The 233,840-nt window shown below is 55.2% G+C and overlaps 8 protein-coding genes and 1 long non-coding RNA gene across 31 annotated transcripts; 4 read left to right on the top strand and 5 right to left on the bottom strand.

Moving 5' to 3' along the window:
• The first annotated feature begins 9,712 nt into the window (after nucleotides 1–9,712).
• On the top strand, nucleotides 9,713–91,962 carry MPRIP (myosin phosphatase Rho interacting protein). Of its 11 annotated transcripts, none has more exons than XM_076351036.1 (25): nucleotides 9,713–9,857; nucleotides 21,140–21,217; nucleotides 23,394–23,459; nucleotides 45,150–45,301; nucleotides 48,404–48,488; nucleotides 53,073–53,283; nucleotides 54,307–54,466; nucleotides 54,587–54,823; nucleotides 60,824–60,965; nucleotides 61,507–61,623; nucleotides 64,183–64,239; nucleotides 65,629–65,697; nucleotides 65,925–66,014; nucleotides 66,477–66,586; nucleotides 71,027–71,612; nucleotides 72,519–72,635; nucleotides 75,645–79,514; nucleotides 82,726–82,873; nucleotides 83,481–83,598; nucleotides 84,348–84,507; nucleotides 84,647–84,766; nucleotides 85,282–85,368; nucleotides 86,031–86,193; nucleotides 86,657–86,742; nucleotides 90,809–91,962. In XM_076351036.1, exons 1-25 carry the CDS (start codon nucleotides 9,738–9,740, stop codon nucleotides 90,878–90,880), a joined length of 7,221 nt encoding a protein of 2,406 aa, XP_076207151.1. In that variant the 5' UTR covers nucleotides 9,713–9,737; the 3' UTR covers nucleotides 90,881–91,962. The 11 variants fall into 11 exon arrangements, with proteins under 11 accessions (XP_076207151.1, XP_076207149.1, XP_076207144.1 ...); XM_076351034.1 differs by having other exon boundaries at nucleotides 54,554–54,823; XM_076351029.1 differs by adding an exon at nucleotides 87,963–88,028 and having other exon boundaries at nucleotides 54,307–54,823; nucleotides 90,809–90,877.
• Nucleotides 91,963–100,091: 8,129 nt separating this feature from the next.
• On the bottom strand, nucleotides 100,092–101,509 carry PLD6 (phospholipase D family member 6). Its single transcript, XM_076351277.1, has 2 exons — nucleotides 101,092–101,509; nucleotides 100,092–100,970 (listed from the first exon to the last, which is right to left on the bottom strand). The coding sequence occupies exons 1-2, from the start codon at nucleotides 101,507–101,509 to the stop codon at nucleotides 100,729–100,731; spliced, it is 660 nt and encodes a 219-aa protein (XP_076207392.1). The 3' UTR covers nucleotides 100,092–100,728.
• Nucleotides 101,510–101,996: 487 nt separating this feature from the next.
• On the bottom strand, nucleotides 101,997–115,564 carry FLCN (folliculin). Of its 3 annotated transcripts, none has more exons than XM_076350681.1 (12): nucleotides 115,379–115,564; nucleotides 114,195–114,473; nucleotides 113,227–113,373; nucleotides 112,332–112,553; nucleotides 111,685–111,845; nucleotides 110,558–110,649; nucleotides 109,612–109,802; nucleotides 108,317–108,430; nucleotides 107,812–107,935; nucleotides 107,316–107,447; nucleotides 105,597–105,702; nucleotides 101,997–104,802 (listed from the first exon to the last, which is right to left on the bottom strand). In XM_076350681.1, exons 2-12 carry the CDS (start codon nucleotides 114,441–114,443, stop codon nucleotides 104,601–104,603), a joined length of 1,740 nt encoding a protein of 579 aa, XP_076206796.1. In that variant the 5' UTR covers nucleotides 114,444–114,473; nucleotides 115,379–115,564; the 3' UTR covers nucleotides 101,997–104,600. The 3 variants fall into 3 exon arrangements, with proteins under 3 accessions (XP_076206796.1, XP_076206799.1, XP_076206798.1); XM_076350684.1 differs by lacking the exon at nucleotides 115,379–115,564 and adding an exon at nucleotides 115,263–115,329; XM_076350683.1 differs by lacking the exon at nucleotides 115,379–115,564 and adding an exon at nucleotides 115,057–115,094.
• A 1,307-nt stretch (nucleotides 115,565–116,871) lies between these two features.
• Nucleotides 116,872–133,477, bottom strand: COPS3 (COP9 signalosome subunit 3). 2 transcript variants are annotated; one of them, XM_076351134.1, is made up of 12 exons: nucleotides 133,459–133,477; nucleotides 129,162–129,291; nucleotides 127,310–127,422; nucleotides 127,158–127,207; nucleotides 126,192–126,284; nucleotides 125,295–125,474; nucleotides 123,893–124,033; nucleotides 122,566–122,739; nucleotides 121,579–121,665; nucleotides 121,122–121,235; nucleotides 120,328–120,408; nucleotides 116,872–120,067 (listed from the first exon to the last, which is right to left on the bottom strand). In XM_076351134.1, exons 2-12 carry the CDS (start codon nucleotides 129,284–129,286, stop codon nucleotides 120,014–120,016), a joined length of 1,212 nt encoding a protein of 403 aa, XP_076207249.1. In that variant the 5' UTR covers nucleotides 129,287–129,291; nucleotides 133,459–133,477; the 3' UTR covers nucleotides 116,872–120,013. The 2 variants fall into 2 exon arrangements, with proteins under 2 accessions (XP_076207249.1, XP_076207248.1); XM_076351133.1 differs by lacking the exon at nucleotides 133,459–133,477 and adding an exon at nucleotides 131,924–132,011.
• On the top strand, nucleotides 132,666–133,550 carry LOC143166610 (uncharacterized). Its single transcript, XR_012996425.1, has 2 exons — nucleotides 132,666–132,748; nucleotides 132,966–133,550. It is a non-coding gene; the product is annotated as an uncharacterized LOC143166610 (long non-coding RNA).
• A 588-nt stretch (nucleotides 133,551–134,138) lies between these two features.
• NT5M (5',3'-nucleotidase, mitochondrial) lies at nucleotides 134,139–142,996 on the top strand. Its single transcript, XM_076351135.1, has 5 exons — nucleotides 134,139–134,404; nucleotides 137,822–137,922; nucleotides 138,391–138,451; nucleotides 138,874–138,988; nucleotides 139,199–142,996. The coding sequence occupies exons 1-5, from the start codon at nucleotides 134,141–134,143 to the stop codon at nucleotides 139,354–139,356; spliced, it is 699 nt and encodes a 232-aa protein (XP_076207250.1). The 5' UTR covers nucleotides 134,139–134,140; the 3' UTR covers nucleotides 139,357–142,996.
• Nucleotides 142,997–170,787: 27,791 nt separating this feature from the next.
• Nucleotides 170,788–176,876, top strand: MED9 (mediator complex subunit 9). 5 transcript variants are annotated; one of them, XR_012996437.1, is made up of 5 exons: nucleotides 170,882–170,951; nucleotides 171,591–171,713; nucleotides 172,164–173,001; nucleotides 173,103–174,802; nucleotides 175,050–175,133. XR_012996437.1 is itself a non-coding variant. In XM_076351408.1 (2 exons), exons 1-2 carry the CDS (start codon nucleotides 170,788–170,790, stop codon nucleotides 175,264–175,266), a joined length of 381 nt encoding a protein of 126 aa, XP_076207523.1. In that variant the 3' UTR covers nucleotides 175,267–176,876. The 5 variants fall into 5 exon arrangements, 1 of the variants encoding a protein (XP_076207523.1); XR_012996436.1 differs by having other exon boundaries at nucleotides 172,164–173,210; nucleotides 173,311–174,802; XR_012996434.1 differs by having other exon boundaries at nucleotides 172,164–174,802.
• A 918-nt stretch (nucleotides 176,877–177,794) lies between these two features.
• RASD1 (ras related dexamethasone induced 1) lies at nucleotides 177,795–179,842 on the bottom strand. Of its 2 annotated transcripts, none has more exons than XM_076351406.1 (2): nucleotides 179,424–179,842; nucleotides 177,795–179,133 (listed from the first exon to the last, which is right to left on the bottom strand). In XM_076351406.1, the coding sequence occupies exons 1-2, from the start codon at nucleotides 179,707–179,709 to the stop codon at nucleotides 178,583–178,585; spliced, it is 837 nt and encodes a 278-aa protein (XP_076207521.1). In that variant the 5' UTR covers nucleotides 179,710–179,842; the 3' UTR covers nucleotides 177,795–178,582. The 2 variants fall into 2 exon arrangements, with proteins under 2 accessions (XP_076207521.1, XP_076207522.1); XM_076351407.1 differs by having other exon boundaries at nucleotides 178,829–179,062.
• Nucleotides 179,843–188,552: 8,710 nt separating this feature from the next.
• On the bottom strand, nucleotides 188,553–232,138 carry PEMT (phosphatidylethanolamine N-methyltransferase). 5 transcript variants are annotated; one of them, XM_076350581.1, is made up of 9 exons: nucleotides 232,079–232,125; nucleotides 231,075–231,147; nucleotides 229,316–229,423; nucleotides 208,720–208,835; nucleotides 200,361–200,506; nucleotides 195,843–195,954; nucleotides 191,631–191,705; nucleotides 190,801–190,861; nucleotides 188,553–190,033 (listed from the first exon to the last, which is right to left on the bottom strand). In XM_076350581.1, the coding sequence occupies exons 3-8, from the start codon at nucleotides 229,406–229,408 to the stop codon at nucleotides 190,807–190,809; spliced, it is 597 nt and encodes a 198-aa protein (XP_076206696.1). In that variant the 5' UTR covers nucleotides 229,409–229,423; nucleotides 231,075–231,147; nucleotides 232,079–232,125; the 3' UTR covers nucleotides 188,553–190,033; nucleotides 190,801–190,806. The 5 variants fall into 5 exon arrangements, with proteins under 5 accessions (XP_076206696.1, XP_076206695.1, XP_076206694.1 ...); XM_076350580.1 differs by lacking the exon at nucleotides 232,079–232,125 and adding an exon at nucleotides 231,768–231,828; XM_076350579.1 differs by lacking the exon at nucleotides 231,075–231,147 and having other exon boundaries at nucleotides 232,079–232,138.
• Nucleotides 232,139–233,840: the final 1,702 nt, after the last annotated feature.

Here is a 233,840-nt window from a genome sequence, read left to right as displayed (position 1 = left end):
ATGGTCAGCCCCTGCCACTGGCCTGTCTCCTGCTCACGGCATGGAGAGCATCTCGTGGGCCCCAGTAAGATGCTTTAAACACTGCTTTTCTCTAGTGCATCTGTGTCTTGGAGGCAGGAGGGTTGCAGGAGGGCTGCGCTGTCCTGTGCTGCCCTGCGTGGGCAACGGACGTCCCGGCTGGACTCGGGGCCCGGCGCTGCCCTCGCTGCTGGCAGTGGAGGTGCATGAAGAATTAATAACACAGCTTGGTTTTCACAGAGGGAAAGAGCTACCTCTGCGCTGCTGGCAGCCTCCAAGAGTAGAGCAGTATATTTATTTTTAGATCTCACCTCACCCTGCAAGTGGAATGGGCTTGATCAGCAAACCCGCGAAGGAGCAGCCAAGCGACACCCCCAGGGCCGCCTCCGCGGTGGGATTCAGACCGCACTGTGCTGCTGAGAGCGTCTGCCCTCGCTCAGCCAGCGCAGGAGGGAGCGGGCTGCGATTGCTGCCACGGCTGCCCCGGTGCCTCCGACCAGCAAAATACCCCGGGTAGACCCGGCCGGTGGCACGACGCTCCCTAGGGAATGTCTAGTGAAAGCAAAGCCAAACTGGTTTTCCCCTTTTCCACTGGCAGCGCGTTCATTTCTGGAGGTTTCTCCCCTTCTCCCGCAGAGGTGCTGGGCAGGGCTGTGCCGTGGCCGTGGCCGTGGCCGTGCTGCCGGGAAGGGGCGAGGGGTGCTGGGAACGCGGCAGGACAGTGACTCAGCTCAGCCCGGTGGGACCTTTCTGCAGAAGTAGCTGAAGGGGGAAGGAAGAAGCAATACCTGTTACTTTCTATAAACATCAGCAGGGCAGCGTCAAGGTTTTTCCGTTCAGTTCAAAAACTCCTACTTTGTGTTTACCGTGGTGATCTGCAACTGAGAGAGACCAAAAGGCCGCTTGCAGGGCGCAGCGCTCTGTGTCCATTGCAGGGACATTGGAGGCTGAACCTGCTCACAGGGAGCAAAGCCCAAAGCAGAGAAACCCAGCGCCTCGCAGCTGCTCGGCCCTGCAGTAGCTGCATGTGGCCCATCGTGTCCCAGCTCCCATGGGAGGGAGGGAACCAGCATCGGCACCATCCGACGAACCACAGGGCTTGGAGCGAGGACTGGGAGAGGAGGAACACCATGGCCACAAGGGCCACTGCAGCACCAATGCTGTGCCACGTGTCGTGGCTCTGCACGTGCATCTGATGCAAAGGATGGGATCGTTGCTGGGCTTGAGTCTCCTGCTGGGAAGACCTGTGGAGGGTCCCGGGAGGGAGCGGGAAGGCAGAGGCATGGCTGGGAGGGGGCGTTGCACGGTGCAAGGGCTTGGAGGGAAAATGCACCTTTGACTGCATGTAACTGGTGGCCGTCCATGCGCAGACTCGTCCCACTAGCGCTGTGCCCCGGGCAGACGGCAGAGCCCGTGGCCTGTTTGACTGCAGAGCTAAAGCCGACGGCAAAGGAAATCATGATTTCAGCATCGTCTGCACTGCTTGAGCGTGGCAGAGCATGGTCCTGGAGCGACGGTCCCAGCCCTGCCCTCTGGTTCTTGGGGTTTTGCAGGGGAAACCTGCCTCTGTAAATAGCAGCGGGAGACTTGCAGTTTCCACCCTGGTTTGCCCTCAAGAGGGAAGTGAGAAGCACTTGGGGGCGGTTTGTCCCTCCTCGCTGAGCAGAGACTAGGCAGTGTGATTTCGGCTTTAAAATTCTCGGTGTGTGCTGTGACCGGAGCCCCACCTCCTCGGCCGTGCACCCCAGCAGCCTGGCGCTCTGTGCCCCAAGCGGCATCACCCCCTCCCACAGCCTCCAAGGACGGCGCGTGGCTCTTAAGCACCTCCAAACATGGTCCCCCGTGAGCTGCCATCTCACAGCCAAGGCGGTGGCTGCCAGCCTGTCCTGCCTGGGGTCGTCCCTGTGCTCTGGGACACAGACGGGGATCGGGCAGCAGCCGCCAAGCACCCTATTCCGGGTTCCTGGGTTAAACCCTTCCTTTGCTGTGTGCCACTGGTGGGAAAGCGTCGATCGGCAGTTCCTCGTGCAGCCTCCCAGCGTGGTGCATCCCTCTGCATCCCTCTGCAAGGCTTTGCATCCCACAGCATCCCCTCTGCATCCCTCTGCATCATTTTGCATCCTTCAGCACCCATCTGCATATGGCTCCGGAGGTGCCGTGGTCTATTTGGGATGATAGAGCCTAGTTTTGTCCCAACGATAAAATGTTTTTTTTCCTCTGGGCTCTTGCCCCGGTGGCATTGCTGCAAGGAGAGCTGCAGGTAACGGGCAGACGGGGTGGATGATGTTTGGCTCCCAAAATTTTGGGGGGATGCCTCACCTTCCCTTTGTTACGCAGTGAGCAGCTTTGCTCGGATATTTTCCTCCCAGCCTCTCCTTAGCCCGTCTGCCTTTTGCAGCCCCTGTGCTCGGGCAGGGCTGGGCCTTGATCAAGGCATTTGCTCGCACACGTGCTCCCTTTGGGACCTGAAAAAAGGGGCCGTGGGGGCGGGAAGGGGAAGAGGAGTCATTTTGGGTCGAAACCGGCAACTGCGAGGCTGGACTGAGCACAGATGGGTCTGAGCGTGGCTGCTGAAGACTCATTTCTTTCACCCTAATTCCCTGCGGACGCGTGCTCTTAAATGCGCTGGGGTCAGGATGCGTCCGTCCCCTGCGCGCTGCCTGGCTGTCCTCCGTGTCCTGCCACCGCCGCCGATTCCTCATGGCAAAGCGCAGAGCTGCTACGTGACCAAAGCCACGGGGTTGCCGGTGCACGATAGCCACCGCCGCTGCCTGGTTTTTCGGTGCGGGCAGGTGCACGGCCGGGTCCGTGGCGGCACACCGGCTGTCTGCACAGGACCTGCACCCACGCGCAGCTGCAGAGCCATGGCCGTGCCGCAGCCGTCCTGTTCGTGAAGAACCACCACGTTGTGCTTGCGGCCACGTCTTGAGCAGCCCTGGCTGCCCGCCCTGCCTGCAACGCCGCAGCCCAGCCGGGAGCCGAGGGCAGCGACGGCTCAGCCTGGGGGGCCGGAGAGCCCCGGGGTGCAGCTCCAGCTCCCCACTCCTGCAACCCAGGGGTGCCCATCCTGTGCCTGGATGCGATGCCGGGCCCAGCCGTGCTCCCGGCTGTTTGGGTCTCTCCCCAGGAGATGGCACCCTTGGCTAGCCCAGCCCGGCTCCCCGCTGGGTGCTGGGTGCTCTGGCTGCCCTTGTAGCCCAGACACCCTCCAACCGGCCACTCCGGCCCTGAATTCACCTAGCCAGGCCAGGGCCTCTCTGCCAAGGAGGATGCCGCCCCACAGCAGCCAGGCTGGCTCCTGCCTGCTCCCCGGGGCCAGCCGGGCCCGGGTGCCTCCGTTTGCACCAGCCCCTCGTGCAAGGTGGGGTTCAGATGCCCCCGTACACCCCACACTGCCCCATTCCCCCGCTTTTCACCACGCTGTCATCCCGCCACCGCCCCATGGGGCTGCAGCGGGGCATCGTCCCAAGGATGCTCAGCACCCGACGGTGTCCGGGTGCTGTGGCAGCCCCCGTGCCGCAGGGTCTGCCCCCTCGCAGCGGCTGTGCCAGGGGGCTGCAGGCGAGCCCCGGGGCGAGCCAGGCTCCAGAAGTGCCCATGTGCCTCATCGGGGGCAATGCTGCAAAAACCACCTTGCCAAAACCCGGCACAGATCAGGAGAGGGAAGCGTTACTGAAAACCAGGCTGCGTCCAAGGCCGGCTCCCGAAACCCGGTAGCCAGCTGGAGAGCAAGGACAGCCAGACGGGAAAAGATCCGGCTTGGCTGAGGGCTGGCACAGAAGCGAGGATAAAACCCTATAAATGCATAGCGAAGGGGCAGGGAAAGGAGGCTTCAGCGCCGGGGCTGTGTGCTGAGGTGTAAAGCGTGGGTGGCAGATAAGGGAAATGAGTCAAAGAACAGTCTTTGGCTAGAGAAGCTAATCGGATAACGCATCGTTTTTAACCTGGCGGGAACAACTCCCCATCCCCACCTCCGACATCGCTGGATTTTCTCAGGACGAGAGGCGTTTCTGGCAGGACCCTCGCAGGAAGGGGCTTGCAGGCTGCCGAGGAGCTCTGCTGTTAATTTTTAACACTAAAAACCCTGGGGAAATTCCAGAGGGCTGGAGGGCGGCCAGTGGGAGTCTAATATTTAAAAGGGATGAAAGGGCTGACCCTGGCAATTACAGACCAGGTAGGCTGATCGCAGTCCCTGGGCAAATTATGGGCTGGGTAATTGGGGATACTGTCAGCCAAAAATTAGAAGCTAAAAATATAATTGAGGTCGTTAGCTTGGTTTCATGGATGGCAGCTCCTGTCAAGTGAGTCGGCTTTGGTTTTTGGCATGACTCTGGGCTGGCTGATAAAGCTAATTGTGTTGCTGCATTATAATGGGTTTCTCCAAAGTACTTAATTTACGGCCATGTGACATTTTCATTTGTAAAACTTGCATTATATGGAGTCAGCAGAGCAGACATCCGACGGCTGCAGCTGGCAGCTCAGGGGCGGTGGCCAAGGGGGCTAGCGACGGAGGAAGCTGGAGGGACCCGATTTTACACGGGACAATATTTTTAGCAGGGACGCTGAGAGGTGAGACAGGGAGTCGGCAGGACAGGCAGCCGTTCCCCTCGCAGGGGGATCTGCTCTGCCCGGCCGAACAGGCAGGGCCCAGCCAAAAGGTGGGGGGGAGCGTGTGGGAACAAAAGAGCCGGATTTTCCCTGCTAAAGCACAGCGAGGTCCAGTGGCAGGAAGCAGCCAGGGGACCCGGTCACCGATAACCCGACTGGGAGCGTAATTAACCATTGGCCCAATTTTAGGAGAAGGGTGTGAACTCGCAGGCATTTGGTATCTCCGGACAGGAGGAAATCTCTGCTTGGTGGGACATGATTTAATGCGGCTTCTGGGACAAGCTCAAGCCTCTGTGTGTGTGTGTGTGTGTGTGTGTGCGCGCGCGCGTGCATCCAGCAAAGCAGAGCTGGGCTGGACCATCCTCATGGTCTTTTCCAGCCCCGTGGAAGCGGCATCCTCCTCTCTGGGCTGCATCAGCCGCGGTCGAGCACTGTGGATTTCCTCCGGTGGATAATTTGGGTTGTTTTATTTTTCCCAATGGGAAAATTGGGCACAGGTAGGGCAGGGCACAGAGACAGTACCTGGGGCAGCCCGGGGGACTTTCCCTCCCTCAGTGAGGGTGTTTTTCATTCCCATACAGATTTCTAACCTGTGGGTTTCACCCCTATTAGACACAGGGTGGCTTGAGGGGCATCCAAGCCTCCCCCGACCAGTGGCTCCCCTGCCAGATATTCCCCAGGCAGGGCTGGGCTGGGGGCTCTGGACCCCCCCACAGCCAGCCTGGCTGGCTCGAGGGGCCACATCCAGCCCCCCATGGCTGGGACTCCACTCGGTGCAGGGCAGGAGGAGGGGAACCCTTGCAGGCGCCGCTCTGTCCCAGCCTGGATCCAGTGGGGATCCCAGGGCTTGCCATCTTTAAACCATGAATCCTGCCCTCTCCCCTGGGCATCCATCTGTCTGGCTCCACCGTAATGACGGCGAGGCGGCGGCGCAGAGAGATCAAATGACTTGCCCAAGGTCCCGCAGGGAGCGATGGCCACCCGGGAGGGGCACCCGGCCGTCCTGCTCCTGTCCCAGCAGCGCCCGGCCCTGCAGGAAAAAGTGCCGCATCGCAGCTTCTCCTGCAAAACAAGGTACGGCCACGTGTACCACGTCCCCATCCCGGTGACATCCTCGCAGGCGGAGGCGGTGGATGGTCCTGGCGGGACCTCCACGCCACAACGGGGAGCGGGTGCTGCTCTTCTCTCGCTGGTGGGGTTTGGTGCTGCCGAACCCTTTCCTGGAGCAGGAGGGTTTTGCCGATGCCCTTCCCAGGCTGGGGCCAGCGTAGCCAGAGCCGGTGACTAACACCTCCTGGTTCGCAGCTTGTTTACCTGATGCCGGGGCTTCGGTTTGGATCGCTGACTCACCGCAGCGCCTTCCCCCTCTGCCGCTGCAGCTCCCTGACGAATACTTTCCATTTTCCCATTACTTTAATTGCCCTCGTTTGAGGAAACTGCTCTGGACTGGCTCTGGGCTGAAGAGACCTGTTACGCACGGCTGACCCAACCGGGCATCCCCGTGGTGGGGGCGATGGGGGGACAGTGGGGTGGGAGACCCGCCTCCGCGGCACACATGGGGGACCTCCGTGCCATGGCTGTGCCGGGGCCTAGGGCATGCAGGGATAGTCATCGGCAGTGAGTTTTCGGCGGCCCCGCCAGCTGCACACGTCGAACGCGGCACACGGGCGGCCAGTGGCGCGCGGACGCCAGCTCTGGCGCGGCTAAATGTGGCCCAACAGGTTTGCGGAGAGGCCCGTCCCGTTCGGCTGGATTTTTGGAGAAGCTGGAGCCAGCCCCGGCACCAGCCGCTTCCAGCGAGGTGCTGCCGGCTCCGGCGGGGCCGTGCGTGGCGCCAGGTCATGGCCCCGAGCCACGGTGCAGCTCGGCCACGTCTCGGGGCAGGCACAGCCCATGGCATGGGAGACGCCGGTCCTGGCTCCATGATCTGTGCCATTACTGTGCCCTTTTTGGGGGGACAGTGCCCCATGGTGCTGGGGAAAGAGCAGCCCCTTCACTCCTGGAGGGTCCCCCCCCAGCCTGTGGGGTCCTGCTCCGTCTCCCTGCACATCGATGGGGGGACACGCACCAGTCACCCCCTCTCCCCCAGCTCACCACCCAAAGCCCTTTTGGAGGTGTGTCACCCTGCTCGTCCCGGGAGCACGGGAGGATGCTGTGCGCGTGGACCTTGTGTCGGCTGTGGGTGCTGTGCCTCTGCCAGCTCGTGGGGAGCCCCGAGGAGGTGGCGAAGAGCTGGGGACCACAGGTAGTGGTGCTCAGGGAGCTGCAGAGGGGCTTTTTGATAGAAAAAAAACGCCGGGCATCTTTGGGACCTGTGGGATGCAGGGGACGCCAGGTCCTCAGTAAGGGATGTGGTGGGCAATAATCCAACAACATCAGGGATGGAGAGAGAGAGAGAGGAAAGAGGGATCAGGGCAGGATAAGAGCTGGTCGGGAAAACTGTCTGCCCTTCCCTGAAGAGCAGGCGTTCTGCAGTCATGTGTCAGGTGAACCCTGGACCCACGGCGAGGGCGTCAGGGTCTGTAAATCCCGGAGGGGAAAATCCTCCCTCCCTGGGGAAGGGCCATGCTGCTTTTACAACTTTAGGGTCAAGGGAAAGGCGAGAAAATCCACCCAAACCAGCGATGCGTGGGAGGCTGGTGGCCACCCCTCATCCTGCACGTCCCTCCCAGGAGCACCGCGTGGGCTTGGGGCCGCCTGGGCAGCCGGTGCGGGGCCGGGTGAGGGTGCAGCGGTGCCACCGGTGTGGGAGTGGGGTCAGCCCTGCAGCTCCGCTGTCCCATCCTAATCCGTGGCACACCAGCACTGTGCGTTCTGCAAGTGGCAATGGCAAGAGGGAGAAAGATGATTAAAGCAGCCTTTGATGAAGCAAAAATTAATAAACAAGCAGGCAATTGTGCTGGTCTTTATTTACTCCCAGATGACAGCGTGGAGCCGGCGTGGCGAGGCCGACGAGACCAGGCCCCACATCAAACAGACGGGCAGCGCCGGGCGCGAGGGGACCATGCCGCTACCTCTTCTCCGACAGGTTTTTCCTGGTCCCAACAAACCCGGGAAGGTCCGTGTGGCTGTTCCTAATAGCAGGGCCCCATTCCATGCCGGCGGGGAATATTGGGGTGAGCAGGAGACACTATGTGCCACTGCGGCATCGGAGCGCGGCGGGACGTGGCGGGCTGGGGTGCATTTTGGAGGTGCCGCTTGGCACGCTCGCACTGACCCCCTGCTCCGGGGCCGGCATTCCCACCTCTCTCCTGCTCCAGTGATGCTCCACAAGCACGGAGGTCCCTGCTCCGGCCCTTGTCTGACTGATGTGCAGAATTAGGGCTGGGAGAGTAAAACCACACCCGATGCGTGCCCGCAGGTGGGTCCCTCGGCCACCCCCAGGAGCAGAGCCAGGAGGCCAAACCCGCGCCCTCGCGCTGGGTCCTTATCGCCTGGTCGGGCGTATTTAGCTGCCGGTGGTGCCAGTTTCCACCAGATAAAAATGCACTGGACAAACAGGAGTTCCCCGCCGGCCCTGGGGCGGTGGCACAGTGGGGGACACAGCTGAGGCGGGACACGCACCCCTGTCCCTGCTTCGTCCCAGCGGGTCCCCAGTGCCGCACGTTGCAGAGCTGCAGGAGGGGCACGAGGCCGCATTGCCCCCGAATTTGAGTGTCCAAGCGGGTGATGAACCCCCCCCATGTGCCCACCCGTGCCAGGACTGGGACTGTGCCCAAGGTTGGGGACGGGGTCAGGGTTAATGCGGGCAGTGCCTCTGCTGCAGGGGTTTGGCACCCCGGGTCTGTGCCACCGATGGGGCCATGGCGCCATGCACTGCTCGAGCGTGGGGGCAGCGATGTGGGCTGGCCCCCGGGGGGGGGGGGGGGTTGCAACCCGGGGCACCCCTCTGCTCGGGGGTGGCTGTGGGGGTGCAAACCCCACACGTTGCATCGTGTGTCCCCACTGCTGGGTGGCCAGGAGGGGCCTGGGCCGTCCACGGGGCTGTACAGTGGGGGGGCACTGCACTATATGGGGGAGCTGTGTATGGGGGGGCTGTGCATAACGGGGGGGGGCCGTGCGTGGTGCAGGGGGTCTGTGCACTGGGGTGGGGGGGGTTCATGCGTGACGGGGGGGGGGCAGTGCATGGCACAGGGGTCGTGACAGGGTGGGTCAGTGCATGGAGGGGCCTGTGCGGGACAAGGGGTCTGGTGCACAACGTGGGAGGGGCCGTGCGCGGTGGTGGCGGGGGGTCAGTGCAAGGGGTGGGGGGGCCGCGCACGGTGAAGGGGGGGGGGGGGGGCGGTGTCTCAGTACACGGCGAGGGGGGTGTCCGTGCCCGGCGAGGGGGGTGTCCGTGCACGGCAGGGCTGCGCAGCAGAGCGCCGCGCCGAGGGCAGAGTGCGGGGGGCCCCACGCAACTTCTCCCGCGGGGGCTGTGCCGAGCCGGGCCGGGCCGAGCCGAGCCGAGCCGAGCCGAGCCGAGCCGAACCGAGCCGGGCCGGGCCCGCCCCCAGCTGTCAGCGGGCCGCCCCTCCCCCACGGCCGAGGGGGGCCGAGGCGGCCCCGCCGCGCCCTCCCCTCTCCTTGCATCCCATTGGCCAGGGCGGCCTTTTGTTAGCGGCGGGTGCCCGCCTCCATTGGCAGGCGGGGACGTCCGTCCGCGCTGCGGTACCGCCCCCTTTTCCGCCTGGCTCCGCGACGCTGGAAACTTTGCGGGCGGCGCAGTCGGCAGCGGCGCCCGCAGCGCCGAGCACCCAGCGCCGCACCGGAGCCAGCGGGGCCCCGCGCCGCCCAGCCTCAGCCCAGCCCAGCCCAGCCCCGCAGGGCGGGGGTACCGCGGCCCTTGCGGGCCCCTCCGCGCCGCCCGGCCATGCGCGCCCGCTGAGCCGCGGCGGAGGCGGCCGCCTCGCAGTTTGCTCCCGTCCCCCGTTCTGATTTTACCCGTTTTATTTATTGGGGTTTTTAGGGTGTTGGTTTTGTCTTTTTTTGACGCTCCCCGCCGCGCTCCGCAGGCGCCGGGCGGAGGCCGCGGCCCGCGGTGAGGGCGGGCGCGGGGCGGCGATGGGCGCGGCGGCGGGCGGGCGCTCCGCGGGGCGCTGAGCGGGCGCGCAGCGGGCGCGGGGCGCGCCATGGCCGCCAAGGACAACCCCTGCAGGAAGTTCCAGGCCAACATCTTCAACAAGAGCAAGTGCCAGAACTGCTTCAAGCCCCGCGAGTCCCACCTGCTCAACGACGAGGACCTCAACCAGGTGGGACCTTCCCCCAAAACCCGCTGTTTTCCCCCCAAAATCCGGCCCGGGGCCCCGCCCCCTGCCCGCCCCCACGCGTCCGTGCCCCTGGGCGCCCTGGGTCCCCGTGGGGTGTCTGCTGGCCCCGTGGGTAGCCCGGGGTCCCGTGGATGCTGTAGAGCTCCCGTGGGTGCCTGATGGCCCCACGGGTACCTCGGGGTCCACTGGGTAGCTTAGGGTCCCACGGGTGGCCCCATGGATAGTATCGGGTCCCGTGGATGTCCTAGGGTCCCACGGATAGCAGGAGGTCCCATGGGTGCCTGCTGGCCCCATGGTTAGCACGGGTTCCCATGGGATCTCCAGGGGTCCCACGGGGTGCCTGCTGGTCACATAGATATCGTAGGGCCCTGTGGGTGCCTGCTGCTCCCATGGGTAGCATGGGGAGTTAGGGGTGGTGCGGGGTCCCCATGGGGTGCCTGCTGAGCCCATGGATAGCACAGGGACCCACAGGTATCCATGAATCCCGTGGAGTGTTCAGGAGCCCTGTGGGTGCTCTCTGGTCCCGTAGGGTGTCCAGGGGTCCCGTGGGGTGGCTGCTGACCCCGTGGGTGGTGTGTGGTCCCATGGGGTGCCTGCTGACCCCACAGATAGCACAGGGACCCACAGGTATCCATGAATCCCATGGGGTGTTCAGGACCCCCATGGGTGCTCACTGGTCCTGTAGGGTGTCCAGCAATCCCATGGGGTGCCTGCTGACCCCACAGATACCCAGGTGTCCCACAGGGCACCCAGCATCCCCACAGGATCCGCTGCTCCTTTAGGCCATGGCCCACCCCAGTGCCTCCGCCCCTGGGGCCTCACCCCTTTCCTGAGGCCGTTTGGGGACCAGCACCTGCGCTTGGGGTGATCCCAGCCCCACTTGGGGTGCATGGCAGCAGGTGGGGGGGTATCCTGTGGGCTCCACTGGAAGATCCCGAAAGTCCTGGGAAAAACTCGGATGCAAACAAAACGTCCCCGCCTGGATGTGCCAGACATAGCCCCCCCCATCCTACAGCCCCCCTCTTTCCCGGGGGGATGAGAAGGCGACCCGTGCCTCTTCCCGGTGAGGGCCCAGCACGGGCAGGCTGGGGGGCTGCCAGGGCTGGGCCTTCCTCTTCCTCCTCTTCCTCCCAGGCCTGACGCAGGCCCGGAGGCCCACGCACCCGTGGCGGGGGGCGTTTGGGGTGCGGGGGCCCGTCCGCAGTGTTGGGGTGCGGGGAGCAGGGCCGCCTTCCCTCCTCCCACACCTTTCTGGGCCGGGGCTGACATCCCTGCTCCCGATCCTATTATGGCAATGAGATCAGACATATTGCTGTGCTTGCTGGGGGGGGGGGCCGGGGGGGGGGGGGCATAATGAAATCTGAGGGCTAATATGGAAAAAATGTAACTGGAAAAAATGCCGTGGTGTGTGCGGGAAGGGGCGGGCGGCAGGGAGCGTCGCGGCTGTGCCCAGACAAAGGAGCCGTCCCGGAGGGGGCTCGGGAAGAGCCCCCCGCTCCCGGCCGGCCCCTTCCCGCTGCCCCGCCTGGGGTTTTGCTGCCTCCTGTGTGCAATGCTTTTTTATTTTTACTGGGGGGGGGGGGTTCAAAGCATTGCACGCTGCCCCTCATAGTGCCTGCCTGCCTCTGCCGTGGGGGGCCCGCTGCCCTCCCTGGGGACCCAGGGCCCAGAGCCATCTTTCGGGCAGCCCCTCGTTTGCTTTGTTCCCGTCGGGGTGGCGGGTGGCCCCGGGGTGGGGGCTGCCACTGTGGCCGGCTCCCGTGGGGAGAGGGTCGGCCCCGTGGCCGGATCACAGGCCCCGTGGCCGGATCACAGGCCCCGTGCGGGGGCTCCGGTTGGGAAAACGGCGCGATCCTGCTCGGCTTCTCCCTTGCAGCTGGGGTGAAGTAATCCCGCTTCCCAGATAAGATGGTGGCTCTGGTAGCGTGTGATGCACGCACGTACCCTCCCGCCCCGCCGCGCAGCCCCCCGTGCTGAGGAGCCCCCGGCCGTGGCCAGCCCAGTGCTTCCCTGCCACCCTGCCTGCCTCCCCTCCGAATTCGTGCCCCTTGTCGGAGGAGGAGGCGGCTCCGTGCTGCTGGATGTGGGGGTGTGCTCGCTCCGAAGCACACCCAGGAATAACGGTTCATTTAACAGCTCTGAATTTTTTTGCCTTTTTCATTTTTTTTTTTTTAAGCTCGGTTTGGGTAGGGGGATCCCACACTGCAGCGTGGGGGCCCCTGTGCTCAGTGCGTCCCGCTCACCCCATGGGCAGGGACCGTGTTGGTGATTACCTAGAGTCAGGCTAGAAAAGTCCTTTTGAGTCATCTGACCTTTCTACTTGGCTTGCAGGAAAGGTGAAGGTACTTCACACTTACGCACTCGTGTCTTTTTTGGATTTTTGTTATATAAGAATACCTGTGTGGGCGTTAGGAGCTGCCCCTCCTGCTTCCCGGGGTGCTCCGGGGCGTTGGAGCTGCTCGGAGCAGAGACGGGTGCGCGTTTGCAAAGTGTCACAAATATTTAGTGGTAGTAGTGGATTCCCATCGTACTCGGGAACTGAATTAGGAACGGGGCTGGGAGGGGGGAATCCAGTCCCAAACATCAGGATTAACAAGCTGGAGCTCTCTAATAATAATCAGACTTAGCACTTCCAACTTCAAAGGGCTGTGCGGACGCTAAGTCCCTAATCCCGGGAGCGCTGCGTTCACGAGTTGTTTTTGTGCGTGGCTGTGCTGCCGGCCAGGGGTCGGTGTGACTTGGGGCAGCTATGTGTGGTCCCACCACCCCTTGGAGCCTTGGCCACCCCCTCCAGGGCTACAGGCAGGAGGTGACGTGCCCTTGACACCCCCCCTGCCCCCCGCCAACCTGTGTTTGACCTTCTGGGGTGCCCGCATGGCATGGGAAAAACTGGGTCAGTCACCACGTCTGCTCCCCCTTTGGGAAAATCTGTTGCTGTGGGTCTGCCCTGATGAACGCGAGCCCCGGCGTGGGCGCTCAGAGCCCTTGCGATCCTGTGTGATGGCAGGATCTGGCCTGTGGTCCCTGGCAGACACGGTGCTGTTGATGGCTCTGTCCTGGCTGCTCCACCCACCCGTCACCAGCTCCCCTGGCACTGCCCCTTTCCCGGCAAGGGAGAAATTCCCTTTTTGTGGGAATTCCCTCTTCCCTGGCAAGACGTGCCTGCACCGGCATCGCACAGTCCCCTTTAACCTCTTGAAAACCTCATGTGGAGGTCAGCCTCCCAGAGCCTGCCCCGGGAGGATGGAGGGTTCCCGGGGATCCTCTTCCATCTCCGGGACAAAGCCGGCCTGGCCAGCGGGACCCTCTTCCCAAGGAAGCCACCCAGGGCTGTGCAGGGCCATGGGGGTGTCCCCGTGGGGTCCCTGCTCTCCACGCCGGCTGGCCCGCACTGAGCCGTGCCTGCACGCGCATGCCTTTGGCTTGTAAGGAAGATGAAGCCCCCCACTACAGGAAGAGGCTGGGAATTAACCTCAAAATTACGATTAGCCTGAATTGGAAGAAGAGCAGAATGTAAAGCAGTTGTTTTTAATTTTCTCCATGCGTGTGCTCTCTCGGGGCATGGGGACTGGCACAGATAAAGGAATTTGAGGACGTCTTTCCAGCTACCAGTGCCTTTTTTTTTTTTCTTCTTTTTTTTGAGACCATGGCATGGATGTCCAGAGGACCACCCAGTTAGAAAATGGAGCTCGCAGACTTCTCCCAGTGCCTCCTCCTGCCCCGGTCTGTGACACCCCTGCCCAGCGGCAGGGGGGGTGGTTATTTCCGTCTCGCCTCCTTTGGACATTATCACTTTCCTACTGTTCTGGATGCCGAACAGCTGGCCGCCAGCAGCCCCGAGGCCGGAGAGTGTCAGCGTTGGGTCGCAGGCTTGGCTTTGCTCTGGGGCATTGTATCGATGGGGCTGCGATGCCCTGGGCCGGGGTCTTGTCCTGGCTCTGTGCATTGTCTGAAGGGCTACAGGGTGAAGGATCATGTCCCGGGCACGCTTTCGCCTCCACCCCCTGCTCCTCGGGGGAGGAAAAGCCCCCTCTTTCCTGGAAAGCAGCCCCTGTGCTTGCATTCCCTGCTCCCGGCTGCTTGTATCATGCTGCAAAAATCCGCCTGTACTTGAGTAATTATTAGGACCGAACAGGGGGAGATTCTCTGCAAATGTCAAACCCGCCTCCGTCGGTGGCTGCAGTGGGCAGGGACTTGGGGGGCACAGCCAGAGGAGCTGGGGTGGGCAGGGTCACGGTGGCTGTCCCCCACGGGCAGCGTCCCACCCTTGGAGAGTGGCGTGCAGGCAGTGAGGGCAGCGGGTGCTCGGGAGGGAATGTCAGGTTGGGTGCCGGGGTCGGCTTTGGGTGCACTTAACCTTCCGCGTGGCCCAAGGGAAGGGGCATGGCGGTGCCTTTGGGTGCTGGAGAATTGTCCCCTTTGCACGCTTACTTGCTGCTGGTTTTTTGCATGGCGCCGCACCTTATCTGCCCTGGCACCCGAGGAAGTGATAAATCCCCTCTCCAGCACTGTGGAGAGATGTTGTGGCTTCTCGCAGGCGCTGAGGAAGCCCCATCGTGGGAGGTGGTTGATAAGCCTGCTCACTGCAGGGCACGCCGGGCTTCGGGGCTGCTCGAGGAAGGGGAGCGGGGATTGCAAAGCCCGTTCCTTCCCACTTCCATTTTGCTGCCACCTGACAAAATGCCCGTGCACGCTGCAGCCGGCCTCTTTCAGCTCTTGCTCCGACTGCCCAAGCCGATGGCAGCGCTCGGACCCGAGCGCAGCCCTGGGGCCAGGGCCAGGGTATTTGCAGAAGGAGACCGGCTCTTTGCACGAGGGGTGATTTTTTTCAACCTTTCCCCTTCCTGTTCCTCCGGTCGGTCAGTCGCTCCCGCTGCCCGCGCAGCAAACTGACCAGGCAGCTCCTTTCTTCGGGGTTTGCCGGCGGCTGGGTCGGGGCTGCCGGTGCGCCGGAAGGGCCGTGCCACGCGTGGTGCCCGCCAGCCGCCCCACGGCAGCGGCACCTCGTGCTCCTCACGCCCCGGGTCCGGTCTGTCCAGTCTGGTTTGGCCTCTTCCTGCACGGTGAGGTGTGTTGGTGGTAAAAGCCTGGCCTGGGCGATTTGCAGCTTCGGCAGCAGCCGGCTCGTGCCCGCACCTGTGCTGTGCAAATGTGTTTTTTGCGGAAGAGTGGGAGGTGGATGGAGAAGGGGCCGTCCCCACGCATCCAGGGCTGTCCCCAGGAGCTGCCCGGGTCTTGGGCTGGAGAAAGCTGAGCTTGGACCGAACCCGGGGGCAGCGAGTGGCCGCCTGGATGCAGAGCTGGGGGATGGAGATTGCTTTCACGCTGGGAGCGGTTGTGGACGCCCACTGGCAGCACAGCAGCCTCCCGCGCTGAGGTTTGGCCCCCCGCTCCGCTGCCCATCGCCAAGTGACATACAGTGGAGGGGAAATACTGTACAAGCAGGGAAGCCGAGATGTAAGCGTCTTAACCGCCAAGGCTGGGCTATGTCCCTGGCCCCTGGGATTGCCACCGGAGCGTGGGTTTGGCCAGTGGGGTTTGCAGAGCCTCCTGCCGGCCGGGGTCGTGGGTCTCCAGCGGTCCATGTGGCATCCCACTGGGAGCATGCAAAATGTTAAGTGACGCCTGTCTCTGTCTCTCCGTTCCTAGAAGCCATGCTGTGGGCAGGAAAGCCTGCTTGGGTATCACATCCCATTCCTGCCCCAAACATCATGTCACCTTCCCCATTCCTGCCAGGTGACGGCTGCTCCGACTCACCCATCAGTGATGTTCTCTCGGGCTCCAAGGTGTGCAAAACCGAGAGCAGAGCAGAGCTGAAACCGCCCAGATTTCCTCTTTTGAGGTTGCAGCCACAGCGTTTGTCTTGACTTTCCCCTTGAGCTGTGCCAGAAACTCGTCCCTGCCTCCAGGGAGCTCTGAGCGGTTTGGGAGTTGGTGCACAAGGAATGGTGACCTTGCTGTCTCTGCTCTGGGACCGTGGTCTGCTGTGGGTCCAGCTGAGAGCTGTGACCCTGTTGCTGAGTACCCAGAGATGCATGCAGGGAGTGGCAGGCACTGCTGTCACTGCTTTCAGAGAGGCCCCTTTGGTGAATATTGGGACTAAAACCCATAAAGGTGGTGGGATGGGAGTTATCGTAGGTTCACCCACAGCCTGGGTCAGGCTGGGGCTGTTGTTTTCTAGCAGGGCTGCTGGAAGCCCCGGCACAGCTTCCCCGGTGCACAGGGCTCTCTGCATTCAGTGTTGGAGGCAGAGGCTAAAGCTCCGCTGCAATGGTCCATTTTTTTTTTTTCCCCTTCCCGCTCAGTTGCCAAGCCTGAACAAAACAAGCCCTGCCTCCACCCGAGACAGGCTGATTACGTCTGCCGGCAGCCTAAACAGATTATCCCTCCTGCCACGTGCTCGGAGCCAGGAGTCTTTCCCGGCGATGGATTCGGACTTCCCTCGGAGCATGTTGGGGTGGGTGGGGACTCGCTACGGGGGCATCCCCAGCCCACCTGGGCATCCCAGCACCCCAGTGGGGATGTGGTTGCTCTGCCACGGGGCCGAGTCCAGACCCTAAGAGGAGATGTGGGTGTCGGCAGAGCTGTCCTGTTCCACCTTGTGCAATGAGCTCCTGTGGGCACTGCATGGCTGGCACCGTGTGACTCTGCTTGGTGCTGCTGAGCACCCTGCTTGGCTGGCTGGTTTGCCTGGGCGAGGGAAGAGGTGAAGGTGCCACTGACAAACACTCCAGGCATGAAAGCCCGTCCAACGGGCACGCTGGTTGGTGTCACAGCCCACCTCCGGCCCTGTGACCTGGTGCTCCGTGGGCTGTCAGGCTCCTGTGATCTGTCCTGCCTGCTGGAAGCAGGTGACTGTGCCCTCTCTGCCCTGCAGCCCTGGGGATGTGCAGGGGTTCCTGTACGACCCTGTGCTTTGGAAAGTGCTGAGTGGCTCTGCACATCCTTCGAGCCCAATCTCCTGGCTGCTGGGAACCGTGTTCCCAGTGCTGGTGGAGCTGGTTGGGGTGGTTTGTCCGTGCCTGGGCAACATCAGCGCGGCAGCTTGACAGCTTCGTGTAAACCAAGCTGGGGCCGCTTCCTTCTCTGCTTCCTCCCACCCGCCGTCCTGCCAGCGCTGGCCCTGGGCTGGAGGCAGCGTCCTCCTCCTTGATGCAGTGCAGGCCTGCAGGCTGAGGGGACGGGTGCAGTGGCTGGGGCGGTGACCCGAGAGGCAGGTGAGGGGCTGCGGAGCACCCGCAGCACAGCTCTGGTGGCAGGCCCTGAAGCTAAGCAGGGCCGGGCGGGATCAGAGGTGGGATGGGATACCTGGGCGTTCCCAGAGGTGCGACAGGAAGCGGAGCGGTGACGCGGGGGTGTTTCTGCCTGAGTCAGCCTCCGCCGATCCCACGGGGTGGAACGGAACCGGGCACTGTGGGGCTCCAACTCGGCCGCACCTCCCGTGCGGTGATGCCCCTGGAAGGCACTGTGGCTATATCCCTTTTTTTGGGTGGCGAGGCGCCTGCAGATCTCTCCTGGGGCGGCGAGGCAGCGGTTTCGGCACCTCCCGGCCAAGGTCGTGGTGGGTGGTTGGCTTCGTCATCGCGAGCTGTGCCGGAGGAACCGGCTCTCCTCTTCCTGCCCGCCCTGCGAGCGTCGCCCCACCCCACCCCAGACGTGGATGCATCGCACTGCCAGCAGCTGCCCTCCACTCTGCTTTCCACATCGTTTTGTGGCTCACCCTTCGGCCAGGTACCGTCTGGATGAAAGCAAAGCCGCCCAGCGCCTGAGCATCCTGTGCGGCTGCTACCTGCGGGGAAACCACCCGGAGCTGCCCTTCGAACATCGCCGGAGCTTGTGGGAGGCAGACGGTGCTCTGTGTGGTCAAAGGCATCCTGGGAACCCCGGGGTTGCTCTAACGCCATCCCTTAACGTGAGGTTGGACAGATCTGCTTGGACGGGGGAAGTTTTTGCTCTGAGCTCTTGCTCAGTGCTGGGCGTTGCATTTTCCTCCTCTTGCTGAGCTCTCCGGAGGAAGCCGAGCTGGTGCAAAGCAACGTGCGGCTCCAGCTCCATCCTGGTGCGGTAACGTTCCCCTGGACCTGCCTCCCACAGCCGCATCGAGCGGGTTTATTTTAAACCTCGCTTCAGCAGGGCCATTCCAATGCAGGTGTGATGGGTTTATTTCAGACACTTTGTGCACTAATTCATATCCCTTTTATTTAGGCTTGTACCTCTCTGGGCATTTGCTTGGTTTTAGCAGTGGCTTGTTTTGGTTTGGCTTTAAAAAGCACTGCTGTGTGTTCATCTGTTGGTGGGTGGGACTGGGCTGCCCACGCTGGCTGACTCTAACTCATACCTTTCAGCTATTTAGGTTTCAATATCTGAAATTGGATGCTTCTGCTGAAATAAATATAGCCCACCGGTGCTTTTTTATGATGCCGGTAAAGAAATGACTGTGCTCTATGTTAAGGGCATGTATTTCAGGTGCTCGGTGCTTTATATACGGTCAGTTGAACCAAAATTGGAGTGGTTGAGGGCAAAATAATGTCTGCTGAGGGGTGTGAGCCAGGCTGAAGTAGGGCAGGGCTTCAGGCCTGTAACATTGGGTTATGGCTGCTCACTGCTGACCCTGGTGATGGTGTCCCCTGTTTGGGTTTCACGGTTACTTCATCCCCGGTGTGGCGCTCGGACTTGCCTGCTGCCTGGGGGCTATGTGGGGCTGGATGCTGCTGGGGTGCAGCGGGGTGCTCGGAGTGGCGTGGGGTGGTCCTGCTGGGAAGGCTGCAGTGCTGCGGCTTGTGCTGGGGAGAGATTTTGCTCGTGGGGCTTTGCTGGGTTGAGCACTTGGCCGTGCCCAGGGGCTGTGCTGGGGCACGGAGGAGGGCCGAGCCCTGCAAGCAGCTCGGCTGCCCGTAGCGTCGCCGCTGAGGGCTCCTCAGGGTGCTGCCTTGGCATGGCGGTGCCAAGCATTGGGGATGCCGCGTCCTGCCTTCGCTGTCATCCTCCTCCTTGTTCCTGGGTGGTGGAGGCTACTCGCAGTATCTTCTCAAGCACCAGAGCCGGTTGCTCAGGGCTCACCGCGAGTGCCTCTCGTGGGAGTTTGGGGACCCCCCTTCCCTGTTGCAGTGACCCCTTTGAAGGCACTTCCCGGCTCTCTGGTGGGTCATCTTTAGTTACTTATTCGCAATTTTGCTTTCCCTCCTGTAAAACAGAAGAGAAATTTGGGAAAGGCCGTTGCAAGCCGCCCTGCCCAGGCCACGTGGGTGGACACGGCTGCATCCCGGCACGGTGGGGAGCGGTGGGAGCCCCTGCTCCAAAGTCCTCCCCTCGCGTGGGCACGGATGCGTCACGGGCGCCTTTGGGTGGGGGCGCGGGGCGGGCTGCCGGTGGGGCGCGCCGGGGGAGTGGCGGAGCGCGGCTTACCCTGCCGGGCGCTGGCAGTGTGGGCAGCGCGGGGCCGGGCGCAGAGCGGGTGCCGTGCCGGCTGGGGGGCAGCATGGGGGCCACGGGCGAGCAGGGCGCCAGCACCCAGGTGAGCATGATGGGGGTGGCGGGGGGCGAGGGGCTCCTCGCCAAACCCAGGGAGGGCTGCGGTGCCTGCGGGGTGCCCTTCTGTGCCAGCAAGGCCCCCGGTGTGGGTGAGGCTCGTGCTGGTCGTGGGAACAGGCGGGTGCAGGGGTGCCCTGTGCCCCCAGGAGGGGGGGAAGCAACTCCCCCAAGTTGGATCTCGCTCCCAGCACTCCATTTTCATTGTTTTTAATTCCCTTTAAAGAGAGGGGGAAGGAAGGTCTTCTCAAATCATGTTTTCCCAGCTGCTGGGAGAGCAACACCTAGAGCTGATATGTCACATTGTGGGGGGGGATAAGAGATTTTGTTATTTCTTTTTACTTTATAAGCAGTAAAAGGGCTCCTCCGGCTTGTTTCCAGTTTGCTTACTCAGTGCTTCATGCATTTGACAGTTTTTGGTGCATAGGCAGTTTCTTCTATTGTTTGCAGGGATTTTTCCAGAGGGGAAACTTTTTTTTAACATTACAAAACCACAGAAACTGGCAGGAGGAATCTAGGGGAGGTACCGAACTGGAAACAGTTTTAAGGAAAAAGAGGAAAAAGAAAAGAATGAAAGCAACAAGATTAACCAAATAATTTTGAGAGGACCTGGGAACATGTGTCCTTGTCACTGTGTGGCCGGGCGGGGCCGGGGCTGGGCATGCACTGATGTTTCGTGGTGGAAAGCAGCGTCCCCAGACGCAGGGGCTCCAGAAGCTGGATCTGCCCTGGGTTTCCTCCCTCCTGGCCTGTCCCGATACCTCTGCGGAGCCGCCTCGCTGGTGTGGCAACGCCTCGCCACTCTTGCACCAGGATTTGGCCCCAGCCCTTGCCAGGAATGGGGTTGGCTAATAGTTTGCGGCTTGACAGGCACCAGGAGCGGTGCCCATAGGACTTCGTGGGGGAGGACATGCCCAGTGCCCATCCCCATCCCACCGCTTGCCATGGCGTGCGCCTGCTTCGCGCTGGCCACTTCTGTGCCCAAACCACTGGTGGAAAAAGCCTGGATATTTTTTTTTTTTCCACTGATAAATGGCAGTGCTGTAAGGCATTTCTTTCCGGGTATTCTTTCCCTTTCTCTTCCCAGCCAGCTGAATGAGCTGTTTTCCCTCCGCCTGGCTCTGACCTTCCTGCGTGCTCGGCCATGGGCTGCTGGAAGCCGCTGGCGGGGAGGAGCGGGCTGGCAGGGGCCGCCCCTGCAGGGAAACGGGTGTTGGATGTGCATGGCACGGGAAGCGGCTGTGAGCTGGAGAACTGCCAGTGCTGGGTAGTTTTTCCTCTCTTAATTAACAAAAGGAAAACATCAAGCTCTCCTTTGGAGTATGTTTTTGCTTTGGGGTAGAGGCACGCTGCTGATGGCGAGGGGAAGAGCTGTCAGTGAGGACGGGCTCTGCAGCTTGGCAGTACCCGGGAGGTTGGTGCTCTCGGCGCGATGCCATGCAGAAGCAGCCGAGTTTGGTGTTTGTGGCTGGGGTTTTACTTCCCCCCAAGTCCTCATCTCAATCCTGTTTGCACACAGAGTATATAAACACCACGGCTTGCCGTCAAGCATCGTGTTCCCTGCACTGGCAAGGCTGAGTTTGCCTGTGTGCAGGAGCCTGAACTCATGCAGCTGCCTTCGCGCCGGGGGCTGATGCAGTTTCCCGTGGTCCCTGACCATCGATCCCCCGTGATGCTGGTCCACGCTGTGCTGGTTTCCTCTGCGCCTGATGTGTTTCTCTGCTGTTTCTTTGCAGGCCAAACCCATTTATGGCGGCTGGCTGCTGCTGGCCCCGGAAGGAACGGACTTTGACAACCCCGTCCACCGCTCCCGGGTAAGCGAAGCCGAGACGCCCTCTCCCCGTGCCGTGGGTGGGGGTGGCAGGAGGAGCGGCGAGGGCCTGTCCCTGCCCACAGAGGCGGCTGCGGCCCCGGGAGTGCCACAGGCACCTCCATGTAGCCATCCCCTTGTGCAAACCAGGAGGCTGGGAGATGTTTTCTGCAGCAGGGCTCGAATGCCTTCTCCGGGATGTGAGGTCTCCCGTGCTGGGCAGCAGGCTGGGGCACTGCAGGTGCTGGTCAGGCTCAGTCCGTGCAGTTTTATTGCTTGCTGCTGTTGCTTTTTGATGCCTTGATGCTGCTCTGGTTGGGGTCTGGTTGGCCTGACACATGCCATGCTGATGGGAAGGCTCTCAGGCTGGCGGGATGTGGGCTGTGTGGCTCTGAGCCATGCTAGGACCATCAGCAAGGCACCAAGTTTCCCTTTGGTGCTTGGAAACAACTACTTTATCTTCTGCAGCTCATCACGGGCGTGCCCAGAGCCCTGGAGGGAGACCGCATCCCATCCCCTAATGCGGATACCCCTGTGTCAGGCAGGTCCTGCAGCAAGGAAGGGGCTGAGAGATGATTCCCGTTCACTATAACCCTGCGGAGCTCTGAAGCCGAGTGCGCTGGCAGCAGAGACCCGCAGACAGAGCGGGGCACACTCAGCTCCTGCCCAAAGGGGTTTGCTCATGCCTTGCAGAAACAGCAGCATCGTGTGGGGTTGGAGCATCCCCCACTTTCTTGCCCTGGGGGGTGTGAGGCCCAGAAGGAGGTGGCCAGGTTGATGTCCTTTCACCGCTGGCTTGTGACGAGGACTCCCAGCCTGTCACCAAGCTGCTCTTCCAGGGAGCTTGCTGCTGAGGCCACCAGGACAGGGCTGTCTTGTGCGTGGGAGGGATGGCAATGGTCCGTGAACCCTCTGTCACACAGCCAAAATGCTCTTGGAGCTCCTAGTAATAAAAAAAAAATCTCTCCTGAGTGAACAAGAATTGGGTTCTGAGTTCAACCTGGGGTTTATGGGTCATTATTTGGAGTCGCAGCTAGTTGCGGGCTTGCTGGCCCAACACTGTGGGGACATGGGACTCGGGTCCCCCCTGGAGTGGAGGCTGCCTGCTAAGCTGGGGCATGCAGAGGTCCACAGGGTCCTTGATAGTTTTGCTTGTCCCTGAGCACCTTGGACTTTGCCCAAAGGGCTGAGAAAAGTGAGATAAGAATTTCTGCACCGGGGCTATGAATCTAGGACCTTTTTTATTTCAGCCTGCTCAACCAGTTTTTGCTCTTGGCTGAAAACAACCTGGCACGCATAAAAAAAAGGCAGTTTTCCAGCCAGATCAGTTCTCCAATCTGGTTTGCTGTGTGGCTGCAGAAGCAGCAGTGCCAGCGTGGTGCTGGGGGAGGCAGGACTGCCTAGGCAGTGCCACCCCTGGAGGTGCAGCCACCATCCAAATCCAGCTGATGCACTGCTGGGGGACATCTAGCGTGACACCCTGTCACCCTGCAGGACCGGGTGCTGGAATAGACCACACAGGATGAAGCTGAGGGCTGGGAGCACTTAGCTGGGGGATCCTTCTGGTGTCCTGCAGGTCTTGGGTCTCTTGGAGAGCAGTGACAGGGCTTGTGGGCGTCCTTCAGGAGAGGAGGAGGAGGAGGAGGAAAGTCCTGGTTCCAGCCTATAGCTGGAGTCTTTTGTCTCTGGTTATTTTTGTCCCCTGTATGGTTAAACCAGGCCACCTTGGGGTCTGTCTGAATGCAGAGAGGAGCGGGGTGGGGAAGCAACGCCAAAACAGCCTCTTCTTGGGTACCCGCAAAGCCAGGCAGTAAATCAGCATTGAGCAACGTGGGCTGGTGCGAGCAGACCTCTGGCAGACCCCTGCCGGATGGCCTGGCAGGATCCTGCTTTGCAAAGCCCACGGCACCCCAAACACCTGAGTTTGGGGCATGAGGGGCTGAGCAGAAATACTTCATCACCTTTTAGGAACAGCCCCTGCAGTGTTGGGGGTTCCCCCTGCTTTTTCGGTAGCTGTGGTCCAGTGCCCAGTGAGACCTGGGCATGTGACCTGTTGTCAGGAGTTCCCCTGCCACAAAGAAAGGGTTTCGGTGTCTTTTCTCTGCCCCAGCTTTGTGGGGCTCAGCTCCGGTGGGTCCGGTGAGCCCTGCTGTGACCCGCCTTGCTGTCTTCTCTTGCAGAAATGGCAGCGTCGGTTCTTCATCCTTTACGAGCACGGGCTGCTGCGCTACGCCCTCGACGAGATGGTAAGTGCTGCCCGGCGGAGGCGCGCGGCCACGTTCAGGCTGTGGGGATCAGCCAGGGCCACCTCTGCTGCCCTCGGAGGAGCCTCTGGCGATGCCCCTGGTATGGCGTGGGGAGGTCTCTGCCGAACTGGTGAAGAGTTTTGCTCTCTGGGTTTGACTTACTGCCAGGCTGGGTTTGCGTGGGAGCTTGATGGACGGTCAATGGAGGATGATGGGTGTTTAGGAGGCGTGTGGGTCCCACCTGGCTTGGGGTTGATCAGTTGCTGACAGATCCTGCGCTGGTGGGGTCCTCAGGGTCCCCCCCACTCCTGTCTGCCCTGCCCTGTGCCAGCTGGGGTTTGGTGGCGGTGAATTGCCTTGGCGGTGCCTGGGAAGGAGGTCCTGCCTAGCGATGCCCATGGAAAGTAGGTCAGCCTTCCCACTGCTTGCCCGCCCCAGAGTCGCGGCATGCCGCCGGCGCTGCTCCCCTTGGTAAAACAGAATGGGGAGATGAAAAGAAGGGAAACCCGTCCACTGCGAGCTGCAAAGCGGGACCAATGAGCCCAGCTGGGTCAGCCCTGCCGTGACCGCCCGGGGCCGCTGATTTATCCTCCCGGCTACAGCAAGCCTGTGAGAGGGTGTCCAAGGTTGAGCGTGCCGGCACGGTGTGGCACAGCATGGCAGGTGCCCGCGTGCTGGGATCCGCCTGGGCGGGAGGCTCATGAAACCGGGCACACCGGGATGTGGGGCAGCGTATGTGCACACGCATGGGGCTGGGATGTGCGGGGACCTGCGTTTGTGACGGGCAGGCTCCCTGCGAGGGCGGCATGCCTTGGTCCTCCGCTGATGCCTCCTGCGAGGGCACTGTGGGATGGGGAGGCGAGGCAGCACAGCGAGCGTTGCTTGAGTTTCATGCCTTGTGTGTTTGTATTTTTTCTTGGGGTTGATTCAGGTGCCCTAAATAATTTAAATGTCTCAGGTAGGAGTGGTGGAGGCTTTCAATACGTTTTTAGTGTCTCAGCAACCTGGCTCTGCACTGGGCTGGTGTTTCATGTCCTGCAGCGACAGGAGAGCGGTGTGCGGCTGGCTGGAGTGGGGAGATGCCCTGATCTGAGGAGAGGCAGAAGGATATTGGGAAGCATGATTTTTAAGTTGTGTGTTTTTTTTTTTTTTTTTGGTTTGGCTTTGCATCCCTGAGAGGTTGACCTGCCCCAGGCACTGCTGCCTCTGGGCAGGAGCAGATGGGCAGTGCCTCAGCCTTGTGGCACCGCTCGCCATCCCTCAGCAGCCCCGTGCCACGGGGGACTGTCGCCAGAGGGCACGCGGAGGATGGGGGAAGCGTCCCGCAGTTCTCCAGGCACCTCTTGAGCTTTTTCCCCTTCAGAAGGGTAAAAGTGGAAAAAAAACCAAAAAAAAAAAACAAGAAAGGGAGCATCCAGCATGGGTTGACCCATGGTGGTCCCAGGCTGGACCCCCTCCTCGGCTGCTGCTGGGTTCCTGCACCCCTCCAGCCTTGCATGCCCTGTGGGACAGCTCTGACCCAGCAGAGCACTGCTGGACAGGGCACCGGGACTTGCTGCCACCATGGTCCTTCGTGGTGCAATGGGTCCCACAGGAGGGCTCGGTCTAGTCTTGCCATGGCCATAGATGGAGGAGATGGTCGCGGCTCTCTCCTCGTCAGGGTCTGATGGTGTAAAAAATACCCTCCTGACCTTTCTGCAGTGCTCATCACAGCGTGAGATCCACGCTGCTGTTTGCACCAGCTCTGCTAAAGGTGTCTCCTGGCCATAGTTGGGCACGGCCTCCCCTGGCCCCTTCCAGCCCACGGCACCAGAGCATCCCTGCCATGCTAGCCGGGCTGGGGCAGGAGGAAAAGCCCCCACGCAGGAGGAAACAGGGGGTTTTGTTGCTGCTCAGCCCACGCAGGAGTGGGACCGGGGGGCTGAGAGAAGGACAGACAGGGACCATCTTCTTCCACATGTGGGAACGTGTCCTGTGGCGTGTCCTCTGCTTGACCTTGGGGGAAGTTGTTTTTCTGCCAAACCGCCAGTCCCTGACCCCTCTGCATTGGGCGCCGGCACGGCTCTGCTGACGGGACCGGGGCCGCGCTCCGGCAGCCCGCCATGCCCCCGCACAGTCCTGCCCTCACCCCGTTCCCCGCGGCAGGGCCGGGCTCACTCCCTGCGTGCCGGGAGGCTGTGTTTACAGGGGGTCACGTAACTTCCCGCACAGCTTTTCTGCTGGTCCCCGGGGGTAACCCGTGCCCATTGCAGTCCAGGTTTCTGCTCCGGCAGGACCCTGATCCTGGGACCACCAAGCTCACAGCAAACCCCCTTATGTCAGAACCAAGTGCCCGTGCGGGTGTTAGCCCTCAGCCCTCAGCTGGTCTGCGCGAGGAGGGGGGGACCTGTGAGGAGCGGCCGGGTGCAGCGTGTTGAGCACATCAGGGCTCGGCTGCGGTGCAGATTTTCTGCCCGGGCAGGGCCAGAGCGTGGCTCAGAGGGTGCCACGGCTCCAGTGGGTTTGGGACCCTCTGCCACCGTCCCACAGCATCAGGCTGTGACGGCTGAGTGTTGGGGGTCACTGGGGGGGGGACTGGTGGCACTCAGGTCAGGCTGTAAGCAGGCACATCCCCGTGAGGGATGTGAGGACCCAGTCCCGTGCCCACCACACCTCGGGCATTGCTGGCTGGGGTTGCTGGGGGACACTGGTTTCTCCCCTGAGGTGCTTGCCCGTTCCCTGCCTGCGGCTATCCGCCCCTCCGGCTGTGCCAGCTCCTTGCTGTGTCCCCACCATCTCTGTGGGCCAGGGAGGAGTAACGGGGCTGGGGGCCTCGCCCAGGAGGTGCCTCTCCCTTGCACAGCTTGGACACTGGTTTTTGCATGGGGGATCCACTTTGCAGCCTACGCAGGGACGATCTACCCCCAGTGTGCCTCAGTTGCTTCCCCCCCCAGGAGCCAGGTGGGGGTCCCACGGGGGCCTCGGCACGGGGGCGGCCTCCGCAGCGTGCCGGGAGCCGGGCGGCAGCTGGCCGGAAACCTCCCAGGCTGTTGCAAGCAGGGATTGAATTGCTCTGCCTTGAACCTGTTAGACATTAATTTTGTGGGTTTGGCAATTTCTGCTCTTACTAAAAGCAGGAGGGGAGGGAGGGGTGAGCTCGGGAGGGGAGCCCCGGGCTGGCAATGGCGGCGGAGACGCTCCCGTGCCTGGACAGGGAGACTCCGCTCCTCGTTCCCGGGGGGTTGGAGAGCAGTGGGGTGTGGAGGGGCGCCTCGAAGCCCAGCCACAAGCTGGGGAGACCTCAGGGGGTCCCCAAAGACGTTGGTGCTGTGGTACACAGAGGCCATGGGATAGGGCAGCCTTGGGCACAGGAGCCGTTTGCTGTGGGGTGGGTCAAGTTTGGTGTTGAATTGGAGCATTTTGGGCACGGAAATCCCTTTGCAGAAGGTGGGACAAGCGGGCACCAGCCACCCTGCTGGCATCCAGCTCCCTCCTGAGACCTGCCCACAGGTGTTCCCGAGCTGATCCCGAGTCTGTGTTCCTGCTCAGCTGCCTTCTTTCTTTATGTCCATCCTTCTATCTGTCTGTCATCTCTCTGCCATATTTTCACTCTGAAAACTCAAACCAGTTCTGCACGATGGCTGCGATGGGGAGGATGCGCACAGGCTGTGGGCCTCCATCCCCTCCGACCCAGGCTGAGCTGCCAGACTTGCTCCCTGGGGCCTCCCTCTTTCATGCTGGGTGCTGGCACCCAGAGCCTGCCTGGCTGCTGGGAATGCCAAGGGGAGCGCATCCCCTTCCCCTCCGCGGGGAGCGTGCCAGCGTCTGTTCCCGGCTCTGCCGAGCCCTGGCTAAGCCGAGCCTGCTCAGACGTGCAGAAATTCCTCCCTCCCAATTGTGGGTGGATGTGGAGGTTGTGCGATCGCTCGGGGTTGCCTTCCCATGCTGAACCCCTCGGCACTGGCTTGCTCCTGCTGTTTGATAAACCTCTGTGCTGGGCCAGATGATGTACAGGGCTCGATGTTCCTCTGCAGCAGCTGGAGGATAGCAAAACCGCTCTTACATTGAGTTGAAGGAAGGTAGGAAAGAGGGTGACAGGGAGTCAGGGACAGGCTTGGGGACAAGCTGCTGCGTTGCAAGTGCCCGAGGATGTTTGCCTCCCGTGTGTTCCCCAGTCCTGTGGCACTTCCTTGGTTTTCTCAGGAGATACGTTCCCTGATTCCCCGTTGCACGGAGTGCGAGACTAAAGCCTGCCAAAAAACCTAAGCCAAGCCAAATGCGTCCAGAGATTTGTTTTGGAGGTGGAAGACTCGCCCAAAGAGCTTAGACCTTTGGTATTTTGGGATATTTGAAACTAGAGAAGATGAAGTCCTTAGCCTGTAGGGAAACAGCCCTGCCCGGGCTGGGAGGGATCGCGCTCAGTCTCTCAAGGGGACGAGGAGGGACTCATGCCAGGATGGTGAGTGAAACCTCCCCTGGCTGCTGCCTGCCCAGCGGCTGCATCCCAGCACGCTCTGTCCAGGGGGAGATGCCCAAACTGGTGCTGGCGGCTACACCCTCTGATGTTGGCCCATGCTGCTCAAGGTCTCAGTCCTCCTGGTAAAAGTCCCCAGCAAAACCACTGCTGCGGTGGGAGAGCAGCCCGGCACCATGGTACCAGGGCGGTTCAGGAGGTTTTGGTTGAGGTATGGGAGCTGCCACAAAAATGGTGCCGGGGTCAGGGGATGGAGTCAGAGAGTGGCAAGTGCAGAACATTTGCCTCCTTTTGTTTTGATTGCTGTGATCTATAATTAGCGGCCAAGGTCTCTATAAATAGAGCCCTGCTGCGTGGGAACGTAGTGGAGAGGCAGCGGGTGCGCAGGAGGGGTTTTGCAGGGATGGAGAGCACTGTCCCGTCCCTCCCTGGACCTGCGGGTGGGTGATGGCCTCAGCGCTGCCTGGGGACAGATCCAGCCCCGTGGCTAGAGCAGGTCAGAGAAGAGGGTCTGGAAGCTCCAGCCCAGCTTCTTAATGACTCATCACATGTCCATGGGCCAGGCCTAGTCTCTGTGCCTCAGTTTACCTCTCTGCCACTTCCCTTGGGCTGGGATTTATACTAGGTTGGCATTTGTGCCAGTGCTTTGCCCCCAGTGAGAGCAGAGGGGCAGCTGCATCCTCCCTGGGGATATTCTCCCATCACACCAGGCCTCTTTTTGGTGGCTGCCTGAGACTATTAATTAGGTTGTTTTTTTTTTTTTTTTCTTTGTGGATATGCTGGTTTGAAAGCAGGACAAAATTCAGGCTCACCTGGGAGCATCTCAAACTTGCTTGTGTTGTGGATAACTAACGCCAAGGTGAGAGCATTTTCTGGATGGGCTTTCCCAGCTCCTCTGCGGGGGATCAGGAGGAGCATCCCTGTGCATGACGTGTCCTTCTCCCAACAAACTGGTCTTGCTCCATATCTGGCACTTTCCAGCATGGCGGGGTGAAGTGTGAGAATGGGCTGTGAGCCCTACCTCCACCATACCCCTTATTTGCTGGAGTCAAAGTTGCTTTCTAAAAATGGTGAGGGGCATTAAGACCGCTGTTGGGGGTGGGAGTGTCTAAGAGGATGCTTAAACTAACACTCAGCTGCCTCCACGCCAGAATTTGCTCATGCGTATGGGGTTGGGTGGTTGTATCCTCCGCAGCGGCGTTGCAGAGCCCTGCCCGGGCTTGCAGCACAGTAGTCCTGCTCCTAAGTCAGGAACTCGGGCGGATTGTGATAGCGTTAACCTCGGTGTGATGGAGCAGACATCCCTGCTCCAGCTCGCAATGGCTGGGAGGGAGGTCAGGAGGGAGCCGGGAGCTGGTGGGACCGGGGTGGGATGAAGAGCAAGGCCAGCCTGGCGTCTGGCAATGGTTAGGGGAGCACCGGGACCCCTGGACTGGGTGTATAAATAGAAGAAGAGAGGCCAGCTTGGAGGTGGGAGGTCTGGCACTGCGCAGGGGTCTGCCAGGTCACATCTGGAGCCCCGCACGGCCCCAGGCCCTGCTCCTGGCCGTGGAAGCCTAAGGAATTGATCAATGGGTAAAAAAGGAGAACGGTGTAAGCATTGGTGGCTGCTGGTAGGGGATCAGAGGGAGGGAGGGAGGGATGCGTGCCCGCCAATGCTGTGATGTGCAGATGCGTGTAATTATTATTTCCTAATCAACCCCCCTCCAAAATTCTCTTTATTTGGAAGAAAGGGCATTTTAGAACGTCACTGTCAGCAGAGCTGTGCTGTGTTAATTTTCATCGTAGTTCCCTCCTTTGTCATCTATATTGTTTTAAGAAGCCAAGAATCCGTGCATGTGTTTTTTTCCTCCTTTTCAGATCAAAGCAGTTTACTTCAGTCTTGGCACGGGATGGAAATTCATTGGCAGGGATTAAAAACGAACCTTAAACATCCTGGCCTCTCTGTCCTTACTTTTTCCACACGTTTCGCCATTTAAGCATTTCCAAGTTCGCCCTGCCCCCTCCTCCATGGGAGCACCAGGCTTTACAGACCCCCATTCCCCCGTTCCCGGCGTTTCCCCCCACGGACGCAATTTTGCCGGTGCCTCTGTTCACCAGATCTTCAAGACTTTCAGTTTCTGTTTAGTATAAAAAGCTTTTGGCTTGAATCAAAGCGTGTTTCAAATTTAAAGGAAGCCGAAAGAGAAAGGGCTGGAGGGGAGCGGCTGTGCGAGGCTCGGGTGGTGGCAGGGGCCCCCACCCCAGATTTTATCCAAGGCGTGGGTCTGACTTGGTCTTGCAGCGGGAGGACTTTTCTTCCCGGCTCCTCCGGTTTTCGGTTCGACCCCAACAGAGGGGGGGAAGCGACCCCTTGCACGGCCGCATCCTGCGACGGTCCAGAGGCGGTTTGTCACCTCGGCAAATGCTGGTGACGGTGCCCTGCCAGTCCCACCAGTTTATGCAATGGTGGTGGTGGGGAAGTGGCTCCGTGCAGGAGCTCCTGGGTTCACGGTAGCGATGTGGGTGGGAAATCACGCAGGATGTGAGCCGGCTGGGATAGGAGTGATGGGCAGCGGTGGGCAGCAGAGGTGGGAAAATAACTGGTTTGGTGGGGAGGTTTCACCTGGGATGTTTAGTGCATATCTTAAGGAACTGTTGGGAATAATTTAGGAGCAGCGATCCTTTCTCCTCCAGGAGCGCTGGGCAGGAGAGGGACACCTGAAGTCAGGGTGCAAGGGAGAGTGTGCAAAGCACATCCTCGTGATTGCTCTACAGGAGATGTAGAGACAGCACAAGTGCTGGTGGCTCCTGACAGAGCTCGGAGGTCTTTGATGGATTTGTTGTGTTTAATTTTCAATACTGCTTTTGGGGAAAAAGAAATCCATGAACCTACAGGGAGCCCCGTGAACCCGTTCCCCAGGACATGGCTGATGCTGGGACCAAGCAGCCTTGAAGGGGTTGGGAGGATACACAGATCTTCATTCGTGGTCTTTCTAATATTAATGTCTTGCTTAATGCTGATCCAGTGTCATTTTGTTTACTGGAGTTGAGTGTGAGGATCCCATAACCGTGGCTTCAGGGGGGTTCATGTCTTTCCTTTTCTCTCCGCTCAAAGTGTCCAGCTCCAGTCTCTGCTGGAGGTGGGTCCTGCTTTCGAGACACCTGTGGGCACCTCCACAAACTGTTCCCTACCCTCTTCTATTTTACCTCTTTTAGTTTGGTTTTGTGTGTTGTTTTGGGAAGTAAAACTGCTGAGCTGCAGAAGGGCAGTTCGTGGGGGCTGAGAGAACAGGGAACGGGGAAGGGCTCCTCTAGGGATGGCTCCAACATCAGCCCCGGCACCTGGGTCCGTGGCCAGGGACCATCGCTGGGGCCCCAAAAGTGCCTGCGTTTACTGTGAGCTTAGGTGGATCAAGCTGGCTGTTTCTGTTCGCGTCTTCTCGAGCGTGGATGGAGGAGGCTGATGTCCATGTCCAAGCCCCCCGAGAAGGGTGTTTAGTGCCTGCAGGACCCACTCGGGAGAGGCCCCGGTGTGAAGCAGTCCGTGGTGGGAGGTTTGGGAGTTAACAGGAGGCGAGAGGATGAAAGCAGAGTTGGGAGAGCTCGATAGAGCCAGCGACCTCCTAATGAACGAGCAGCTTTGATGACCTGGGCCAGGTGCTTCCTTCCTGGAAACAACACAGCCCCTATTGTCTTCTGCGGGGCGAGCTGGAAAGCTGGGATTGCTCTTACGCTGAGCAATGAGAACAGGTTTAAGTGGCTCTGTCCTTTCTGCTTTTTCCTTACTCCTCCATCTCTTGAGGCCTAGCAAAGACGTTTGTGTAGAAGACGTGTGCAAGAGCAGTGAGGGAAATGAGCTGGATTTTAAATTGCATTTACCTAGTTTATGGGAGGCAGAGTGATACAGGCACTTGCAGCAGCTGGAGTTTCTTCTTTGTGACTTCTGGAAACCTGGGCTCTGTACCTGCGGCCTCCAGCCTGGCTGCAGGCTCTCAGTGAAAGAAAAATCGCGATCCGCTGTAAAACATTGATGCAGAAATCAAACCTGCATTTAGCAGTGAAGATGTCAGAGCTGGTGGTGAAATGACACAGCTCATTGCCGAGCGCACAATTACCCTCACGCGAGCCCTTTGGGCCCTGGCTGGCGTTCCCACCCTCCGCCTCGCGCGCTGGCCTCGGACCTGCCTTTCCTCTGCATCCCACCACGCTGTAAATGTCTAACAAAACACAGCACTCCAGCAACAGCCCCGAATACCGCAGCGGCGAGTGACAGATGGTAGCACTGGTATTTACTACGGGCAGTCGCTCCAGTTGCTTTTTCCTTTTTTTTTTTTTTTTTAAATATATTTTTCTTTCTGGTGGAGCAGTTGCAATTGAAGGCAGCGGGAGCTCTGCTGTAGTCCCCGCAGGCAGCTGAGGAAGGGGCTGCAGCGGTGGGTGCCTTCGGTGGGTGCCTGATCCCAGCTCTCTGCAAGCCAGGGCAGCGCTGGGCTCCCAAGCATTCCCTGGTCCCCGAGTGGCCGTCCCTGCCTGCCATGGCAGCCTGCAGGGTCAGCCCCTCGTCCTCCCTTGGGATCGAAAAGTTTCTTTTTTTAAAAAAAAAAAAAAAAATCACAGAGGAGTCCCCACTGCCTCTTGAAAGCTGCATCAACTGCCTTCAACAACCAGCCCACCCAAGAAACCAACAAAACCACAATTTTTTTTGCCCCACTGTTGCTTGGTGCCGGGGAGGGGGTGTGAAACGAGCTGCCTGTGGCACGGCCCCGTACCTGCCGGCTGCACCGCGTGGCGGTGGGGACGGGGGTTGGTTTTAATTCTTTCCAGCCCTGTCGCGGGCCACCGGCTGAGGTCGGCAGGGACCACCAGTGGGCTATGGGCTACGGGTTGGGTAATGCTGGGCAATAGCACCCCTTTTCCCGTTGGCGTAAAGGAATCCCTAGAAGAAGTGGCATCCCAGTGGCTGGCACGTGCCTGTTCCCGCTGAGGGTCCCGTCTCTGCTGGGTGGCATTGGGGTATCCTGGCCTCGCCCGGTGGGATTTGACGCTGCAAAACCCTCGGTGACAGCTCGGAGAGGAGGACAAGGACGTGAATCGAACAAGGCAACAAAGCTGCTCCAAAAATCAAAGCGCATTCCCCCTTTTTTCCCCGGCAGAGATCCTGTATTCGTTGATTGTTGACATGACATATGTGGGTTGGAGAAAGGCAGCGGCGGCTTCTGGCAGGGGAGGAAGGGGCAGGGGGGGCCGGGGGGCTCTGCAAGCCGAGATGCTGATTACCGGGGGCAGCAAATAGCTTGCAGCTGCCTCCGCTCAACACGTTCTTTGTGGTGCTTGCAGCCACTCTTTGGACGCAGCTATTTTTAATTTCCCCAACTGCGCGCACAAAGCAAGGGGGGTGGGCGATGCCGACGGCGTCCCCCCTTCCTGCCCCCCACTCCCACCCCCTTCCCGGCCAGCCCTCCGCTTCCCGGCTTCCTCCCAGCCTCCGGGGAATGGGGGGAGCTGCACCCCCCCCCTCATTTTTTTTTGGGTCCGCCTTGGGAGCTGGCCTCAACTTCCCCTGCCCCACGCCAGTGTGTGCGGGGAGCTGGGAAAATGCAGAAATAAATAAATACACAATTAGGCAGGCGTCCAGCCATGGGGGGGGGGGGGGGGGGGAGTGTGCTGCAAAAAGAGGCTCCGGCCAAATTTTGGAATGCCTGAGAAAGCGGCTGGAGCCGTGGGCAAGCGTGGGGTTGTGGGCTTCCCACCGCTGCTCTCCTCCTGGCGGAGAAGGGGCGGCTGCGGCCCCCGAGGAGGAAGGAAGGTGGCAGCTTCCAGTCTTGTTCTCGGGAGGGTTTCCCCCCTTCGGCATCTCGCAGAGTCCAGGACAAGGCATGTTTGTGCTGGAGGTGCGATGAGAGCCGGGGGTCTCAGCCAGCCCTCGGCATGCTCTTGCCATGGCTCAAGAGCAAACTTTCCGCTGGTGTTTTTGGGGCCGAAAGCCGAGGTGTGCACTCTGTTCAAGCAGCAACATGGTTCGGGGTTAATAAATTACTTATTTGAAGTCCTTGTTCCTCTGTTACGGTAAGCATTAGTGAATATTATATTTCTGGTTTATCCCAGACATGCATTATTCATCAGGTGTGGAGTCTGTAAAAGGGACATTGTCAGGTTAAAACTTGCGTGGAGACAAGCCGAGGTCTTCAGTGAGGTTTTGTAAATGGCTTTTCTCAGGGTTACTGAATGCAGGGTTTTCGCAGAAGTCTTCCACCTTTTGTCTGCGCTGTTTTGAGGCATTTCTGGTGAAAAACGAGAATTCCCAGGCAGGTTTTATTATTGGTCTTGCTCATTGAGTTATCATGGGCTGCAAGATAAAAGAAATAGAAAAAAAATGCCAGCAAAATACTGCTTGTCCCTCATGCCGGACCAGGCAACAGCCCGTGAATGTGCTTTTGCTAATAGGTATTTTGTAAGACCTTTTTATTTTGCCCTGTCCTTTCGAAGCTGCGGAAGAGACTCTTCCCTGCAGTCACTGAAGTCTGACTGCAAGTAGGCAACAAGATAAAACAGCCAGTCAGTCTTGCTGAAAGTTAAAATTACCATAGGTAAATCACGTGCGCAGCAACTTAATGTTACCCTTCACCTCCTTCCCGCAGGATCCAGGAGCTGATTTGTCTGTGTATATTAACATGGTTTGCACCCTGCCACCCGCCGCGAGCAGCGCGGCTCCTCTGCGACCTCTTCTGCTTTTAAGGGAGGGCAGGTCCCTGGGGCAGAGGTGCTGCATGCGGGGCTTGGGCTGCTCCGGGGGCCGGGGAGAGCTGGGGAAGGCTCCCACCTACCAGGGAGGCTTTTCTTCCCATGTTTTCCTGGCATGCATCCCAGGGCCATGCCACGTCTCCGCTGCGATTGCACCCCTCGCTGTGGGGCTGCGGGGATGTGAACCCGGGGGTCCCTGCTCTTCCGCGCCCCATGCCACGGGTGCTGTGGCTCCAGGTGCCATAGCTGTGGCTCTCCATGATTTTATGGCCAAACAGTGCCTTGGGAACCTGCAGCGAGGCCATGGGCTGCTCTCTCGCTGCAGCCCACGGTTGTCACCGCTCTCCTCTCGGTCCCCATACAGTGGGGCTTGCAGTGTTTCCTGTACCGTGGGTGACAGGGTCCTTGGGAGGAGGAGGCGGAGGGGATGGGAGCATAGGTTGGTTTTAGACGTGTCCCAGCAGCACCCTGAGCTTGCACGGGATTTCCACCCGTTGTGATGCTGCGGCTGGGGAGAAAGGGTGGGTTTTTGGAGCACGCCCAGCCTTGGCCCTTTCCTCCTCGTTTCATCAGCCCTGCTGCAACTGCATCGATAAAGTCACAGCAGATCACCGGGGCACTGGGGAGCTACTGGGATATAATTAGGATTTTGGTTCACTTTCCTGGCTGCTTTCCCATTAGGGGAGGGACAGCGAGGATTATGGACGGAGCAGATGTGTGGAGGAAGGGGATGTTTGGCTTGCATGGGCAGTTAATGCCACGCACAGGCCGATGCTGGGGGGTGAAGTCTGTCATCCCAGGCATGGGGGATGGAGAAACCTCCTCGGGCTCATCCCCCTCAGGTGCACCAGCCCCAGATTGCTCCTCTCTGCTGGGGCCAAACGGCTGCTCCCAAAGGAGAGGCTGCGGGGAGTGCTCCTGGGAGCAGCTCACAGCCGTGAACTTGCTCCTCTCTCTGAACTCCTCTGCAAGTGCAGGAGCCAGATGGGAGCAGCAGGTTTAGGGAGAAAACGCTGCTCCCCCGGGACACGGGGACGGCTCCGGCAGCCTGCTGTGTTATTCCCAGCCTTTGTCCCTGGCCGTGGCAGGCGCTCAAAGCGCTTTTCCCCCCAGGTGCCGCTTGCCTTTGAACCCAGCGGTGCCTGCCCGGCCAGGACGGCTCTTCGCTGTCTGCATTGGCGCCTACACCACACCTTGCATGTGGCAGCAAAGCCCAGTTCAAGTTGTTGCCGGGCAGTCTCCTTGCCTCGCAACAGCCATGTGCGCCTGTTGGGAGCTTTCCTTCTTGGAACTGCCTTTCTTGGCCAAAAAGCCTCCCATTTTGTTCCATTCGGTGGGATGGCCAATAGTCAAAGGTTGGAAAAAGCTCTCCGGCTGCCTCCTCGGCTTTTGGGAAGGTCTGCAGAGTCCAAGCTTGTCTGGAAGCTGCTGGGAGCAATGCAGAGCAGAGTAGGGATGGCGTTTTCTATAGGGGTGAGGCGTGGGGTGCAGGATGTGACTGCTGCTTAGTTGGCCAACCCAACCCAACCCAACCCAACCTCTTCTGCTTGGGTTGGCCCTCACACCTCCAGCTGCAGACCCCCGAGCGCCCTGGGAGCCCGGCCACTTGGTATTCCCAGCCCGGCAGGAAGCTCTGCAGAGCTCATAAGAGCAGCGCTGGGGAGTAATGAGATTTCCAGGCTAATTTGGCCGGATTCAAGAACTTCCACTGAAGCATCTGCGCCTGTGGGAGTTGCCCAAGCCTCCGGCGGATCTGGTGCTGCTGATCCCCCGGGGTTGTCCTCACCTCGTTTGCAGTCGTTGAACACTGGTGCAAGATGCTGTATTGGCAGTCCTCGGGGGGTGAAGGTGGGGGCTTGGGGGAAACCCCACCATGGCGGCAGCGCCATAGTGCATGGCTCCTGCAGGAGATATGCAGCGTGGGACGTAACTGGTGTTTGCTTTGCTGCAGCCGGAACGGAGCCCACTATTTCCCCGCAGAAGGGAGAGCAGGCGGGCGCGGGGTGACCTGTGTATGCATGGTGGGGTGGGAAGAATATTGACCACAAATAAATTGCCTTTTACCTTTACACTGTAAAGCAAAATCTGCCGAGCAAATTTTCAGTTCAGCTGAGCCCAAAAGAAGCCAAACCGGGGAGGAACCGCAGCCATGGCCCTGCGGTGCAGCATTGGGTCAGCCGGTTGGATGCAGTTGGCTTGAGTGGGTCTAACTCTACGTCTTGTGAGAGTGTTCAGCAGAGCTGTGCTGTGAGAGGCTTCTGCTGACTTTGTTCATTGCGAGGTGGTGCCTTCCTTCTTTTATTTTTGTGTTTTAGTGAAAAAATGAGAATTTCTAGTTCATATGGAACTGAAAGTTTTTTCTTTTTCTTGTACTGAAACACCAGGAAATGTCTTGCCATTTTATTTACTCTTTTATTGTGGGAAGCACTTGCCGTTTTTCACCTTGCTCTGTGTGCAGTTCCCTGTGCTTCCTGAGCCGGCATAATGCAGGGCCTTAAATTATCCAGAGCTCAAGATAACGGCTGTCGGAGGTGGCTTCGTGCGGCTGTGACGGTGCTGATGGCTTGGTCTGTTGCTGTGTGTTTGTTCCGATTCCTCTGCTCAGGTGCGTTTGCAGGAGAGGTTGTGGGATGGCTGGAGACCCGGAGACCCGTCCCTCCTTCCCCTCTAGGCTGGAAGGGAGATGGATTCACTTAGGGAGGTACAGGGCTTTGATTGATTTAATCTGCTGCTTTCCTTGGATGACTCCTACCTTGGCCATGACCATCCTTGATGGTTCAGAGAAGACCTTTGCTCCTGGGGAGGGATGTGCGAGCTGGCGTGCACGGAGGTGGTGGTGAGTGCCTGCACATGTGTGCCTGGCAGCGCACGGTGCAGGGACCACCTGGGACTCGTCTCCTACACCGAGGGGGTGGAGAATAAAGTTGACAAGGCCAATTTGGAACAGTGCAATTTAAAATTCAAATATCTAGATGCAAATGAAGCCCGCCTTCCCTTCCCACCCCCAAGCGACTGCGTTTCCCTCTCCAGGCAACTCGCCCGCCATGGTCCCTGCACCAAGCTCCGGTCCCTCGCCGTGTGTACCATCCCTGCGCGTGGTCTCGCCGGGCTTTTGCCATCGGGCTGATTACCATGACAACTCGCTCGAACGCTGCAGATATTTGCTTCCCCTTTGGCTGGGTAGCTGTTGTGCCTGCGCGTCAGGGAGCGGGGAAGATGCCACGCTGGCAGCTGCAAGCAGATGGGGTCGGATCCGTTATCATGGATTCCTCCCACCCCCCTCCTAGGAGGGGAGGAGGACATTTTGCATTTTAAATGCATTTAAATCCTGGAGAGCAAGAGGGAAGAATAATTCTTGGGTTTGCAGGGCTGCGAGATGGTGCCTTCAGCATGGCGGGGCCGGCAAGTGCCTGTGCAATGCTGGGCTTTTGCTTTGGTTCCCAAAGGGCTGGGATATGGGTTGAGCGGCTGCTCCAAGCTCTTTGTGCAGTGCTGGGCTTTTGCTTTGGTCCCCAAAGAGCCGGGATGGCGGCTCGGAGCGGCCCCTCGACACCCATCCTGGTGGGAACTTGCTCTTCTTCCCATCACGGTGCCGATGTTCTCTGCATCTTCTGTCCCTCTTCCCCTCCAGCAGTGTTGGACGTGGAGCGTGCGTGTGCACGGGTGCAAGCTCCCCCGAAGGGCTCCCTGGACTTGCGGATGCTGCCGAGGACCCAGAGGGTCGAACCCCAGCGCCGAGGGAGGTTGCACCCACTTGGTGACCACCACCGGGTTTGCTGACCCTCCCTGCCCAGTGCGGGCGGTTGTGTCAGGACAGGATATGGCCGTCCCCGTCGTGCACGGACCCCTTGGAGGCCGTTCAGCAGGAAAGAGGTTAACAGGAAGGAGGCAGGCTAGGCGCTGGCTGCCAGCTCCCGACCCCGCTTTGGGGTGGGGAGCAGCTGGGAGCTGCAAGAGCGGCGCGAAAATCGCCATATAAGGCCAAGATGAGCCAGCTCCAGCCTCCCGCGCAGCCCCGGCCGGGCTTGCTCCGCTCCAGCGCTCGCTCCCCGGATGGGCACCCATGGGGAATGGGGCTGCGGATGGGATGTGTGGCCCCAAACTTGCTGCCGGGGCACCCCCGGGATGGGTGCTGCCCATGCCTTGCTGAGGTGGCACTTGGGTGGGAGAGGAGCCCGAGGGTGCTCGCGGCCAGCTCGTGGCCAGTTCGCAGGCAGCTCGTGGCCAGCTCGCAGCCTCACTCAGTGTTTAGACTCGCTGTCTGTGGACGTAAACACCGACTCTGCTTAAAAGCGGCCGCTGGCTGAACTCTCCTGCCCAGCCCCTGCGCTTCGCCCCCTCCCCAAACTGCTCCCGGGGAAGAAAATTCCTTCCCCTTGGCGAAAGTGGAACTGATGTTGTTTTATCTCCTGGTAGAGGCTCAGGAGGGCTCTACAGGGGCCCGGCGTGCAGGGACAGGCGTGCATGGGACTTGCTAACCCATCGTCCAAGCCCACCTCCCCGAGCCGGTTCCTTGGGGTGGATGACCTAGGGCTGTGGGGAGCTCCTCCAGCAAAACAAATTTCAGGAGCCGGCTGTCGGTGCCTGTGATGAACAAGCAGGGGCCAACGGTGGGGAAATGTGTGATGGGGCCAGGGGAAGCGCTACGGCATTTAGCCAACTGGGAGGGTGTTTCTGCATCTCTGGCTGCACACCGGGGCAGGTGTCCTGTCCCCTCCTCGTGCTGGCGCAGGGCGGCTGCTGGCAGCATTGCGAGCCAGGTTTGCTGCCAGTGCAGAGCCACCCCAGCATGTGCCAAGGCCACATCTGCAGAGCACCGCTTGTGCCTCCATCTGTGAAAGGGAGCGATGGCTTCTGGCTGGCTGGAGAGTCCAGGCAGCAGTGAGATTTGGGGGCATCTTTCCCTGTTTCTTGCACGGGGGGCACGAGGTGTGCATGCAGAGGTGCAGGGGGATACGTGTTGCTTGATACCTCCATTGCATTCCCTTGCCCACGGTAAAAACCTGCTTTTCTATTGCCTGGTGCACGGCCCGAGCAAGCTGGAGGTTTCTCAGTGGCTTCACTGAGCAGTAGCTGCTGATAAGGGAAGGCTGCAGGTGGGAAAGGTGTGCTCAGGTGGCCAAGAAAAGATACTTGCCTCCTGCTTGGATGGCACAGGGAGAGCAGAGAGCTGCCATGGGGACGGCGGGGATGGGGGAGCGCTCCTGCTTGCAGGGAGGTGTGGGATGGAGGAGCACAACCTTCTGCTCCCCTTTGATGGGTGACCGTTCCAGTCCATCCTTTTGCAGAGCCCACAGAGGTCGTTTTCAAGAGCCTTTGTCTAATTTAATAAATCCAGGATGCTCAGCCTGTTAGACGATCTATAAGTGTAATAAAATCTGCCTGCCGCAGAGCTCCAGTCGTGCTGTGGCCGTATCGATAGCCTCGTGCCTAGTGGCAGGAAGCCTAAAACGCTCATTAAAGCCCTGCTGCTGTGCCAGCCCCACATGCCCAGCGCCTGGGCGGCTCAGGGCATGCCGTGGCCGCCCCACCGGCACCACCAGCCTGAGCTGCCCCAGCAGCAGCGCTCGGCCGAGCCCACCAGCAGAGCCAGCCCCGGTGTGTGCACAGTGCATCCCCAGCTGGGATTTAGGGAGGCCGTGCATAGCCTCACACGGCTGACGAGGGAGCTCCCTGTGACTTTTCAAGGAGTTGGTGCTTTCTTGCTGATGGCCTCCGGGTGGGAATGGTGGAGGCGGCACTGGTGTGGGCTCCCTGTGCCGTGCTGGTGCCGGGAGCTGCCTGTCCAAGCTGCATTGCTGCCCTCGCCCAAGGCATGGTTGTCTCCATGTTGCTCTGATGCGGCCGTGGCGACGGGGCAGCAGAGTCTTGCTCCGTCCCACGCCGCAGCCCAGCCAAGATCCTGCTTGCATCCTGCCTCGAGCACCGCGATCAGCCGAGCCCGGGCACCAGGGATGGGTGAAGCTTTTAGCAAACGCAGCAGCTGCTTTTGCAGAGTACTCGAGAGTGCTGCAAATGAGCAGCGCGCTCGTCGGCAGCCACCCTCATGAATATTTTAGCTCAGAGAATTAACATTTGTCAAGAAGCATTTATGGAGGCAGCGTGGATGTCTCTTCCCCAGGCGCTGCAGGCTCGCTGCTGCTCTGGGGCGGCGCTGGGAGCCAGGGCAGAGCCAGCCGGAGCCTGAGCCCTTCCCGTGCAGCGTCGCGGCAGAGCGGGACGGCAGAGCCGCGATCTCCCCCCTGGGACGGCTGGGCCCTGGTGCCAAGGCAACCAGCCCGCCATGCGAGATAGACAAATGGTTGTGGGTTTTTTTTTTTCCTTCCCCTCCTGGTTCTTGGCAGAAAGTAAAATGTCCCTTTTGTTTGGTTTCCTCCTCCCCCTGCCCCATTGCCTTTCTTTAAAGGTTGTGTTCCAGATTTCATCAACCCACGTTGTGTAATAGCCCTGGAGAACAGCGTGGGCATTGGCCATGTCCCACCAAGGCCATGGCAGAGCCGCTCCTCAGGAGCTTGACCGCGGGGTTACCTGCTCAGAAAACATCTTGTGTACAGTTGCTGAGCAAAGCTCCGTTGTATTTTGGATCGAGCTCCTATGATGCACACGTGTTAGGAATGATGGGGAAGGTACTTGGAGAAAATTCAAAAATTTTTTAATCTAAATAATTCTGTATTTCTACCTCAGCCCTGCAAAACCGTATGGACATGAGGGACTCTTGCAGATAAACCCTGTTGACTTACAGCATCAGCCCCTGCGCCTGGGAGTTCATTGCCCACGGGGCATCCAGCACTGTGCATCCTCCTGCCACAGCACCTGGGTCTCCCCACTAATGCCCTGCTGGGGATTTCTTCCTTTGGGCTTGTAAGAGGTCCCCGTTCTTTCTTTCCCTCCTTTCCACTGTCCAAGGTGGGGGATGTTGCAGTTGCTGGGCTCTGCATCCTAAGAGCATCCATCCGAAGGTCTCTGCATCTCATCCAGAGGCTGCTGGGGTTGTGGATGCGGAGAGCACGGCGTGACTTGTGGCCTGGGCACCCGGGAAGGGAGAGGAGGAGGAGGAGGAGAGTGTACTATAGGCTTTGCATAGTATGGAGGGGGATGCTGCGAGCACGTGTGTGTGTAAATATGGATCTGTCATACCAGAGGGAAACAGCAACGCAATTGTTTCTTGGCTCTGGTTCCTCTGCTGATACTGGCAGCGTGGAGAGCTGTAGCTGCTCATATGGTGCGGGTGCTCCCTTCCCCGTGCCGGCACGTGGCGAGCAGTGGGGGGCTGCTCCGCTCGCCGGGCCGGAGGCGGCCGGTCGCACCAAGGAGAGCTGCTGCTCATGATGGTGCCCGTAATGGTGTCCTCTGCTGGTGCACCCTGCTTCCCCTCCTCCCCCCTGTTAAAAGACACACCCAGGCACCAGATCCAGTCACGGGGTAGCTGTGTGCTCCATCCCATTGACAGCAGCATGGGAAATAGCAAAGGCAGGGCCAGCGCCTGGGGACAGGGCTGTCCCTGAGGCGGGGACCAGCAAAAGCCAGGAGCTGGAGCCAGAGCTGAGCCTGAGCGTCCACTCCTGCCTCACCCGGACGCGAAGCCTCCCTGTGGCCCTGGGGTCTGATGCTGGGTTCAACCTTGTATCAAAGCATCTGCTCTTCAAAGAGCTGGTTGAAGTCCCAGTCTTGTTATTGTTTTGGCGTCTCTGCCATATGACACCTCCCTGCTTTTGCATTTATTTATTCCCTTCCAATTGCCAGAGCCACGCAGTCCTCACCTGGCCTGGGACCAACCCGGGGACCAGCTCTGCTCGTCCTTCCCTGGGGATCCCCAGCCCTGAAAAACCCCCCAGTGCAGAAACGGGTGCTTGGAGGCGGGGAAGGGGTCCGTGTGTCCTCGTCCCCTGCTGCAGAGCCTCTCCCATCTCCCCTGCTCCCACACCACCGCCCTGCAGCTTCAGCACGCGAGGGCTGTCCCTGTTCTCCTGGTTCCCTGGGGAGAGCAGCCATGCGCCATCGCCAGCTCCTCCACCAGGGATCCCCAGCCGGTTTCGAGGTGCTCCCGGGGTGCAGTGCTGCCCGAGCCCCGTCCTTTTCCTCGGTGGAGTTTGCGTGCACGCGTTTCCACCTGGCACCATTTGCATTTTGCTTTCCTTCAAAGTGCCTGTGCTGCCTCCAAGGAAGGAAATAAATGGTGTAAAGGAATTTACATCCCAAGTGAGCAAGGCTGCTGGTCCGTCAGGTTTCATCTGCTGCCGAGAGGCGTGGGGGTGCAGGGGAGCTGCCATGGGGTGGAGGGTTCGTTCCTGGTGCCCATCCTGTCCCTGGCCCCAGGTGCAAGGGAGGCAGTCCCAGCTTTGCTCGCAGCCCCTCTCCTGGCATCCCGGCTCGGAGGTGCCGTGGTGGACGGGGATCCATGCGTCAGACTGTGGGAGATGCCAACGTTCACCCTCACAAGGAGGGGTGCGCAGCAAAACCACTTCACAGGGCCAGCCTGGCGGTGTGGGGGCCCCAAACCGGCTCCTCTGCTCCAGTGCTTGGGTCGGGGCTGGGTGTAAGCAGCGGAGGAAGCCGCCCTGAACGCTGCCGTGGGGTTAAAGAGGGAGGAGAGCAGGCGGGTTTCTCAGGGAGCCGTCTCCTCCTCTCCTCCCGTGCCAGCTCCCTGCCAAATCCCTGCAGGGCCTCCCAGGGAGTCGAGGGGTGCCTGTGGCAAGAGGGACTGAGTGGTCCAGGGTCCCTGAGAGGGACTGGGGCTCCCTCCTAGAGCCGCCCTCATCCCCTTTTTGCCCTGTCCTGGTTGCGTTCCCTGGTGCAAAAATGCTCTGGGTGGGAAAGGGGGTCGGACCCAGACCTTACAGTCCTGGAGGCCTTGACTGTGCCGAAGGCCAGTGAGACAAAAACTGTTTCTAAGACTCCACTTGGAGCAGGAGAAAGTTCTTCCGTTGGGTTCTTATAGCTCCCGGAAAGCAGGGTTTTATTTTTGTTGTCTAAGACAAAAAATCCTCTTAGGTGCCGACTACCCGCGGCAGTGCAGGGCGGGCGGCTGTGCATGTGTCGTGCTGGGATTCTGGGCTTGGCTTTGCTTTCCCTCCCTCCCTCCAGTCCTGTGGGGTCTGTGGGTGCTGATGCTGGTTTCCACGAAGGAAAAGAGGAGGTTTTGGTGTCCCTGATGTACGACCGGTCCTGTTCGTGTGCCCATGCTGCGCACCGATGCTGCAGCACCTGTGATGGCTCCATGCCACCCTGGGCTGTTGTAGGATGCTCCCGCCCAGGGACACAGCTGCAGGGAAAGTCCTTGTCCTGGGGAAGGGGGCTACTTCCCACAGCCTGCAGATGGGTAAACCAGGGGCCTCGGGGGGCTGATCTGAATTTCTTGGGGTCGTAGGCTGGGGACATTGAGCTCTACCCAGTCGCCCCTTCTTTGCATGGCACAGGCTGCTTTTGGAGGGTTTTACTGGCAGGAGAGCCGGTTTCCATGGTAAAAACCTTAACAGCATCTGCCAAAAATCCGTCTCCCTGTTGGCCCAGCCATCTGGAGGGCGCAAGGAGGCTTTGGCAGGGTGAGGAGGTGGCCGCGGGCTGCTTTGGGTGCTCCTTTGGTGCCGTTGGCAGCTCGGGGGGGGTCCCTGCGCCTGGTCATTTATGCCCCAGGTGCAGGTTTGTGCCGGGATGCCGGGGGGACCCCAGCGTTACCAAGCCTGGTGGGACACAGGCAGGCTGGGGATGGGGGAGACATGGCATTGCTGCTTGGGAAGGGAGGGCTGTGGGCACCATGCACCAGGAGCGAGTGGCCACGCTGTAATCAGATGAGCCGGCGCCGCTCCAGATGGACCTGTCAGCTCCTGTCAGTGTTGACACCCCTCTGGGTCCCTCCGCGTCCCCTTGGGCCAGGGGGGCCACCGCCTGTCCCACTCCGCTGCGTCTGCTTGGAGCAAGGGGGCCGGGAGGTGACAGTGTGTTTGCAAAGCCCGTCAGACAAACAAGGTCCCTTCCATGCGGCGGTCCCTCCCTGGCAAACTCCATGTTTTATTAACTTTAATGGGAAAAACCTGGCATGTGTATCTGTCCTTCTGTCTATAGTGCCTGAGCCATCCTGCGCTGAGGGCAGTGGGGCCTTGCTGCTTTGCCACCCCCTGTCCCCAGGTGCCATCCCACCACCCCAGATGGTTTGCAGCTGCAAACCCAAAGCTGGCCACTCGGTGCCTTGCCTTGGTGTCCCCGTGCTGCAGCGGGGCAGCCGTCCTTCCCTGGGCGTTCGGCATAGGAGAAGTGTCTTGCTGGCAACAGTGGACTGGGCTGGGCTGGGCTGGGCTGGGCTGGCAGGAGTCGTGTCTGCTGGTCTGTGTTCCCAGATGTGCGGCACGGGGCTTTGCTGTGTGCCAGCACGGCGCACGGATGGGTCTGGGTACTCATGGGCAGAGCATCTTGGTGTGTAGGATCCTGGTGTACACCAGGAGGGGTTTTAGGACTCAACTCTGCACTCATCTGCTCTTCTCTCCTTAAACGTTACTCCTTTCTCTTTCCCCTCGCAGCCAACAACCCTCCCGCAGGGCACCATCAACATGAACCAGTGCACAGATGTAGTGGATGGGGAGAGCCGGACAGGGCAGAAATTCTCCTTGTGCATCCTGACGCCGGAGAAGGAGCACTTCATCCGGGCCGAGAACAAGGAGATCATCAGCGGGTGAGTGCAGGTCCGGGGCTGAGCCGCCACGGGGCTCTTCCCTTAGCCGGGAGGGAGAAGAGGGCGGGTAGGCCCTTGCCCAAGGCCGGGTGCTGTGGTGGTGCGTACCCAGGCTGATCCCAGAGTGACGATCACAGCCAGCTGCAGGGACAGTCCTGGGGGCTGGGTGTAGCTGCTGCCTCGCGGTCAGCTCCGGTCTTCTCCGCCTTTTTGGCAAGGACGGGTTTTTTTTCCCCTTCCCCACTCCCATGCCTGGTGGACCCCTGCCATCGCCCGGTGCTCTGCAGCAGAGCGGGGGCCTGAGCACACCCTGAGCCACCAGATTTATGGTGTGAGCGTGAGCACTGACTTCAGCGGAGACCTGTGCGGCGGCAGACGATTTAAGTCCTTCTTCCGCGCCTAGCACGCGTGCTTGGCCGTGCCGGGCTGGAGCCTGAGGCTTCCCAACATGCCGGACACCTTTCAGAGCCCGTGCTCAAGGAAGCTCAGCCTCTGCCGGGAGCCTTGGCCAGGCCCCGGAGCTGAGATGCTCCTGAGTCACTCGTTACTTGTGAAGGCCACTGTTTTCAGGTCAGTTTTGTTGTCTGCTGTTGGGCAATGTCCTGCTCCCCGCTACAGAACAACACTCCCAGTGGTGTTTACCCCCGGGAGCGAGCTGAGCTACACTGGAGCATTTGTGGGATGCTCAGAGGGTGCATCTGATGCCAAGGTGCTCCTGGGCTGGCTGCGACAGCTTCAGTCCCAGCAGAAAGCAGCTATTTACTGGCCTGGGCAAGAAGCTTGGCCGCAGGGTGAACACCAGGACGGGGTTGGAGCCGATGGGTGCTGGGGTGACCCCACGGTGCTTTTAGGACAGCATCCGATCAGGCACCCAGCCCGCTGGCGCAGGTCCTGTCCCCACACCAGCGGCAGGTCCCGTAGTCCCGGGGCTGGCGTGTCCGACCCCGAGCGCCATATGCCCCCTGGTCCTCGTCCATCCCTGGGCAGACGTGGCCTCCTGGGGCTGCCTGCTCTACATTTACCCAGTCCCCATTTGGACTTGCCTTCACAGTGCCTGCCTCGCCCCGCTCGCTCCCTGCGGGCAGGCTGGCAGAGGGGGTAGATGCAGCCCAGCCCCCTGGTTCCAGTGGAGCATCTGACCTCCGAGGACGATTAAAATATCATCGCTCATAGGAGCGCCTGCCGCTGGGATGCAGTTGCTCAGCAACACTGAAGATTAGGCCACTAAAATGAGCAAATCGCGGTAGATTTCCCGACTCCAGGTGTTGGATGGTGACCTAGAAAAATCCTTGTCCGTTGCTCACGTGCCGGCTTGGGTTGAAGCCGGCGTTGGTGAGCGTGCAGAGCCGCGGGAGAGCCGAGCCACCGGCACACAGTGACAGACTGCGACGGTGCTGCTGCTCACCTGTGAGAGTTTCCCATGTGGGATGTCTGGAGCTCAGTGCCTCCCTCCCTGAATTTGTTGACATTAGAAACTAGAGCAGAAAGTTGAAGGGACGAAGCGCCCACTCTTCCCCACTCTTCCCGAGGCACAGCGTCTCCTGTTTGCCCAAGCCCTGGCAGCAGCAGAGTCAGTGCTTTCTGTGGAGATGATTTCTATTTCCAAGCATTTTCTTTGGTTGTGACTCCCCCCATTTTGGTAAATACTCGTTGAAATAGGTATTTTTCTACCAAGAGTCTGGGATTTTGATCAGATACATGTTTTCATGCGTTGAAACTTCCCTGCTCTACTGAGACACGTGAGCGTACCCTCTCCGTGCACCACCTCGGGCCGGCAGACCTGTCCTCCAGCGGCACGGCCACCCCCCCCGGGTCCTGTTTGCAGCAGTGGGATTGCAGCGGCTGCAGAGCTGGGGTGCAGAGGCACAGGGGAGTCATGGCACGGGGAGCCGGCTCCTCTCCTCTGGCCAAGGCAGGAGCAATGGCTATGCCCCAAAACATGGCCAACCCCCATGCCCTGCTCTCTTCTCCCTCTCCCCACGCTCCAGTTCGCAGCTCAGGCTTTTGTTGCCGGTCCTGCCTGCCAGACGGGAGGGAGAGCCATTGCAGAGCAAGGTGGGGCTGATTTATTGTTCATTGGCCCGGCGCTGGATTTTGAAGCAGCGCGTTTGCTCCTGACTGCAAGCATTAATCATCCCGAAACAGTCCCGCTCTGGGTCCAAGCCAGGCGGGTTTCATTTGCAGTTGCAGCACGACAGGAAGATTTCCCCAGCCAGGGGAGAATTTGTTTTACGTTCATTGCATGCTTCTGGCATTTATTGCTTAACCAAAACCCACTTGATGTGGTTATCTCAGAACGCTTTACAGCAGCAGCGTGCGAAGTGGGGGGAACAGGAGAGGGGACATCTGAAGCAGGAATGTTTCCCAGCGGTCCACGGATCCCTGTGGAGTTCACAGAGATGCAGGGGCAGGTCGTCAGGCCACGGTGGGAGGGCACAGGAGGGTCCCCCAAACAAGCGACTTGTGCAGGGGATGGACTTCTCAATGCCAAGTTCACGCTGCTCTTTCTTGGACAAAAGCGCTTTGTGTGCAGTGTGCGGGCATTGGCATCGCTGAAGGGGGAAGGTCCTGCCGGAGGCTCTGTCCCTCTCGGCTGTCTTTCAGGGTCCTTGAATCCCTGTCCCATGTCAGCCTTGGCCTCGCTCTTGCAGTGAGTAGGGTTTGAGCCAGAGCACCCTGGGGTCATCCCTCCTCCCCTCCTGTCCTGCCTCATTTTTCCCCCAGGAGCTGGTTGGGATGATTTCTGGGTACTATTTACCAGATTGACCCTGACGAGGTTGGAGAGAAGCTGAGCTCCTCCGCGTGCCCAGCTCCAGCTCGGGGTTGTGCTTATGGTCAAGTTACAAACCCCGGAAGGCTGGGGTTAGGGGTGAAATGCAGATGCTCCGTCTCTGGAGCCTGCAGGCAGCCTGCCCCAGAAGCAGGATAGGGGCAGCGTCTCCCTGGGCAGTGTGGTCAGAGCCACCCGTGGGGGAGAACAGCTTTGGGGTCCGTGGCCTGTGGGAAGCTGTGTTACACCCCATGGTGGAGTGCGAGCATCGCTCCCGTCCCTGCACGCTGCCCTTCGGCACAGACCTCACCTTTTGCTTTCTCTGCCTGCAGGTGGCTGGAGATGCTGATAGTCTATCCGAGGACAAACAAGCAGAATCAGAAGAAGAAGAGGAAAGTAGAGCCCCCAACTCCCCAGGTAACCCCAGGGGGACACGCACTGTCACCCGGTCCCTTGCCTCCCTCTCAGGGCCACGGCATTGCTCTGCTCCCGGGGAGGAGCCCCCCCCAAACCAGCCGGACCAGCGGGCTGCCAGCCCTCTGGTGCTGCCTGCGTGGAGGGCGAGAGCCGGGGTGAGACAAGGCAGCAGGACGGTGTGAACTAATTCCTGGTCATCACTTCCCAGGGTCACACGCTACTGCTGCTGCTGCTTTCCTGGCTGCTTTGGGGCCACATTTCACCCCCCGGGTGCTGTCTTGTGGCACCAGCCCTGCACGCGCTGTCCCGGGAGCGGCTGCAAAGCCGCGTGGTCCCCGTGGGGGACCGGGGAGAGGTGCTGGCCGTTCACGGGCCATTTCGGCAGAAACAGGATGAAATTCCATCAGGCTCCGGTTACCCCCTTTGAGATGACCCCAGAGATAATGGGAATGAAAGGAAAATACTAGAGGCCAGGGCCAGGCTGGGAGCTCCGGGGGCCGGAGCCGGGCTCTCCAGGGACCCGGCGGTGGCTTCGTGCTCACTTTGACTATAAATGGTAAAAAGCGGGGCTGGCCGTGACTCACTCGTTCCTGCCGGGCTCCCACGTGGCCAGAGTGGGGGAGAATCCCACAGATGGGGAACGTGACCCCAAGGCCACCCTCGTCCCTCGCCGGGGCTGAGAACAGCCACGTCCCTGAGGCCGCTTGACCTCCGGGCGCATGTCCCACCGCCGCGGGGGACCGGCTGGGAGGGTGCCTCCGGCCGAGCCGAGCTGCGGCACTGGGGAACTGAAAACAGCACCGGGACTCCCCTGAGCCCCGGTTTTCAGGTCCCCTTCTATGAAGTCCCCAGGATGGTCCTGCTGCAAACCGGGCCATGGGTGGGTTTTGTACAGCGTTTGTTTGAATCAAGTTTCCACCACTCCACCAGATAAAGAGGTTCTGGGCAATGGGAAAAGAAAACGGGGGGAAGATGATCCTTTTTTGCACACCAAGCTGGAAGTCTGAGCCACCCCCTGCCAAGGGCTGGGGTCGTCACAGCCCCTTGAGTGCTGGCTCTGGTGATGCTCCAGGGAAGATGCCTCCTCTGTCCGTGGCCAAGAGCTGACGTGTTAGGCGTAGCCCATCCTCAAGCCCCAGGGAGGGGGCTGCCACATTCGGGGCACCCCAGTGAGCTGATGCAGCAGGGCAGGGATGCTCACCCCATCCCTGGCGCAACACTAAACCCAGGCTGGGTTCAGGAGGGGGACGGGGCGGAGAGGAGAAGGGGCGCAGCGCCAGAAAAACATCATTCTGGGTTACATTTCGTCACCATGGCAACTTCTTGGAAACCGTACAGGATCCAAGCTCCTGAGCACCAAATAAGGGAAGCGGCTGTGGGAAGGATGCTGGCTCCCCGTGGGTGGATGGGCTCCCCAGGTGCTTTGGGATGGGGTGAGCATGGAGCCTGGTGGCATTTTTTTCCCCCCCTTGTCTTGGGGCGGATCACCCTGCTTGCTACCCTCCGTCCGCCCTCTCCATCCCATCACTTCCCGGCCCCGTGGCACCAGAAAAAGACTCAAATTCACTTTTGCAAAACCACCTTCCACGTGGGACCTGCTGCCGGACAGATGCTGCGCTGTGTTGGGCACTCACGAGCAACCTGCAAAGGCAGAAGCATCATCTTTCCTCTGTATTCCGAATCGTACCGATGCAGGTGGCTGGTCAAGGGAAGGAGAGGGGATGCTGGGGAGAAAATCAGCACCAAATCCCCTTCTGTGAAATGGCTTCTCCTGAAGTTGGCTGCTGTTCAGCTCGCTCTCCATGTGCCGGTGGAGAAAGCCTGATTTCTTTCTAAAGACAGCCGCCCGCTAATCCAGCAGCAGATCATGTCTGAGAGCCGCTCAGGGAGGGACGGACACCTTTGTGATTTAAAAAAAAAACTGAAAACAATGGATATTTCTGCTTTTTCTCACTCGCACGTAGTTTTTCCTTGTCTGTGCTACAGCAGAGCTTGGCTGCAGCCAGGTGCTCCTGGGCATCAGGGCCATTTTCAGCTCCCTCCATCATTTTGCATCTTCCCCCTGCAAAATCACTGGGGTGGGAGCAACACAGGCGAAGCTGGGAATATCCGGCTGCAGATTTTTGGACAGGAGTCGTTAGGTGCAACCTTTGCTTTGCAAGCAGGTTGCAGTCTTAGGGGAAAAAGGGCAGGTTTCTCTTGCAGCTTTTGCCATCTCCGGCAGAGCGGTGCAGGCGGCGGGAGAGACTGGGCTTGCTGCCTTTGCCTGCCTGCTGTCTCTGGGAAATCGAGACAGGATTTGGGGCTGAAATGTGGGATTTGAGGCACTGCCCTCTGTTGCAGGACGGGTTTGCACAGGGGTGCGGCAGGCTCGGGTAAGCAGAGCGTGCCCAGACATACTTAATGCAACTGGAGGCTGGTTTTGCCAATTTTGGTGCACGCTCCTTTTTGGAGCTGTTCATAGCGCTGAGCGGCAAAGAGTTAATTTCTGTGCTTGCTTATAGACCGCTTTTTGGCCCTCATATCTCTGTCTAATTAAATACATATCTACAAATAATTATATGGGGGTGTGTGTAAGGAATATATAAAAATATATATCCTGAGCTGGCGATTAGCTTTGGATCAATGAATGAGAGAGTGGTTGAGGTTGGAAGGGCCTTTGGAGATTGTCTGGTCTGCCCCCCTGCTCAAGCAGCATCCCCCTCGAGCAGGATGCCCATGAACTCTGGATTGTTTACCTCCAACACTGCATTCCTTTAGAGTGAAATTTCCAAGGGGATTTTTTTTAAGAATTGAGGTCATTTGCTGCTTGTTGTGGCTGTGCATGGAGCCAGGACCTGCTCCCTGGGAGATCCCCCGGCGGCCTGTGAATGCCGATTTGGAGGTGCAGGGCTAAAACCCACCGGCGGCTCTGCTGACGTGGGAGGGGGGGATGGAGGGGATGCTCTTTGCAGCCCGTGTCCGCAGCCCATGTCCCCAGCCCGTGGCTGCCGGCTTGGGCACTCCTGGATTCCCCTTGCTCTGTGGAAAGGGAACAAGCAGCCGGGAAACTTCCCACAATCTGGAAGCTTTGGAGGGGGGTTAATTGTCATTGATTTATTGGTGGCTTTAAGGAAAATAATCTGCTAATGCAGAGGCTTAATATGACAACAGAAAAACATCTGCTAGCGAACAAAGCCAAACCCTAAATGAGTTGTGAAAACTGCTGCCTCTTCTAGGGCGGGCGCTGAACCTGGGCTGCCCTGGCTGCGGCCACCAAAATGGCATCATCATCTGATGTACTCCAGAGCCCCTCGTTAGCTAGAGAAGCATTTAAGATGATTGGTATTGTTTTAAAATAGCATAAAGCTCAGTGCAATGCTGTATTTCCTTTTTAAAAGGAGCGGCCTGTTAGGTAACCAAAGCACCCGGGAGGAGTACAGCGCCGGTTGGGTTTTATTCTTTTTATCAGTGGCCCGTAGCAAACCAGCTGTGACAAACAAACAATGCAGCTGCTGGTGGCAGGGAATTAATTTTCTCCTCCATCCCCTGTCCTTTAGCTTGATTTCTCTTTTTTTTTTTTTTTTTTTTTTTTTTGACGCTGGTTATAACACTGAGAAAATTCAGTCCTGGCAAATGGGACCTGGGAGAGAAGCCTGGTGTTGGTCTATATTTGTGAAAGGCAGCGGCTGCCCGTGAGCCAGCCCGCAGAGGGGCTGGGGATGCGCAGAAGGACTGGGGACGTGGAGAAGGATCAGGGACACGCAGAGGGAAATGGGGGATGCTGTGTTTGTTTGCATCAATTACAGAGGATGCACTGTCACCCCAAACTGGGTTTTGGCGGAGGTGAGGGGAGCATTTCCAGGTTCCCTGTGAGTCAGGACCCAACAGACCCGTTTCTCTGCTGGGTCTGCAGCGTTGCACGTGAATTCGGGTGCATAGCCCCACGCATGCACCGGGTGGCTTTTGGGAAGAGCTGCTGTGCTAGAGCGTAAGCGGAGCCTCACGGCACCCTGAACGCCGGGGAAGGGCCGGGGCTTTGCTCCGCTCAGGACTGGGCTGCGCGAGCACGAGATGAGCTTTTCCCAAGGAGTTACGTGTCGGTGGCTGCAGCGTCCTGCGCGCCGTGCAGGGAGGGGCAGTTCCTATCCGAAAACAAAGCCAGTGAGCCCCTCTGCTGCCGCAGCGCCCGGCCAAAGGTCTCCTTCGTTTGTCGGCTCGCCTTTGCGCTGGATCTTTTCCCAGCTGGATGTGTGGGGAGGTGCGGCAGGTTTCGGGAGCCCTCCCCGGGGAGGGATGGGGAGGGATGTTTCCTCTCTCGCTGTGGGAGGGGCGATGGTCCCTTTGGCAGAGAAAGTCCTGACCCATCCCTGCCGCCGCGCTGCCCTGGGGCAGGGTTTCCACCTGCGAGCTTGTCCCCTTGGGAAGGAACGTGGTGGTGGCACATGGCTGAGCAGCCCCGTCCCCGTCACATCACGGCACGCATCGTGGGCAGCACCCAAGCCGTGTGGGACCCACACCTCCGGGGACAGCCTGATGGGGACCCTGGGTGCGGTGCTGTGGGACAGACCCCTCTAACCCCGCTGTCTCCCCCATTCTCTTTAGGAACCTGGTCCTGCTAAGATGGCCGTGACCAGCAGCAACATCCCCAGCGCGGAGAAGGTCCCTGCCACCAAGTCCACGCTTTGGCAGGAAGAAATGAGGGGCAAAGACCAAGTGGATGGGGGCAGTAGCATCAGCCCGGTGCAGAGCCCGGTGCAAGGCCAGGCCGGGGCTGCCAGCTCCCTGAAGGATCCCGTGCTGGACAGCAAGGAAGGTGAGGAATGGGGGTGCCAGCACTGGTGTGACGCTGCGGTGACCCGGTTCGGGCAGCTGAGCTGGCAAATAAAACACCGTACAGGAAAAAGTTTTCCGCAGGTTCGGTTCCCGGAGCATCCCAGTGAGGAGGGGGGCCAGCCTCTGTCCCTGCTGTGTCGTGCGGGGACCTGAGTGAGACCTTACGGGCTGGAGTTCAGGAAGGAAAAAATGTGCATCGCATCAGGGAAGACCACACAAGCGTGGGGCCCAATCCTGCCCTGGCCGGGAGACAGGGCTGCCTGGCCTCACAGGCGGTGTTGCCCTTGTGCAGGGGGGAAAACGAGGGGGAAAACGCCTTTTCTAGCCCCTCCGCATCCCCACCCTGGGGCACTCGGAGGACGGAGGGCCACGCTGTGCTCAACCCGGCTGTCGGGGCTGCCAAGCCCTGAGCACTGCTTCCTCCTCCAGCCCCTGCGTCAGGGCCCTGTTTACATTTGGTCTCCCCGATGAGTCCCTGGAAGGCGCCGGGGCCACGGCATTGTTCTCCCTGGAACAATAGGGGCTGGGGACTCTTCCTGCCAGGGCCGTGGACAGGTCCCACACGCTGCGGCCATTTCCTTTATCTGCCCGCTCGGATGGGGGATGCTTTCCGCCTGCTCCCCGCTGCCAGGAGCGAGGTGTCCATCGCCTTGCACCTGCAGAGCTGTGGTCGATGCTAGGCGGGGAAGGACAGGGATGGAAATGGGTGCGGAGTGGTCACCGCGGCCGTCCATTTCTTGGTTTGAAGGTTTAGGTTTTTCAACTGGGCAAGCCTGACCCAAGGGTTGGACCAGCTCCCTGCAGACTGTCCCACCATCTCCATGGGCATGACGGATTGTCAGGGTGGAAAAGCCAAGGGTGCAAGAGGTGGCACAGCACGTGGCTGGGGCCCAGGTGTCTCTGCTCTCGTTTCCTGCTCCCATCCTGGGTGGAATCAGGGCATTTTTTGTTAAAAACAGAACTTGGACTTGAAAGCAAGCGTGGTGACTTTTCTGTCCCTTAGACGAGAGCTCCATGAACGGAGACCGGATAGACTGTGGGCGGAAGACGCGTGTCGAGAGCGGGTACTTTTCCTTGGAGAAGACCAAGCAAGACTCGAAGCTGGAAGAGCAGCAGCTGCCACCCCCACCGAGCCCACCCAGCCCCAGCATCCCGAACAACAGGTACAGTTATCCCAAATCGCCCTCGCAGGAGCATGCTCAGCCCTTTCCTTCCCCAGGTACCCGATCAGGCGACCGAATGATTCACAGCTTCTCTCTGAACTCCTTGGACTCGAAGAGCAGTTGCCCCATGCACAAGGACTCCAGCAGCAGAGATGTAGGAAGGGGAGCTGAAAAATCGGGGCGTCCCCTTTCTTTTAAAGCCAGCCGGCAGTACACCACCCTGGCCGACGTTCCCAAGGCCATTAGGATCAGTAATCGTGAGGCCTTCCAGGTGGAGAGGAAGCGGCTAGAGCGGAGAACCCGGGCCCGTAGCCCTGGGAGAGAAGAAGTGGCCCGGCTCTTTGGCAATGAGAGAAGGTAAGGGATGAGTGGCTAATCTCCTCCTTGCATGCTTGCAACGGCAGCGAGGCTGCGTCCCCGCCGCAGCCCTGGATGGAGCAGGCGGTATTTGCCGGGTGAAGCCCCTTTGTATTGCAGTGCTCTTGGGTTTAAGGATGCCCACCCACACCGACCAGGCGGTGGGATGTCCTTAGTAGTGCCAGCGGGCAGGTGTCACCCCGCCTGGCTGCTCTGGGGACAGCTGACTGAGGTGGGTGATGTTCAGTGGCCGTATTTGCAAGCAAGGCCACCCTCCCCATCCCCTCCCTGGTACGGCACACGCTGGCAGCTGGCACCATTAATTAGGTTAGCTCTCTAAATGGTGTTAGTGCTGGGTGCGTTACGCAACTGCCTAATGAGCTGAGAGAGGTTTCAAAATGTCACGGCATTAATCTGGGAGAGGAGGCGGGTGCAGTGCCGAGGCAGGGTGCAGCGGTCTGCAAAACAGCTTAGTGCGGAGGAGGACAGGGAGGGCGTCCGCACACACGCCTGCACCGTGCACCAGCGTGCTTGGTGCTCTCTGGGTGAGGCGAAGGATGGGCTCGACTTGCCCTGGGAGAGACGCATTTGTGCGGTGAGGGCAGCAGAGCAAACCGGGAGACAGGCCCCGGGCGAGAGGGCCGCCTGCCAGTCTGATTTTCTTGCCTTGGTTTTCCTCCGGGCATGTTCTCTCTCGCACGGTTTCAGCAGGCGCTTCTCCTGTGTTTTTTCCCAGCCCCTAAAGGACTGTTTTCCAGCCTGGCTTCCTCATGCCAAGAGCTGGGAGCGGGTCTGGGGAGGGCGGCACAGCTTTGTGCCGGTGCCACCGGTTGGCAGGAGGATACCAAACCCAGCCCAGCCTCAGCAGCGTGCACAGCGAGTGCTAGGCTGGGGATAAAGGAGAAGAACGTGGATTTGGTTTTCTCTGCCCCAGGAATTGGGTGGGAGGAGAGGGATGCCACGCAGGTCCCCTGGCCACCCTGGCTGGGGACAAGGCTGAGGAAAGGCTGGGGACTGCTGGTTTGCAGGCTGAACCGGTGCAGCGTGCTGGCCCAGGTGTGGGTGAGATCGTGTCCCTGCTGGGTTTGCTTGCACAGGACGCTCTGGCCAGCGCTGCCCCAGTGTGAGAGGATGGCGTGTTCCTCCGGTGCCGACAGTCCCTTGCTCCAGCCCCGGGGGTATCGTGCAGCACTGCGATCCAGCACCGAGCTAGGATGTGCCAGCCGAGGATGGGGAGGAGCAGATTTACAGGCAGATAATGGGGCCCCGGGAGAGGATACTGCTGCCAGAGACTGTCCTTTTTTAATGTCAGCCCCACTCATTGCCTGCTGACGGGTGCCTTTTCCCAGGGCAAGTCTGTTTTTCCCAGCCCAGCTGGGCTCCTGGAGCTGTTAACAGGTTTTTATTGCTTTATCAGTATTGGCAAAAATTCCCCTATGTCAGCTCAGGGCCTTTATCAGAACAGGACGGGTGTAGGGAGAGGAGTGGGCGCTGCACCAGGCACAGAGGTCTTGCTGCCCGTGGGGCTGAGCCCAGTCCAGCGTTTGGGAGGGGGGTGATGGCAGAGAGCAGGGCAAGGGGTCCCCACCTGCCAGAGGGTTTGGCCGGGGATCGCAGCTGGAGGGAGCGTGCCGTGAGCAGGGACGGCTCAGCGGGCGGCGTTTAGGGACTGGCACGTTCGCTTTCTCCGCTGGTAACCTGGGAATTGCCCCGTGCAGGTGGCTTGGGTGGAGAGGCCGTGTGTCCCGGAGCTTGGGTGGACTCGGCAGGGCATGGAGAGGCAGTCCAGCGTTGCACCAGAGAATTAACATTCGCCAGCACCCTGCTCGGCTTGGCTTGGCTGCTTTTTAAATTTGAGTTCACTTAGTCCATGTATCCCTCTCATTTTTCTCCTCCGAGCTCAGGCTGTGCTGTTTGAGGTTGAGCAAATACAATAACTCACTTCCATGCTGTGGGGTCAGGTTTTTCCCCCGGGTTTAACACCATTTCTAATAATCCTTCTCAGTAACCCACTAACACCTCCAGGAACGCTTGCCTGAAATCACTTGCCTACATGCCAACCCCATAGGTGCCAGCCGAGCATCGTTCAGTTCGGCCTTTCATCTCTCAGTGCGGCCAGACGAACTTGCTCTGATTCTGTTGGTGTTTTCGGCTCTGCCTCCCGTTTTCCATTTATCCACCGTAAATCAGTGTGTGTCAGAGCTATGATGGAAAAGAATTATTTTAGGTACCCAGTGCTGCATCCTGAGTAACACACCTGTTGGCTTAGCTCCAGATAAAGCTGTTTTTCAGGCTTCTTGTCCTGTTTCCTTATAGGAAGAAATATTACATGACTTAATGTCCAGGACCGTGCTGGAAATTTTCCATGTTGACCATTTATACCTGACGCTGACTCCACGCCCCATGCAGACGTCTGAGCTCACAGCCACTCAGAAACATGAATCAGAAAACAGGAGATAATCTCCATGATTTTGGCGCATGTGGCAGAGCAGCGGAGTGCGAGTTCCCTCTGCTGGCATGCGGCAGGACGGGGCTGCCGGCACCGCGCTGCCGGCACTGTGCAGGGAGGCCCGACTGGGCCAGGGGAGAGGGTCTGTGTCCAGAGAGGTCGAGCCGTGCCTCTGGTCTCCCGTCTCAGATCCATCCCTAGGGCAAAAGGGCAGGGGCAGCTCTTTGGAAAGCCCATGGATAAATCTTGAAGCCTATTTTGCACACAGAATCACAGCTGAGAGGGCTGGAGGGACAACCTTGGATGCTGGTCCCCATATCCCAGCGGAGCTCTGCAGCTGCGGGGATAAATCCTGGCACATCTCAGGAAGGTGTCAGCAGCTTTGGGAAGGGGACCACCATCGGGTGGGGAGTCCTTGGGGTGCAGAGACCCGGAGCCCCTTCCTCCGGGTGTGTGGCTGCAGGCTAACCCACCTTCTGCAGGTCCCCGGGGAGCACTGGGATTTCTGGTTGGCAAACTTGGCTTTTCTTGCACACTTCCAGGGATGCAGCCTCTAAAACCATGGCTTTCCCGGTTGACCCCACGTTCTGCTCACGCTGGCAAGAGTCCGCTGTGGTGTCTGCTGGATCTGCTGTAGGAGCGTGGTCAGGGGGCTGAGGCGTATTTCTAGCCTTGATAAATAGCTGAGCTGCCTGAAATCACTTAAAAGACTTTTCTTTCTCAAATTCCTTCTTTGGAGCTTCTTGAGATGTAAGGCTCTGCTCTGAATGCTACTTCTACCTGTAGAGAGGAGCGCCTGCTCTCCCAAGTATAGTTGTTTTTTCCTTGTAAAACTATCCTCTTCATTTTTGTGGACCTTTTGGGGAAATTACTCTTCCTTTTCCTGACATTCACTGTCTTTCTTGCTGCTAAATAATGATGAATCCAATAAAAAGAAGCCCTTTCTTCCAATCAAAGAAAATCACTTTAATGATAGCTCGTGCTGGCTTTATTGCTTTCCTTCCCACCGCACACACCCCTCCACCTAAACAGCCGAGATCTGCAGCTCAGGTTTAGTGGCCTGGAAAAGACTAACAGCCTGCATGGCTGAGGAACTCCTTGGGACGAGCTTTGTAGTTGAGAAAGCACTAAATGGCACCGCAGCTTTTAAAACGCTTCTTCGTACCCGTCCACAGCCTTGTTTTGTCAACACAGAGCTGCTGTTCAGAGGGAGCGGCTCTGTCCTCGGCGTGGTGGGGAGGAGAGGAGAGCCCTTCCCCTCCCCGTCCCCCCAGGATCTCTAGCAGTAACCTCTCTGAAATGTTGAGCTAATGGGAAAAAAATGATTCTTTCCTGTAATCTGGATGATATTAACCCTTGGGGCTGTGATTTGGTTGCAGTGATTTATTTTTCTCCTTCCTTTTTCAATGACGAATTACTGGAATGACTTTGATTTTGTTTTGTATGTAGATGCAGATATATAATTTCCTCTTCTGTTCATTCATTTTCCAGCCTTGTTTTCTTCCAGGTCTTGTTGCTCTCCACCTTCTCCTGCTGTGTTGCTGTGTGACGTGTCCGCCTTTACTTCGCCTGCTTCGCTACCATCTCATCTCAATCTCAAGCCGTAGAACAACCTGGTGGTGCAGCCCCTTTCATGAGAAATCAACCTGCTTTTGATTTTGTTTTATGTTTTTTGGTTGGGTTTTTTTTCCTCCCGATTTGTTTTTCTTCAGGCCTTCACATGTTAGGGCACAGACAATGTTAATTCATGGACCTCTTACTCCCTCCTAGACTGAGACTCAGAGAAGGCTGGGCCCGCGTAAAAAGGGTTAAAAAATTGTGACTCCAAACCAGTTCCCTGTCTGTCAGTGAATGGAGGACGTGGATTTATGCTCCGCAGGCTGGCTTATGTGAACGGACATCTCGTGAGCAGAACATCCCAGGGGGATTGGGAGCTCTGCGCGAGCCCGGGATCGGCCCGCTCCCGGTCTGCAAACTGGGAGGCAGCAGGGGCTGAACAGATGTCCCGTAAAAACATCAGAGACGTTTGAATTTACAAAGCAAAGTCTTCCCCACCGATTTTGTCCCTTCCTCTTTGGTTGCGGGCTTCAGCACCCGGTCCTGGCAGCCTGGCTCTGAGCAGCAGCGGGGGGCCCCCAGCCCGCCGGGGGATGTGATGTGCTCAGACTGTTCGTCTCATTTATGGAATTTGGTGCAAATGTTGGTTGAAAACTGAATATCTCACGTTTCTTGAGTCCTTAACCTGCTGTTCCTTTTTGTGGGAAGTGTTAAAAATGGTTTTTTGGATAACCTGTTTCCCCTCATGTGGTTGCCATTGTGATTTTCATGCACATTAGAGGTTCACACGGAGCAAGCAGCCCCGAGTTCAGGTGCGGCACGCGTGGGTCCAAATTTTGTGTCAAGAACCCACCCGGATTGAGTTTTTTGGGGAGGTTCGAAATTGAGCTTTAAACCTCAGAGCTCAGCTGGCGTTGTGTGTTGGTGGTGGGTTATTGCTTCACGTTCCCAGGTTGTGATTAAAGACCTGAGGTTGATACTTGCCCGAACCCCCGGGCATGCAAACTCAGACATCAGCAGGTCCTTTGAAAATTCCAGTATTTCCTCTCCTGTGGGTCAGCGAGCAGCTTTTCATGCTGAAACGGCGCTTTTAATTCCACCTGCAAAGGCCTGTTGTTTGCTTGTTTTTAGGAGCATCCCATTTGGGTTTGGTCCGGGGTTGGCTCCTGTTCCATCCACATTTCTTCATAGTTCTCCTCCGTCCTCGGAGACACGTGTGCCACGGTGTGATGGGCCACCGGGGCGGTCTCTGAGAGCCCAAGTTGTGCTCCCTGCTGTCCATACCGGATTTGCAGACCAGGTTGGGAGGAGGGTAGAGCCCCGGGGTTTTGCAGGGGATGCCCTGCTGTGCCTGCACAGGGTGCTCCTCATCTCCTCATGCCTCTTCAGCTGGCGCACCCTGCGAGCCAGACCCGTTGTCTGGAGGCACCTGCGGGCACTCCGCACTCAGTGCAGTCCTGTGGACGTTACCCGTGTGGGGCTGAGTTTTTACAGGGTATCTATTGCAGTGAACACGCGGGGTGACCCGTAGGTACCCGTTACCTCTGCGCCCCGGCTTGGTCTGATGTGTCTCTGCGCTGTGGCCTGGGGGGCCGTCGATAGCTGCAGTGCTAGAGAGTAAAGACAAAGTTTAAGCCAAAGCTGCTCAATAATCACTGCTTCTCAAAGGGCTGTAAAATTCACAAGTAAAAAGTTACTGCTTGTTTTGCGAGGGTTTTCTAGATATTTAAGAAGATACTATTTGTGGAGCTGAGTAGCGTGAGGTTTTTTCCCATTTTGGCTGCAGGTAAAATGGTGCATGTCAGATCGGGGTGTTTTGCCCTGGACTTGCGCACGCTAGAGCTTGCAGAGAAACAGGGACCAAAAGCCAGGTGTGCATGAACACTGGGTCGAGCAATTCTGCAGCCTTACATTTGTGGGATTGTACAGCTCAGCACAGTTGCTGTTCTTGTGTTTAAACCGGCTTTGGTTTCCCCTTTCTCTCTGTTTTCCAGGCGATCCCAGGTAATTGAAAAATTTGAGGCATTAGATATTGAGAACGCGGAGCACATGGAAACGAACGTGTCGGCCGGTGCTGCCCTTTCCAGTGAGACGCGGCAGGGCAGGAGCGAGAAGAGGGTTTTCCCACGGAAACGGGTAAGCTGCTCAGCTGAGGTCTCATGGTGGGGTTTGGAGGATGGCACCTGGGATCCGGCAGCCCAGGAGAGAGGGTTTAGCTATAGGGTTTAGCTATAGGGTTTGTCCCTGGGCGGAGCAGGGGATCTGGAATCGCAGGCAGGCTCATGCAGGAGCCAAAACGCTGTGTGTGCTCAGTCCGTGCAGGTTTGCTGCTTGCTGCTCTGCTCCCTTGGCCCAGCTGCAGATCAAAGTGGAAAATCAGGCTGTCTTCTCCTTCCTCCAAAATAGAAAGAGGGAAACTTCAGATCTGGCATGGCAGGACACATCAGGATGGGGTGAAGTAACAAAAGAAGGCAGTCTTGAGAGTCCCAGATGCACTTAGATATATTGGGAACAAATTAATGCCTGAGAGGACAAAAAAAATGTATTGCCAATGAAATGACACTTGTTCTGAGCCTGAGATGCCCCTTAAATATGCGGATTTTTATGCCGTGAGCCAAGAGAGTGGGACTCGCTGTCCTAGTTCCTGCGCTGATCTGGGCTAACACTGTTTACACAGGACTTCACTTGCGAAAGTGCAGCTGTGGGCTCCATCCTGGATGTGTCTGCGTCTCCTCTGTCCCCGCATCGCCGGGCAAAGTCGCTGGACAGAAGGTCCACGGAGTCCTCTATGACGGTGAGCCACCGGGGCCGTGTCCTCTGCCTTGGGGGAGGACGGGAGAGGCCCTTCCCAGGCAGGTCTGGTGAAAACTTTATTGTGCTGCTTTCCCTATAGCCAGCACGTAGGACATAGGATACGCCCAGATTTTGGAGCAGGTTTCGGTGACTTGGCTTCACACTTCACACTTGGTGTGTTAAGGAGAGCTAACGCGTGTCCTGGCTTTCTAATGATGCTTCCTTGATGTTTATGCAGTTGCAAGTGGGTGTCAGTGGGACGAAGGCTGCGAGGAAGGGCTGAACCTGCCCTCCTGAGCTCTCCTCTCTTTGCGTATTTCAAATGCTCACCAGACCTGGAGGCAAACAGTACAGAACAAACACAGAATGCCTTCTCTCACTCACCACCCTTCTGCAGGAACAAAATAAATACACTTGCTAATCTCTCAAAAAGATTACACAGCCATTGTAAATATGAGCTGCATTTTTTGTGGATGGACAGCTTCTGTTCAAGGACTTCTCAGAAAAATGCAGTAGCTTAACATTTCTGTGGTAGCTTTTCATGTAGACTTGTACAGCCACAACAGTGATTTTTAAATTCTTGGTAGTAATAAAAAGGTGCAAGAAGTACACGTTAAGTGGCAATGCACATCGTCTAGTGAAGGCAAGAAAATCATGCAGTCAGTGGGAAGAAAACCTTTTCCTTGCATTAAATACGCCTTTATTGTGCCACTCCTGCTATAAAAGTAGCAACATAAGAAAAACTTGCACGCCTGCTGGCTTGCAACCACGATTGCAAGACTCCCCCCTGCCCGTCGGGTTCGCTGTGTCAGGTCAGATCAGTTATCCGTCAGGATAAAAGCCGAGGGAGAGTTCATCCCTTGTTAGGCTCGGTGGGTTACAGCAGAGCTGTGTGGGTATCTCTTCCATCAGGTGCTTCATCTGTTTTTGGTTTCTAATGTCTACACCCTTCAGTGGCAGCTGGTCCCAAACTTTTCATGCTTCAGCAGCTTTGCAGCTTCGGGCAAAGCCTGTGCTCTCCTGCCTGCCCGAGCACTCGGGGGAAAGCAAAGGGGTTTCTGCGGAGGAGCGGGACCTGCAGGAGAAACCTTCCTGCTCCGGGTGCTTCTGTAGTGTTTCGCTGCAGCCCAGCCTGAAACCTGCATATACTGCTTAGCCGCATCTTTCCTCTCTGGCTGCTTCTACACCTTTGCTTAAACTTTAAGGAAACTAAGAAGTGTAGTAAAATAGTATGAATGCTGCTAAGGAGGGGTTTAACTGCTTTTGCAGAAGATTCTTGCCCTGTGCTTCTTCCCAGTTGATAAATAACAAGCCCATGAGCTACTGTAACACTTGCACTGCTTCTGTTTTCCTTCTCTGCAAAGTGCATGGTTGGGAGCCGGTTATTTTTGATCCAAAATGTAGATCCTTTGCTTGACGCTCTCCTATTGTAAAAGAAAGAGCTTAAACAGGACCCAGACCCGGGGGCCATGATCCCACCTGCACTTTGACAGAGGAGGAGCAGGCAGGTGGTGGTGTCGCTCTCTCAGGGTAAGTTAGGGCTGAGATTAGAATGCCCAGCTCTCATAGCCTACTTCAGAGATGGATGTAGTCACTGCAAATGCAGTTTTCTCTATAGTTTGTTCGTGGCTTATCACTGCCTCGTCAGCAGGTCCTGGTGGGGCTCGGCAGCTTTATTGCCTGCAGCCACATCGCAGCCAGGGTTGCTCAGGCTGGCGTCTGTCCGCTCCCTCTTCCGACTCTCTAAGGCTTCGGGAATGGCAAGGTGGCATTTACTTTCCCATGTGTTTTTGTGGGGCTGGGTTCCCGCCACCGTAGGAGCACTCAAATGTGGGATGTGCCACCCCACAGCATGGGTTTGATTGAATAGGCTTCCAGACCCCAGTTTTCCGTTGCTCCCCTTGCTATAGCTCGTTTCAGGTGCTACAGCTGCATTTCACACGCTGCTGTCCTTTCCTCCTCCACTCTGCAGCACGTGGAGCAGCTGGAGGAGCTCAGCCTTGAGGGAGAGAAAGCATTTCCACCACATCCTTCCCTGCGCGCGGGCAGGGCTGGGAGGAGGGGCTGGCGGGAGTTATCCCACGCTGTCTTGGTTGCTTTTCTCAGAGCTTCGACATCCCGGTGCACCTGCTTTGGAGGAAAGAGCAGCTGTCGTTTGGGTGGTGCAATGCTCGGATTCCCTGTATTTCCAGCCTTGGGCACTCGGCCTTGTTTAGAACCCTGCAGCTTTGCATGAATAGCACATAGTTTTTCCTTCGTAGAATATAATATAGGGACAAAACTGCCTGCAGTCTTGCTAATTCCTTGCTTCTCCTTCCTCTGTAATGCTGGTGTAACAGTAGGAAATTGCAAGAGAAGTGCTAGGAAGGAGGCAGCCTGAATAAACCATACAGCGCGTCTCTGTTCCTCCTGGGAGCAAACGTTTAGCTCCACGCAGTATAATGATCCAATTTAACCGTCTCTTCTATTGCTGCGCTGTGCTTTTTCAAGCTGCTGCTGTTGTCTGCTGGGCGCGGATGCTTCCACCCTCCCCTCTGATCGCCTCTCTCCTTTCTTGCAGCCCGACCTGCTGAACTTCAAGAAGGGCTGGTTGACAAAGCAGTACGAGGACGGGCAGGTGAGTCCGGGGGAAGCTCTGCCCGTCACGTCAGTCTTCGGTGCCGCGGTCGGTCCCGGTTTCTGGCAGCTGACGCTCACTCCGACGTCCCGGCTGTGCATAGGGCTGCTCTCGGCACTGACGAAGCCCCGATGTCCTTGCAGGGTAGATCAGTATTGGACCGTGCTCCAGATGGGAGAAACCAGATGTAGGCGCTTGGGCAGAGCAGCGACAGGGAATTGGTACAACTCTGGAGCCAGGCAGCAGCGGTTCTGTGCGAGCCCTGTGCAAATGGTGTTTGTCTTGGAGGGGGAACAGCTGGTGCTCTGTCCTGGGGAGGTTTCAAAGCCCCACAGCTGAATATCGTGTCGTGGGTTTCTAGGGAGCCAGGGCAGCTTGGATAGCAGCACTGGTTTCGTGTTCCCGTTCTCTATTAGCCTCATCTCCCTTGCGACCCAGCAACCTCTTTGGCGGCAGTAATGAGGCTCAGATAAGGTCTCCTGAGCACCAGGGGGATGGCAAGGCCAAGAAAGAAAGAAATGCCTCTGAGCTGGCACTGAGGGAAGCAGCCGCTGCCGCTTTCCTCCTGTCCATTCCCGGAGGGATGCGGGATGTGCTGCTCTATCGGAGCCTTAGAGACAGGCACTGATGCCGAGGCGGCATGGGTGCCCTGGCTGTTTGCAAACCGCCCCTTCCCTGGATTTCCTTCCCTCCCGCTCAGCCCGTCGAGGGAAAACGAGGGCGACTTGCCCGCGGCTGTGAGCGCTGTGGCCCGGGCTCCGCTGCAGGTACCCACTGGTGCGTTGGGCCCTGGGGCCGAGGGCACGTCTGTAGGCAGTCAGAGGGGGAATCAGCTGCTGGAGCGAGTGCTTTATTAACTGAAAGCTGCCTTGGGTAAGCCTGTGCCTCGCTGGGAGCGTGCAGAAGGCATATTTGTATAGAGCAAGGAATAGGCTCCAACTCAATTTCTAGGTACTGCAGATAAAACATGACTGGTTTACTGCCCTTTTTTTTTAAAAAAAAAAGGTCCCTCCAAGGCTTTAAGTGCAGCCACTAAAAGCATCGTCTGGCCAGTGGAGCTAATGGGAAGGCTCTGACTGCCCCCGTGGCTCTCGCAGTGTTTCACCGTCACATGCAGGGTTGGTGCGCTGAGGGTCCGGCGTTCTGCCGGTGCAGCAGCGCTGGGGAAATCGGGGTCCTGGCAGTACAAACCATCACGGTGTCCCTTGCACTGCTGCCCGTTAGGTCTCCCCTTCCCACCAGGAGGGCTTCTCAGGGAAGCCGGGTGTGGAGCTGGGAGAGGAGAGGCTGCGAACTACCTCCCTGCCGGGTGACCTGTGACGAGCTGCCCGGGCTCCGCCGGTGGGGAAGGAGCAGGATTGTAACTGCCCTGTCTTGGTTGTTTCCTAGTGGAAGAAGCACTGGTTTGTGCTGACCGACCAGAGCCTGAGATACTACCGGGATTCGGTGGCGGAGGAGGTAAGTGTCTTCCCCGTCGGCATTCAACCCATCTCTCTGCACCCAGGGGAGCCCCAGGTGCTCCCAAACTGACCCCGGGCAGATTGTCTTCCCAGATGCCGAGGTCCTGCAGCATCGCTCTTCAGGGCTTTGTGCTTCTTGAGGACCTGCTGCGTGCCTCCCTGCGAGCCCAGCGCCCTTTGGGGTTGCAAAGCATTAACGGCTTATTTTACCTCTTCCCTCTCCAGGCAGCTGATCTGGATGGAGAAATCGATTTATCTACGTGCTACGATGTTACTGAGTACCCAGTTCAGCGAAACTACGGCTTCCAGATCCACGTAAGGAAAACGTGGGGAGGAGGAAGAGTTCGGCTGCAGGACAGCCGACGGGGCTGCTCATGCTATGCCGCTGCTTGGGGATGCTCGTCTGTGGCAAGGGAAGCGTCTCCCCAAACACCTAAGAGAGGCCACCCGGCATCCCCCACAGTGCTCCAGAGAGCTGTGGCCTTGGGTTTGAGAGCCAGTTTTTTGGTTCACAAAAAATGGAGGGGGGAAAGGGAAGGTTTTGTCTCAGCCTTAGGGTCTCAGTTATGGCAAAATTAGCCTGATTGCTGAGAAACGCTAATTCCCACCGTGAGCGTGCTGGGGGATGGAGGGGCCGGGTGCGACCTCCGCACGGCCGGCGAGCAGCGCCCCAGCGCTGGGTGCTTGGGGCTGGGTGCAGGGTGGTATTGGGGGGAGGGTGGGAAGGTGCTGGTGGGTGCAATCGGCTGCTCTGAGCCGGTCCTCCTCTCTTCCTAGACGAAGGAAGGGGAGTTCACCCTCTCTGCCATGACGTCGGGCATTCGCCGCAACTGGATCCAGACCATCATGAAGCATGTTCGCCCCACCACTGCTCCCGATGTAACAAGGTAAAGGGGGGAGTTTAGCAGCCCCTGCAATTGTCTGGTTTGCTGTGCAGGAGTAACTCTTCCCTTATCCCCTTTCTTTCCTTTCTGAGCCTGTCCGTTCCTGGAAGCTGCGTCTCTTTCTCCCATCCCTCTCTCTGGGCTTAATTTGGATACGCTTTGTGGGGATGCTGATATGCCGAGCTACTCTTACGCGTGCAGATTTCAAAGAGGGTTGAAAATGTGGCTTTAATTTGTGCATAGGAATATGAAATACTATCCTATATCAAGGCTCCTCTGGATTCCCACCAGGTATTGTGAAACCACTTGGATTCAGTTGTGCTGGGTTCCCCCTTTCCTCTGGCTACTGTTCAGCACGAGCTGCCCATCCCCTCCGCGGGTCACGGCAGCACGAGCCCAGGGTTCAACTTAGAAGCTGTTTGGCTCTGATACATTTTAAACTCCAGCCAGCAAATCATCTTCCCTCCTCTTTTGATCTTCCAGATAGCTGCCGCAGCTCATTCCCCTTACGCGTTAGTAATGCTCGCGTCTCCTCCTGCCGTCAGTGCCAGAGGAAGGGACCCCCCGCTTCACAGAGTACCTTCTGTGAGCGCTTGCGGCTGCGGGTAAAAGGTGTTTGACCTCCTCACAGCTAACCGCGCCAGCCACACTCGTACGGGCCACCTCTTACAGGCTTCGTGGACACGGCCACACCATTAACTTCGTCTCCTGTCCTTACCGTAGCTGCAACGAGCAGGTTTTTGCCAGGTTTGTCCCCGCATTGACGGAATGGCTCTTCTCACCCGGTGCTGTTGACCTGGAGATGCTCCGGCCTCTCCTTCCCCATCCCGCTTGGCACTCGGCCACCGTTTCCCAGCCCTGCCCGAGCTCTGGTGGATCTCGCGGGGGTCTCGGGGAAGCCGCCTCTCTCCTCACTCCTGTGTATGTTTGATTTCCATGCAATCCCAGGAAAAACTTCTCTTTGAAACTATCCGTGCTGAAGCCCAGGTTGGAAAACTGTGTTCTCTCCTGTATTAACGTTTTGTGGTTTGTATATCTCGTGATTCACTGCATGCTCCTCCTTTTCTGCACCTCAGATGGGAAGTCCTGCAGTTTCCATTTATTTTCTTTCTTTTCTTTTTTCCCCCCCCTTTTTTTTTTTTCTTTAAATAAAAGCCAGAGAGAAAGGAAGAAGCAACCTGGTCTTGACACTTGATTTCCCCACACTGGTATCTTCCGATGTGACTAGATACGAAGATGAAGACCAAGGAAATTTGAGGGGACCTTTCTGCCTTTAAAGAGCCAGATATATTTGTAGCCTAACAGGTTACTGCAGCACGATAGTCCTGTGCTCTGCGTCTGCTCTGAGCCCACGCGAAGTGGTTTGACTTGGCTTACCCCAGTGAGAGGGTCCAAGCGCAGGTACCAGTTGGGCAGTAACTTGTTACGCTGCATAAATAGACCAAGAATCTCCATCTTGAGCTGGGGAAAAGGGAATTATAGGTGCACTTCTGTCGTTTTCCACCAAGCTGGTTTCGGATGGGGTAGAGTCTGGCGTGGGTTAGTCGCGTTGCTGAGTAGCTGTTGCTGTGAGCTGGAAGGCTGTGCCGCGCGTGAAGTGAGGCTGTGTTCACCCGGTGCCAGCTCGCAAGCCCTTTGCCGCGGCGCATAGGTGCGCGGGGTGTCCCAGCCCATCCCGCCTGGCTTCAGGCACATCATTAACATCCGCACCTGGGGAGCGGCTTGTGGACGGGGCTGCTGGAAAGCCGAAGGACAGACTGCCAAAGGCTCGTGATGGAGAGGTGGCAAACGTCTGCACAGCGCGGCCGGGGTGCGAGAGGGACGTTAGTCTGGATGCTCGGCTGTGCCGGGAGGGCGGCGGTGTTCGCCCCGTCCCCAGGGCCGGTCCAACTCCGCACGCTCCTGCAGCCTTCCGCCGCGTCTCATGAACCCGCTGCCATGTCTCCACCGAGCCAAACACACGTTTTCTTGGTTACTCAAGTTCCTAATTGCTGTTTATATTGCTGCATGTGTCAGCAGCCGGGGGGGGGGGCAGGTGCTGCACTGCTCCCTGCCCTCAGCAGTGCCCTGCAATCTGCAGAGGCACTAATTACACTCTGCTAATGATGACCATGCAGATATAAAATACCCACAAGAAAGAAGGTGGCTGCTTCAGTGCTGGGTGCTTTTTCAGCTCCCAGCCCCGGTGAGGCTGAGCTCCCCAGTGCCCCCCCCAGTTCCCTGCAGCCTTCACGTGCTTCTTGCACGCTACGGCAGCATGCTCGGCTCACAGCTTGCACCGCTCCCACAGCCACCCATATTAAAAAAAAAACCTTTTTGTTTTGACCTATAAATACCATTGCGAGGCAAAGGACCCCCCCCCCCCCCCCCCATGTGATGTGAATTAATTTGTCTGGGATGGAGGAGATGTGAAATGCTTGAGCAGAATTAATAGCCATGGGGCACTTGCGGGAGATGAAATGAGAAACTTCGGGTCAGTCTTCTGAGTCTCTTAACTCAGTTCCCAGCAGCCGTCCCTCCGCTCCCTGACACGCATCCTATGCCCTTTGGAAAGCAGCAGAGGAGAAATGAGCTCGCGAGAGATGTCACCTCTAGAAATGCCAAGATTCTTCCATGTGGTATTTAGAGCAGCATAATTTCTCTCTCTCAACAATGCCCGAGGAGCCACAGGACCCCCTTTTTTCCTAGTGCTCTTCTCCATTTTAAGACTCCATCTCATCCCCACTTTACTTATTTAAAATCCAGCTGTAATCACTAACTGACTCCAGATTGAGCGCCTGGCTTTGGAGTCATGCAATATCTTCTAAAGGTTGAGGGGCGAGGAGGTTTCATCGTGGTGCCTTTTGGGTTTATTTTATTAGCTGCAAGTGACAGAGCTGAAGAAGGAATTATCGAGCCTGTAACTGCCGGAGTTTCTTGAAACCCAGCTCTACTGAGCCTGTGGTTTGATCGTGGATGAAAGTGCATCGGAAGATACTAGCCCTGGACCCATGCAGAGTCATCTCTTCTGCTCCATTCTTTGTTTTGGGCACGTGCACATACATGAGGTTGTTGGCTGCGGGAGCTGGGGTGTGTTACCAAGGCGGGAGGAGAAGCCGTGCTGCTGCTGCTCCCTCCCGGTCATGGCGGTCTTGGTGCATGCGGTCCCGTGCGTCAGAGCCCCGTTAGCGGTGGTTTGCCTGCAGCGAAGGGCCCGGGGAGCTGCTTTCCAGCTCTTCCCACTGCGCCCTTCTAGAAAGCTTGTCGAGGCTGCGCTGGAGGCTGGAGCCCGGGGGGATGCTGTGGTTGTACTGGAAGCGGGGAGAGCCAGGGGTCGGCCAGAGCAGCAGGGCTGTGCCGCGGGAGGCACCTCGGGGGCTTCTGATACAAAGAGGGTTCAGCAAATGCCTGCCACTCCCTCGGGACGGGCTTCCTCTGCAAACTTAGCATACTGCTATTTTCTTTTTTAATTTTGATCTGCATGTTACAAGGCTGGCATGTCTACGTTTAATAAGCTAATACTGCATTATGGATTATCCGTAGGTTGGAAACGGTATTGCCTTCCGCTATTAACTTTCCCTGCTTGACGAGTATGTCTCCCCTCTCAACCCACCACCCTAGAGGGGCACTAAAAATCATTCCTTGCTTGAGAAACCAGCATTTTCAGTGACTTCCGCGGTGTGTTGAATAACTCTTGCTCTCCTTGCTGCACCGACAACTGCACATAGGGCGTGCGGCCCCCGTGCCGGGATGGCTGCCCGTGCTGCCCGCGAGGCTGGTTTCCCCGGGTGAGATCTGTGCCTTCAGTGCAGATAGTGGCACGGAGAAGTTTTCGACCCATTAATACCCTGACTTTGCCAAGCTCGAGGAAAACCTTCCCCCTATTACCCAAGACCTCTGGGAGCTGCTCTGTGCTTCTCCGCCCCGCAGCTCTGAAGCCAGACTGACTTTGGTGGGACTGGTGGCATCCTCCCTGCAAGCACGTGACTATGGCCGCGTCGACCGGCGTGTGTGCATGGAGCCCCGCAGCCGGGGAGGCGGGCAGCAAGCCAGCCGGCGGGTGCCGGAGGAGCTTTCGAAGCCTCTTCCCCGCCTGGCAGGACGGTTCGGGGTTGCTGCCTCGGCCGCGGGCTGCTGCTGGGTCGTGGTTGCCGGCCCTGGGGCGGCTGCTGAGGAGGAGCGAGGTCGGGATCGACTGCTCTCCGGGGGCCGGGGGGTTGCCCAGGAGCAGCCGAGGCCGCTTGCACCAAGGCTTTGCACACCAGCGCGACCCCGGGGAAGGGCAGCGGCGGCTCCTGCACCTGAGGGGCGATGGGAGACAGAGGGGCTGGGGGGCACCCACGTGGCATTGGCTTGGGCTTCCAGCAGCCCCTTTCCACCCGGCTCTTCGAGGCATGCGTGGGAGCGCCTGGCCATCTCGAGCACCCACTGACGCTTTCCTTCACCCTCTCTCTGTCCTCGCAGCTCCCTGCCGGAAGAGAAAAGCAAAACAAGCTCTTCCTTCGAGACTGGTCCAAAGCCGAGTGAGAAGCCAGATGCGGAGCAAGCTGAGCTGGACCCAGAGCAGAAGCGGAGCCGTGCCCGGGAGCGCCGGCGAGAAGGACGGTCCAAGACCTTTGACTGGGCCGAATTTCGCCCCATCCAGCAAGCCCTGGCGCAGGAGCGCGCAAACGCTGCAGACTCCTCCAAGAATGGCTCTGCTGCCTTCCCCAGGGATGCCGGTGCTACTGACGCCGACCCGGGAGAGCTGGAGCGGGAGCGGGCCCGGCGGCGGGAGGAGCGGCGCAAGCGCTTCGAGATGATCGATGCCGTGGACGGGGCAGGGTCGGAAGAGGCGCTAAGGATGGAGGTGGACCGCGTCCTGCCTGTCCCGGCGGACATCAAACCACAGAACGTCCATGTGGAGATTGAGCAGCGCTGGCACCAGGTGGAGACCACCCCGCTGCGGGAGGAGAAGCAGATCCCCATCGCACCCCTGCACCTCGCCCACGCCGAGGACCGGGACGAGGGGCTGGCGAAGCAGCACTTGACCACGCTGCTGGAGAAGGAGGTAAAGCGGGGTGCGTGGGGCGCAGGCTGCCTGCCGAAATGGCCTTCAGACCACCGCAGGAACTGTAGGAAGCCTGAGCAAAGCTTAAAAAAGCTGAATTTATCCCTGATTTGTAAAAGCAACGAGTGGGGATGCTGTCGGGTCCCCTGGGGAGCTGGCAGGGCACAGCTCCACGTCCGTTCCTGTTCAGCTCTGCCGGCAGCTTTCATGTTCCCACGGCTGCAGAAAGGGCTGTTCTCGCAAGAGTAACTTCGTTACCCTCTCCCAGCCAACACAGCCTACGCTTCTGTTGGTTGTTAGCCAGCCTGCCTCTGATGAGATGGGTACAATTGATGTGTATCAACCAGACTCTAAATTCAAGCTCATAATTCTGTGTGCCTCTGCAGCTGTAGAGATTTGTGTCTACAAAACTATAAACCGGCTTGAGTTGTAGCACACACCACAAAGGTTCCCTTTTTGTGGAGCCTACATCAAGCAATCTTACAATTTTAGGAACAGAAAGGTGGAGACTCAGCTCACTCGGAAGAGGTTCACACCTGGGATAACAAAGGTTGTTCTTAGTTGGGATTAAGGTTTATTAGCGGGAATGAAAGGGGTGCAGGCGTGGAGTAACCAGGAGTATCGCCAATCTGAACCGGGCTGGGATTTGCCTGGGTCATGCCTGGCGCGAGCTGGTGCCATTCATCTTTTGCTGCAGTGAGCTTTACTAATTAAACTAATGTGTAACTTAGTTCTTTCGGGGGGGAGGGATTTTGCCTGGCAAAATGAAATCAAGATCCCAGAGCAGAGCAGTGGTGCCATCAAAAGCCCCATTCATTCTGCTCTACGTCCCCTCCGAGCCGCTTGCTCCTTACGGCCGATCCCCTGCCCACTCCCTGGACGCTGTCTCTGTTCGTGTCCCTCTAGCTGGAGCAGAAGCAGAAGGAGGCCCTGGAGCTCCTGGAGCAGAACCGGCACCTGCAGGACCAGCTGAAAGTGGCACTGGGCCGGGAGCAGAGCGCCCGGGAGGGCTACGTGTTGCAGGTAGGGGAGCGGGGAGGAGAGAGAAATCCGTCTTCCTCTGTGCCCGAGGGGGACCCCGGTGGGCTTCAGGCCAGGGTGTTCGTGGGGGCATCCTGGCTGACGCAGAGATGTGGGCTCCAAGAGATTTGTCCTTCTTGCAAATATTGCTAATTCTGTAGCCTTACCAGGATCCTCTGCTTAACAAAACCTCTGATCTGGGATGCAGTAGACAGAAGACAGCATTACCTACTGGTGTCCCCGAGGGAAAACAAAACACAGCCAATGGTAGACAGAGGGGACCTCAGCAAAGTCCACCTCTGATCCACCCTATACTGTGTTTGCCTATGCAACAGCTGTTTCCCCTTCTGTGCCCCAGATACTCCCCTCAGGCAGTGGGGTGCACATAAGGCTTTCTAAGCATCTTGTAGCCCAGCAGTTGCTCCTGGCCAGGGAGTTTGTGTGGCGGTTACGTGGGCAAACACAGCACACGCTGGCGTATCTCCCGGGCCCGTTCCCCGCAGCCAGAGCGGGATTTGCACTGGGACGACCTGTGGTCTTGGATCACTTTGGTGGTTTCTTCTGTTACAAGATGCCTTTCCTCAGCAAAGCCTAGGAGCGTGTTTTGGAGGTTCTGGCAGAAGAGACGGGAGAGTCTCTTGGGAAGCCTTTCCTCCCCTCCTCCAAACAAAGCGGACTTTTTCCAGCCCTTCCTCTGGGAGTGTCCGTGCCCGGAGGAGCCGTGACGCCTGCAGGGCAGCTTCTGGCTGCTCTCATGGGCCCGTAGTCCTGTTTTGGACAGGGGCAGCGTTTTGACCTGTTCAAATCTACTTGGCCAAACTGGGTCTGGATCCAAGTGGCCGTGCGTGGCCGCACGCTGCGCTCCCGTGACAGCAAACCCGGTGTCGATGCTGAACCTTGCATCCTTATTTCTCACGGGAGAAATTTCCCCTGAAGAAGTTGCACAGGCAGTGGAGCCAGCCCAGGTAGGGGGGCATCTTGCCTTCCTTGCCGGTGATCTCCTTGGAGGAGTTATTAATGCATTTATTTCTGGATTCCCTGAGCGGACAGTGCTTGCTTGGAGGAGTTCCATTTTCACTTGGCAGTGTTGGAAGAGTAACTAATTCCCACTACCCTGGGGTGAAGGCATCCGACCTCCCTTTGCCTGGAGCCCGGAAAAATCAGGGAATGGTGCTAAAAGCTGGGTGCTGAATCCACTGTCAGATTGGCCGTGTTGAAGTTGGCCGTAGCGCCTCAATACGAGGAGGTGGGGCAAGAGGGGAAGTCTGCAGAAGGGCTGAGCAAATCATCGCTGCAGCGAGAAGTGACCCAAACTTCGATGTAGAAGTTGGAGAGGGTTTTTGGAAGGGTTGGAGGCTTTTGCTTGCTCCAGTCTAATTGTTCTGGGGATTTCCCTTATGTTTCCCCGGGAGCAGAGGGATTAAAGTCCTGTTGCAGAAGGGAGTAACCCCACCAAACCCTGCTGGGGTGGAGGGAGTGGAATCGCTGGGGGAGGTTCTGCAGCCCCAGACTGCGGGCAAACATCACAGCATTTTTTTGGATGGACCCTCTGAATTTCATGTGCCCCCCACCTCCATCATGCCTAATTTCGGAGAGGTTCCTACGCTGTCTCTGGGGAGGGACGATGGAGGAGCCTGACTGCTGCCAGCCCATCCCTCCTGAGCTGCCCGGGGGGCACCAACCCCTCCTTGGCAGCGTGACCAGCCCCGTACGGACCCCCCAAGCACTGCCCCGACATAAAAGACGCTGCAGGTTTCGTAAGGCAGCCGCTGAGATACCCACCCCGATGCATGTGCCGTGCACTGAAGCCTCTCCGGCCTCGTGTAACCCCTCTCTCGCTCTGAGCTTCCTCGGGATGGGGCACCCCCACTTTGAACCCTACCGGGAGAAACAGCGGGGGCTCCTGCTCCTCGCAAACGGACTGGAGACGTTCCCCGGCTCCGGTCACGGCGGGCGGGAGGGGTCACGTACTAACCTGTCCCGGGCGGATGTTCTTGCATGTTTTTGGTGTAAAGCATGAAATTTGACTTAACATAACTGAGTGTCACATCTGTGGGCTTTCCTTATCAGCAACCAGAGTACAGCAAGGCAGGCCAAATTCCTAGGCTTAACGCTGTGCTTCTCTTGCCTCTTCCTGTCTGTGTATTTTTTTTAAAGATACATAATTTCTGTCGCCTTTTGCATGACTCTCTCTGTGAGTTTTCTCTTCGCATGCTACATTGCTTTGGTTTGAATCTCACAAAGGTTGGTTTCTTTTATTTTACATTCTCATCACACCTTTTCCCTCCCTTCACTTGTCGGGCTTTTTATTTTGTCCTTTGTTGGTTTTTTTTGCAGGTAGAGAAATTAGATCCTCCCTAGTCTTAAACTTTAGCATAACAGCATCTCTTTAACGCAATGAGCAGCCACTAAGTCCTGTTTGGCAGTCACAGAAATGACATCGCCACGCCGGCTGTCCTGTCTCCCTGCGTTTGGGTGGGATGTGATGTCATTTGCTGTCACCTCACTTTCTGTTGTTGCTTTTGGTCGGTAGGACTGTGTTACCTGAACTGTGCACTTTTTGTTTCACAACAAAACGAACAAACGCGCTAAAAAAGCAGTTCCTTTCTTCTCGACCTGTTCCCATCCCCTCCTCCTTCTCACCCTTCCCGTTTTTCTCTCGTCTGTCCGTCTCTGTTTTACTGCTGGTGTTTCTTTTTCATTTTTTTTGGTTCTATTTGATTTTGGTTTTTTTTTTTTTTTCCTTTTAGCCTGTTACTGTACAGCTGTTTTGATGTTGTGGTCCGTGTTTTCTGTTACTGAAAAGCAGTTGTCGCTCATTTTAAAAAAAAAAAAAAGTTGGTTAAAACAAAAAAAAAATTGTGCCAAGAACAAATCATCCCAATTGGAGCATGTGGGTAGCAGCCAAATCACTGCGAGGAGCTTTTCCGTGGCCTGCCCGGCCAGAGGTGTGACACTCAGAAGGGAGAGCCAAGAGTGTTACTAATCTAGTATTTAATCAATTTTTTTAAGACCGAGGTGGCCGCCTCGCCATCAGGTGCCTGGCAGAGGCTCCACAAAGTCAACCAAGACCTCCAAAGCGAGCTGGAAGCCCAATGCCAGCGTCAAGAGCTGATCAATCAGCAGATTCAGTCGCTGAAGCGCAGCTACGCCGAGGCCAAGGACGTGATCCGGCACCACGAAGCCGAGATTCAGAGCCTGCAGGCGAGGCTCAGTAACGCGGCGGCCGAGCTCTCCATCAAGGAGCAAACCCTGGCCAAGCTCAAGAGCGACCTGAGGATCGAAAAAGAGAAAGCCAAAGAGCAGCTGGAGGAGTGGCAGCACGGCGAGGCCACGCTCAGCTCCCAGCTGAAGGCCAGCGAGCAGAAGCTGAAGAGCGCGGAGGCTCTGCTCCTGGAGAAGACCCAGGAGCTGCGGGACCTGGAGATGCAGCAGGCTTTGCAGAGGGACCATCAGAAGGAGGTGCAGCGGCTCCAAGACAGGATCGCGGACCTGAGCAGGCAGCTAAACGCTAGCGAGCAAGCGCGGATCCTCATGGAGGAGAAGCTGCAGAAGAATTACGAGGCTTTGCTGGAGAGCTGCGAGAGGGAAAAGCAGGTTTTAATACGAAGTCTGAAGGAGGTGGAGGATAAGGCCAACGAGTATGAGAACCAGCTGCAAAATAACGAGCAGCAAATGGAGATTCTGCAGAAGGAGAAGCTGAGTGCAAAGTTCGAAGGCAGCGAGCTTGTCCACCAGCTGGAGGAGCAGCTGGTGATGAAGGAGGCCAGCATCCAGAAACTCGCAGAGCACATCAAGGAGCTCGAAAGAGAGAGAGATCAGATCAAATGTCGGTTCCACGAGCTCATGAATCAGGTTGCCGAGTCGGATAACGAAGTTGCAAAGCTGCAAGCGAAGTTGAAAATGGAAGAGACCAACTACCACAATCTGGAGCAATCGTTCGAGGAGGTGTCGGATCAGTTCCAGGGTGTGCAGAAGGTGCTGAAAGAAAAAGAAGAGGAGCTGAGACACGTTAAGGAAATGCACTTGAGAATTGTGGAGAAGAAAGACCAAGATCTCAGTGAGGCTTTGGTTAAAATGGTTGCTTTAGATAGCAGTTTAGAGGAGACTAAAGTAAAGCTAAAGGCCAAGGAGGAGGCTTTAAAGAAATTAGCTAGTATAGGCACAGCTCCATGTGCTGAGGAGACAGAAGACCTTGGCCCCAGCCTCGAGGCTGATGAAAGTCATCTACCCCAACTGGGGCAGCCTCTGCAAACTCAGGATGTCCTCCCAGCTCTGACTTACGCACTGAAGGAGGAGGAGGAGGAGGAGGTTCTTGAGACCAGTCAGAGGCAAGCGGAGGAATTCGGCTCCCCGTCCAAAGCTGTAGAGCTCCAGGACCAAGAGTTAGTTCAGAAAGCCTTAGCAAAGCCTGATGTAGGAATCTTGGGGGCCAAGAGGCAAAGAATCCGTTTCTCGAGCATCCAGTGCCAAAAATACATCCATCCAGACGGATCGGAGAAAAACTGGACAAGCAGTACCTCTTCAGACACGAGCCAAGACAGATCGCTGTCTGAAGAAAGCATGTCATCAGAGCCAGCTCTTGGTTACCCATCACCGGGGACAAGCGACTCTGAGACCTATCTCTCAATCATCCATTCCCTGGAAACCAAACTTTATATTACAGAGGAAAAACTCAAAGATGTGACGATGAGGCTTGAAAGCCAGCACGGCCATAATCAGGAGACGCTCATCGCCCTCCACCATCAGTGGGCCAGCACAGAGTCTCAGCTGCGGGAACAACTTCAGACCAGCTTGTCCCAAGTCAGTGCTTTGATCTCACAGCTGGAGAGTGAGAGGCAGGAAAAGTTCAAGCTCATAGAAAATCACGTTAGCGAGCTGGGAGGTTTCCAAATGAAAAATGATCAAGCGCTGACTTGCTTAGAGAAGTGCAGGGAGCAACTAAGATCTTTGCCCAAATCAGACAAGGAAAAAGAGGGTGATTTGTTCCTTGTTACTCTGTCCAGCATGGAAACGACCTTATCAAACGCAATCCAAGCCTTGAGAGGGGCGCCAGTCCCATCGGAGTATCAGCAGAGTGAAAGCCTTATCACGGAAAGCCCCGCTCCAGAAGGAGGTTTTTTGGGAGAAGAGGAGCACGTCTCCACGGAGCAGCGAGCGGAAATGTTTGATGCCGGCCAGCTGAGATGGCTTTCTGAGAGAGTGGCATTTGAGGCCTCTCTCATCAACCAAATAGCGGAGTCTCTGAAAAATGCAAGCTCTGAGATATCTCAGCTTCTGAGAGAGATCCAGGGAACGGCTGAGGTGGTTTTGTTGGAGCCGGCAAATGTTTCTCACACAGCAGTCGACTTGGCCAGCGTCCTATCTAAAAAGCTGCTGCTGGAAGGGGAGTTCTGGAGCCAGGTGGAGGAGCTGAGAGTGCACTTGAGCACCAGAGAAGGAGAAGCCGAGGGCAAAACAGAAACAACAGGTTTGGGCTTTTCTCCATGTTTTCTCAGTGCTGTAGCAGATGCTACGTTGATCAAGGCAGAACTTGGGTTTGTCGCACAGAAAATGAGAGAATCTTTTCATCAGAGATTAAAAACAATTGAAGAAGACCTCCACAACACCAAAACAGCTCTCCAGCAGCATAAATGCATGTTGGAGGAGATCATCAAAGCGTACAGGACTCCTGATTTTGACAGAGTTATGCACCAGATTTCTGAAGCACTTGAAATTCAAAAAGATGCTTCAGAAAGAACCCAAATCTCCTGGGATGGGAGCCGTCTCCAAATGATGCCGTGTCAGGAATTAGCCAAGGCGGAGGAGATTGGCAGCCTGCCGGACCGTAGTAGTGAAGCTCTTGTTTCCATTCAGGAAGATCTTGCCCAACAACTGAAGGACAAATCAAATGTTCTGAAGGAAATATCTGTTGCCTTACTCTCTCTGCCTCCTGAGGAGGCAATGAGAGACTGTCAGAAGCTCCTGAAAATATCTCAGAGTCTTTCATATCATTCGTGCATGGGAGACCTTGAACGGTATTCCTCTTTGTTAGTCCAAGATGCAATTGTTCAGGCTCAGGTTTGTTACGCTGCTTGCAAAGTCCGACTGGAGTACGAGAGAGAGCTGAAGTCCTACAAGGAGTCCTTGCAGAGCATGGACGCGCTCTGCCAAGAGCGCGTGAAGACAGTCTCTCTCCTTCGGGACGAGTACGAAGACTTGCTTAGAAAGCAGCAGGGTGAGTATGGCGAGGTGATCGCCATGCTTGAACGGGAGAACGCCGATCTCAAAGCAAAGGTGTCCCAGCTTGACAGTCAGCGAAGGCTCTTGGAGGAAGAAGAGCATAAACACAGCAAGAGTTTGAGTGAATTGCAGGGACGGTATGAGGAGGAGATTCGAAATGTGATAGAGCAGCTAAACAGGACAGAGGATGCTCTGAAGGCCGAGAGGACGGAGGGCCTCAACCAGCTGGATGCCATCGTCCGTGACAAGCAGAACATGGAGCAGTATCACCTGGAGCAGATGCAAATGCTGGAGGACAAGTTCCAGGCCAAGATCAAGGAGCTGCAGGTCATCCACGGCGAGGAGCTGCAGGCGTTGCAGGAGCACTACAGCCAGAACCTGCAGCGCCTGCAGGAGACCCTGGACGAGTACCAGAGGCAGCACCCGGAGACGTCCCCCGCGGCGGGCCCAGGCGGTGGGGACGCCTGGGCGGCCGGTGAGGCGGGTGGCACCGGGCAGGGCCCTAGCAGCGACCTGGACTCCATGCACGGCCTGAGGGAGCGCATCCAGGAGCTGGAGGCCCAGATGAACGTCATGAGGGATGAGCTGGAGAACAAGCATCTGGAGGGGAACGCTTCCACCTTGAGGGAAAAATACCAGAAAGACTTTGAAAACTTAAAGGTCTTGATACGTTTTAATGCTTTACGCTTTCGGCTGCTGAGTGTACGGGAGGGTGCGTTCGGTCCCGAGGTTCGCTTGCCGAACCGAGAGGTGTCCCCCAAAAGAGCCAGCACGCCGAACCAAGCCCCAAAGTGTTAGAAAGGCCTCTGTAAAGCATGGCATTTCCCTTTTCTCCATGCTGGGTTATTCTAAATGCCTTGCTGAGGGCTTGGTCTCAGCGGGAGGGTTGACTATTGGAGGCGGTCTCTGCGTGTAGAGGGAGGGAAGGTTTCGAAGTAGCTTGATAACTTCATGTTATCCTTCAATATGAAGACCGTAGTGTTTCTCTTCGTACCTGAGGCGTACGTTTTGTCCGTGACTTCCCTTTAAAAGCATTCCTCAACTCTTGTCTTGCCCAGCCTGATCAAATCTCCAGTCTGTCTCTGCTGCCCTCAAAAATGTAAGACGAAATGGAAACTTAATGCTCTCAAAATGTATGTTCCTGGGGAAAGTAGCTGCAAACGGATGCCAAATTCTGTAGCAAAGCGAAGTTCCTCTGCTTTTTTGAGAGGCTGCAAGAAGAACTACCCTGGTGTTGCACACCAGTGATTCTTTACACAACAAACAGTGCACAGTTACGGGAAACCCAGGGTAGGTGCAGAAAAGCCCAGTGGCAATGAAGTGCCTGTGTTCAGTTTGCTCCACCACTCAGGACTGGCTGTAAAACTAGCCTGAGATGGTACAGCGCCTAAAAAAAAATCTTGGGTTTCATGTTTTGCTTTTGATGGGAGAGCATTTCCAGTTAGGACGTGGGTTTAGGGCAGCGGAGGACTCCCAGCAGCACCCAGGGAGGCTTCCAGGTTGAACAGGCAGCCGAAAGGGCAGCGATGCAGGCTGCACGCAGAGGCCATGCCGGCGAGGCTTTCATGGAGCAGCCATTCTTCAGAGTCGGCAAAAATGTGGGAGAGCTTGCTTCCAGCCGTGAGATCTTCAGCGCACATCTGAGCTGGGAGTAAAGCATGGCTCAACTCTAGCCAAAAGCTGGTTTTAGCCTGGAGGGAGCAGTAGTTCCGCTGCATCCTACCAGGGGTGAATCGGATGTCCAGGGGAGGGAGAGCTGCTGGGGAGATGGGAGGGAAGCGGTGGTGTTCACTGAAGGCTGTCTCCTCCATCTCAACCCTTAGGAAGGAAAAACCCATCTTGAACCCCCCGCTCAGGTCACACAGGTAACGCCTTGTCTGGCGAGCCAGACACCAAACAGGGTCGCTTGTACCGGGGGATGTTCTTGCTTTGGAAGAAGCAAAAAGGCCAGAACCAAAATAGAGGCTGAAAAATAACAGCAAGCAATGAACCTGACCTCCCACCTCGGTTTTCAGCTTTGCTCTGCCAAACTTGCCGTTTGCCTGGCAGGAAGGCAAGCAGCAGCATCCTCTGGGCAGAGCGGTCCAGGAGCAGAGCAGAGCGAACCGGCCTCTCTCTGCACCACTGTAGGAAGCAGAGGGACAGACAGCAAAATAGAAACTTCCTTCGGTTAGAAAGCTAACCAGGCGATTGCAAACCTGTCCGATTTACAGATTAAAATGTGCTCGATTCTTCTCTTCTGAAGCTGATGGAGAATGTAACATCAGTAACACGAGGTACTGGTTTGTACGTGCTCAAATGTCCTAGATTTATAGCAATGCATTTACAACACATTAAATACTGAATCTACAGCCAGACCTATGGAGGAGCAGTCACCATTTTCCTCCAGCATTAGAGGCGTAATGAGGAATCCTGCAAGGCTGCTTCGTGCCTCTCCATAGTCAGCCAAGTCCCGACAGGTTCTGGTGCAGAGTTATGAGTTTCAAAAAAAAAAAGCTGAGAAAATGAAGAATGCCTCAGGATTCAAACTTAAAGGGGAGGAATAAAAGCACCAGAGCTGAAAATTGGGAATGAGAGTGGCACAGGTTACAGAGCATTAGACAACGAAGTGGGGGGTAGATACAGACTAGATATAAGGAAGAAATGTTTTACGCTGAGGGTGGTGAAGCACTGGCACAGGTTGCCCAGAGAGGTGGTGGATGCCCCATTCCTGGAGACATTCCAGGTCAGGCTGGACGGGGCTCTGAGCAACCTGATCTAGTTGAAGATGTCCCTGCCCACGGCAGGGGGGTTGGACTAGATGACCTTTAGAGGTCCCTTCCAACCCAAACCATTCTATGATTCTATGATTCTGTGATGCTGAAGAATGTATGTTAGTGTAGGTCAGCGGGTGTTAGACTGTCATGAGTACTTTTGTCACTGGGGGAGTGAATTTGTCCCCCTTAAATTTCCCATGGAGTCCCAATGGCTCCCTGGGTGATAGTTCTTGCTTCCCGTGGAAAACATGAGCGTGAATCAAGAAGAAATCTGTTGCAATCGGGAAATTGCAAATCAGCCTGTAACGTTAAGAGGGGGAAAAGCCCGGTGCAGTGCTTGGCATCAGGGTAGCCCCCAGATGTCTGATGGGGCTTGTGCACCTCATCCCCGGTGCGTTCCCCTTCCCAGCTTGTGGCTCGAGCCTGCCTGTGGCTTTGCTGTCCTGCCTCTGTCCTGCAGCCGTGTGTCTGCCCACGATCCTGATACGCTTGGCAGGGCAGCCGGGCTGGCGGCTGAACTGGAAACAGGCTTTTGCATTTGCTGCAGAGGCAGGAGCGGGGTCTGTGCCTGGGGCAGGACCGGGTTGGAATTCAGGATCTCGCAGCTGGTGACTCCTGAATCCCCAGAGTGCTGCTCCCATGTCCTGGCCTAAGTTCACTCCTAGTAATTCAATTAGCAAATAATTGCCCGTGCAGCATTTGAAGCGATACTTGGTTGGGAATTAAGGTTCTGTTGCTGTCACGAGTCATTTGTTTTCCACCCCAGAGGTGGCCACATAAAATCAGGCATTGCAAAAGAGAGCAGAAGGGGCACAGTAGGCTTTTTTTGGTTGTTTTTAACATATATTTGCATTCCCCAATCTGGTCTGACCCCAGACCTACCCTGTCCTTCCCTTCCACCGGAGCTGTCAGGGGTCGAGCGACTGCAGGACAAGCTCTGACCTCGCAAGGTCCATCCTCGGCCGGCTCCTCCATGGTTGGGGAGGGAGAAGATCCCCATGATGGAACTTGGGTGCCGACCTACCCGCTGGTGTGCGGCACCCAGCAGGCTCACCACCGCTGTGACGCCGGCCCCACGCTCCCGGGTCAACCCCTTCCCCTCATCCCTTTTGCAGGCAACATGTGAAAGGGGCTTTGCAGCCATGGAGGAGACACACCAGAAGAAGATCGAGGACCTGCAGCGGCAGCACCAGCGGGAGCTGGAGAAGCTGCGGGAGGAGAAAGACCGCCTGCTGGCAGAAGAAACGGCTGCCACCATTTCAGGTATGAGGACACGACAGAGGGTCCCCCGTGGTGGGGCAGCTCCGTGTTGATGGGGACATGGGGATGGCGTTTGCTCCGGTGTGGAGGAGCAGAGCGTGGGGTGGGATGAGGGCTGGGTGCAGATCGCAGGGAGATGGGGAGAGGCTGGTGGGACATACGTTTTGGATGGAGGCCCATCTGCTGGTCCTTCCCCAGGCTTGGTGCCCCTCTCCTTGGCTGTAACGTGGTCTGATCTGCTTTCCGTTCCATCTCAGAAAGGTGTTAGTCATTCCTGTGGTTAACGTACTGCCGATTCCACACTGAATTCATTCTTCAGTGCCCCAGGGAGTTTTAAAGCGCTGGAGCCCAGGGTCTCTGCATTGGAAGTCCCACAATCCAGGAAACAACATGTGAATTGGACAATCGTTTGGACTTCGTTAAAAAGCGGGATTTGCAGAGCCCCTTTGCTGCTTTGCAGCCAGAGGCACAGACTGAGGGGGGCTGCGAAGCAGTGGGAGGTTTGCTGGGATGACTCGGGTTTTGTTCCTTTAAAAATCAAACAAAAACTCAAAAAAAATGCCCTTGGGTGGAGCGGTGCTGGGTGGTAACGCTGTGCTGTCCCACGCAGCCATCGAGGCCATGAAGAACGCACACCGGGAGGAGCTGGAGCGAGAGCTGGAGAAGTCCCAGCGCTCCCAGATCAGCAGCGTCAATGCCGACATCGAGGCCCTCCGAAGGCAATACCTGTAAGACCGTCGTCATCCTCCGTCTGTCGCTATGTCTCGCAGGGAGATCACGCGTGTGGGAGACCCCTGTCTCCTCTTTGATTTCAGCAATGAGTTAGGGGCAGACCTGTCGTCGCAGGGACCCCTTTCCTTGGTCCCGACCCAGCCGTGCCCATCGGAGGCTCTTGGTTGCCCGTAATCTTTCAGGCTCCAGGTCAATGTCCCCACACTACGCAAATTCAGCTGCTTTATGATCACCAGAAGTAGCAGATGTGCGGACACGGTGCTGCTTTTCATGCAGCTGCAGCGGGAGGGTTGCTCGACCAAAACTAACCAGGCGAGGAGAAAGCACTTAGCTTTTCGTGGCAAGGCTGTCCTCGCGTGGGAGCCGAGCAAAACAGCCAAGCAGCTTTATTAACCTTGATGCGGCTACGTAAGCCCTGTGTGGGTGTGCAAATGCACCCAGTCCCAAGTCCTCAGAGCAAACTTGATAGATCTTAGCTCAATTTTGGAAACTTGAGAAAGGCCAGCCATTTAATCTCCTAGAGAAAGACTTCCATCCCTTTTGGTGCCCAAGCACTGTAGTGCCAGGAGAAGGAAGGGTTGGCTCCCTCTGGGCTTGAGATTTTTCTCAAAGGGAGTATGCAAGTCCTCCTCCTCAGTGCTTCGATCCCTGTTGGAATGTCCTGGGTCGGCACAGGGCGCTGGAGGAAGGGCGGGCACGGGTGGGTATGTGTGGGGAGGGCACTACCCGGTGTGTGTTTCGCCAGGGAGGAGCTGCAGTCGGTGCAGCGGGAGCTGGAGGTGCTTTCGGAGCAGTATTCGCAGAAGTGTTTGGAGAATGCCCACCTGGCGCAGGCGCTGGAGGCTGAGAGGCAGGCCCTCCGCCAGTGCCAGCGGGAGAACCAGGAGCTCAACGCCCACAACCAGGTGAGGGTCCCCGCCGTGCCCGGGGCAGCCGGTGCAGGCAGGGTGTGACGGGCGAACCGCCCGACGGGCAGCGCAGTGGGCTCTGCGCCGAGCCATGCCCATGCTCCCCCTTCCCACAACGGCTCTCCCCTCTTCCCAGGAGCTGAATAACCGCCTGGCTGCGGAGATCACGCGATTGCGGACCCTGCTGACCGGGGAGGGCGGGGGAGAGGCTGCTGGATCGCCTCTCACGCAGGGCAAGGACGCCTACGAGCTGGAGGTGAGCTCTGCCACTGCCGCGCCGAAGGGGCAGCATTGGCGGGCACAAGTGCCTGTGGACCCCCAGGACAGTGCTGTGGCCATCCATCCCTCCGCACATCGGGTCTGCGCGGCCGGTCGGCACTGTGCATCAGGGGTGCAACGGGGCCAGGAGCTCTTGGAGTCCTGATCTTCCCTTCTCACCATGTCAAGCCGGACACCCGCTCTTCCTTCTCCAGCCCTGCTTGTCCCCTGGGATTCAGTCCGCACAAGGCAGTGGGGACTATCAGAAACCGAGGGGTGTGCAGGGAACACATCAGCGGTGCAAGCTTGGGCAAGTTCCCAAGAGACCCAGTAGTAATTCTCTTGCGTGAACCAGAAGACGGGTGAACCGGCAGCTTTGCGGTGCTGGCATGGAGCCGGCGTGGGGCTGAGCCTCCAGCCCTGGCTTGGCTGTCACCAGGCACAGCGGGCAAGCATCTCGGGATCGTGCTGCGTCTACTCGGGTGCAAACACGCGCTGCTTTTGTTCCCACAGGTCCTGCTGCGGGTCAAAGAATCGGAAATCCAGTACCTGAAGCAGGAGATCAGCTCCCTCAAAGACGAGCTGCAGACAGCACTGAGGGTAATGCCCAGGGACATTTCTGCAAATCCTCTTACAGGTTGTGCTCTGCTCCTGTGTGCGCGTGCTTAGATTTCAGCTCACTTATCCCAAGATTTGAAACAATATTTAATTTTTCCCCTGAATAGAATTGAATACCCATTTCGGTGTCATCAGTAAAGCGCTCCACAACTGTATCGGCTCAGGAGTTACCCCTTCTCCCTTCTAGTGGGAAAACATCCCCTTCAGTGTTTTTCCCTATTTCCTGTCACATCAGATCAGATTTGAAATGGCAAAAGTAATCGGTGTTAGAGATCTGCCCAGCCTCCCAGCATCGGATCTGGTTTGCTCTGGACGGCCTCTTTGCCAAGTCTGTTTCTGGGAATTCTGCTTCAATTCCGTGTCTTTGCTAAAATCAAAACCCACAAACAAGTAATTCTGTAACGAAGGGGCTGCGTGCACGGGCAGCCGCTGGGCTCACAGCTTTCTGCCTATCTCAAGTCCCGTACTGCTGTTAAAAGCGGCTTCGTGTGTGAAATGCGTGCGTTGCCCCGGCCGAGCACTTCTCCTCGCTGCCAGCTCTTCTTCCGTCGGCATTTGCCAAGCTCCTCTTCAGTGCATTCACAACCCCCTTGGCTCCAGCTGTATGTCTGACTCCGTTGGGTTGTTCTTGTTCCTTTTGACAGGATAAGAAATACGCCAGCGACAAGTACAAAGACATCTACACGGAGCTGAGCATCGTGAAGGCCAAGGCAGACTGTGATATCAGCAGGTTGAAAGAGCAGCTGAAAGCAGCCACAGAAGCTCAGGGAGAGAAATCCCCTGTGAACACCACTGTATCGGGATACGGTCAGTCCTCCTCCGGCAACTCTAAGCAGTCGTGGGTTTCCCGAGCTAACACGTGCATCCTGGCATACAAGCCCTTGTGCAGTAGCGGGTCTGAGGGGTGCTTTTTTGCCGTTTCATGCTGCTTCCCACCTCAGCTCCTTGCGGACAGTCTCACCGGAGATGGCAGGGACCAGGCAGACCTGAATTGCCTTCCCGTGGCAGTTCCCCCCTTCCGGCCCCGCGGATGGGAAGCTGGTGGGCTTTGAAAGCCGCCTGGCATTTTACATTGGGAAAACCTCGTGCGAGAAGCAGTGCAGGGGAGCGGAGACCCCCGAGAGTCCCCTCTGCCCTTCCGGCAGCGCTGCTTGAGTCGGGCACGTCGAGGCACCTGCCTGGGCTGGGAGGGCAGAAGAGCCCCAGTCCTGCTCCGTGCAGGAAGCCCGTGGGCACAGCGCTAACGCTGTTTTCTTTTACTTCTCCCCAGATATTATGAAATCAAAAAGCAACCCTGATTTCTTGAAGAAAGACAGATCCAGTGTTAGCCGGCAACTAAGGAATATCAGGTCAAAGGTGAGCTCAGATCTCCTTCCCCGTGTGATGAAAATGCCCAGCGTTACTCTCCGGTGGGGGTCCCAGGTGGGAAGAAATTGGTAGGGGAAGAAAACTGAGAATTTCCCAGTCACTAGCGCTAGACTGGATGGCACTGGGGAGAAAAGCGAGCTTCTGACTATGGAACGGCTGACTGTGCAGCCAGGCAGGGCCCGCTCCCCCCCGCGATGCCCAGCAGGGCACACACACTCCTGAGCCCGCTGAGATCGAGGCGTGAAGCAGCTCCCCGCTTGAAAAAAAGGATGAAGTTCACCCTGTTCTTTGGTCTTTCACAGGAGGACTCTCCCAGTATTTGCTCCCCGTTTTCAGTTGAAATTTAGGTCGTGTCAATAGGTGGAAATGTGCACATCATTTTAGTGTTCATACACATACAGTGTTGATCACTGCAAGATTTTTGGTCTTTGTATGGACCAATGATGCCTTGGGCCAGGGTGTATTTAACACACGCTTTGCTTGTGTGTTAACACGGTGCAGATGGCCCTGTGTTTCTCTGGCTGTTCTGTACTTGCTGTTGGTCCCAAAGCCCAGTGATGCCGGGTCAAGCTCGCCTGCTTGGCCTGCTGACAGCCAGAGTTACATCGTGTTGCACACTGGCTGTTGCTGTGGGACCACGGGGCTAAAAAGGGCAAATAAAGCCGCTGAGAAGTCATCGTTAAACATAAGTCAGTTGGAAAGAAAATCAGCATGAGCAAAACTCGCTTTGCCTCTCACCACTGGATACCTGGTGTCTCATGCTGATGTTTGAAGTGGTTGGGACCTTGGGCAGAGCAAGAAGCCGGGCAGGCAAAAGGCTTCTAGCTCCATGCCCATGCTGGGGAAACGGTCACCACCCGAGCTCTGCGAGCGGCAGGTCATCAGCTTGGGGCGTCTGCGCTGCGCTGAGTAAATACAGAGAAGCGTCTCTGCGCATCTCAGGGGCAGCCCAGACCTGCTGGGCCGGGTCTGATGTTGGGTTTCCCTTCACCACTTCAACCCAGACCCCTTACCTTATGGTCCCCCGTGTGTGTTGCTTGGTGGGGGAAGGAGGAGAGGAGAGCAAGCATGGGCTCTGCCTGGGCACGTTGCCTGCTCGCATCGCTGCCGGGGCGGGGGGGGCTGGGGCTGTGCGAACGCCAATGCGTGTGGATTTATGAGCTTCTTGTTTTGTTTTGTTTTCTTTATTTTGCTTTTTCCTTCAACAGTCCGTTATTGAGCAGGTCTCATGGGATAACTGAAATGAACCCGAGTCCAGGTTCCCTGCCACGTAGGTAAACAAACCGGCACCCACCAAGCGACGCAGCTGCCCACTGGAGCGGCCCACTTTTTGCATGCACTGCTCACACCTCCATGGCAAACCAGAGCCCTTCTTCTCTTGATGACTGACTGGTTTATTTACGGCTAATTATTTTACGGGGGGAGGGAGAAGGGGAGGGGAGAAGTCAGCAGACCCAAGATCCGTATGAAATGCAGTCTCTCTGGCTCTTCCCTGGGGAATATGGCTTTCTCGTCTTCCTGCTCCTCCCACCCTCCCCAACACAGCTAACCATCACAGAGAGGATTTGGACACGGTGGGGCACGTTTTCCTGTTTGCTGTGTTGGGAGCGCGGGACATCGAGTGTGCATGCTTGAATGACTCTGCATGCCTCAGACTAAACTTCAGCAACATCCAGGTCTTGTAGGAAAAATAGCCAGTTTGCTGTTAGCCGGGCAGAGGAGTGGGTCAGTGATGCCTATAAACGCATTTCCCACAAAGGCCTGTAGCATGTAAAATGGTGGCCCCTGTTTCAGCTGCAGAGATGTCCAGGACTGCCCTAAATTTCCTTTACCCCTAATTGCTGCTTCTTTAGGTTGATCTGTGCCTGAGCATAGGAGTCCTCCTTGCCCGGTAACTTCCTCCTGCTCTCCAGGCTTCCTCCAGCTCCCCGGTGTCCACCCCGCTGCTCCATCCCTTGGCACTGCGCCTCCGTCCCACGTGCTGACCTGAGGCTTCCGGGCTTATCCAGCAAAAGGAGGGAGCTGATGAGAAACGAGGCCGATCCTAATGACCCAAATGTCTCAACTAACTGGAGCAATAGTTAATTTATTGGCCCATGGTAAAGACTGAGGTTAGAGCACCTGCAAAGGGAGGTTAGAGAAAAGAGGGGAGCTCCCCAGCACGGTGGCAGAGGGGTGGCTGGAGAGCCCCAGGAAGTCTGATGGAGGATCCCTTTGTCACAGATTTCATCCTACATTAGTCTCCCTTCGTCAGGCTCCCTTCATCGGCAACTCAAATGGGTTGTGAGACTGCCTAAGGGGTGAATTTGCTGGAATTTGTACCATCGGGCAGAACAGTCTAATAGTTTCTGTTGTCTCCTTCCATCTAATGAGAAGTCAGACGTACAAGCTGGAGTGCATGGGTTGCTGCCTATTTAAAGAGGCCCAAAGTAAACTTCCTTTAGGAAGTGTGCGCTCAGAGACCCGCATCCCAAGAGACTCTGCTGCCCGTTGAAAAGAAAGCATACGGCATTTGTAAATTCAAACCAATCCCTTTCAGTGCTTTCATTTCTGTGCTGCTTCCCAAAGCCGTTCTGTATTTGTGAGCCTGTGGGAGGAGAAACATTTAAAGAAATACAGTAACCATGGGAATCTGCACAGCCTTGGGGCAAGTTTATCATGGAGTCCTGCCTTGATAAACACACGTTGAAGAAAACCCAGCCCAAAAGTCCAACCTGCTGCTGTGATTGTACAGTCCTCTGGCACCACGGTCAGGGAAGTAAAAGCAAAAGGGGAGATGGCTGCCCGTTAATAGAAGGGGCTTTGCGTACAGGTCTGTGCCTTTTGAAGCTGCCACGTCTTGGTCTGTTAAGGCAAATAATGTTCCAGCTGCAGAGTGAATTCCTTGCAGGTTGCGAGGAATCGGTTTGCAGGCAGCGGTTACCTGCGGGGTGCATGCAGGCAGCTGGCTGCCTGTCCCAGGTACAGCCCAGCAGCGAAAGCCTTGACAGCGTGTAGGGGCCGAGCCATTGCTCGCTGGGCCTGGCTGTTGGTTAGGGAGAAGTCTGTGCCTCCTCAGCAGCAGCAAGCAGGGAAAACTCACTGGTGTTCTGCTCCCCTGAAGCTCTTACGCCACAGTTTCAGGGCTGCAGGAAGGAAGGAAGGCTGGCTTTAGGCTTGCGCATCTCCTCGGGCTAGTTTCAGGTTAAAAACTTACAGGCGGCAAGCAATTTGCTTCTGGGTTTCTACCCCTCACATTGCTGTTTTCCTGGGTCCCCACATAGGCAAGAGTAGAATTCACAAATCGACATGCTGAGGGCTTAGTGGGGCAGGCTTTTCTGTTGGCTAGCTGAGTGTCGTGCCTCTAAATCTGGATGCTGCATCTGAATTGGATCAGCCATCAGATCCTGCTAGAGCTGAAGCAAGCGTTTAGCGAGTCCTCTGTCTAACCCTGTGCAGTAGAGGCAGCTTTGGCTTGGGAGAGCCCCCAGGCTGGGGTTAGAGAAAGGGTGGGATTGTCGCTGGCAACAAAAAATGCAGTTTCCAGGGCTGCTTGAGCAAAGCCTGCACATTGACCGGAGCCAGGACGGTCCCAGACGGACGCACATTCAGTTGGTGCTGCAGTGGCGTGGGCAGGCGGGGAGGACCGGCGTGCAGGTCCTGCTCAGCAGCGCAGTGCTTTAGCGTAGCAGATCCGAGCTGGCCTGCCCGGGGTTCCCGCAGTGCCGGAGCTCTGCTGAAATTGCCCCAGCCACCGCTGCACCGCAGGCTCCGGGGGGGCATTTTCCGAGTCGAGTTAATCCTGCTTGCAGCATGGTGTGCCTCTCATTTGCTTCTGGTACGTCGCCTGGTTAATTTGCAATCTCACCCTCTCTCTAGGCGCATTCACCAATAACCGCCCTCCATAACCGTGTGTTCTCTCTTAGCATGTCCCACTAATCTCTCTGCCAAGGAGGCCATTCTCCCGCTGCCCACGTCTCCTTTGCCTGAGCATCGCACCTTTCCTGTGTGCCAGATGCCCGCCGCCGCTGCCTCCCACCCGTATCCGACGCTGTCTGTCTTTTCTCTCTCCCAGAGTCTGAAGGAAGGCCTGACTGTGCAAGAACGCCTGAAGCTTTTTGAATCCAGGGACTTGAAGAAAGACTAGTTCTCCCCGCTCCGCTTGACCACGCGCACCTCCCAGCTTGAGGCAGCACAGCACCAGCACCGTTTGTCTCTCGTTCCTTAACGACTGTCCTTGCTGTCGTTCGTCTTGACGCCCCCGACGGGACCCGGCGCCGCGGTGGCGGTGCCCCCCGCCGCCCCCTCGCCTCCCCAGCACCTTTCCCTGCTTGTGAGACACTCTGGAGACTCAGAGAGGGAGAGGAAGGGATCGGGGTGGGGTTTTTTCCCCTCTCTTCGGTGCTTTGTAGGAGAATCCTTCCTTTACTGTAAACCATTACACTAAGTGTCAGTATTAAGGCTCAGTAGCCTGTTAATAAGCTAGCTCTGTCGTACCAACTGTTTTGGTATGCAAGCAGGGCCTGGGTGGTATCGGCCATACCTAGCTCTTACTGCTGTCAGGAGACCCAGTGCTCAGAGCACGCCAGGAGCCTAATCTAACCATTGATCTCGATTGCATTACTTGCACCTACAAGGGGGGGAAAGCCTGGGGGAAGCTGTCGGGGAGCGCAAGTCCGTGCCGGCGTATGCAGCCTGGAGGTACAACACTGACATCTCGCTGGAGAAGGATGCAAGAAATGATTCTCCTGCCCCATGACTGTGCCGTATCCTGAATGTAGGCGACACCGAAGCCCGGCGAGCTTTGGTGGCTGCCCAGGTGGTTATGGATAGGGAGCTGCAGATACTCATGTGCACCGTCGAGTCCGCCCCATCGGCATGTCTTTGCCTCCCGTCTCGCTGGTGGTCGGAGTCGGTGTTTCGTGGGCTGAGCTGTAAGATCACTTTCTTGCCTCTGTTAGATCAAGCCCAGCACTCTTTTTTTGCTGTTACTCCCTTCCTCTCATTGAGTCCCGTGTATCCCAGGGTCTGTGCGCATGTGAAACTCCCTTTTCCTAGTCAAAGGAAAGTAGAGTAGAAAGTAGAGCCAATATTGACTGAAAATGCACAGTGCTCAATGCATATAATGCTCCTTTTTTATCAGCTTCTTGAATTCAACTCTTCTTGTCAGCAGGGCAGCTCCTATTTTAATTCTTTAATCTTTTTCCTGAAATAAAAATCTCAAAACCAGTATGTGCTTCAGACCTTCTCAGTCCTAATAGCTTTTGTGTTTAAAGCATACAATTTAGCACCCTGAGGCCAATAAACGGATGCAAACCAAAAGTGAGGTGAGGGAGCTGGTAGCACTAGATGCAGCACACGGCCAGCCGAGCAGAGGCTGTCTTCCTAGAAGCCTACGCTGCTTTGCAGCATCAGGGCTGCCCCGGCACGGTGGCTTCATCCCGGGCTGGCGAGAGCGTTTCAAGATGCCACCTGTAAAGACCCCCCAGGTCCTGCCTCACCGATAGTCCTGGCCGGGAGCAGGGCTGAAGCAGCGCTCCGGCATGTTGGCTTCCCAGCCCCGTTTAGCTGCCGAGCGACCCGCAGCACGTTGGGCTGGGCTGTTAAAATTACGCCTTAGTCTTCACGTGGAGCAAAGCTTCCTCTTGTCTTTCGGGTGCTTAACAAACGTGGTTGAAGCAGGCAGCTCTGCATGCTTTCACGGCTGATCTTGGGTCCGTTAGGCGGGCGGTACAAGCGCAGCCCTCAGAGCAAACTCTCACTGCAGCTCTGGAGCAGCGAGTGCTGCGGGGCTGGTGACAGCCATCTCCAGTCCTGCCACCAGGTTGGACCACGGCGGGTGCCAGAGAGTTCGCCCTCATCCTCCCGCTCCAAGCAGCTAGTCTCTGTTTCAGCCACCAGACCCTCGGCAAGAGATGGTGTCATCTAACCACGGCGTGAATCAGGCTCTCGTCCAGCTTGTGTGGCCTTGCCATGGCCAAGCGCTCGGCTTGACGCCTCCCGGGGCACTCGTGGCAGCGCATGGCAGCCGTCCGGTCCTGCCCGTGGGAGCCCCACTTGTCCCCAGCCAAGATGCCAGCGCTGTGCAGCGGGCAGAGCACGTACGGGGATGCTCTCCCGCTGCGACGCTCTGTAATCCGTGCCTGGGTGTACATGGAAGTCCTGGAGATAGGAGCAGGGTAGGAAAGATGCTCAACCACTCGGATACAAAGGCTTTTCCCTCGTCAGCAGGCACGTGCCCTCTAAGATGTTTTGATGTGCAGCCACTCGCCCTAATCCGAGCTCACCGTAGCGCTTTCCGTAATCTGAGCGTTGGAGGACCCTGGAACCTTCTCAGCCATGACCCACCTGGACCGCCTCTCTGATCAGCCATCAGCCGCTCCCAGGAGTCTCGGTGCTGCCCCTTGCGTTGTGTTTGCTTTCACCCGTCAGTCAGCAGCCGCCTTAGTCCTCCTCCCATCCCGCCGTGGAGGAACGTGGCCTGTGCGCCCAAAGCTGCACCATCAGCTTCTCGCCGGCATGATGGGAGTCCAAACCGGGGAGCCCCAAAGTGGAAATGGGCGGCTTAGCGCGGTCCTGGGGCTGTGGAAATAACTGCTCTCACCACGCTGAGCTAGCTAATGGCCTTCTAAAGCATAGACTGTTGTTGATAAACCCATGAATGTTGGTAATGCTTAGCAGTGGCTTTTTATAGCCATGGCACGGCCTCCTGCTTCCCGTCCAGCTGAGGAGATCCAGATGCAGCTCTCCCTTGTTGTAGCCCTTCCCAAATTCAGCCTTCTCCAGGTCAGGTGTGTATGTGTTGTGCTTAGAAGTCCACTTCTGGAAGAAGAGGGTCCTTTGTCACTAGTCGTGTGCGGGGTTTCTCTCTCTCTCTCTCTCTCTCCCTGCTGGCATCTTGCACTTGACTGAAGTGAGAGGTCTGGGTCTCTGGTATAACCTCACAGTTGGGTGAAGGGTGCGTGTTCAGGTCCCCGTGCTCACAGCAGCTGGGAACGTGACACTTCAGTGGCATCCACGAGCAGTTAAAGGCAGTCCTTAAGTTAAAGCAGGGACACCAACACCTGCCCAGCGGAGTAGGCTGCAGGACCAGCAGAGATGTCAGTGCTGTGGCCCAGGTTCATCTAAATTTGGGCTAGGTGGGAAGGTGACTCCATCCACTGTGGTTTGTATGTTGTATACGCCTTTCTGACAGTGTCAGGAGACGGTCACCTGGCCCAGGTGCCTGGCTTGGTCCCATCCAAAGTCATCTGTCCAGCTCTCAGCAGGGACAACCTTTACACTTCATCCCTGGCTGCTCCGGGTCCGTGGTGAGCTCTGCTCTCTGGCAGCTGTGATCTCCTGGCAGAGGCCTTGGGACGCAGGATTAGGATGGCGTGTAGGCCTTGTCATTGTCATTGCTCTTCCCTTACAAGACGTCACTGGCTCCAGGAGGATGCCCTCCTCCTCTTCTTCTCTCAAAACATATGGTGGGACTTTGTCCTTTTTAGCCAACCGAGCAGAACATGCGCTGGTCTCCTTCTCGCCATGTGGTCCCTGACCTTTCTTACGTCCCCTAGCAAATCCTGCTTTTTCTTTGCGTACCTCATTTGCTCAGGAGCACTTATTTTAAGCGTGAGGACTAGAAGTTACGTACCTTGCTATTTGCATTGGCACATCAGTGGCGTGGAGGACACAAGATGGACCCTTTGTGATACAGGATCATGCCACTGAGCATCTTGAGGCTCCCCACGGGGGGATGTTTTCTGCTGTACGCTTGCTCATGCCAAGAAATCCTCTCTTGCGGCTTAGCGTCCTGCCTGGGACTAGGTATTGGGCCTAGCGAGTAAGAGCACTTGATTTCTTTGCCAGTGCTCCTGCTTCGAGCCTTATTTCTTAATGTAGAGAACAGCTGGGTAAGTGGAGGGCACACACGGGGCGATCAGGTGGGGATCATCCCCAGCTTTTGACTCAGCATGTGTAAATACATTAATATGATAATTTTTTTTTTTTTTTTTTTAAAAAAAGGGGTGAGGATGGGCAGAAAGGCACTGCAGCGTGTTGGCAAAGGTGGCAGCACTTGGGTGGCGGATAGTGCAGGAAGGCAGAAGGAGGTGCGATAAAAATGCAGTGGCACAGGGAGCCGTGCAAAGCACGGGGGTACTGAAGACGGGGAGGGTCCGGAGAGGCGCTTTCTGCTTGTGCTCTGGCCCTAAATTGCCCTGTGAAGAGAGGCTGCGGGGGGGGGGGGGGGTATTGTTGTTTATAAACATATAAAAATATACTGATGTTTAGTGGGGGGAAAAGGTCACCCAGGAACACTTGTACAGCTCTTGCTCCTTTCCTGTAGACGTGCCCATACGCTAAGCAAGGGATCGTATATAACTTCTGGGCCACTTGTGTCAATTCTGCACCCGAGGCAACGCACACGGTGTTTTCCATCTCTCTGGTGAGGCACTGCCAGGGGATCCAGCACCAGCAGGAACGAAGCTGGATTTTCTTCTCCTCTCTTTCCTCTAGTTTGTTTTTACCTTATTGTACAGAAAATGTCAGTCCTCGCATCACACACACACCCCCTCCCCCTTTTATGGGCTCCCTGAAACAGCTGTAAAATGATTTGAACTGAGGTTTGCTGGGACTCCTGTATGAACAGGATCAGACCCAGGGGAGCAGCTGCTCAGAGGTTTGCTATCGGGGAACTTCGGTTTAATACATATTGGCCAGCTTCTCCGGACCTTCAGATAGCTGAGAAAAGCAAAACGGGCAGGTTTGCTGGGGGAAAAAAACACCCTGGCACAAACGACGGGTGTAGCTGAAATAAAATGTGTTGGATGGCAGGAGGACAGCCGCAGGGAACAGGGCGTGCGGAGGGACGGGTGGGACTGGCCGCCATTGTCATGGTTTTAGCAACGTTTAATAAGCCAAATCAATTAATCTTATTGCTGAACTTCGTGGGTTTAAAATATTTATCGCTAAGCAAAGGGGTCTTTCATGAACACGGTGGTGGCGGTGGTCTCATACGCTGTAGCTTGTAGGAGCAGCCATCTTCCACTGGGGAGTTAGGCTCCTTTGAAAATTAAAACAGAGAACCTGGCTCTGCTGTACCGAAGGTGCATCGGGGGCTGAGCAGCGGCCGCTTGGCATCGTCAGGATCAACCGCACCCTTCGGGGCAGCACTTCACGGGGTGGGAGCGCTGTGTACAACGTCTTACGGCGGCAGCTGCGAGTTCTGGGGGGGGGGTGTCACGAAGGAAAGGAGGAGGAGGAGGGAAGATGCTGTGGTATGCAGGCAGCTGTTCTGAACTCCTGCTGCAGGCTGTGCTCCAGGCTTCGGGCCCTGCTCCGCTTGCAGTCTGGCAAGTATCTCCAAAAGCAATGGAAGTAAGCAGCTCTCCAAAGCAAGAGGCAGTACATTACCTGCCTTTACATTAAAGAAAGAGGGAGAACCTGCAGCACCAATAAACGGCCGAAAACTGAAATATTTCTGCAGAGAGCAGTGCTTTAAAATAAGGGGAAAAAAAACCCAAGCCAGCTGGAAAGCTTTTTACTGATAGCGGTGGTCCTTAGTTATCCTATTGCTTCTGCCTGCTCCAGGCTTCAGCCGTCTTTCACGCTAAATCCGTGGCTATTTAAATTAGCGAGAGTGTGTGTGTGGGGGGAAAGTATGGGGAGGAGAGGGCGAGCTCCCCGCTTGCGCTGGAGGCTTTCACAGTCTGTCTGCATCGCTCGCTGCCCAGTGCAGCAGCTCAGCATGGCGCCGGCCGCGGGCTTTGCCTTTCGGTGTGGTCCAGGTTCCTGCTGTGCACGACGGGGCGAGGCCTCGTAGGTATCCTGCTTCGGACGCTCTCCAGGGCACCATATACCCACGGCGTAACACGTGAAATGCAAGCCGCTGCGTTTTACACAACTCTACCCTGTTGATAGTGCTGAAATGTGAGGTCTAGGAGAAGTCAAGTGCAATGAAGGTGCAGGCACAGCCGCCTTTTAATTGGCTCCAAGTAGGTTGTTTTTTTTTTTCCCCTGCGTAAAATCTTCCTGCCATTTGTACCGTCTCCCCTGAAACGGACTGAATCCTTCTTTAAATGTGACCTTTTCTTTGCCCACATATAAAAAAAGCAGCAAACGGTGCTCATTTGCTTCAAAACTAGAATGGTGTGCTGACTTGCAAACCAGAAAAGTCTCTTTTTTTTTTTGTTCTGTGACAGAGGTGGACTGGGCTGCATTAATAGTGCTGCCCCCAGCACTGTAAAATGTGTCACTTTTGTACCAACTCTATACTTGATTGCACTTCCACTAGACCTTTGCATTTTTTCGTGGTTCGGATACAGTACTTAGTTTGTTGTGGACACTTAAGCACATGCACGCTCGATGTAGCTTGCCTTTCCTCTGTAATTTTTTCCATTTTTTTTTTTTTTTTTAAAAAAAAGCTTTGTTAGTCTTCTCTTTTAAAAAAGTAATTTAAAACCTGTATAGTATTCAAAGCACGCAATGTAAATATTTATTACTCAGAAATTAGTGGAGGGTTCTTTTTTGTGACTAAGTTGTGGGTTTGATTTTTAAATCTTGTTCTAACACAGACGTCCCACCCCATCTGCCCTGATAAACTGTTTTGTTTGGTTTTGATGACTGTTAGAAATATCTTTTCAAACCTTTTCTGCTGACCTATACCTTTAGTTTGGAAGATACCTGTCCAAAGAGCGTGTACAGTCTGTTTGAGAACTGTAACCTTACTGCGCTATAAACTTGGGGTTGTTTTTTCCGTTCAGAGAACTGAGTAATCTTGTATTTGATTGATAGTGGCATTAACACCGTGCGCGTGCAAACTGTTAACCTGTCGTTCCGCAGAGCAGCAGCAGCTACTCGGTGCCGGAGCACCCACAGCTCTCCTTGCACAGTAGCTTAGGGCTGTTGCAGTGAGTGCAGCGAGCCCCCGGATCTCGGAGGCACCGGTGTCACCGGTGTCACCGGTGTAACGCTGTAACTCGCTTGTGCAGCGCATTCAAGATGCTCTTGGACTTCACAAGGGAACGAGAGACACACATCCTACAGCAGCATGGACGTGCGCTGTAACTTCCAGTACGTAACTGTTCAAACATAACTTCCAGTACGACGTAGTTACTACCGAGTTGAACTTACGTGATCCTGTAGTACAAACCGTTTCTCACAAGAGGATGCAGACGTACTGCTGCAGGAGCAGGGAGCGGGCTGGAAACAACGCAGGTGTCGGCCCCAGCGGTTCGTCCTGCCTCAGTTTGAGACTACTACAAGAAACCGAGGGTGCGGGATTTACTAGCAGAAACCTGATGAGCCAGACAAGTTGGTACCAACTGAACTAAGCCAGCTGGCCATGAACTCGTAAATAATGAGTGCAATTACCATTATTTTCTTCATGCTTTTTTCACAGACTGCCCATGCGCAGGATTGACAAGAACACTCGCTCTTTGTTCTAAACTAGAGCGAGCAAAGTATGTTGTAAAATACTAAAGACTATGGTAAGTAGAAAGCAGATAGGAACGCGCGGTCTTTGACCCACGTCCACCCCCCTGGAACCTGGAGTTCTGGATGGCTTGAGATTTTAAAGAATCATTGATTTGAAAGGATGAAGTTTTGGGGAGAGAGAAGGAAGCTCTGCAAGTCTGGGGGTGGTATCTGAAGTGACACTGGCCGTTCAGGTACTAACCTCCACCGTCCTAACGAGAACAGGCGGCTCGCCTTAGTTCTGAGCACAGCTTTAACCGACGACTGACCCGTAACCGAAGGGGACTCGTTCCGGATTAAAACCACGCACGCACCACGCTCTACCACTTGGACTCTGGAAACGACCCAAAGGAATCGTGAGTAATGAGGACGCAAGAGTGATTTCCCGGTTTCCGTGACGATGCGATGCGATGCGATGTGGCAGCCAGCCCTCCGCCTCCGACCTGTGATGTGGCCGAGTGGCAAAGCGGCAGCGGAGCGGGGACAGCGGCACCCGGGCAGCGCCGGGATGCTGCAGCCTCACGGCTACTGGAAATCCTTGCGGCTCAAACCCAGGAGGGATCGCAGCGGGGCGGTGGGGAGAGGAGGAAGCACAGTTGTCCTCGAGCCCTGTCCGTCCGTAGGGCAGAACGGCCTCTTTTAAGGGGCATTTTCCACACGGATTAGTCCGGGAAATGATGTCTCACACGTGATTTTTTTTTTCCCTCTGCAAAGGGGAAAGGGTGTTGGAGGCTCCTGTTTCTCAGTACGTGTGAGGTCCTCTCTCCTTCCCTTCTCCCTTCCACTCCAGTTTATTTCAGCGCTTTTTTAAGAGCCACTGTTCCCGATCAACTGCTTGCTGTAACAGAAACGTCACTTTTTCTCACAGTATTTATTCCTTAAAAAATCTTGTGTTACATGCTAGGTTCCCATGGATGTAGCTGATCATTTTTATTTTGTAAATATAATTACCTAACTTGACATTAACTATATCGTAATAAACTATTTTTGCACCACCCTTTGCACGCTGTGTGGTGAGGCGTTTCTTTCAACAAGGACACCAATGCAGAAAGAACGGAGCAGAGGCCAGGGCCTGAAACCGAGCGAGCCGTTTGCTTTTACAGTCACACTTCACAAAGAAAATGCAACAGGTAGCACGTTAATAGCAGTAACATGTCTAAAGTAGTGTAAATCTAATGCTGCTGAAGGGGATTTACTAGAGAATGACCTTCTTCAGCTTCTGCCATAGTCGCTACGCCACAGATAACCGCAACGCAGGTTTCTTCCCCCAGACTGCCGTGCCAACTCTCTCGAACAGAACAGAACAAATCTGCAAGCTGTTGATGTTACCCCCTGTATCCTAAATAACACCTAAGGATCTGCAGGAATTTTTAAGGGTTTGGATCTTGGGACCAACCAACCCACAAGGGCTACCTGGAGTGCAAAAACCAGACGGTGATGCTGAGCTTTTCTGTGAGAACGGTTTATTTAATAGTGCTAATCACAGTACTACTGCATCAAGCAAAACTGGTAACGAAACGTTAAGACCTTTTTTCATTTTGAGAGATTCTGAGGCAGTTTCTCTTCAGTATAAAGTAATTCTGACACAGATGCTATTTACAGTTTTGAAATTCTTAAGTTTAGACCCATCTTTGTTCCACCCTGAACTGTAGGGACAGAGATCTTACCTCCCTCTTGCTATTCACTCGCTGTCCCCCACCCTGCTGCTGCCAACACAGGCGGTCGAAGTCGCCGAACCAGACCAGGACGCGGTGTCCCCACCTGAATGAACTGGGGTCTCCTTCCACCGCTCCACTCTGAAGTCGGTGACCGAACTCCAGCCGTGTCTGCTCTCAAGACAAGACCGACTGATCCCAAAGAACAGTTTCTCATTTCTTTCCAGACTCCCCTACACTTGCTTGCTGGACGACGAGCTGTCATTAGTATCTGTTCACACGCTTTTACGCTGGAGCTCTGCTCATCTTAAACCAAAGGAAACGTGTACAAAAACTTACTTCTAATTTCTGCCTTCCTATTTCCCACAAATTCCCTTTTACAAACTTTCAACAATTAATGCCAACAAGAAATGTAACTAAGGTGCTTAATCTCTCTATACAAACTCTAGCTTTGCTGCAGCCCTCTTAACTCTTCTTTAGAGTGACTGATGCAGAGGAGCCATCGGGCTACAATTCCATTCTGCAGCATCCTAAGTTGGAAAATGTCCATTTCACCGTTGAAACACCTACCCAGCACTGTATGAACATACCTCGTCTGCGCCAGGGCACGGCAACAAGCCTGCCCGTAGTTTTAAGCTCTATGACTGCAGTCCTATCACAGCTATCCTCACAAAACAACTCTCCAAACAGTTGGGTCATTCTCTCTAGCACGGGAATGACCCACAGCAAGGGACCTGTGGCACTTTAGGGTGGAGAGCACTTCGATTCTCCGGGGGAGTGTACCTCAATGACACCCAGATGGGTAACACAATGTCTATAGATAATAATAAAGTCTATGAATGCTATGCGCCAAGTACTCCACCAGCCCTGTGAGGCAGCTCAATCATTTATTGTCTTTGGAAAAAAATCTGTAGTGGATGGGATTGTACTCTTCCCAAATCCTTTCAAACTCATCCAGAAAAGGCTTCACATACTCAGCGTCTTCCACGACCAGCACGTTCTCCCGGTTGGTCTGGATAGCTTGGGTGGTCCAGTTGAGGGAGCCCGTGATGAGCATCCTCCTGTCCACGATAGCGAACTTGTGGTGCATGTAACCATTCTCCTGGTCATGGCGCACCTGGATCCCTACAAAGACACAACCACCTCTTCAGCGGTAACCGAAGGTGTCACCCAGGCCGCAGCCACCCCGAGCGCCCGGCCGTGCCCTGCCCCGCAGAGACCCCTCGCCAAGGGGAGGCCGCCTCACCGGCGTGCCGGAGGAGGCCGATCTGGGAGCCCCGGAGCCCCATGTACTGCGCGTCGGTGACGACGCGGACGCGGACGCCGCGGCGGTGGAGGAGCTGGACGGCGCGGCCCAGCTGTGGGCTGGAGAAGGCGAAGAGGCAGATCTCGAGGGAGCGGCGGGCGGAGAGGAGCCGCCGCAGGAGGCGGCTGAGGGAGCAGTCGCCGCGCGGCAGCGGGCAGGGGCAGGGCCGGGCCGCCGCGCCGGTCCCCGCCGCCTCGGCCAGCAGCTCCTCGGTGCAGCTGAGCCGCGAGGGGAAGAAGAGCACCTCGCGCACCGGCTGCCGCCGCCGCCGCCAGGCCGCCAACGCCAGGGCCAGGGCCGCTGCCGCCGCCGCCGCCAGCGCCAGGCCCGCCCGCCGCTGCGCGCCCGCCGCCCACATGCCCCCGCCGCCTCTCCCGCCCGCCACGGCCGCGGCGCATGCGCGGTCGCTCCGAGCAGGCGAGCGCGGCTACGGCGGGAAGTTTCCTCAGGGAGCCTCCCGCCGCCTGGGCGGCGGGTGTCGAGCGGCCCCGGGCCGCAGCCGCCTCCCCGAGCCCTGAGCCGACCGCTTTCTCGGCCCACGGGGGCTTGGGCTGCTTTGGGGCGGGGGAAAGGCGGATCGAGGGCTCCACCGAAGCGGCGAGCCTCGTCTGAAAACGAAGCCCTCCTCACCGTCTGCGGCTGACTACTTAACCCTTCCCCAGACACCAGCCGGCTGCGCTGCATGTACCCCACAGATCCTCTAAGCCGGATCCTGCCTGGCTGGGGGAACGGGTGCCCCAGGGCCAGCGGTGGGTCTGCCAGCCTGCAGCTGCAGCGCTCACTGCTCCCACCTCCCTCCCAGGTAGACGCTGCTCGGCCACGCAGAAAAGGAAATCACGCCGGAATAAAGAAACATCCTGCTTTAATCAGTTTGTCTTTAAGGCATATCGTTTCAAGGGAAGGAGGGTGGTGAAAGATGGCTGCAGACATGCTTTTTTGTTAATTGAGTTGTGCTAAGAGCAGCGTGCACATTCCAGCTATGGCTGACGGCAAAATGAGCACCCGCAGCCTAATCGGCGAGCTGCAGGAACTTGCCCAGACAATTACTTGGTAATCCCGTGTACAGATCTGTTCTGGCAGGCGAGCACATCTGGTTTTATGCTAAGCAGGAGCCCTGGGTTCACAGACATAAGCAACTCTCCCCCTTCTTTCCTGTGGGCATTTTATATGTGTTAAGTTAGTGGTTTCCTTGCCCTGGCTCAAAAATGATACGTTATCCAGAGTCTGGTTGTCCGTGACACAGCCCTGTTTCAGATCAGGATGGAGACCGACCAACATTGCATGCAACTCACCATACATGAGCACATGGAAGTAGAGGATGAAGCCTCAAGCTTGACCTTGTGACCACCCTCTTGCTGTTTTGGAAGAAACCACCCCTCTGTTCAGAAACATGGGCTTTGCTAATGGGTTCTTAGGCACCAACTGCAGGTTAGATAGAGACTAGCTTTTAATGTTGGATTGCTTGGGAGAGCTATTCTTAAAAAAAAAAACAGAAACAGTTCAGCAATCTAGAAGGTCTAAATGCCAAATAATGTCTTACCTGTTGTGTTACACAGCTCTGAATTGGACCAGAATAGCTTTCAAGTAGAAAAATAGAGTACCATATCACATAAAATGTAGCCACAAGAGCAAGCACCGACCTAGCACTAGAAATTCTGACTCACTAGTCCACGCTTTTCTAATTACTTCTGTTGCTTTTATCCCACTGTCGGTGGGCTTTGCTTTTCCCTCATGACTAGCACCTGGCACGCAGGAAGCAAGACGCCTGTACTATTCAAAGCTTCCTTTCCTGTGGATAGGGCTTGAGCACCTCTTTCGTCTCCTGTTTCCTTAGTGACAACTGGGAAATGCAAGCCTTTTTGCGAACCCTGAAATTAAATAAGTGGTTAGTTTTTGAAGTAACAGAGTAATGCCTTTTTCCAAGCATCTGTCTGCTGCTTGAATATCCTGCAGTTGTTTATGTCCAGTCAAGCATTTTCAATTAATATATCTGAGCATCTCTTGCTCCACCTGTACAAGAAAACTAATACATACAAAGTTAAGAGGAAAAGACCTGTTAAATTCTGTAAATTAGATCGAGGCTAAGATGCGGGAATTACCTTGTGCATCAACTGTTGCTTCCCCCACCCCAATACACACACACACACACACGCACTGAAAATCAACACAAAACTAGGCTTTGTCCATTTTACAAAAATAGCTCTTAATGAGATTTAATGCCTGTCGCCATTTTACAGATGTTCCAGACAAAAATCAACCTGCATATTTTATATATAAGAACAGAACTCGAGACAAGTTGGAACATCCCCTCTGAGCTTGAGTCTTGTTTGAATGAGTGTAGAAGGTCACCTGGTAAAACCTGCCTCTAGCTTGTTAAAAATGTCTACGGTAACGTCAAGTTTTCCCAACAATGATCCAGGGGGAAAAAAAAAAAAAAAAAAAAGACAAAAAAAGACTTCACAACAGGAACAGTAATTCCTTACAATACAGATAAGGAATAGCTGTTTAGGTAATTAAAAAATGCACCAATGTTTCCATGAACTATTAAGCAAAAATGGCTACTATAAAGTTATATAAGAAGGGAGCACCTACAGGTTGGATTTTTTCCGCTTAACTTAATTAGGAAGCTAGAAAACTATTTCTGAAGATAGAAGAACACCAGCAACCTTATCCTGGCGAGGTTATCTTCATTACCTGGAAGTTTTGCAACCACAGGCAAAACAAGGCGAGTATTTTAACCTCTAGAGAGGCAAGCAGGCTGCATTTTGAGACTTCTTATATTACAATTCTCCCTCCCAGACAAGATTTCCAAAGCAAATGCTGAAACTGTCTCAAGTTAAGATATAAATAAATAAAGTGGAGTGACAGGACTCCGATAGGATATCCTGACTTATGCTACAGCAGAAAATAGTCTCTTCTTAAATCCGAGCATAAAGTGGTTTGAAATAATTTACACGTGATCCATACCCTGTGACGTGTCACTTATTTTTGGTTCTTGTTCTCTCATGCATTTAGGAGATTTATGTGGGATTCGGAGGCATTAACTATATCCACTCCCAGGAGTTCCGGACATTGTCACAGGTATCCGAGTCTCGCCAATGAAATCTAAAACTGAGGTCTACTACCACACCATAATGCTTAACGATGACGGTATGGGATTTTAATTAATTCACGCTGATTCTTTGAGTGTCGCTGTATTTTAGTCTTGAGTGTGGAGGTCTAGATTTAGAGTTGAGTTTCAGGACAGACAGCAGCACTATTATTAGCACTTATTAGTCCAGTCTCACAGCAATTAGAAAAGACTCAAGTCACTCTTCAAGTTAGTTTGAGGACCAGAAGAATAGTGATGAAGTTTCACTATCCGCCTAACGCACATGCTGCAGGCTCAGCAGTGGCAACTTGGGGTTCCCTGCGATTATCTGAAGGCAGCAAGTGAGGTTGGGCACCCTTTAGTTCCGGGACTCTGAGGACGTTGGGCTGCGAACTGTTGACATCAGGTGGGACTTGTAAGTCTTGCTCAGGCCAGTCATCCAGAACTTGAGAAGCTTGACGTTGTCCTCCTCTGCAGCTCCCAGAATGCTCAGCAGTTTTTGGGTATCCTCCTTGGGTCTGCTGTCCACTTTAGTGAATTTAAAGAGGACCTTCACTTTACTGCAGAAACAAGAAACTCCTGTCACTATTACGATGGACTTGCACACATCAAACAGGGAATGAGCAGTAACCGTAGCTTCTCCCGGTACCTACTCCAACTAAACATTAATAAAAGCTTCAAACAATATTCCATGTAAACTATTCTCCCGCTTTGAATGAAGAAGGTGGGGGGAAGAAGAGTACAAGAAAAGGGGGGATTAGTTATCGGGATTACTCATTTTCAGTAGTAATATGCGTAATTCTAGTCTGTTTTTTCATTCTAGCGAAAAGTAAAACAATTAATTGTGACAACTGGGAATCTCCCTGGGGGACACGTCTAGTGCCCATCTGGCCTTCAGGTAGATTCACCAAATCGTAACGTTCCATGAGTTATTTCACATGACTGTCTGGTCTTCCTTTATAACTACTTGCACCTTTGAAATGTAGCGCCTGAAGGTGCAATCACAACATCTGTTTGGCATGTTATCTGCACTGGAATATAGCGCACACTGACAGGCATATATATATTTGCATACTTAATCCTCATAATGTCTATAAGGCAGACAAGTATTGTCATGTAGGCAACCTACAGATGCGTGAACTGAAGCACAAAGGCTAAGAACTGCTGAAAGCCAAAAAGACAGCTTGGACCAGAGCAGAACAACTCCGATATTCTTAGCTCCCAACAGTAAAGCCAACTACTGTCAATACTACAGTGGAAGTTACCTGACTACAAGTTTGTCCTGTACTCTGCTGTAACTGTTCCAGGATTAGTGCCAAAGCTGTTTCTCTGAAAGCAACGTAGTCGTACTTACTTCATCCACTCCTCCTTCAGGCAAACAAGGCACTGATCCACAACATCTACAGAAAGGTTCTGGTTGGTCAGAGCAGCTTCGATCTTGTTCAAGATTGTAGGGCCAACTACAGGATCAGAAAGAGGGGAAAAAGGGTGAGAAAGAGGACACGCAAGCTTACACCTTTACTAGTAATTGTTAGCAAGGACTAGGCCATTTATTCTGTGACCTGGGCCTGAATACCCGCTGGAATTACAGACAAGAATACACATTTGTTCCACCTCTTCTTCTTTTCAAGAGCGCTAGTCTGCACCCATTTTTCACCAGTACTTTGGTCTGGTGCATTAATGCAGCTTCCTCTATATGCAGAAAGTTACACTATTAAAACAGCACAGCCAATTTCAACATAGAATTTGGCTTGATTAGTTCACAGATAATAATCTTCCTCGAGTCAGGAAGAAACCTACCTATTCTACAAGATGGAAAAATATACCCCCCCCAGTGGCCTGCCTTGATTTCATTTCCATGGAAAAGGAGCTAAAGATCATCCCACTAGAAAAACATCTGATCCAAGAAGCAACGTGGAATTTTGTGAAGGATCCTGGGACATGCACACAGGTTCAGGGGCCTTTGTTTTCTTCAGACCCACTTTTAAACTGTTGTTTAGATTTTGTTGTTTCTAGTCCCATATAAAAAGCTCATTAAAAAATGCAGAGTTATGAAAAATCTTCATGCTTTGTACAATACACATACATCTATATAAAAATATAAACCCTCAATTTTAAAGTCTCCACTTACTCTTGATTTAAATGTTCCTCTTGTTAAGGGCAGTTCCAGGATACTTAGTAAAGAAACAAACCAACAACCAACCCAAGGTACTCCTCTCCCGCACCACTTTTTGGAATTCCCTAGGAGGCTTTTTTCCCAGCAGTCCGTGGCCTAATAAGTTTGACGCTGCGGTGGAGAAAAGACCTTTCAGTGACTATTTTTGTCCAGAAGCTTCTGGACATGCCACTGGTTGCAGTGCATGCAAAGTAGACTACTGTAATTACACATGTGGGACCTACAACAGCTGCTGGAGCACAGGAAGAACACTACAAAGGGAGTAAGTCTCTGCTTTGCATTGCGCCTGTATCTTCAGAGGCCAGAGCAGGAAGGGTTAGCCATCTGTCAAGTCTTTTGAGACAGTCAATGAGGCCAATTCACCTAAATTCAGACTTCCCAGAAAACACGAGACTGATGGACCTGACTCAAATCACATCTAGGTGCAAGTGCTCAAGTCCTTGAACAAGTAGCAACAGCAACAACAACAAAAAAAGGTCTGGGCACTTCTGTATCACTCATACTTGTTTATCAAGTGGAACATGGGAGATGAGTAACATCATGGTCCTTATAAGCCAGACTGACTCAAAATAAACACACAAGTATTCCAGGATAGAAAACATTCGTTGTGGGTTACAGAAGAATTTCCCTACAATTGCTACTATACACGTTACAGAATTTGTTTCTCATTTCTGAAAATTAATAAGCAAAATGCTGATCTGGTGAAGCAAACCCTTTATAATTAAACAGACTGTGGTAAACCTCACCTCAAATAGCAGTACCCCAGTTGTATACTGACCTGGCTTCTACTCAGACTTCCTTAAGGGCCAGTACACGAACAGTGTAAAAACCAATTAAAGATCAAGATGCTCTTTTAACCTCAGTGATACAGGTTCTTTCTGCTTTCAAATCACCCACCTCGATCTGCTGCAACAGGGCTACCGCTGGTGACAACAAACTCGTACTTGTTGAGGGACTGCTCATCATCAAACAGAGTTGGGTAGAGACTGGACCGGGTAGCAGCGCGAACTTCCACGAGGACCGCAAACTCTAGAGCAACAAGAGCCCAAAAGAACATTAACTGTACTGGCCCAGATTCTAAAATACAGCTACATACCCCGCTCCGAGAAAGCACAGCTCTGTCAGCTTACGGTATTTGGCCCAGCATCAACCTTCCCTCAGTAGGAACCAGGACTGTCAGCTATGGTATGATCAGTGCTTAAAGCAGGTGTCACACCTTTCAACTACCGATCAGGCAAGGATATGGGGAAAACAAAATGGAAGTGGTACAGCTTTTGGTTCATGCAGCATTGTTAGACTATCTGCCAATACTTAATAATAAAAAAAAAAATAATCTTGTGTCCTTTAACATAAGATGATAGGGAAAGGAGAGGGTTGTGCATCAGGTTCTTACCAGATGATAGTATGTGGGATGGGATTTGGACGTGTGGGCTAAGCCCTAGGAAGTTACACCGATATGCCTCTTCATACTGGTCACTGTAGGGGATGATCCGCACACAACCAACAGGCAGCATAGTCTAGAGAAGGAAGGAAACACGTCAAGAGAAGCACTGGAACTAAGCAAGTACAGTACAATTTTCTCCCTGACTGCTAGGGCCAGCCAAGACTTGGAGCACTGCTCAGGCAGATGCTCCTGATTTGGGCGATCAGAAGTATCCTACTCAGCTTGAAAGACTACGCAGTTGCTGAGGACAACCAAGACATCCAAAGGTTGAGGGTTTTTTGTTCGGTGGGTGTTTTCTGGGGTTTTTTTGTTGTTGTTGATTTTTCAAAACCATGTAATTTAGAACACATTCTCCACAAGATTACATGTCAGAGACAGGTCATTATGAAGGCTGGACTACTAGAGAAATACACGTAAAAATATGCAGCCAGGAAACAAAGGAAAAAGTTTCTACCCGTAGCACGTCAAAAGCAGACTGGACAAGATCCATATCTCGAGCTTTCCAGATGACCTGGTTTCCCATCAGAACATGCCAAGCCAGCATGCGGAATGCTGATGCCCCAAGAACCTGGAAAAAAAAAACCAAAACAACCCAAAACCCAAAAACATTCTGCATTGGTTATAAAAATTAGTGAAATGTCCAGTCTGCCCTGTCAAAAATATCACTGCCACATAAGAAAATGGCTAGAACTGAACAGCAGAAATGAACGTGACGATGTAGCAGGTCTTGTGCACAGAGTAATAGCTCTAAACCACAGCATCAAGATCAAGTATTTCTTTGACAGGTGCGAAAGGTGTCGGACTGTCATGCAAAGCGCTATTCGCCCCCATCTAGGGTTTCAAGAACAAACAGCAGCAAAGAACCACTGATCCAATTCAATATCAGGCACATCAAGAGAACAACAGCTTCATTTCTCAGTTGCTCCAAATTCTTCAGTGCTCTGGCTAGGCTGCGTCAGTCAGCTCACTTGTTGGCCAAATTAGCGGTTTTGGCAAGATGGACACAGGCCCGTTTGGAATGGGACTGAACAACTTCTATTAGATGATAACAACTTTCAGGCGTTTCTCTGATCTGGTTTATGTTCACAACAGTGATTCAGGCATGAAAGATTAAACAATATTCTTAGACAAGCCTCCGAAGGCACACACTTGCACAACACAGTGGTGTAGTTCAATAGCTTCAAGCATTCCAAATTAGGAGACAGTAGAACAAAAGGAGGCTAAAGACATAAAGCAGGTATTTGTCAGGAGCGTCCGGGAAAACAAGCTGGTGTGAAAGAGACTGTGGGTCAAATGCACCGAACCCTCCCCCTCAGCCAGGTAACTGGAAGCACTGGATAAAAGGTAGATCTGTACAGAACCATTTGTTTTGTTTGTAAATTAGTTTTTTCCCCTCTGAAACACTTTTGTTTTAAGCAAATAATACTTGGCTTTGAAGATGCTGCACAACCTCTGTATTAAATTACTGTCACTTGGGAAGAAGAGAAGTGCAGAATTTGAGAGAAATCATATGATCCCATCCCACATGACTGATGATCACCAGAGGCCCACATGATCTCAGAGGAAGAGAGTCCTCAGAGGTGCAGTTAACACCGCGTTACTAGCTGCGTAGGCACTGTGTTGAACACAGAACCAGGAAAGAAGTGCAGACTGCAGGAAATAAATATGTATTTTCCGAAAACATCATCAGGAGAAAATAAGTTATTAGCTTGTGAATTCAGCACCAGAGTAACTGTGCTCCTCTCTTACCTGTCTCATGTGCCTGAGAGAGCGAAAGACAGACAACCTTCTGTGAGCTACATTCCAGCTGTTGCAATCTGGCATCAGTGACGTTTCAGGTGAGCATTTAGATAGCTCCTGCCCTTCCACAACATCTGGCTGGGAAGAAGGCTTCACTTCTTCCTCGGAACCATCCCAGCCTTCCGACTCTTCTTTCAGGTCTAGCAGAAAAAAAGGTAGAGCGGTCATAAACATTGCTGCTCTCTAGGCATGGAAACTGCCTCAGAAGCGCCTACACACACTGCAGCCAACTGATTTTGGCTATATGTGGGGAGACGAGTTCAGAACGCAGTAACTGAAAGCACTAGCGTCACAGACGCACCTGAGGTGTTAATGAAGTTTCACAGTTCAGATATACAATAACCACTGAAGTGTCAAGAAGGAATTTTCATCTTCTACAGGACACAAAGTCACATCTTTTGACCAGCTACACGTTCTCTATTCTTGCTTTAAAGGTCATGGCCAAAGCTTTGAGGCAGGTTTTATAGATTCTAGTCTAAATGGATTAATAAAAATATTTCAATGCAAGAAAAAATTATGATCCTTTAATTTTAGAAATTTTGTAGAAAAAGGAGCAAGAAGAAAGCTCCATATGACTGCAAATTCTCCTAGCCATAGAGATTCATCAGGAGGGCCAACCCAGCCAGAGAGAACAATAATCATGATGACGCAACACTGCATGCACATGTGGAGTTTGTTACTTGTGTAGGAGAGAGCCTACGAGGCCAAGGGCCTTGATTTCACATTCCCGTCAGAGCCATCTCCATATGGGAGAGCACATCAGCTACTGCAGAGACTACCACTGAGGTAAAGTTCAAGAGGGATGGCTGCACCATGCTGCTGACAAAAGGACTTGGTGTTTTACCATCCAAAGCATTCTCAGAGGGTCTTCCAGCTCTGGAAACTTCTCTCTCACCTGCAAGTTTTTCCATCTGAACGAGGGTGTCTTCTGTTGGTGCTCCCTCCAGAAGCTTCTCTGTAAGTCGGCTGCCACAAGCTTTCAAAAGCCTGGAGACGTTGAAAGAAACAGAAGTAGCATTCATTAAGGCTGCTTGCTAGGTGCAAAAATCCAGCAAGAATCATAGAATCATAAAGGTTGGAAAAGACCTCTAAGATCATCGAGTCCAACCGTCAACCCAACACCCCCATGCCCACTAAACCATGTCCCTGAGCGCCTCATCTACACGTCTTTTAAATACCTCCAGGGATGGGGACTCCACCACTTCCCTGGGCAGCCTGTTCCAATGTTTAACCACTCTTTCAGTACAGAAATTTTTCCTCACGTCCAATCTAAACCTCCCCTGGCGCCACTTGAGGCCATAAGAAACTTGGTGCGATGAGCTCAACAAAAAATCCAACCACTAACCAATTTGTGTTTCCTTTCAACACATCTCTGTGCTTTCCTCGGTGTGGTAACTATCAACGCATCTTACAACCGCTGCCACTCAAAGTCACCGAAAGGCCTACCATTTTGCAATTACTTTGTGCAACACACTCATCCCCCATCCAAGTCACATGCCAGTGTTGCAACCCTCTCTGTGGCATCTTTCCAGGGAAGTTTGGTGAGCAAGTCAGGCACTAGAGCAACTGGACTCCCACAGACATACTACTGTGCCAAATGGCTGCACCTCCCACGCTGCCTATCACAATTCACGGGCTCTTCCAGGTGAACCACCGCTGTACTTCAAGTGTGAATCCGAGGTTCAACAAACCGGGGGGAGGAGCATCTCTTCTTGCTTTCTTCCATACTTACTTTTATACTGCAAAGCCTTTCCATCTAGATAGACGTGGTTTCCTTTTGCAGCTACATTAGTAGATTTACTTCACAGCAACAAGTAATTTTTTTTTGCCTTAAAGGCATCAGCAGGCTGCTGTCTTTCTGCGCTTAGCTCCTTCCAATTCAGAGACTACTTAGCAAAGTCCAACTTACTACCTCAAGAAAAAAAATACCCAAACGCTCAAATCACATTTCCACCCTTTCAGAATATGGCAATATTCTCTTCACGAAGGAGTTGTAGAAGCTAGATACACAAGTGGCATTACCAAGCAAAGGAAGTATGCAAACATGCCCACAGGTTTTCATCGTTGGTCAGTGACGTTAAGGAGCGGGCTGCATTGCCGTTCCGCTGGTGCAGGAAGGGAGTGAAGGCCGTGTTCATCCGCTGGGCACGCTGAGGGCACCCATACTGCTCTGCTTCGAACACCTGCACCACAGAAGGGCAGTACAAGAGACAGAAAAAGATAAAATGCTTACATAAAGCTGAGCCGAAAAACCCCAACAAAAATATGAAGTGAAAAGGGTGCGTCACACACAATCATCCAAAATACATTGTAAATTATGGGAAAAGAGAGGGAAGGGACATCTTATTCTTAGGTTGACTAAAATTATCATTAAGTAACACTCGTGCTCCAAAACCATTGTCCTTCACAACTTCAGTTACTTGAATTTCTAACAGAGCTATTGTCTAGCAGTTAGGTCTGGAAAGTGTTATGACTGGCTTAAAATGAGAGAGGCACCCTGTTCCTTCTCTTCTACACCCCCAGATACACACCGTCCTCTTGTCCCTTGCGTCAACCTTAATGACCACCCTGCCTGCAATGAGCTGGATCAGCTTTTTGACTCAGCTGTAAATCAACTATCGTGATGTTTTACTAACATTGAGTCAAATGGACTCTGCGTACTGACCTACCTTAAGTGCTTTGCCCTGAAGCTCATCAATGATGCCTCTGATTTTTCCCAACAAGAAAGGCCAGGAGTTGATGAGGTAAATCCGGTCCATCATGATAGTGATGATGCTGTACCAGCGCTGGAAACCTCGAGCCAGGCTGTCTTTGATAAAGAAGGTGTGGCTGAACACAAAACCATGCTGTTCATCTCCAAAAAAAATAGGGCCTTCACGTCCTGGGCAGACCTGAAGAGGAGGGACACAGACAGCAAAGTAGTTAAGCACATCACACAGCTGAAACGGTAATAAACTGAACAAAGCTTCCTGCTCTTTAACACACACTTGGTGAATAAAACAAGCCTTTTTTAGGCTACTATCCAAAACCCAGGGTCAAACAGACCTCCAGAGGTATCCTACAAACCCTTCAATTTAGCTGTATTTTAAGAATTCAGCTCTATTCAACTACAATACTGTTGAGAATCCACAAGGGATTTTGCTGATCCTGACACGCAAATGCTCATTAATCTGTAAGGTTCTCCCTTCACTTCTATGTGGTGTTGAATGTTAATGGTCTACAAAGATCAAATATTTCTCGGCACTAAACAACAGATTCCAATGTTTTTACAAAAACAGTTTATCTTACAAAGAAAAACAATAAAGATGTAGGAGCAAAAATAAGAAAGGGTAATTTTTGGTCTCATGAGGTGAGAGGAAGTAACCCTCAAGGTTATCAAAGATCAACCTTAAAAATTACCACCAGTCCTGGAATGAACAGACTTGTGTGTCTGTCTTTCCACCTCCATTCCCTCCTTGTTTCAGACTGCACAGAGCAGCCAGGATCAGCAAAGCACTATCTTGGATTTGAAACGATACATAAGGCCATAAAATAGGTTTTCTCCCTGTACTCCAAGACAGTTACCTCACAGCTCAGACTGCGAACACAGGCCTGGCGCACGATGCTGAACAGCTGGGGGTGGTTTGGGTGTTGGTGACTGACGTACTTGATTGAAGTTTCTTTGTCGTGGCTGACATATCCAGGATGTCCTCCTGCAAGAGAGCGGCAACCCTGAAGACAGAAAAGCAAATTCAGCCATAAATGAGCATGCAGTTATCTAAGGTTTCCAAAGGCCTCTGCATATTCCCTTCAGAACGTAGGGAAACGTTACTTACACATATAGATAAGAACACAAGTACTTAGAAGACAAGAATTATGACTCAGGGTCAGGATTTGAACCCAGCTCCTCACATAGAACTCTGTGCGATATACTTCCTCTGCCCTTATGCTAACTTTCCACTATTTAATTTGATTGTGAACTTGGTGCTGGCTCTACAAGTGGTAAAATTCAGTTAACAGCAGCTGTGAAACCAACTGGCCTAACACAACTGGCCATAACCTAAAGGAAAGTGAATAACAAATACCTCAGAACAAATACTAATAATAGACAGGCATGAGAACAACTGAGAACATCCATTTTCTCTATTGTTTTAATTGCTTTTGCATTGTTTTTGTTTCCTAATCAATACTGCTCTTAAAATTATTATTAACAAATGACCAGACCTAATCTAATAAAGTAAATGCTCTTCAAGGATGAGGAAAGCATTTCTCAGCCACAAGAGAATCACAGATCACAGGGCTTAAAGAGACCTCAAGACACCATCTTGTCAAGGTCCATATACTCAACAACAGCTCCTTCATCCTCTTGTCACGGGACGTTACAGTTTATGAGGACTTGGAGATCTTCTGGTACTAGCAATCACATACAAAACAAGTGCCGTTCACTTCCCTCCCCCCCGCCCCTTAAACAATTCAATTTGCATTAGAGAATCCAAGAGCTCTTTAGTTAAGCCAAGGGCCACTGATGTCCGCACACAGATCTTCACACTTGCCTCACACATGTCTGACTTCTTTGGCCCTGGGCTGCTGGAGTCGGCGCTGGCACCTTCTGCCGGGCTGTGCGAGCGGATCCGACTGCTCATCTGAATGCCACCTTCTTCCTCTTCTGCCTGCTCATTCTGCCCAGAGATGTCCCCGCTGCTTGCGCCTTGGGGAAGCGGTGAATGTAGAACCTCAGTACAGAAGAGGGTGCGAGGACCGTGGAGCTCACAAAAATGGCAGAGGGCAACAATAGCATTCATAGTGAGAGCTCAGCACATACGTCAGGCCTCCTGCGGGCAAGGGAGAAAGCACACAAATTCAGCACAACAGATATTAAAGCACCTCTTAGGCCTGACTGGTTCAAGTCCTGCTCTACATCCCTCCAGGAGCGGCTGGCCTTAAGCTCAGCCTAAGGGACCAGCACAACTCCACCACGGGGTGACCCGAGCAAGGACCAGCCCTTCGTGCCCTGAGGGGATGGGACTCGAGCAGACCGATCCCCCCGTGCCCGGGTCCCTGACTCTGAGCCGGCACACCTCAGGCCCCCCACGGGGGTGGAACGGGACTGGACCGGACCAACCCCCTCCTGCCCGCACACCTCCAGTCTTACAGGGACAGGTTGGGGTCTGACAGACCAGACCTCCGGGCCCGGACGCCTCGGGCCCTGTCGGGCCCGGCGCAGCCTCCCTGTGCCCAGAGGCCTCAGGCCGTAACGGGTCGGGACCGGCCCTGCTCAGCGGCCCCGGCCCCGAACGCCTCAGAGCCAGCCGGACCCAGGCCGGCCTACCCCTCCGGGCCCCGGCCATCCCCGCTCCGAGACCGGCCCAGCCCAGGTTCCCCGTGCCCGGACACCCGTGGCCCGGCCCCGCTCACCGCCGCTCCCGGCTCCCCCTCCCCGGCGCGTCCCGTGTCAGCGGGCGCCTGACACAGACTGACCCACCGGCCCGTACCATCCCTACCGGCAGCTGGGGGGGGGAGAGAGAGGCAGATAGCTTCCCGGCTGCCCACCCGCCGCCGCCACAGAGCGGCGAGGAGAGGGAGGAGAAAGCGGCAGAGAGGGAGGAGGAGGCCGTTCGTACCGCGGTACCGAGCAGCTCCTTCCCGCCGCTCTCCCGAGGATCCCCACCACCCCCCGGGTGCGGCAGTGACTCGGCCCACGGCCGCCCTGTCCACAGGGGCTGGGCAGAGCCATTACCTCAAGGCGAGAGCGGGAAGATGAGAAGGCCCGGAAGGCGCCTCCTTTCTTCCCTCGTTGTCCCCCGCCCCGCTGTCGCTCCGCAGAGAGCGGACAATAGTGTCCGACCCCCGGGAGCCGAGAGGGGACGAGCCGCCGTTGCGATCCCGCAGGCGCTGTACCCGGAGCGGGCTCCGCTCCCCCCGCGAGGTGGTGCGGGCCGCATGGCGGGTCACGTGACCGGCGGCCTCCGGGAGGGGACACGGGGCGGCCCGTGCGCAGGCGCCGTCGGCGGGCGGGGCCCGCCCTGTCCTGAGGCGGGGCCCCGCTGAGGTGAAGCCGGGCCCCAGCGCCGGGCCGGGGGCGGCGGGTCACAGCCCGGGCGGCGGAGGCGGCGCTGGCAGCTACCGGGTGGTAGAAGGAGCTTCGCAATGGGCTCCCGCGGAGCCCCTTTTCCCCTCCCGTGCTCCCCTCCAGGGCGGCTGGCCTGCTCGCCGCGGGCTGGGCCCGACTTCTCCCTTAAGGACACTCAGTACAAGCACTGGCAGTTCCCGTCGTGTGTTGTAAATGCCTTAAACCTCTCGGAATATAAGATGAGGGCAGATGGAGGCTTCTACGAAGTAATATCTTTTCCCACTCCCTTTATAAAGCAGTTCCAGGAAGATGTTTACACGGGTAAAGCCCAGGTTAGAACCGGGCAGACACTCGAGTTGAACAAGCCTGTTCTAGGCTCCTCCGTACAGATCCTCTCTCCATTAAACTGCTCCAGATTCTCTTCAGGGTATCGAGTTTTAGTAGGGGATTATTTATGTCTGGAAAACTATGATGGAAAGATAACCAAATTCCAGGTGAACTATTAATCCTTTCAGGCTTCAAAATACTAAAAGCGCTGGATTCCGCCCGCCTTCCCTTTACGTTGGAATTGACCCCTATAGAGTTTTAAATACCCGAGTCTGAACAAAAGCAGTAAGTCTTCCACAAGGTAACAGCATAGACCATTCGGCTGAGTAAAGCTTGTACTTAAATCCCAAGAAAGCGCAGCTATCACCACTACAACGTATGTCTCTGCATCCAAGCAGCCAGGCATGGTCTAATAATTACGCCTCTGAAGAAAACAATACTCAGATGATCAGTGAGACGGATGGTTATTGTAACACGAAGATCAGATATGAACAGAAGCGTCTGATCCAAAGCCCATCTAATCCTGGAGCCCATCTCGGACAAGGACCTGTAGCAGCACTTCCCAAGGAAGACGCGCAGTTTGCACAAAAAGAACTACTGTTTCTACTCGAGATAGCTCAGGAGAGCTCCGAGGGGCCACCAGCAGAGCTTGAACAACTCCTGAGCAGAGGGCGCTGCCACACGCAGCTGACAACTAGCAGCCTCCTGCCAGTCAGCCAGAATCACGTCCTGAGAAGCGACAAGAACAAAAGACCCCCCCCAAAAAAAAAACTAAGGAAAAGCCAAATACGAAACACCTACTATCTCATTTAAGACAAACTAAGAAGACCGACTCGTTTGTTATCTTTATTTTCCAACAGTACATTTAAACAACTTCTCAGGACTAACCTCCTCAGCCAGTTTGGCCATGCAGAAAACATTTCCTAGGTTATACAGATCGCCTGTGACAACACATACAACGGGTGGCGGTTGTACTGCAGAATAGAGAAGGGAAGTCGCATAGGAGGAGGCAGCTGGAGTTACGCAAAAGCATGTGGCGCAATAGCAGCGCTACAGGTGTGTGAGCAGAGGTCACTAACTGGGGCTCCTCAGTGGCACAAACAGCTTCTAACCATTTCTTTTTAGAAACATTTTATTACCTGCTACTAATAACTGAACTAGAGACCCCTCCTGTGGCTAAGAAGTGTAGTTGCATGTTTAATGCTACCTTCGGAACCGCATTTTATATCTTCGCTAATTAAGATGCATGAAAACAGGAGTTCGGTATCAAAGCATGCACTCAGTATTTTGTGAACACATCTTGTGGCCATGCATGATGGCAAGAACCAGCCACAGGACCTCTGAGAGTCTAAGTCTGGAGGAGCGTAGCATGCAGTGTTCTTATATTTGATCAAAAGTCCTTCCCTGCAATAAATACAAATTAAAACCAGAAAGCTCAAGTGCTCTCAAAGCGTCTCAGCTGACCACAGCCCATGCGATTAGTTCCGAGACTTGAAGGAGCTACTTCATTAAAAATCTGACTTAATTTCAACAGTATCTCAAGACATGCAGATGCCAGACCATATGCGTTTATCAAACTATTACTTGAAAGCCCTTCCCTGAAGCACTTTCGGTGAATGCTTTATCTACCGATTCTACAGGTGGGACCTGACTTTGAATTTTCAGCAGCGATCGGAGTTTAACAGCACAACTATCCATGTCAGAAAAGGAACCTTAGCAGTTCTCAACTTTAAAAGCATTTGCCCTCTTAAAAATCAGATTAAGAAAAATAGCGCAATATATCATTTGAAACTATTACACAGCTATTTCTACCATCCTTTTGATGCGAGCGTGGATTTATTTTATCTACTTGAGGTGAAAAAGAAGAGAAAACGTAGCTGCTATTTGCCAGCTGCATGTATTAATTTGCTTCCAATTCCACAGATAGAAAGCCGTCCTGCTGCTCTCAGCAGGTTAAGTCCACGCTCGCTAATAGGAACTAGCGGTATAAGAGCTCAGCCACTGCGAAGTGGGCATTTCTGGTTCTTCTCCAACTTCGTGAAAGCATCCTGCATACATTCTCTCCCTGGCAACGAAAGGCGAGCCATCCACATTTTCGTACGTTAGTCGTTTGCGGTACTTCACGACTACCACACATGGTTGTAAACGCTTTGACAACCCAGCCCACAGCATTACTAATCTACTAATTTAACACTGCCACAGTACCAGAGAAGAAAATGGCGTAAGCATGTTCAGCATTGAAATCGCTGCAGGATTAACTAGGAAAAGATATTTATGATTTTTGAAGGTTTTTTTAATTACAAGACTGGTAAGGCAAGTTATGGGGAAAAAAAAAACCCCGAGGTTGAAAAGTTGCCTTCAAATATGGAAGTCTGTATGATAGGAAGCACAAGTACTCAATGGTGAGCTACTAACACTATGGACCTATGCTGTGTTCAATACTAAACTGCTATTTTATACTTCTAGAAACGTCATTCATCACCTAGAGAACAACCTGGGGGCATTTCTCTTCTACTAGAAAGCATACTGCTGTCACAGAGGCTCTGCTACAATTAAGACACGAGTTAAATGAAAACCCCAACAGTTCTGTATCAGCACTGGAAGCACAAGTGGAGTGTTTTCCACAACGGGTGACCTCAATACATACAAGCTTCACACGGCAAGAGCCAGAAAGGCTTAGCTCTCACTCAGGCTCCTGAAAAAAAGCTGGCAGGTTAGCAGTAGCAAGCAGCTCCTAGTCAGGCGTTTAGGTAGGAAGCACTGGATGCTGAGCTTCTCGCATTCTGACTTGATGACAGGTTTATTTATGCCTGATAGGAGGAGATTTGCACTGACATGAAGTGTTTCAAAGGTGTTTTAACAGTGAGAATCATCAGATACATGAGAGCTACAGAAAAATTAAAGAGCCCATTGATTTAAGGGGTGAAGCACTTAAAAGAATCCAACAACAAAGTTTTTATGTTTAAAATAGTGAATTAAAAACCAGATAGCATTCCAGCATGTTATCTCCAAATAAAATCCTGCATTTTGAGAGCTGTATAGAATTCTGTGTTCCATGTAGAATTACTTTCTTTGGAAACAAAGATCTATAGCATCGCCTTCACTTATACTTATTTCCACCACAGGAAAGTACTAGCCTGTTGAATACCTTCATGCCAATTGTATAGGAGCAAAAATTTAAATTGCTTTCGGTGTCAACACCTTTACATCCAGCATCCTCCAGAACACCACGGTCTCCCAAATATCCTTTTGTTTAGGTCTAATAAATTTGATCTAAGAGTAAACATTATTAGGAGATATTTTGTACCAGGAATTTAAAATCATAAATAGCTGTCATGTATGGATTCCCTATAGTGATTTCTGCTTTTCAGCAAAACCGCCTTACAAGGACTCATTCCTGTGCTCACCCTTTTGGGAAGAGCACAGTTCTTATTTCATTTAATAGACAGCAGCCAGCTACATTGGGCATATGCAAATTATAATGTAGAGAATTTACTTAAACTCCACCCCTCTTCCCCCCACCATACATATGATAAATCTGCACTTTGAGCCAACTTTAAATACAGAATAATGAACCAGTAATTATCTTGTAAGTGAACCAACACTAGTTTGTATTCTTCCCTGAATAACACTTTTTTTTTTTGCAGAAGAGAAAAAAGGACTGCTACAGAAACACAGCAACATTCAAACCCTTTAAAACAAAAGGTAGATTATTTAATGCATTAACGATGTTAATCTGAAGATAAATAAATCCACAACAGACTTAAGTTTCTTTTGAGATTTCCTTTTTCTTTGCAGAGAATATTTCTGATATTGTACAGTACTGAGAGGGTGTTCTTTTATTTTCTTAATGTCCAGGTGAAAAGCAAAGCTCAGTTCTCTCTGCTCCCTTCGTGGAACTCCTCAATGCCCTATTCCAGGCGTGATTCTTTCATAAGCTTTTACTTGAAAGCGGAGTGGTGAGCAACACGAATTTCAGGAATAACTGGATGGTTTGGTCCCTGAGTCATCTTCTTGAGAGCCCATACTCTGGAAGGGAGAGAGTTATTCCTTTTCAAAAACAGGTCTGAAGGTTTACCTTTGAGACAGACAGTTCTTTGAAGTTAACAGGTAGGAAAATAAAGCGCATATGAAATAACATGCCCTTCCTTTTTGTTTTAAAGCATGATGTTTATGCACATACTATTATCATTACTAAAAATACGTAATTATTAACACTGTAAATACTGACATTCAGTGCAACACATACTCACTGCACTGAGTCTCTTACAAGACACTAAATTAATTACCTTCTGCACAAACTGAGGGTTCACAGTGATCTCTTGATCCATGGCTTTCAGTCGTTCATCAAGCTCTATACATTTCAGCATCTTAAAAAAATATATATAAAGTTGATTACTTTGTCCAGCTTGAACGTGACCTTCAATACATTTCATGGCTGTGCTATGTAGAACCAATAACTTTTGCCATCACAAAAACTCCGTGTCAAAGTGTTCATCCCTCATGTCCCAAACAAAAGTGTCAGACCAATTTTTTATTCCCTTATTTTGATCCATGTCTTCCTAACAATCCTTTTTAAGGCCACTGACAGACAGTCCCATGCAGGTCAACCACCTCAACCTACAGGCAAGTTATCGACATCCAGTGGAAGCGATCCTTGAAGTCTAAAACTCTAAAAACAATCTTTCTAATCCAGTCAGTTCAAGGAACTTCACATCACCAACTGATGTTTCAGTCTACTGAAACATCTCAAGCTGTACAGAAGATACAACAGGGAACGCATTGACAGTAATTGACTATCAATCTAAAACCTTTAAATACTAGTACTGTGAAATAATCAAATAATGATTCCTCAATCTCAATAATGATTCCTCAATCTCAATAATGATTCCTCAATCTCAATAATGATTCCTCAATCTCAATAATGATTCCTCAATCTCAATAATGATTCCTCAATCTCAATAATGATTCCTCAATCTCTACATGTAAGTTACCCACACCGGCTTCTCCCAGCAGCTCTCTGATTACAGACTAAGGCTCTGCAGTAGGAATTCCAAAAGCAGTTAGTATCTTAAAGATTTACCTCCTGATCAATGTTATGAAGCATAGCTGGATTGTTATATTTTTCAGGATTATCATGGAAACAGACCATACCATCTTTCTGATTAATACTTGCAAAGATTTCACCATCTTCTATCTGAAATGAGAGAGGGTTTAATGTAAGGTATCACAAAGAACAGAATTTCAGGTAACTACAACACATGGACTCCTTGTGGAATCATCTTTAACTTGTTTGCTTTTTATTTCCCAACAGCTTCCCAAAGACAAATGATGCATGCCTTCTCTTAGGCGGAGAATATCCTTTAAGATTTTTTGAGAACAGTCTAAACACCACAGCAGACTGACAGTATTTCCTTCACCCTGAAAAAGAACCATTCTTCAGCCATTCAGAACATGCACTGCCAATCCAAACACTTAAGAGAGTCTTAAATTGGATCAGTTTTTAAATTAGGATAGTTTAGCCAGGTAACGAGTCTTACCATGTGGAGGACGTACTTTTCTGCTTCTTGGGGCCCCGACAACTGCACTCGACTTGCCATGTCTTGTAATGACAATGTTAAAAATGTCTGAAATTTAGAAAGTATTAAATGGTGAAAACTAGACACTAAGAACTTTCCCTATCAATCCTTCATGGCCTATGCAATCTTACTTTGAAGCCCGATAGGAAGAAACAAGTGGATCACATAGTTATTACTTATAAAAACACCGTGAGAGCAGAGTCAGTTCTTCCTCCAAAGATACCAATTTGTTTGGTCTGCACACATGCGCAGTAGAACTAATGGAGCCATTACTCCATTTCTGCAGTCCCTTTTTACCCCAGACACAGTCCTGACCACGGCCAACCTCCTCCCTCACCTTTCTACATGAATAAGGTGACTGCCCATCCCTTGAACTTCCTTCAAGAGATGCGTGTATTGCATTACTTCTGAGGTTAGTTCTACTGCAACAAACATCATTTGAGCTTGGGGGGGGGGGGGAAGACCTTTCCCCTGATCATCTTTAAGGATTAATCTGATCTCTCAGCTGAAGGAGCACATCACTCCACTGCTGCTGTTTTTCCTTTTACTTCAGACACTTCCAAAAATCTGTCTCACTCACTCACTCTTCTCTAATGAAGTAACCTGTAAAGTTCAGGTTTCCTGTTTTTCAAACAGATGAAGGTCATTTGGTAGCAGCACTCACAACTTCTTTGATTATGTATGAAAATCACATGGGCAAACCCCTCTGATAGAAAACCAATTCAGTTGGCTGCTTATGCATTATTTAAAAGGTGATTCAGTATGTCTGTCTGTCTATGTGGAGCATTTCGGTCCCATTTGTTTCAGACACACAAATCTCAGTTTTAGTCATTTCTCCGTGACGTTACTGCATTACCATTTTGCTCTGAATTGAATTCAGTTCAGAGATACACTCTTTGAGAAAAACTAACCACAATTTCTCAGCAAAACAAACCCCCTACATCTTACCTTGGTTAGCCTCTGAATATTCTTTTTGTAGAGAGATGACAAGCATTGCTTAACCAGCCCCATATTGTTATCCCTTGTGAATGTTTCACTGTGTTTGTTCACCAGATTCCGAAGCTCCGAGGGTTTATTGGTTGAATAAACTTGCGCTAATTCATGGTAAGCATTGCTAAGGGGCTGCAATTAGAAAAATGAGAACCCTTCTTGAAGAACATGGTGTTCAACCAGCCTCACAAAAATCTATTCACTACTTCAACATTAGAAGCCATGCAGGCATAAAAGTAAATTTAAGTAGCTCAAGCATCTCAAAAATTACGTGATGCCCATACATGGCTTTACAGCAACAACAGATCCTCATACACTGAATCTGTATCACTGCAATATAAGATTTAGTAAACATCATTCAAGGACCTCTGTATGACAGTTCCAGTTACGGGAGAGCAAGAAAAAGTTCATTAGCTGACCAGTACATGAAGTAAGCTGAACTCAAGGTAAGTAGCATATTGACTAGTCACTGCCCATCCATTATATTTGTTCTGCCCTCTAAGACAGTGTCATCCTTGACCACAATGCATCACAGCATGGACAACAGAGAATCAAAGGGTGAAGACTAGTTCACCTAAATTACTTTAAAATGGCACTTGTTTGAGCTTGCTTATTAGTATCTGAAGTTAGAAGAAGATTTTTGGAACTCTTTAAAGTTTTGGTCACAAATCAACAAACTCAGTGTTAAATAAGAACTATCTAATTTTTAAAAGTGTGTTATTTACTTAGGATCAGAACTCTCGCTAGCAGTTTTGTCTCCCACCCTACACCTCCTAATCAGAATGCTTACATACTCCAAACCTGCAGCTTTTTCAGAAGCTTTTATTCTTTATAAAGCTGGAGTTTTGGAATAAACTATTTAGCATTTCGTACTTCAACTAGATGAAGTTACAGGTTGAATGTTTTTACAAGGACACTGCATATTGAAAGCCAAGTGAAATCCGAGTCTTGAGTTCTAATGTAAAATGCCATCAAGGGATGTGCAGTATCAGTGAAGAGAATATTGGTAAGTACTATTCAGCCCTGAAGTTTTTCCAAATTTAAGTTTAAAAACCTGTATCGCCAATACAAACAATACAGTTTGTTTGTAATAGACGTAGAAGTTGCCAGGCAATCTTTAGCTATCGTACACTAGAAAGGCAGCAAGAGGTCGTACTCTGGCACGTTGTGCGTTATTTCCCATGATCCGCAATGTTAAACAGTACCATCAGATGAGGGTAGAAAAAAAATCATTTACAAATTCAGATTTGTTGTTCTATTATTTAACTGTATTCGCAAGACTTACCTTAATGAATCTACCAACTATCTGGGAAGTGTATTTTGGTAGCTGCTGAACTTTGCCAAGTAGTATCAAAGAAACTAGAATATACTTTTTATATGATTCCAACATAATATGACTGACTGCCATGGCTGGAGTAGTTATTGCCTAAGCAAGAAAGAAAGAAATGGAATAGAAATTTAGTATGCTTACTGGAAGATCCTGGTAGCTACTGCATTTTAAAAAAAAAAATCTCAGTTTCAAGCTGCATGCAGAAAGGATACAATGACATATGAAATTCACCTTTGAGCATTAAAGCTTAACTAACTTCTGTCAAAATTAATTATCCAAAAGTGTCCTAAAAAAGTAAATTCTAGACAAGCTACTCAAAACATATCATGTTACAGTGATGCCTACCTTAAAATAACCCTGTTAAGATCAAATCAAAACTTCTTTCCTTGCTGTATACCTAAAGTTGTACTAGAAATCACCTGTAGCTACTTGTTACCAGGAATGATTATACAGTTCCTGTAGAACCTGGATTTACATAGGTTCTTAAAGAGGTTTTACAAAGCTATTGCATCATCAGATCTCATATTTAAGTATGCTGAAAGAGGTCTGCAGAATAGGGAAGAGGGATTCTACTTTACTATGATACTGCTAGCTACTCAAGAGCTGACCCTTGTTTACCGAAAAGAAAAATGCTGCACCAGTTTATTTTGCACGTTTGACAGCGTTTCCCTCTCTCACACACACAAAGTTTTCCCAATTTTGCGATTTTCTCTTCTTTCACAGAGAAAGTAAAAGCAGCAAATATCGTAACAGCCTTGAAGTGTAACTCCCCTCATAAAATTAGCAAAGGTCTTAGCAAAACCGCTGGACTACTTTTTATTTAAGAATAGACAATTCTGAATGTCAGCCTGTGAACTGTTTCTATGCTAGCAGTAATAAGCAGGCATCTGAAAAATATTTATAGCGAGATAAATTTAACATCAACCTTTGAGTCGCATAGTTTTATGGTGCAATAGTTACTTGGCTGTAAGAGACCTTCTTAAAAGGAAAGCACCTCTAAAGACAGTTTGCTTGCTACTTCACTTTCTACGCTGAAGAGTACCACTCAGGCTGTACCTTTCATAAAAGAACTAATAGTGAACACTAACCCAAATCAGTTTTTATGTATTACTATGATGAACACCTGTGCTAAACCAAAACCTACGTGAATGATGAAGAGCAGTATAGATCTGTTAGTAGAATTATATCCTTAAGAATGAAAATAACTGGAGACTGCTTGTACTTTGTTAGGTTCACGGCTTTTATTGCTACCCTTGGTGGCAATTCAGAGATGCTATGTTCTCTCAGCCCTACTACACATGCTACTTTTGCCTTTCAATTGATCGCGCTTTAGACTTACCATTTTATTTAAAGTTACCTGTTCATAAAAGTAGAGTGCTCTTTCAAAGTTCTTTAGCCCAGTGTATATCATCCCACCATAGTAGTAGTAACATAAAAAGTGCTTCGCATCATATGCCCCATTCTCTTTACAAATATCCATCATGTCCACATCTAGATACGGGAGGGCAGGTTTAAAGCATTTTGCTAACAAACAGAGCTACAAGAAAATAAATCAAGTTTTCATAAATTAGCCATTTCCATTCAAATTTCCATGAGGAAGAAGTTGAAACTAAATTCATCTAGTACTATTTAATAAATCTCACTCCTCCAAGAGCAAAAAAACAGGGCACATCAGTAGTGCTGTAACACAGATTATTCGTTGCATCATGGTATTTGGAAAACCCTTAACTTATAACAGTTCACAGTCTGTGTTATCTGAATACTAAAGAAATTAGACTGACAAAGCTGCTTGAAACTCCAGGCCTTCCAGACTACCGTGCTGGCAGCACTAAATATTGCACTAAACATTCCTGTCCAACCCTAAATCCCAGGAGCCAAGAATGAGACAGAAGTGGAAATCCAGGCCAAAGATACCAAGACAAACATGCCTTTTGTCAAACTTGAGCAAACAGTATCTGGAGATTACACTTATACCACCTAAGACAAGCTGTGTGTGACTTTCAGCCCAGAGGGAAGGGATGTCAAAGGACTTTCAGAAGTCATCAACAAAACCAAAGACCTGGGGACATGCGCTGAACATTTAAAATTAATAGAAGGGGATTTTATTTCAGTATATCATATTATTTATTACTGGAAAAAAAACCACAGTTAAAAGCCATTTTTACATTGCAATATGTGAACATGTATTTCCTCAAAGGGTTATAGGTATTTTATAAGCATTTACTCTCATAAAAAGCCCTCACGCTCCCCTTACCTGGCAGAGATCTGCGTGTATTGAGGTCAGCTGGTTTGTGTTCATCTGCATCTTGTCTATGGCTTGTCTGAGAATGCTAATTCCTCGCAGGGGCTGTCAGAAATTACATCTCTTTCAGATAATTTCTCATAGATGGCAGCACATTGGATCTTATGTTGACACTTACAAATGAAAAATAACACTAATTGACAGGTTCCATTAAGTAATGGTTAACGTGAGGTTCCCTTTTTGTAGGATACTGCAGTCTCTCAGAAAATAAAATTAACCTTGGCTATACAACTTCTCCTGATAAACTAAATAAAGTTATCAGTTCTGCTTCACAAAGCCAACCACATCAGGAATACAGTAATTTGTATCAATAACAAAACCTTTTGACTCCATGACGCCATCTAAACTCCCACCAAATAGCAAAGGCAAGGCTCTCGCTTTAGTCCACTTAGACCAGACTTGATCTCTACTTCTACTTCAGGCTAGATTTAACTAAAATGGCCTGAAAAAAAATCAGTATCTTAGCAACAAAAACATTGGTCAAATATTTCTTAATCAAGTTCCCTTTACAGTAAGGCATTTCATTAAAAACATTATATAACACTGGTGAGAGTAACACTGAAACTAGTGTCACTGACTCACCAGCGCTAATAACTTTTGCAGCGCTCTCCTACTCACACACACTTGTCTGAAGAACATTCTTGGTACTACAGATTTCCTAGTTTGTGTGTGACAGCACTTTTTTAGGTGACTCTCCTAAAGAAAAAGTTATCTTCCTTACATTTTCCTTAAAGAAACCTTAAAATCTTGGTTTAGGTTCATTACCTCTCAGTAAACTTAACAAGTAAGGAGCTGCACAAAAATACTTAACGTGAAGTTAGTGGCAAATCTTTATGAAGTGAGTGAGAGGCTGGTAACATCCCCTTCAAGAGCTTGGATATGTAGGTAGCTTATTTGTACTAGATGATATTTGCTCACCTGTTTTCTCTCCACAAGGGCATTTGTTAACTGGTGGCACAGGCCAGCAACTAAATACAGCAAAAAAACAAACAAAAAACCCAACACAGTGAAAAATCAGTAATATCAAACTATCAAAAAATATATAAAGTCTGAAAGTAAGCTTAACTTACAAGTGTCTGTTGCATATCTAATGTGTTCCCCATTACAAGTGCTGATAAAAAGCTGCACCTGTGAGAATAATGTTTCGAAGTCAGGGATGCTGGGCATAGAAAACTTCACAAACCTAAAATAAAAACAACAACAAAGAAGGTTTAACACTTAACATTTGGAGATTAATAAAAAAGCTTCACCTTCATCGCTATGTCTCTGCAGATGCATGTAGATGCTTGCGAACAAGCCCAAAGTGTTTATGACAGATGGCATGCAATTTCCCCAGGAGCTACACAACATTTGAAAATACGCTTTCCGCGCGCACCCCCATTCTCAATCTAGTGCAAACTACAATTTAGAACAAGCTATGGGAACAAAGATCATTTTATCTGGTACAATAGTTACAATCATAATAGAAACACTGGCTAACGATGATGAACTGTAACACTCAGCCACACAACTTCTCTGGATGCTTTTGCCTATCCTGCAGCCATCTCCTGCTTGAATGTGCTCAAGATTTCTCAACTATTAAATTATGAGATGTATATCTCTTGCTAGGAGCTCTTTCTCTTCACTTCCAGTTTCCCTCCATCTCTGGTGGTTCCTTAGCACCCTGTAGGCTGTAGCCTTGCACACTGCTGCTTCTGTAAGATGAACTATGAATATTGCTCATCTGAGGGCAATGAAAACTCCAGCTACGCATCCTACAGATGTCACAAAAACATACAGAAAAACACCTCTGTTTAATGCTGTCGGAAGGTACCCAACCCTGCCCATACTTCAGTTGCTATACACTGTAATATGCAGTTCAAACCTACCTAGATCATGGACTGTTCTTCCCCACAAGGCTTATGGCTGTCCAGGTTACGTGCTGCCACCCCTTCCCTGTCTCTTCAGAGAGTCTTATTCTACCAGCGTGGGAGTTTGCCACGCCACAGTTTCAGCCAGAACTTTACCATATACTCCACTGATGCCATCTCTTCAAATAACACGTTTTACATATTATTTCTTATAAAGTTATCTTCCTTCTTCCACCTGTTTGAATGACTGTTTTCATGTACCCCATGATACGATTCTTCTGCTAATGCAGTACTGATGCCCTGTTTTTTGTAAATTCCATAATGCATTTTTACAAGATGCTAATGAATTGTAATATTAAGTGCATTATCTCCATGTATTACAGTCATTTTGTTTCAAAAGGGTAGTAGAACAAGTACTAGAACTCTGGTCTTTCCTTTAAAAGTGAACTTTAAAATAATAGTGGAACCTGTAGACGTTTCGCTTGCGGTTAGGTACAGCTAGAAACAATAGTTTGAGCTTCAGGGCCAAATATCCTTACCTTACCTCAGCATCACCAAGACAATTCAAGTATTGTCTTACACTACAGAGAGCAGCAAGAGCCTCAATGTGGTCCAGAGACAAATACTGAAGAACTATGATAAGAACCCATGCTTCACTGGCAAAAAAAAAAAATAAGCACGTTGCTTCATGCTTACAGTTCAGCGCACTAATGCCCTGCCAATCGAGTTTTAAAAGTTTGGTTTACACCTTTTTGCTGAACATGTATGGAAAAATACTTACAAAGGCATAAACAAGAGAAATGGATACAGCCTTAAGGAAAACAAACCCCCAGTGTTACCATTTGACAGTAAAGGCATTTACAAGCTCCAGAGGTTTTTTCTTTTGAAAACACAAATTTGCCTTGGTATTTTTATTAATAAAATGTGCATCACCGAAGGAAACGAAGCACCATTCTAAGAAATGCAGACTGAAAACACCTATGTCCAAAAGAAAAACATTTGGTGGACAATTCAGCATGTTGCCTGAAGTTTTAATACTAAGATATTTTAATTAAAAGAAAGCAACACTTACAAGACAGCAAGAACGCCTAACGAGTGTTCCTGCACATCCAGGGCACCAAGCACTGTATCCAGATGGGAAAGATTTTTTGCTAGTAGTTCTCCGCTTTTATTGATCAGTTCACAAAGCTGGGTCATTTGCCCTGAAATACAAAACATCGTTGTCAAACTCTAATTAGAGAACACTCGTGCATTCCCTTACTTCGTTACACCTTGCTGCCCTATAAAACCTGTAGAAAAAGTAGCATCACACAGAGAATTTACTTTTCTGTAATACGATAAGCATTAGTTTTCAGCAAGCGAGGTACCCACTGTATGTCTTTTATAAGGTGACAGCTAAGCTTCTGGCCTTTGGGATGGCAAAGGAAGCCCTCAGAACACAAACACAACACGAAAAGCAGCACCAGCTCGCCTCATTAGAGAGGGGGCTTCAGGGTCTCGTATCAACGCCAAGAGCACCTAAGTCAAGTCTCTAAAACTTTGACCAATGTACCGTGATACAAAATTTCGCCTCATGTGGATATAGTTTATCTGCACTTGTGCCTTGTAGATGTTATAAGGGGGAGAAAAAAATAGCTTCCTCCCCTTTCTAAAAAAAAAAAAATCCCAAGCCTGTTCCTTGCTGCTTCTCAAGTGCCCTATCCACTTTTCAGGTCTGCTCATAAGCATTTTTTTGAAGTAGACATTAAAATTACAGCTAAGTATCAACAATAATAGCATTTTAAAATCTGTTCTTAAATTTACTTTGTATAATTAGAACTACAATGTTATTCTACTCATTGTGAGCTATGAACACAGCAGGAAAGGCAACTATTTTGAACTATGAAGATACGGTAAGCCCAAAAAAACCTTACAAAGAAAGCAGACTGATTAGCATGAACTGCTTTCAAAGTCTTCTCCCCGCAATTACTTAATTAAAACTACGCCTTTCTGAAGTAGAGTATTGTTTCAACGGTTGATCCTTGCAGGTTAGAGAGAAAAAAACAGAGGTTCTCTCACCCTTACAAAAATCTTCATAAAATGAGGAATAGCGGCTCCATTCATAGAGATTAACACTATTCTCAACTCTCTGGCCTTTTCCCTTGAAAAAGAAATCCTGGGAAGCCCTAGCAATGAAACGCTAGCTTCAAAGTAACAGAGGGATCAAAAGTTCCAAACGTGGAACCAGAGCCCAGGAACTCCAGAAACCCATCCCCAAAACAGCGCTCTCCATACGGAATTAAAACTCCAGGCATAAGCATGGAAAGGAACAGGGCTTGTAAAACGCTCCGCGCTTTGATTCAAGCATTGCAAAACCTTAGTTCTGTCGTCCTCCCTAGTAGAGAAATCCACCCATTCTACAGCTATCATCTAGCATCCCCCTAAAAAGCAAAGCAAAAAACCACCCAGACAACCCTCTACCCACAAACACACACTGAACAACGCAAGTAGAAATACCCACACCAGGCCCAACTCAACGTCCACTTATGTCACCTCCCATGCAGCCAAATGCTGATAACCAGAAACCAACGCCACCACAAAGTACACAGACTTCTCCTGCACGCTCTCGTAGCCTCCAGCAGCCTGTCTGGTGTCTGGATTTACTTTCTCACCGAGAACGTCTGTCTGGCTCGTTCCTAATGGGAGAACTTCCATAAAGTCAACCAGTCTCCCCTTGAACCTTTTGCATCCACAAAACCTTGTAATAAAAAGTTCTCCAGCTAAACTACGCGCGTACAAAGAACCATCTTCCATCTGGTTTGTACCCGCACCTTGCGGGTTTAATTTGTCTCCTGTATCCGATATCCCCAGTAAAAAATACTCTGTATTTAGTAAGTTAAACCAAAGAAAGAGAGCTCCACCCAAAAGTAACTGCCAGAGATAAAGCCTGGGGCCATAGAGGAAAGCATCAATTTTTGATCAGTTCCAGGGAGCAAACATCCCCTGCAGAGAAACACTCAGAACGCATTTTAGGGAGCATCAACACAGAGAGAAGGTTCAAGAACTAAGAAACACTGTGCCCGCACAGAGGAAAATTAGGAGTTTGGCAATGAAACTAAGGAATTCTAACTACGGTTATTAAAACGCTTTCTGAACGCTTGGTTATGGCAACTCTGGCGTACAGTCGCAGGCCTCCTACCGCATGCTTCCGTGGTAAGGCAGGACTCCTCTGTCCATGCTCTACTTTGTCCCCAGGAGCTAACGCTTCTGAAATGCATTTTAAGAGACACATGCCACAACTAGCGCGCCCATCAGTGAGGCGACAGGCTGGGCTGTATAATCCCAGTTAAAGTCCCCGTGATGCCCGCTCCTCCCCCCCCCCCCGATTTTCAAGGCTCAGATTTTGCCACGACCGCCGGTGCCGGCTTCGCTCCGCTCACCCGGGACCTCCGGCTACCGAAAAAGCACTACCTCACCGCTGCCCTGGGAGAGGAAGCAAGGAGCACTGTGAAGGGCACAGCCGGCCCCTCGTGCCCTGTCAAACCAACGGCGGCTGAACCCCTCCGGGGTCCCTCCGAGGCCGCCTCCGCGTGCGGCGAGGGGGCCCTGAATTCCAGCCCGGCAAGGGCCCCGCCGGAGCCACCGGCCCCCCCCCCCCAGGGGGGCAGGAGCGCCGGACCCCCCGCGCCTGAGGGAGAGCCGTGAGAGGGGTCAGGCCCCGGCCCGGCCCGCCCCAGCCGCGCGGGGCCCGGCGGGCTCCACCGGCCGCCGCCCCCTCCTCAGGCCCGGCTGGCTCCACCGCCGCCGCCGCCGCCGCCGTCCGGGCCCGCACGCGGCTCTCCCTCCCACGGTCACCTTGGGCCGAGAGCTGCCGGACGCTGTTGACGAACTGCTCCAGGGCCGACGCCATCTTGGCGGCTGGCGGCGCGGCCGCGGGCGGGGCGGGGGGAGGAGGGGGCGGCGCGGGCCGGGAGCGGCGGGGTGAGGGGAGGGAGGGGAGGGGGGAAGCGGGAAGGAGCCACCGCTACGGGCGCCGCCGCCGCCAGCCAATCAGGCGCCGCTGCGGGGGCCGCGCGACGCCCGCCGCCGTGCGTCACTTCCGCCACCGCCCCCCCCCACACCTCTCGCGAGAACCGCGGTCGCTACGGCAACCGCCGCCTTCCCGCCGCCCGCCCCGCGTCAAGCGCGAGGGAGGCCCCTTTCAGCGCGAGAAAGCCGTGACTCAGCAGGGCGGGGCTGGTGGCGTCACGGTGGCGTCACGCCTCCGCCCCGTGTGGCGGTGTGAGGGGCGGCGGCCCCGCCGAAGGGCGGGGCCGCCGCCCCCTCACACCGCCACACGGGGCCCTCAGCCGGGGCCTGCTCCCCGGGGCGGCGGGCGTTGAAGGCCCGGCCGTGTGGCGAGGGAGCGGCGAGGAGAGTCGGTTCCCTTTCTCCCCCTCGACGGGGGCGATACGGTGGCCGAACGTGGCGGCCGTCGTCCGATCCTGCGCGCTATCCGCCCTAATATCGGGGCTCGCGTTCTTCATCCAGCTTTATGTACGCGGGAGCGTATTTTCCGTCCCTACGGGAGCTGAGGCGGCGAAGGCACGCGGCCCTGAGCTGCTGCGGGGCGGGATATTTGGTCGGTCCTTCGACGTGCCACGAAGAAGAAGGGAACCTTTCCGCCTGTCACGGAGACGCGTATGTATTCTCTCGTCGCTTAGTCAGAAACTTCCAAGTTATGTTGAAATCCCGTTCCTTGCAATACGCAACGTGGCTCCGGTGCAAGTGAAAGCAGAATACAGGCTCGGGGCTTCACACGCTTTTCCCTCCTAACCTCACTGTTAACGTTGACCATCGCGTACAGCCTGGCTGCCAGTTCTGCTCCTTCCTTCCTTCACGCTGTGACCTTCCCCAGGTCACCTGATCTCTACAGCTCATTTGCCCTTTCTGTGAAACAAGGACAATATACGCCGCTGGGAAACATTCTGGAATTGAAAGATGAAATATTTTGGAACCACTACACCGCGTTATTGCCGTCAACCGAAATCGTTTCTTTCCCAGCTCAGCGGTTGCCTAATCCTGTTAGTCACACCCGGAGGCCTCCCCCTTCTTTAGCAGCTTTAATCCCCGCAGTGTTTTTTGACCAGAGTGATCTTTGGTCCTGTGTCAGAACATACAGACCTCCGTGGTGTGCTGTCAGCGCTTCTTTTGGGGCCGGGTATTGTCTTTTAAGGGTCCCCGTCACCCGTGGGGACAGAGCTGTGTCACATCGAGTGAGATCCTGGGCGGAGCGTGCCCCCTCCCCGCGAACTGGTAGAAACGGGTATATTTTAGGTCAAGGCTTAGCTGCAAAAATCACCATGTTACGGATGCCCCCATACCACGTACATGCGCCCCCAAAAACCTACCTACCACCTGCTCCAGGCAGGGACAAGGCATGGGGGCAGAGGGGGGCGTCGGCAGGGGACGGGGGAGAGAGAGGGTCCGCAGCAGGCGAGGGGAGACGGAGAGGCGGCGGCCTGGGGTGCCCCCGAATTAGGGAAACTGAGGCAGGGGCTCGGCGCCCCGCAGAGCCCCCGCTCCGGGGAAGGGGAAGGGGAGGGAGCGGGGCTGGGGGAGGCTTAAAGCGGGCGGGAGGCGCGGTGGAGCCGCGCCGTCGCAGGGCGCTTGTGCCGCTTTAAGGCGGTGCCACCGCTCCGGGCTCGGCCAGGCACCGGGAAGAGGAACTGGGCTTTGCACTGCCGGGTCGGGGCGAGCGCACCGCCGTACCCCGGGCGGCCCCGGCCCCCCGCCGCTGCCGCCGCCGCCGCCGCCGCCTGCTCCGCGCTCGCTGCAAGGGAGGGATGGGGCGGGGAGGGGGAGGAGGCGCTGGGGGCGAGGACGGGCCTTTGCATCCCCACCGCATCCCCCCTGCGGCCCCTCTGCTCCCCGTTGCATCCCCCTTGCGTCCCCCCCGCTCCTTTCTTCTGCTGCAAGGGAACGTGCTTGCCAGGGCCGCCTGCTTGCAGGGTGCGTGCTTGAAATAAAGGCCCCCCCCGCCCCGGCCCGGAGATCCCCCCCCATCCCCTGCCCTGAGCCCCCCCCTCCACCATGATTTTGCTGAGCAGCTTCTTGCACCTGCGGCCTCGGCGCTGCGGCCCCTTCGCAGGCCTGGGCAGGGGGGCCGGCCCCGCAGCGGGGTCCCGCAGGGCTCTGCGGGTGCTGGTGGACATGGACGGGGTGCTGGCCGACTTCGAGGGAGGCTTCCTCAAGAAGTTCAGGGCCAGGTACCCCGACAAGCCCTACGTTGCCCTGGAGGACCGGAGGGGCTTTTGGGTGTCGGAGCAATACGGGCGCCTGGGACCCGAGCTGAGTGTGAGTCTATGCATCCCCTGGCTCTGCGCGTGGCTCTTGTTCGCTCTGTGCCGTGCAGCTGGAGCTCCGGCCCCGCGGGACCCACTGGCCCCCAGCTGGGGGTGCAGCGCTGGGGAGGACTGCGGGTGCTGGCCGGAGCTCCCACCGAAACGCAGGTACAGGTCTGCACGCAGGAGGGCTTCCAGCGGGGCCTCTTTTCCCAGAAATCCAGCGTTTTTCATGCACATCTGTCTCTTTTCCCTGCATGCGTGGATGGAGATAAATGCAAGGAAAGGAGATCTTTGAACATGGTTGTTTTAAAATACCCCAAATTGCATAGCTGGGTTTTTCTAGCTCTGATTTGGCCAAGCTGCGTGGATTGATACTGGTCCTAGATGGATTATTTAGTTCCTCAGCAGCAATGCGAGGGGTGGGACGCAGCAGAGAAGTTGAGAGCAAACCGTGCAATTGATGCTTCATGTGAGGGCTTACTTAAAATTAAAAGAACCCCAAGCCCTCCCATGCCTGAAAATTATTGTATTCATTTTAATAATTACAGCCTCAAAGCAGAAGCTCTCTTTATGTTGTACTTTATCATTCAACGAAGGGCTGAGTGCTGCAGAAAGTTGGTTTCTGCCTCTACAAGTTTCCCATCTCGATGGGATGTCTGTGGTCTCATCTGCGGGTTGCAGTTGCACTAGTTGAAAGGTGTTACAGCAAATAAAAGTATTCTTGTCGTTAGTGGTATGATGGCTACAAGGAAGGGAGCGTGAATAAGGTCCGGGGCTCTGCTACTGGCAAAGTCCTAAACAGCTTGATGAGCTGAAGGAATAACGTGTCCTCTAGCTGGGATTGATGAGAGGGAAATGGAGGACATCATTCATGCAGTAAGGCAGATGCTAAAAGTTTGGCAGGGGTAATGCATGGTAACTCATTTTTTTTTCTTGACCTTAACTACTTTGGATGTGTTAAATGAAGTGAACTCATCTTGTGTCTGCTGTGATCACGTAAAACCACCAAAACCTTGGGCTGAACAAGTAGCAAAACTTCCACAGACCGACTTCAGTGCAGCCCTGATTTCACCCGTGGTTTCAGACCGGGGATAAAGAGAGTAGGAGCTGCTCCGTGGCTACGGGCGCATGGGCCGTTCCAGTCCCCCCTCGTCAGAGAGCACCACTGACCTGCTGCAGGAAACCAGAAAATAGGAGCCAAAGAGTCCAACGAGCTGAAGGTCCCAGCTCTGACAGGGAGAACAACAGCTCAGCGATGCACCGAGCACACAGACCTGGAAGGATGGGGAGCCCTGGATGGGCAGGGAAATTGCTCATGGGGAGAGATAAGAAGGAGGAAATCGAGGGCCTGTCCTGCCTGACACGTGGTGGGATGCCCAGCCTGGGGGATTTTTCCATCTGCCGGGCAGCGTGCTGGCTGCGGTGCCGCAGGGAGTTACTCCGGCTCTGGGAGCCAAGCGGGTCTTTTCTTCAAGATGAGCTTAGTTCTTCCCCCATCGGGCTTGATTGCAAAATGCTTTTTGACATAAGTGGAAGCAGAATAGCTACGGAAGTCCTTGCTGTAAGAAAACACTTCAGCGCAGTTTGAAGTGCTTTGCTGCATCAGGCCGCATTTCTCAGATGTCTCTTGTGCAACTACAGTCAGTATCTTAAAAATAAAACATCATTGCTCACCGGTCTAAAGCAGAGCAACTGGAGTTTGCATGTTTGCCTGGCCCCGTGGCAAACTGTTAGGGTAGCTGTTCTTGTCATGGTGCCAGGAGGCATTTCTGCTGCCTATCTTGCACCGAATCAGCGTGTTTCATTTGGAACATGTATGGAGAAGGCTTTTCTTCCCTCCTCTGAACCACCAATGTTTTCTGCTGCTCAGGCAAAAGGGAAGAGTGCAACAGTTGATCTGAGTAGTCTCCGAGTAGTGTCTGGTCTTCTCACGTTATCTGGGATTTTTTGAGAAATGCAGGGTTTGATTCCGGCGTGCTCAGTGCCCGAATATGTAATGGGTTCATGCATTCATCTTCCTGAGAGCAGGCGAGGCGCGCAGGCGGCGTCTTGGCACGGGCAGCCAGCAGGATGGAGCAGAGCATGACTCCCCGAGTGACCCCTGTGTTTGCTCTGGGGCGTTGCTGCCCTGAGCCTGGAGTTCCCAGCAGAGCCCCAGTTGTTGGTGGTTGCCTGCTTTCTTCCCCCAGTACGGGTGTAGTAAAGGCAAAACGTGGTGGTTACCCGCTAGGTTCCCACTCATCAGACAAGAGGGAGCTGCAAATCTAGCTGGTGTGTCCAGCCAGCCTGTTTGTTGCTACGAGCTGTAAGAACCAGCATATAAGCATCACTGAGGCTGCTCTCCCCTACCCCGATGCTCTGCCGGCTCCTCCATACTGTGCAATACAAGAAGGCCAGGATGGGCTTGAAGTTCCTTTTGTCCCTATCCCCCTGCCTCAAATACAGAAACAGTGCTGCTCAAAATCAGGATCAGTCCTTCAGGGCAGGGCTCCCATCAAAACTTTTCCCAGCCGCATCTGCAGCTGCTCAGCTGCATTGCAATGCCGGGACACGTCTGCTTCCTCTGCCCGCGGCCGCGTTGCAGCACTCCCAGGCTCTCCTCCCCGAGGACCCGGTGTCTGTGCAAAATAATTGCTGTGCTTGGTGGCTGACAAGCCGTTACCTGTTTGAGGGAGTGCAGGGGATGCTGTTCCCTTAGAGCTGTGCTGGCCCCATCGCAGGCAGGCCCTGGACTCTGCCCTCATCCCAAGGTTTTCCTCCCTGTGGTCTCTCTCTGCTCTGCTCTCCCTGTGTGCCATACCAGTGCACTCCGGCTGCTGACCTGGATGTTAAGTGTTTCAAACCCTTGCCTGGAGACGCTCTATTTGCCTGGTAGACCTTGCCCAGGCATCCCTGAGGAAGAGCATCTGCATTCATCCTGACAGGTAGTTCGTCCTATGATATACTTTCTCTTATGAGAGCAGCCCGGCTGCTATTTTAAGTGATCTGATTGAGACAAATAGGCCAGACAGCGTCTGGAGCTGAACAGGGTCACGTTACAGCAGGGCTACCAGGCCACGTCAGCCGGATCCACGTGGAAGTGCCCCTCCAGACGCAGACCCGGGGTTTGGTTCAGTTCTGGACAATCTTTGTGTTTTGCCTTGAAGGAACGTGCTGCTCCCCCCATGTCTGGGGCTGCACAGGCAAACCCAAGCCTGCTCCAGAGCATTTCCGATCTAAATTGTATGGGATGGATGGGGGTTTGCAGGTGGGGAACAGAGGAACCCACAGAGGCAAAGTGGGTTAGCAGGAGGGGGGACCGGAGCCAGCGCTCCCACCTTTCTCACTGTCACCATCCTCCGTCCTAGCAAAGGGTGGGGAAGATGCACATGCAGGGCGAAGAGTAGCAAGAAGCCCTGTACAGTAACCACTCTCTTTCACCTCACAGGAGAAAGCCATCAGCATCTGGGAATCCAAGAACTTCTTCATCGAGCTGGACCCACTCCCCGGGGCTGTGGAAGCTGTGAAGCAAATGGCAAATTTGGCAGAGTGAGTAGGAACCTGCCTGTGGTATTTGGGGATGGACGGGGGAGCTGTAGTGGCTTTGCAGGCTCATCATCCTCTCGGCAGAAGCACTGAATACAACAGCAGTGTTAAAAATGCCTACCAGCCCGCCGAGCATGGGAGGAAAGAGAGGGCTTTGACTCCTGGAGCAGTTGCCAAGGAAATCAGCCATGTGCAGCCCCTTCCCTTCAGCTCTCTGCTCCCAGCAAGGGTGCTGAAAAGAGGAACATGCTTGTGCTGCGGGTGTGGGATCCTGCGAGATGGGGGATTAACGTCCTGAATCACCCTGGTTTGATCTGTGTTTGGCGGGGGATCTGCTTTGGGCACCTGCCTGCTCAGGCACCGAGTGGGGTCTCGCAGAGGCAGCCAGGTGCACCTCAAGGGGGAGCAGGGTCTGATCGGCATGTTTGGCCACCAAGTGACACTCTGCCCCCTTTTCTTTCCTCATGGCAGCACCGACGTGTTCATCTGCACAAGCCCGATCAAGAAGTACCGCTACTGCCCTTACGAGAAGGTGAGCAGGTCCGAATCCCAGCTCCCCCTCCCGTACCACGCTGCCCGGCGAAAGCCAGCTGACTCCTGCATGCCTCCGTCTGTCCGGCTGTAAAACGGCAGCAATATTTCCCCACTCCACCAGTTTTGTTCCTAAGCATCTTCACAGAGCGGCAGCTCCACCATCGGCGGCAGAGCTCTGCCATTTGCATGCACTGAGGCGCTTGGTCTTAATATTTCAACGCGACGTCAAAAGCTGCTTGGCTTTAAAAGAACTTGTGCTCCAGCAGCATCTGAATCCTTCCCACTAAAGAACTTACTGAGCAAAATGTCTTCCCTGTGTGGGGGCCGGGGCTCCTGTCGGGCACTGCTGCCACCCCGCCGAGCAGCCCCTGCCCCATCCATCAGCCTTCCCGTGCTCACCACTCACCCCTCGCCTTCCAGTACGCCTGGGTGGAGAAGCACTTTGGCCCCGAGTTTCTCGAGCGGATCGTTTTGACGCGAGATAAGACGGTGGTTTCTGCTGACCTGCTTATAGACGACAGACCTGATATAACAGGTAAGAGAGGTGTGGGGTAGCAGGAGTGACTGGAGGCAGCCCTGAGGGGCAGACGGCATCCGGGGGTGATGGGTGCTGGTCCCTCCCCACTTGATTAGGCTCTCGTTAGGGGTTTGTGTCCACAGGCTCCTCCTGTTGGAGTAAGGTCAACCTCCAACCTCTGCGTCTCGCGGAGGAGTTGTCCAGAGAGCTGACCTCCTTACTTTGCAGGGGCCGAGCTGAACCCCAGCTGGGAGCACGTGCTTTTCACGGCCTGCCACAACAAGCACCTACAGCTGAAGCCCCCCAGCCGTAGGCTGCAGTCTTGGACCGATGACTGGAAGGCCATTCTGGACAGCAAACGCCTGCCGCCCGGCCAGGCCGCCTAAACACCAGCTTCCCACAGCCGCCCAGGGCTGTGGCTACCCGCTCGTGTCCCTGTGGAGTCCTGCTAAAGGCTGAAACCATGGATAGACAGACAGACACACGCTGTCCCTGCCACGGAGAGGAAGAGGATGGTGAGCTGAAGCACCGCGGCCACCCGGACCCGGAGAGTGGACCCCAGCCCGGCCGTGCCATAAGGGACCAGCAGCAGGATTGGCCTCGTGGACCCGGCTGCCTGGCTGGGGGGCATTTCCCACTGGCTCCTGGGGTCTCTGTGCTGCATCTGCACCCCCCGCGAGGCCAGCCTGGTGTTTCTGATGGACGAGGTCACCCTCAGCGTGTCACTGCCCTTGTCTGGTGCACCGCGTGGCACAGACCAGCTCTCTGTCCTCCTCTCTGCGTTACGGTCGGGGATCATGCGGGTGGTTTGTTTCGTCCTCGCAGGGCTTCATACCGAGGGGCTGCCTCGGGGGATGTTTCCTCCCGGCCGGTGCCTGGGTCTGGGGAGAGGGGCGGCTGGAAGGGCAGGGGGAGCAGGCAGACGCTGCCCAGGCTCCTTGCACCGGCTCAGCTATGCTGTTCCTTGCAGCTGATGCAATGGGATGGCTACGTGCTTCCCTGCAGGAAGAGTCCCTGCAGCGGGATATGGGGACAGTACCACTCCTCCCGTGGGTCTGGCCGTGGGGAGAGAGCCCTGAGGCACTGTCACACCTGAGATGTAGCCGTCCTCCAGCTGGCAGGAGGTATTCCCGCTTGCCCTCATCCCTGAGGAGCTGCTGCAGCTTTAGAGCTGATTTGGGATGAAGAGATGGGCTCTTCTCCCACCTGCTCATCGCTCGCGGGCCGCTTGCCCGGGGCATCTTTGGGGCAGCAAGCAGGTAGCGGCAGTGCCAGCACCAGCCCTTCCTGGGAGCCGGGCAGTTCCTGCAGGAGCTCATGGCTCACCCTGCCAGCCAGCGATTGGATGGCAGCTCCTTGGATTTCAAAGCCAGGAAGGTCTGCGCACGCAAGGCTGCATGATCACATCACCTCATCTCCTTCCTCCTGGTAGTATCCGACATCAGCCTGCCAGGAAAGCTCTGGGTGTGCGTCCACCAGGCACCCTGCTTCCACGCAGAAGGTCCTGGGTGCTGCATCCCACCAGGTTCAGGCACTGGGACGGTTGATGCCACAGAGCATCCTAAAGCCTTCGGTGTGGAGCCGCCTGGGAAGACGCTGCTGGGTGGAGAAGCGGGGCTGGTGGAAGAGCTACAGCATCGCTGAGAAGTGGGTAAAGCAGAGGCACTATGGGTGTCCAAAGGGCAGGTTGAGGGTTGTGCTGCTGGAGGATTGTCACGGCCGCATCCATGGATGCTGTTTTCAGTCCTCGCCTACCACAAGGGAAGAACTTGGGGGGACATTGCTGTTAAAGGCTGGGGAGCCCATCCGAGGTGCCCGCGAGGCTGTATCACAGGGTTAGTTTGTTCTGCAGCTGCCTGCAGCTCCGCTGCTGTCCCGGCTCTGGATGTCTGGGGACGGAGTGTGCTGCCGGCCCTGCTCGCCTCGCGCCGGGACCCCTGCGGCAAGTTGTTCAGCCGCCTGGCTGGTGCAAAGGGGCTGCAGCGTATGTGGCTGTCCGTGCCAGCCGCCACCGCCAGATGACTGTGCCGGGGCTGCTGAGCTCTGGGAGCGGCCAGCGCTGCTGGGAAGCTGCAGCTGGGCACTGAAAAGGGAGCGTTTGGACCAAGGGGCAGCTCCAAGAGGGATGCTTTTTGCATAGCTGTGCCCACAGCCTCTTCCTCCCCTGCCCGGCTCATTCCTGCCTCCCCGAGCCCACACCAGTCCGGCCTTGAACTTGAGCAACCTGGCTGGCACCGGCAGCAGCACCAGAAAGCAGCCGCCGCCGCTGCTCCTCCGCCTGGCTCCAGAGAAGAGACATCCCAGCTGCTGGGGAGAGCCGGGCGTCCTCTCCCTGCCTACGGCACTGCTGTAAGGCAGACACAGCCCGGCTGTCCCAAGCGGGAGCTGGTGCTGGGCTCCCCCCGGCAAAGCCCCGGGGATGTGCTGGGTGCGTCAGGGCCGGCGTGCGTGTGCGTCACTGCTGACACTGCAGAGGCCATGCGGCCCCTGCTCCCTCCTGTCCCCACGCTGTCCGGGATCCCACCGCGCGCTCCTGCTCTCCTGGCCCGAGGACTTGCTGGCTGCAAGACTAAAATTCCCCCTGGGACATGTAGCCCCACGGGCGGGGGCAGTAGCCAGGGCTTGGCCGGGGTTAGCCATCCCGCGCTGCTTGCTCACGCCTTTGGCTTGCCTCTCCTCTGTCCTATGGGCCCCCCGTCAGCAAAAAACTATGCGAGCTTAAAGCTACATAGCCAACAAATAACCTATTTCAGCAGTGGCAGCCGGCCCCCCCGCCATGTCTGGGACCTGGAGGGGCTACTGAAGTCGGTGCTTTCGAACCTGTGCCTTCCCCAGCTGCTGCAGGGCCAGGGACGAAGCCGCCATCATCTCGGGTCTTTCTGAAAGCTGCCCTGTCTCTTGGGATGGGGCGAGTGCGTAAAGACAGCATGGCTGGACTGTGGTGGTGGGGAGTTACGTACCACAAGGATCTCTTTTTTTTTTTTTTCCCCCCATCTTTTTTTTTCTGTTTAAACCACTGTGTGCTTCTCCGGGAGGTGGGTTTGGTTTGGGGGCTGTATTTGGGAGGGGTGCTTGCAATGTGCAGCCACCTGAGATGCAGCCTCCTGGCCAAGAGCTGCCTTGGCCGGGGATTTGCAGGTGGGGAGCTGGGACAGCAGGTGAGCACCGTGGGCAGCCACTGCGGCTGCTGAGTATCACATACCCCTTGGCCCCGCCAGAGCCCCACCGGCTGCTGGCCCCTTGGTGCGGCCGGGGTGGCCTCATGGGATCCGAGCTGTTTTTTTTCCCAGCGGCACCATTTAAACGTGAGTTGCCCAAGCTCTCTGGAGCCTTCTCGCTGCTCATCCTTGAGCCAAAACGAGCCAGCATGTTGTTACGGCAGCTGCCCAAACCAGCCATCTTCCCCCGAGGCTGGGGCGGACCTGAGGGACGTGGCTCTCTGGGGGCCAGCAGGTCTTTCCCTCTTGGTGGGACGCGTGATGCCGGAGAGACCGCGTGGCTTCACGCCAAATATACTTGAAAGCAGAGTTGGAGTTTCTCATGCATGAGGCTCCGACTCGATGCACAGAAATCCCGAGCAGGTAGCTGGCCTGTTTGCTCCTGCCAAGCTCGGGGCCGGGAGGTGGCTCTCCATCGCCCGACGGATCGGCCCTTTCAACGATCAAGCCCTTCTGTGGCCAGCTAAGATGCACAGAGGTTTTATTTTTTAAATGCACATCTGTAAAACTGAGGCCAATGAGGAGCACTGCAATGAACACTGGGTTTTATTGGCATCCAGCTTCCTAGAAATGGAGTTTGTGTTTTGCAGTTTCTCACCTGTGGCTCTGCCCTCTGCGTGGGGGCTGGGGGGGGAGAGGGGGGTGTTCGCCTGTGGGCTTGGGCAAGTCCCCATGTCCAAAAAGCCTGAAACCAGCCCCCAGCAGTGCCATTACCCCATTAGAGCCCCTGTGGGCAGAAATAGGGGTGGGTTTAGGCAGTGATCAGCTTCCTAAAGATCTTTTATAATAAATAAAGCCATAAAGTGTGTCTCCCGTTGGGCTGCAGAGCAGAAGCCATAAAAGGGGCTGGAGGTGTCATGGGATGGCTCTCCCTGGGATTTTGTACCTTGTCCATCGCTGTGGGCTGCTCCACACCCAGCCACAGGCTTCCCCTGCCTGCCGTGGGGCCGTGCCACGGGTGAGCCCTGCGCTTGACGGGCTCTTGCATGCTGTAAGCAATGCCATAGCCCTGCCAGACACGCAGGATCAAAGGTGGGGAGGGAGGACTGCAGGACCATCCTGACAGGGCTGGGAAAATCCCCATTTCTGGATCGGGCTCCGGGGAGGGATGCTCCAGCCAGGCGGTGGCCCATCCCAGGCTCTCCTTGCCCTGAGCACAGTAGCCAGGATCAGCACAGCACGGGGGAAATGAGCACTGGTGCTGGGGCAGAGCATGGGACTTGTTTTTTTTTCCTTGTAATTCAGTGCAGCACTAACTCACTACCGTGTGCAGCTCAAAAGACAGCTTGATTTTTCTCTTCCAGCTCAGAGTGCTGCATTAGACGGTTGCAAGCACTTGGAGGTTCAATTAGCCTGTTCACTGACGAGTCCAATCCTGCCACAGCTCAGGCCCTGCCTAGATGCTACAGCAAGGAAAAAACCTGGTCTGTGCCATAGTTTGTGCCCGAGATGTGCGTTTCTGGGCCTGAGCCGGGGTCAGGAGTGTCCCACAGGAGGCAGTGGCCTGCCCCAGCGCACCGGGGAGGACGGGGCATTTGCACCGGGGCTGGGATGCGTGGTCCTCGCGCTGCAGTGACTCCAGGACACGACACGGGGTGCAGGCAGGATCGCATCCGTGAGCTGGAGGTGCAGCCCTGCTGGAGCCGGGACACCCAGGGGCTCATAGCCAGTGTGGGGACGGGGCGATTCGGCTGCCAGCTCGAGCAGCACAGCCTGGACTGGGTGTGCGTCCCCCCCAGATGCTGCTGTGGGGCCCATAAAGCTGCCCCAGGGCTGGTTTGGGCAACAAGCACCTCTCTGCCCTTGCAGCTGCTTTTTGGGGCTGCCTGCAAAGCCTGGCAGCACGTGTTGGGCCCCAGCTGCCTCTCTTTCCCCACCACCCTCACCCAGCACTGGAGGTCCCAGGTCCCCGGAGCAGAGGCTGTCCTTTCCCCGGCACAGGGACAGAGGCAGCGGGTTTGACACCAGCCCTGCCCCAAGCTGGGGCTGCCATGGTGGTGGCACCGGGGACAGGGCCGCGCGTTTCCCAGCAAAGGATGGAGCAAGGTGGGGACCACATCCCCACTGGCCTGGCGAGGGCTGGCAGAGCATCACGAACCGCCGGCATGCAGCTGACCTGTGGGTCTGCAGCTGTGTCCGCTCCTCCACGCTCTCCTGCGTGCCTTTTTTTTCCCCTTGAAAAGCCTCAGGTTGCAGATATCGCGTATCTTCCAGGTGACAAGCACAGTTTCCAAGGCAGGCGGAGGTGGAGAGGAGGGGGAAGGAGGTGGTGGTGACCCGGACCTGGCCCTGAGCACAGGGGAGCGCTCGGGGCCAGTGCCGATGGGAGCCTTCACACCTTTTCTATGGCCAGGGGCTGCTGGGTGAAGGTGGCCCCCGCCAGAGCAGCACCGCTGACCACAGAGGAAAGGATGCCGAAGGCAAAAATGCCGTCTCTAACGTGTAAGCACTGCCTTCGGCTGGGGGCTGAATTTGGGCATTGCCCAAACTCACTGGAAAAGTTCTGGGAGGTTTGGGTGCCCTCCCGGCAGCCGGCGCAGCCACCACGTGAAACCCCTCAGCCGCTGGGAGCGGGGTGGGGGTGCGAGCACCCAAATCCCTTAGGGAATTCACCCCAAGAGCAGCCCGCTTCACCCCGGTCCAAGCTGGACCAAGCTTGCAGGACCCGACAGGGTGGGAGCAAGCGATGCTCGCGCCTGGATCCCTCGGAAGCTGTCACCGCATGGGTATTCGTTAGCTCTTTCTCACGTTGGCTGATGCCCAAATAACTCCGAGTTGTGCAAAGCCCGGCGAAGGGGGAGAGCAAGGGCTGCAGGGGCCGGTCGGGGCCAGCCCTGACGCAAGGGTGGCGGGTGGTGTGGGACGGAGCCAGGGCAGGGGACGGCGGGAGGATGAGTCACCCAAATACACAGGAGGGGAAGGAGCGGAGGCAGCGATGGCTCAGCCCACGGCGGCAGCCGGACGGGGCTTTGCTTCTGCAGGGCCACCCTGCCCGATTTTGGGAGAGGAGCAGGATGGTGCACCGGGGCCACTGCTTGGGGCCAGGGTCTGGAGCCCAGCGCTGCCCGCACACCGTGGGCAGGACAGCCGTGTCGATGCAGGAGAAATATCCACTAGAGGGGACTGTGCGATCGCATGTGGGAGCGTGCAGCTGCCAGCCCGGCCGCAGAGCAGGATCCGGCTCCTCTGGCCACAAGGCCAGTCCTCCCTCCAGCCCTCAGACCTCCTGGTTATCCCAGCCAGGGCTCCCAATGCCCTCCGCATCCCTCCCGCTGGGCACTGCAGCCTGGGGGGCACAGCTTACCCAGGGCCAACTGGAGCACCATGGGGTACCGAGAAAGCAGTTGCAGCTGCAGGCGCTGGGGAAATGTGCTGGCATGGCGCTGGCCAGCAGCTAAGCCCCCACGCAGCCGCTCGCTCACTCCCCCCCAGCAGGATGGGGCAGAGAATGAGATGGGCAAAAGCATGAAAAACTTGTGGGTTGGAAGAGGAACTGGGGGTCTATAGGGTTCATATAGAAAATATCCCTGGAAAAAATGCAGGCTGCAGGCCCCCGGCAACTCAGGGCGTCCCTCCTCCTCCTCCACTCCTCCCTGCTCGGCTCTGCCCCCACTCTCCCCTGGGACCCCATGGCTCTCCCAGGGCTGAGACTGTTCATCCTGTCCCTGCAAGCCCGAAATCCCCCAAGGACCTGGGCCGTTATTTTGCTTTTTCCTCCCGCTCACCCTGAAGCCGGAGCCCATTGTGGAGGGCAGAGCCGGGGGCAGAGCCGCGGGTGGCGAGGGCAGGCAGACCCGAGGAGGTTTCTGGTGGTTTCCTCTCGCCCTCCCCTTCTCCCCCAGCACCATGATATCGTTTCCCTCCTGGTCGGATTAATGAGCTTTGCTTCTCTATTTGTACACAAGGACTTAAGCAATGCGCTCCCCAGAGAGGAATAAAGCTTCCCTTGCCCCAGCAGTGCTGGGGAGGCCAGATCAGAGCCCACGGTGATGGGCTGCATCAGCTTTCCTGTGTCCTTCAAGGCTCCACACACGTTAAGCCCATCTTCCTGGCAAAGACCCTGCAAAATGTTAATTTGTGTTAACAAACACGCTTGTGGAACGTGTTGTGTTTAGACGTGAGCCTGCCACCTTCTCCCCACCTCCCCGGGGCTGGGCCCATGGGCGATCCAGGGCTGGGGCTTGCGGCTGCCGAAAACCGGCCATGCCCATGCACACCGCCGTGACCGGCAACCCCGAGCATGAGGCCACCTTGCCTGCCATTCCCACCAACCACCAAACCTGCCAGCAACATCCCGTCAGCGGCTCCTTCTCGTAGGTTCCTGGAGCTCACGGTCCCGGAGCGGGGATGCAGCCAGGGGAAGGGTCTGAGCACAATTTCGTACAGCCCTGGTGTCCTGCAGCCACCGGGGCACAGACACAAGGGCTCCAGGGATCCCATCCAGCTCCATAAATACCCATCATAGAGGAGGACACTGGTCTCAGGCCACCCCATGGGCAGACACCCATGGAGCTGAGCTTGCTCAGCTCCCACAGCCACCCTCGATGGGTCTGAGCCTGTCCCCATCCCCAGCTCCCTCGCCCACCTGCTTCTCCTCGCCTGGTGGGTGCCAGCAATGCTCCCGGGTCGGAGAGGGGTGCCTTGGGGACGTGGTGCTGCTCCTCTTCCAGAACAGACTCACCCTGGATATATACTATTTTAAACTCTAACTTGCCAGGCTTTGGGGGAAACTTGCTGTGGCTGTGTCTGGGTCAAGCCCAGCCCAAACCCCCGTGTCTGCATTCAGCATCCCCAGGTAGCAGGACTAGAGCTGCGCCCGGCTCCAGAGATCCAGAAAAGGGAGATTAACAGCAGCAACTGAAAGGCTGTTAGTGAGATATCGGGTGAGAGCGCTTGAGGGTCTATGGAAACATAGCTGCCTGTCCCCAAAGCCCCACAGGTCCCCTGTGACCTGCTTGGTGCCCGTGGTGCGTTTCCATCATGCCAGCCCAGTGGGAGCCCCAGCTGGGCAGCACCTGCGCTGCCTTCAATGCTTGCACGTCCGCCGGTGACGGCGGTGACGGCGGTGAGTCATCCAACAGCTCCTGGGGACGGCTCCAAAACGCCAGCGGACTTGGGGAAACTCCCAAGGGTGCCGAGAGACGCAGCGGGGGCAGCTGCGGATGCCGGGAATTGGCCTCTGTTTAGTAATGGGAAGGCGAGGGGGGCCCCACTGCATCTGCTGGGGGATGCACCAGGACAGGGGGCAGCTCATGCTGCACGGGGCGAGTCCTTCCCAGGCGAAGGGATGGGAAAGGCAGGGACCTGCTGCACTTGGTGCTGCAAAACCCCCTGCACACAGTGCTGGTGCCACCCAAGCGAGGCTCAGTGCCATCACCGCCGTATCGCTGCTGAACACACCAGCTGGGAGCAGGCGGCAGCCGGTGCCTGCTCTCAGCCAGCTCTCCACCCCGGCAGGGCCGGGATCGCTGGCACCCGTGTTACCCTTTACGGCACCGTGCCCACCTGCACGAGGCTTTTGGCCGGGCACCGGCTGGGAACCACCTGGCTCATCACCCCAACCCGGCAGGGGCTGCTGGGGGCGAGCCGTGCCCCGTCCTGCCGGAGGGCCCTGCTTGCTTCCCCTCCCAGTTACAGCCACGCCAGCTAATGACTCCATCAGCCCGGAGGAAGGATCGCAGGGAGCAGGTCCCTGAAGTTTTTCAGGTGTTGCCACCCCTTCCTCTTGCAGGCATCGCCTTTGCTCTCGGTCCCAGACCCCCCTGGCTCCCCGCAGCTTCTGGAAAAGCAAACTCGTGCCTTGGATGCCCATTTTATAAAAGATTTTCCCTTTCCAGCCCAGCAGCGTGGTCTCACGGCCATGCTTCCTGCTCATGCATCTTGTACACATCCTTTTTTCTCATGGGGAAAGTGTTCCCGCGCTGGCTCCTGGGGACGGGCACTGGTGCAAGCGGCAGCCGCAACCCAGCCGGGCACAGCCCCTCGCTGCAGCTCAGGACACAAGTGCTGCCGTGGTGGGACCGCTTCACCGTTGCAATGGGGCTCCTCTCTGCAGATGCCAGTTTATTCTCTGCAAAACATAGCAGCCTGCAAGGAAGCACGTCTGACTATAAACCTCGCCGGTCCGGCACCTCCTTGGTCCAAAATCGATCTCTGGGTTACTCACGACTTTTCAGATTATGAAAATGGAGGCACAAAATACGTTATAGTTCCTTCACGTATAATGGGGTTGGGACTGCCCACACCTATGGGTGATAGGAAAACAGGGAGGCGAGTGTCCCATCCCAGTCGGCACGGGTCAGGGCCCAGCTCTGTGACGGGGTTCATAAATAGACACCACAAAGAGTCCACGAAAAAGGGCAAAGCTTCATTTCTGCTCCGCTTGGCATGGCCTCGGGGCACGATGCCGGACTCCAGCATCCCCCTCTCATCAGATCCCCACGCACGGGGCTTTTGCAGCGGTGCTTGTTGGTTAAAAGGGTTTCAGAAGTGCCCGAAACTTTAGGGCTGCATGTTCCCAAGAAGCCATAAACCCTCTTGCCTCTCTCCCCCAAAATTTGCAGGTTTGCAGCCCTGGCGATGACCCAGCACCCGGCCAGCCCTAGGAACTCTGCTGTTTTCTGCGCCGCCCAGCTTTGCGATGAGTCTATCGAACATGTCGAACGTGCCGGGAGGAGCGTTTCTGGTACAGCACCTGCTTTCGCCGTGCAGCATTGTTTCCCCAAAGCCCAGGAGAACAGCAGCAGCTCGACGCGATCTGACCCCCGTCAGACCCAACCGGCTCCGTCCTGCTCAGAGGTGGTTGCTTCATCCCAAACTAGCTAATTCTTGCTGCTTTTTCTATTCTTGCTTTTGAAGGAGGGAGGGGAGAACAACACAGCCCTCGGGGTGAAGCTACCTTCTTAATTAACGAGGCTGAGAGCTTTGCAGATATTGTGCAGGAGTGAAAAATAAGGAAAACTGGGCAAAACCGGAAAGGATTGGGTTCAATTGTCAGACCAATTAACCTAGATCCGCGCTCTCCCTCTGGATGAATAGCTCGTTATTATGTAATTGCTTGGGCCCAGCTCCTCACTGAGAGAAATTAAAATCAGACACTTAACAAGGCAACCTGGTGTGGAGACAGGACGCGTGAGCTGCCCGGGGAAACCATCCGCAGGGCAAAACCGAGCGAGAGCCCGAGCTGCGCGGGGCGAGCTTGAACCTGAGCTCAGAGGATCTTGCTGAGATCAGCCTGATCTGGACCGTCTGCACCATCCTGGACCCAGAATGTGGCCGGGCTGGGGGATAATTTGCAAAGGCCCTGGAGATGGTGAGGGGGTGGGAGGCCCCGATTTAGCCAAGCACTTAAGCATCTGCATAATTGCAATGCAGCTGCAAGTCCAGCTCAGCTCAGTAAGGGATTTAAGCAAGATACGTGGTGTGCTCAGTCAGGGACAAAGTGATTCGGGAGCTCCTTTGTCTGGAGAAGAAATAAAATTCATTGCAAGCCCTACTTGACCCTTTCCTCCACGCTCTGTTTTAGGACCCATCTGCCCAGAGAGGAGGAAAAATTCCATCATTACAGACTTTTAAAACTATACCTAACAAAAAAAGCCACTAATCCTAATAAACTAGTCAGTGCTGTAGCTGAGCAGGCCCTTCCATCTGTAGGGTTGATGAGTTCATATGCACTGGGAAATTTAAATGCAGTGTTTGGGAAAGGGCTGCAGGTTTCAATATTACCTTAAGAGTAGACAAACGTGTTTTTCTGCTGCTGAAGTGGAAGGGGATTTCCTTGAGGGAGGGCTGGCCTTTCCCATCCCCCATGTTTTCATCTACCTCTTTTCCTGCCCGCAAATTATCCATGGAGTGAGTGAAAGCTGCAGAAAAACACCACGCACGGCTGCACGCCCCGCACACCGTTTGCACTGCCGTCTCAAGGTGCGACAGCAGCTTTGCTTCCAACCGAGCCGTGCCAGCGCCGGCCGGCTGCCGCCTGCAGCCGCTCACCCTCCCGGCTTGACCCCCTGCGATATCTGCATTTCCCCCAGGACTTTTCTGGGGTGCTGCTCCTGCGTCCAGCTCGTGCTGGGGTTAAATTTGTTTCCAGCCCCTCGGCTGAGACCCCAGCCCTGACCCCCATCCTTAGCAAAACCCTGCTGCAGCGTGTGTTGCGGGGGTGTTGCTTGCTGTGTAATACACAGCAGGTATCTTTAAAGAAAAAAGCACTGGAAACCCTAAATTAAGCCATTTTAGCTTATCTCAGTACCAGGCATCCTCGGCTGCCGTGTCTGGTGCCCACAGTGTCAGCCACGCGTGTCCCCAGGGCCGGGACAGCCACCGCGCAGGGCTGAGCCCCGGGTACAGCTTCAACCGACTCGCCCCAACCGTTCTTGGCAGCTGCTTTAACATTTGCTGATGAACTGGGTGTCCTGAGAGGTCGTCAAAACTGCCACAGGTCAAGCAGAGACCAGCAAAGGGCGAGAGGAGCCCAGACAAACCCTCCATCCCCAGCTGGCAAACCCCAAAAGCTCCAGCAACACAACGTGCCTTTAGGGAAACCACCAGCGCTCTGGCTACAGCACATGTATTTATCGACGTGGAAAACAGCCGCCCCGTGTTTTCCAGCTCGGCGCCCAGGGCGCAACCCGCAGCCACCAACACCCTTCAAAACATCCCTCTCCCGAGATGCTTGGCGTCTGCCGCCCTCCGAGAAGGTCTGAAGGGCCTGTGCGTGCTCGGGCGGTTTCATCCGATGCTGCAACGGGCTCAGGATTTTCCTAGGAATGCCCCAGGATTAAATTGAAAAGGATTTAAGCAGATGGTCAGTTCTCTGCTCTTCATAGTTGGCAAAAGGGGAACCACATCGCTGAACTGTCTACCAGCACTAATTAATGTTTGTAAAGCGCTCTGCTCTGCAAACTGCTGCCTATGTGCTAAGTGCTATCATTAGTATTATTACTAAGCTATTTATGCTGGTTCCAGTGCTCTCTCTTCCTTGTCCCAAAGGGCTTTTCCTCTTCCCTGTGCAGATGTACTGGGGCTGGGAAGAGGAATCAGCCCTCCCAGGCTCTGGCTGGCTCTAGCCCAGGCTCAGATCCCCCGGTTTGCCGGCAAAACCCTCCGGCTGCGCCAGCACCACCGGGCTGGAGCCACCGGCTCCACGGCGAGGGCAGGAGCAGCCGGGGAATGGGAGGGTCTGCCCGGATACGGGGTTTAGCATCCTCATGCCCAACCATGGGCGAGTTCGTTGTCTCGCTGCCTCTCCTGGTTGCAAAACGGACATGGTGCTGCTTCCCTGCCTCCTTCGTGTTCCCGCGGGGAGAAGCTCTCTTGTGCTCGTTGGGGCTATTTGCATCCTTCTCTCTGTCACTGCAAAGGGTTTTGCAAGAGAAGGGAGGGATCACTCATCCTTCCTAGTGACCTAAGAGGAGACCAAGGCACAGCGGAGGGTCAGTGATGGATGAGCTCAGCCGTGGTCCATGACAGGCCCTTGTCCCCGTGCAACAGCCGGGCAGTGACGTCTGCTGCCACCGGCAGATGGGACAACGCATTCCCTACGAATAACCACCCTTGCAAGACAGTATTCTGCAAAACTGCAGGACGGTTTCTCCCTTCAGTGAAGCCTTCATCAGAGAAGCAGCTCACAAGAAATAGTGGCTGCTGCCTCCGGAAAGCAGTGAGAGAGCAATGATCCGCTCGTGGGTACACAGAGCGGCCAACGCTCCCCGCAGCCCACGCCGAAACTTCAAAACACAAGATCTTTACCCCGATAAATGTTTCTGAGACACTGCTTTGAAATCCTTTGCTCAATTAACCTAACCAGGCAGGACGTTCCTGAACATCCCCATGACATCTTTTTGATACCAGGGTGGCTTTCACGACTCAAGTCGGGAGAGAAACTGCCCGAGGCAAGAAACTGGGGCAGCACCTGAGAGGGACCGACGGAAATAGAGAACGCGCTGAGCCAGGAACCCAATCTGCTACAGGGACACAGCAGGCAGCATCCACACCCCTGCTAATTCAGGGTGAGGAAGGCACCTTCACTGCAGTCACCTGCACAAACAGCAAAGTAACGGGGCTGAGGACCGATGCTATGCTTCAGACGGGAGGTTTAGGGCATGAATCATCCTTTATTTTTCCCCCCCTAGCAAGTGCATGAGATGAAATGAGACTCAGAAAGCTGGATGAGGGATGCAGGCAGAGCAGGCAGCTCCCGGAGCGGGAGCAGAGCTCGCTCCGGCCAGGGCAGGAGCCGGCACAGGTAATGCCGACCCGCTGTTGCCCTGGGCCAGGGTGCATTTGCTTTGCAAAGGTTGTTTGGGCCAAACAAAGAATAACAGAAAAAACAGCTCCAGCAAGCATGCAATCAACATTTTCTGTGTGGTTTGAATTATCCATGACTTTTGACCCAAGATTAAATCTAGTGTGTAACTGGTGGTTATATATTGAGTCATGTGAGCAGACTAATCGCAGGAACCCCATGTTCTCCAAACAGCCTGCGCCCCGCCGGGGCTGACTGCAAACCGCTCACGTTTTCGAGTCGAAGCACCCTGCGGCTTTTGCATCATCCTTTTAATTCAATACTCACAAAGCATTTTTTTGTCCGACCGGTATCTCAAGCCTGGAACAAAACAAACCCAGCAACGTCGCGAGCGGCCAGCCCAAGGAAGCCAGATTTTCTGGTGAAGTTTTCCGCTCGGTGGCTGCTCCGATGTCTAGTAAAGGGCTGGGCTCACGCTGCAGCGTTTTTCTCAGCAGGAACTGTCTCTCTTCTCCATTGGCAATTCTCCTGACGCGCATAGAAATAGCCTTTTGACTTCTACCTCTGTGTGCAATTTGGGTGAAAATGAGCACTGGAGTTGGAAAATATTAGCGGGTAGCTGAGTGGCAGGTAAATGGGCTCTCCCAGGGTGCGATGCCCGCCTCGATACCCATTGGGAAGGCAGAAGGGCTCGGCACAGCCTGGCCCTGGCTCTCCCCAAACTCATTTTTGCCTCTTTGTGCCTCCCTCCCCTCTCCTTAGGGCTGTGGGAGGCTGAACCAATTCACCTCTCCTGGAGAGCCCGGGTAAGAGCCGTAAAAGACCGTTATCAGGAACGGTGATCGGGTAATACTCCTGCGAGTACAATCGTGTGGGCTCACTGCGGTGTTTCCCAGCACCGGTGACCGGGACGGGGCTGGCACAGCCCGCCCGCACTGGAGCCCTTTGCCTTCCCTCTGCTCGGGCAGGCTGGGCAGCGGGGCCAGCCTGAGGACCCGGGAAGGACCCAAAATGGGGCTGATCTGGGGTCTGCCCAGGTCCCTAAAAGGCTCCAGCGAGTGGGAAGTGTGCTGGAAGAAGTTTGCGATGTGCAGGGGGTCCCCCCACGGACCTGCATGCACCAGGTTGGCAGCGGGGTCCTCGCAGGAGCAAGGCAGCGAGGGATGCACGGGGGGCACGGGGGGAGTGGGGCGAGGGTCCCACCACCCTGGACACACACAGGCTTGAGGCTGTGGGGGGAGACGCCCGGCTCTTTGCAGCAGGGTTGAATTAAGGCTAAATCATCTCTTTCCTCCTGCAATAACTCACTGGCTGGTAGAAACCCAGCGGGAAGTACATGACCTCGGTGCAGGCTGGTCGTGTGTCTGGCCGCACTGGTACGGAGCTGCTCAAGAGGCATTTCATCACCAAAGGCTCTTTGTCTGGAAGGCTGGCCACTGTTCCCAACCGTCCCAGGAGGGATGCTGGTGATGCGGGAGGTGGAGGACACCTCCACCCTGGGTTCAGAAGGGGGACAGCCCTGTCCCGATGGCCCCAGGATCCTCCTGAGATGCCCTGGAGGATGGTGGTCCCCAGCAGTCCCCCAGCCAGTGCTGGCTTCGGTGTGACCCCGCGTGCCCCAGCATCCCAGGTGTCCCCCGGCTCGCGACGGCCCCTAACCCTGTACCCGATCCTGCTGCAGGGACCTCGCCGTGTCCCCTTGTGTCCCATCCCACCCCCCGGCAGGATGCCCAGCTCCTCGCTGGTTTGAACTGGTGCAGGCATCGGCGCTGGGCTTTCACCTGCTCTCGGCCAAGGTGGTTCTGCATCGCTTTGCAGTGAAAGAAAAGAAACAGCTGGAGGGGAAAATCCATGGTTAGTAAACAGAGCTGAGCAACCGCAGACCTCTCACCCAGGAGAGGAGGAGGGCAGGGAAAGCGGAGCCGCCTGGAGGCACCCAGGGTTGGATTTCAACACCCTGCAGAAGACAAGATGCTTTTATTTAATCGTCTGGGTCCCAACCCTCCCCGTGCTGCCCCACATGCGGCGGCGGCGGTGGTGGCTGGTCTGGCCACACAGCCCTGCGCCAATAAGGAGGAGCCGGGTGGGAAGTGAGCGGCAGCGGCCGAGGGCTGAGGGGCAGTGGTTGGAGTTTAGGGTTGGCTCTTGGGGCTTACTTTGCCCTCTCTCCTCCCCACTCCCCCTCGCAGCCTCTGCAGGGGAGGGCGACGATGCAGGGAGAAGAGGTGCCCGGGGTGTGTCCCCAGGCCCCGGTTACTCAGTAGACCCTTATTTCCACAGCCCCTCTGCTTTGCTTTATTGCTCAGCTGATTCCCCCAAGTCCAACATCACGTCCACTGCTGCTCACCCCGCTTTACATTGCCTTCGCGTTGCCTGGTGCCCCTCCCAGCAGTGCCAGCTCCCACCACGTCCCTCCTGGACAGGGGGAGAGGAGCAAACCCTGAACTGGAGGCAAAAATTTGCATTTTAAAATCTTACGTCTGTTTTTTTCCCGGGAGGGGGACGGGAGACTCTGAACATGTGCACCATCCTGTGGATGCCACTGCTGTCCTCAGGGGACGCTTGCCTGTCCCCAGGGCTTTGCCCCGCACAGCCAGGTAAGGTCACGCCGGGACAGTCCTGCTGTTGGGTCCCTTCGGTGTCGGCTGCAACAGCTCCGTCCCGCTCCACCTCCAGCATAAATCACAGCAAGCTATAAATCCCCGCCAGCCCTCAGGGACCCGTCCCCGGGGAGGGCAACGGTTCAGCCCTGAGGCAGCAAAACCAAAGATCATGTTTTTCACGGGGATGATATTACCCACAGGCACAAACAAGAGCCCGGAGCAGGGGGGTGCTTGCACTGCGGCACCTCAGGGTGGCACTGATCCGGCCGGAGCCATGCGGGGACTCGGGGCACGAAGCCTTCGGCAGGGCAGATGCTTCCAGCCGGATCCGGTCCCTGGCCCGGCTCCTGCATGAACCCTCGTGCCGGCACAAGGAAAAGGGACTGATCAGGGCAATGGCGGCACGGGGCAGGAATACGCAGCGTTGGGGGGTTCAAGGCAATGCCGGGTGTTACTGCACTGCGGAAGGGCTGTGGCCAAAGGGGACAGGGATGGAGCTTCCTCGGGGGGTCCCGCTCCTTTCCCAGCCCCACGCTTTACAAACCCTTCTGTTCCCAGCCCTGTAGTGGCTCCCGGCCCACGGGGACCTGTCCCCACCCTGCCCTGGCTGAGCTCTGCCAGCAGAAGGATTTGGGGAGATTTGGGGAAATTTTGGACCAAACACCACACACAAACAGCCTCACACCAGCTTTCTGTGGCACAGGCAGTTGAGAATGGGCTTTATTTTTCCCAGTGAACTCCTCAAGTCCCCGCTGCTGAGATTACCTGGGAATCTTGATTTTCTTTTAAAAGAACGTGTTTCCCTGCCATGACGGCTGCCGCAGAAAGCCTGAGCCTGCAAAGGGTGGCATGAATTTCTCACTCAACAGGATTAAGTGGGCTCTCAGCACACGAGAGGAGCAGGCGACCGCGGCGGGCGAGCGCGAACGGCTCCTGGGGGGTTATCGGGTACATGCCAGGGATTTGCCGAGAAGTGCTGGAGGAGCCTCCGCACCGGCGACGATTGCCACGTGCACCGACGTGGCAGGGCCCGTGTCATTTCTCATCACTGGCCGGCTCTGCAACCTCTTATACAGGAACCCGGCAGATTATTTCTCCATTTGTGGATGTGGGAGATTGATAAGGAGCGGGGCGGGGAAGCAGAGAGCTGCTGAGCTTTTTGTCCTTGGGGCTGCTCCGGGGCAGGCGGTGGGTGACAGCCAGGTGCCAGGTCCCCACCGGCTGTCGGGAGGACACGATGATTTGTCTTTTCTTCTAGAAATAGCCCTTTCCACACCAGAGGAAAAAATACCCTCATCATCTGCTGCCTGCTTGCCTCATGGTCAATATACCGAGCTGCAAACCAGTGCCAGCCCTGTGCAGGGAGATGTTCCCCAAGGGCATCTTCCTAATTTTGGTGGTGCAGGGTCATATCGTCCCTAATTCCTGTGACCTGAAGGTCCCCAGGTCCCCGGGTAAGGACCAGCCGACCCTGCTCGTGGCTGGATGCGGGGCTCAACCTCATTTTTCCCCATGCGATGGGCATAAGCATGGCCTTGCTGCAAGCCACAGCCGCTCCCTGCCCTCCTCTCCCCGGCTGCGTCCCCGCAGCACGGTCCGGCGTTGCTGGCCAGGGGCTGCTTAGTGGCCACAAGCCGAGTTTTAGGGGTGAGACAAGGTGGGGGCACCCGCATTCCTCGTACGCTGGTTTTCTAGTTCAGTGCCCTGCGCCACCGAGGGCAAGAGTCACGTTTTGCATCGAGCAGCGGCACAAACTCCCTGACCTCCCCGGGGCTCACCGGGCTGGCGGGGTTTCCAGCTGAAGGCTGTCCCTTTGTGAGAGCCACTCGTCCCCGCCAGTGGCCCCAGGGGAGCACCCCCAGCCAGCCCGGCTGTAGGAGAGGATGGGGAGAGCTTTGGGCTCTGCCACCGAAGGACGAAATGGGAACGGTGCAAGGGTGCAGCGAGGCTGCCCGCTGCACTCGGGGTTTCGGAGTGTGGTTCCCCCCCCCCCCGTGGCAGCCGGGATGCCGTAACATCCCAGGAACAGCCTGAAGGTCCCATTCCAGCTCCTGAACTGAAAACAAAAGTGCGTCCTGTTCCCGTCCTGTTTTTAAAGCCAGAAAGGTCGGGGCCACGAGAGCCCTGCCAGGCTGGGCAGCACTGCCAGCTCCCGCTGCCCGCCCTGATCTCCGCACATGCGGGGGCCGATGCGTGCCGCTGCTCCTGCCCGGCCGCCCGGCTCCCCGCCACTGGTGCAGGGCTGGTGAGAGCTGGGGGCCTCCCCAAAAGCCCATGTTTGGAGAATCTTGCACCCGCGTTCATGCTCTCGTTCCTGCTCCCTGCACTGCCCAGGCGTGCCAGAGGGAAGGGAGACGTGTGGGAATGCTGCGTCCGGGGGGACCACACCACGGCCCCGAAGCCTCCAAAGCCCTGCTGCAAAACATCACCAGCTCCCGGGATCTGCCCTGCCACCGTGAAGGGATTTCCTAATCCACCTCCAAATCCCCCACGCCCGAAGAAGGCTCGTTCTCGTTAGACGGGGCCATCGTTAGAGGGGCCAGTGCTGCTGGCATCGAGGGCTTCGTGGGCAGCCCTCCTGCTGGGACGGGGTGGGGGGAAATGCAAAGGGTCTGTGTGGCAGGACCAGCGGCATGGCCCTGCCATCGCCACGTCAGGCTCTGAGCTATCCCCCTCGTCCCCGTGCTCGGTGCCTGCAGGCGCTGCTGCCTGCTCAGCGGAGATTATTAGCAGAGAAAATCGTTAGGCACAGGGCTGGGAGCTCAAGGGACAGGCGAGCGCCTCTGTCACTTGGAAATCAATCCCCGCCGTCTGCCCAAGCCAAATTTCCTCCAGCCCCGCTCGAAGCGACAGCAGTTTCTCTCCATCGGGGAGGAGGAGGAGGAGGAGGAGGTCTGACCGGGGCGGATGCTGGTCCTGCTCCAGCCTTGAGCCCTGGGTGGCTGCTCCTGGCCCGGGGTTCTGCGGGACTCGCTGCCCTCCAGATCCCAGGGTAAACGGCTGCGTTTTGCCCACAGACCGGGACCAGCCTCCACCGCTGGGGGCTGGCCAAGCCCTGGGAGGAAAATCCTGCACCGGAGCCCTGGGGAGGAGGCAGGGCTGGAGGCTGGGAGGATGTTGTGGAGGGGCATCACGACCTGCTTACCCCCTCGCCATCCAGGAGTGGAGAGGGGGTAAAGGGACCTCCGGGCTGAGCAGGCAAAGCTGTTGCACACCATGATATTATTATTAGGGACAGTTGCCCTGCCCGCCCCTGCAGCAAGCAGAGCGCTTTCGGGGACTCCGTGCCCGTTGTGCAGAGAGCAGCGTACCCGACAGCTGCGACTCTCCCTCCAAGCACCCTGTGTCCCCAAGGCAGCTCTGGCATTCTTGCTGACTCAAGCCGACAGGGTATTGACATTCGCTTTGACCTTTCGAATCACAAGGATGTTCTGTCCTTCCCGGCCAAGTACAGCCTGGATACCCTGTGGGTGGATTATACTGTATATACAGTGGCTGCAAATACGGAGCTGGCAAGAGAAGCGTGTTTGTGTGCTTGCAGGGGTGCGGCGGTGGTGGGTTGAGAGCGAGGAGCTCTTGCCAGCACCCGGTTTTCCTCCCAGGATGCCCGAGCGGATGCGGCACACCAAGGGAGAAGGACGGGGATGGCGGCAGGAGAGTGGTTGGTTTGGTGAGGGGGAGATGGGCTCCTGCAAAAGTGGGAGCCGCAGCCCGGCCCTCGAGCGGCTGCCCCCTCACTGCCAGCTCTGGAGGCTGCTCCCGGCTCCCCGCGTTTCCCATCCTCTGGCTAATTACGCCTTTTGTTTTCAGAGAACATGAAGAACTGCAATTAGGAGGCAACGTGCACAAATCCACCACGAGGGCCCAGCTGGATCACGGGGACAGTGCTTTCCCTCCTGGCCTCCCAAAAACCCCCTCTGGGCAGCGGCAGAGGCTGTTTCAGTTCAAAACCTACCCCAGCCCCAAAAGCTTGAGCTGATACGAAAGGCAGCGTGTTGCAGTTCCCAAAGGTGTGACATACGGTCACCGACAGAACAAGCTCATGGTGCTAAATTAGCATCTTCCCCTCTCGACCGTGGCCCGTGCCCTGGCAGATACCGAATCCTGTGCCCTTGGATGGCAACCCTGGCAGCGAGAGGGGCTGAGAGTGGGGTGCGGGTTGCAGGGGGTTGGGGGGAGCCATCTCTATCACCCCTTCCCCTCACAGCCCTTGGGAGCCGGAGCAGGTCCCCGGGCAGGGCTGCCTCCTCCCTGCCCTCTGCAGCCAGAGGGTTCTGGCAGAGGGCTCCCACGTGGCTCTCCCCAAGCCCTGCCAGCAAGCAGGCTTTGCCGCGTGGCCGGCTCCATCCAAGGCTGTCACAGCCCGGATCTGGCCACCCCGCAGCCCCGTGGCGCCAGGGAGGCTGACGGCTTCGTGCTCCCAGCCCAGATGTGCTGCTTATCTCTTCCCTCTCTTGCCCCGAGACATTTTTTCCTCTCTCTCCTTTTCCAGCCAGCCTGTAGGACTCTTATCTCAAGCCCCGAATCACTCTTTCCCAAGGCATGCTCAGCAGCATCCTTTGCAAACCCATTTCCAGGGGCTTGTGCGCGGCATTAGGGGCACGAGTGACAACCAGGCAGGAAAACCCTTTTGCCTTAAGTCTTTATGCCACATTGATGTCTCCAAACCCCTTCCAGCAGCCAAGGCGGGGTATGGCGAAGGCAGCTTGGCCACAGTCACAGGGCACAGGCACAGCCCAGCGGCAAGGAGGCGATGCTGGGCATTGGAGTCCCTGCTCTGCTGCCTATGCCCTGTGACTGCGGCCAAGCTGCGTTCGCCATACCCCGCCTTGGCTGCTGGAACAGGTTTGGGGAGGGAAAATCGGTGTTTGAAAGCTTCTGTGAGCCTGAGGAGCCCGGAGGGTTAACTTGAGGCGTGCTGCTCTGAGAACAGGGTTTGCACTTGACAGTCAGCTGCAGCCTCCTGGTTTGTGGAGAATAAATAAAAAGCAAGCAAGGTGTGGAGACCGAGGCTGGGCTGGGAGCTGTGGGATGGGATGGGACGGACGGGACGGACAGCCTCTGCTGATGCTGCCCCAAAATTGCCTGTTTGTGAGCATGAGCTGAGCGGGGATCCCGCAGCTGGCTACCCAATACATCCTGCGGCACCGAGCAATTACCAGCAGCCATGCCAGGTGCTGGATGGGGTGCAGGGAGCGAAGCACCGTGCTCTCGGCTTGCTCAAATGCTCGGTCCTGCTGCCAAGCGAGCCTCGTGCATCAGAGCAGCCTCGGCCGTGGTCAGCCCTGCCCGGGAGGTGGCGGGTTCCCGGGTCTTGCAGAGTGCTTGTTGGTGGAGGAGAAATCAATGCCCAGTCAGGGGTTTCTGCCGCGTGGCTGGTTCATCCACCCCGTCACCCGGGGGGAGAGGGTGACGTTCGCTGCGGCCCCAGCCTGGGCCGCGTGTCTCGCCAGCATGGAGCGGTTCTGCCCGGTGCAACGCCGTGGGGAGGCTGCGGCAAGCCCTGCTGCCTCCAACGGCATCACCCAAAATGAGGGGCACCACTGGACCTGTGGTGCGTTTGAGAATGCACACAGCTCGTTCCACCGAGCAGCTGCTGTGCACTGTAAAGGCGATTCCTTCCTAGCTTGGTTTCTAAGGGGAGGAGGTTTCTGTCTGCTCATCTGCCAGCTCCCCCCTGCAATTGCCCGGTTTGTGAGCCTGCTAGCTAGTTTAAAACATTATAAAATTTAGCAACGGGAGGAAAAGAGGGACCTCAGAGATCCCCCATCCTCCGGAGCTCATGGACACCAGCGCCTGTGCGAAGGAGAGGTTCAAACCGCAGCCCTCACCCGGGGGAAGGCTGGAGCAGGAGCCCACCGCGTCGGCAGGGAAACGGGCCCACTGGTTCCCGGCATGGGAGTAGCTCTGCATGCACACACCTGCACACACGAACACATGCGGGTTTGCACGTCCGTGCATGCCTGCATGCACGTATGCTTGTGTGCATCCATATGTGGTGCGCGTCCACGCGTGTGCACGTGCGCCTCCAGCCCCCCGTGTCTCGCAGGGATAATGTCGTGTCCGGGTGGGAGAAACCCCTTTGGAGACACAAATCCTTGGCCATGTTTCACCAGCACACCAAAAATCTCACGTTTGCACGCCCTCATGTCCAGGCTGCCTCTTGGGAACAGTCCCTGGCCCGCGCCTTGTCCCAAAGCACGCTTGCAAAACCGGCACTGCTGTCGGGGGGGCTCGGTGCGGGGGCTTTGCTTCAGGTGGCCGGATCCAGCCTGGTTCAGTCTTTCCCGGTCCAGAGGAGCTGCTTTCCGCCCCTGAAATAGCAACTTAGATGATGCTCTCGGCAGCTGGGGATGATGATGCAAAATGCTCGTTATCCAGCAGGAACAATTAGACTTATGGCAATTATCTCTGCAGTTGCTTGAGAGATGCCGGAACGGGCCGGCCGGCAGCCAGCTCCCGGTGTAATCCCCGGGTGGGAGAGACGCGGCACCCAGCCTCGCCAGGAGCTGCCATTGCCATGGAGGAAGAGCAAAACACAGTGGGAGCATCCGAAGAGCCTCCTGCAGTGCCAGGAGGGCTGGTTTTGCACGGGAGCGAGAGCAAGGACAGGCAAGTGTTTATCTGAAAGCCAAATGCCCCTTTCTAATGACATTTGTTTGCATTCAGATTAATGATGAAACGGGCTGAGCCACGCTGGGTTTAGAAGATGGTGTTATGGACTGAATTGCTTCGCGTGATGCTCCAGCCTCCCTCTCTGCCGGCTGCCGTCGCGGGAGAAGCCAGGCTGGGCTCAGCTTTATCGGCAAGGTAGAAATGGGCGAAAGCTGGCTCCAGGCTGGATCGAGCCATGGGCACCCGATGGTCACCGAGCCGGGCAGCGGCTGCTGAGCTGAGCTTTAGGGCACATTCCTTTGGGGGAAAAAGTCAGGCTTCTGGCTGAGAAATGCCCATGGCGTAAAGGCATAAAGGAGAACTTCACTCATTTCTCAAGTCAGAACAACAAGGAGGGTTTTTCTTTTCCCCCTTGACATTGTTTGAAAATCTTATTTTGACACTGCTAGAATGAAGCAAGCCCTGCTCCCCGACAGCCGCTCGGAGCCAAAACCCCAAACCAATCCCAGCCTGATAAACAACTCCTCCTCGGATAAATCAGAACGCGGCCACGATGGCGAGAAGGCTTTTGGGCAGGATGGGACACGGCTGAGCACCGAATCACCAGCCAATGCCCGAGGAGTGGCCAGGAGCGAGGGAGTGGGAACTGGAGGGCTGCGGGGAGCCTGCTCTAGGAAAACCCAGGCCACTTTCCATTGAAAACTTTATCTGAGGGAAGCACGCCTCCACATCCTGGCCTTGTTTATGCCGCAAAAGCCGGTAAAATTCCCAGGAAAGCTTAGCTACCTGGGAGCTACCTCTCTGATATGCCTTTTTTTATTAGCGGCTAAACATTAAACCCTTGGCAAACAGGGCTCCTTGGGGCCAGGGACGCGTGACCGTGACAAGCCGCCCCGCGGGCTGCCAGCCCCAAAAACGGGCGAGAGCTGCCGGCGCGGCCAAGGAGGGGGACAGGCTGCTCCAGGTGGGGGGACAGCAGCACCCCGGGGGTCCGGGCTCGGCTGCGGTTGCCAAAGGGAGCCCAGGGCCGGGAGAAGGAAGGCTCACCAAAATACCGCTCTCGCCGTGGCCGTGGCCCTGCAGAAATGCACCTTTCCCCAGGTCAGGAGAAGGATTGAATGGTTTCTCGCTGGAGCTGGATGGAGACTTCTCCATCTCCCAGCACCTTGATTTGCAAGAGGGAGGTGTCTCCCACGACGCCAGCGCTGCCCCAGAAACCCACTGCTCTGGCATATAAAACTGTATTCTTCAAGGACACCTGATTCATCTTGCAAAGCCCGTGTAAAATTTGTGTTTTCAGTAATTAGGCCAATTATAGCGAAATGGTATTTGCAATTCAAGCAAAGGACAGGCTCAAACCTTAACCTGATGCTTTTTCAGTGGTGCCAAAACAAAGTCCAAACAAAGCTCCTTTCCTCTCCTGCTGCGTTAAGTAACCAAAGAGCAACATTTTGAAGTGCTCAAACATCAGGTAATGGCTTTTCCTGCCACACTTGAAGGGAACCTGACAAACACCCAAACAAAGCCTGACCCACTTTAGCAGAATAAGAACTACACCAAGAAAGGGAGCAGGGATTTCAGTAAAGTCCTTAATGCGGCCCCATCAGCAAGCCTCTGCTACATGCATCCGGATAAATTTATCTCGCCAAGTCTGTCCTCTGAACAGAGCGAGCTGTGAAACCCGCACCGTGCCCATGCGCCGGGCAGCGCTGCTCCGGGACCCATGGATTCACGAGCACAGGGATGCACACAGGGATGCACACGCACAGGGATGCACACGGGGATGCACACACAGAGGGATGCACACGCACAGGGATGCACACGGGGATGCACACACAGAGGGATGCACACAGGGATGCACACACAGAGGGATGCACATGCACAGGGATGCACACACAGAGGGATGCACACGGGGATGCACACGCACAGGGATGCACACAGGGATGCACACGCACAGGGATGCACATGCACAGGGATGCACACACAGAGGGATGCACACAGGGATGCACACGCACAGGGATGCGCACAGGGATGCACACACAGAGGGATGCACACGCACAGGGATGCACACGCACAGGGATGCACACAGGGATGCACACGCACAGGGATGCGCACAGGGATGCACACACAGAGGGATGCACACAGGGATGCACACACAGAGGGATGCACATGCACAGGGATGCACATGCACAGGGATGCACACGCACAGGGATGCACACAGGGATGCACACGCACAGGGATGCACACAGGGATGCACACGCACAGGGATGCGCACAGGGATGCACACACAGAGGGATGCACACGCACAGGGATGCACACACAGAGGGATGCACACGCACAAGGATGCACACGGGGATGCACACACAGAGGGATGCACACAGGGATGCACACACAGAGGGATGCACATGCACAGGGATGCACACACAGAGGGATGCACACGGGGATGCACACGCACAGGGATGCACACAGGGATGCACACACAGAGGGATGCACATGCACAGGGATGCACACACAGAGGGATGCACACAGGGATGCACACGCACAGGGATGCGCACAGGGATGCACACACAGAGGGATGCACACGCACAGGGATGCACACGCACAGGGATGCACACAGGGATGCACACGCACAGGGATGCGCACAGGGATGCACACACAGAGGGATGCACACAGGGATGCACACACAGAGGGATGCACATGCACAGGGATGCACATGCACAGGGATGCACACGCACAGGGATGCACACAGGGATGCACACGCACAGGGATGCACACAGGGATGCACACGCACAGGGATGCGCACAGGGATGCACACACAGAGGGATGCACACGCACAGGGATGCACACACAGAGGGATGCACACGCACAGGGATGCACACGGGGATGCACACACAGAGGGATGCACACAGGGATGCACACACAGAGGGATGCACATGCACAGGGATGCACACACAGAGGGATGCACACGGGGATGCACACGCACAGGGATGCACACAGGGATGCACACACAGAGGGATGCACATGCACAGGGATGCACACACAGAGGGATGCACACAGGGATGCACACGCACAGGGATGCGCACAGGGATGCACACACAGAGGGATGCACACGCACAGGGATGCACACGCACAGGGATGCACACAGGGATGCACACGCACAGGGATGCGCACAGGGATGCACACACAGAGGGATGCACACAGGGATGCACACACAGAGGGATGCACATGCACAGGGATGCACATGCACAGGGATGCACACGCACAGGGATGCACACAGGGATGCACACGCACAGGGATGCACACAGGGATGCACACGCACAGGGATGCGCACAGGGATGCACACACAGAGGGATGCACACGCACAGGGATGCACACACAGAGGGATGCACACGCACAGGGATGCACACGGGGATGCACACACAGAGGGATGCACACAGGGATGCACACACAGAGGGATGCACATGCACAGGGATGCACACACAGAGGGATGCACACGGGGATGCACACGCACAGGGATGCACACAGGGATGCACACACAGAGGGATGCACATGCACAGGGATGCACACACAGAGGGATGCACACAGGGATGCACACGCACAGGGATGCGCACAGGGATGCACACACAGAGGGATGCACACGCACAGGGATGCACACGCACAGGGATGCACACAGGGATGCACACGCACAGGGATGCGCACAGGGATGCACACACAGAGGGATGCACACAGGGATGCACACACAGAGGGATGCACATGCACAGGGATGCACATGCACAGGGATGCACACGCACAGGGATGCACACAGGGATGCACACGCACAGGGATGCGCACAGGGATGCACACACAGAGGGATGCACACGCACAGGGATGCACACGCACAGGGATGCACACGCACGCACAGGGATGCACACGGGGATGTGTGTGCCCAGGGCTGCACATGTATGTGCCGTCCCGCTCCACCACCTTCCCAACGCACAGGGTGTGCATCCGGGGGGTCAGGAAAGCAATCCTTGCCCAGGCCGGACGCTGGGCACTGGCGCAGGCTCTTGCAGCGTTGCCTCAAGCCCGTGATTGCATATCGAGAGCGCAAACACCGCTGCCTCATGTGTTTCGTGGCACGTGTTTTCTGGCTAACTCATTATTTGTAAATAATGGGCGGGACGTTGCTGAGTCACCACGCTGCGGGTGGGAGCCAGCAAAGCATCCGGGGCTGGTTTTGTCCCATGGTAACAAGGGCACTTCCCTCTGCAGGGGTAGGTTTCCTCAGGGACACCCCAAATTCACGCTCCAAGCTCCTGCCTTGCTCCTGCAAGGCGAGTTTCGCCCCTTTGCACTGGGTGGAAACTGAGGCTGGGAGTGCTCGAGCCCGGCTCTGGGATGACCCGGTGGGACCCTGCGGGGACTGGTGGCTCCCAGGACCCACCACCCCGGGATGCCCCACGGGCAGAGCGCTGCCCGACAGAGGCAGCGAGCTTCGGAGCCGCTTGCGCCCGGAATTGGGCCAGGCTGGGGGCTGCGGCTGATCCGGCTGCATGTTTTCCTGGATCCATGTTTCTGCGTAGCTGACCTTGCGCAAGAAGCCCTCTGTGCTCCCCTTGCCCACGCACTGGCTTGGGTGCCTCCCCCGGGCTGGCACGCAGCCTGGGCCAGCCCCCGTGTCTGCTCAGCAGTGGGGTGGCATCCGTGAACATCATGAGATCGCTGGACACTCCCTGTGCCCTTGAATCGTCCCCATTCTCCCCCCGAGGCTCGGTGCACCAAAGCACCGGCCTTCATGGCCGGGCCAATGCCCGCCAGCTCCGACACCCAACCTGGAGCTACGAGCAGCTTGGCCAAACCTCCTGTGCCGCCTCTTGCCCCAGGCTCCCTCCTGTATGCTTGGGCTCCCTGGGAGAGGGACTCTCCTCGAGGACGGCATCTCCCAGGCCATGGGACGACGGCCCTCCTCCCCGTGGCAGCCCCAGGACGGGGCGTTGCAGGGTTTCCCCAGCAGCCAGCGGCTCTGCCAAAGCATGGCGAGCTCCAGGAGGCACTGGGGTGCTTTGGATGCGTTTGGTGCTGCTTGTTCACACCATCTGGATCTTAAACCCCGACGGTAACCCGGGGCACCAGCAGCTCTGGGAACACGCGGTGGTGTAGGGCTGCGTATCTGGGGGCAGCCAGACCTCCAGGGCCTAAATCTCTCTGGCTAAAATATTGTTTCAAAGGATGAAGTTCGGCTCGTGACCCCCCCATTCCCATCAGCACCCCCCGAGAAGCCTGGGACACCAGGGCCCTGGAAAGGTCCCTGAATGACGCCAGGACTTAAGACAGGGCAGAGCCTGAGACCAAATTCCCATCTGGTCAAAATTAGGGGGATCTGGGCCAGGAACTTGAGCAGTCGCAGGATCACAGCCATGACCTAATGAAAAGGTCCAACGTTTCTGCGCTGCTGACCACGGCCAAGGGCTGGAGCTGTTAACTTCTCCTTCCCGTCACCCCGTCCCAGGTGGCCACAACCCTGACGACACCTTCCCAACGTAGCAATACAGACTTATCCCACCACGGCAGCTCAGCAAGACTTAACCAGAAAATTCAGGCTGACGATGCAGTGCAGGGGCAGGAGGAAGAGATAAAGTTCAACCCGGTGATAAGCCAGATAGTAAAAAATGGTAACAGAGCTGGTGGCAACAGCACAACAAGCTCCAGATGGTCCAGCAGCGAGAAGCGGAGCCCGGTGAAATGCCAGACCATCAATATAAAAACATCAAGTCATTGTAAGGAAACGGTGAAAGGCACAGAGTCACCTGGTGCTGAATTAAATAACCGGTGGTAAATCCCTCAGAAGTTACCTTTGGAAGCAGGCAGGAGATGCAATTTGTATAAAATGACAGGGGAAAAAAAGAATAACGTTGGTGTCATAAAGGAAACCGGCAATAACAAAAGAGGCTCTGGGTACGGATTATTTGATCAGCTGGTTTTTAGGATAATGGGTTAACCAAATGTTTGGGAGAGCAACGAGTGTACATGATGGCTTTAAGATGCGGGAGATCAGATGGTTTGGAGACATTTGCACATTTCAGAAACTGGCTGTCCAGCAAATTAATTACCCAAAGAGCCACAATCAAATGCGAGGAACAGGTCGATCATTTGCACTTCAGGTTTATTACCAAATCCAGGGGGAAATTACTCTTTTCATTCAACACTAAGCATCTTTGTTCCATGCTTTAGCTGCCTCACTAGGAGTTTTCATAGGTTGCTCATTCAAACCCTTCTGCTGAGGAACTGACAGTGGGTGAAAAACTCCAGACTGAAAATTAGGACGAACTGCCGACCAACACCAGCTCCACACGAGAACAGCGGATGGTCAGACACAGCCCTTCCGTCCGAGATGGAGACACCGACAGGACTGCAAAGTGATGTGGATGGGAAAGACCACGCTGCTGGTGATATCTATTGGGGAATACATTAAAAGGTCGTAACCCAGGTCATCAGTCACCCCATGGGGACAAGGCTCTCACAGCTTGGAGCTCCACAAGGGCAGGAGAAGATTAGGGCACACCAGCACTGCTCCTCAGCTGAGGTCAACACTTGTCTGCGTGCCCAAAAGCATGTCTCTTCCCTCCCCGACCTGGCAGCGGGGTCTCACCTCTCCCCGCAGTCCTCACCAGGGATATGGACACATCGTCACGGTAGAGACAACGGCTCTACTGTGCCCCTCGCACGGGTTGACACTCAAATGGTGACCCCACGGTCTCATCTGACCAATTCACCGGCATCTTCAGCGATGGAGGAACCTGTTGAACCACAACCCTACCGCAAAACATCTTCGCTCTCCCCTGGACTTGCCACCAGACACGACAAGCCCCAAAGGACAGAGATGGGTCACCTGAGGGAGCTGGAGGAGCCGTTCCCACAAGAAAGGGAAGGTGAGAGGCAGGGACGGGGAGGAACGCCAGCTAGATAAAGCTGTATGTTCCAGCTGCTGTGGGAACACGACCCAAAATGGGAACTGAACGGCACAAAGAAACGCTGATTGACAACGCTTTAGGTACAGCTGAATGGTCTCTGCGTGTTGTCACCTGCTCTAATGACTGCCTGACTCACCCGTCAGAGGCAGGCCTCCAGCAGCCTAGCAATTAGCCGCCCTCCTCCATAAAGTCAAGGGGAGAGTTAAAACCAGCACAGCACAGAGGGAAGTGTCCCCCACGGAGCCTGAATCAAGTCTCGCTTTCGAAACAGCCCATAAAAAGTGACAGAAATGAACCTCTCGGCTCAGCCCCACGTGAAGGACGCAGCATCCTGTACCTCCTGCTTGGCTCAGCCAAGGACCATAAATACCATCAGCCTCCCCGCAGGGATCTGCTCAGCGGGACCTGGTCTCCCCCGGCCTCCCTTCGCACATTCCAGCACCAGCGCCCGAGCCGGGATCTATTCCTGACAGTGGGAACAAAGTGAGCGATTGCATCTGCTATATTTAGAGCAAGCAGTCAATACTCCACGTGTCTAAATGGTTACCGGCATTCTCATTCGATGCATAAATAGCCTCTGTTTGCTTTTCGAAAGAAATTGGTTTAAAAAAGAAAATTGCCTTCCCAGCCTTCCTCAGCCCGTAACTGTGGAGCAGGGGGGCCTGTTCCAAATGAAATCACGCATCTTCTCTCAGCCAACCCAGGAAGGAAAAACTCCCGACTGTGGCTGGTATCATTAGCGCTGCGACCCTTTGTGGTGACAGGGGGGTTTAAACCCAGCGGCAGCAGTTTGCTGAAGCAAACTCTGAGGCCGTTCGGCGCAGAGGGGCATCATCCTCCACCTCCCACACGCCGTCTCGAGCCGCCTCTTCCACCCGCAGGTCAGTCACGCCAGAGACCCATTTCTTCCCCCTCTCTCCCAGCGTCACAGCGGTCCCAGCCCTGACACCAGGCTTCTGTCTCTCTTCCTCCAGATTCCTCCGGTTTCCAGCCCAGGCTTCCAGCCAACGCTCCAGCTTGCTTTCCCTCCGACTGATGTCAGCCGTGCTTCCTCCCGGCGGGCAGAAAGCCTGGTCCCGCGTAAGCATCCGTCTTCAAGGCATTCCAAAGACCGTGTCCCCGTCACTCAGCCCCCTCCACATATTGTCCCCAGCTGCATTAAAGTCAAACTAAGGACACCAACTCATGAAAAACCACGGCAGAAAGCCGGGATCGAAAAGAGACAGCGAAACCCTGCTGTGGTTAATGACTTAACACAAGAGTAACGCAATTCTTCCCCTAAGATTTGGCTCGAAAGGGAGGGATGCACGCAGGCTTGGGACGTCGATCTGAGCGCTCCAAGGGGCTGGGAGCTGCTGCCAGGCCAGGGCGGGATGGTTCCCGGGACCCCTTCTCCTCGCCCTGCCCTCGGGGTGCGGGACCCCCTGCTCTGTCCTTCCTCTCACCTCCTGCGCGGAGCTCGCTCCTGCACGGGCCAACGCGCCAGCGGGGAGCGCGGGGCTCGGGAGGGAGGGGGGATTGCTGGGGGGTCACAGGGGCACAGCCCAAGCTCAGGCTCAGGCCCAGCCTCAGCCCAAGCTCAGGCTCAGGCCCAGGCCAAGCTGTGGCCCCAACCCCAGCTCAGATCCAGGCCCAGACCTGGCTCAGGCTCAGGCTCAGGCCCTGGCGCAGGCCCAGGCCCAAGGTCAAGCTCAAGCTCAAGCTCAGACCCAAGTTCAGGGGAAAGCCCAGGCCTTGGCCCCAGCGCAGGCCCAGGCCCAGACCTATGCCCAAGCCCAGACCCAAGCTCAGGGGAATGCCAAGCCCAGACCCCAGCACAGGCCTAGACCCAGGCCCAAGCTCAGGGGAAGGCCTCTCCAGGCCCCGGCACAGGCCCAAGCCCAGACCAGACTCCGGCGCAGGCCCAGGCCCGGCCCCAGGCCATGGCACAGGCCTAGACCCAGGCCCAAGCCCAGGGGAAGGCCCGGCCCATGCCTGGGTCAGGCCCTGGCGCAGACCTAGACCCAGGCCCAAGCCCAGGGGAAGGCCCGGCCCAGCCCACGGCACAGGCCTAGACCCGGGCCCAAGCTCAGGGGAAGGCCCGGCCCAGGCCCCGGCGCAGGCGGCTGGCGGGGCGGGGCGGGGCGGGCGAGCTCCGCCCCGCTGCGTCACTGCTCGGCGCCGCGGCCGCCGGCCGGGGTCCGCCATGGCGTCGGGGGGCGCCGCCGCCCGCGCCGCTGAGGAGCCGCCGCCGCCCGAGCCGCCCGCCGAGCAGAAGCCGCCGCCGCCGCTGCTGCTGCCGCCGCCGCCGCCGCCGCCCGCGCAGGAGGAGTTCTCCTTCCTGCCGCTCGTCCACGACATCATCAAATGGTAACGGCGGCCACGGCCACCGGCCGCACCGCGGGGCGCCGGCACCGGGCCTCCCGCCGGGACCGGTCCCCCCCCGCCCCCGCGCCGGGCATCGCATGGCAGGAGCTGCCCTGCAGCAGCGGGCCCGGCCCGGGTACCTCATCCCCGCTCCAGCCACCCCCCCTCTAACGATGCTGTCTGACCCCCAGCGTCCTCGGGGTGCGCTGGGTGGGGAGCAGCGCTACGGGGTTCCCCCCTCTAATGATGCTGTCCCAGCCCCAGCATCCTCGGGGGGCCCTGGACAGGGAGCGGGGCGATGGGGTTTCCCCCTTTAATGATGTTTTCCAGCCCCAAACATCCCCAGGGTGCCCTGGATGGGGAGCGGGGCAGTGGGGTCCCCCCTCAAATGATGCTGTCCCAGCCCCAGCATCCTCAGGCATGCCCTGGACAGGGAGCAGGGCGATGGGGTCCCCCCTTTAACCCTCAACATCCTCATGGTGGCCTGGACAGGGAGTGGGGCGATGGGGTTCCCCTCTAATGATGTTCTCCAGCCCTCAACATCCCTGGGGTGCCCTGGACGGGGAGCAGGGCAATGGGGTCACCCCTCTAGTGATGCTCTCCAACTTCCCAGCGTTTCCTTTTCCCTTTTTCTCCCAGCAGTAGTTCCTGGCAAGGGTGTCAGCGGGAGCTGGCACAGCCCCGAGTGCATCTCCGTTCTGAGTCACGCCAATACCTGGGTGGCGGTTGGGTCACCCGGGCGGTGCAGGTGCTCCGATGGCCCAGGTACACTGCCCCGCCGTTAACACCCAGGAGCAGGAGCGTTGTACTTGCGCTGGGTTATTGCTCCAGATAACTGTACTGTTTGGCTGATAACAGCCTCAGAAAGTACAGGCAGTGCTGGGGCAGGAATACAGCCCGTTTCTGGGGGGGTTGTAAAAAGGAGGATGGCTTTTGCAGTGGTACGGGTTAAATTGTTCTCTTCCTGGTTCCAGATCAGTACTGTCGGGGTAAAAGGTACTTGTACAAGGGTCCTGTTTCTGGCCCAGGGTAACACCTTCAGAGATGCTTGTCTGAGGTGCCGGTAAGGGCATGGCTCTGCCATGAACATCCATCCGGGCCAGCTCCGTGCTCTTACCTGGGCGCGCTGCGGGGTGAGGCAGAGGGCATGGGGAGCATGAATTCCCTTGTCACTGGTTGTGGGCCTGGCTGCCCTTTCCCTGTGCGCTTATTTAGGAGCTGAGGCTGTTGTGTCCTGCTGATGTTTCGCTTGTATCAAGCGCGTCTGAACGGTGAGAGAGGTTCACCCTTAACAACTCTGCAGCCTGAGAGCCGTGGCAAGGAAGGACTGAATATCCCCTGACACACCGGTCCGGATACAGAACGGGTGTGAGAACGCAAACCCTCTGATCTCCCTCACTCTCCCCATTGTGCTGGAGGTGGGCATGGGGAAAACCTGACGCTAAATCAATGAAGATAGATGGACTCTTAAGCCTGGCATCTTTCTCACTTTGATGCCTGTGACTAAAGGAAGATTTTGGCTGTTTCTTTTTCCTCATAGAATCGTAGAATCATTAAGGTTGGAAAAGACCTCTAAGATCACTGAGTCCAACCATCGACCCAACACCCCCATGCCCACTAAACCATGTCCCTAAGCGCCTCATCTACACGTCTTTTAAGTACTTCCAGGGATGGGGACTCCACCACTTCCCTGGGCAGCCTGTTCCAATGTTTCACCACTCTTTCAGTACAGAAATTTTTCCTCACGTCCAATCTAAACCTCCCCTGGTGCAACTTGAGGCCGTTTCCTCTCGTCCTATCGCTTGTTACTTGGGAGAAAAGACCGACCCCCACCTCGCTACAACCTCCTTTCAGGGAGTTGTAGACAGCGATGAGGTCTCCTCTCAGCCTCCTCTTCTCCAGGCTGAACAACCCCAGTTCCCTCAGCCGCTCCTCATCAGACTTGTTCTCCAGACCCTTCACCAGCTTCGTTGCCCTTCTCTGGCAGTTGCCCCCGACCTCGATTCTGCCTGATCTGTCCAGGCCACAGAAGTGAGGCTAAGCCCATTGCCAGGTGCATACATGTACATAAGCAAAGTGGGCAGTAGCCATGGGCTGAGACCTCCCAGATTCCTTTATGTCACCGAGCAGGTCATGGTGACCCGCGGATGACAGTCCCTAGGATATCTTGTGCCCTGTCCCACTGAGCCACCCACTCCAGCTACCCAGCTACCTCCCTCGGCTTCGCACACGGCATTTCCTGGGTGGCTTGAGCAGACGTAGGTATGCTGAGCAGTGCTGCAGACGGGTCTTCCCACAGAGGCAAGCGGTGGGATGCGTTGCCTCATGTCCCTGACAGATGGCAAACGTATTACCTTTTAAGACAGCCGCTAGTCACAGAGCCCAGCGCTGCTGTTTTGACACTGACTCAACCGTGAAGACACATCTCCAAGGTGACTCTGTGCTTGGGAGCGAGGATGTATCGCGTAAATTTGCTTACATTCAAGGACACATGCTCTCTCCTGTTGTTTGGATCCTGAGAAATTTTTCCCAAGCAGGGCTTGCTGATATTTTCACCCTTGTACAGTCAAATGGCGTTGCCGCTGAGGTTCCAGCGCGTGGCTCCGCCAGCAGTGGGTTGTGCTGGTGTAATGAAGAACACTGTGCCTGAAGGGAGGTCTTATGTGCGGTCCGTCAGCGCAGGCTGTGGCTGGACGTTGCGTTGAATCCTGTGTTACTGCAGGCAGCTGCAGTCTCTCCCCACACCTCCTCACCCCTGCCTGTCCAAAGAGGGAGTCGCTTCAGTGGCTCGATCCAGCAGGAAAGCCACGTATCAGAAAAAAAAAAAAACCACCCTCAGACCTGAAATAATTATTCCTTTGGATCAACCAGCCAGCCAGGCAGCCGTCAGTTCTCTAATTGTGGGGAAGGGAACAAGACCTGGGGAGACCTGGGGCGGGGAGGACCTCCCTCTCAAAGCCAGCCTGCAGCGACAGTGGATTAAAGGCAGCGTCAACCCATCCTTCCCCAGACGTGCCATGGGGTTGTGTGTGTGCCTGTATTTTTCCGCTGCCGACCTGGCCGTGAATGCCTGCATAATGGGGAAACATTATAGTACCAGCTGCAGTTTTATTTAGAAGGGAGTAATGAATATTTTGTTCCAACAGGCTTTCGAAACGAACGGCGGCCATCTGGTTAAAAGTCTTGCTCTCAGCCATGTCATGATTCCCCAAAGTTGTAATCGAGCACCTCTCTGCCCTGGTCATGCCGAGCGGATTTATTTTTAGGTCTGGCTATTGAACAGGCTCCCAGTTTTCAAAGGCCGTTAGAATCCTGCTCTCGTTATTAACAGGCGCCCTGGAAGCGAGGACTCGCTTTTGCCTGGAATCGGTAAAACTTCTCGCTGGTGCTAACAAAGCTGAGGCAGATACTAATGAGGGTTTGAGGGCAGACGCTGCCTCAGACAACACTGATCCTTGAAAAGCACAGAGCTGGCTGCAGAACCAATTGTGCTGCTCTTTAAAAAAAAAAAAAAGTAAGCTGTTGCTTCTCTTTTATTAGGTATACAGCCCCAGAGAGTCGTTTTAAAGCTCCAAAGTACCGTTTTCGCTGCCATTGGATACTCTCTGATACTTTGGGGAACAGTTTCTCTTTTCTGCTGTCAAGCTGTTTGACTGCGTTGATTTTTTGTGTTACAGCAGCAACAGGTCACGGGTGAGATCTTTTTTTCCAGGTGCCTACACACAACACGCGTGTGTAATCTTACCTTCCCCAAAGAGAGACACGGGAGCTCAGACAGAGGGAGAATTTAGCCTGCTCCGTGGTAATGTTTTAAAGCTGCAGACCGGCTCCTAACCCGATTGATGGGTCCTGAGGTAACTGGATCGTGTGCTGGAAATTAGCAGGAAACCAGTTTGCCCCAGAGGCTACCCAGTCTGTATATCTATCTGTGTCCATTTTATTGGGGTAGGTGAATTAGGTGCGTGTAGCTAGATCAAAAGTTTCCTGGTGAATTCCAGTGTAAGCCCTGGTTGTACTGGAAATGACAGTCACCCCCGCGGGCTGAAGGGGCATTTCCAATAGGGGAATTCAACAACGTCTCGATTTTTTTCTCCTCTGCAGCATGGACAAGGACAGCCAGGATGTTCACCAGGTGCTGAACGAGCTCAAGAACAAGTTCCAGGAGACGAGGAAGCTGATCAGCTCCATGCCCGGCATCGGTGTGAGCCCAGAGCAGCAGCAGCAGCAGCTGCAGAACCTGCGGGAGCAGGTCCGGACCAAAAACGAACTGCTGCAGAAGTACAAGAGCCTTTGCATGTTTGAAATCCCCAAGGAGTAGGAAGGGCGCAGCTCTGCTCTCCGGGTCCGAGATACCTCCTCTTTTGGCTGAACAGGAGAGAGAAAGGTGGCAGAAGTTTACTTTTCTTTCTTTTATGCTTTTTTTGGTCGCGTTGCTCTGAAGTTGTGTCTGTGCAGATCACAGGCATGTGACACTGAACCAGAACACTGCGTGCTTCACGTGTGATGATTACAGCGGTGCGTTCACTTTGATCTGCTGTAGGACTGTACATTTATATATGCATCTCGTCTGTTTTCTCTTGGGGTGGGGTGGGATTTTTTTTTTTTTTTTTACATTCGAGCAAGCAGGAGACATTATGTTTTCTCCTCGCTAAGGGTCAAAGTACCTGCTGGTTAACTTCAACAAGAAAAAGAGGGCATTTTCTGCAATTTTTTTCGCTTCTGTACTGACACAAGTGACCAGACATCGAAAGGGAGCATAAGAGGGAAGCGTGAGCTGTTTGGCCCTGCTCCTGGAAAGGGTCTCTGGGGCGCTTTCCAGTCTGTGTGTGTCGAAAGAGGAATGGTTGCTTTCGGTTACTTCTGTATTTCTCTCTTTTTCTCTCTTTTTCGACAGGTGATGGTCGTGTCTGAGATGAGTAAAGATTTAGAAATCCCAAACTGCCCCTCTTGTGTATTCACTGGGTGGATGTGGGCTGAGCAGGGGCAGGACTTTGGCAGCACAGAGGACGTGCGTAGCCTGGGCCCAGCTCCTGGGCTTACATCGCTTTTTTGGAAGCAGGGTGACTTGGGAGAGCAAAGCAGGGACTCCCAGGGGAGTGGATTTCGGTAGGCTTTGCGTCCGTAAATCTCCTTGGGCAAGCGCAGCTTGTAGGCAGTACGCTGGGCATCTTGCTCTTAAAACAGAAAAAGGGCAAACAGAATCAAAACAAAGGGCATAAATGACAAGGGCTTTTAGTTACTCCACACGTGACAGAAGTCAGGCTCAACAGGACGGGTCAGTTCCACGTCCGAAGTGCTCCGGGGGCTTCCCACAAACACAAGCGTTTGAGCGGCTTGAACGTTTGCCAGCGGCTGATGGAAAGCTCTCAAATGTTGTATCGCATTCAGACGGATCTCGGGGCTCCCTGCCCTCTGTCCTCCTCCTGTTAGCTCTTAACGGCGGCAGATGACAACCTGGTAAGCAGCACCGCATCTCGCCGCCTGACAAAGATGGGACGGGACCTTGAATCTAACTGTTCTCTGAATTAATGCTGAAAGATGGTGCAGGTCAGTAGCAGAAGAGGTGAAAATCCAGCTAGCGAAATACAGTATCTGTTGAGAACCAGCATCCGAAGGCAGGTAGCGCTCGTGCCTTCGAAAGAAGAGAAGCGAGGTCGGTTTGGGTAGGGCTTACCTTTCCTAAACCAAAAGGGCAAGTAGTTCTGCTCGTTGGGAGCTGGGATGGTTGCGACCCACCTGTAGCCTAGAGATTACTCTGTCCCCGCTGGAATACTTTACTAGTACTTTCTTTGGGAAGGTGCCAGTGTGTAAACTCTGAGTAAAGCAGAACACCGAGATAAACAAAGCACAATGTACACTCTTTTTATTACTGAAATTACCTTTCTGCCAGCCATTGCGTGTCCCAGCTCAATAAATTCTTGCATCTCATGCCTGGACAGTGATTTCCCTTTTTTTGCCAGTTGCTGTTCCTGTGAAATCAGGGCATATGCGGAGCTGGAAGAAACAACGTGTTTCCAAAGAAATGTCTGGCACCTAGCACGGGAACAAGTTAACTCTGTCAACTTGAATCCAAGTTTCAAACGAAACTGGAGCGGTTTGGTTTGCAGTCTCACTCGCCCACCTTAGTTTTGTGGCTTTGATAGAATTTTGTTGCCGTTGATACGTATTAACGTAGATTTGTTTTGCCGCTTGGGGGGGGGGAACAGGGGCTGAAAATGAACTGAAACAGAAGCTGGAGCCAGGGAGAGCTGTTCTTTGAAGAGCTTTCCCCTTTCCCTTTCACTTCCAGCAATGGTTACTGCGACTTGTTATTGGGAAGAGATTAAAAACCATCAGATGCAAAGGTGACCTTTCAAGCAAAGTACTTCCTTTACTCATATTGCAAAATAAAAACAATATCCCGGACGGGGCGCAAATGAATCACTCTCTGTTGACATCATTAAAGTGTGCTTAGTTAATCGGGGGAAAAAGCATGAAACACAATCAGCTCTTTATAACGAAGTGATGTCAGTTTGCTCGGTATTGCAGTGAACGACATGCCAATGCCCGGCGTGTCATGGGGTTGGCAGGATCGTAGCTCGGCGTTAGTGAAGTGAGGAAAGAGTCCTGGCTCGGTGACTGTTTGAGTAACTAACGCTCTGCATGGCCCCTCGTTACCCCGTGTGGCAAGAAATCGGCTGCTTGCAGAGACGGAAACCTTTGCACTGGGAGTCGGAGAAAATGGGGTAATAAAGGGATTGAGTTGAGAGGCCGCTTTTAGCGCCTCGGAGCTGGGCTCAGGTCTCGGTTTAACAGGATTTGGTTTTGCTACGGGGCTGGGCGAGGAAGCGAAAGCAAACCCACAGGTGTCGTTTTAAAAAGATTTTATTAATTTGTAGAAAAAAATAAAACATCAAGTTTCACCCACGGTAGAAACACTTGAAGATTTTTTGTTCATGTCAATGACAACCAATACCTACATAAAGTGCCTATTATTTTCTCATTTAAAAAACCCTTCCCACTCCCCCCGCCCTCCCCAAATCTTGCAAATCAGACAAGACAAATGTAAACAAGAGTCAGTTTTTTGGTCCATCGGGGCTGTAACTCTGTAATGTCTTTGCAACAGCTTAGGAGTGTCTTCTGCACGTGTTTTCCAGACACAGGTGAACACACTACACAGAGCCAGAGTCCGTGCACAGCTTCTCAAGTTAAAAAAAAACATAACAAAACCCAACAAAAACCAACCCCAAAGCCCCAGGCAGGCGCTGGCAGGCCTCTGCCCTCCCTCCTGGAGGCACTGCCCGAGGCTGGGTGGTTTGGGAGGGAAAGAAAAATCAAGGTTTGTGCCCTCCCACCTGGCTGCCCGGCAGCTCACCCTTTCCCTGTCTCTCTGCCCAGAGGAGGCTGGTCCCAACGACACCCCTCTCCTGCCCTCCAAAGCCTCCCCCTTCGCATCCCTCGCTTCCAAAATGCACCCCCCCGGGGGAGGGAGGCGATGAAAGCGATCCCTCGGGAGGAGGGAGGCTGGGGAAGAGGCGACCCCCTCTCTGCCCCCTCCTGCCTGCCCAAAGTCAATTCGGAAATGACCATCTTTCCCCCCTCCCTTCCTTCCTTCCTTCTTTCCTTCCTTCCCGTCGTGGGGCGAGCGGGGGCTCCTAGCTGATCACGCAGCGGTCCTTTTCCTTGCCGTGCCCGCCGCCGATGGCTTTCTCCCGGATGTACATGAGGTCGCTGTGGACGCTGGGTCGCCGGGCGAAGGGGGCCACGACGCCGTACGCCTCCTCCGTGCTGCCCCGGCCCCCCTCTTTCAGCAGCTTTTTGCCTTTCAGCGCCTTCTTATGCAGGATGTCGCAGTACTGGACCGAGACCTTGCGGTGCAGGTCGGGGCTCATCTCGCTGGGCAGCTTGGCCATGGCGAAGAGTGCCTGGAACATCTGGTCCAGGCTGCTGTTCTTCTTGGCCGAGATCTCAAAGTAGGCGCATTTTTTGGGGTCCCCTCCCACCAGCTGCTCGATCTCCCGGGGCTGCACCTCCCGGTAAAAGTCCCGGTCGCCCTTGTTGCCGCAGATGACCAGGGGCACCTCTATGTTCTCCTTGGTTTTGTTCTTCAGGCATGACTTGGTCTCCAGGATTTGCTGCTTCAGGCGCTGCACCTCCTCAAAGGAGTCCCGGTTGTCCAGGCTGAACACGAGGATGAACACGTCTCCTGGGGACAAAGAGGGACCGTGAGATGGCTGCAGGGACGGGGACACACACAGACACCCGCTGCCTAAGCCATACAGAGACCCGGGGAGGGAAGGACTGGGCAGCACCTGGGTCTTGCATCCTCCCATCCACCCCGTGCAGGGAGCAAAGTTGCCCACTCCGTGCACACACAAAATCCCACCTCCTTCCTCCCGGGACTGGAGAAACATCTCCAAACTGGGCAAGGAAGCCTGAAATCTGGCAAGGGAATCCCCCCCCTCCCCTTCCTCCTGGTGCTCCCCAGCCAAGTACCTGTGAGGATGGAGAGGCGGCGCATGGCTGGGAAGGGGTGGTTGCCCGACGTGTCCAGGATGTCGAGCTGGTAGACCTCGCCGCGGATGCTGTAGAACTTGCGGTGGAAGTCCTCGATGGTGGGCGTGTATTGCTCCTCGAAGCGGCCGGTGAGGAAGCGCGAGACGATGGCCGTCTTGCCCACCTTGGAGGAGCCCAGGATGACCATGCGGTAGCAGTTCTTGGCGGGGATGCTCAGCTCGGCCTCGCTGGGACACATCTTCTTGATCATCGCTGCCAGTTTCATTGAAGCCGGCGAAGGGGCAGCTTGCACCGAGAGGAAGGAGGAGGAGGAGGAGGAGGAGGAGGAGGAGGAGGAGGAGGAGGAAGGCAATGTCTGCCCGGCTGCTCAGCCCCTCTCCCCTCGCAGGAAAGGCCGGTGTGAGCTCTGCACGGCCGCCGCCGCCGCCGCCGCGTTATATGGAGGCGGCAGCGACCGCCCCTCGGCGCGTCACGGCCCGGGGCGGCGGCGGTGGCTGAGTCAGTGCACGGCTCCGCGCCCGGCCCGCTCCCCCGCCGCCTCCCGCCGCAGCCCCGGCCGGGCTCTCGGTGCTGCACAGCCCGGTCCCGCTTGCAGCCCGGTTGGGGCTCCCGGTGCTGCACAGCCCGGTCCCGCTTGCAGCCCGGTTGAGGCTCCCGGTGCTGCACAGCCCGGTCCCGCTTGCAGCCCGGTTGAGGCTCCCGGTGCTGCACAGCCCGGTCCCGCTTGCAGCCCGGTTGGGGCTCCCGGTGCTTGGCAGCCTAGTCCCGTTCGCAGCCCGGTTCGCACTGCCGGTGCTGCACAGCCCGGCCCCGTTCGCAGCCCGGTCCGGGCTCCCGGTCCCGTTTGCAAGCCGACCCCTTTGCAGCTCAGCCCGGGGAGCCGGTGCTTTGTATCCGTCCCGTTCGCAGCCCGGTGCGGGCTCCAGGCGCCCTGCAGCCGGCTCGGAGCTCCCGGGGCTCCTCACGCCCTGCAGCGGGGTCGCCCCGAGCGGGACCCCTTTGCCAGCCGCGCTCTCCGGGCGCAGGGACCCGGGGCGAGGGGTGCCGGGGTGGGGGTGTGTGGGGGGGTCGTTCCAGCCCGCTCTCCGGCGTGGTTTTGCTCCGTTTTACACTCGCTCTCGGTGCAGAAGCGGGTGCGCAGGCACCTGCCCCGCAGAAAGACCGCGGGAAAAGTCCCCCCCCCGTACGGTGGGTGCTCCCGTACACGGGGCCGGGAGCAGAGAGAAATCTCCGTCCCACCGGGCACCGCAGCCCGAGCGCGGTGCCCCCTTGAAAGGAGGGCTTTGTACCGCTGCTTCGCCCTTAACCCCAGCCCCGACCCCAGCCCCGGGGCGCCGGGTGCGGCGCCGTTGCAGCGCCGACTCCCCCGCTAGGGGGCAGGCGAGGGCGGGGCAGCGCGGGCAGCGCGGGCAGCGCGGGCAGCGCGGGCAGCGCGGGCAGCGCGGGCAGCGCGGCGCAGGGGGCGGCGGCGGGCGGCAGCGCGGGCAGCAGCGCGGGCAGCGCGGGCAGCAGCGCACCTGCAGTAACCGCCCCGGACAGGGCTGGGGAAGCTCGGCCCGAGGGCATGGGCCGCAGCAGAGGGCCCTGCAGCCCCTGTGGGGCCGGGAGGGGGGGGGGCGCTGCAAGGAGGAGGAAGAGGAAGGATGCTCAGAGGGATGCAGGCGCGGTGCAGGCAGCAGGGTTGCTCCCGGGGTGGGCAGGGTGCGTGGTGCCACTTCATATCGAGGACCTGATCTTGGCGGGTGCTGAGTCGCTGGGTCTCACTGGAGCTGGACGCAAGGGCCGGCCCAGGCAGCCCCCCCCAGGCCCCGGACACAGCGGGGCTGCAGCGTGCTTGACTGAACCAGCATCTTCCTGAGGCAGCGGCACCCGGGCAATAGTCCTCGGGGAAATGGGAGTGTTGCTGTGCTGAGGGATCTCTGTGCCATCAATGAGTGAGAGACGGGGCCCAGGAAAAGCCAAGCTCCTCTTTCACAAGGCTGATGAGAAAGTTTGAATCAAAAAAAACCCCTGTGAGGATCTATTAGAGAAAAAAACAGCGAAAGGTGATGTTTAAATAAGGTTCAGGATAGCAGAAGCCTCACCTACAACACTGAGAGGGACCTCGGGGACAGCTAGAACACACAAATTTGTGGCGCATGGTGCATTTCACCAGCACCGCTTGGGAAACGGATGCTGCTTTTCATCTCCCCCGAGTGTGGTCTCACGCTTGGACATTAATTTAAACACTGTCCGAAGGTTTACGGCGGAATTGCAGTCATCTGTGGGGCTGGAAGGGAGCAGCGGTTTAAATGGCCCCTTGCAGCCCCATCCCTGCCTGCTGGGAAACACCCTGCCCGGCAGCAGAGGCACAAGGACACTTTGGGGAGAGAAAGTGGGACAGTTTCCCATGTTTATTGATCTGTGTGCGAGACAGCGAGGGGGTTTGACAACCGATTACAGAGCACAAATTATCACCCTAAAATAACAAAAAGATCATTTAATTGAAGCGGTTGATGGAAAACAACAGGGGGAATAGGAAGCACCAACCTCTGGGGGACAGACAAACTGAATATCTCGACTGGCATTTATTGTTAACCGTACGACTATTAATAGTGCCAGGAATGGGTAGAAATAGCCTGCTCGAAGCCTACTCTTAGGTTAACAGGTTTCAGCAACGGAAAATCCATTTGCTCCCTCTAAAAGGCTCTTTGGTGACAGCAAAGGCAGAGCACACCATGAGGCAGACGTGCCGCCGGGATCCCGCAGCCTCGGCTCAGGGGTGCGAGGTGCAACCGGAGCCACCCTGCCGGGGACACCCCCCACCACCCCCCTGGGAGCAAGGGCAGGGATCCCAGGTGGGCAGAGGAGAGCTGATGGCTGCAGGAGCTCCCGGGGAGAGGACGTGGGCGCTGCCTGCGCTGTCCCAGAGCCCAGCTCCTCGCAGAGTCACGCAGAGCCTAAGGAGAGGAGCGTTACGAGGCATTAGGCTGAGTCCCCCCAAGATCATCTAGAAACTCGTCTCCTAGTGGAAGCAGAGCACATTTGCCGGGAGCTGGCTGCCAGTGAGGGATGAGAAAGGATCCACGTCGCTGCAAGGCAAAGCCTTCCCACGGTTATGACTCTGTTAAAAATCACCACTCATTTCTGACCTGACTGCAAATAGCTCGAGTCTTAAGCAGGGGCAGATAAAATAGCATTTTCTCCCACAGCTGCTGTACCGCCTGCGCAGAGTTTGACCCTGCCATTTGGAGGGTGTTTTGCTCCTCGTCTCATTTTGGAGGATACAGGCTCTTTGCTCGTTCACGCAGCTGCTTGGTACAGCAAGAGCCTCAGGCAGGCTGCTGTGCACGAAACCCAGCCACCGCAGACACCTTTATTAGAATCGAACATCTTCAGCACAGATCATTCCCTGGTTTCTTGCTATTTCTCTCCCTGTTTGCACCCTCCTGGGTTTACCAGCCTCCCGCCAATGAACAAAACCCGCCTGGCGGCTGCGAGCAAGTGACTGAGGAAAGGAAATTCCACGAAAGTCACACAAACATCCCGGTGACAGAACATGTGGCTCCCAAGGGTCTGGCTTGGACAAACTGTGCAAGTAGCAAAATAGAGCTCGCAGCAGCACCAGCCTCTGCAAAAATGTAGGAAGCAAAATGTACCAGGAGGCAGGAGCATGCACCGTGCCGCCCGGCCCAGGGACAGGAGAGCAGCGGGATACTCGGAAAAGAACAATTACATCAGAACATGACTTTGATTTCTGAGCGTGCTGTGGAGCCGGGAAGTATCGTCACCCCGGGGCCGAGCCAGCCTCGGTTCACCGCTGGGTCCTGTGGGTCCAAGCGGTGAAAAAGCCAAGACCGGAACAGCCGTTTGTGCCTTTCCCGCCCTGGCACACGCAGACCCCACGGCCTCTCCCGGGCCACGGAGAGGAGCACATCCGACAGGAGCTCCTTATCTTTGCCGTTAAGATGCTTCACGTCCTACCGAGGGCTTGTCCCCTGCACAGCAGCACGCGGCATTCCCTGGCTCCGGACCGGGGCTTTGCAAGTATGCACACGGAGCCAAGCCCGGCTTTCCTGGCTCCCCAGTTCCTGCTTTTCTTCCCCAGGACAGGGACCTGTTTTTCAGACAGGGACCCTCTCCCCGTGTGGTGTACAGCACCCCGGCATGCTGCTCTAACTAGCCTGCTCACAAATAACCAGCACGGGCTGTGCGTTTCCCAGCAGCTGCTGGTGAACAGCGGGGTCTTGTGGGACCACAGATCCTGCCCCGGCTGCTCCCCTGGGACAGGAGGAGCGAGAGGCCGGAGGAAGAGGGGAGCAGCTGGGTAGGGAAGGGAGGCTTTAGCTATAGCTCTTGCTTGTTCCCCTGGGGAAAAGCATCTGATTAAATCAAAATGCAGCATCCAGGGTTGCTATTCATTCCCTATATTATTAGCTTGTCTCATTTTATTAAATCTCCTTTAAGGCTTTTCAAAAGAAGCACGTAATTCACAACATATAATTTTTCCCAGATGAGATATGATGCAGAAGCGGGCTGCTCTGTCGCTGGGGACCGGGGGGGTGGGTTTATTCATTTCCTTCCCCCCCCCCCCCTTACTTCTTTAGCAACGCTTTTCATGTCTCTTGATTCCCTTTAGCATTTGGGATTTGATTAACAGAGAATTTGAAAGCCTGAGACATCTCTCAAATCCCCAATTCCTTGAGTCATCCAGGCAAGGGGCAGTGAGAGCTCCCTCGGAGACACCATCCCCACACCCGGCGCGATGCAGCTCCCGGAGCAGGCTCGTGCCGTGTCGTGGTCTCTGGACTTTCTGCGTCTGCTCCCCTTCTCCCATCTTTGGTGTGTGCTTGCTGCGATAAACTTGCCAAAAACCCACGGCAGGGGCTGAGTGCCCGTATCGCGGTGCAAAGCTGGGGAAGCGGCGTGCTCTGGCGGATCACTCGGTGCCGCTGCTTTCCTTACCGGCAGCGCAAACACGCGTCGGACGGCTGAGCATATGGCGAGAGCTGGGGTTTCGGTGGCACCGCTCCGCAGGGGGCTTGGCTTTGCTGCCCAGCTGCCCCAGGGATGGTGCCCCGCTCTCCCGCCATGGAAACGTCTCCCCTCCGAGTGCACCGAGGTGACATTAACTCATCGTCGATAACCGTGCGGCACAGCTGCGTCAAGAGCTCCATACAGAGCAGAACTGGGGTTCCCCGTGCCAGAGGCACCCTGGGAATCCTTTGCTCCCGGTTTCCATCCCATCTCATCCCATCCTCTCGCCCGCAGTTCGCTCGGAGGCAGCAGCATCCTGCCAGCATCCGGCACGGACAAGGGCGTTTGCGTGTCCTGGATGTGTCCCCAAACTCAGGCACTTTCTGCTCCCTTCCGAAGAGCGGCAGCCTCCCTGGGATTAGAGAGAAATGTCACCTGTAACCGGAGATGGGCAGCCACTGGGCTTGGAATATAGGGCACAGGGGAGAGGGAGGCTCGGTGACCCCGGAGGACGCGTTGTTTTCAGGATTTCAGGAGGGTTCCCATGGAAATAGCGACGGCTGCCAGGGTTATAGGACAAAAATAAAAGCCCAAGAGGAGGCAGGGAGCCGGCCAGGCAGCGACGGGCTGGAGCTGGCAGAGGGATGCGCAGCCGGTGCTGAGGGCTGAAAGCCTGGAGGTGTTTCATGTCTAGGTCCCACATCTGCCCCCGCTGCTTCGGCTGTGGGGTCCGGAGGGGGCTGAGGCCAGCGCAGGGTTTGAGGCTGCGAGTGGAGGCGTTGGGGTTGGGGGGGGGGGGCGTTGAGCTGGATGAGGGCTGAGGTCCGCTTGGTGCCGGTGCCCAAATCGAGGACCCTTGAGGCTCCCGCAGATGCTGAGCCCTGGTGTGGCAGCGTAGCAGCACTGCAGGCAGAGCCCAGCCCCGACATCGCCTTCCCGGAGGGCTCTGGCTGCTCTGCCTCCCTCCTGCGACCCTGATTCAGAGAGGAGCTGTGCTCAGTAAACAGTTCCGCTCCGAAGAAAATGCAACATGGAAAAAGCAGCACATTCCTACAATTTTTTCTGAAATAAGATCCAAGGAGGATGTGGTGCAGTGTGGCCCCTCACCGGGCTGTCCCGAGGCGGCTTTTTAGTGTGCAAATTAAAGAAAACAGCCTCATAACTTGTCCTCTGGCACATGGCGGGAGCTCCATGCGTAAAGGCCCCCGGGGGTGGAGGGCAGAGGTGGGCCGGGGTGGGTTGGATGGTGTCTCCGTGCTGTCCCTGGCAGGGGTGATGCGAAGGGCAGGGGGAACGTCGGGCACGGGGTGCTGCTGCTCTCCCGGCGCTGGGAGTCATTTGGAAGCATCCCCTGGGCACCCACGAGACGGGGGCTGCCTGCATCCGCAGACCCCAGAGCAGGAGCCTGCCGGCGGTGCCCACGTGGCTCAAACCCGGCTCTGCCGAGGCGGGACGGATCCTGGTCCTGCCCCAGGCATTTGTTTGGGCTCCAGCACTGGTGGTTTCCCACCTGGAAATAGCTTCCCACCAGGGCCTTCTCCCCACTGCATTTCTTCGTGACCGTGTAAAGCCCAGACTGCTTTCCCTACGCAGCAGGGACTGAGGAGACTGGTTTATTCCCCTGTAAAGGTAAGTCCTGCCGTGTCCCCCTTCTGCCTTCTCTGGATTAAGGGGTCCCCGATAAAGCAGTCAGTGCCCAAACTGCCCCCGAAAGCCCCCGTACCGCCCGCGCTCAAAGCTCACGTTTGCTTTTGCATCAAACCCCGCTCGCTGGCAGACCAGCCTGTCTCCCCTGCCCACCGACCGGCTGTGCTGAGGCGCGACCTCGGCGTTGGGGACGGGTGCCCTGAGCCCCCCCCCCCCCCCCAGTTTCCCTCCATCTTCCCGAAGAGCAAAAGTGCAGACTCAGCAAGCCGGGCCTGGCAGGAGCCCGGCGGGAATTCGTGACTTCTCCATCGCCTGCCTCGATTGCGCCGCGTGTTTATTCTCCGTTCCTGGCTAATCGTGTTTGTTTGCCATGTAAGGGCCAGTGGCCGTCCCTCCCCCGGGTGAAGGCAGTGCAGTTTCGCCGGGCGAACGCAAACACAGGCGTGGGGTTACGGGTGGTCACAACGGAGGGCAGGGCCTTTGGGGACATGTCCCCGGTTCTGGATGTCCCCGCCATCCCGTTGCCTTCAGGGAAAGGACCGCAGGATTCGGCCTCCGTCTGCAGCCGAAACTGTCCCTGGATGGAGCATCCCACAAGCGTGGAGCTGGCCCCGCATCGCGTGCCCGTCGCTGCGGCCCTTTGGGTTTGCATGGGTGATCCCCCCATCCCCCCCCAAAAAAAATGACACGCAGTTTCAGGGAGGGGAGACACGTGCGGGGGAGCCACGCGAACGGCCACGCGGAGAAAACCCGGGTGGAGCGCGAGGGTGGGCGCAGCCGCTGCCGGGGGCTGCGCGGCGGGACGGGGTGTCCCGAGGCAGCGTGGTGCGATGGACTTGGTGACCTGGCCGTCCCTGCCAGGCAAGAGTTGTGATTTAACTAGTTTCTCCTTTCCCGGTGTTTGCTCTGGAGGAATGTCCCAAACATCAAGGGAGGCGTTATCTACGGCATCTGCACACAGCCTCACGTGCGGCATTTCCCAAGGCCGCAAACAAACCCCCCTGCCAAGCTCAGATGGGCCCAGCAAGCCCCACGCCGGATTTGGAAGCCATGAAGTTACGAAAACGGACCCACGACCACATTTCCAGGGACCCCGCTTGGTGCTCAACGCCTCCCCGAGAGCCGGAGGGATGCACCCGCTCGTGCCCGCACGGCGCCAGGTCTGCAACCGGCCGGTCCTGGGGCTGCGACGGTGCAGGTCTCTTCTTCGGAAGCAGCAGGAGTCTCACGTCCTGACCTGGAGGCCATGGGGTCCATCCCTGCACCAGTGCCAGGATACGGCCCAGCCGCAGCCAGGCACTGGCCCTGGGGATGGGAAGGGGAGAAATAGCTCCGACTCCACCAATGCTTTGTGCTCAGCCCGAAGGCTTCACCCCCACTCTCTGTAATCTCAAATTCTTAGAAATATTAGGTAATTGGAGAGGAATCAAATTTTTTCCTTATAACCAGGGAGAGTCCCCTCATCCCTCGCTGTTAAATACTATAAAGCGATGTAAATAATGCTCTCTCTGTGTTCTCCTCTCCATAGCCCTGGCGAGCGGCGCGGCACTGCCAGGGCCTGCCCCCCCCCCCCCCCAAGGGAGAAAGGTAGGCTTGGACCCCGCGAGATGGGCTTGAACATCACCTTCCAGCTCCTCGGGTTTTGCTTTAGGGAACAGAGCAGACGCCTCTGAAACGTCAAACTCCAGCTTTATGGCAGCCAGAACCGGTTCTGCGAAGGCAGCGACACATTAATCTGTGCTGGCTGCTGCGGAAAGAGTTACTAAAAATGGGGATATATCTGGCATCGCCCCAGAAAAACCCTTGTGCAATGCAAAGCCGACACAGAGCGGCTGGGAAGTGGGAAGGGTTGGATTTGAAATGGCGGATCAAGGGGGAAGGAGTCCAGAAAGCCGGTCCCAGTGGCAGCACCAAACCCCTGCGCTTTTGCGATGCCGTGGGCACGGGAGGGGAAGCAGCTCTGTCACTGGGGTTTATGGTGACAGACACCCATCTGGGGGGGCTGATCCTGGCTGGGGATGGGAACGGTACAACCGGGGTCCCTCTGGCCTCGCAGCGGGGACAGGGAAAGGCATACATGGTCCCCAGACTGGGAACAAGACGGCACGAATACAGCCTTCGCTACGTTCTCATTAAGAGTAATCCTTCCTGAACAAGCACGTGTCTCTTCGGTAAATACTGATTTCACCTATCAACAAACCTGAATTTATTTACATCAGAGACTTTGAGCCAGGGCCGGCAATTCTGACATAAATTGTCTGAATAATGCAACGTATCCTCTCCTTGCTGGTTGCTATGGGTACTGGGCTGTTTTAGCCTCCATCTATAAACATTAACTGTGAAGGGGATGTGGAAACTTATCTAAAAATAAAATACTATGCCCAAGTCTTTAAGAGGAAGGTCGTTGAGATGGCGATAAAAAAAAAATCCTCGTGTGATGGTTCTGAAGCAGTGAAATACAAACACGGCGTCCGTGAGCCTGGCCGAAGGAAACAGAGGCTGGACTGAAAAGAAACCAACACTTTTAATTCCTGCTGAGCAATGCCCGAAGGGTGAATTACAACATGCAAAAGCAAAAGGAAATCGGACCATTTTGCGGAGGTGACACTGAGAAAAGGGAGGCCCCTCTGCGGAGGGGACGACGCGATGCTGAGACGTGGCACCGCACGCCAGTGCCTGCGCGGGAGCCGGCAGCAGCGCAGCTCCCTTTTCCAGCGCCGCTGCCGGGGGGTTTACACTGCTTTTTTTTTGGTCGTTTACAGTTTATTTCTCAAACTGTTCTGGGAATCTGTAAACACTGAGCCTGGATCTGGAGCGTCACCCCCTGGGATCTTCCCGTTCAGGGCAGGATCCAGCACCGGGCTCTTTGGGACTCGCCGAGGCTGGCGGCAGGGGCGGAGGGGCAGATCTGTACCCGGCTGCTGCACAGCGCAGAAGGCAGAAGCAGCCTTTTCCCTCCCTCCCACCCACTGCCCCTGCAAGGCAGTGATAAATAGCTGGAAGGCACTGGGTGATGGGGAAGGCTGGCAGGACCCTCACGTGGCCCCTGGGGAAAAGGAGGGGCTGGGGGGGTGTGGAGGGGGCCGGGGCACTGACACGGCCAGGGATGGGGTATCTGCAGGGTGTGGATGGGGACTGACTCTTCCCCTCGGTCTTCTCCATGCTGGGGCTTCCCCACCGGACGCCTGCCATCCCTCCATCCCCCTTTGGCTGGTGGTTTAGGTCGTACGTTCACATCCATGTGCTTTTCAGTCACCTTTCTTGGAGCCTTTGCAAATAGTGCGGAGATGCTACAGGGCTCTGCACAGGTGGGAAACGGCAGCTCTGGACGGGGGGGTTTCCCTCTCCCAGAAAAGACAAGGTTTGTTGCTGGGTTTGCAGCAAGTTTTGTTGTTGAGTTTGCAGCAGTTTCCCCTCTTCCTTCCCCAGCCATGTTTGAACGCCCCAGGGGCTCCCGAGCCCTCCCCGTTGCTTCACCCAAGCTTTTGTTTTCTTCCTGTGGCTCTTCGGCAGCATCTTCAGACGATCTTCAGCATCAGCCGGAGCCGGCGCTTCCCCGTGCTCAGAGCTCATTTACGAAAGGCCCCCGGTGTCTCCATCGTTACTCTGCTTGCCCTCCAGTCCGGGGCTGGAGCTGGGTTGCTTTTTGCCCTGCAGATCTCCAATAATGGGTGCGGGAGGAGAGGTCGGGAGGTCCCGCGCCACGCGGCTCCCGAGAGAGCATCACCTTCGTGGCAGGAGCCACAGTGACCCGGCAATGGTGACAAGGACCTGGGGACAGGGACCTCCAGCTCTCGCGGGCTGCAACGAGGAGGTGCCGCCGTGCTCAGGCTGTTCCTCCGATCACTTCCAAAACTGCAGGGTGCTCAGTTGGCTCATTAAGGGTTGCTGGGCTAATTAGTAGGATACATCTCAGTAGGAAAATGGGCAAATCGGACGGCGTGGGGACCAGAGAGGCATGCTGTGCCGAGGTATCCAAGACACTGCTTTACAAAAGGCAGAGAGACAAGAGTCTGTTGGGGACCTCACTGGTGCTACAGCATCTTTGCTGGGGCAGAGGCTACGGGGCTGCCAAAACCTCAGCAGCGCCATGAGCTTGTCCAGCCCGTCCAACCGTCAGCCGGCAGATGCACCAGGGGTTTCCAGGGGAGGCATTTAACCCCAGGGAAAGGAGCCTGGGCAGGAACGTGTGCTTTTGCAGAAGCCTTTGGCCCAAAAAGCAAGCCCGGGCTGAGTTTCTGGGGTGAGCTGGTGCAAGCCCATGTGCAAGAAATGCTCCTGGCTCCGGCACGGAGCAGCCTGGAACAGGGATGCCCGATTTCCCTGTGGGGCGGTCGGGCATGCGTGCCCTCTCGCACCATCCCTGCTGCTCGCTGGAGCACCTGCCATGGCCAATAGCTGCTTTTTTCTGCCTGATTTAGACTAAGCCCGGAGCCTCAAAGCTCCCCAGCAATTTTCCCTCGCGTTGACTCTCAAGTATATAATCAAAACAGTTTGGGGGTTGCTGGTCGGGTGCCAGGAGGCGGACACAACCGCCGCTGTGTAAAGCCTTCCCGCCTGGGTTTTTGCGGAGGTTTGAAGCTCAAATCCTTTGAGAAGCGCAGGAAGGGCTCTGGAGGAGCCGGGGAGGGCAGGGCTGGGCAGGGGCACGCTGGGAGGGTGGGTGGTGTTCCCGTCCCCGTCTAACACGCTTGTAGGTGGGGGAGCCTGGCAAAACAGCCCCTCTCGCTGAAACACCGATCGGCAAACATACCTGTTGCTACTTGTTCTTCGCTCCCTTCTGTTTCTGCCGATATATTTCCTCTGTGAAAGGCCTGTGGTTGGGAGGACGGGAATTTGGGGGGAGAGGGGACAGAGACACAAGAGGGGGGCAAAAGAAGGGGGGGAGAAGATAAAATCAAGACTACTGTGTGCTCTCCTTTAGGCCCAGAAACTCTGCCCTTCATGGGTCGGCACAGCCCAACTATTCCCGTGCCATGGCAATCCTCGGCTCGGTCTCTCTGGACTGCGGAGTGGCTCCCACCCGGGACCATCCCTCCAAGCGGGACAAGGCTCAGCACACGCTTGGACTCCCCCTGCATGCAGACCGGCCTCGGCTCCCTTTGCATCTCCTCCCTTGCAAACACAAAAGACCTTTCACTGCTGAAACACAATCACTGCTTCTGGGAATAATTCTGGGCTGCTCTGTCCTGGGCTGCCGGGCTATTGTGGTATAAAATAGCAGAGAAGCTCATCCAAGGAACGACAAAATGCAAGCTCTTCTTGCAGGGTCTCTTCAGATGACACAATAAGCCCTCTCACTGCCTCCCTTATTGTTCTTGTATAGACAGACTCAGGCACTCAAAAGAAAAAAAGATCTCATTTTGATAAAAATAAACAAATGCATAAATGTTCCTAGAACTCAGCAAATAGTTTCAGAGAGGAATCTGCCCATTATCAAAACAATTGAAAAACAATCCTCTGTTTTCCTTGTTCCCCACTGAATTAATTGGAAAAAGCATCTTTACTTCTGCAGTTCTCCAAAACCTCGGGAGTTAAAGCTGGTAGAAATAATTAGCTCTCCAGTTTTGCAAAGCTACTCACCCCTCATACAGCATCGCGATTGTGTAGGAAATTGCCACTACAGCTGTCAGCAAAAGGCCAGCTGGGCTTGCGTGCCTGTTTTGAAAGAGAAGGAAAAGATCAGGTAAGTACATGGGCTTATGCAAGACCTGGTTTAGAAAGTGAAATGAGACACTGGGCTCCATGAGAGCACGCTCCTGCTCATTAAACATAAGCGAACAAAAGGGGTTGTTTTTTTTGTACTTAATGTTAACTGTCTTAGACAGATGTTACTTGGCAAAGACTCTTCCCCAGCCTACTTCGGCAACTTCTTTTAAGTCTGATCCCTGCACGTCCCTGCTAAGAGAGCTTCTGCTTTGATGCTAAGTCCTGAGATTATAAGGCTGTTTAATAGCTGAGCAGCTGCTTACGTACGGCTGTGGCTCCGAGCCAGCGCACTATAAGGGAAATGCCTGATGTGCACGGAAAGACGGGCCACCCAGGGTGCAGGAGACACCTGGCAGACGGAGCAGCGTATGGTACCGTACATGTCGAAACGGCGGCTGAGCCATCGCAGGGCCGGGGATGGAAAGGGGTGGAAAGGTCCACGCCTGCCCTGTGAAGGGTGCTGGGGTGGGTGCCGCATCGGGGCTGGGTGCGTGGGGTGCCGGGGGCTCGGTTCACATTTAAACCCATTTCGAGACGTTTTAGGAACACGTCCCATCACCTCCCAAGGCCCAGCTGAATGGTGTCCTTCAGCAAGAGGTCACCAGGCACAGCACGGGGGACCGATGCCACCCACCGCACCATCTGCTTATGGGCAGAGGTGCTCGAGGGCTGCGTATGCGACGGGAGCGGCTGTTCCTTTTAGCACCGAGGCCAAAGAATCGAGACCAAAAAATCCCCATCACCTCCTGCTCTAAAGAGAGATGTCAACGTAGGCAGCAAACCTGCACCACCCACAAAGGGGCACTTCTTTGATGCTTGGCCTGAAAGTGTCTGAGGCAGACGCCAGCCCCCCCCCCAGGCAGCGGGGGCTTTGCTAAGGCACCAGGATTTCAGCAGGTGGGTTACAGTCCCCAAACCAGGTGCTGAGACCATCCCGGGGCGTGCAAATTCTCCCGGGTGAGAGTGGCCACACCAGCAGCCATTCCCTGCTTGCTAACCCAGCACCCACGAGGTCCTGGCCCCATCTCCCCAGCGAGGAGCGTGGCTGCGTCTGGCTCACCACAGGCACCAGCCCCCACCCCCCGAACACCCCTTCTGCATCCTACACCTCCAACTAATGGCTGCAAGTGTTGCCCTTAATTAGGACACTGCTGATTGCCTTTAATTGCTAGTTGCAGCTCAGCTCTGAGGGGGACAAGAGCTGGCTGTCAGCAAAAAAAAGTACTTAGCTGGTCCTTGGTGAGGATAAACATCCTGCAAGCCTTGTGCAAGGGGACTAGTCCTGTCGGAAAAACATGCCTTCAGAGGAGAGACCAAACTACCTAAACCTCGTACTGGACCTGCCGTCAGGTACTGCCTGGCCCCATCAGTTCCTGGAGAGACGCGCACAAATCTTCACCTTTTCACTGTTTCCATTTTGCAATAAGTTTTTCCCTCATTAGGAAGCGTTGGGCAACTTCTTCCTCTCCAAACCCGCTGCTATTACATGCTTAGTCATGTCTCCTCCTTGATTCATATCAGAGAGAACAAATTTGCATGATTGTTTGTTGACAGCAAGACCTCTAATTGCATCATTTGGCTGCGGCTCCAGCTCTGATTTACACAGCCTGTTGCCATGAGTTAAAACACTTCCCTACCAGAGATACACAAAGCTGTCCCCAAACAGCTAATGCTCCATTTGTCTTTCGGGAGAAACAAGGCTGCCCGACGCGGGCGATGAGAAGCACTGAGGCGAGTTGTTCCTCTCCTCCTACGAGCTCGACCTACTCATTGGGCAACGGCTCGTGTTGTAGCAGGGTCGACAAAGAGACAGCCAGGATGGTTTCATGGTCTTGGTAGGACTTTTTTTGGGTAGGAAGTCTGTCCGTCCCCAACCCCTCCTGCAGTTCCCCGTGGCTGTGGGTTGCCTGCAAGAGCAATAGCGCGGGCTCGCATCCTTCCCCGCCGGCCTCGCTGGTCCCGGGTGTTGGACGTGGGACACCCGCTTTGCTCTTTCCTCCTGAAGCTCCTGTTTTCACGGTGACCGGCGCAGGTGCCTTCTCCAGTGTATTTGGCGGACACATTTTTGGCTGCAGAGCTGCCATTAGTCGAGCTGGGGATAGCTGCAATGTCCTGCAAGGGAGAAAACAGCGGCTCTCGCCCCACGCGATGCTTTTAAGGTTGGACTGGAGTCAGAAGGCAGGCTGGCTGGTGCACTGCCAGGCTCGCTTACGTTATGTGGTATGTACCCATACAGATGAAAATTAATCAATCCTCTGGGCTCCAGTGCCACGATATGGAGCGTGATACATCACCGAGGGAGGACAAAATATGCTTTACATTTTAAGTCTGTCCAAAAACCAGATGGCAAACACATTCCTCCGGCATCCCTCCCACTGCCATACAGCCGGGACATGAGCTCTGGCCTCCGAGGGCAGACACCTAACATCTTCTGAAAGCCCTGGGACCTCAGAAGAGACCTGGGACCCCCCCCCAAAACCTCAACAATCCAAGCTGAGATCCCAGGGAAGAGAAACAGTCAAAACCACCGCAAGAAAGGTTGTGCAGGGCTTCCCCAGGGCAGGCGGGCAGTGTCCTGGTGCCACTTTGCACAGCTCCAGCAATTTGTTAACAGCAATTATTTGTCATGCCTTGCTGCCCTTTATGGTGGCAGCCTTTTAACGAGACAAAGGAGGCAATCACACTGTTGTCTCGAGCCGCTTTGAGCTGCTTTTGCCCAGGATTGCGGTGGAACACCAAGTAACGTGCACCCGTTGCGAGGCTGCTCTCTCGTGGGGGCGAAGAAGGGATTTCTGCAACAGAAACAGCTCAGGAGGGTTTAGCTGTTCTGCAAAGGTTCCAGGAAATAGTTCAATGCTGATCTTAAACAAATAAAAATCTTCTTGTAACTCCTCCTGGTCAAATTCCTCATTTTGTGCTGTTGTGAGGGTGGTGGTGCCAGTCGCTCTCCGGCCGGGGTGCGGTATGGGGGGGGGGTCATCCTGCCCCAGCTCTGCCCCGCTCCCCTCAGCAATATCCACGCCGCCGTCGCGCCGCTGCCGACCCCGCGGCTGGTTCTCCTGCCTGGCACTGCCACGGCCCCAGCAGCGAGCTCACCCCAGCTCTTGCGCACCATTTCCCAGGGTTTGGACCCAATCCAGTGCCATGGGTCTGCCAGGAGGCCAAATGGCCTCGTGCAGCCAGCCCTGACGGCGCTGGGGGGGGGGGATTTCAAGTGCAGAACGAACAGCAGCAAGGCTCCGTGGAGACAGGAGAGAAAACATCAGCTTTACTTATCACCAGGGGCCAGAAAGCGCTGCACACGTGGCTGAAAAGGTGACCAGAAAGTGACAAAGCACTTCATTTTTTCCCCCGAAGTAGAAGAGGTCACACTCAGGAGCACCAGTGCAAAATACGTAGTGATAAAGGCCCGCAATGCTCTACGGGCTGCTGATGTAACACAGCCAGGGTTTTTTCTCCTGGGCAAATAAATAAGATGTGATATTAAATGAAAACCACATAAAACTTGTTACACAGAATAGAGTATATTGCTCATTTGCTGCTAAATTACGGCCTATTAACTTCCTCCTAAGCAGGCTATTAAGCCGTGTTGTTTCACATGAGGAGTGTTTCGGAAGTGTTATCACTGTGCAGTGGGGGAAAGGGTGTGTTGGCTTGTTTTGCTTTTTTCAGAGGTAATTGCAGGGTCACACTGATCCCCAGTATCAGTGCCCTGCCCCTGCCGAGTGACACCCGGCATGAATTTGGCCCCAGCTGTTGATTTTTCCACGTGCAGAGCCTGCCAAGGACCTCATTCAGCCTCAGAGCATTTGCTGATGCTTCCTCTCCCCAGCACTTGGCCGTTATTTATTTTTCTACAATTAATGCTACAAGTCTTTTATGAGAGCAGAAGACTTTGCAGGCACAAAAATAGTCAGGAAGCGAGAAGTCATGGGCATGTTGCACTTTCCCTGCCATTTTATGGCTGATTGCCATCACCAAGTGTTTCTTTGTCCTCTGATACAGCCCGGCACCTTATGCCCTTGCCAAGCACAGACCCCACACTCGCCCTACGACCTGTGGTGTTGGGCAGGGGCACGTACTCACATGAGGGACCAGCCCAGGTAGACGGCTGTGCTGCCCCAGTACATGGGATTATCCAGGACGCTGAAGGGGAAGCTGGTCACTTTTGCCTCCATCAGGATGCCGAAGTAATCACCTGCAGAGCAAACAGAGGGTTTCTCGTTAGGCTCCACGAAGCTGGGAGTCGCGGAGGGCTTTGGCACGCTGCTACCTTCCCCCATGCCACGGGGCATCCCTGCCGGGGATGCAGAGCGAAGGCAAACGAGGGATTTTGCTGCTGACTTCCAGGCTGAGAAAAGAGCAACAAATAGGTTGGCTGTTTACTCTGTGTCTATCAGCTTTTCCAGGAATGGCTCTTTGCCCATGAGGAAGGTTTGTGCATTGCAGTGGGGCTATGGCAGGCACGTCCCTCACCGGGAGGCAGCTCTGGAGGTCCCAACTGGCTGATTCTGGCTTTCTCATTTGAAAACTGCCTGTCTGATGCCGCTTGACAAGGAAGCAATTGCATAGGATCAAATCCATTTAATGGGGAAATAAGCCCAGCGCACTGTAACTGTGTTTCGAGATGTTATAATCACGACCGCCACCACCAAATGTCCTCATTCAGTGTCACCCTTATCTCACAGCTCAGAGAATTTCTCAGAATTTCAGAAAATAGCACCTCTGCCTACAAAACACTCAATTATCGGCATGATGATGATGATGATAATAGGTGATTGTCATCTGTAATGAGGAAAGCTTTCAGAACTGTCAGCATCCAACCAGCTTCCTATCTACCTCGGAGTAATCCTTCCACCCTCCTGAAAGGAGCCTAGAAAAGAAATGACAAGCAAGGAGATGTTGTGCAACTTGTGAGCGGCGTTTCGGGGAGGGAGAAAGGGCTGGGATGCCGAGCCTTGATTTCTGCTGGTCTTACTTGCGGGACCACGAAGCCCAGCAAGGATTTTGCTCCGTGCCCACTGTACAAGACGCAGCATCAATCAGCGAGGAGCAGTGCCGGTCCATCAGCTCAGGGAGCTGCCACAGCTCTGGGTCGCGTTCCCAGCCCTGCTGCCAGCCTGTTCCCTGACCTTGGGCAAGTCTCCTCCGTCCCTCCCAGTGCTATTGTGCACCGATCATAATATCAGTCTTTCTTATAGCACGGAGGGTGGTGAGGATTAATGTATGGTGAGAAAGTGCTCGGAAATCCAGATAAAAGGCATTACAGGAGTGCAAACTATTCAAGGTTATTATTACTACCTGGATCACAGTGTAGTTTCTTTGACCTCACATGGTGCAAAAGCATTTATTTCTAAGGATAAACAGCGCCTGCCCAATTAGACAATGCTTTTGGGCTTTAACTACAGGCAACTAAGTGAGATAATTGCCTGGTATTCATACTATATGTTCTCACAGTTACTTGGCAATGCATCTCTGAGATCGTTCTGGTAGAAAGAACACATCACCCCCCGCCACAGCCCATTTCTGTGCTTTCTTATGTGTCAAAATGCTTCATTATACCCTGCCCGCCCTCGCCTTTGGGCTGAACACCTCGCTCCCCAAACGGTGCTGGCACCGGGGGGGTTCGCACACAGCCCTGGGTGCACGGGGCTGGCAGGGGCTTATCTGAGCCTGGCACCAGTGGGGCTGCAGGACCCTCCGGGCAGGCTCCCTGCAAGCAAGAGCACACAGCAGCTGGGGGGAGCAGGCAGCTCCCCCAGGACACAAGCTTTTCTGATGTAAACTCTGCCTCTAAACCCACACGGTTAAATGAACATGACCACCAGAGAGGACCTGCAATATTTTCATATTCAGGCAGGTGCTAAGGGAAAGGACCATGCATCGGTTTGCACAGCATCAGCCTGGGCATCTCCTGTGCCTCCATTAAGCCCTCAAGTCAGGAATCAGCCCCTTGTCAGGCTGGGGGACTTTGGCATCTAATTTGGGTTATTTTTTGCTGGAGGTCAGTGTAACCACCTCACTGCACAGGGTAGATGCTTTGGATTGCGGCAGCCAAAAGCTATTTGATGGACTCCGCAAGGTCCCCCACGGTCCCTGGAGCCCAACCTGGGCTGAAGCACCATCTCCGCTTCTCTCCAGAGAGCCGCCGGCTTTGCCATAACCCAGTAACAAACTTCGGTCAAGCCAGATTTACTTGAAATCTCGGTCAGTGCTGGAAGGAACCGCGCTCGGGTGCGAGACAGATGGGCTCAGACAGGCAGACCCGCCTCTCGGTGCCCTCGGCCTCTGGGAGGCCAAGCCCTCGTTACTACGTTTGTCAGGAAACAGGGCAAATGGCGAGGCGGATGGCGCTGAACTGATGCCCGAATCCCTGCGAGGGCACGGTGCCGAGACGGGGTGCTGGGAGGATTGCTCCGCAGGGGAGAAGGTTGCCGGGGCGAGGGGCCGCATCCAGCCGCTGCACAGGCTGGGGTCGGTGCTGCCATGCGGGAGATGGGGCAGCACAGAAAGGCTTGTTGCAGAAGGGTGACTCACGCGGCTCCCACCGCACCGTTTAGCCCACACTTAAGAGACAAAGTGCTTTGCAGCCCCTCCAAAGCTTAAATGTGCTGTTAAAGAGGAATCTAACGGGCAGCCCCGATGCAGTCTCTGTGCCCTGCCTGGTTCAGCCCTCATTGCTGTAGGAAAACCCAAAAGGGAAGGGTCAAATGCTGTTCCAGTAAGTTTTAGAAGTGCTTGGGTGTCAAAGGCGCTCTCAAAACTTCTCCTGAGCTCAGGTATCAACTGCGAGAAGCTGGATGCCCCCTTCTTGCCAAAGCAGCGCAGCCCTTTGCTACCTGCAGTCAGAAGTGCTATCACCGCTGGGGGACCCTGCTCCTCCCGCAGCACCAGCACATCACTAAAACCCTGCATGCAGGAGGACATTGGAAGTACCAGTCCCAAGGGAGTCCTGAGCAAGAGAACATCCCACGTGAGATCCTCAGAGACCTGCAGACCCCTCATCTTCCCCACGGCTGGGTAAGAAACCACGCTGAACAGCACTCTCCATTAAGAGTTTGCTGACTTGGACGTGTGGGGGCTTGCACGGAGCTGAGAAGCCGCTATCGGTCCAAGGATGGATGCTCCGTGGGGCTCCAGCTGGGCCATGCCTCTGTGGCACAGAGGTCCCGAGCCAGCCCGGCTGCACCAGCACATGGTCTCGGCATCTTCCCACCCTGACTCAGCTCTGCCTGAGCGCCCGTCATGCCCCAGCTAGCAGAGAGAGCTGGCCTCGCTCCCTGCTGCGTCATGCAAGGCTTGGAGCCGTGCAGCCTCAGCCCGGTGTACTCCTGGCAGGGAGAGCCTCCGCCAGCAGAGAGGATGGAGCAGAAGTGCCCGATACGGGCCACTAACGCCTGCCTCTTCCCTGGCCCGGGGGATACGGGAGCCACCGGCCACACAGAGCGGAGGGGGACAGGGCCACCCTCACCACTTACGCTGAGCCTGACTCACTTGTTTGCTTTTCCCCAGCGGTTCAAGTCCAGTGGATCCTCCTGGTCGGATGAATCAGGGCTTACGTAAACAACCCCAGACCTGGCTGAACTTCAGGAGCACTCAAGCAGCTCTTGCTGGCGGGTACTCCTGTGCCCGGCCTCTCTGGACATGTCTCCGCAGACACAGCATCGCCCCTGGGGGCTGCGGGTGATTTTGGAGGACGCCGGTGCCCTGTAGCTGGGGGACAGGGGTGTAACACGGGGCCAGGAGCAGGGCTGCACAGATGAAGGGTGAGGGCACACATTCAGGAGGGCTGAGCTCTATTTCTGGCAGCAGGATCTTGGCCAACTCAACACATTTCTTTGCAACTCCACTTGAAACCAGGAAGGCTTATTACCTCCCTCTCTTCTTCCTGGCGACGCTGCAGGAACTAATTGAATTTGGTTTGTAAAGCACTTGCAAAAGCACAGCCTAAATGCAGTGTCAAAGCTGGGGCTGTGATTATTTCAGCCAGCGGGAGCTGCCCCTTTCCTTAGGTATTTATTGTTCCTGTCTCTATTTTATTTTTATGAATTCCACACATACTGGCATGTTTTTAAAGTCAACAACGCTAATAGAATTATTCTCTAAATGTGAAAGCAAGCACAGTGGAAAATGCCTTCTGCCATAAAGCGGCAGATAAAAGAATCTGTCAACGAACATCAGGTTTATTGCAGAGGGAAGAGCAAACGAGATCCTGCCTCGGCACGTGTGTTGAGCGGGTGGGGGCTCAGAACAAGGCTGCCGGACAGCTCGCACCCGCTGTGCCCGCACCGACCCGCTCGCAGGGTCTGCACTTGGGGTCCCTTTCCTGGAGGGCATTCGGACTGTCAGATGATCAGCTGCTTTCCAAAATTTCAGGCCTGACGCTGAAGCTGATGGGACTCACCGTATAAAACCACTGCACCATCTTCTCCGTGCGAGGTAACGGCATGGTTAGATCACGCTTCGGTATCATAAAGCCAAGACCAAATCTAACAGCCCTGAAGGCAAGGATGAGGAAATTCTTACAGGACTCTGCCCTAGCAAAAGACCCCTGCAAGGATTAAATGCACTTTCTGGTTAAGCTGTTGAATTTTTAGTGCTTACCTAGGAACGTCCCGGTGAATCCCAGTGCTAAGAAGCTGGAGATGACAAACAAGGTCCCTACAGCCAAGATGGCCAAGCCCGAGTAATAGGCCCAGTGGCAGTCCAAGCCCTCCAGCTTCGGCTGGCTCTTCATGGCTTCTGTGAAGCTGTTGGAGAGACAAGGGCTGTTAAAAGCGGCGACTCGTTACTAACATCACCCACCTCTTCCTGGGAGATGCGGAGCTTTGGGAGAGGATGCTGCTGAGGAGGACCCTTCACCGGGTCCCTTTTTCTACCTGGACCTACTCAACCCCCCAACGGGAGAAGCAAGGAGCTGAAGCCTTGCGAGCAGCCAGGGCTTGACCTGGGGCAGCCATTTCGACTTGCAACCCTTGCTCACTCCTGGAAATACCAGCCCCACCGAACTGCAGTAGCAAAAGCTTTGCCTTGCTCGCCAAACCCCAGGTTTCATCGTGACTGGGAGCTCTGGGAAAGACACCCTTGCAAACGCTGGAGGCTGCGATGCCTCGGCACAGGACTTGAAGGGCTGGGAGCAATCGGCTGGGTTATCTCGTGCTCCCACCCCCGTTCCTCTCCATCAAAATATTTTGCAGCGTTCATGCGTTAGCCACGTGCCCAGGAGTGATTCACGGCTGAAGCCTGACAGTCAGGGGGAGGATTGGAATGGCGAAAGGAAAATACTAGAGACACGCATTTTCAAGTGCGAACACAGCTTCTCAGCTCCAGGCTTGTTCAGGCATTTCAGGTCTGACCTTCCAAATACTCATTTGTGAGTGGAATAATTGTGACCCCTCCCTTCAGCCCCCTGAACTTTGCCCGGAGCAGGGCTTTGCAGGCTCAGCATCTCAGATGGCTCTGATACAAACGTATGACTACAAAGGAGACAACACCGTGATTAAAAAAATGCCCATTAATAATAGTGAGAGGAGATAACAGACCCGCAGAGCCGTACGCAGTGTTTCTCCACATGTTGCTGACACATGAGGTAGGAAACTTTGAGCCTTTTTTTAATGAGCACCCTGGAGGCTGAAATTCAAGTGGAATAACAGCTCTCCTGTGCCTCTGGCCACCGCTGCCTGCCAGGGCTGGGCCAGGAAAGCTGCTCCTGCCTGCGCTCCCGGGCTCCTCGGCTGGAAAGCACTTCCATGACGTTACCTGCAGGGCTTGGGATAGTTTTTTTTCCCCGACGTCCAGCTTCCCCAGGCCCTGCAAATCCCTGGATTTTCTCTGTTGCCCAAATGAAAGCCGAGAGAGACAATCCTGCCTGCCCGGCTGATGGACAAGCGGCTGGAAACGCACGTTTTGAAGGCTCAAAGACCAGACGGCAAGTTACATGCACCAAGCAAAGTCCAGGATGATATTTAAACCCCATGGTTTAGGGACCTGGATGATATTTTTTGTTTTCCTTGGAGCTCGTTCCTACTAGGTTTTCTACTGTCGGAGAGTTTTTAGGACCCCAGGGCAAGCCATTTAATCTTCGCTTTGGACTGGAGCAAGGAAACAAAACATAGAATAAATGTAATGTGCTTGGGAGTGAGCAAGAACACAGCATCTTGGTGATTTACACTCTGCTCCCCACGCTGGAAATTACAGGGAAATTCCTTTTTCCAGGAAGCCGAGCACAGGCAGAGGAACGACAGCGTGGCCCCGGGGCGATGTAACGGCACACGTCCCCGGGGCTGGCCCTCCTCCAGCGCCCAGCACACCTCCCTGCGCTCACCAGGCTCACGTTGGTTTAGCTTAAAATCGTTACTGATGAGGACACACAAATCTGGCTGCAACGTGAAGCAGCAGCAGCCGCACAACCCTTTACATCATTTCGCTGGTATTTATTTTTAAATGACACAAGTCTCCCCTATGAGGAAGCCCAAATCCGCATCCCTGCTACCAGCGCTGCCTGGGTTTGGGAGGAAAACAATCCACCTGCGGGGATGTGCCCATCCGCCTGAGCAATCCTGGCCTGGCCGTGCTCTCAAAGCACAATGTGACACCCCCGGGGATGCTCCGGAGCTCTTTGCTCCCGCAGAGGAAGATGCTAATGCCTTTTCACAGTGCTGGGGGTTTGACTCTGCATCTGGCCAGGACCTCTCCACAGGGGACCAGCACCGGGAAGGGATTTCACAGCAGTCAAAAAACGCTGCTGCCGATTTCTGGGGAGGCAGGTCTGGGAAAGCAGCACCGAGCTGGCCCCCGCCTGGATCCCAGCCCCCGGCAAAGAGACAGGAGAGCAGAGAGAGGTACAGCAAGAGCACAGCGCTCGGAGGCTGCTTCTCGCTCCAGATGAACTGGATTCATGCTATCTTGCACCCTCGAGGCTCCTCTGTCCTACGCTAGTGACCTGACTTGGCCTCGGAGCAGGAGAAGAACAAAGGTATCTTCAAGAGCGTGAACTGGTTGACTGCGAATCAGCCTCCAAGGTTTTGCAACCAGCACGTGACGTGGTTTGTTTTGGCAAAGCTGTCTCCCCTGCTCCAGATGATCCCATCCTTCCTTTTCACGGTCGGATAGGCCTGCATTAGTTACCCTCATCAGCATGTCTTGCTCGGTCCCCTGCTGTTTGGCTTACAGCTAGAGAGGGAGGTGTTTGCACGGAGATAATGGACTGCCTTTCCCTCTAGTAATGTTTCATATCTTCCTAAACACACTCTCTATTTGCATTAAACATGATGCGCACAGGAGTTTTCAGAATTGGTAAATAAACCTTTTAAGCATTTATGATGCTGGGCCATGACAAGCAGCACAGAGTCGTCAATTATTCTGTCATCCGTGACTGCTCCTCGGTGGCGGGGGAGCCTCACCACGCCGCGTTTCACCCTCCCTGGCAGGGGGAGGACAAGGTGTTGGCCATCTCCCTTGCTAAGGGGGAGCTAGTCATGCAGCCGATCTGTCATGAAACCAGTCCCTTTCACCACGTGCCTCTGAGTCATATTTGTTACAGCATTTATTTCTGGCTGCACGACAAGGCAACGGCCCAGCTCGGCACCCCAGAGGACACCAATTAAAGCCACGTTTTGTCCCAGTACCTGGAAATGCTTTGTGTGTCGAGCGGAGCGATTGCCATGGTGCGGAGCATCCCTCTTACCAGTGCAGGGGAGGGGTGGGTGAGCTGCAACCTGCTTTGATCACATACCCGGCTGCTATCACGAGGATGTCTGCCATCAGGAGGGGGGGGGGGGCCTGGAAGGTGCCCCCAGCTTCGGCAAGTGGAAATTGGGAAAATGGGGCTTCCCCTAACATCTCCCCACACTTGCTCCCCACTTCCTCCAGAGCGAAGCATGGTACCAGAGGCACCCATTCTCCACCCCAGCGGGGAAAAACCCAAATCCATCAGCTCCACTCTGGCCAAATTGGGAGATTTGGCCAGTCCCTGGCAGGGTGCAAGCAGCCACGGCGGCTGCGGTCAGGCTGCACAACTGCCACAGCGTGCTGCAGGGTTTTGCACGAGGAAGCCAAGGCAGCGGGCGTCGTTCTGCCCACCCTTCCCAAAACAGAGATGCTCTTGCTCAGACACTCAGCTGTTGCTGCGCGTGTGCCACTGCTTTGTGGGAATCATAGAATGGTTTGGGTTGGAAGGGACCTTTAAAGGTCACCTAGTCCAACCCCCCTGCCGTGGGCAGGGACATCTTCAACTAGAGCAGGTTGCTCAGAGCCCCGTCCAACCTGACCTGGAATGTTTCCAGGGATGGGGCATCCACCACCTCTCTGGGCAACCTGTGCCAGTGCTTCACCATCCTCAGCGTAAAACATTTCTTCCTTAGATCTAGTCTGAATCTACCCTCTTTTAGTTTACCACATAATAAACCACATGAACAAACCACATGAACTGGAAAAACACTCAAAATATGGTACTGAAGCATGGGACAGAGATGTCACGCAGGTGGGCTCGCAGGAAGAAAGTGGGAGCGAGAGAAATCGGCTGCGGTTCCTCTTGCCGGGATGCAGAGGGAACACAGGGCCAGGTTTGCACAAACAGGCGCTGATTTATTCAGCTGGAGAACGGTGATTGCAACACCAGAAATTTATCAAACCCTCAGCCCAAAATACATCCCCAAAGGCTGCATGGAGCACAAAGCAAACCTGGAAATACTGTACTAAGAGAGAAGCTGAGCTTTTTAGATCTCTGTGCCTCTCTCAGTGGCCCACAGCGAGCATATTTTGTAATCCCTTTCCTGTAAAGGAAGGCAAAGACCTCATGCAGCAAACTGGGTCACTGCTGGGAGCAGCCCAGCAGTGCTCCCTTTGCCTGATCCCAAAAATCAGCCTGGAAACTGGGGCTGGCAAACGCAATTGGGGCAGAATTGGGCCAGGGGCTGGCAGGCAGCGAGGAAGCAGCGGTGGTGCAGGTTTTCAGAGGCAGCAGCCGCCGCTGCGAGGTGCCGTGCTCACCATGTGGGACGTCGGTCCATCCCCCGTGCCTGAGGTTTTGTTCCTCTCGGCAAAAAGGAGGCAACGGGGGTAAAACCATCCGGTGGTGCCCAGCAGCACACACCGCAACAAAAGATCTTGTTCATGTGAAAAAAAGCAACCCCAACAACGCTGAAATAGTCCTGCCGATACCACCACCAATTGTTAGCCCAGTCATCATCTTCACAGCTTCTTTTGCCAATAATGACTTTGCTTTTCTGCCAGCGCCGGTGTGCATGTTATTTAGGTCAGTGAGGGGGGCTGTAGCAGCTTCTCCCCCCCGCCTCACATCTCAGCTGCCCGGTTTCTTCATCCGGATGCCCGGCAGCCGCACCAGCAGGGACACGAGGTGCTATTGGCCACCTGGGGCTTTTTCCCGGACAGCCATCAGAGATTGCTGGCAGCGTGGCTCAGAGGGGACACGGGCTCCTTCCAGCCACGCTTGATTCCCATCATCAAACTTGGTCACTTCTGCACAAAAGGCCACATGGTTCTCGGATCGATACCATTTATACCATGCTCGTTCATGGTACCAGCTCACAAAATTAAACAGCGTTGAGCATAAAGCCAAGAGGCACTACCAGGCAGTGACAAACAACCCTTCCCTGTGCAAAATCCCGTCCCAGGGTGGATTAATCTTCTTGGAAGCGTCAGCTCCAAGTGAGAAGCCCATCCATGCAGGAGGCAATGCCCAGCGAGTGGCATCAATGAAGGACTTCACATCAGCTGGCAGTGTGGTACCCACCGAGCAGGTTGCCAAAGACGCTGCCCTTGCTCAGCCTCTGCGGGGCTCGCTCCCACTGGAGGCATCACGGCCCCAGGCACCCCGAGAGCCTCCCGTCTGCAAACCCCCCTAATTCAGGGTGTGCACATGGCTGTTGCCTTTACAGCTCAGGAAAACACCCCGAGACCCTTAAGGTGGGAAGTTCATAAGCTCCCTGTGTACAAAACCACCGGCACGCGCCTGCCCCAAGATGGGGAGTTTGCCAGGGTGTGCAAAAGGGAGCACAGGAGGGCTCGGAGGCAGCGCCAGCGGCTAATTGTAGAGCTGATGCAGGGAAAGGTATCAACAACGTGGTAAGGCAGGAGAGAGCGACACTGACTGTAGGTCTGGAGGACAGTTAAGGTTGTCACGTCCCATGCCACACAGATAACAGTCAAACTGCTGGGGTAGCACAGGCAGTGCAGATAGTTCAGAAGTTCAGGAATTGTTTTCACAGATAAGAGCCTCAGTGATGGCAGTTCCCTGTTTCTTGCAGAAAGAACACAGCTGTAATGAAAATAGTCATTGCACCAAAGCAATTAAGGATGCTTGTCTTGTGCAGTTGACTAAGCAGGTCCCCCCCCCGCCGGTCACAGGTCATTCTGGATTGCTTCTCAGAAGCAAGCCAAGGCTGATAATGAAGCTCAGAGCTGGAAAGCACCTAATTGCTTAATTGAGCACAAGATATTCCTCTTCTTACACCCTTCAGAGCAAAGCTTGAACGAGAGCATCACGGCGCCGAACCAGGGACAGGACCATGGCAGACACCCATGCGTGGGGTAGGAGGCAAAGCAGCCGCACAGCCCAGCTCCCGGGTACTTTCAGCCACGATGCCAACCTGCTCGCAAAGTTTCTGTCTGCTCTGTCCTCCCCTCCTCCACCCCCAGCTTGGAGCCTTTCAAAAAATTCAGTTGCAAAAAGGAAGCAGGTTTTTAAAAACAAGAGAGAACCCGTGGGCTCCTCAATCGCTCCCTGGCAGCCCCCACCCACGTAAAAAGTCCCCAAAGCACAGAGAGAGGAGTTTTAAAGGCTGGATTACAGCACTGGGGGCGGAGGGACCCCCCGAGGCTGCCTTTTCACTCGCTATCAGCAGCCAACACGCTCTGCGCAAGCAACCCCGACCACCGCGCGCAGCCAAAGTGCGAGGCACAGTTTGCGCCTTGCCGGCTGGACTGCCTCCGCAGGGCTGAGGAGCAGAAAACCTGCTTTCATCGGTGCGCTCGAGTAGAAGTGACTCAGAAAATAAAGGGAAAAGCGAAATAGCAAGAGCGGGTGAGACTCGTTCCCTCCCGGCATCACCGGCCACTGAGATGACAGCGCCTGTGTCATGCAACCCGTGAGCCCCGCTCTGGCCAGCTGAACCCTGGGTTTGGAGCTGGCTGATATCTTCATGCAAGAGCAATGGACAGGATGAATCCTTCCCAAAGAGCACAACCTCTCCAGGCTTGAGCAACAAGCCCCAGGTAGCCCTGGAGAGCTCGCTGAGCTGGGAATGGAGGCAGCAAGTCTCCCAGGTGCGTTTCAGGGCATCTCCAGCAGTTGCTGCTCTGATGACCACCCTGAAACCATCCCATCACGCCCACAGTTAAGGGCTTGCCTTGCTTCAACAGCCTCCAAAGCCTGCTAACTGTCACTCGGGCCAACTTCAGTGCCAAGGAAAGGCAAGGGAATAACCCAATCATGTTGAAACACGCGGGCAAAATAAACTTCACATTGCAATCACCTGAAATGGCCTTGGCCCATCGGATGGGCTGGCAAACGCAGTTGGCTGGTGTCTCATCCGTGTTCTGCTGGGTGTGAGCTGCCCCGCCTTCTAGGAACCCTCCTCCAAAGCCAAGGTCCAAGTGGGGCTTTTCCAGCCCCCTGGGTTGACCTTGCCGTCTCCTTCAGGACCCAACTCATGGGCTGCGCAGGCAGAGCCATCCCCACAGCCACCCTCCACAGCACTCACAAACTCGTGACACAGAGCAGAGCCAGCACAGCCAGCGATGCTGACCCTGGTAGGGCACTGAGAGGTCTGCAGGGGGAAAGCTGGGACAGATGAGGTCTCTTTGGCTCTCCCAGCAGTTCCCCATCAGTGCCTCGCTGTGACCCAGCAAGGCCAGCTGACCCAGCAGCACCACTGGGAACAGAGACTGTCCCTCCATCAGCTGTGTTTTTAATTAAAGGCAGGCACAAGGCTTTGCATTGCTTCCCAGACAACAAGTGACTATGTCATTTGTGCAAGAGACTGCTGAGACATTCCCCAGCGAAATCCAAGCCTGCTGTGTCACTAAGACATCAACAGAACACACACATGCCCTCTGCATTGCCTGCATTCAATTACAGCCCCATTCATTGCAAGCTTTCTTACAGTTTCTGCAATAAACAGTAGCTGGAACAAACGCAGAAGGGCAAGGGCAGGTCTTGGTGTCACTTCCAGGAAGCAAAGCTATTAAATACATGTGCAAATTCCAACCTGAGATCTCTGCGCCTGGGAAATTACCCAAAGTACTAAACAACCCATTAGCTCTGACCCTGGCACAATTGAATCTGGGAATTTAGTAAGAGAGTCTGTCTCTCTTAACAGCATTGAAGATAAAGCCTACCAGAGCGCAGATAAATTGCTGGCATTGAGGAAATCTTCTGCAGTAAACCTCTCTGCTGCACTCAGAACGTCAAAGGACGTATTCCCATGGTGTATGGTGCATCAGTCATACAATACTATTAGCTAGCACAGGTGGTATTTAAAGAGATCACAGATAAGAGTTTAAAGAGACTGCTTGCTAAGTGCACAGATAATCCTGCTCTTCTACACAGGAAGCTGCAGCTTCTTAAAATCAGGTTTAATTTTGTTTATGATTTTTATGAGAAAATTAAAAAAATTCTGCTGTTACATATGATCCATCCTGTGCAGACAGCCCCCCGTCACCTGGGCTGCTCACAGGGCACCAGAAACCGCCCCCAGAGAGCGGAGCAAGGAAACCTGCGACACTCAAGGGCTGTCGACACTGATGGTTTTGGCCACGCCACCGCATCCCTCGTCTTTATTACAAATCCTGGAATAAATCTGCTGCTGGCTGAAGGTATCCAACCATATAAAAGCAATACGCTGGGGCTGGAGCCAGCACTGCAGAGCTAATATCCCTCACCCCCCAACCCCGTAGGGGCATTTCTTTGCATCAATACGTAGCAGTACGGTTAGCTCCTTACCAATGGCTCCTCACACAGTTAAGCATCAGGATAACAGCGCCCAGGCAGTAGCAGGCAGCACGTGGAGAGCCGAAGACTCGGCTGAGCGCTCGCGTTTTGTGCTCCCATCTGGCTACCTGAAGAGACAACAGAAAACAAAGCGGGTAGTTGGGGGTGCCGGGGCGCGTGCTGCCCCAGGAGCGAGCCCTGCCGCCTCGGCCCCACACGGGGACGCACACCACCTGCATGGCTTTGTGCAAGAAGCAAGCGGAGGCCACTAATGGGACGTGGCTTAAACCAAGCCTGGGGATGAAAGCTCCTTCTCCTACCCATGCCAACCCCTGCTAGTGCTTGCATTGCCCCGTTCACCAGGCCAGCCAGCAGCGCTGAGGCACTGGCTCATGGAAAAAAAGCCCTACACATCAGCTTTGGGGAATACGTGGCTTGGACAACATACCTCCAACAAGGCTGAGAGCATTGCTAAGGCTGTCTCCAGACCCCCAAAGCCAACAGGCCCCTGCCAGGGAGCCTAGCATTGCTCTCCTAGAAAGAAAACAGATCTCTGAGTAGGGGATGGACCACAGGGACACCCAGCTCTCATTTTCTGGGCTCTACCATCTCTTACATCCAGCTGTAGGGATCATACCTGGCAGGAACAACCCCTCCCTGCTCACTTCCAGAAAAGTTTGCAAGCATTCCCTCCTCCCCCCCCAAACTCCCTCCCAGCTAAGACCTGCCAGCTTGACCCAGAGAACTGCTTCCACTTGTACAGGCTGAACCAGCTGCCCTTTGTTAGCACTCAGCAATTGTAGCCATTAAGGGCTCACCTGCACTCCTCACCCATCCCAGCGCGGCTGTCTCAACGCAACCCATATAGCACGTCAGTGACAGCCCAGGGCTCACACACATGCATGCACACACGCAGGCAGGCAGCATCTCTGGGGAGGCATTAGCATCCTTTACAGCACACTTTTCTCTGGCTGCAGTTTTAAGCTCCGTGTTCTGCAGAGCCCCAGAAGCTGACGGGCCCCTGCCCAAAATGCCTCGCAGCTGAGGAGGTGCCCCTCTCACCCTGGGAGGCTGCTGCACGCAGGTGGCTGGAGCTGCTCCCAAAATCTGCAGGACTGGATCCACCCAGGTCACCAAATCCAGGACCCTCACTCCCAAGCTGATGAAAATCCTTACAGCTACCCTGTTTTCTACCTTTCCTGTATCCCTCAGAAAGCTGTCGCTATATTTATCGCCTCCTTTAGGCTCCATTTTCAGGCGCCAAGCCTGGGGTTTGGATCAGATCCTAAATTCAAGCCAAGCAGAGCCCACCTGGGCAATGAAGCAGGAGGTGGGAGTCAGCAGAACATCTCAGCACCAATTTGCTTCTCAGACACGGCTGGCACTTCATTAGCTTCAAATGCACTTCACTCCCTTGCATGGAGCCTGGGCAGCTTTTGGGAGGCACCTGCAACCCAGCTATTCATCTACTCTGAATGTATTTGGTCATTTGTTGGCTCTATTTGAGCAGAAAAAGGCAGCTTTGCAGGTCCCATTTTCTTCCCAGGCTGATGCAGAAGCACAAGGTGCTGCTGGTGGAGGGGGACTGCTGGCTTCAGCAGGGGAGAATGATGAAAACCTTCGATAAGCAGGGCACTGATTTCACATGCTGAGAGCTGATTCAATTAGTTATGCAATGATTGCTCTGAAATTACAAATCCACTCATGACAGAAAGAGCTGCTTCACTGCCTTTTTCTGGCTGGTATAAATAGTTTGTATTCTAAATTGAATTTAAAAGACTGTGCGTCATGTTGCTGCTAAAATGGGAGCTGCTGTTTGAGTGCTGCGAGTGTGGAGAAAGAAATACAGGGTGAGTTACCACCTTTGGAAAGTAAAAAGAAGTGACCATACAGGTGATCGAGTCACAGATGGAAAAATGCAGCCATGTGCCAGTTATCTGTACCAACTTCCTAATTCCCTGGAAATTATTCTGGCGGCGTTTGCATGGATGGCAGCTCCTGGCTTGCTTTGAGAGCTTCGCAAAGCATCTCAGCTGGCAGCAGAGCTGAAGCTGAAAGAGAAGGCAGTGCCGCTGGGATCAGAGGGGAGAGCCCGTGCGGCGCCGGGAGCCGTCGAGGCGGCCTCGTAATTACCCTTGCCTTTAGAAAGGCACATCTGGGCAGCGATGGAGCGCGGTGGGGCGAGGGGATGCGTTTCCGAGCCCTTCGGGGCAGCAGCTGGCTCGGCTGCGTTGGGATCGCTCCCAGCACAGCCCAGCTCATGCTGTATCACGCTGCTGCTAATTCCCCGGCTGGGACCGAGACGCCAACTTTTATTTAGCTGTCACATCCTTCAGATGGGACCCCGGGCTCCTTTCCGAGCCCGCGTGGGAGTCATCCTGAGCAAAGCAGAGCGGGAGCCTGCGTGGGGCTAGAAGCGGCGGTGCCTGCCAGGCCCCGTGGTGATATTTCAGCAACAATTAATTTGTTCCGGTTCTGGTTCTATTCCTTGAACAGCTAATTAGTTCTGGCTCGGTTCTAATTTTCTAATTTTAGTCATTTCTAGCTAATATTAGCTCTCGTTCAACCCGTGGCTACGCAGCTGGCTTAACGGTTTTATAAAATCATGAGCCGACGTGTTATTATTTACTGCATGACGGATGCAAAATGCTTTTGGCATCCTCTACGGCTGTGTGTGGGACGTGGCAGGGCTGAGACCGGTGGCCTGCCGGGGAGGGCTGTGGCTATTCCCGGTGTGCCGTTTGCTCTCCCAGCCGAGGCTGGCACCGTGCTGCCCACGGGCGAGCACAGCATCAGGGGGGAAAAGCCCCACGCCGTGGCTGTGCGTCCCGGTGAGGGAGGGAAGGGAGCATTTTTATTTTTCTTCCAACCTCCGAGTCTGGAAACGGAGTTAATACAACATTTCCTGACTTACCCAAGGGTCAAAGCAATAGAAAAATTCAAGGCTCCTTTTCCAAAGCTCCCAGCCCTCTGCTTTCACTTTAGGATACTTGGTGAGGGCTGTAAGTAATTTTTTTAATGTTTCCCCCAATGCTCGTTATTGAAATAAATCAACGAGCGGATGTGGCTGCAAAGCCGGGGAGTGCTCTTGGGTCCCATGTTCTGCCTTTGGCAGGCCGTTTCGGCGCTCATCGGGGGCAGGCGCAGCCGGCTGTTATTCCCAGGGAATCGCTGTCTCCTCTACGTAAATTCGGGGCTGATTTCTACATAACCGAACCAAGCCATCTCCCCAACCGCTCGGGCAAGTGCGTAAACAAAAATGAAAGCACTGGCACGCATCCCCAGTGGCTGTCCTGATGCAAAATGGAAATGCTCTGAGTTTTCTTTGCTTTTTTTGGGCAGGCAAACCTTCCCGAGCCACCTTGAGAAGGGCCACAAATATCTATTCGAAAAGCAATTTCATCTCAGCAACCTGCCTCCGCAGCTGATCACCGGGAAATGCTCTTTACAGCTCTGCGTGCATGGCAGGCCATCGCCTCTCATTAATATTTAGTATTTGTTTCAAGGAAATTGATTATTTTTGTCTGCCATCCAGGGAAGCTGGCTTTTGAACATGCTACATTTTAATTTGCTCAAGCCCAGCTCTGAAATAGAGACTTTGTTCTGTTTCACATGACTCCATTTCTATATCTGGCTCGCCCCCGAGATGGGGAACGAAACCAGAAAGCCCAAAGGCTCACGTCTAAGGGACCTTTCGCATCTCGATGCTAATCAGCCGGTCTATGTCCTCGCATCGCCCCATCGCCATAGTATCCGAAGAAGACCATGCGGGCGTTAGTGAATTTAGCCTCGCGGCATGCCTGGGAGGCTGGGATGGATTAGCAGCTCCCTACAACCCAAGGGAAACTGAGGCACCGGAGGGTTGAGGTGAGCGGCTGCTTCCCAGCTCTCCGGGAAGCAGGGTGGCAGGGCTGTGCCCACGTCCCGGGAAATCCCAGACTCATCATCCACCTGGGGAGATGCTCTGCCCACTTCTGAGGATGTTCTTGCCCTGGCCAAACTGTTGGCGTAAAAATGTTCAGTGCCCAAGACTAGGCTGGAGAAAAGATGACAGTGAATAGGATACGCTGCCTTCGCTGTACCTGTCTCGCAGTATTTGCCAGCATGAAGGATTCTGCCCCATCACGTGAGCTCTAGGAAGCAACCCACCGAGAGACCTAAAACTCAGAAATTCCTTGAAAAGCCCAGAAGAAGAATGATCAGCTCCTCGGGGCATGGCTGCACCGTGGTCCCAAGAGGATGCGCGTGCGTAGGGTGAGCCCTGCATGCACGGACAATTCAGTCCCCCCCAAAAAAAACTTAAGACAAAACCGACCTGAGCAAATTTTTAAACTTTCTCCTTCAGTCTGACCTCTCCTAGGCCAGCCATGGGGGTCCATCCTCCCGCGGGTGCTGGGGCAGGAGGAACCCCGACTCTGGACTTAAACGGCTCCATGGGAGCATCTCCCATCGCAGGAGACGTGCCCTGGCTAGCTCATAACCTGATGAAAGGGCAGGAAACCTGATGTTATCCTTATTTCACCTACAGGGACCACAGGCACCGATCTGTTCCCCTGTATGAAAAATCCATTTTTCCTTTCTGATTCCCTGGAATCCCTCGTTAAAGCCTAATGATATTCCCTGCTCTCTGCCACTGCTTGGATGCTGGAAAACAACCCTGCTTGCAGCTACCATGTTTATCTAAAAGACAGGGAGGCAAAAGATACACCTGAGCGCCCAAAGTCTGACTGTGGTGCTCCCAGGAGCGAGCAGGGAAGCAGAGCCAATGCAGAGCAGCAACGGCAGAGCAGGCTGCAATGTAAACGCACATCCACCGCCCGCCCGCGAGCGCCGGGGCTGGCTGACCTTTGCCGAATGCCAGAGGAGCCAGCCTTTCTGGCTGTCCCGAGTGACCGCGGAGGAAATGAGTGTGGCCTGACCTTATCTATCCTAACGAACTGCGCTCGAGCCCCTCTGCAGTCGGCAGTGCTTAGTGTGTGCTGGTACGGCAGTGCCGACGGTGCCGGTTGAATGCCGCAGCCAGGCTGAAAGCTCCAGCCTGGGCTCCTGCGGCTGCTCAAGGCAAATGTCCGAGCGCTCGTGCTGCTTCTAGGTGAGAAAAACTCTGCTTTTCTAGGAGACTGCAAACCTCAGGAGAGACGGGAGGGGAAACTGCAGGGCTGGTCCTGGGGAGGATCGTGCACGGCAGCCCCGAGGGGTGTGCAAGGGCAGTTCCCGCAGCTCGCTGGCACGGCACTGAGCCCCTGGCACAGGAACAGCACCAGACGAGGCTGGCATGTGCCCATGTGCAGCCTCATCCGAAACACTGGCCCGCCGAGTGCCCGCCCCAGCACTGGGCACCGGCACCGGCTTTCCGAAGGCATGTGCAGAAAACACCCTGGGGACCGGCGTGCCACTGGCAGCAAGAACATGATTAGCAGGAGCTCTGGGCAGCGAAGGCAGGAGAAAAAGAACAGAACAAACCATAGTTTAATTTGTACAAGCTGGTAATTATAGTCGCTATCTGTCTGAAATCTCTATTGAGTTTATTTAAATATGTTCTCCGTGAAGGCCATTCAGACAGGAATTATCAAGGTGTTGCAGCAGAGGAGATAATGCCATGCAGTTTTCAACAGATCAAGGGCTGATTAGGAGGAATTAATTAGCTGCTTAAACAGTCCTTGACTCGCTGCAGCAATTAGCTGTCACCTCCATGCAGTCACGTTCCCTGTGCAGCAGCGTCGGCGATACGAAGTGCCTGTCAGCAGAACTGCCTTCCCCGTGCTGCCGGTGAGCACCGGGCCAGCCCCGGGTGGGCGCGTGACCCTGGGAAGGTGCCCTAAACCCACAAGGTTTAGCCCGTGGCCGGGGCTCGGCAGACGGGCAGTGATGCATTGGGCTGCGGTGACTCCCTTGCACCCGCTGCGGTGCCCATCGCCGGTCGGTACACGTGCATCCGTGTGGCTCCCACCACGAGGCAGACAACAGATGTCTTCCCTCTTCCAGCCTTTAGCGGGCCAGTCCCTCGTGCATCCCCCATCCACCATCTCTTATATGCTATGAGCCACCCGTTCTCAGCTGCACTCTACCACCGGGGCTGGCTGATCATCCAGCAGCCTTAATCCCACGTGCCATCGCTTGCTGTCCCTTTGGCAGGGCAGGAGCATCGCCCCCACCTCTGCCCGTCCGAGCCGTCACCCAGCCTTCCCCAAGCCCTCATCCCACCCAGCCCTGCCCGCTGCCGCCCCTCCGTCCTGCCGCAGCACTGCTCGGGGTCCCTGGCTGCTCACCCCTGTCCTTCCCGGCGCAGCCCGTGGCACAAGACCTGTCTGCAGGGCGCATCTGAGGTGGGCGCTGGCTCCAGGGCTGGCTGGGAGCGGGTGCTGCAGGGCAAGCACTAAATCATGGAAAGAGCTGGTGTTGCAGAGCTGCCTGGGGAAAGCAGGCTGAGCTGTCCCCGGCCGGACACTTTCCAGAGGCGGGAGGGGAAGCCGGTGCCCAGGGGCAACCATGAAACCACCTTCTATCCCTCCTGCTAGCACAGCACCCCGGGGGAGCCAGTCGCAGGCTGCCAGCTCCTGTCAGCACCCCGACAGGCTCCACTTTGTTTAATTGCTTCCTGCCTGCGCTGGGGAAAGCTGCGGCGGCTCTGGACTACCTGATCTAGAGACCGAGCTATTTATCTGAAGGCTTCTTAACTTGCAGGCACCCATTTACAGAGAGCCATCAGACGGTAATGGAGCCCAAAAGCTTTTTAGCAAATTATTAAAGCCCTGTGAAGTTCTCCCACTAAGTACTGGAGCAGCAGCTTCCAGTTCATGCAATTAAAACACTGAAGCGATATTAGAAGTGACAAGCACCATCTTAATGGTTTCATGTGAGCTGTAAGGCAACACAGGCCGGAGACTTTGCCCGTGCAGCTTGTAAAGGTTTTTTTTACGGTAATGCACCAAGAAAAGATGCACCCAGAGAGGGACTGCTGATGAGCAATGGGCACTGAGGACAATGGGTGACAGCCCATGCATGTGGAGCTTGAGCAGGGCAGGGACTCCCCGTCGGAGCCTGGAGGTTCCGGGCACCCCGAACTGATGATCAGAGACCTGACACGTGTCCCAAGAGATGGAGGCGGGCCGGCTCAGCCACAGAAGGTCTCCCCAGGAGGCTACACCGGTTAGTTTTTCCCCTTTCCCATTTCCCCACTGGTACGATGGCAATAACAGCTGTCAGCAAGCCGCAGCCGAGCAGGACGGCTTAGCTCATCCGTGTCTGCCAAGGGCTTTCAGTTTGGAAAGGAAGGCGTCGATTTGACTCAAGGAAGACTTTTCCATTGCCTTTCACGGGCTCTGGATGGGGGGGGGTTGTTGGTTATTCCAGCCAAAAGAAACAGCAGTGGGGTTTTGGAGAGACGGGGTTTCGGTATGTAGACTGGCTACACAGTGATACTGCGGCGCGGAACCGCCAGTTGGAGCGACGGGGCTGTACACCCAGGTGACAGAGAGTTTCACAGAGGGAAAAACCACAGGTTTGCAGGCTCTCGCAGTGGAACCGGAGGCTTGGAAAGCACAAAATGCTGCAAAATCATGAGAACATCCAAGGGGCTGAAGAAGACAACTATCTACAAGCGGAAAGCAGGGCGGGCTCCTCTCCAAAACCAAGGGGCTGGTTGTGGAGCTGCAGCGCTGAGACGAGCCGGTGTGACAAACCCTTGCTGCCCGCGATGCCCATCACCCAAATGAGAGGGTTAAGAGGATGAAATGCAAGCTCGAGTGCCTCTTCTAGTGACTCTTCCCCAATGAAGCTGGCGCGCCGCTGCCGAGGGGTTCGATGGGGTCCAGTCTGAGCACTTCAACACAGGGAGAAGAGTAAAGTGACTCCACACCCAGCCTGCCTCCACAGTGTATGAGTTTAGCCTAAAAAATATCCCCCCCCTTCCCCCCCCCCCGCATCCATCCCCAGTGAAAGTAATTGGACTGAAATGGCACAGGTCACCTCAGCTAACAGCCTTGAGTTGGGGAAACAAAACAAGCCGGCAGGTAAACAGATAAGGGTTTCGTAAGGACTAGGTACGCTTTACCTCAAAGCCATCCCTTGAGATTACCTCCACATGAGTCTTTACCTTGAATCCACTCATGATAAACAGCTAGATAATAAATTTAATTTCTCTAGTAGTGTTTATGTGATTTGTCAAAGTACCATCTCATTAGCTGGTTGCAATAAAAACAAGCCCCTGCTTAACGTACGCCAAGGCAGCCCGGGTCCGTCGATGTTCCATGAGCCACATCCTCTCCTCTTCAATAAAAACAAAAATGTCATGGAATACGGGCTGTATTTGCTAGCAATTTCCAACACAAAATCTGAACAGTTTCTCCTCAAGGCAAGGAGCTCATGATTTATGTCCGAAGAGCTGGAAGCTGAAGGCAGGTGATTTCGAGTAACCCAGAACGAGCTGTGTTAATTAATTTTGAGAGTGGGCATTGGGAGCCCTTATGAGCAGCTCCCCAAGACTGAGCAGGGGAAGGGTGATGCGCTCCAGCCACAGGGAATCAGCCTGCCCGGCCCGAACAGACTCTCCCGGCCAACAAAACCCATGGAAAAAATATTTGTGAAATAATGATTTCTCCAGAGCGCAGCACGGGATGGGGAAGGACCTTTCCAGTCCCTGTCTGGGACGTGGTGCGGATGGCCAAGCACCGGGAGGGACATGGGCTGCATGGGGGAACGGGGAGAAGCCAGGATCCACCCAGCTCCTCTAAACCAATAATACAACCAAATAAAATAATCTCCCCAGATTAGGGAAAGGCAGAGGCTGCCCCTACACAAGTATTTGGGGCTCTGCTGGAGCCCAGAGGGAAGGCAACTACTGCCAGATGAGCATCTCGTGCGCAGGACGGTGAAGCATTTTGCCCGGTGTATTGCCGGATTTTTTTTTCATCTTCCATGCCCAGATGACTTGGCCCACCCTCAGCTTCCCATTGCACACAGTTCCCATCCAGAAAACCACAAACCTCGTATTTTCATACATTCTTCTGAAGCTCGGAGCATTTTCTCTGAGTGAGACAGGTCTGATTTTGCTCAGGCAGTCCACAGCAGGCACATCCCCAAACCAACCAGAAGCAAAGGTGTGCGTCGCTCTCTCGAGTGATTGAGAACATTCTGCCCATCTCACATCCTGTATTTGCTTATTTTTTTTTTCCTGTTGCTCATACTCAAGCAACACTAAAAAAAGCAAAGCCGGAGAAAGTGCCTGAAGTGTTATACACGCAGCCGCTTTACCGAAACAGGCCGTCTACCCAGAAGACCCGTTTCCAAACAAAGTGATCCAACAATAGCACTGACGATGTTTGAACTGGCATCGATTTAGAAAGACAAGCTCTTTGCTGCACCGCACTGTCAGCAAGCACTCAGTACAAATGCCACGTTACAAGACAAACGCCTCTCTTTTTCTTAAGACTTCCCTTCTATTTTCGTGCCTCCGCTCCGTTGCGTTATTTCCAAATCAGGCCCCTGGATCCCAGCGGATCCATAGTGCTGAGGTCAAGTCCCCCTGAATTCGCTGCCGACTTCAACGCCTTGGGTTTGGTTTTAAATGTGGGGAGAAAGCTTTTTATCTTCGTTACAAAGCATCTATCCTGCTCTTCAAAGCTTTCCAGCGATTGATGCAAACCTCTAGTTCAAATCGCTATCGCCGTTGCAAATAAGGTCAGCCTGATTAAAAAAGTTATTCTAGCTGGAATAAAAATGGACAGTCTTCAGCAAGCACATCCTATGTAAGAAATATCCTCTTAGTGATCTGAGACAAGTCTTCACTCGCTCCAGGTAAAAGGAGATTGAGGTCACCTAGCGACTCTGACATTTCTTGCAGCCTCTGATTCATTGCAAGGAGACCGTATAAAGCTATACCGGAGATGTCAGCTAATTCAAGTGGCTTTTTGCTCTCCCGTATGACCTGTAGTTGCGGCTCTGATACGTGTTCAGGTACCAGGGGCCGTGTGAGCACCCAGCTCTGTCACCGTGTCCCCAACCAGCTGGACCTGCAGATGTGCCACTGCCTGCAACTGAAAACGGGCTGGATGCTGCAGTATTTCAAATTGGGCAATTCTTCAAGCAGATGTGGCCCATGGGAGTAGAAATACTTTGGCTCTGTTGTCTTAAAGATTAAATCAGAAGCCCCGGCTCACCCAACATACAAGAGTAAGAAGGAGCTGGGAGGAGAGAAGGGGACGGAGAAAGGCTGGGGGTGATCAACAAGCAGAAGCCTCTAGAGACGCAAACACATCAACACACAAGCACACAGCCCCACGCGGAGGAAGAAAAAGCAGCCGAGCCATCCCAGCGCTGCCTGGGATCTTGTGTTTGAATCGAGGGTTTTCAGACCCGGGCATCATCTTTGCAGTTTGCTCTCGTTAATAGGTTTGCTTGGATTCCAGCTCAGCCCAGCTCATTAGCCACACCGCCGAATCCAACACTAATTCTGGATCATTCCTATTGCTACAAATAAATAATAAAATTGCCTCCACGCAGGGGTTGTTTTCTTCCTCTCTCCCCCTAATGCAGGTCTGGTAGCATCTCATGTATCCGTTAATGAAGTCCATTATATCCAGAGTTTCTCAGCAAGTAAAAATTACAATCATTAGCCAGTGACTGACGAGAGACAGAAACACCATTTCTGCCCCGGCTGGCAATAACAGTACGCCAAGTACACGTCCCAGCGAGTCGAGCCTTGCTCTCCCGTAATATGGTACCCAATGTTCTTCATTAGCATCTCTCTTTTTAATAGAGCAAGACAGCGTCCTGCGGCAGGTCGCAATTACACACAACAATTAATTCAGGGAGAAACAATGACGGGTGTCGCAGAGGCACATTTTGCAGCGGGGTTTTCAGAAGGTGAAGTGGAAGATGATTAGGAACATTTTAAAGCCCTGCCTAAAACCAAAAACAAAACAAGTGGAGGCACAAGTGACAGCACGGTAGAGGAGACACGACTGGTTTCCTTGTAAACTACTTTGTAATTTTTGTTTTAAATAGTAAAGAAACACAACAATTATTCTTTTGGTCGTAATACCCCAATGACCAGGACCAGCAGTCTCGGACCAGGACTTCTTGTGCCATTTGCAAACAACACACAAAGCCAGCTCGGCTTCTCCCAGAGCTGCAGCCGCTCTCTTGCTGCCCTTTTGTGAAATAAGGGTTTAATTCTCTGGAATAAGTCTGCTAATAAGGACTCCCAACACACCCGTCCTCTGGACAGCGTGTACTCGCTCATCGCTCCCCCAGGGGCTGTGATGGGAGGGGGGACAGGGAAGGGGAGAGGGGGGGAAAAAAAAAAAGCCTCGCAGAGCACAAAATGCAAGAGAAATCTAATACCCCTTCGCAGAGTAGTGAGAGTTCGTTGGAAAAGAGGTACTGGTTGCACCGGCCGCGCTCGGCGGAGCGCCGATTTTGGCTGGAGGGCCTCCTGTCCTCTCGCTGCTCGACATATCACGTTCCACGCTTCGTGTTAAGCCTCCCCTGGGAACATTTCCCACGGCGCCGAGGACACGCATGTTTGCGATGCTGCTGTCGTCCCGGTGGCCAACAATAGAGAGGGACAATTTGATCTTTTATGTAACGCGGGCAGCTGCCCGCTCTGTTCCCCTCTCCTCGGGGATGAGATGTTCAAACAGCATGGCACAACAAATAATAACAATCTGAAGGGTTAAATACAACCATCGAACCCCTCGGGCTTACTAGTGTTATCACTGGGGTTCCTGTGGGTGTTGATGGGTGTAACCACGTGCCCCGTGGTATTTGTTCAATGCAAGAAACATTAAGACCCAGTGATCTGCACCCCAGGGGAGCTCCTTCCTCCTTCTGAAGCCTCAAAGCCTAATGCTGAGATGCACGTACGAGGCTGCACGCAGTGCTCAAACCCTCTTGCAGTCTTGCAATCCATGTATTTGTACCGGAGCCCTGCACGGAGGTGTATGGGGGAGGCTGAGCAAGCCCTTCCAGCTAGGATCCCCGCACATCCGCGCCAGGGACCAAGCCTGATGGGTACAGGCAGGGAAGTAATGTTCCTCCGTTGGGCAATGCACTCGCTTTGGCTTCCGAGTACATCAATCTCTGCAAAATGATTGCACGACAAAGTCTTGAAATGAAACTAATTCATTGCTGTTCTCCAGCCTTGGGAATCAAGTGAGTAACTCTGCAGTCATTAAAAAAAAGTCCTGGTAAAAACAAACAGAAAAGGGCACTTAATAGGTATGTTTTGTAGTTAAAAATACTGTATCTCGTCCGAGGTCATTCAGTTTTTAATAGCCACGCGTGCCCTAAGGTGATCTGATATGGTATTGCTCCAGTCCTGTTATGGGTGTACACTGTAGTCACAGACGGATGGACGGGGTTTTTTTTTCCCAGTTCAAAATCCTCCCCGGTATTTTGCAGATTGAGCATCTGCTGTTGGACTCACCCCAGAAAACACAGCTCCGAGGGAAGAAGCAGGAATAGGAACATCTGACTACATGGGGGGATTTGGGGTCCCTCTTCTCTTCACCCAGCAAGACCGACGAGGACGATGCTCAACTTTTTCTTTCTAAAAGGGGCATTTCTATAGCAAAGGAGAGGCTCGAGCCAGAGGCGGTCACGCTGAGCACCAGGCAGGCACAGAGCTGATGCTGGAGAAAGTGCAGGAGGCGAGAAAAGTAGGCAGAAGGAGAACTGTAAAGGATCATAAAAGCTGCATGTACATTTTCCTTCCCTGAAAATGCCTTTGTGCTTTTATGGCGAGGAGCTGCTACAATTACAGCTTCTTTTATAAGCGAAGCACAAACCAGATAATGAGCAAACCTCCCACCGCACAAAGGAGGCTACGAAGGCGTTCTGTGAGCCCTGACGGTCAGGCTTCCCCGCAACAGCTGAAGGCAAAGAAAATTGCTAAAACCCATCTCCATTTCACCCACTTCAGGAGTGTAAGCTGCTCGCAGCCTGCTTTTTCTTCCCAAAAGCGCAAAAAGGATCACACCAAAAATGATTGTGCCTACACAGACAGCGAGTGAAAACCCTTCAGCCAGACAAAGCAGCAGCTCGCACGTCCCGACCTGCAGAACAAGCCCATGGCTGCATCATCCCTGGTCTGGAGGAGCAAAGAGAGGGAACAAAAAAGGTTTTGCAAGGAAAAAAAAAACAAGCCAGATATTTGCAAACCCAGATGACTAGGTAATGCACGGCGGAAGTTCATGATTTCAACGACGCATGGGAAAATCAAGAGCTCCCGCCAGCCCTCCTCTCCCTGACCCCAACATTCGCTGGGAGGTCGGGGGAGTTTGACGAAGCCACACGCAGGTGTGCAAGCCTGGGGCTTCCAGCTTTTCTGGCAACCAAATTTGTAGTTTTCTAAGAGTTGCCCCTCTTTCCCTGCACGTGAGCAAGCACGGAGGTTCGGATGGCTTGGCAGGGAAAAGGAAAATCAGGCAGCGGCTCGCTGCACGGGGCTATTTCATCCCACTCCGCAGCCCTTCCCCTGGCTCGGGGCCACCCTCCGAAATCAAAGCCCCTTGCTCTGAACAGCCGGTGCACTGCTGCTCCCATCCCACTGCAACGTATCAACCAAAGCCACTGCCCAGGCACGCTCTACGTCCATAGCTCATGTCCTCCATCAATGTAATGCATCAGCACCAGCTTCCAAAAATCGACTATTTCTCCCCGGGTTTGGGTACAGGGGTTTTAAAGCTTTGTCAGGATGCCTTAGAAAGGGGGATGTAAGGGAGCTGACAGAGGCAGGCAGCCCTGGAGGGAAGTGCAGATATTTGTTTGCTTTAACTGAGATGAGGCTCCTAATATTCACCAGGAACCAGCACCCGCCAAGCGCTGCTGTGATCGGGCTGCTGAACTATCTGGTTTCACACTCAAGAGAGCAGGGATGTGGGATGCTCCTGCCGAGTGCCATTTCCAGCTACTCGTGTCATTGGGGACACAATATAGGTGGAAAAGAGACGGAGGGGTTTGCTTTACTGATTTACAAATCTACTTTACTACCTATTTCCTACGGCCATGTGAGCAACTGGAGGTAAGTGTCCCCTTGGAGTTCATCAAGACGGGGAGAAAACAGAGAAAAGAAGGAAGCATTTTCTTTGGGGTGCCAACCCTGTGTACCACCAGCCTGCCGCAAGCCGGATCCGTGCTGGATCCCCGCCGTGAAACCCCAACACGTCCCTCCCCACCACGAGTCTCCAGGCACGCAATTGCATAGTGATGGAAGCCGGGCAGCGGGTCTTACGGAAATAACCTCCCAAGAGCACCCAGCAGACTCCGTGGCTCTGCATTTCTTCGTCAAAGCAGCCTATTTTGGGAGATCCCATCCTTCTGGGAACTGGGCAGGCTTCTGCTAAACGGTCTGCGCCACGGCACAGCCAGAAAACATCCAGCTCACATCTGCGATTGCAGCAGGCACACAACCCGGGAAGCCCTTGTCCGGCCCACAGACAGCCGATATCCCGGGGGAGGCAATGGGTTTCCCCGCTCGGGGCTCCAGCAGCTCCCAGCTCCAGGGTTATGCACAAACGCTGCCAAAGCCCAGGGCCACACAGGAGAACCTGCCGTCTTCCATGCCTCCCAGTCTGGGTAGATCATCCTACTTTCTTTTTTGCCTCCAGCTGCATTTTTTGCCTTGTCCCGGGGGATGCAGGTGGTCATAGACTTGCCATTTCATAGACTAGCATCTTTGAGCAGCACCTCATCTGCAGAAGGAAGTGTTTAGCAGCAGCATGGCGGGATAGGGATGGAGTGGGACAGAGAGAAAAGGGCCTCTCCCAACTTCTAGGGTCTACAGATAATCCTCTCATGCATACGGAAACAAGACTGTTGGCTTAAATGTATTTTTTCATCTTTCGTGCGTGTGCTGACTTATTCCAGCAGGGCTGCCAGCAGCCCGCAGTTTATTTTTAAAACACTAAACAAGAAAAGTCCAGTATATACAACAAACACCCTGGGTTTCTAGAGAAGCATTCTGCAGAAGCTAAAAAAAGGAGGCTGCTTTTTGGGCCAGCTTGGCCATGATCCACAGGGGACTGTGAGGTGAGAGACAGATTCTGACCTTGGTTTAGAGAAACGCTGAGCAGGCACGTCACACACCAGCTGGATCCCGAATTCACGCTAGGAACGGGCACGGAAACGGCTCAGCCGCCCAAGCACACCCTGCCTCGGCTGGTACCCGTGCACGGTGGCTGGGCAGCTGCTCGAATGATTGCCACGGCCTCGCCTGGAGCCCTGGGGGCTGAGACCCTGCCTGGCTCGACACACAGATGAAGCATCTCAGCTCACAGCTGCCCGGCCAGGCCGGGCTCCATGATCCCCCCCGCTGCAGGCAGCTCAGCCTGCAAGGACATCATAAAAAGATATTGCACGGCTTCTTAAAGAGGATTTAGATGAAACCACCACCACCCCTCGCTGGGAGACTGCAACGAAGCGGTGCTGGGATGAAGGATGTGGCTCTCCCTCAAGGTGACAGCGCTCCTAATTGTGTCGCTCCAGCTGGCAGGCCGGAGGATGCGACCCAGTTTTGGTGCCTGTTATGTGGCTCGCAGCGGTGCCGACACGCTGGAAAAGCTAAATTTAGGAGCCAAACAGGCACAGTGTTACACACCCGGCCAGGACTCACTTGGTTACGAGACGGCTGGAGAATCGATGCCGTCCGCTCGCCGCACGCATTACAGCATTGCCGCAAAGCCCTCGCCGCCTGAGTGGGAAGCGTTACCAAGTCACTCGGAATAAAATTGCCACTAAATGCTGTTTGGGGGAGGGGGGAGGGAAAAAAAAAAGCAAATCCTCGCTCTTTCTCAGGCATTGAAGGAAATGAAAACGGCTATTGCTGCCTGGTAGAGAGTCCAATTACGAATAATGTGCGTTGTCTCCCTGCACAAAGGATGAAAGGCATCAGAGCTGGTGGTGACATTTTAAGACCGGAGATGTAAGAGCAAATCCGAGCCTTGTTGCAAGCCCAGCTTTACCCCAATAAAGAAACACTTTCTGCAGTCAATTGCCTTGCAGCATAGCTTGAAGCCCTGCGCTATTGATCTAGCATCTGTCATAAGCAGATAATCATCGTCGCATTCTACAACGGGATCTAAAAGCACTTTCCAGAAGACGGCTGAGGGCTGTTTTTCTGCTCTCACCCACGGCTGCAGGCAGGCAGAGGTTTGCGGGGGAGCCCATGAAACTCTCACAGGTTTGAAGAATTTGAAGGCCAGAAAAGACCATTAAATCACTCGGACTCGTTCATCTCCCAACCCTGTAAACTTCAGCTAACCGAGCTGTAGTCCCTGCGAGGCTCTGCCTGCCGCTCCAGCCCCAGCCCTCGCACAGCCATTTCATACCCTGCAATTTCCTTTCCCCAGCGAGGTGCTAACACACCGCCATCAAGCTACCGCTCAATCCTTCCCTTCTGCAAGACAGACAGCGAGAGCTGCTGAAATCCCCCAGCATCAGGCATTTTTCTCCCGCCCCCAGAAGGTTTCTCACAGTTTGGCTCACGGAGGTCTGAATCCTGACAGCTCCCGAGCTCCCGGCTGCTTCCCAGCAGCGTAGGGAGGTTTTGGGCCAGGCACCTTCCTCCGAGTTTAGCAAGAAGTGGTCAGAGGTAGGTGAAATCGGGCTGCCAGCGCCTGCAAACTCCCCCCTCCCCGCCAGCACAAGCACTTCTTATCCACTTGGCAGATTCCTCTAGTCTCCAAAGAAGGAGAAAAGGATGGGAAATTAAAAATAAATGAACCAAGAGATACACATCCATCAGGAGCCAGGCGTTGTCAGCCCAGGTCCCTGTGCAACTAGTTCTTTAATCAAAACCTCATGCAGTTTAAACACTTGACAGAAGTCTAGAACAGAGATCTTGTTACCCTGAACAGGAAAAGCTGCAACCTTGAAGAATAAAATCACGTTTGTCTGATGGGATCTATTTGCTTTAAAATCATGCTAAATTACGCTAAGCCCGTTCCTAACCGTGACATTTGAGGTTTCGCCCTGCAGACTCCTGCGAGGTGCATGGGTATCTCGAGGGGGTCACCGGGGGTGACGGGAGGAGCAAGCTCTCAGGCGGCAGCTGAAGATGTGCCATTTCTAAATCGGTCCGTGACAGCAGCCGTAAATTTTTAAGAGGCTCAAATCAAGAAAAGGATCACTGATGGATGTACTCTTCACTTGAAACTCACTTGCGTGGTGACAGACGTCAGACTACCTGGCTCACGGCTATGCCACTTGCCTCTTTGCTATTGAGAGAGTGTCAGAAACCTTCCGGCTTTCTAGAAACTCCCCGTGTGCCAAGGCTCAGCGAGCTCTTTAAAGCCTCCCGCATGCAGGTTATCTGCCTCTCCTGGCTTGAAAACGTTTGTCCCTGAGGAGTTGTTATTTGATACCTTCCTTAGTTACCAAGGGATGGGAATTTTCTCCCACCGTTCTGCAGCTTTCCAAACACAGATGGGATTTATTGAAGTTTCTACCGCTCTGACCTCATTAACGTTTTATGGCACGGCTCCAGCGACGCGCCTACTCCTCGCTGGGTGCCCCTCAACAGTCCCACGGCGGCTCAGGTCTCCCGGCTGCGTTGAACATCCTTGGGGAGTTTTAAGCGACATCATCCCCATAACGGCTCCGCCGCTGCCTTTCGGGGCCTCGCCTGCACCCTGCCTCACACGGAATCGTGGCTCCCAGCAGCTCCTTTCGTAACAGCCGCGGCGGATGGGAAAGCAGAGGCAGCATGAGGAGGAGAGACGAAAAAAAAAAAAGGAAAAAACCAGAGAACAGTGCAGGAACACATCCAAGCTGTGCCACGGGGGCCACCTGGGGACGGGCGGGTTTTAATTGGCACGGAGGGGGGGAAGCAGAAGAGGGGTGCGACCCCTGGGTTTGGTGGGGAAACGCAGCGGGTGACCCTGGGGCGACATTCATGGTACCCCCCCGGCACATGCCTGCAGGGAGGAGGGTGGGAATCGGGAGTCCTGAGGCCTTTTTTGGAGAGCTTTTCTCCCCTGTGGAGAACAGGAGGGAGCATCAGCACAGCCCGGCTGGAGTCCTGCAAATTGCCCCACTTAGGCTCTGGTCTTCTAAATTGCTCTCTTAACCCAAGTACATAAATCGACCTGACAAGCATCAGGGTTTTCTCTGGAGCCACGCTCCCCCGCAGCCTTCAGAGTTTGTGCTTCGTCCCCAAACCCTGCAGGTTTTGTCCCAAAGAAACATGCCTGGTGCTTACCAGGGCAAACGCCTCGCTATGCTCGAGGCCTCGAGATGTGCCTCTCCATCGGCCAAGCCCCGCACGGAGCCGGGGTTTCCCCACCACATATTTATTCAGAGGCGCTGCACAGCAAGGACAGTCCGGCGCCAAACTTTGCAAGAGGCAGACCTGGCCGGAGTTCAGCAGAAACGGGGAATTAAGACACTGAACTAAATCAATGCATCCCCACCCAATTTCTACCCAAATCAGGAATTTCATGCACAGAAGGGTTTTTGACCACAGTCCCACATTATTTATTAAGCACAGAGAGCAGAGAGTGCTTGGCACTGCACAGAAATCCAGTCTTCGCACTAAAGCTCTTGCGAGCCCAAAGTAATTCAGATGCAGAAGCCATCTCAGCTGCCGGGAAGGAAGTCAAATAGCAAAAGACAAAGGGAGCCTGTGCAGGGATGTACAGAAAGAAAGGAGAGCTGCTGGCTAGGTGCAGGCAGGGGACACTGATCACGTGGCAAAAAAGGATGGGGAGGAGGTAAAGGAAGCAGGTCAGGGAAAATCCAGGGATGGCTGGGGCCGCTCCTGCTAAAATGCACCTGATAGCAGGGGCTTGCTCAGGGCTGCAGGTCCCACAGCCCCCCTGCAAAAGCCTTCCAGCGGTGCCTGGTGCGAGCCATACACCAGGACTGGCAGAGCCTGAAAATGCCAAGGACATGCTCAGGGGCCTGGGCAGAGCAAGCGTATGGACGGAGGCACACGGACTGCGAGAGCCACCTGGCCCGTTACAGCCGGGGAAACATCTAGTGCCACGCTCACCTCCCCAGAGCTTTCCACCAACACACCAGCTCAGGTTGCTCACTGCAAACCCATGCAGAGATGCCTTCTGCTCCCAGGCGCAGGCCCTGCACGTCTTGCTTGCAGTGCCACCTGCCGCCAACTGCAATGCTCTTCAAACACTGGAAGGGGACAACAGCAACGCAGAGCAATGAACTTCCTGCTGTTACATCAGCTTTCCCTCTCCTTTAACAGCAGCCAAACTCTTGATCCAAAAAGCAACGCTATTTCCCAAGCTGCAGGCATCCCACGAGTCGCAGGCGTAGTAGCAGACGCTAATAAAGTACTTTTTTCTTTCCCTTTTATGCAGTTTCTCGCTGGAGCCGGTCTCTCCCCCCCGAGACCACATCCTGAATCTTCTTATTCATTGATTCTTATGCTAAATGATGACTCCGCAGTCGGAATAACATGGCATATTCTAGTTCGCGTTTCAGACACTGTGAGACTTTTTAATAATGAGTTGCATGAAAAATTAGGGAGGCTGCAACAAAGAGCTCCGACGGAGGTTTCCAAAGTGACTCACAGCCAGGAGAGCCTTGCTTTTCCAAAGCCCAGCGTGAGACAATCTCAAGAGCCCCCGCGCTCAGAGAGCGCCGAGTCCTCCCCCTCTGGAAAAATAAGGCCTTTTTAAGAAGACTTCCCCAGGGTGAGAATCCCCGCGGGGAGGTTTGGCGGGTGGTTTTGGGAATCTTGGCTGAGATGACATCCTGTTCCCATGAACGTTCGCGGGGAGGTTTCACCCCGCACCTCAGCTGTGCTGCCGAGGGTGCTGCAGGGTGCCAGTCACCTCGTGCTGCAGCCGGCCTGGGCTCCCCGCTTGGCACACTGGCTCTGCAACGCTCCAAAACGGGGCCGGCAATGATTCCCGCTGCTCTTGCAGGGAGGTAGCAAACCGCAGCGGTAAAGGGCAGCGGAGACTCTTCCAGTCTCAGCTCCCAAAGTGCTATCGCACCCAGCAGATGGTACGGCGCCCGCAGGGATAGCGAGCATCACCCATGCACAGGTATCCCCGCTCCTGCTTAGGGCTGGCTGGCTGCCAGCTCTGCAGCTCTTTGCCAGACTTTGCAGCGTGATGGAGGGGGAATTTCTTCAGGTTGACTTTTGGCTGACTGTTTTTGCTTCCTGCCATCCACACAACCAGCTGCCAACGTATTTCAAGGGGAAGCAGTGGGCAACCTATCCAGTGCAGCCCCCCGCTGGGGGGTTAATGCCATTTATGCTCGGTCCCAGTGGTGACCAGTGCCTGGCTGCTGGGGTGGGAGGTGCTGCGGCAGGAGGTGGCTGAAGGACGGGTTTGATTGCTCTGCCCCCTCTCCCAAGCTCAGCTTCTAATTCCTACTGCATCCCGCACTGGCTCCCGCCTTCACCTCCTCTGTGACACCCGTCACAGTCACCCCCAGCCCCAGGAGTTCTCTCTGCAGCACAGCTCCCTGCTCACCCACTCCTAACGCCTAGTAACTGAGCACCGCTCACCCCACCCAGCCCAGCAGACTTTCCCAAAAGAGGCTCTTCCTCCAGTGCGGCCCAAAGGAGATCCCCCTGTAGCTGGCAAAGGAAGGCTAAAAATAACAGGGTGGCCAGCGCGCAGGCAGCTCTTACCACGTTCCAGAAGAGCGGGTTGAAGGCGATGGAGAGGACAGCCGCAATGAAGGTAGTCTCAGTCACGTCCACGTAGCCGAAGAGCCGCGCCATGGCTGTCACATCCACCTGGAGGGGGGAGAGCCAGTTACTGGGGGTGCGGATTCCTGTAGGGGCACCGGGCGTTGTGCCCGAATACGGGGCACTTCATCTCAAACCAAGTGCATCAGCTGCCCTGCAAGAGCGGACAAATCTTAATGGCCCCAAGCAACACGTCGTTACGGCTTGCAAAGCGCTATGTCAGGGTGCAAAGCCAGGAAGAGGGGTGGGGACTCCTCTAAGCTGGCTCCCCCCACACCTCGGCGGCACCGGCCTCTCAGGGAGCCCCGTGTTTGCAGCAGTGCTCAGAGGGACACGGGCACTGCGAGGACACTGCTGCTGTGAGGACGAGCACCAGCCCTACGGGGCAGCTGCCAACCCAAGCGTGTTTCCAAGCCGCAGGAAAGGGAGCACCGTTTCACAGTGCCTCGGTGCCCCCGGGGACGGAGGACTGTCCCAGGGATGCTGGTCTGCGTGGAAACTCCAAGCAATGAACTGTGTCAGCCTCAAACTTGCCTTCCATAAAGTAAGACTGATGCAAACCCCCTCCACAGTGAGGGGGGATGCATTTGCATTGTCAGAAGCGGCAAAAAACTCAGTCCTGTCTTACTTAATGACAACAACAACAACAAAAAAACCCTTAAAGCTTGCTGTTTTTCCCCCTTTCTCCTTTCAAGAAAGAGATATTTTCCCCAGGACGGCTCCCTGACATTGTCAGCATTTTTACATGCAATAAGCCATGCTGCTTCTCCCTCCCCGCCCCCTCTCCCTGCAGTGGTATTTGGATGAAAAACAGCCAGCGCCTTTTTTTTTTTTTTTTTTGCCAAAAACTTTGAAAACAAAAGACAAAATAGCCCAGCCCAAGCCCTTCCCTCGCTTGAATCAAAATCAAGACAACATCGAGAGGTGGAAGGTTTTTACTTCCCAAACACAGCTGTGTTTGCAAGTCCTTCGGATGCCAGGGGACAGGAAAGGCTTGAAAAGGCATCAGCTCCACCTCGCCCGTCCAGGAGAGAAATTCCCACTGGCTCCTCGCGGGTTCTTTGAAGGAACCGGAGCTGCAGTGGGATTCATGGAGAGGGGCTGCTAAACCTGCCGTCTCTCACAGACAAGAGCAAAGGCCCTGGGAATGGCTCCCACGCTGTCCCGGGGCATGTCCAGCCATGCCAGGTGCCTTCTGCACAGCCGTGACCGCCCGCGGTGCAAAGTGCACGAGCAAAGGCCGTACCGCCCCGGGGAAACGGGGGGATTCTCATGGGGATCCGTGGCTGCCTTCAAACCGCCCCAGCCCCAGCTCCCCCGGGCTCCTCCATCCGAGCCCTCGGGACACGAATGCTGGCGAGGAACGATGGGAACAGCCCCCAGGGCCTGATCCTGAGCCATCTCCCCCTATTCCCACCCTCCTCGGCCTCTCCTCTCCTCCCTTCACCCCCGAGCAGCCCTTTGCCACCAGACCTTGTCCCTTCAAACCGAGCGCTGTCAAGCTGTAACCAGGGCACCACGACAGCCGCTGGCGCCAGGGCCGAACTGTCTGGTCCCACTTCAATTGCAAACCCGTGGGACCAGGACAGCTTCTTTCCTCTCGTTTCGTACGGGGCTGAGCACACCGCCAGCACGGGCTGAACAAAAGCTTCTTGACCTACTAACTCCTGGCTGGCAACATCGTTAACATTGCACTCACCTTCTTTTCTCCTCCTCAACAACCAAATTCGCCGCTGCCGGCGGGAGGCAGATTGGCCTGTGCCTAGTACGTGCTTTTAGGGATAAAAGGGGAACCCATTAGGATGAGCTGTCTCTGCAAGCTGCTGGGACAGCCACGTAACAAGCACAGAACATTCAACTTTGCCCCCTCCTCCCCGAAGGGCGATAAATTAACGGTGGCAAACGCTGCCCGCTTGCCCGCAGCCCCAAAGTCAGGGAGGACGAAAGCTGCACGGGCACCCGGGCGAGAGCTGCACGGGCGGCCGGGTGAGCCGGCGGCAGCACCCACGGGACTCCCGTGCCGTGCCGGTGCAGCCCTTGCCACGTGGCTGGAGCGTGCCGTCGTGGCCTGGGTGGAAACGGGCCAGGGACGGTGGCGGGTGCGCCTTGGGCACGGGGTACCGAGCGTCCCCGAGGTCTGCTGCACCTGCAGGCACAGCCCGGGGGGGGGGGGGTTATTGCCACCTCCCGTGCGAACCAGCTCTGCGGAGCCCCGTGGTGGCACCGGGAGAGGCCGGGGAGGGTGTATGTGTGTGTGGGGGGGGGGGGGGGGGGGTCCGGCCCCGGGCCGCCCCCCCGCAGCCGAGCGGCAGCGCCCCAGGCCGGGCCCTTTCCCGGGGCCGCAGTGAGCCCGGCGCTCCCCGCCCGCCCCCCTCCCCGGCCCCGCCGGTACCTGGCCGTACTCCAGGCCGCCCAGCCCTTCGCAGCACTCCCGCGGGAAGGGCCGGTCCCCGCCCGCCGCCGCCGCCCGCCGCCCCGCACCCGGCCCGGGCCCCCCCGTCATGGCGCGGGGCCGGGGGCCGGGGTCGCCCCGCCGCCGCCGCCGCCGCCGCCTCCCCCGCCCGGGGCCGGCCGAGCGCCGAGCCCCGCGGTGGCGCTGACGGGAAGCGTAGTCCCGCCTCCGCCGCCGGCAGGGCCCCGGCAGCGCGGGGGGGAGCCGGGCCTGGCCGCCGGGCCGGGCCGCGGCACCGGGGAAGCACTGACCTCGCCACGGGCCCGGCCGCCTCCGTCGCGGGCTGCGAGCGTGTGTCCGGCCGCGGCGGCGGGGAGGGCGGCCCGTGCGGCCGCCGCCTGGACTTCGACCCTGGCCGGTGAAGCAACCGGGCCGCGGCGCGGGTCGGCCTCCCCCCCCCCCCCGCACCGGGGCGGGCGGGACGGGGCCCCCCCCGGGGACGGGGCTTCGCCCCACCGGGCAGCCGGCGTGCGGTCGACCGCGGGGTCGTGCGTGGGGGTGGGGGTAAAACACACCAGAGGGGAGAGTGGGCAAGAAATCGAGGGGCCAGCGCTGCAGCGAGGGCAGAGGCCCGGCCCTGCCGACCCCTGCCCGGCCCCCTGCCTGCGCTGCCCGTGTTCAGCGCTCACACCGGGGCCGGGGGAGGGAAACGGCTCCAGTGGCTTTCTGGTACCGTAAAGGCTGTGGAAGTTACATGTTACGTGCCCAATATTACTCGTTCCGGGGCAAAACGCAAAGCCATCAAGCCTGGATGTATTTTGAGGACAAGTCACTGTGCCCTAGTCCCTTCAGCAGGTGTAATTTTTTTTTTTAATTGCCGTTATTATTCCTACTCATATTATTTCTCTTCTTCGCTCCTCTCTAGGATGTTTCTGGTTGATGCACCTCATGGGCTGCAGTCCCAGACCTGCCTGTGCATGGGAAATCAGGTAGTATCGTCCTCGCAGACCTCTTGAGGGTCTCTGCATGGACCATCCACTTTTGCAGACCCTCCTTTGAGGGGAAATAAATTTTCTTCAAAAAGGAGTTTGATAGGAAGGAAGCCTCGTGAATGAGCTGCAAGTGTCCCTCCCAGAGGTCTCGTGGGAGCGGGGAGGGGATGGGATGGGATATCTGAGCGCTCATGCCCTGGCAGGCACCGAAAACGTGCATGAGTGATGGTTCGCATGAAACCCTCCCTGGCAAAATGGCATCCTTGGAGGTTGCGCTTCAGGAGACCCAGGGGATCCCAGCTACGACTCTCGGTCCCACGGGAAACCGGCTTTCCTCAGTTCTGCTGCTCCAAACCCCTCGCTGCACCAGCACATCCCCACCTCCCCGCCTGCAGGGTCAGCTCACGCGCTCGGGGTGCCCGCACAGGGCTAGACCCCATCCCGCCTGGGCCCGACGAGCACATTCACAGTACAAATTGCAGCGCCAGGCCGGTTTGGGGTGAGGCGTGCACGAAGGCGCCGTGGGTGGGAGCAGCGTTCCCCGTGGATGAGCTCCAGCTGCTTCCGGCCTCTTCTCCCTCGTGCTGGATAATTTTGCTGTGCCGAGTGTGTAATTATCGCCTCTGTCATCTCCCAGGCTTGGGGCGCGGGAGCAGATGGGAGGATGTTTATTTTGCAAGTCCCACCAGCTGGGTGCTTGGGGCAGCAGGGAGGGCGAAGGGGATGCAGTGGGGAAAGCAATGATGGCTGTGTTCAGAGAGGAGGAAACATCCCCCCGGGGAGGGAATTTAGCGGGAAGAAACCTTCTCTAAACCATCCTCCCTGCTGCAAGGGGAGGACGTCCCGGTGCTGCCAGCCCTGCCAGCTGGGAAAGGACAAGGATGCCATGGCGGGCTGGGAGGAGGAGTGGGTCTGGCCGAGGGATGGAGGGAGGGATGGACAGTGAGGAGGTGCAGAGGGGTGAGCTGTCTCGCTGGCTCCTCGCTCGAGGCCAGCAGAGCTGGGCTGCCATGGACACATCTGTCCCGTCACCCCACGCTGGGGGGCACCCAGTGAAGGCATGTGCTGCAGGACCCAGTGC

The sequence above is a fragment of the Aptenodytes patagonicus genome, chromosome 13, assembly GCF_965638725.1.
Source record: "Aptenodytes patagonicus chromosome 13, bAptPat1.pri.cur, whole genome shotgun sequence".
NCBI classification, from domain to species: domain Eukaryota; kingdom Metazoa; phylum Chordata; class Aves; order Sphenisciformes; family Spheniscidae; genus Aptenodytes; species Aptenodytes patagonicus.
Note: the sequence above shows the minus strand (reverse complement) of the source record. Positions and strands in the feature narration are given on the sequence as shown.

Coding starts and splice junctions, on each gene's coding strand:
- MPRIP (XM_076351028.1), top strand. CDS start 9,738: ATGGCCGCCAAGGACAACCCCTGCAGGAAGTTCCAGGCCAACATCTTC. Junction 23,460..45,149: donor GCTACGCCCTCGACGAGATG/GTAAGTGCTGCC, acceptor TTCCCCTCGCAG/CCAACAACCCTCCCGCAGGG. Junction 86,194..86,656: donor CACCACTGTATCGGGATACG/GTCAGTCCTCCT, acceptor ACTTCTCCCCAG/ATATTATGAAATCAAAAAGC.
- PLD6 (XM_076351277.1), bottom strand. CDS start 101,509: ATGTGGGCGGCGGGCGCGCAGCGGCGGGCGGGCCTGGCGCTGGCGGCG. Junction 100,971..101,091: donor CGGCCTCCTCCGGCACGCCG/GTGAGGCGGCCT, acceptor GTGTCTTTGTAG/GGATCCAGGTGCGCCATGAC.
- FLCN (XM_076350681.1), bottom strand. CDS start 114,443: ATGAATGCTATTGTTGCCCTCTGCCATTTTTGTGAGCTCCACGGTCCT. Junction 109,803..110,557: donor TCAGATGGAAAAACTTGCAG/GTGAGAGAGAAG, acceptor TTTTTCTGCTAG/ACCTGAAAGAAGAGTCGGAA. Junction 104,803..105,596: donor CTGAAGGAGGAGTGGATGAA/GTAAGTACGACT, acceptor TTGTTTCTGCAG/TAAAGTGAAGGTCCTCTTTA.
- COPS3 (XM_076351133.1), bottom strand. CDS start 131,978: ATGGCGTCGGCCCTGGAGCAGTTCGTCAACAGCGTCCGGCAGCTCTCG. Junction 121,236..121,578: donor AAAAGTACGTCCTCCACATG/GTAAGACTCGTT, acceptor CTCTCATTTCAG/ATAGAAGATGGTGAAATCTT. Junction 120,409..121,121: donor TTCATAACATTGATCAGGAG/GTAAATCTTTAA, acceptor TATTTTTTTAAG/ATGCTGAAATGTATAGAGCT.
- NT5M (XM_076351135.1), top strand. CDS start 134,141: ATGATTTTGCTGAGCAGCTTCTTGCACCTGCGGCCTCGGCGCTGCGGC. Junction 137,923..138,390: donor CAAATGGCAAATTTGGCAGA/GTGAGTAGGAAC, acceptor TCCTCATGGCAG/CACCGACGTGTTCATCTGCA. Junction 138,989..139,198: donor CGACAGACCTGATATAACAG/GTAAGAGAGGTG, acceptor CTTACTTTGCAG/GGGCCGAGCTGAACCCCAGC.
- MED9 (XM_076351408.1), top strand. CDS start 170,788: ATGGCGTCGGGGGGCGCCGCCGCCCGCGCCGCTGAGGAGCCGCCGCCG. Junction 170,952..175,049: donor GTCCACGACATCATCAAATG/GTAACGGCGGCC, acceptor TCTCCTCTGCAG/CATGGACAAGGACAGCCAGG.
- RASD1 (XM_076351406.1), bottom strand. CDS start 179,709: ATGAAACTGGCAGCGATGATCAAGAAGATGTGTCCCAGCGAGGCCGAG. Junction 179,134..179,423: donor CCGCCTCTCCATCCTCACAG/GTACTTGGCTGG, acceptor CTTTGTCCCCAG/GAGACGTGTTCATCCTCGTG.
- PEMT (XM_076350579.1), bottom strand. CDS start 229,408: ATGGCGCGGCTCTTCGGCTACGTGGACGTGACTGAGACTACCTTCATT. Junction 200,507..208,719: donor AACTGTGTGAGGAGCCATTG/GTAAGGAGCTAA, acceptor TCTCTCCAACAG/CTTCACAGAAGCCATGAAGA. Junction 190,862..191,630: donor ATCGCGATGCTGTATGAGGG/GTGAGTAGCTTT, acceptor TCCCAACCACAG/GCCTTTCACAGAGGAAATAT.